Source organism: Magallana gigas, chromosome 8, assembly GCF_963853765.1.
Source record: "Magallana gigas chromosome 8, xbMagGiga1.1, whole genome shotgun sequence".
NCBI lineage: Eukaryota > Metazoa > Mollusca > Bivalvia > Ostreida > Ostreidae > Magallana > Magallana gigas.
In genome coordinates, this window is record NC_088860.1 from 16,579,757 (window position 1) to 16,815,993 (window position 236,237).

At 33.4% G+C, this 236,237-nt stretch overlaps 8 protein-coding genes and 2 long non-coding RNA genes across 27 annotated transcripts; 4 read left to right on the forward strand and 6 right to left on the reverse strand.

Annotated features, from left to right (window-relative positions):
• Positions 1 to 1,572: 1,572 nt before the first annotated feature.
• LOC105345178 (prolactin-releasing peptide receptor) lies at positions 1,573 to 26,058 on the reverse strand. 5 transcript variants are annotated; one of them, XM_011453250.4, is made up of 3 exons: positions 25,664 to 26,058; positions 12,382 to 12,448; positions 1,573 to 3,743 (listed from the first exon to the last, which is right to left on the reverse strand). In XM_011453250.4, exon 3 carries the CDS (start codon positions 3,698 to 3,700, stop codon positions 2,486 to 2,488), a length of 1,215 nt encoding a protein of 404 aa, XP_011451552.1. In that variant the 5' UTR covers positions 3,701 to 3,743; positions 12,382 to 12,448; positions 25,664 to 26,058; the 3' UTR covers positions 1,573 to 2,485. The 5 variants fall into 5 exon arrangements, with proteins under 5 accessions (XP_011451552.1, XP_011451553.1, XP_011451554.1 ...); XM_011453251.4 differs by lacking the exon at positions 25,664 to 26,058 and adding an exon at positions 12,675 to 12,699; XM_011453252.4 differs by lacking the exon at positions 25,664 to 26,058 and adding an exon at positions 12,538 to 12,582.
• Positions 26,059 to 91,895: 65,837 nt separating this feature from the next.
• LOC105345176 (uncharacterized) lies at positions 91,896 to 96,046 on the forward strand. Of its 2 annotated transcripts, none has more exons than XM_034472278.2 (8): positions 91,896 to 92,145; positions 92,756 to 92,882; positions 93,558 to 93,712; positions 94,013 to 94,166; positions 94,483 to 94,598; positions 94,853 to 94,910; positions 95,033 to 95,197; positions 95,711 to 96,046. In XM_034472278.2, the coding sequence occupies exons 1-8, from the start codon at positions 92,016 to 92,018 to the stop codon at positions 95,826 to 95,828; spliced, it is 1,023 nt and encodes a 340-aa protein (XP_034328169.2). In that variant the 5' UTR covers positions 91,896 to 92,015; the 3' UTR covers positions 95,829 to 96,046. The 2 variants fall into 2 exon arrangements, with proteins under 2 accessions (XP_034328169.2, XP_034328171.2); XM_034472280.2 differs by having other exon boundaries at positions 92,759 to 92,882.
• A 1,110-nt stretch (positions 96,047 to 97,156) lies between these two features.
• Positions 97,157 to 160,154, forward strand: LOC105345175 (5-hydroxytryptamine receptor 1). 10 transcript variants are annotated; one of them, XM_011453243.4, is made up of 5 exons: positions 123,035 to 123,224; positions 128,674 to 128,726; positions 138,935 to 139,030; positions 139,620 to 139,665; positions 155,463 to 160,154. In XM_011453243.4, exon 5 carries the CDS (start codon positions 156,397 to 156,399, stop codon positions 157,837 to 157,839), a length of 1,443 nt encoding a protein of 480 aa, XP_011451545.3. In that variant the 5' UTR covers positions 123,035 to 123,224; positions 128,674 to 128,726; positions 138,935 to 139,030; positions 139,620 to 139,665; positions 155,463 to 156,396; the 3' UTR covers positions 157,840 to 160,154. The 10 variants fall into 10 exon arrangements, with proteins under 10 accessions (XP_011451542.3, XP_065924303.1, XP_011451543.3 ...); XM_011453240.4 differs by lacking the exons at positions 123,035 to 123,224; positions 139,620 to 139,665 and adding an exon at positions 97,157 to 97,350; XM_066068231.1 differs by lacking the exons at positions 123,035 to 123,224; positions 139,620 to 139,665 and adding an exon at positions 106,248 to 106,385.
• Positions 160,155 to 160,842: 688 nt separating this feature from the next.
• LOC136270472 (uncharacterized) lies at positions 160,843 to 167,603 on the forward strand. The gene is made up of 4 exons (XR_010708215.1): positions 160,843 to 161,836; positions 161,918 to 162,034; positions 162,444 to 162,683; positions 164,576 to 167,603. It is a non-coding gene; the product is annotated as an uncharacterized lncRNA (long non-coding RNA).
• Positions 167,604 to 171,280: 3,677 nt separating this feature from the next.
• On the forward strand, positions 171,281 to 175,419 carry LOC105345174 (uncharacterized). 3 transcript variants are annotated; one of them, XM_011453236.4, is made up of 6 exons: positions 171,284 to 173,175; positions 173,483 to 173,691; positions 173,800 to 173,886; positions 173,995 to 174,370; positions 174,693 to 174,716; positions 175,101 to 175,419. In XM_011453236.4, exons 1-5 carry the CDS (start codon positions 173,169 to 173,171, stop codon positions 174,713 to 174,715), a joined length of 702 nt encoding a protein of 233 aa, XP_011451538.3. In that variant the 5' UTR covers positions 171,284 to 173,168; the 3' UTR covers position 174,716; positions 175,101 to 175,419. The 3 variants fall into 3 exon arrangements, 2 of the variants coding, with proteins under 2 accessions (XP_065926385.1, XP_011451538.3); XR_004602130.2 differs by having other exon boundaries at positions 171,281 to 173,175; positions 173,995 to 174,716; XM_066070313.1 differs by having other exon boundaries at positions 171,281 to 173,175; positions 173,995 to 175,419.
• Positions 175,420 to 184,468: 9,049 nt separating this feature from the next.
• LOC105345173 (actin-interacting protein 1) lies at positions 184,469 to 192,814 on the reverse strand. Its single transcript, XM_011453235.4, has 16 exons — positions 192,687 to 192,814; positions 191,822 to 191,943; positions 191,473 to 191,563; positions 191,137 to 191,284; positions 190,567 to 190,747; positions 190,351 to 190,428; positions 190,042 to 190,122; positions 189,741 to 189,832; positions 189,374 to 189,515; positions 189,102 to 189,183; positions 188,813 to 188,966; positions 188,388 to 188,466; positions 186,257 to 186,367; positions 185,726 to 185,899; positions 185,227 to 185,377; positions 184,469 to 184,851 (listed from the first exon to the last, which is right to left on the reverse strand). The coding sequence occupies exons 1-16, from the start codon at positions 192,703 to 192,705 to the stop codon at positions 184,745 to 184,747; spliced, it is 1,812 nt and encodes a 603-aa protein (XP_011451537.3). The 5' UTR covers positions 192,706 to 192,814; the 3' UTR covers positions 184,469 to 184,744.
• A 1,733-nt stretch (positions 192,815 to 194,547) lies between these two features.
• On the reverse strand, positions 194,548 to 197,162 carry LOC105345172 (uncharacterized). 2 transcript variants are annotated; one of them, XR_010708689.1, is made up of 5 exons: positions 197,003 to 197,162; positions 196,267 to 196,483; positions 195,273 to 195,842; positions 194,829 to 195,021; positions 194,548 to 194,668 (listed from the first exon to the last, which is right to left on the reverse strand). XR_010708689.1 is itself a non-coding variant. In XM_011453234.4 (3 exons), exons 1-3 carry the CDS (start codon positions 195,372 to 195,374, stop codon positions 194,592 to 194,594), a joined length of 372 nt encoding a protein of 123 aa, XP_011451536.3. In that variant the 5' UTR covers positions 195,375 to 195,678; the 3' UTR covers positions 194,548 to 194,591. The 2 variants fall into 2 exon arrangements, 1 of the variants encoding a protein (XP_011451536.3); XM_011453234.4 differs by lacking the exons at positions 196,267 to 196,483; positions 197,003 to 197,162 and having other exon boundaries at positions 195,273 to 195,678.
• Positions 197,163 to 199,576: 2,414 nt separating this feature from the next.
• Positions 199,577 to 200,882, reverse strand: LOC105345170 (uncharacterized). Its single transcript, XM_011453232.4, has 3 exons — positions 200,656 to 200,882; positions 200,061 to 200,268; positions 199,577 to 199,767 (listed from the first exon to the last, which is right to left on the reverse strand). Exons 1-3 carry the CDS (start codon positions 200,764 to 200,766, stop codon positions 199,703 to 199,705), a joined length of 384 nt encoding a protein of 127 aa, XP_011451534.3. The 5' UTR covers positions 200,767 to 200,882; the 3' UTR covers positions 199,577 to 199,702.
• Positions 200,883 to 202,582: 1,700 nt separating this feature from the next.
• On the reverse strand, positions 202,583 to 205,209 carry LOC136270895 (uncharacterized). The gene is made up of 4 exons (XR_010708767.1): positions 205,025 to 205,209; positions 204,236 to 204,364; positions 203,842 to 203,864; positions 202,583 to 203,571 (listed from the first exon to the last, which is right to left on the reverse strand). It is a non-coding gene; the product is annotated as an uncharacterized lncRNA (long non-coding RNA).
• Positions 205,210 to 219,689: 14,480 nt separating this feature from the next.
• On the reverse strand, positions 219,690 to 223,687 carry LOC105345169 (homeobox protein slou). Its single transcript, XM_011453230.4, has 2 exons — positions 223,262 to 223,687; positions 219,690 to 220,400 (listed from the first exon to the last, which is right to left on the reverse strand). Exons 1-2 carry the CDS (start codon positions 223,593 to 223,595, stop codon positions 219,841 to 219,843), a joined length of 894 nt encoding a protein of 297 aa, XP_011451532.3. The 5' UTR covers positions 223,596 to 223,687; the 3' UTR covers positions 219,690 to 219,840.
• Positions 223,688 to 236,237: the final 12,550 nt, after the last annotated feature.

Consider the following 236,237-nt stretch of genomic DNA (forward strand, 5'->3'; position numbering starts at 1 on the left):
TACATGATTTTCCAATTATTTTTTTTTATCAAAATTGATCACGTTGTACACATACCACTTCGAGAGCCACAACTTTCAAAGTACGTTTGGAACTAATACTTATACTTCAAGTACGCACTGCTATTCTAAAAAAGAGTTGACATCAATATACAAATCCGTCTCAATATATACATGTTATAACCACAATCTATTGCGTCTCTTGTTTTAATAATGTTCAATGAGATAGAAGCCTGGAACATGTCTATGAACATGGCATTATATCTTAATGACGTCGGACCGGAGTTTCCCGTCTCATGTAATAGTGGCAATAATGTCTACCGGCGTTTTCTATCTCATGTGTTTAAAAATAATACACAAACATTTATATTTACTTCTAACAAAAAAATCTCTAGCAGACCTAGGAAGTTAATGAGTGCCTTGTAATTAACAGCATCCCTCGGCTTTAACTACTATTCTCGTTTTTAAATTATATCTCAAATTTAAAAGATTAATGCCTTTTTTTAGCAAGTGTATATATCTTTTCCCAGTTTAGAAATGGTTTTATTTGACATAAGTATAATGCAAATATGTGTATTTTATGATTCGAAATGATGTCGCTTAAACTTTCAAAGGTATCGTTTTTAGGCCGAAAAGGTATATTTTCCATATAAAAGATGTATCATTTTATAATTGTAATAATATGATGATAACTTGTTAAACCCGAATAACGCCAGCTGATTTGATATTACGTCATATTACGTCAGTGATATTGTTGTTTCTCGTCTCAAATACATATAAATAAGTACCTCAATTCATTAAACAAGGTATGTGACACCTACACATTGTAACGCACTTTACTTTCGAAATAAACAATAGAATCATTTATAACTCTATATTTGTTTTGTTTCACAGTCTTCTTGTTTATCAGAGTAATTAGTATGTCAAAGCAACAGACCTGGAGCCAATAAGCTAAGACGAGCTCACTTTTGATCCCAAGTTTATTTCTACAAAAGTTGAAAAAATTTTAATACATGAAGGTCTTGGATTTCTAGCAATTGTTCTTACAGCAGCTGGGTTAACTTTATACAATCTTTATTTTGACTTTTACTTTTTATTAAATTTTAATAATATTTTAATTAGTATGGTCAAATATTGAACAATTTCAAAATTTTGACAAAGTGATTTGTTTTGAATATGATAGTTTAATCCACAATGCTCTCTCAATCCACCTTATATGTGAAATGTATAGTGAAAAGAAATCTTATGATTTAATCTCTATATGAAAAAAATATATATATCGTGACTAAAAGTCGAATGCCTGCGTGCATAGCGAGTTCGAATCCATGTTAACCGCCATCCATCCTAGCGCTCTTCAAATGTGACAGGTACTTGCAATTTCCTGATGAGACAGTCACGTGAATCTCAAAGAAACTGAAACTCTTACACAACACCTTTAAAGCTGTTATGCAAAAGTGTTTCTCGAAATATTGAGAACTTTGAAGTGAAGAGGAAAAAGAAACTTCGTACGGTTTCTTATTGGAATATTGATTTGTACCAAAGCACGTCACTCCAGCTTTTCAATTAACTCAGAGAAAGATTAAAAGACTTCTTTATTTCAACAACACCTAAGTTACAATAAAAATTTACAGCATAATGAACGATTTTTTTTTCTAAACCGAAACATCTCATTTACACACATCAATGAACTCCTCCGTTAATAAACAGGAAAAGGATATTATAAAGTTTACTGCCGTACTGTGTAGAGGTGTTCCGAATGCAGACATTAAAATTGACATCATTTTCTTAAAATAGATAACAGATGTACGAGAACAATTTCTTTACTAACTTACAGGGTTAAGAGATACAAAAAAAATCAGCTAAAAACGAAATATAAACGCACGCGAAATACCCAACTACACAGTATATGCAGGATCTAGAGTTACAGTTCCTATCAGATCTAGAGGACTCGGTGTCTACGGCGTGAAGCACAGGGACCTAAGGTGCTTCCCCAACGTAGAATACGGCGCACTCATCGCGAGATAAAAGAAAGAAAAACATTCATTACAAACATCAAACTTCTGAATCAGTTGAAAGTTTTTTTCCATACGGAATTGTGTACAGTCTACTCGGAGTCTTCAAAACGTGCCTCGACCCAGGCCTTTGTTATAACAGTACACCTAGAGACCCTGAAATATGCGGCTATAATTTCCATTGGAGCCAAGATGCTTCTGCAAACACTATTTTTCCTTTTTTTCTCATCCCATGTGAATTTTGTTATTCACTTACTCAGATATCTTTTCTTGCTAAAGATTCTTTAAGTTAGTTCATGTTTTCCATACAGTACCGGCGCGAGTGAGCGAAATATAAATTACTCATATACCGTCACAAGGTCATCCAGTTTCAAGCTTTCCTATTGAAGGTTGCATCGAAGTTTTTATGCAAGAAAAGTTTCAATTTTGTTTTGTTTTATTCTGAATGAAAAAATAGTACATTGGAAAAATAGGGTTCACACGGAATCGTCGGTGGTATCAGCATTGAGCTGATTCAGGTGAACTCTCTCAGATTCCGTGTCATAGAACACCTTGGATTTTTTCATGTTGTTCATTTCATCGGACTCTCTCTGCGGTGATCGATTGATCAGCACAGACGGCTGATTGTCCACGTTAGTGTACTGAGTGTTTGTGGTACTTCCGTTGACATGTCGCTCCCGATCACCACGGAAAAGACAAGGCAAAACTTGTTTGAATTCCTTTCTAAAATTATCATTCATCCACGCATACAAAAAGGGGTTATATATGGTTGAACTCACAGCAATGACGTGCGCAATAAAAAATATAAGCGTATAATAATACCAATGAGCATAATTCTTTTTGTACGAAATTGTCACATTGACGATATTGAGCATAAGCCAACAGAGAACAAATATAGTTACCATGGCGATTAGCATTCTGTTTGTTCGACGTTTTCGTCGAATTTCTTGTTCGTCCCTCTCACGACATTTTGAGCCACTCCCTATTTTTGTTCTGGAGCGTTTCTTGAGCGCCAGCGAGACTTTGAGATAACAGTACGTTATAATACTACAAGGCACTACGTACTGCAGAACAAGACTAGTGACCGTGAAAAACTGCCCAGCCTGGTCACGTGGCCATTCTTCAGCGCACCTATGCTCACCTGAAGTCTCAGTAGTCAGTGTCATGTAAATACCGAGTGGAAGTGATATGGAAATAGAAATGATCCATATTGACACAATGACGAGTAAGCAAATCATCACTTTCATCCGGGGCTTGAACGGGTACACAATGACGAAATATCGGTCCACTGCAATGGCGGTGGAAGTCAACGTGGACACATAGACACTTATTGCTTGAGACATTGGAACTATGTGACACAGCGCCTCCCCGAACATCCACGAATTCAGAAAATATCCGAGCGGTGTGAAAGGAATAGAGAGTAGACATATAAGAATATCAGAAACAGCGAGGTTGGTGATAAATATGTTGGTGATTGTCTGCATGGTTCTGTTGCGGACCACCACATACACTACCAGTGTATTTCCGCTTAGTCCTAGGATAAAGATGATGATGTAGAGACCGATAAAGAGCACGGCAAGACCCCGTTTCTGCATGATCTGATCCGATTCTCCCTTGGCCATCCCAAGTGTCGTCAGTTCCGTGATGTTACCGGTAACGTTGTACAAAATGTCTGTCACGTTCTGAGCCATTTTGGTCACTTGGTCACGGTTTCTTCTAATCTACCATTAAAAGCTGAAAGTAAATAAACACTTTGTTATCTTTTTAATTGCTTCAACTGCAAATGATTGTTTATGCTCCAACATTAAAAACGTGGGTCACATTGCTCACCTGAGCAACGATCGACAGCCATGAAAAAATCGGCTTTTTGGAATCATATACAAAATACCTTAACAATGTATTAAAATAGATCCTGTATAAAAAGATTTTCAAAACTGAGTTTTGAGAATTATCAATTTTTTTTCCTATGTAAAAATTCAACCCGCAGCCCATTGTGGTCTCATTCTACCTCTGGGGATCAAGATTTGAAAAACAACCTTGAATCTGCACTACCTAAGAATGCTTACACATAAGTTACAGCTTTTCTAGTCAATTGGTTTTAGGGAAGAAGATTTTTAAGAATATATATCTATATACATGTAAACGTTAGACTTTCTCCCATTGTTGCTCCACCCTAGCTATACCTGATGATCATAATTTGAACAAACCTAAATCTACAATACCTCAGAACGATTCAACACAAGCTACAACTTATTTGGCCACTTTGTTTTTGAGAAGAACATTTTTAAGACTTTTCTCTAAATATTCCTATGTAAATTGTGATCCCACCTTACTCCTGGATCATGATTTGAACAAACTGAAATCTTCACTACCTGAAGATGCTTCCAAACAAGTTACAGCTTTTCTGGTTGGTTTGTAATTGAAAAGATGTTTGAAAAATACCCGCTCAATAATTGTAGATTATATCCCCTTTAAAGGGAACTTGGCCCTTCATTTAAACAGACTTGAAAACCTTCCCCCAAAGATGCTTTTTACCACTTGCTTGAAATTATCCAACCTCTGGAGAAGAAGATGAAAATCTGAAAAGTTTACGACAACGCCAACAACGACGACAGACAACGGACAAATTTTGATTAGAAAAGCTCACTTGAGCCTTCGTTCGGGTGAGCTAAAAATACGAAAATCGAACAATTATTAGATATCTCCGTAATCTAAGCGTGTCTCTGAAAACCTGATGTTAGTATAATCGCATTGCAAACTTTCTCTTTCAATTAAAATGGATTAACGACGCAATTTTATTGCCAGCCACTAGCGGGCACTATGGAGACCAGTTGGTCTGGGAGAAAGAGCGCGCTACGATTTTCAGCCCCTGGTCGTTCCGTTGCTAAGTTTTCTCCCGCGGCAGGTAATGAAAAAGAACATACTGATTCTTATATTCACCATTACGGGCCCCTAGGGTCCTCGTGTGAAACAGCGCTAATCAAACCAGTGAAAGAGGAGATAGAAGAAATTTCTCCAAACCATTTATTTGATTCAGCCGGACAGACGCTCACAGCAAGAACGAATTCATATATCAAGTTATTGGAAGAAAGTAATTGATATAACAACAAGCAATGTGTGTTTCTCTATTATTCGTCCTTCTTCTTCCATTTGAAAGTACAGCAGTACTCATTTCCGCTTCGCATTGGTGACAAATTATGATACATTAGTTATTTATTTCAAATTTCCGATCGACATACTCCATGAAATGCTAGAACTTTAAACTTATAATGACCTCTAATGGCGTACCCATCGTCCATAGTAGTTATAGGAAAGCCCACACAGACAATGAAATGAATATTGGATTGAATATATATAAACCTATTCTGGGGATTCTTTTTTTACTTACATGTAAAAACGAAATCAGAATTTTATTTAAAGTCATAAATAGTACGTATTCATCGTCCCGCAGACAAGGTGATGCTTTTCAAAAGAAGGTATTTAGGATGTTCTAATAAAAAACTATGGTTAAAAATACCTTGACTGAAAGATTCAAAGTAACTTAACGACGAAATAAATTAAATGAACTGAATATAGTGTAAGTATTCAGTGACCATGGTAACAGTAGAGTAATTAACTTCATTGGTATAGTATCTTACTGATAACTGTTATCTGAGGTAGAATAAATTTAACTTGATCAAAATCATGCTTTAAGGCGGCTATTAAATATGATATGTTTTGCCATGAACTATCATTTTGTAATGAAAAATTCCTAACATTTTAGCTTTAAAATTTCAACCTTTCCCCATATCTTTATGCAGAGCTCTTAATCTAAAGGAGGTAAATATAGCCTAAAAAATGGCCACGACTATCCAGCCCCTTCTACACTAATAAGTATAACCAATGCGCAGGAGTTCATATGTCACATTGCTTTTATTTCTCTATTCTTACAATCAAATGGTGATTCTCTGTGATACAATCTTTTAATAATTTGCGTGAACACCCTTACATATCGATTTCAATATCCAAATATTTACGAGTAAAGAGAACGGCAAACATTTGCTTGGCAGACACTTTTCTAATAGAAAAAAGTGGATTAAATTCCAAGAGAGACAGATGTTTGGTATCTGTAGTAGCCAAGTTCCAAAAACTAGGTAGATTAGCAACACCCGTTGTTTAAAAATGTATATTTAATAAAGGGTTCATACTTGAATATGATTTCTTGCGAGGAATTCTGTGCATTTACTTAGTATAATGCGCCTTTCAACTAATTGACAATAATTATCTTTCTTTAACTCATACCTTGGTGAGTACTTGAATTCCGAATGATAAGTGCTTCCGGTATTGCAATAATTTAAATTTTTAAAATTCACGCCAAACAGCCTAGTGCTTATTAAAACCAAGTGCAATTTCTTACCTTAACATACACAGTTGACAGACATCAGAAAGTTACACATGTACTTCCCTAAAATGAATTAAACCCCCGAATATTACAGTTAATACCTCGCGTTCCCCTGAATTTCAAGTCCATATGGCGGATGGATCAATAGTTGTGTGGGAGCATCGGTACAAACAAATTGATTGGCGAGTAATTGTTTAAGTAGGGCCAATTATTGATACTGGACATTCCCTATCAATAATCATTAGCAGAAATGTTTCTGTGTGTTCTCTAGTAATCACACCGAGGTTTAAATCACCCATACAATTGATTATGCTGTCACCCATCTCGTGCTTTCTAAGAAAAAAAAATGTTGCTATTCCGGTGGAGTCTTAGGTCGTGCCAGTATTCAAACACAACGTGACCTACTTACTGCTCATTATCACTTAAATCACGTCTACTCAATAAGAAAATGTGAGTTTCAACAGTAATATTTGTTAATTCTCATTTCAGTATAAATATAAATGAAACGACGTTCTCTTTTCTCTCCTGGTTGTGAAATGCGTCAAAGTATTGGAATTCTTCATTAAAGCTTTTAGAAAACGTCGGCAATAAATATTTTTCTTGCAGTTAGCAATTCCAACAATTTTGGAACTGTGTGAGAGAAGAGACAATGGAGTACATTTATCACTGTTCAGTCAAGTGTTTACTTGGAAGCTCTGTAAAATTCTCAAGTTTTTTTCTGTAGTTTTTTGGTCGCACTTTGAAAAGGTTCCGTTTTACTGAAGCAACAAACAAGGTTTATTAATTAAAACTCGCGAAACAGTACAGAACTCTCACACAGGCAACGCAGCTGTCAGCATCCTTAGTGTATGTATAATGGAGCAATTAGAAAGCTTGGAAATCATGATGTGAATTTGGGGTTTATATTCACATAGGTCTAAATATTAGTATAGTGAGCTGGCTAAGGAAACGGTGTTTGTTTATTTCTAGATTTTTTAAAAAAAATTCTTTACTCCTACATACATTTTCAAGTATTTAATAAGCTTTTGTTGCTGTTTGCTCCTTGTCGAAAATATACATATATATGTATTATACGTAAATAAGTTCTAGCTATCAGAGACACCCAAAATGAAGATCTTTGATTAAAATATCGATGGAGCTTGTTTTAAAGGAGAGTTGATTGATTTGTCTAAAACAGACATTTTATACAAAAAGCATGATAATTTAGTGTTAAATTTCTGCAATAATGTGTAATTAACCGAAAAAGACGAAGGGGCATAAAAAAATAATGACATTTTGCAAAGTCATTATTCTGACGAAAAATCCTGACTGTCAAATTACAGGTCTTTGCAATCTTTGAAGGAGAATCCAATCCTTAAGCAATGGTTAGGGGATTTCTTTTCATACCAAACCTACTAATCAACAGTGAATAATTGTTTTATCGGGTTGTTCTGGTATGTGTTTCTGTCTCTACGTACATTATATTTCCGTTTCGTCTATTATAAAATGAATTACAAACCACATGCTTGCCAGTCGATTGGACATGTGAAAGAAAAAGTCATTCGAGAGAAATATCTTTCAAAGATTGATGGATATTTCTAAGTTTTTGTAGAAAATACCTAAACCTATTATTATATATTTATTTCAGTGGCGGTATATCAGAGAATTATGAGAACAGTACACGATTAGATTATTTATAAAAAATCTAATTTGATTAATCATTCGCATACCAGTTATTGTGATTTTCAATGTTGCTTGTCTTTACTGGGGCTCGATGGTCGTGGTCAATTTTAAACTACTCTCTTTATCTCCCTGATAAGAAGAGCTCTATTGAAAGACATGATAAAATATTCAAATTTTAAACCAAAAATTACTTTTTTTTTTTACTAAATCTCACAAAATATCATATATTAAAAGAATTCAATGTAACTGATCTTTTGGGTAATTAGTTGACCAAACATTCTCTTTCAGCGTGAACACGATACAAATTAACTTCATTCTCTAAAAAAATTTCGTGTAAAGTTGTTATTGTTGTAACGTTTAATCCAATATGCCTTTCATTTCATATAGTTTCCCCCTTGAATAAAATGCCATTTTTGTTTCATCGTAAGACAAAACCCAATTTAGTTCAGATGCCAAAAAACATTCAGTCTGCGCTATGATACTTTACATCATAACAGATTCTCTCATATTGCTTCAACTTACAAGCGCATCCCATACATCTTTAACAGTTAATGCGTTTTCTGTCATTTCCATAGAAAGGTGTTCAAAACTACTTTCAAGATCTCGTGATTCCTAATGGTAATGCACACAGTCTCCATGAGAGCTAAAGCGTTGATGTAATCTGCGGCAGGAGTGTTAGCAATAAGTGGATTTCTCATTATCCAAATGATTTCACTTTTCTTACAAAGTGATTCCCTAATAAATGTACTCGTCTCTTTTTGAACAGTTAATTACGGGCAGAGTTTGATGGAGTGCACCGTGTGTCGACCATCTGCGCATCTCCACCAGTCAGACCAGCCGCCGAATCGACTTATCTTGAAAATAAGTTTTATTTAAGCGATTACCGTTGTTCTTTCTTTATGGGTTAACTAGGGTTAATGTTACTACTTATAACACTACCGCAGAACATGTATGCTTACTGTACAAAAAACAGGTCAAAAATCTGTTCATGAAAAAAAAGATGGTTAAAAGCACAGTAATCTAACAAAGATTATACATGTGTGCAATATTTTCAACATATTTTGAGTAAACTGAATGGATTTAATGTAAATTTTACAAACTGACAATAAAGTGTACATTATGCATTTGCATCAATAATTCGATATTCTCAATAGTGTCTTTTACTAATTAACAATTTTTAATTGTCAATGAGTCCATGACTACATTGACAATTAAAAATTGTTAATTAGTAAAAGACAATAGTAACGATATTAATATAAATATATGTGATCTTGTATGATGTTCTATTATATTGTTTTACAAAAGGAATACAAAGTTTACAAAAACAACGTGTAACGTGTATGTTCTTTTTTTTCCAAACAAACACTTGTTTATCACCCAGAAAGGATGCTATTTATGCACTGTTTGTACGCTGGGCAGCATTATTGATTTCATAATGAATAAACAACTAGGTTTTCCTTCTTGTTTAGAAGCAATGAGAAAAAGTTGTTTGTGTACATAGTATAATACGTGACATTGTACTTTCAAAAGTTAGTTTCGATAACTAATCACACATTCCTAAGCACACTGATGGAAAACAGTCCGCATTGTTTGTTGTATTCACGCATACACGTGTTACGTTCGCAGAGATTGTGCTACTAATGAACTTTATGTACCTCCATTCTCCACATCATACACCAAAGAGAGTCTATAAATTCATTATTAGGTCAATTACTGTCTATTTCTTGGATACAGCATTCGACGCTAATTGATGAGATTAATGGTATTTTTACTTGGTCAGATTTCATCGTAAATTATTCAGAAGTAGCTAGAAATACAGAGTAGACAAAAGTCCAGTTACATATATGATTTGGCCACGCGCCAAATATGTACGACTACTATACAGTGATTTGGCATACTGTTATTTCATTATAAAAATGTTTGAGTGGGGGTGTTTATGAAATAAAAGTTTTCAATCAAGTATTAAAGAATGGACCATATTATGATGTATAGTCTTGCAGAAAACCCGATTTTTCCCGCGTCCCATGTGACGTAATACTACACAGGGATGATCAGACTCCAATGGAATCTAAACCGCTTTTTTAGAGAGTAGTATTTTTTCTGTAAAAGTCTATAATTGCTGTTTGACATATGCATTGTGGAAATATTATTAATGCTAACGGTTTTATTTTATTTGTTCTGTAAAATATTGGCTCTAAGGTTAGACTTTCGTGCATTATACGGAATTTATGATTTATAATTTTCACAAAATTTCCTCCTTAGGGACAAAAATGCTTTTTATTTAAAAAATTTCCGACTAATCTTGATGCATATTTCACCAGCGATACACGTATCTCCGATATTCTTAATTGAGTCTTTTTTCTAGTAATTTGGCCTAAATTATGCAAGATGGATTCAACGTACAGAGAATTCAAATAAAAAACCTGCAGATTTTGAATGAATACAGTGGTCGATCTGCAAAATTTAAAAATATAAAAAAACCGTGCGAGGGTTAGTTTTTGTAAACTAATGTTTATTTATTGCTTATGGCAGAAGTAGGGCATTTTAAGTACCCATTTGATTGCAGTAAGACAGTTGTATCAGATCTGGTTTCCAAAGTTATGGTAACAAATGTCGGCACGACTTCCGCCTAACGCAGCGACCTTTATGTCAAATTAATACTAGGAATCGCGTCGAAATATGCTCGTAGCCCTGCAATTACATCGACAAGCATGATAATGCAAGCGGCAGCATGAATTATGCTTACACTTTTGGATTTTCTAACTTTTTAATACGACGTTTTATATCATTTGTTGTCGGAAAACAAAAAAGTGGCATGTAATCTTCAAAATCGGCATTTTTTATTGTTTTTTGCCCATACTTAAATTGTGCTATTACACTAGCGCTTGTGACGTTAACTTTCCGATAATTTCAAAATCTCTGCCAATTGATCAGCGACTGTGTTTATATCCAGAGGGAAAAGAAAGCCTCTGGAAATGCTGAACCACTAAAAAGCGACATTCTATTTAATCTCCACATTCTGCAGTTGTTAGTCATAGTGATGGCCCTAAACATATTCATCCAACCCCTCAACCCCCATTAACTTTTATCATACACGTGTACACCCCACCCACCTATCTACTCCTAAGAATTGAGAACGAAAAAAATGTATATTAATAATGACAACAACTAATCTTAGCGAGTCTTTGAAAGAGTTTGTTTTATGTAAATTTTGAATTAACCGGGTGGCAGATGTACAAAATTTACAACATGACAACTGCCATCCACTTAATTCAAAATTCACAACATAACAGTTGACAGAATGAGAGAATACCATAAACGCATTATATTTAACATGTACTACATTTGGCGGAAATTAATATTTCAACAAGTTTGGGAGGATTTAAATTAGCGTATTTTGTGAGGGTACCTATTTTTATATACATGTACATGTATGTACGCAAGGCATTTGGCGATGTACCTAATTTAGAGGAAGCCGCTTTAGACCAGAAACACTAAAAAGAATACACAATCCAAATGTAATATGTTTACACTATCCTTCACATATACATGTACAAATAGCGCATCAACATCTTTCATAATAAAGTCTGTGTCGATGAAATACAGAATTATTCTTTACGTCTTTATAGACAGAGTAATGATAAAATGAATATAAAAGATTATTTTATTATCTCACAGTTAACACAGACACACAAAATAAGCCAATAAAATATGCTTTGTGTTAAACAGAAACCTTTCGTCTCATTTTACCGTTGCTTCTTCTTACTTATCTTGCGTTCGGTTTAAAAAATCATTAATGATAATGAATTCACCGAAACATGTAAATGTTACGATCACCAACAGTCGAAGTAAGAAAGCGATAATGATTATCGAGTGTTTCAACAAGAAGTGGATACAAATTACAAATGAGCTACGTTTCATTGAGCGAAATCATCGACACACCCAATTCCCTTTGATACACCAAAACGAAATTATCTTGAATAATTTTGCCAACCCGGAGCGTCATCTTCAAAGCCAGTATTCAATTACGATAAATTTATTTCCCAAATCTAATTTTTATGTGCATATTAAGCATCTCCTCGTTTTAATTATTATGTCAAAAGACCAGAATAAATGCAAATTTCGTAATCAGGTTCTCTGAAGTTTGATTTGCGTTCTCGGGTGATTAGCATTTACATAAAATTAGACATCTCCGCGAACGAATCTCGGTATTAGTCGGAAAAACGAGTTCATTGATCAATACTTTACGTTTGGTCCTTCGTCAGATGGATTATTGCTTGTGGGGATGAAAATAGAATAATCAGAACCACATACGACCAAACCACCTACCTCATTCAAGTTTACAGGAAAAACAGTCTCTGGACGCCAATTTCGTAAGCATCATTAAATTCTCCCCCTAAAATAAGAGAAAGGCAAACAGTACTATTTCGATCACAAAAGCCACAATAAAATTGTAAAGAGATATTCACACGGATGGAATTCTACCGGTTAAAGACGAACACGGCAGAGATTCCGGTTCATCAAAGAAGCATATAGACGCGTCATCATAAACATTTTTTCAGCACATTTAGTTTTCCGTCGCGCAGTCTTTGCACAGTATCGATCTGAGAAACAGGCGGTACCTGTGTTCCGGAGAAAAGCGATTTTTTCCCTGGCCAAAAACCCTTCTGCAGAACCATAAGCGTGCAGCAGATCTCCGGAGGAATGATATGTAGTCGAAGGAATGCTTTATGATAACATTTTTGATAAATCAAATGCCAAATTCACCCATGCTTGTTTTTACAACTGATTATGATTTTTTTTTCTCATCGAATGAAAAAAAATATTTGTTGTTTTCAATATAGCAAAACATTCCTGGCGCTAGAAAAGAAATATTTTTGTTTTAAGTCATATTCATCTTATTTCTGGCAGTGTCGAAAACAAGATATGATGGAGTCAAAATTCATGCTTTGCAATTAACATACTTGTCATGTTGTTTTAGATAGATTTTCCTTTGATAGGTCTCAAAACAATCAATTCCCATCAGTGGATGCAATATTTATATTTACATTGACATCTTTATAGCACACGCATGCATCTCCATTCTTTTTATATTGATATCATAACTTGCCTGCATACTACTCTACACTATCTAAAGACTTCTCTCTGCTTCGAAGTAATAAAATATTGTTATCTTTAACTTTTTATCCTTATATCTAATGTAATATCACAACACAGGCTGTTAATACTAAGATTATAAATTACAAAAAAATAACGTAAGAAGATGGGTGAATAAGGCGTGTAAACTGCCCATATGAGGAAAGATAAGATACTATAAAATTAAAATATGAACAAATCTCATAATTTCTTTCTCAATTATTGAAAACAATGTATATTTACCATAACTTCGATTTATAACCTTTAAATATGTTAAATATTTAGAATAGGTTGATTTAAACTGGCGTATGCGTGTCAAAACCTCCAAATAGTGTCATTTTTAGGACTTCAATGCCTCTTCTTTTATAGAAAGGGTCTGGGCTCCATTTTTTTGTCATAGTCTATATGAGGTTTAAAGGAAATCAAACCGATTTCAATCAACAAAAACGTGGAGAGATGACCCACAATGCTTTCAAAATGTCATTTTGTATCCCAACAATTGACCGTTTTAGAGAAATACTACAAGTCCGTCAATTCGTGGTTGAAGTTGCATTTAGCATTTAACAGTGATGTTTGTTGTGTCTGAAATGGCTATGTGGTTAGAGCACCAGACATGAAAAAGATAAAAAAAAAAAGAGCACCAGACATGAGGTAACATTATAGAGCTAGGGTTTTTAGGTTGTGGGTTCGATACCACCAAAACTTTAGAATTTATTTTTTTTTCTTATCGTTTGTTAAAATATTCAAAACTGAATATAGTTAGAAATCGTGCTTTTGTAAACTTGTAATATAACATCATCTAGTATATTTGGTTGGAAAAAAATTCATTTGAAATTGTTTTTTACGACAAAACCAAATGGGCATTTCCGCTATCTTGTTCCCCCATCTTCAAATTTGTCAAAAATTGATGGCAAATACATGAAGCAATAAGTGACAAACTCGACTCGGCCATTGCACGTTTACAAGAAGGGTGGTCACGTGAACAGAATGGTGACAAAAATACGAACTGCTTTATTAAAAAAATCGGCGAATGTCGCACTATAACGTTTATATTCGTGTCGATGCATCGCTTGAATTTTTGTAACAGGACCCCCATCCCTATTTCACGTTGTGTATTTTTCTCTCATATTAACCGCCGAGATTTAATATGGGTTTAGAAGTACAATAAAACACGAATAGCTCCCCACTGTGAAAAACAACAATGGCGGCAGTGTAATCAAATTTTAAATTATGAAAGTCTGAGACGGTTTTCTTGACATTCCCCTTGAGCTATAATTTCTTCCTGGTGCGTTAAGGATCTTTTTTATTGCACCTTAACGAGTTTGGTATCATATGTTAAGGAACGCAAACAGTTGCTTCGTTTCTGTATGATTCCAGTAGCGAGCGACCAGCGAACTGACGATTCACGGAATTCCACATTAATTTGTGCCCCTCTGCTTCTGTCCATTAAATATGAACCTACCCTGATGCTCTTCATCGCAATATTTTCGCCCAAAACATATAACATGTATTCCCAATATCTTAAATTTGGTGAAACTGATAATGTACATTTGGATCTTGTCTGTATTGGAATAATCTTTTTTTTACAAGAGTGTAAAACCGATGTCTTTGGCTCAACAGCGTTAGGCTTTGGCATCGAGATCTAGTAAACCGTGTTTATTTCCGAGCGTATAGTTTATATTTTAGAACTATCCGGCCGACATTGAATTGCATCTTAACTCCATCAATTACTGAACATCATTACACAATTACACCTTTGTACCTTTATGTGCTCTGACTGCTATTAAAAGTACGTTATAAATTAATATACTCCATGTGATTAGTCCCGCTCAACATTTTTGGAAGCGAAAAATGAGATAAATTTTAACAATTATTCTTTGGTCATCGATAAAAAATCAGGGAAATATGGCTGATGTTTAATTTTTGCAGAAATATTATGTTATGACTACATTTTGTTTCGAATTTTCCGCTAAATTTTTCGCACATCGAACTCACATTATTGTTTTGAAAGTCTAACAGTATGCTTGTTTCATTTCTGATACAAGATATAGTTTTTCACGTTTTTTGAACGATTTTAACAAAAAAATATCAACACAACGGGTTTCATAGAACATTTAAAGTATATCAGCGTTGTGTGTGTATCTGTGTGTGTCTTCGAGATGAATTTGTTTAAACCTTAACAGTCCTAAAATAAACCCTGATGATGGCTCGTAAAAACCATCAAACCAGAGAGAGAGAGAGAGAGAGAGAGAGAGAGAGAGAGAGAGAAAGAGAGAGAGAGAGAGAGAGTATCCACACAAGGACAACAGCAGCCGTCTGTCGCCTGAATACTCGGTGTTTCCGGATCAATCAACGCAAATCCCAACCATTATCTTCATCCAAACGACAAACTCGGCGTCACATCCAGTCAAACATCACACGTCGGAAAAGTACAGGAATATCTGGCGACGCCTGTGTTTTAGAGTCCATCAGAGAAACATCTCACACAGAAACATGCAATCAACGAAGAGACAAAAACCAAACATCGAGAGCAAGATTAGTGTTTTGATTTATTGAGTGGCTTACGACGTCAAAGAAATTGTCGACAGTCTATGCTTAATCGGAAGCGGAAGTGATTTTTCCAAGACCTGTATCCACCCGGTCACGCACTTATGTCGTTTGGGTTCAGCAACCTTACAACGTCTGTAGAAGGATTCTGATAGACTAATGATTCTCTTATCATATAAAACTAGGGCGTTGTTTGGATATGATGCGAACCGACTGACTTAAAGCAGACAATGATGTCGTCGTGATTTTTTTTAGCGATTAAAGAAATAAGAAACACACTTGATCTGTTATCTACCGCCATACAGCAAAGCTTTTATATTAAGATAATCCCCAAATCATTTGTTATAAGTTTTTTTTCTGATGAGAAAATACGGAGTATTATAACCATTTTATTGGCGATGAAATATGTTCTTTTTTTCAATAACTTTCAATGGAAAACCATGATGTATATCTTTCTGGTAGACAAGTTAATGGCTAAACTATTTGCGTCCAAGATTCTTTCTGAATCTATGTTGCAGTTTACGATATACGTTCCTTTTCCTAGGAGAGATCTGATATGCACCACTGACATTGCTAAACTTTTCGAAATAGACGGGCATAAAGTTCGCAAGGATATGATTAATCTTAGTCTATCATAATCAAATAATTTATTGCCTCCATTACCTAACATGTAAATGTGTTTGTATTGTACGTATAACATCGGCGGGGCGAAGTGCAGCGATATCGTGTGAACTATCGCATAAATCCTTTTTTTATTTCCAGACAATGGGGCCATTTGTTTTGGAACTCATTTTAAGATACTTAAAAACACCAATTCAAAGCAAAGATACACATCACTGATGTTGTGCTCCCTGACAAACTTTTAACGCCGAGGTGAAGTGCATTTTGTAGAAAAAGAAATTATTTTCGACTCCTCTTATCTTAAACTGTAAGCTGGGTATCGAACGTCTGCAATCAAATGCAGACTCATAAACTTAGCATGCTTGTATATACAGAAATTATAGGGACATTATGCTAGTGGCTCTAAAATCAATATGTGGCAGTAAAGGCAATGGCCTTCTGGCCATCTTTAAGGGTAATGAAAAACCTCTCTTATGACAGAAGAGAATCATTCTCATTCAAGAGATTTAAAGTTACAAATCTTTAGTTATGATTTTACAACAAAACATCAAACATACATGTACATTTTTTGACATTTCCGTGCGATGCTCTTTACAGTAATCATAAATAAATGTATTTACCAATAAACTTCGCTGTGTTCGGAGTTTAAAATATCAAGCTTATTTTTTTAGATATTTTTTCTTTTTAATAAGGTTGGGTCGTCAACAAATTAGCTATCCTTTTTTAAAATGATTTTTTAATGCCTTTAACTATTATTTAGTAACGAGAAAAAAATTCATATATTTTAGCCTTGTATATTTTCCTATATCTTTTGACAATGAAGAGAAGATAACTGCAGTCTAAAACCGGTCATCCAGCCCTCTTATGCAAATTAGCAACTATAGCAAAAACATTGGTAACAAGAAGGCATACTGTAGACAAATTAAAGTCATCTGTACCTTTTTCATTATGAACGTAATTAAGATGGAGGTTAATACGGAAAAAGTTTTTTTTATTTGCAAAATAAATTCAAACGTTTCATATTATAGAAATGAAAATTATGCTTCTGTATTTCATGTAGCTGTCAACGATATAAAATCACATAAAAATTATTATTGCTTAGGACACACGTTCTGTTTTCAGAATCAGAATCACGAAAGAAGCTCAACTTTGATAAATCATTCTGCCTTGGAGACCATGAAATCGTCTTCAACACGGAAACAAAATTGGCTTTATATTTGCCGGAGTATTCCAGGCGGGAATAAGGAATCCGTTTTGTGTCTCCTAACGTGAGGATTTCTTAGGTCATGTTTCAATAAGAGTTGGTGTAAAAGATTAGATATTTCTTCTTCACAGGCAGAATGTCTTCATCACTGTCTCTTTCGAGCAAGGAGTGTTGTTTTTGACAACGACTGATAGTTCTTATGCTACTCTTAACGTGTTACGTGGAACAATCAATACTTTTTCACCAACGCTATATGGGAGCCACCAGCTACAATTGTATTTCTTTTTCGAAAATAAAAACAAGACCAAGCCCTTCTCACCTTCTGTACTGTCGCTAAACCCTTTTATTTATAGCAATTATTGATTCGACACAGTATTTCAACACATTATTCCAGGAATTAATTGAATTTAAGCACTTTTAGACAAAGTAACAGGGCCTTTTGTTGTTTGTTTTTACCTTTATATAAGTTACAGCTTTAAAACAAACATCGCAAAGGTGTGTTTATAATCATGGTCTTATATATTATATTAAAATAGCCCTAGGGAACGGGGGCGGGGGAGTGCATTTAATATTTATAATTTTTTATTATGACAGTAATAACATTTGATAAAATATGTGTAAGAGGTCTTGATGGGTTTGTTCATGTTTAAACGAAGATTTTCCACACTTATAAAAATAACAGAAAATATCAAAATCTAATCCGATTAATTTTCGTTTTATGAAAGCAAAAAGAGCAGGGTTTTTTTTCTTCAGAAATTTCTATTTTGCAACAAAAACGTGTCATAGTAATAATTCTGTAAATAACTTTGAATCTGTATGATAAACATGATTATAACAGTACTAATCTTTGTACTTGATGACGCGAATGATAATGCCATTTAGTTTCAACCACAGCCTCTAAGTAGCTTTCCTCTATAACAACTACTAGACGTTCTAGAACAGTATCCAATTTAAACTTTGAATTGTAATTTGCAACATCAACACTTGGAGATAAAAATTGAAGCATGTACTTTAATTTCCGCGGAAACGAAAAATCGTAATCATCACATTAGAAAGTATCTTCTCTGTTTCATGACCAAAATCTACTAAATTTGTATGAATCTCCAGTGACCACGGACACATTAATTTTCTGATAATACAACACGATACGAAATTATACGGCACGAAAGATCACACATTGATTTGATAAATCAAACTAAAGCAAAATAAAGTAAAGCTTGCAACATTTAAGAAAAAAGACCTTGACCTTCGGTGTCAAAACGAGGCGCTGTTCCCGGACCTCACCGGTCCTTTACGATTTTTTGATGAAGGTCCAGAGCGGTCCGAAATGAGCGCAACGCTCGAGTCCTTTGACCAACCACATGCGGATTCACATTGAGAAAAACAACATCAATTTGTACGTTAAATCATATACAATAATTAATTTGGCATAAACATAACGATTATGTTTAGAAAAAATCAACAGTCCCTTAATATGTCATGCAAAAGTCAAATAATTATTATGCATAATTAATTGCTGAACATGTTTGGATTGTAGAGTAAATAATGAAAATATTTCAAATGAGTCGCATGCAGTTCATCAATATCAGAATAGACAAAAAAAAGAAACATGAAATGTTCTGTCTGGAGGAACGAAAGTCTGTAAAAGGAAAAGAACGCATGCAATAGATAAATGAGTAATACAGCAATTTGACATTCCAATAAGTTGGGGTTTAATTAGAATTGACGGATATATATTGCACGGCGTCATTTTGACTGGGTTTTTTAAAATTTGCTTTTTCAAATCAAACGTAAAAATGACAAGGTTCATGTAGAGAAAGGATTTAATAATGGTTAAATGAAACAACAAGCATTAAATAGTCTTGAACTTCACGTTAATCAAATGAATTGAAATCAATGCAGAAATTTTAATTCAATTATTTCTTATCACAAGATCACACCGGTTGCCTAACATAAGAAAAACTGTAGAAAGCATAGGGAAACAAATAGTAAAAAAAATGTCCAACTATGGTTCCAAATCTGTCATTATTCGCCTTACGGTTATAGCGTATTGTTTTCTTATTGTCCTGTCCCATCGGACTCATTAGGAAGACAGTAAGATGACCGCATGGTCTAATACAAATTAGCGTCCATCATTCTAGATCCAACCAAGGGATCATGTCTTTTTTGGTGAACTTATTGAAAGAGACGCCAATCGCCAAAGCATCCGTGCTAGCATACAAGAGCTCGTGAAACAGTAATGAAATTTCGGGAAAACGTTTGTAAATGATCTTGATGGAATAGTTTTAACAAATTTGTTAAGTGAAACAAGATTGCCTGTTCGGCGACATCTTGGTGACAGTCGGGCGGTGATGACTTGGTAGAGCTGTCAGCGACAGTACGTGGTAATGACGAAGGCTATCGATTTTGTGGACACCATACCGAGTCTAATATCTGAGCTCCAAATAGAAGGGCATCGAATCTAACACAGATACGTAACTCAAAGATACAGTGACTGGTGAATTTTATTTCGTGCAAGAAAAATTAAAAGATGGGTGTCATAGCCACTTTTTTAAATTTCCAAATGAAAGGAAGATGGGATATGTAAGAAGACATTGAAGTCTTTTGAACTTTATGATCATGGATGCCTTGGGTGTTCAAATACTAGTGGGCTTTATGTTGCAGATGCCCAACACAGTAACAATATGATAAACAAGAACACTATGCTACATGTAGCTATGGGTTATGAAATAGTCCTGATTTAAAAAAAATTGCTACGAATTGGTAAACCAACGTACTGCATCTAAGTGCCACTAACTAGTCCTATAATGTTGACCAATACCAGCACATGTTATTGTAATTTCAGACGCACCGATTTCTGTAACAAAGTGTATCTTCATACAATATTCTTTATCAGATTTAGACTGTATGATTGCCTGTCATCAATGATGAAGCGTGGCAAAACGTAGATTGTTACATTACCTTAAACGCATCACGCACCCAGACATAGACAAAATTCTTGTATATTGGCGCAAGCTTATTCAACACCCTGATCCCAAGACTATTCTTTAATCAAAGTTCTGAATAATTGTTCTTAGATTAGTTGTCGGTGTCCAATTTGATGGATGTCCTATAGATTGACGGTTTTTTTCTCTGTATCAAAATAATGAAAAACAATCTATCAGGGAAACTGTCGTGATGAATTGCCACAATGGCGGCACCGCGTGCTTCTGAAAAAGCCATTGTATTCCCACACATAGCTCTCGTGATAAGTTTTTTCTTGGAATGCGAAAAAAAGAATATCAATTGGTAGTCGAAGAAAAAGAATCTTGAAATTCCAATTTCTAGACAAAAACTTTTTGCGCAGTGACAAAATTCGATAGATTGAGATACATGTATTTCAAGTAGCACGCTACAATGTATGATTTTTTTTTACAATCTACAGATACGTTCATGATTTTTGTTATCATAAGACTTGTGGATATTAGCACCGAGCAAATATTATCATACTCAAAAGATAAAACTAATCTTGTACAGATAAAAAGGGGAAAATAATAACAAGAAGTATGATTTTTCATTCACTAGGGACTATGTTGTGTGGCGAATTGTCTTTCAGTTTTAATTCAATAAAAATCGAATGAAGATCAATGATTCTAATTAAGAGATGTTATAGTCATTACAACAGTCATCCTGGGAGATTTCAAAAACAAAGATCCATCACTTTAAACGGATACATAGTACAGTAGATTTTAATGTCTTTTTTCAGAGAAGCTTTACTACTACAGAGAATACTCAATGGTCCTTAACCTACAAAGTATTTATTCCCCTCGGTTCACTTTATATAAACACGGAAACTTTAAAAAAAAGATTTTTTTTTCTGGAAACACGAAACACCTTCACAAATGGCCATATATATGTCGGCGCCATAAAATAATTAATTGTTACGTTATCATATGGAAACGGGGATCGATTTTTTGACCTAGTTTATTTAGCAAGTTTGCTTTTGTTCTCTGGGATTTCAAACAGATACCTCGGCGAACAGGAAAACAAAGACTAGATTTGCGCATCCACACTACCATTTTATACTTTGATAACCGCCATTTTTGGACCTACGTCGGATGCAGAAACCGATTATTCTAAACAAACTCTCATTACTGGTCTTTTTGATCAGTCAAAGAGAAATGATAATGACAGGTTGGAAGCAAATCGCTATGTTTTGTCCTAATTGCATCCGCGATTCTGGTGTTTTCCGCGGCAAATTTTAATGACAACTTTTCACTTGGACAGGGGGATCTCCCAATCACTGACAAGTAGGGGGGAATAGATCAAAGGTTTAGGACTATCCTCCCGGCTCATAGTCTTTGTGATAACGACTTATCTGTACACCAACAAGTATACTTCAGCAAAAGACCATTATAATTAGCAAATATAGTATCTTACTATTTATCAAATACATTTGCAAAATTACACGTCGATTGGAATTATCTAAATGTGATTCTACAGCGCTCAGCACCTTGCTGGCTTTTTTCACCGATACAATTAAAACGGGCCATTTGGAGCACGATTTTGGTCTTTTCTAAATTACAAAAGTATTGAGTAATCCTTGATCAGAATGTGTAGACATGAAATCAAGGATCAGGACAATCCATTTATAGGTCTCTAATGCCCAGTATTGTGTATTTCAGCGGGCGTTATTGATACTTGCCGCTGCTCAGATCAATTGAGACTGCTGCAATATCAAACGAAACTTTCAACCCATATATCACTTCAACTTCCGTGGCCAAGAAGTGATTGATGTTTTATTTGATATTTACGATACATACTAAACAAAATGTTGTTTAAGGGGTGATGGGGCCAGCGATTCGGAATTGGAATGAAAGGAAAATGCATAGAATTGTAAAAGATTTTGATTGCTTTGCTTGATTTTATGCAGGTCATTAATAATTTGGAATTACAACCCAACAATCAACTTGATGCGATTTCTTTTCTGATATGGTAATATTTCAAATGCGAACTGCTGTGAATGTTTTAATGGCATTGACGTTCGGCTTAGCAAAGTTGCAACTAATATTAGAAAACCGCTGCTACTGCATTCTAATTAAATCAACTGATAAAAGACTTTCACAAGTAAACTAGTTATAGTCAGAGATGTAAACTGCTGATTTATGTGAATATAAAAAGGTTCAATAACAGAGACCATTTTCTCTACAGTATAAATGTTGTCACGGTTTAAAGGGAGGGGGACCCCAGAAAAAACGAAAAATGTAGTTGGCAAGAATGGTTTGTACTACTACTAGCATGTATACTATTTATATAGAATTTATTTGCTACCACCAGAGAATGGAGTCGTTATGTTTTGAACAACCCATTACAATTATCTTGGTCCAGGAGAGGAAGAAATAGCAATAAACAACTCTGAGCGTTCTGGCTGCTTCCCTATATAGCGTGCTTCAAATTCTCAGGAAGAATTATTATTTTTCAATAAAAAGGGAGTTGAAATAATGCATCAGAAACAATTAGCTCTTAAAAATAAAAGCTAAAAAAAATTTCAATGGGTTTTTGCAATAACGTAAAATTCGCTTTAATCCTAAAATCTATGAAATCAATAAACTCCGTTATACGGTGGCTTAAGCATTCCTTCATCTGAAACACACCTTGTTTTAATAACGCTTTTCACGATACACGGTTCTTTGAAGGTTCATCAAAATTAAGAGCTTTTTTAAAGTTGATATCATTCGTTCGTTGAATTGATCATGATAAAATGGTGCATTGAACACACCGATGTTGCTTTGATATAGTAAAATCACGTTAAATAAAAAAAAACCAAAACAAACATTGATATATAAAAATTAAAAGGAAAAAGTTTTGATATCAAATATTACAACAGATTAAATACAAAACGCAATTTCCCGACGCTATTAAAATGCTTTATGGAAGTAGTGAGAAATTAGAACCATTTTAACAAGAGCTTGGACTTCAGGTAGTTGTGTCCAACAACGTGACGTAGGCCTGTCTATTTAATTGTCAACAATATTTATTTGGCTTTGGAGCTAAGACTACATGTACGTAATCTGTGTATATTTCACTTGAAGCCCGTGTCAGATTTTTACTTGTTTTGATGCAAGAAATAGATAGTAACATCCTACCCAAAGTCCAAGCTCTTGTTAAAATGGTTCCATTTTTCAATCGTACATGAAATTAGGAAAATGTGCTATTAGATAATTCCTTATTAACTTGTACCAACTCAAAAACAAAAAAAGAAGCTATAGTTTATAATCAACTCTGGCTGAGGTGAAAGAAATCCTACGTCATTCTTATCAGGTGCATATAAATGAACTTCCAATGTAATCTAATTCTCCTATCAGCTCAAAGATTTTTAATTCTAAACGTAGATATATGCATGTACATTGTATATACTGTATTATTTATATATCAGGTATGTATATGTATATAACTGTATCACTAAAATTCATTTTTTTTTTGGATTTTTTGTTTTTTAAATATGGTACTTTAAGGGAAGAAAGGAAAATAGATATGAGGGGATAAAACGTAAAAGATCTTCAAATTAGAAACATTTTTCCAGACTGCTTTAAACATTTTGAACGGTTCAAGTCTGTTTTTAATCAAAGAAAATTACGTCATCTTGTGTCGCTCGTAAAATTTACCGTTGGATTTTATTATCAAAAGACATTCATGTGCGCGTGCTTCAATGTATCTTTTTTTATACAAGTGGGAAGAACTCAACTGACGAACGTAATTTTTGGAAGGTTATTAGATTAATTTCAGGAATAACTCGAGGCCTAAAGTTGCTTATTAGAATGGACGTATGGAATTATACGTTTCTAAATTGGTCTCAAAACATTTTTAGAAAGGTTTGATATACATGAACTTAAGAAACAGCGTCAAATAAGTTTTAAATCATTAATTTATGTTGTGGTTTGTGATCTTTTTTTGCGGTTCTGTATTGCCAACACCATGATATTGCTATCAAAGTATAAAGAAAACAATGTCCATTGATCATGATATGCACTTGTTAAATGAAAAAAACACCCACTTGGTCGCAACTGATGCGATACCGGTATATAGGTATGTTATTCAACTGAAATAGCTATCTTTAACTATATATAATGTATTAATAATGTGTTGTCGGTAGGAATGCAGATAGTTTTGCTAATAAGGTAAGCGGTTGTAAATTACGTACGCATTGTTGTGGTACGAGTCTATTTGTATCGGGTGGTAGTAAATTGCAATTGACACATGTGGTATTTAGGTGGTATACCAAAGCAAATTACACGGGTAAGGGGCATTCACTTCGTCGCAAGGTATAATTGTGATTGAATTGGAGAACACCGGAAATGGTAATAGTTTTAGCTTCCGGTCGACTCGTGTCAAGGAGTCGCTGATGATAATCTAAATATATAGACGGGATGATAGTGACGTGACGTGAGCGGAAACTTATATTAAACGTTTATGTCTGAAAATATACCTCGCATGATTTTTAAATTATATTATAACTTGAAAGTAGAGGATAAAATAGTCGGATAAAGTGCAGCTAGATATAGATTTCTTATACAATATTGTTATCCGTTTACCTAGAAAAGTCGCATTCCTCGAGCGCTTTCATAGTGATAAGAGATGTGTACAAATTCAAATCGTTTTCAAAATGAAATTTCAAGTTTCAATCACATGTTTGACATTTTTAATGTATCGAATTCCATCAGAGATCTTAAAAAAATGGCATACAAGTGCAAACCTACGACCAGACTTTAATATATACCTTTGATTATCTGTACAATGCTAATCAATGATTGAACAATTTCATTATGATGGCAGTACAGTCGATTTAAATGTTGCTGGGTAAATTCACTATGAACTATTCACAGCATTGATGAAAAGACAAAATTTATTAGTAATAAACCTCATCTTTGTGCTTTAATTAAAGCTCCAACAATGGTTTCGCGAGTCTTTGTTGTCGTTTTGAATACCCGATACGCAGATTCCAATTACATCGATATCTTGTATCAAGCTTTCTTTTTTTTTTTACTTTGGAAAAGATGATTATTGCTTAACCTTTAACGTAATATCTAAGATATCTCACTAAACAGAAAAGTACAGAAGACTTACCGTGTGATCACGACCATATCTCTCGAAATCCCTGGTTTAAGAAAATCTTTTTAACAAATATTGTCTCTCTAACACGAGCACCTGCACGAGCGTAGGAAATTATTATTACAGCGAGGTTTTCTTTTTTGTGTGTCTTCAATCAGAATAAAGAACAAATTCTAAGGAATCGGAAATCTTAAATGTTGACACACAGAGATCCAGTGTATAACAGAGTCTGTTCCTGCGCGCAGTGCTCCTCCAGCAGTTGGTGTACCTGGTTGGATATCTATCACAGGGCTGGGAACTCGAGAATCGATAGAATACAATCTTATAAGCAGCCAGCATCTATACCACCGCCATGTCTCTCGAGCGCTCGTCCAATCGTTTTAATATGCCGTGTTAAGTGAATCCATTATGGCATCTACCAATAGCAGAAAGACCTGTACAATTTTTTTTCTATATTAACGGAAGCTTTGAAGTTCACGGAAAATGTGAGAATCTTGATTTCTAGGCCATTAAATGGTAAAACTGTAAAAGTTTGCCTGTGAACATGTGCGTCGATTTGAAGAAAACAAAATAAAAGGGTGCGTGTGTGAGGTTTGGTGTCATTATAACAAGATATCATATAATAGGGATACAGTCATGTATATGTACAAAGCGCTATATTTTACTGATCAGAATTGGGAAAAACTGGGATAGAATAGATATGTAATCATTTATTTAATACTAACTTCAGATATATACACGCACATACATATGTATCTATAAATCACAGTATTAAATCATTGAATGTTGTGTAAATAAATGGACAGTCAAGCGTGGCAGAGAGACGAATAACAACAAATGATTATGTAGGTAAAATATCAGCATATATATTCATGTAGACGAACAATTCAATTTTTGTTTGTAAGGTACGTGCTATTTGATTGGCTGAACGAATTTATTAATTTATAGATGCATAAAAATTTTCCTTTGGTCACATTGACATGCAGTTTCAATCTGCATGACATTTTCAATCTGCATGACATTTCTGTACATTTTTTTTTTATTTTGGAGGGATACTTTGTTTAGAAAGGAATACAGCCAAACCTCGTTATCTCAAAGTATGTTGGAACGGTAAAAACAAACTTTGAGATATTAAATTCAATTATTCGAGATATCAATGATAAATTACTTAAAATATAAGTGATTGGGATTTACAAATAACTTTGACATATCCATCGGTGCACGAGATACCGACATTCAACTGTATATCTTCTTTACATTATCTACAGTATTAAAAGTAGATTTAACTGGCATTGAACCCAGGTTATATTCATATATTTTTAGCCAAATTCAGCCTTAAAAACGTCATTCTGTACATACAATCATGTAAAAATATTGAAATGTTGGTTTGTTTTTTTTATCACCCGATATGAATTTTAAAAGTTGTATAATCATGTACAGGTGTCATATAAGTGTAAAAAGCTTATTTATTTTTATAATTTCCTACATAGATTACACATCTTGGAATATAGGATTATTATAATAGTATTTCCTCGTTTAAATCCAACTCTGATATAGGGACATTGACCGTTATGTCTGTTTAAGCCTAACCACACCTACATGTACATACCCATCACCTGGAGATGGTACCTATGAAGTAAACACGTTTTATCACACCTGCCTAGCTCATACATAATCAGTCAAATTTATTGACAATGATTTCTATTTAATCAATTAAAGCAAGCATCATGACTATTATTGATGAAATTATAATATTTCAGAGGGACAGTTAGCAAATTGTTAACAGGCAGCGGTCAGCGTTTAAAATCATCTTAAATACTGACCAATAATCAATTAATAGTTTACCTTCCTCAGTGGATCTGCGATTGCGCGAGTGTGTATTTAAAAATACAATGGTATTCATGTTCTTCGACTACAGGCACGTTAAAACATTAATTAATTTTCCATATTTCGCACATATATATCAATAACGAACAGATATTTATTCGAGGAGTGTAGCAGAGTTCGTGAGTTCAGTCATTTTATGGGTCCGATATCATTCCATGTTGAATGGTTTAAATTAAGTGCAGCGAAGCGAAACAAGTGGCAAATGTATATATTTATAGCTGCTTAATTTGGTAACATAAACAAAAAAATCCGATATTTGTTCATTCTGTATGAACGTTGTTTCTAGTCTGGTCTTACATGTGTACCTTTATAAGCTTTCTAGAAGCATTTTAACAAGACCTTGGACTTTCAGTAGGTCGTAGCTATCTATTTCTTGCATCAAAACAAGTTACAAATGACGCAGTTTCAAGCGAAATACGCACCAATTGCGTAGTCTAAGCTCAAAAGTCAGACAAATCTTGTTAATTTCAGAGAGCATAGGCTGAGTTGCTGGCAACGAAATAGACAGACCTGCGTCGCATTGCTGTTTAACACAACTATCCAAAGTCCAAGCTCTTGATAAAATGGTTCTAAATGATCACACAATGAATTGTGGGAAACCTGATGTATCATACATTTGTTCTTGTTGTTATCAAATTTTGCCGAATTTTTTACTCAGTGGTTTGTTTATATTTGACCCATTTAATCTTAATTAAATTTGTGTTAACCATAATCATGTCTAGCACTGGCTTAACAAAAGCGGAGGTTGTACCATGCGCGGATCCAGAAAATTTTTCCAGGGGGGGTCCGAAGGATAATTGTGTTTGCCAGGGGGGTCCGAGGCATATTTTCGCGATAATTTTACTATGTAAATTTAATAAATTTTCATTTTCAAGGGGGGGTCGGGACCCCCCCCCCCCGACCCCCCTCTAGATCCGCGCATGTGTACTGATACAATATTATAAAACAGGAATTGTCTTAACTACTTAAACAAACTGAAAACTTCTCTTGTTTCACCATGCAATTTTGCATAATTTTTTCAAGAGGGAATTTCTTATTTTGAAAATAAAAAAACAATGATCACTGGTTTTTTTTATGAACTATATGCGCATGCAAATTTTTGTAGAAAGTTATCTCTGACCATCGCAAACAGTATTTGTATTGTTATTTACAAAGCATACACAATTTTTAACAGTATTTGCATTGTTATTTACAAAGCATACGCAAACAGTATTTGTATTGTTATTTACAAAGCACACAAACGAAGAAGTAACAAAAACTGTTGTCCCATATCATAGAGCAGACTCTATAAAGAATACTGAATGAACATTTCTAAGAACACTCTAGAAGCTGAATATCTTAGATCCTGTGTACTACTCTTACAGGAATATCATACAGTTTTTAATTGTACAATTGTAGGGGAATAAAAATATTACATTTTCTTGATGTTTTAAGATGCCATTTTGACAATTATAGCTTCTTAAAGTATAGTTAGAATCCTATACATCTTGTTTGCATGTATCGCTTCTTTAGTCATTAGTTAAGAAAATCAAGTTCTGAACTTAATGAATTTGAATATAAATTATGTAAATAATACGTAACTTCAAGGCAATGATATGCGTACTATTGATGTAATTTGAAAGCTTAACGTTATATAATACTAATGACTTCGTTATTTCAAACTCAATTGAACTGAAAAAAAATCAAGCTTAAGATATCTTAAAGCTCGAGATATCGAGGTCAAAATACAATAAGAAAATCACTTTGACACATACTTGGTATTCGAAGTATGGGAGTGCGAGAACCTGTCAGAATGTAATTAATTACAATACCTGGCAATAACGTCAATCTTACGTCATCATATAAGGAAGCATATTATCAGTTACCTATTTGTGTAATAACCGGGTGCACGATGATACCTGATCTGAAATTTCCGGAACCTTGACGTACATTTCGGAATGGTAATTTTATTTTTCGCACAGGGTTGGGTGGGATTGTTCTGTAGATCCGGAAGTTTCCCCAGGTTTTCATTGAAATCGAAACAGCGTCCTCATATAAAAACGCATGTGGGGTTTAAGATGATATTTCCTGTCAAAAAAAAGTCATGTATGATTTTACTCAAGCTAATCAAATCAAATGACATAATGTATGTCTTTGCTGAGCTTCAAAAAAATATCATATACTATTTACTTAAACTCCAGTACTTTGTGAACCCTGTTCTAAAAACTTGCAACTGTTCATGCGATTTTAAAATTGTATCTTGATTTTAACGTTCATATACTATATACATGTGTATGTTAATATTAAAGTTATAATATTTCTATCGATTAGGACAAATCATACATCTATTGGGACAAGATACTTAAGCCTATTTCTAATACAAAAGACTGGTAACAATCAAAATACTCTCATATACTAGTAAATATATAAATTCGGGTAACCATTCAAAGAAAAGTAATGGTTAATGTCTATGAGACATGTACCATAAACCTTTATTGTTTTAAATGAAGTTATACGGCCCCCAGTATTCCCAGAGTAACTGAGTAATTAGCTTAGCAGGTGCCCTGTCTGTCATTGCGGTGAAGACGCATCGTGGCCTTGGAATACTGTTGTAAACTGTCTGCTTCTAAAAGACCTCAAATACTAAGATAATGGGGAAAAGAAAAGCTTTTCGAGGTAAATTGATGTCTTTATATGACTGGTAGATCCTATACGGGGGTACACGAACATGCCAGTCTATGCATGATCTTATACGAAAAAAGTCATATTATGTTAAACAGTCAAGAACAGACTATTCCTATGACTGTTGTGACTGCAGATGTATATTTCATTTCATTTCAGAATTAAGAAAATATGACGACCACCTCTAATTATGAAATAAAAAAAAATCAAATGCCGTCATACAGATTTATTATGTATCTTTTTGCTTTTAAAGGGACTTAGACACAATTTGACTTAACATTTTCAATTTTTTTCCATTTTCAATGTTTATAACGATAAATATAGAAGTTTATAATGCTATATCAAAATTTGAAAGTCAAATATCAAGTTATAAGCAAAATACAGGGATCATAATTCTTTGTTTTGTAAACAAAGCTCGAAATTGTCATTTTTACATATGTGTTGTATTGGTGTAAGTTTTAATCAAATGGATCTTTCTTTTGTTGATAATAGTATTTATGAAGATATTGAATTAGTGTAAATTGTTTTTTACATGTCATTTTGTCTAAGGAATGGCAATTCTCTACATAACATTTTTGTAAACAATTATAAGACTTGAGCTTTGTTTACATAACAATTAATTCTTACCTTTGTATCTCGATTGTAACTTGACTTTAACATTCAATATTTCGGTCAGTCATTTAAAATGCACCAGTAAACCATTTTATACATAAAAAATGGAGAAAAAAAATTTGATTTCAAATCGTGTCCAAGTCCCTTTAAGAAAAAACAAATTTGAAAAGCGAACCTTTAGTTAGCATAAAGCAGATTTTTGTAACACATGAAATATTCATATATGCATTTGAATATTGATAATATGCTTTAATCATAACTTTAGCTAGACAGTGGACTTATTATGTGGCATTCTACTGTTTGCGTGAAAACAAGTTGAACATTAGCTGGTCTTAAGTAAAATTTGCACATATTACATGGCAAAAGGCTAGATTTGGGCAAATTTTTCCATTTCGAACAACCATGACTGAATGGCCGACAATGAAATAGACAAGCCTTCGTCACTTTGCTGTTTGACGCAACTACCCAAGATCCAAGGTTTTGTTACTGCTCTAGTATTTACATTTTTCAATGGCTTTGTCTGCTTATTAATATTAAAGTAACGCATACCAGCGTATTGTGGGGCGCAAGCGGGGGCTGCATAAATATACATCAAAGTACTGAAGTAGTGAAAGCTGGGCTCTTTTGGTGTGTCTTTATGCATATTGTGTAGTAAAGACTGAAAATCTCTCTCTCTCTCTCTCATGCTTTTAATGTCGGCAAAGCATCAGAGAGCGACCAAATTTTGTAAGCGGCTATAAACAAAAAATATGTCTAGTAGAAGTTAAAAAGTTCAACAGTTGCTGCCTTGAATTTTGCAACAAGCATTATATTCTTCATCGCGCAGCAAAGTAGTTCATGGAAATTCATGCGCATTGTATGTGTCCAAAATGCATAGCAATGTTTTAAAAACACGTTATTAATAAGGAAACTAAAAAATTTAAAAAAAGAAAGAAACAAAATGCCAACACTTTTGACAAAACGTGGCTCTTTGTGTAACTATTTGGTATAGCGGAATCTTTACCTTGACGCTGTTTGGTTTTTTGTTTACTTTTGAAGTTGTGCTATTTATAGTAACATTGGCGATTTGCCTGCCTATAGCCAGGACTCTGCTTTCAGCAGAGCCCGGCTAAAAATGAAAACACATAAAATGTCAACAGTTTAACATTTGATTGAAAAATTGGTGTACATTTTATGCATATCATTAATAAGGAATCATTCTTTGAAAATTTTAAGATGTTCCGGAGTAATCAAATCTGTTATAAAGCCCTTTAGGCTTATTTGATTTGATCACACCCAACCGATGATCATTTGAATGATTCCCCATTCCTTAAATATATGAACTTTAAGGGCATTGACAACGTTCCTGGTTTCTGGATAAAAATTTTCATAAATTCTAAAATGAATTTATTTGTGTCTCTATAGACAACAACAGACACTACAGACCCCTCTTTCCATCCTTATTAAAGGGGCATGGTCACGATTTTGGTCAAATTTTATTTTTCTGCTTTTATTATTTACAATGCTTTAAAAATGCATTTCTTATTATCAAATTAAATTTGGGTGCCAGTCGATGAGTTTTAAGCAAGATACAGGGCATACAATTTTTCGTCATGTAAACAAGGCTCGTGCCCTGTTTTTGTTTACATAGGTTCAATATACCAGTGAAAGAATTGTTTTAAAGCTGATTTGTCTATCTTCTTATTCATTTTAAGCATAAATAAACAGTTCCTAACGGTTAACACATTCAGTTGAGGTTTAAAGCTGGAATTTTCACTCTAACATTCAAAATGTAAACAAAAGCTTTGTTTACATAGCGAAGTATTAAAAACTCTATAACTCGCTTTTAACTCAACAAATGACACTCAAATTTTGGTCGCCTATTAAAATGCCTTACTGAAGCATTGTAAACGTTAAAATCGAAATAATAATTTTTGACCAAAATCGTGACCATGCCCCTTTATAAAATTATTTCCAAAAATATTAATTTCGCATTCAACATTGATTTCAATGTAATTCAAGGAACAAATCGAAATAATTAATATTTAAAAGGAGCAATATTTTGATGATGGAGATATGTGATTATAAATCAAATGATACATATTATTGTAAATCGATTTTATATGATATCCTAATGATAATGAAATATAGGGCCAATATTTTCATAAAAGTGTGAACCTCAAGTAGCTCTTTCTTATTCAAGAGTTACAGTCCTTGATTTTGTTACTGCACACACACACAGTAAATAATAAAGATCATTAACAATTACTTATACTTATCTTTGAGGTATCAAGAAAGAAGAAGGCTCTAATATTTTTGAATTCCTAGTTAACCTTTAGGCGTGCTCTAAGAGAGCAAAAGTAACACAGCATTATTTATTGTCAGAAATGTTTCTTTTACAAATTAATAATTAAAATGTGAGGCATTGATAATTCTGGCCTAGCAATGAGGTCAGTTTAATTTGGAAATAATCTCATTGTCCAAAAAATAAAGAAGCAATGAATAGTTTATGTGTATATACTATTTCATACATATATGATCATATATGTGTGTATTGTACTATAATATCAAAACAATAGGTATGAAAATAAATGAATAAAAGACTTTCGGTCTACTGTCTTTTGTTAAAGAGTATCGGAGTTAATCAATGTTTGGTTTACTCTTTGTTTTTATTTTACTCGTCAATATGTTGAAGATGTTGCGGTAGGTCTGACCCCCCTTCCTCAGTCGTCTGTCTGACAATTGTCAATAGTAAATAGGAAAACGAAAAATTATTTAAAATCTTTCTCACATTGTTTGCCATATACATGTAGGAATTTGCTCCTCTCTTTTCTGAGGCCCATGTAACCTGCTTGTTGACGCAGAGCGATATATAAATATCGCTTCATCTTTATACATGACATATTTTGTTTACTTCAGGAAACACTGCTTTTTAACCATAATCATATTATTCAAAAAGAGCTCAAATTAGGGGGGATTACTCCTAGTTGGAAATTAATTCAAAAGGGGTAACTTCAAGAGAAAATGCAGGTGCGGATTTTTCAAATCCGGAGCACTTCGTTGCCAATGCCCTTAAATATTAAAGAAAACTACTAGTAGGAAAACTTACGAAACTGGAAAACCGAAATACAAGCATATCTTTGATTAACAGTCCGTTCTCATTGACGAATATTTACAACATAAAGCAATTACTTGATTTTGCTTTTACCCGTTTACTTAATTTTCGCTTTTTGGTAATTTCAAGACGTGGCACACATTGATGCAAATTTTGATATGAAATTGAAAACCAACTCTAACTTAAATGCCGATTATTTTATTGAATGGACCTGCACTCCATATTATAGGCCAAAGTTTAATTCCAGTATGATGGAAAGAACCCCATTAATATCAAACACTGTCAAATGATAATTCAAATGGTAAGGTGGCATTTTTACACCCACTTAATGTGCAGTTATCAATAAATCCATATATTTCAAATGAAAGATCACTGCCTTGAGACCAGATACATGTATAACCACTTTTGTGGTTATTGCGTCATACCATAAGGAAATTTTTAACGAAAAAAAAAATATCAATGGAAAATTAATTCCAAGGGATGAAAAAAAAATCTCCTATTGAATATATAGATGAAAAAAAATCTCCTATTGGATATATAGAAAGTCCTACATGCTTTTTAAAGAATCCGATATGAATACTAATATTTTATTTCTTAAAGAATATAAATACTAGATACAGATTAATATAATAATAATTATAATTCATTTTTACGAGTGTGGGATAGTGAAATTCCACCGTGGGGACAAGATTCTTGGCCCTGCGGTGGAATTTCGCCATCCCACACGAGTATGTAATGAATAACTATTTTTATCGCACTATTTTACACTAAAAACTATGACTGACAACTTTCTACTATGGCATTTAAAAGATTACTTTCGGTTTATCACTCCGCGTGCTTCAAATAGTAAAAGTCAAAATGAAAGCATAAGACAGTTTTTTAATGAAAATATGATAAATTGTAATTAGGTAAACAAACCAATTACTTAATGGATAACCTAATTCCATCGTTTTGCTTTTTCCTACAGCAAGGTTTGTCTACGTTTTAAAGCGGCGTAGTAATACACAGTGTAAGACAGAAAAATCTCACACTGCTGTTCGGTAAGTTCTTGTATATATAAACTCAACCAAAGCGTTCTGTTTTCATCGCGTCTTCAGAATGAAATCCTCGATAGCTAACGTGATTTGCAGTTTTATAAACTACACAGTGGAATCGAAAGCAAATTGAAAGTGTGTTGGGGGGGGGGGGGGGGGGGAAGCTAAACTTAAAAAAAATCTTGACAAACAAAAAGTCTTTGGTTACAGTTTTGTATAACTTTGCAAAAAAAGGGAGAGGGGCTAGCCCCCCCCCCCTCTTCCGACGCCTATGCTACACAGTATTATTTCGAAGTATGTGTATTCCTTCATAATTGTAATTTAAATCTTTGACAAAATCCATTTTATATCAATTTTGGGTAGTAGATATAGTTATGTTGAAACTACTAGCAAATTTTCAAAAATAGGTCACTGACGCGTTGAAGCGAGAGGCTGTGTAAAAAATAGTTCGGACCGGAAGTATTTGATAAAGCATCACCCATTTGATAAAGCAAAGGTTTATCACACAAGTAATATAGACCACACGTATGAGATAAACATTAATTGAACAGTAGTTATAAATTTCTTGACCAATGGTATAATTATATATCCTGTGTCAAGTTTGAATTTTTGTGGAACTGTACGTTAGCCGGCAAAATACAATCCTGTCAGTGGCACAGTTTTAAAAGCTCAAAGCAATGGCAAACAACATGTATAAGTAAGAGTAAGACATATTTTTTTTCTTACAACATTTTGACGTCTCAGGTAAACTATATTTGTACGTGAAATTGTGGACAAAATATATAATAAAACCTTAACATCTATAATAGTTTGCCTTCTTAAATTGTTTTCATTGCTTTAGGTAACATGTGCGGATCCAGAAAAGTTGGCGGGGGGGGGGGGGGGGGGGTTCGAGGCCCTAATTTGTTCATTTTACAGATCAACGTGTTAATTATAGATGAGCAATCTAGTTAAAATCAGTTCCTCGATCCGCTCCTTTTTATTTTATTGTGCAGAGATTATAGGAAAAACAAAGAGCGGTTTGAGGATCTGATTTTAATCAGATTGAATGAATAAGGGACTTCTCATTTGCAAATGACTGTAATTTAATCGCATGGTGCTACTTTGTAAATTTGCTGTATTTGCTCTTTAACTCCGAATTTTTACTATAAATATCTCTTCACTTTTGTCAATCTTGCTGCATGATAATCATAATCAAAACGCAAGTATGTATGACTCGAATGTTTCTCTTCCTATAACGGTTATTATTTTGTCCCATCATAAATTAATAGAAAGGATACATGGAAGCCATAATGTACAGTCGATGACGTTTTCTCTCTCATATATCAATTCTTACAGTGCTAGGACTATTCTAACTCGTACTCGGAGAAGACAATTACATGGTCCTTCCGACAGCTCTAGATCTGTGCAATATTAAAGGAACGAACCGACGACTTAGAACCAACCGCGCATTAATATAATTCGATATAAAATGTTGTTTTTCAGCAATAAGACAAAAGTTTACAGCTTTGAGTTCTTTATTGATTTGAATTTTCAAAGAGACAAAAATTGAATAGTAAAAACCCGTCAGCTATCAAGCAGAAGAGTAGAATCCCTCTTTTGACGATTAATTACAGTAATTGCCTTTGAACTTGAAGGTTGCAATCAACTGGAATGTTGAAAATATACATGGGTACTTACTAAGAAATCAAATAAAATTTACATGAATTTAGAGTTAATATGAAATGAAATGAGTTTTCGTCAGCATAACATATTGGTATGAAATTGGCGAGAACATTTTTCAATTCAGGTCTTTAAGCATATGGCGCCAATATCTACAAATCGGAATTTGTAAAAACAAAAATAAAATGTGAAAATAAACATACATGTATATGATAAATTTCCCGTGAAAATTAATTTAACACTTTTTTCTTTAATTACAGAATTCATTAATAATACACAGAGGTCTACATGATACATCTCAAAAGGATAAAATTATAAAAAAAAATGTGTTATATATATGTTTCTCTATTCATTCAGTTGATATTAGTAAAAATAAGTTACTTCCTTCTAAATACGACAATAAAAATATATAATAATAATAAAAAAATAACTGAAAACGTGCGTTGAAATATCCTGAACACCGGAAGACTTATTTCGAAAATGTGTTGATGCAAATACACTCTATTTAGTGCCTGATTAATAAGATAACAAATCTGTTCGAGGAATAGGAAATTAGGACTGAGAAAAGACTTTAGGTATACAAGTAACGAACGTGTACAGATTGCACTGTCCAAAATGCAACAGAAAGATTTAAATCGGGGTGCTGGTTTGAAAACCATGCATAAACTAACCCTGAAGAATTTTTTTTATTCATTGCACAGGTCTGACTCGAAGGTATAACAAACACAGTTCGAATTTGCCCGAAGCATGAAAGAAGTTCGACCCACATGTGAAGTTGGTATGTGCTGGTCCGTTGAAAAAGAAGAAGGAAGAACAAATGTTATACCAATTATTGTAAGTTGGTGAGGAAGATTAACATCACGTTTCCACAGATTTCAAACGAAGACAAGGAAAAACTAAAACCAGTCTTTTACAAGTTTCTAAGGTATTTACAGCCAAAGATAAACCATGTATTCGCCAGATACAAATTCAATAAAGAAAACAATGTTTCAACACTTTTGATCACTTCGTTACGAAACTAAAGCTTTTGACTCTAACTTTAAGGTAGTCCATCCATAGCTGTCATATTTCATTTTTTGATAGATTGCACGTTTGATTACTTAGTATGATTTTAAATGGTTTATTTATTCACCTTTGAAATTTTTCTTTTGATTTTGAAAGGTATGAAATTAATTCCATCTTAAAGTTACCATTTGAGTCTTTAGGGTAAGTACAATTCTGAAATATATCCTTTTTAGTACAAGCTATTTTCCAACAAATCTCTTGGTAAAAAGTTGCAGAAGCTATCAAGTTCTTTAGAAATGCCCTAAAATCCATAACTTTTTTTGGTAATTTCTTTAATTTATTCAGCAGTACAGTGATGCAGATTAAATATTTTAGTATGATAACACTGAATGAAAAATATTTTACTGACTTGAAAATCTGTTTCATGGGTTTTGAAAAAGAAGGACATAGGTGATGGAACTGAGCGAGAGATTCTGAGGAATAAGACAGACATTTTAAACGAGACAGAGGTACTTAAAGCCCTCGGATTTATTAAATATATATTCAATAGTAGCTAAAAAAAATTGATTCGGACATTTAAATTGCTGTCAAAAATTAAATTCAATCAGATTTTGAAATATGATACAAGAAAACCAGGTTTTAAAAATGTGACATGCATCATATCAAATTTTCGAGATAAATACCAGTAGAGGAGACTGTTACTTTCAACGAAGCAAAAATAAAAGAAGTCAGCTAAGGATTTACGTCCGGAAGAGCATGTCAAGGTTTGGTTAAAATATTACGATCAACAGTATTTCTTCGAAGTGAGTATAGTTTATCTTTCAATTAAAGAAAAAAAAAAGATAAAAAAAAGATAAATGCCTTGACTACAAAAAAGTCTTGTCATAAAAACACATTTGTTGTTGGAAAATATCACAGTATCACATATTATATATACATGTTAATCTTTTTTGAATAACAATACTGATGTATTTAATTTTCATCTCAGCCCTTCCCCGGTGGTGAAGCTGTACAAGAATTCCGAAGATGGGAGCAGAACGTGAGAAAACAACAACTGAGCCAAGCCCTCTTATGGTGAGTTTGTAGTTCTCTTCCAAATTAATCAATATCCTTAATTCTTACAGGAAAGAATTATTACCATAACTCCTCAGATTAAAAAAAAATTATGATATTTTGTATCTCAAATAACAATGTTTACAACTGTCCTACATTGTTATTGGAGGAGAATGATGACACAAAAGATGGAGACAGCAAGGTCAAATCATGAGGTCAAGGGCGTCATTAAAAGTGTTTGAAGTACCACAACTTATATGAGGACAGTTCCGGAATAAACAAATTATTCATAAGTTATGAATAGTCGCAGGAGAAATAAAAGATAATATATAGGTATTTTTTTTTTGGGTGGGGGGGGGGGGGGTTAGTTAAATAAATTGATATTACGTGAAAAAAAAAACGATGAAAAAGTAAACAACACACGATCTGCAAAAATATATTTCAAGATGAAGAGTTGAATCTGCTCTTGCAACTGATGCTACAGCTAACAATTTACATCTCGGAAAAGTTCGATGACCAGGTATTTTGATTAATTTTCTTATTTCATATTACTTTATTCGACTTTTTAAAATGTATTACTTAAGGGACACTCCGTTATTCAAACCTTTAAAAATTTTCAACATAAACTCCTATTGTTTTTGTTAAACATGATTAGAATTTTGAATATTTTTTTTTACCGCAAAAAAAGAGGCTACTGAAGTGGTTCAGTGAAGACACCCAGAAGACTCCAAATAACGTCAAAAAATTCATAATTTATACATATTTTGAGAAAATGATTTTCCCTAGGGGGTACACAACTCTTTTAAAAAGTTTTAAGTGCAAAAAATTCATTTAATTGACTGCATGTACATACATACTCCAAAGTTTAATTTATGTCAGCCTCAAAATAATTTTAAAGATTAAATGTTTTTTAGATTAATCAAAATTGTTGAATTCACCTCAGTTATGGGTGGACTACCTGAAGAACACTGACGGGATGATTAGAAATAGAATGGTGCTTGGACTACATTCAGAGAAAATTCGATAGAAACTAATCATTCTGAGGGGGAGCCAACACTTGATAAAGGTATACAAATAGCCATGGCCTATGAATACTCTCAATAGCAGCTCAAGCTTATGTTCAATATCAGTCAGTAAAAAACAGTATCCACGCAGATAGGAGTGCAAGGAGACCGGCTCCCCAGCCATAGGCGCACCAAATTCAGCCCAAGACTAATGATATTTCGCCAAGGAACCCGTCAGGAACGAAGCTATGCGGCAGTCTGGAAGGCAACATGGAAACCCGGACAAATGCACCGCTCTAGGCCAGATATGCCATAACTGGAACCATTTTGTCAGTCCTTGCCGGTCGCAATCCGTGAATGACTTTTAACTGTTTAGAGACATCTAGTGGCAATAATCATGTTATTGTCTATGACAATAGTGTTCATGATTCAGAGTCAAATTTTAATATTGACAATGTTGAGGGCAATGTTGAGCATGATCAAGAATTTATTAACAAAAATGTAAGGATTAAGGTAGACAAGGATTAAGGTAGATACAGAGTCCCAAGTCAATATCATACCTGAAATTTTGTACAATGCTTCACCCTAGTCAAACGTTAAGCCAGTCCAGAATCAAGCTATTTGCTTACAATGATCACTTTGAACATCGAATAGGCTACACTGTCATTCAAAGCAACCCTAAGGGTAGATATAGCATTTAGTATCAGATTGCGCAGACACATTCTTATCCGATTCTTGGTTTACGAGCATGCTTAGATTTAGGCATAGCCTACAGTACCGATCAGACCCAACCTAACAGAAAGTAAAACGTAACTAAACCCTGGTTTACTTTCGGGGTTTACTACAGTGGATTCACAGTAAACCCAGAGAAAACCCAAAGTGGACACAGAGAGTAAACCCCGATCAGAAGTACAGCCCAGAAAGCAGACACTACATGTGTAATCGGAAAACACAAGGGACAGGAATAACAGACAGTAAGATGGTAAAATAAAAGACAGGTCTGCTTCACTTTTCAGTGCGTACAGATGAACCCAAAAGCAAATTTAGAGTAAACAGAAAGAAACAAATTTTCAAAAAATGGACGCAGAGTAAACCCCGAGTAAACCTGGGGTTTAGTTGGGTTAACTCTGGTGTTAGGGTAGGTCTGATCGGTACTGTATCTCACATTCTTTAATGACAAGGTTGTATCCTATAGTAAGAGTTATGTGCTTAGTCAGTAATCTAATGTATTTCATCACATAAGTCTCTTACACGGACAATGAACTTTTCAGGTTCACAAAAACGTAATGCCAGACATTAACCCCTTGCGACCGATTGAAAAAGAGCTACATAGGATGGATGCTTTGCAGATAATCACGAAGGTCACAGAGCCAACAGAGTTGGTTAACTCATTAGTTTTCACCACCAAACCATCAAAAGGGAAGCTAAGGATTTTTTCGACAACAAGGCAATCATATAATGTCACATTTTCCTATGAGAACCTTAGACAATATCCTTCCAAAGGTATCAGGAGACAAGAACCTCCCAGCTAGATGCCTGTTCAGGATCCTGAAAAAAAGACTTTAGCATGAATCATCTCTACTTACTACTTTAAACATACCATTTGGGAGATACCTTTGCATCGGGTTACCATTTACCATTTAAATTAAAGAACATTTTCCAACAGCAAATAGACGAATATCTTAAGCGAAGGGTAGGAGCTGTTGCTATTGTGGATGTACGGCAGGAAACAAAACGCAAAACACGAACTTGATAAGAGTGCTGGATAAGTGCAGAACGTCATACAGTATGGTTGGCCAAAAATTTGCAAGAAATGCCCATCTCATGCACAAGAATTGTGGAACCATAATGATGGACAAGTTGAACAAGATAGATTGTATGATATTCAAGGCTCATAATATACTCATATCAAAAGATTCACGACGTCAGATGATGGAATCTGTTCACATTCGACATATGGGAGTAGATAAGTGTTTGAAAAGAGCAAGGGACATTATGTTTTGTCCCAAGATGTCTGAAGACATCATTAACATGGTGCTGGAATGTTTAGTTTGCCTAGAGAGAATGAGCTCTAAGTATAGGGAGCCAACGATTGTTCATGATATTCCAGACATTCCATTGAACACCATATTTGTTCACATTGAACAATCAAGATTACATATTAATAAGTGACTACTACAACAGATATTTTTAGATAGAGAAGCTGAACAGGACAACTAATCAAGCTGATATAGGAAGAGACGAAGAAGGTGTTAAGTAGACTCGGTATACTATTGAAAGTTGTGTCGGACAAGGGTTCGCAGTATGCAAGCCAGGATATCCACGTTTCCAAGGAGTAGGACTTTCGCAGCGTCACTTCCAGCCCAAAATACCCTCATCCCAATGGACTTAGCAGCTTCCACCCCTTTCAGTAGGAGCCAACATACGCCATCAACAGGGAAAGACGTGGAAACAAGGAATCGTCCCTAAAGAGAGAAGCAGATCACTCACAGTGAAGAACACGGATGGGGCAGTTTACCGGAGAAGTAGTTGACAAATAATTAGACAGGAGAAAAGTTTGAACCAGACCTAGATCCCAACATGTCTGTCTTACGGATCACACTAATTGACCAACTTATTCTCCACGTTTAAGGTCATTGTTTCTGTGTAAATAGTAATATCTTTTATATCTTTAATAACTTTTTTGGCAAAATATTGCATAAATGGTACCCTCATTGTACGGATAACTCCTCTTACAGTTTTCAAGATAGGAAGTTGTTCTTTTGCATATAAATTGTACATATATCAGAGGTGTGCATATTGCTAGGATTTTGATTTCTGATTATTTATGGGAAAATACCAGCTTTTGAACTTAGTTATTTTTTGGCAAAGTATTGCATATAGGGTACTCCATTTCACTGGATACGGGTTGACATGGACTATGGATACAGTTCACATAAAAGAAAACCCGGTTTGCTGTCACATTGACAGCTTTTCACTTGTTTAATGTATGATGATGTAACAAGTTAATTCATTTACTGTTTTTGTGTCGTTTATTTATCTCGTCCCATGGTCCAAGAAATGTAAGAGTGTATTCTCATCGCATTGTCAAAATTAAGAGACATTTATTTGACATGCACTGCTACAAAGCACTTTAATACGCACTTTGAATTTTTTTTTTCAAAATGCGTTAATTTTTGGACCAAGACAACGCACTTTGAAAAGAACAAATATTTTTTCAAACTGCGTTGATAACGTCGATATAAACGCGCTTTGAAAAAAATGTTCAGGGTTTAGTCGAAATAATACTTTTATATACAATAGATAATTGGATAAACCTTCTTTAGCTCAGTGGGATATATTAAAAAAAAATAGCCCAATACATTCTCAACTGCTATCTTGATGAACAGTTTCTCGATATGATTTCTTTCCTTTTCTCTTAGCTTATGTAGTTGAGCAATATCAAATTTTTACAAATGAAAGGAAGAACTTTCTGCTAATTTCATACATGCCAGTAACGAAATAAGAATCGTTCATGTAATACTGTTATAAACAATCGCACAGAAAGGCTTTTATTATTCATTTATTTGATAGATTTCGCATATGATTTCAAATTAGTTTCAGTTCGGTTAAGTTACGATACAATATGACAAGATTTCTGTGGTATGAAATTTTCAGATTGTTTGTTTTGATGAAACATATAAAAAAGAAAGTTTGACTTCATTATACCCCCCGCAAACAAAGTTTGGGGGGGGGGGGGTATATAGGAATCACCTTGTCCGTCCGTCCGTCCGTCTGTCTGTCCGTCCGTCTGTCTGTGCAATCGTGTCCGGTCCATATCTTTCTTATGGAGAAACATTGGAAGTTCTTACTTCACACAAAGATTGCTTATGACCTAAGGGTGTGTCATGACCTTGACCCAGGGTCATTCGGGCAAGGTCAAGGTCACTGGCAGAAAAAGTGCAAAATTCGTGTCCGGTCTATATCTTTCTTATGGGGAAACATTGGAAATTCTTACTTCACACAAAGATTGCTTATGATTAAAGGGTGTGTCATGACCTTGACCCAAGGTCAATTGAGAAAGTTCAAGGTCATTGTTTCAAAAAAGCTAAATTCTGTCTGTGTCATGTCTTGTATTAATGGAAATATTAGAAGCTAAAAATTAACAGTTTTCAAAAATAAAGCAGTTGTTATTTATAGAAAATGGACAGTGAAATAGATTCATCCAATATTTTCTATAATAGCAAAAATACACACGTTATGATTTTTTTCTTAGCGGGGGGTATCAATTGTGAGCTTGCTCACAGTACCTCTAGTTTAATTTAGTTTTCCCAGGCTAGCCTATTTCAAGTACACTGCAGCAAACACGTTCATCATCAAACTTTAAATTAAAATCAAAATTCTTTAAAAAAATATTTTGATGTTGGTCGCTTTGTAAAACATATAACTCTATACGTAATTCAAATTCGAGCCATGTCCAACACAATGTTAGAGTTAATGTGTTATTGCACATGTTGATGTTATTGCGTCGTTGCAAGTGTTGATGTTATTGTTTACAATGCATATTTTGGTGTTATTGTCTCTTTGCAAGTGTTGAAGTTATTGCCTTAATATTGTATATTTTGGTGTTATTGCAAGTGTTGACAATGTTGTTTATTTTAAATGTTGATTTTATTGTACATGTATTACTGCAAATGTTGATGTTATTGTATTTGCGCAAAAACATTTCGCATAACTACACATACATGCATAAAAAAGAGAAACGCTCACCAGTTTGTAATTAATATCCCTGTTCCCGAAGCGATAAGGTAATGAAATGTATTTCAATAATTCATAACATAAAGACAACTAATAGTTCACTAATGAAGATATTAGGAGAAAGTAGAAACAGTAATTGGCTGCGATAAATTGATTCGCTTGCGCTTAGGGGGGGGGGGGGGGGGTAGGTATATATAACAATATTTTTAAAGTGTGTAATACTCGCCACCATGCTTACAGTTAATTTAAAAACTGACCAAAAACAAACAAACAAACAAATAAGCACACAAGCAATGATTTAATCGGTCGATGACATGTTCAATTTTGAAAATTATTTTAAGTTTACATACATGTAAATTACGTTTTGTCCTATGATCACATCTTAAATTGATTATGAATATTACTTGTGTTAAAAAACCTTAAAATAGACTGCTGTCAAACATGGTTTTAGTATAAAAAAAAAACCAGCTTAGGTATTTCCTGTAGGTTTCAACCACAAGCCATTATTCAAATGACATATCTTTCGAAGAGGAATTATGAAATGTAATTATTGCAATAGCAGTTGATGAGTCTGAAGTGACCTCGAACGGTCAAAGTACTCCCAAGAAACGCATAAAGCGTAAATTAAATAAAACCTGATAAACATTCATCAGTTTCGTAGCAACACGACAACAACGTTGCCATGATAACGGGATTTTACAACTGTCTCTATGCAGTCACGTTTAAGTTTTACGAGAACCCTTTCCCGAGGGACACAATTACAGAGACACTAAATGCCTACATCAAATCATACTTCTACAAGGCATGAAATAAGATCCGGGTCCTTTTCTTGCCAGCTGATTCAAAGAGCTTACAATCATTACATTCATATTGTGCTGAAATTTGAGAAATGTAGCATTCAAACATTGTGTGTGAGCAAATAAAGAATTTGATATGACCAAGATTAATAAAACAAATTTTCCTTAAAGGTAGGTTAATGAATCCGTGCATTTTGCTACAGAATAATTGAATCGATTATCTATTATTACAGCAGTAATTCTGCAGAAAGAATTTAGTCTTGTAACAGAAAATTTCCGTAGAACAGTGGTTCATTGTGTACGCCATTTCTAACGCTACAATTACAAAGTTCCGAAGAACAATGAAATCTGAGGACAAACGGACTCTTTAAAAAAAAAGAAGGACGTGTTCTTTTGCATCATTGAATTAAGGTTTTGCAATAAATCTCTCTGGTTTGTCTCAGCCCTCGTCACCCCTGCATGTCTGCAAGAAACATTTCAATTTTGGTTGTTTTTACCACAAGGTGTGGGATAGATGAACTCAGGTGCAGAATTCAATATTCCCTACGTATAGTGACACCACGCGAGCGATCGATTTTTTCGCTTCCGTTTGTCAAATAAGAAACTTAACACGGTACCTTGGGGATACAATTCATGTATAAAATTACTTTTCTTCATAAATGTTTCTTAAGGCTAATGACACATCTTCTTAGCTGGTTGAGGAATGAAGGACAAAAATCAATAATTGTTGTATGTATATCAAAATAATAAGTTTTGACATCTTGGGGCTATTAGATATAAAAGAGATATATGATTTTATATTTGAAATATATATTTGAACAGTAAATTGTGAGCGTGTTAAGCTTTTATGTTTTTGAAGTATTGTTCTGTGATTTTAATTCATTAAATTAAAATCACTTCATGTGACAAAAACACATTTCGATAATAGGTGACTTATCGATAAAGAAAATATATCAATTTCGTCTAGCGATTCATTTTCGTACATTTTGTACGCTGTTGTACTCGATAAAAACTTTGCGTGACCCGTCTTTTAAATTTGATATTAAACATCCTTATGTAAATAAAAAGACGTAAACTCATGAAGAATGGCATCTCGAACACTAAATGAAAGTTGTTTTTTTTTTAACATCTCGAATCAAATCAAGATATAAAGCATGCTAAAATTTCGCCGGAATATCAACCTGGTTGTCACGTAATAAAATCATGTGAAGCCCGAAGGGCTTCATAGCAGATTTGATCAAGTACCACCCATGTTCATATCCCGGTAAACTTTATAAAATTGATGTTTATTACCTATATTTACGTTTTCTTTTTTAAAAGGATAATCATTTAAGATAATGAACATACAATAGAAATTTTTATGTTTACATTTATGCAACCGTCAAACAATAATCGCGTGTGATGATCATTATGACGTCATTAAAAATTCACAGAGAAATGAACGTCTTTTTTATACTCTACATGTTTTTTGTTTTTTCATATTTTACAGGTTTTCATTATACATGTATATGGAATAATACCGGGGTATTTTTCTCGATTTTCAATTGAAAAGTATACAAAATTAAGACAAACGATGATACTAAATAAAAAAAAAGTACTCTGTAAAAACATCTTGCGGGATAGTAAATACAGCCAGCATGTCATTTTTACGATTTTAAAAAGATCACGTTTTCAAATCAAACAGATCGTTTTAAGAATTGTTCTTTTCTAAAAGTACGTATTTCTATTTCGGTGTAAAACACATTAACCGGTAATGTGCAAGACATCCAAACATTCTGTACAGCAACGTCGAAGATTGATGGTTTGTAGACTTGCTGCATGTTCACAGACCATTTACACTTTCATACAAAGTCTTACAAGACATTTTTGTGTGAAAGTCCGTATAAAAAAGGTAACAAGTCGATTTTTTTCTTACGAACCAGACATTTTGTATTACTGAAAACATCACATTCGGGCTAAAGAATTAATTCCATTCGACAGAAACAAGTGAAAGTTTGGTCTTATAATCGCCCTGGAACACCCAAAGGCAAGTCAAAAGAAATTCATGGACTCTTGAGACCATATATATTTATAGTCAAGATCTTCGAGACAGCAAAGGCATGGAGGCAATTTAGATTATCGGTGTACCATTATATTCACACTCGCTGAATATGTTCTTCTCTATATCGTCAGAAATTCAATCAGCAGTCATCGGTCACTAAACAAAAACCGGATCTAACCAGTTTGATCTATGACAATGCTGAGTGCAAATTGTAAGCGTATGAACAACAAACCATTTTGTCTGCAAGTCATTTGTTATAAAAATATTTTCAAAGAATGTGTTAAACTGTATATTTAAATTCCTTTCTTTGAATAATATTGATGTTGTTGTGAAATACCTTTTTTTCTTTCTTATGAAGCTTATTCTTTGTAGAATATTTTGAGATTGAGATTTTGAGATTGATCGGTTTAGTTTTCGCAAGATTAGAAACATAGAACCACACATACGAACGAGATAATTGTTGTCTGTTACATGTAAGTAGGCCTATATTTCTGATTGTTACTCCAGTATTCTAAAGTATCATTTTGAACAATAAAATGCTCTTTTTGGTGATTCATGCAAAGTACACGTAAGAATGTAGAGACATTGCAGGAAAAAATACATAACCCGCGCAGGATGTGTTTTTGTTGGGCAATGATCGCTAATTTCATGGCCCGCATGAATCATCAAAAATAGTTTTTTGCATGTTGTTGTTTATATCTACATTTTTCTAGTAATAAATTATTAAAGTAATAATAAATAGAAGGTTAAAGTAACTGACTTATTGTTCATGTTACTAGTAATCAGTAATTTAATTTAAAAGAAATATCTTCATACATTGGAATATGAGTCTGATATCATCCTGATAATTTCGTGCAGTCCGTGATTTTTGTTAGATCGCTGAAGGTTTCAACCAATCAATAGACTTGTCAGAACTGGATTGTGTAGATTTCAGTCATGTAAATATGTACAGCGCTGTGAATTACAATCGGTTTGCTTAATAAATCGGGGAGTAAATTGACAGTGAATATAAAATAAATTAAAAATTGCATTTACAAGAGAGATTACAACTGTCAATTTTAATGGTGGTTGATTAATTAAAAAATAAATCAATCTACTGTTTTGATATTTTATAATTCTTAATATGCCCCAAACAACAAATAAAAGAAATTAAAGCTAGTGCATTTTGTATTTGTATTAAAATTCTACTGTAATTCATTGTTCCGGATTTCTCCCAAATAGTTTATACTTGTGTTAGTAAAATTGTCCGGCTCATTTTATGATACAGCCGACAAAAAAAAGTGACATTTTTTTTTGGGGGGTGGGGGGTCGTTGAAATTTTTGTAAGTATTTTGTTGGTTTTTCAAGAAAACAACCCGACCTTGCAAACGTAGTCTTCATACTATATTAAAATGTCTCCGAGATATTTCAAATATTCGACGTACTCGCCAATTAATTCTATTTGGAGACATTCGAAGTTATTCAAATGCACAATCTGAACACGACATAGAGGCCTACGGCGTTGCGTGATGCCATAAACACTTATTATGTCTAAACAGTCGCGTTGCCCGGATGAGTTTCCAGGAAACGTAATAAAAATCATGAATATCATTATCACCATAAGAGTTCTAGTGAGTGTTACGTTAAAAATTTATAGATAACAATTCGTCTGTAAGCATCCTGTATATTGTTAATTTAACAGACAATGCTTGCCAATTTTTCATAAAAATCTATATAATTTTTCTTTTAGTAAAAAGCTTAAGTTTAAATTAACGAATTGTGAGATTTCAAAATATCTCGGCGCTTCTCGTAAATCCTGGCATTTACACATGCAATAACACTTCTGATGAGGACAGTAAGATGAGCTAGTCATTGAGAGAGAAGTCGTATTTTATCGTTATTGACAGCTCGTACTTGTGAATGTCGATGTTTTATTCCAAGTGCACATTTAACTTGTCGTGTACGTTTCTTTTTATGCATAAAAAAGGATAGACGCCTTGTCTCTATTGTCATTGGCATACCTTGAGATAAACCTGCGCTCGTAAACAGGAACCTCTTTGATTGGTTGTGCGCAGTCGCAACTTTCCGGGTTCTTCCGGCATAACTTGAAAAAACAGTTAGAATGTATTACGCTGGATGTTAACATTTTTATTCATTTCTAACTGAAGTCGCTTCATTTCGGGTTTGAAAAATTGATTAGACACATATTTAACGCCTCCCCTGTGTTTAGTTTTAGGTAGTTTCGTCGCTTTGTTCTTAATTTTACAGATAGGACTCCCTTTTTTTATCTGAATGTTTTTGTTATAGACGCCTAAGCTTTGTAATTACTCTCGATGTTGTTTTTCCTCCTGTCGGTTGTTGTTGTTGTTGGGAGGGATACATATATGTATACATAAGATATTTTCATAAGGTTTTTCTTCATTTAAATAATATCGGAAAACATTGTCAACCCAAATGTCCGCCATTGAAAACAATGACATACCATATTCATCTGTTTCTGTAGTGTTAAGTATTTAGCAATACAATAATATAGGGTGTTGCACAAGGAGGCCAGTACAAAAGAAGCTGAGTTGTTTGTTTTGCTTACTTAACGAGGCCGAGTACAGAACGAGTACGGACGCTTTCGCGCAGCGTTTCATTTGTATTGTGACGTCATCTTTTTGCTTTGTTGACGCCATGGCGGGATAGTTTCAACTGCAGATATTCAGCGAAATTTGTCGAAAATAACTCGTTTGAAGAGTAAAATTAAAGTTCTATTGTGGAATAAAGAAAAATGTCTCGAAGTATAAGCTATACTTGGGCTCGGGTCGAAAAGGTGAAGAGGGTTCAGCAAGCCTAGCCCTCTGTCACGTTTTCTTAACCCGCCTAGATATAGCTTAATTCATATATTTCAAGACAATAACCATATATTTTATATTACTGACCCTTAATATGTGTTTTATATATTAATTTATTACTTAAATATGTCTGAATGTTTTAATAATACCATATATATCACATTTCCGCCTTTGTCAAATGAAAAATAGCCATTAACTGACAAATCTTGGAAATTGGGCATACAAAAATCAACTTTGATAAGACCCTGGAACAAACCAGGAGGTAAACGTGTTTTTTTATTTGACCATTTGATGCCTTTTAGCAATAACTTTAATATGTAGAACAGAAAAAGAAATCCCTAGGGCAGAAGTTTAAAAAATGTGCAAATTTGGTACATTTCAAGCAAAATCCCATAGGGTCCTATGTTAAAAATTAACACACTTTGAGATGACCCCTTAAACAAACGGTGTGGTAAATGTCTTATTTTTTTATCTTAAAATAATAATTTTATCAGTAGTAATTCTTGTAAAAAATTTCATTCAAAAATCTAGGGCAGAAAAAATTAGACCCGGCCTCGTTTTAATAGTTTGAAAATTTCCGTATTAGTACGTGGGTCATAGATCGGCGGACTTATATGTTAACTTTATTAATATAAATCCATTACTTTTTTATAGATACAGTAAAATGTGTTTATAGCGAACACGCTTATAGATAATAAATTGACGCTTACAGTGTAGTCATTTTCATTCCCCGAGACTTTATTACATGTTGTAAACTTGACGAATATTACGATCGAAATACAATGTATGTTTAAAACAAAGTAATATCGCCCGTCTCCGGCACTTTCTCATTAGCATCTTTTACTGTGTACATTCTCTCCTAACTTTACCGCAAGTGTATCTACACACACAAATATATGGTGTTATTTTGTAGAATCCGGTGATATAGTGTTACATCTAATTTAAATCAAAGTTAAAATTCTCAACAAAAAATGAAATAATACATTTACCTGTACAGCTAAGTTCATATTGCATGCCATATTCTCTTAGGTAAATTATTTTTTTTAAAAGGCTGCAACAGTTACTATTGATCAATAACACTTCTACTTTACAAGTGGCGTATGGTCTGAACAAACAAATTAAACAAATTTAAAAAAACAACAAAACCGTCTTGCTTCAAGTGTCATTGCCATTATTACAATGTAATTAGGCGGTCAAACTGAATCGTTTTTAACACAGGCGTATGACAACGTTGAGTGGTTGACCAGCATAAACAGCAACTGCCACTTACCCTTGGTACAATTTACAAATAAAGCCGTTGAACCTTGTTAAAATACGCGGGCGCCTCGGCATTGCAAAAGAACATGATTGATACATGATGTACAGTAAATTTCTACTTCAAAGAATTTATTGAATGTATATCTTGACGAATTTCAGAGATTTTCTCTTAACCTTATAAAGATGTGTAAATTGTTGTGTTTAAATTATATAAAAACAGCAATTTACACATTTTTCAGGAGGATGAACTAGATTTGGACACGTATTGTGGCTATTTTTGTTTTTAGCAGATCCAAAGTCGCTTCCAGTGTAACGTTGTAGACATGGCATTTGCTTCAGGATCAAAAACAAATATCTGTCAGACGTTTTGCTGTATTATCATTCATTCTCACGAACATTTGATAAAGCTTATTGGCACCAGCTGTTGGATCTGTGAAGATGTCACAAGAAACAAAAACCTTTTCTCTCCACCACCTGCAGACGGTTCCCTCTGGGGCTTGACGGCAGAACATGTACATCTTTCACCTTTTTCAAATCTGAACTGAGGAGCACGACGTTCTATTTACCGATTTGCGTTTTCTTTAAACCCATAGACCTATTTTAACAAGAACGTGGGCTTTCAGATGGATAGAACTTCCTACATGTATCTAGACCATGCATCCGAACAGTGCCGACCACAAGTGACGTATGAACGTACGTGGCCACCGCTTACAGTCGGACGAATAGTCAGACAATGACTGACAAATCTACTGTACATTAAACTGCTGTTCGACACAAACTAATATAGGCCTACCCAAAATCCATTTTCTTGTTTAAATACCACTGCTCTCTTTCACCTTCTAATAGCGTGTAAATAATGTGCATGAACGATACACATCTTGTAATCTTTGTTATAAACCATTGAATTAAAGGCACAACAATGATTGGTCATTTTCTTTAGCCCGGGGAGTGGGTGCACTTTTTGTTGGGTCATATGATGTTTTCTACATAGCTTTGGAATAGAATTATTAGACCAAGTGTATTTATAAAATACATACTAGTAATAGAATTTGTTTAATACATGCTTTACCGTAAGCTTATATACATTGGATATGAAAAACCCCCATTGTATATCAACACGCAAAAATATTGATTTTTGAAACGTTTAAAACTAGGGAATTGGCTGCCAGCCCCTTTGAAAGGCTAACCCCAGCTTACAAATCAAATGAAAACCAATCTAAGTCTCAACAACTTCCCAATATAGTTCACAATCATCGATCATACTTTAAATCATTGCTGTAAGTTCAAAATATGAAAAATCAGTGCTGTATCGCCATGAAATTTATAGGCTTTGACCTTATTGTTAGGTCAACATACAGATGAAGAACTTAACGTTACAGTCAACACAGTTTTAAAGTATAAAAAGTCTGTAGATCATAGTTATTCAAAGCCGCATAGCTTTTAATTGCCATTAACTTACATGCCGTGACAACAAAAAAAGTTGTAATCATAAAAAATTTAGGAGTTTAAAAATAAATTACTTTAACTAATGAATGACGAGGCTGAGCTAGAAATACAACGTTGACAATTTACATTTTTTTCCTTTGTCATTTTTTCATACACCCAACAGGTATGGCAACTAAAACGGCCATGTCTTTGATAAAATATTCTAATTCACATGTGCAGATAATATGCCAAATGATAATTGTATGATACAAATATCGTACGAGAAAAAAAATAACTGCATGCTGGTACATGTATCATGATTTGTCCAAAGGTCTGGAGAAGTTAAGACCTAAAGGCTTGATTGACTGTCCACCTTCAGTAAAGAAACCAAGATTGATTCTAATTTATACAGAAAAAGCAATTCCAGACAAAGACTGATTGAATTAGTATTAATTACATTTTATACAGATCTGATTTGGCCGTGGCGGTTTTGCTGTTAGTTGCTAATGTATCTGGATCCGAATCTGGTGAAAGAGTAAAGCGAGTTGCATAAAGTTGGAATACAGATATCTTATAACATTAGGATTTTAAAAGTATCGCTTCTTCCATTAAAGGATGGAACAATATTCATCCATTTTTTAATTAAAAGTTCAAACAACATTCGAACGCATTTTTATTAAAAGGATACTTTGAGATAATAAAAATGATCGCCATACGATGGAAAATAGATTGATTTGAAATGTAGAATAAATCAATTCAAAATATTCTGAACTTTAACTATCAAAGAGATCAAAATAACGGAATTCAAAATACCTTCCATTTACTAGTGTATGTATTCCCCTTACCTAAATAAGAACTTTCAAGGTGATAATACAAAGCAGTATCCTTAATTCATCAACGATTTTTCCTATGGCAAGTGCTATAGGTTGAAATTGAATTAGGCTAGAGTGATATACATGTTCTAAAACATGTATCTATCCCCCATCAGCGAAATGATTTTTAACCTATCCTACCCCCACCCGAAAAAAACCCCCAAAACTCCCCAAATGTTTCATTAGTAAACTTAAGGGTCTTTAAAGCGGCATCAAGTAATTGATGAAAGGTCTCGTAATTCAAATTTTTTCATAATAGGAAGAAGCATTTACAAAAACAAGGCTTAAAAGGGTATCAGTGTCTTCTCTATTAACGAATACTTGAATGATTTTTATTCTTGTTCAAAAACAACAATGTTTGTGACAGATGGGGGTCATTAGTCGATTCAATCCTAGCAACAAATACATAGAAAATTAGGGGGGGGGGGTCACAGGCGTATCATGGATAGTGTATCGAGCAATAAAAGAAAATCTAAATGATAACATTTTATCAAAATTAAGGCTTCTGCTATCAGAATGGATAGCGTCCTGTCTACTTCTGAATCTTCGATATTAAATTAGCCAACACCGCCAGGTTTCCAAGATTTCCTTAATGCATGCTTTGGCCAAAAATACTTCAAATTCAAGAATATAAATTTGTCTTCGGGCAACGTTTTTCTGTTTTATGAGAAGAGCATCTCAATATCCTTGCAATTGCTGCGATAACCCCGTCAATATGCACGTGGCTATATTGATCCAGCGAAAAAAAGGGAGAGGGGTTCTGGATGTTAAGACCGAATCCGTTTCCATCTAATTTCTGACTATGACTTGCATATGATATTCGTTGCCAAAAACAACATACTTTATATGTAAAGAAATCGAAATTTGAAAGAGTTTCTGGATATTAAATTTTCAATGATCAAGGATTGTTTATGTGTGTAAGAATCGTTGGCAATCTTGTCACTTACGTCACTTGCTACTATTTTTCTTGTCAGATGTCGACGTTTTTCGAATCCTAAAGGTAAATTTATCAGGACTGATAAATCTTTGATAAATTGATATGCACGTAAGTAAATCATAGAATTTTTACGACACAAATCCTTATTTATCTTTCTTTTCTAAATGACATTAACCTCAAAGTAATGAAAGATGGCAATCGATTTGTCGTGCTTCGCGGTTTATAAAGCGTAAACTGTCCCAAACCATTTTATATCGTATAAAACAAATAAATATTGAATTCATTCCTTGAATAAATACATGTATCACATAAAATCTATGTACATAATGTTACATACATGTATTATGCATGTATTGCTTTAAGAATTAATGTTGCAACATTAATACAACTGCTGTAAGAACCTGATTTTTTTTCAAACTTCTAGTTTTGTTTTGTTTTTTCTATACAGAATCAATACCTATTTTAACGAGGCCGAGTACAGAACGAGTACGCACGCTTTCGCGCAGCGCTTCATTTGTATTGTGACGTCATCTTTTTGCTTGGTTAATGCCATGGCGTGATAGTTTCAACTGCAGATATTCAGCGAAATTTGTTGAAAATAGCTCGTTTGATGCGTAAAATTAATGTTATATTGTGGAATAAACATAAATGTCTCGAAGTATAAGCTATATCTGGGCTCGGGTCGAAAACGTGAAGAGGGTTCTGCAAGCCTAGCCCTCTGTCACGTTTTTCTTAACCCACCTAAATATAGCTTAATTCATATATTTCAAGACAGTAACCATGTATTTTATATTAATGACCCTTATTATGTGATGTTATATATCTATTTATTACTTAAATATATCTGAATGTTCTAATAAATCTATAAAGATCACCATTTCCGCCTTTATAAAAAAAAATTGCCATTATCTGACAAATCTGGGAAATTGGGCATACAAAAATCAACTTTGATAAGACCCCTGGAACAAACCAGGAGGTAAAAGGTTTTTTTTATTTGACCATTTGATGCCTTTTAGCAATAACTTTAATGTGTAGAACAGAAAAAGAAATCCCTAGGGCAAAAGTTTTAAAAAAATGTAAAAAATGTGCAAAATTGATACATTTCAAGCAAAATCCCATAGGGTCCTATGTTAAAAATTAACAAACTTTGAGATGACCCCTTAAAACAAATGATGTGGTAAATGTCTTATTTTTTTATCTTAAAATAATAATTATATTAGTAGAAATTCATGTAAAAAATTTCATTCAAAAATCTAGGGCAGAAAAAATTAGACCCGGCCTCGTTTTTTAAAGGGACATGGTGACGCACAAATCAATGATTTAGCAAATATCGAATTTTTACACGATTTCCACATATTTTGTATAACATATTGAAAGATGAACTTTAAGAATTACGGTATTCAAAAGGATCGAAATAAATCAGATTAAAAAGAGAAAAATAGAATTAAGCGTTGGGCCAACACATAAATATTGAGCTTTCCTTTTTCAAATTAGATTGAAAAAAATGATATATTGTATAAATATATACATTAAAATGAACCCTGTACTTTCCCAAGTTATTTTTCTCAGGATTCTATAATCATATAGGAATTTTACTTATAATAATTTTTCGACTTTCACACACACGGGTATCTGACACTTCAGTGCTAAAATCTTCAAAACCTGCTGACGTGTGTGTCCAGAGATGTTATAGCGTATATAGATGGATCACTTAAAAATGTAGCTGTCTACGACCCAAAATATAAAGATTTAAAATAAGTTTACATGTACTTATTTATTCGCTGGCGTAAAGTAGTCATAATGCATATTTTCATTGCTAATATAGGTTATAAACCATATTTGCTTCAATGGGGTTCTCCTGAAACAATTTCACACAAACATTATTCACTTAAACGTTTAATTATGAAGTGTCATAGTATTCCGCGGAGGTCATTTTACAGTGAACAGATACAACGAACATAAAATATAAATGATGGTAGATTGATTATCAAATAGGTAGTATTTCAATCGCAATGGTATATGACTACGTTAGTTTTCATATTTTATCGGGATGATAATATTGCAACCGCATATGTAATAAATGAAATCATTAAATTTCGATGTTTATAGGAATTTTTTGCGATAAAAAGCAAACGAAATTATTCATAACAAGGTCAATGCCTCTCGACTTGCAACAGCCTTTATGAAACCTTAATGAAAACTCCCCATTTAATATGTCTCGTGGAGCTGAAGTACTACAAATTGTTGGGGATGAAATCTCTATGCAATCAATTATGAAGAATTAGATTGAAAGAGTTAAAAACGTTTTGACAGAAATATCGAGTTCCTCTCTCAATAGTGTACATACAATGCATATATTTTACGGAAACGTTGTATTTAACACAGTGTATATAGAAGCCATTTTCTCCGTTAAATCAAACCGAAATATTTTCATACGATGTCAAGGCGTCATGTTAATAAAAGTTCGACCCTGCATGGTAGAACTTTTTTTATGAACAAGTTTGTCATTTATCACTGCAATAAATAAAAATAATAAGCACAATTAAAGGAAAGTATTCATTATAAGTATTATAAGTGAAGAGCTGTCAATGTGACATCAAACCGGTTTTTCTTTTATGTGAACAGTATCCATAATCCATCTGTCAACCCTGAATTGATAAACACTACCTATCTAGAGAACTGAAGTACCCTCTGTACAATATTCTGCAAAAAAATCCATAATAATTAAGTTCAACTGGTTGCATATTTTTCATAAATTATCAAAAATCAAAATCGAATATACACATATCCGATATAATTATGTTCAATTGATCTGCTTAACCACAACTTTCTATCTTGAAAACTGAAGGAGGAGTTACAATATCTGTACAATAGGGGTACACTGTATGCAATATTTTCGAGTAAGTTTAACAGCTGGTACATGTATGTAAGCAATATGCACATCTCTGATGCATGTACAATTGATCTGCAAAACAACAAAACAATAACTTCCCATATCTTGAAAACTATAGGAGTTATCCGTATAACTGAAATTCCCATTCAATAAACGGATTTTTCATTTGGAAAACCCGGTTAAAAATAATACTTTTAGGATAAAAAATTAACTCACCTTTTATTCAAATATTTTAAAAAACGTTTGATAATCTAAACAGGTGTATAATATAATATTTTAGTGCATGTACATGCAGATGAAAACAGGTGTATAGAGAGACATGCCTACAGATCTATATATATATATATATGCATTTGTAATTTTTCACAAATAATTGCCGTAACTAAACTAAGAAGTATGCCACGGCCAGGACAGAGTTTTAAACTTGATCTGACAACTTTCTGCATGGATTTATGCACCCATGATTCACACTCAGTCTATCTTCAATGATATTCAGTAAGTGTATGATCAAGTTGGGGCATTGTAAGTCAACATGGTTAAAAAATAAAACCATTATATAGTTTAGTTTTAGTTTGTTGCAATATCAATTTAGCTTCTTACATTGTCAATTTCACAGAAGTATATTTGAGCCTCCTGTTTGACATGACAATGGTTTCTTTGGTTATTGTGAAGAGATTTTTAGATTTTCTTATAATTTTCATCCGTCCTGCATTTGAACCAATTTGATATCTTTAGGATACGTTGTAGCAGAATTAGTTGAATTTGTTGAATCCATACTTTACGATAGTTATGTCCCTTGACCGCCATATTTTTGGGGGGGGGGGGCAAAAAATGTCTCGCAGTAGCTATGAATTTTTTTCTGTAATTCATGCATAAACTGAAGACATCTTATTTTACTAAAGAACGATCGCTTAACTAATATGTTGAATAAGTTATTATAACACTGTGCCAGAAAATTATGCCAGGGCCAAGGTGGCAGTTTTGCATCTCCAGATGCAGTTCCGTAAAAATCCATACATACCAAATTATAGGCCATGGTTGATTAGGCCATTGTAAATTGTATATAACCGCTTTTCATTTTAATGTGCCTTGCCCGACAGGTGAGATATTTACCTTAAAAAGTAAAATCTGTTTAAAATTAGCCATCTCCAACCTTACTTTACTAGACTAAGTACTGGCACTTGAGCAAGCAATCGCAATACATTACCATATAAATAATGCCGTAAAAATGTGTCTGGCTTCATTCTATAATGTGTTGTTTTAAACGAAGACATTTATGTTTGATAAAAATCACAAATTAAACGTATTTTTAGGTGATTATTAATGTTTCGTAAAAATGTATCAAGCTTTGAAAACTGATGGACCGCAGCCCCATTTACAAGAGTGAGCATTTGAAGTGCATTAATAAATGGTAGACGACGCACATGGCACAACGCAATAACCCATTGTTTTACCTTAATTACTAATAATTTCATCACTATCGTAGTGAATATGATGTAAATATTCTCGCTATCGCTAATTACACATTTTACATAGTTTCCGAGAAAGTGATTCAAACGCGCATTTAATGGGATGATTATGGCTCATGCGGGAAAGAAATAAAACAGTAGCATCTGTTTACCAAAAATAGGACGCACCTTATCTTGCCAGTTCCTGTTACCAACTGTGATTGTCGCAAAATAATCGAAAAACACCAACCATTAATGAAGTATACTTGTAATTACTGAAACAGAAATTTATGCTGATAACAACACTCATTCAATTTGGCCAGGGAACTGTTTGATATCGATGTGTGGTGAATGCAAATTGGCATTGGTAATAATTTAATGAAATAGAAATCGAACACCAATCTCTCGCTCGTTTACTGTTTTAGTATTCGAAAAGAAGGGGAGAACGCGGTGAATTAAATCATGTATGCATCGTATCGATGCTAGGATTAAAAGATTTGGAAATGACACTGTTGTTTGCATTATAACCAGTTTGACAAAATCGTATGAACAGAAAGCTTTCTTCGATATGTGGTGTTTGCATGCAATGGGCATTATAATGTTAAGATGTAAAGGCGATTACACCAAGGGAAGTCTCTTAGCAGCAATCCCAATGCGTGGATGTTTATTTTTCCCCCTTCAGAATCGCTATAATGAAATTATAGGCCAATACAATATGTCATTAGATGTTGTAAATGAAAATGTCGAGCAAAAGAATGTTGAATCGTTTACAAGAATTAGACATTTTGTAAAAGAAACATAATTGTCCAAAAAGGCAGAAAGGAAACTAATTTGACAAACCTACAAGGTTGATTAACCCGAGCAATGGCTTGTAAAGTTGTTTATCGATTTCAGAAAACGTACGACGCAGGCTCGTAATAAAAAACGTAAAGAAGACGCGGGGGTCACGAACGAAAGCGATGCTCTGCAACTCGTCAAGACGTTACCCTGACGAAACAACGATGCTTCGAAGAAGGAGAAAATAAGTTATACCAATACCTTTCCAGTTTAACAAAATGTTATAAACATCTTTATTACTGATTATATTTATATTAAAAAACCAATTAATTTGTAATATATTTACATGTACGAGATATTTTTCGTTTTGCACTAGATCTTGATTATTTTTCTAGATAAATGTCCATCGATTTGAGCTCTAATTTAGCACGGAAATAAATAATCTATCAGTCGACACTCCGTGAAATAGTGACAGAAATTTTGACAAATATGCTCGAGTCTCCGAATGGCAAGACGAGATTTCCACTCGAGCGTTTCGCCATTACTCATTTACTGTTATTCGGCTCATAGAACACGTCAATACCCAAAGTGAGCGTCTCTTTAAAGCACAACATCTTATGTTTTGTATTCAGAGATGAGATATTATTAGAAATCAATATAACGTAAGAACCCTCAAGCAACGTCCATGTTGTGACAATATACTTGTTCAGATTTAACTGATAAACTGTAATTTTTTTTTCGTCTAGCATTCATGTTTAAATTAGCTTTTAAATTTAATGACTTTACTAGGCTACACAAAAATCTTTTGTAAATTAAACAAAACAATACACATTATAAACATCCTTATTTAGCCGGGTCAGGAAAATAGTTTTATCGATTAACTTCAACTTTTTCAATAACAGAAAAAAAACCCAGCAGTCTTAATGAGTAATGCCCAGTTATTTCCGGTGATTGTAAAATTAAACTATTCTGGAGACTGAATTCCGGCAACGACACTCACGATTTTCTCCGCTTTATTCACCGATATATTATGTTTCGCCGCGCGCCCTCACTTTGTCTCTGACAACGCCCCATCCCCATTTCCGGTTGTTTTTCGTAAATTATTTGTACATGTATGTGTATATTTTAACTGGGTTTTTTTTTTGCTTAAATAAGTTTTTTTTAGTAAAGATTTATTTGATTGTTAAACGTTGTAGAAATTCTTACGTTTTTTTTAAACAACAAAACATATCGTGGGCGAGATAATTTTCCCTAGATCCAACAAAATACCTCATTAAAGTTCATTTTGGAGTTGAGAAAAATACTGTTCAATAAACAGAGGCGTTGCGGATTGTGTCGACCTAATTACTTTGTTGTTCACCCAGCTGTTATTACCTGACTTGTGGATAAGGCGGATGCAATCTAAGGCTTCAAATCCTTTGAAATCCAGTAGTATTTGTTTTGTAAACCAAAGTAGTAAATCACTCATTGATTTGCGTCAAAGTAACACAGCATTCTACACAAACATACGCATGCGTAAGGGTCCATTTGTAAGCCTTGGTTTTTTGAAACTATAGGTGTTATTACAAAAGGCGGTTTTGTCGCTATCCAACGACGGGGAACTGCCGTGCGATTATCATAAAAATCTTCAGTGAAACCATACGAGAAACAATGCATGAAACATTAACAAGAGGCCAATTGGCCTTAACGGTCACCTGAGTAGCATACATCCCATACACAAACTTGTCACGGAGCCTCATATATGCATCTAATTAATTAGGTTTCATACTGGAGTAGAAAAATTATAAATTTGTAATGACGACCACATTTCAAAAAGAACTGTGAAACCTATAATTTTGGTGAAAAACTAAGATCTGGTCTACAAAATCATGAATTCAGTTTTCCTTTCAGGTGTGTGAGAGTAAAGAAGATAATTTTTTAATGTTATATGCATTAACATCTATACATCCATTTTGGCCCTGTCCTAGAGTCAAAACCCATCCTTGAGGGGACATGAAAATTAAAAAATTTCAGTAGAGGACTTCCTGGTAAACATAATTATTAGTCAGTTTTTTTTAATACAGATGTGGGAGAATAGAGAAGAAAATTATTTATGCATTAACACTATATTGCCATATTGCCCCCCCCTTTCATGTCCTGAACCCCTGACCAAGGGGCCATGAATTTCACAATTTAGGTAAAGGAGATTGTGGATATCATAACCATGTATTCAGTTTTTAGCCCACATGTGTGGGAGTAGAGAAGAAGATTTTTTAAGATTTAAAACAGTTTTACTATATGGCCATATTGCCCCCCCCCCAAGAGCCTGAACACCTAACAAAGGGGTCATGAATTTTACAATTTTGGTAGAGGGCCTCTTGGACATCATAACCATGCATTTAGTTTTTAACAAATATATATGGAAGTAGAGAAGAAGATTTTCTAAGATTTAATACATTTTTACTATTTGGCCACATTGGCCCCACCCTAGAGCCTGAACCCCTGACCCAGGGGTCATGAATTTCATAATGTTAATAGAGGGCCTCATGGACATCATAATCATGCATTTAGTTTTTAACAAATATATATGGAAGTAGAGAAGAAGATTTTCTAAGATTTAATACATTTTTACTATTTGGCCACATTGGCCCCACCCTAGAGCCTGAACCCCTGAACCAGGGGTCATGAATTTCATAATTTTGATAGACGGCCTCATAGACATCATAATCATGCATTTAGTTTTTAACAAATATATATGGGAGTAGAGAAGAAGATTTTCTAAGATTTAATACATTTTTACTATTTGGCCATATTGGCCCCACCCTAGATCCTGGACCCCTGACCCAGGGGTCATACTTTTCACAATTTAGGTAGAGGGCTTCATGGATATCGTAATCATGCATTTAGTTTTTAACAAATATATATGGGAGTAGAGAAGAAGATTTTCTAAGATTTAATACATTTTTACTATTTGGCCATATTGGCCCCACCCTAGATCCTGGACCCCTGACCCAGGGGTCATACTTTTCACAATTTAGGTAGAGGGCTTCATGGATATCATAATCATGCATTTAGTTTTTTAAAAATATATATGGTAGTAAAGAAGAAGATTTTCTATGATTTAATACATTTTTACTATATGGCCATATTGGCCCCACCCTAGAGCCAGAACCCCTGACACTTGGGCCATAAATTTCACAATTTTGATAGAGGGCTTCATGGACATCATAACCATGCCACTGGTTTTTTCCTCACATGCGTGGGAGTAGAGAAGAAGATTTTTGAAAATTTGGCTTTTTTTGCATATTTGGCCCCGCCCGTGGCACCCCAAGGGTGGTAGAGCCATGAATTTCACAATTTAGATTCTTCTTACCATAGAAATGCTTCACACCAAAAATGATAACGATTGGCCTGGTAGTTTTCAAGAAGAAGTTAAAAATGTAAAATTGTTAACGCACGACGCACAGACGCACGACGACGGACGAAGACCAATTGCAATAGGTCACCTGAGTGACTCAGGTGACCTAAAAATCCCAACTTCTGTGTGTTTGAATAGTGTATCGGGGGAAAAGACTAAATATTCTGATCACAATCAAATTTCTGTTTGTTAGTACATGTAAAACAGATTTGATTTAAATGTTTTATAAATTGCATCTATTATAAATCTTATGTATTGTTGTCTTACATAAACTACATGTTTGAAACCTGGATATGTGTATATATGTGTATGTATGTATATATGTGATCCTGATTACTTTGTTGCCAGTCTCCTTAATTAGTCACTACACTGTGACCACAGGAGGAGATACTTACCTTTTTTTATTCATATCGCACAATTTTATGATTCAGACAGGTTTACTTCTTAAGACATCGAGAAACTCAGATTATGATTTATGGTGAAATATTTGTGAAAGTCTTAAATAGCCACCCCCACCCCCCCCCCCCCCTTTCTCAAGAAAGTTTATTATCTGCGGCATCTGCAGCCTTTTGCGGATCACAATTTAGCTGAACAATTCTCAGAATACAGTTGCTCAGTTTAAATGGTCATTTGATGAAGTTATGACTTTATGACTAGCATCAAGTCTCAAACATCGACTATTGCTTAAACTCTTTACATGTGTATCAACGATTTACAGTATATAATTTAGCAAATAATGCCCCCTTGTTAGTACAAACGATGCAGTTTCTCCCATACATTCTGATACTGAGGTAGAAATCAACATGAAAAAGAAGTAATAACGTCATATTATTTATTGTACAATTTTTCAAAATGCAATAACTTTATCACATGGCTATTGAAACTAAGCAATTGGTTTGCTTTTTGAGAATTGCTTACCTAAATTGTTATCCGTAAAGGCTGAAGAATAGGCTAGCATTTTTTCATAAATAATCAGAAATCAAAATCCTAGCAGTATGCACACCTCTAATATAAGTACAATTAATCTGCAAAAGAACAACTCCCTATCTTGAAAACTGTAGGAATAGTTATCCGTACAATGAGGGTACCCTATATGCAATATTTTGCCAAAAATGACTAAGTTCAAAACCTGGTATTTTTTCATAAATGATCAGAAATCAAAATCCTAGCAATATGCACACCTCTGATATATGTACAACTGATCTGCACAAGAACAACTTCCTATCTTGAGAACTGTAGGAGGAGTTATTCGTACAATGAGGGTACCCTTTTGGCAGCCGCCCGCCCGCCATTTTCACCATTTTAATAACCGGATTTTTCCGTTGGAAAACCCGGTTTAAAATGATGGTGTGTTGAACTTGACAGACCATTGCTACATATACATGTATATACGTGCTATGAAATGAATGGTTTTATGTAAGTGGCATTTTAAAAATTTTGTAAGCTCACGAAGGTACTCTTTCAAACGGTCACTTTGAAAATACCTGGGTCAACAATGGTCTTTCGAGGGGGTGACAACCTCCAATGTAACCCATAAAAGCTTAAGTTTGAAAAGAAAATATCACTGAAGCCCTTAAATTGGGAGCTAGCTTCCTCGTATATTATTAACCATCATTTATATATTTTTGCTGGAAACATGAAATGGTCAAAATAATAAATGAACTATCAATCGGATCTGTTTATCTTTCCGGCAAAATGTCTCTTCTGTTGTATACTTTTGGATATATCATTGGGTTTAATGAAGTTAACATGCAAGTCTGATCTCAAGAGGTAACGAATTACTGTACTCGTTTCTATCAATGTTTATGAAAAGGGATGGTAAGAAAGGTATACGAAGTTGGTTTTTTTTTTCGTTCATAGAAAAAACTTAAGAAATTGAGATTGGAAGGGAAATTTTGGAAAAAGTGCAGAATGTCTCAATCGCAAAATCATTTTCTTTTTGAATTGAATTTCTCAATATTAGCAATTGGAAAAAAAATTAAGTTCAATTAGCCAATGAAATCACCGCTTTCTACGATACGCTTCTTATATTTTGTAATTCAAAATTGAACAGTCCCTTCTATGGTCACTTTAACTTTAAAAGCCAAACAACCTGGAATTTTTTCAAAAGGGATTATCATATTTTCCCTTATTTTTATTTTTAATTACACTTGGGATTACTAAGATTTCAATGATATTACGCATTATTCATTAATTGAGAACAAAGAACAGGGGCGTACAAGGCGTTGTATATCCCCCACTCGGAGCAATGCAGACGAAGGAATTTCAATTCAAGTTAGAATATTAATTTTTGACTTGTATGCATTGTATTCATTATAAATTTCACGATGGAAGTAAATATTGTGATTTCATTTTATTAACACGACAGGTTTATGTTTCAAAATTAAGCTGCACACCGTTTTTTTGCCTTAATCTTGGACCATACACTGTTCTCAATTGCAAAATTAGGTACGAATGGATCCTGACTCCATCCTTAAAGTACTTTTATTTAAAGAACAAGTTTACATTGATTTTTAATATTGGTTCATTAAAATGGAGTCTAGACCCATCATGGGTCAAATTTGTGATTTTCACTTAAAACGTTTTACTTTATTAAATATTTTCAAACAGTTTAATTAAATCACACGTACTCTAATGTGTCAACGTAGCTCACTGTGATAAGCGGAGGCTCGTAGTCCATCCTTCTCCATGGAGAGGGTGTTCAAATCGTATAGAAGGCGTTTTATTTTTAATTCATTTGCTTTTAAATAAAGCATGTTTTGATTTTTTATTGGATTATTATGAAAATAATATCTAATACCATTTATATAATGACAATAATTACGTAATGTTCATAATCTGTACACACAATGTCGGATAAAAATAGGGCTTGCACAGATATGATATCATGCTGTAATGCTCAGAAAGCATCGAATGAAACAAAGGAGATAAGTAGCAAGTGCATGCCCATTTTTCTAAATTACATTAAGATATGGATTTTTAACATGTGTTTGACTTGAAAATGACCAAAACAAAATCAATTGGGGGGGATTAACTCTTTAAATTTTAACGCTCTTCATGAAAAAAAGTTCCTGCGCTATTCGAACTCGGGACCTGCAGGTTGATAGGTAGAAGCAAAATCCATTGCGCCACAGAGATGGACACCAGACCACAGCGATATAAACTATTTCACGATGCGTTAAAATCGCCATGTTGTGATGTTCTGTCATAAGAGTAGAAATCCCAGGGTGTCGAGGATCCTTAACGATAACTATGGAATTGTATATAGTACGACTTTTTCGAATGATTTTACATAGTTATACAAAAGAATTAAAAACATTACTATTTTGGTGAAATTGATACGCTACCAAATAATTAATATCAACTGTCGTGATAATAATATTGCAACCTCCATTTACTAGTCCAAGCCCGTATCACTTAAAATGCAGCTAGATTTTTTCTAATCCCAAGCCGCTTTTTAAACATATTTAAACGCTATTGGAATCAAAACTTCTGGCTGAGTTATGAAAAACGAATCTAAATTATTTAAAACAACCTTTATTCTCCGTGGCATTTGCTCATTAAAAAAAAGTTGCAGGATTTTTATTTTGAAACCAATCTATTTGCGGCACTAGTTAAATGAAATTTTCTTCAATATAGCCCATGTTTAAAATTCTATATCAACAATATCAAAACTGTCCAGAAGGTTGAGAAATAGTTTTTGAGCATTGAATTTCGTTGGTGTATTAGCATAACCTTAATAGCGTTTAGCTGCTTTTAAAGCCATGTTTGCACATGCGCATATAGCAACAATCAGTAGTTAACTGAGTAAACAGCTGACAATAAGCAACTAGCATTTGGAGCTGGCAGTTGGTTATCGTATGTGAAATGCCACACAAAACAAATTTAACAGTTTCTGGGGGGAAATGAAAAAAAAAATTGGTATGTCGGGCAACATTCTGTTCGATCTGATATCTTGTTCAAGGTACTAATTAGAGCTAAAAATGTTTTCCTTCCTCTCGTAGTTAACAACTCAACACAAACGAAATTATGCGATTACTGACAATCCACAGACAAATACGATTTAAGTAGGTCGTGCCCTTGCAGATCAGGCGACCTTAAAAATGTCATAGGATAAAGGCATATGGAAAAGGTTTTATTCACAAATAACGATGTCTTGAGATGGAAAAGAAGTACGCAAAAGCTCAACGTTCTTGAACTTCTGTGCATTCTTCTGTTTTGTCTTGCTTGTGGTATCAATTTTAAGTAATTGACAATTTGACGAGATTGGCCTTCCCTACTGATTTGAGTGCAGGATGCGCGATTCCTGCTGTATTACCATTGTGGGAACAATTAACCAGTAAATTCGTGCTATTCAATGAATGCCATCCATTTTGAGAAAATCAGTTGTACTGATACTAGTTTGGTTTCTTTGTATTTATCCATTCAGTCCCTTTTTGGTTTTTCTGTCCATTATGATCAAAAGCAATAGTTTTTAATGATTTTCGAATAATGCTAAATAAAATATATTTTATATTCGGTTTTTGCGTATTTGAACGCAATATCTAGCTATAGTATGCATAATATTATTTTATGACCTAAAAATCCCCTTAATGGACAATCAAATAATTATCTTCAAAATTTAAATTGACCTCTAAATGACATGTACACTTGACTTAATGTTTTTTTCTTTCGCTGACTTTATAAACTTGGCTCTCAACCAAACACGTGTTTATTCTAATCTAAACATGCATCTGTTTTGAATGTAAACGACGTAATTTCACACTAATATGGTGTTTCTATACCAAAACCATTCGTCTTGTGTTTTAACGGAATTTCATTTCTCAGAAGAATTTAGAGGGCCTTGCAGCTTGATAAATACCGCAATATGTATAAAGAAATTTGATTGGTTAATCAATCTTCCGATACACAAGACATCAATACTGCCGAGTTTATTAGAACTTTGTTTTATGGTCTCTTTTTTTCAATCCTAATGAGAAAGTAATCTTTCAAAGGTTTCACATTGAAAAATTTACTGGCTCCTTTTTTTTTGGAAAAAGTAAATTGAAATAAATGAAGACCGAGTTGTCTGCGAGATATGAGTTTCTCCTGTTGTATCTCGTTCCTGGAGAAATTGATATTGAAAAGAAAACGATTCTTCTAACGTCGCCATCAATTAAATGAGGAATATATCACACGTTTGTTTCCTGTTAAGGTTTGTAATTTCCTTGTTAACTCGTAGTCATTAGACTGAAAATGTCTGCTCTTAGAGGCATAAAAAATAATTACTTCTAATTAGGGGCTGATATTCCGAGAGGAACTTAATTACAATTTTATTTTTGGTCATATATGAAAAAGCAAAACTCTGGTAAAGAAATTAGAGATTTTAGCAATCATGTTCAGATAAGAAAGTCTGAAATTTGCATTATTTTTTCTTCTTCGCAGTTTTATATTGTTGTTTCACTACCTTTTTAGAAGTAATTTTCTATAAAATACGTCGTTTGAAGAATTCATTACTTCTAGTATATCACAAACATCAACTAAAAATGCTTTTCCCAGAATACTGTTGCCCTCGCTTATTTGTGTATCATGCGTCTTTAGTGGTCAAACTACATCTTTCATTTTTAACGTTTGTTTAAGGTGGCGAATATGATGTAACAAGGGTCCCGGATGCTGGCTGACTTAACCTCGTGACAAACACAAACGCCATAATTATTTTATTTATTCACGCAGACTCTTAACATCATATTAATTCGTGCAAAGAGTAATACGGTAGTGAACTGGCAAAGAAGAGCAACTTCTTTGGAGATTTCAACCCAGTATACTTTGTAGAGACTCATTCAGGCTGTCAAGAAAAAACCCACTACTTTTTGGCCATTTATATGCTAATAACCTCTTAAAACACAAAAGTTTATGCATAAAAGGTTAAATTGATTTAGCACTGCATGTTGCAAATATAGTTTGGACATTTTAAATGTAAAATATCTAAAAATTAAAACATTCAAACACGTTATGTTGAACATAATTATGTTAAAATGATGAGTATCTCAGAAATGTGGAGTATCATAAAATCAATGGTAACATAAAATTAAACAGATGTGAAAACTCCCTTTTGTACCTAATAGGGTTTCAGTCCAACGCAGAGTATTGCTAGATGAATGTGTGGCGAAAACCAGTATACACCAGTGTAAACATTTTTGTAATGTATATCACGTGCATTTAGAATGGCGTGGTGTAGAAATGTTAGGCATGAATATGGCGGACAAGGATGTAGTATTAAGAGAGAATCTGATGTTCAGCGACGATTCGTGGCTTTTTCCCCATTATGATTGAAATAAAATAATCACATTTCAAATGTCGAGGCTTTCTTACAAAAGACAACGTTTGTGACTCGTCAAATTTCTAATCATAATATTCAGCCGCCATATTGGTTTCATAAACTAAATGCATATTGATGAAGTCCATGAAACACTCGCTTAAATTGTGAAATTCGTGGCCCCTGTGCCAGGAGTTCAGGCCTTTAGTTAATAGTGCGGGGCCAATATGACCATATACTGAAAATGTATTAAATCTTAGGAATATCTTCTTCTCTCTAACCATAGCGGTGGGGATAAACTAGATAGAATGTTCTAAGATATCCTACGGACCCGGTTTAACGATAGAATTCGTCCCATATACTCGCTTCGTAGCAAATAAAAAAATTATATCGCGCTGTATCTCACCTAAATTTTCATATGATTGGTCTCAAATACCTACAATGTTGCTCTTTTATAATCCCATATTTCCACATTAACTGTTTCTGCAACGAAATCCCTGCCACTTTAACATCACGTTTGAAAATTCACTGTTTATGGTCGCCATGTTAATGATAAAATCTGAGACATTCCGAATGCGATTTTCGACAAAATGGCAGGCAAATTCAAACGTGTATTTTAACAAAATGCCTTGGTACGACTCATTAAATGGATATTTTGTGGACTAAACTACATATGCATGTTCAAAAGGTTTCTAATGTATAAAAATGTGTTTTTCCACTGCAGATTATTTTTAACAGACTTAAAATCGACGCGAAGCTGATCCGCTTCGCAGCTGCTACATTGCAAGTATATGGGACGAATTCTTACTGTGACCTGAGCGTAGCCTGGTCACGTAAGATTAATCTTTCTAGGGATAAACTGAATGCATGAATCTGATGCACCAACATTGTGAATTAATGGTCCCTGTATTTGGGGTTCAGGTCCTAGGACAGGGTAATATGACCATATTATGAAAATGTATTTAATCTAAGAACACTTTCTTCTTCATTCAGGACAAGCGGAGATGTACTACTAAATGTATGATTATGATATGAATGGAACCCTCTACCTAAATTGTGAAATTCATGAATCTTGGGATAGGGGTTCGTGACCACTGGGTAGGGCCAATGTGGCCACATAGTAAAAATGTATTGAATTTTATTATTTCTACTGAGTGTACTTTTACAGTTGAGGGAGACACACTATATACATGTATATATTATTATTTCGTACATTTAATGAAGCTAAAAGTGCATAAATTAGTCCCTCTGACAATCTAAGGGCTTTGGTACTCATGTAACTGTCAAGGCCTGTAGGCATCTTGTTATTTTTAGACTGATAAAAAAACATGCTGCCTATATAGCCTATATGTTTAGTCATGCATGAGTGAATTAATCAATTTCCCTGAGGAAAGGAGGGAAAAAACTTAGTAAATGTAAACATATACTAGTATTTATTTAGACCTTTTAAAATACGATATTGTCATATTATCTTCTTCCTCATAATAAATGTTGTATTGTAAGCTAGGAGTCTGTACCTCTTGCTGAAAATAGTTTATTCGTTAGTTTTATTTTTTAAGCAGTCGTGTTGATGTTTTGATTACGTGGATTATAATAGCACGACAGGATGTTTGCTATTTTCATGCAAGCATTTTTACATTGGTTTAATTCTGTTTACTTCGGTACTATTATACCGTTTAAAGGGACTTGGACACTTGAGATCAACAATTTTATTTTTATTTTTTTTGTGTGTAAAATGGTTAACTGGTGCAATGACTGGCCAAAACATTGAATGTTGAAGTCAAGTTACAAGCGAGATACAGAGGTAAGAATTGATTGTTATGTAAACAAAGCTCGAGTCTTATAGTTGTTTACCAAAAAATGTAATGTATAGAATTGCCATAGTTTAGACAAAATGACATGTAAAAAACAATTTAAACTATTTCAATATCTTCATAAATACTATTATCAACAAAAGAAAGTTACATTTGATTCAAACTTACACCAATACAACACATATGTAAAAATGACAATATTCGAGCTTTCCTGCTATAAAACCAGGTATCGTTGTCGTGAATATTGCGGACCAAAGAAATTAAATAAAACAGAGCTCATATAACCTTTAAATTTTATTTTTATTTTTTATGTATAAAATGGTTTACTGGTGCATTTTAAACGATTGATCAAAATATTGAAAGTTAAAGTCAAGTTACAAGCGAGATACAGAGGTAAGAGTTGGTTTTATGTAAACAAAGCTCGAGTCTTTTAGTTGTTTACAAAATATGTAATGTTGAGATTTACCGTTTCTTAGACAAAATGACATGTAAAAAACAATTTAAACTAACTCAATATATTCATAAATACTAATATCAACAAAAGACAGATACTTTTGATTGAAACTTACACCAATACAACAAATATGTAAAAATCAAAGTATCGAAGAACTGACGGGAGTTGATTTTATCGATGTTTATTTATTTAAAATTCAATGATATGTTATTTTGCATGACAAGTGCAGGTAGTTTCTAATCTGTATTTGAATTACGCACATTTTTATAATATGAATTTTCGGACTTTTTCGACACAAGAATGTTGATAAAACCCCATATGAATCATGTTAAGTAATATTTAAAGATAGAATTAATTTAATTCAATCAAACTATGTATCAGTGATAGATATATTTCTGGAAAATTTAGGGACCCAAGCAATATTGAACTCTCGTCTCGTTCAACCAATTGCAAACGCTCGGCTGTCGCCGTTAATCTCCGACAAGAAGAGAAACTCTCTGCTTGTCGGAGATTTACGGAGACAGCCGAACGTCGAGTTGAACGAGACTATATTGAACTCTGGCGTAAGAATACATACGACTACAAAAATATCTAAATTGTTCGTACCATTTAAAATCTGGCTATTTTCAAGGTATTTATAAATAAGTTTCCTTGAAAAAAAAGCTTTAGCGTACATTATTTCGAATTTATCAATTTTTATTTTCAAGAACTAAGTCTTGTCAGCGGCGATGATTTGTGCTTTGGTCCAAACATGTTTCACTTTCGGTTTGTCAGAGTAACTGCATAGGAGAGTTGATTAAAATCAACTCCCAATGACAATAGTTGAGCTTTGTTTACAAAACAAAGAATTATAAACTCTGTATCTTGCTTTTAACTCCATATTTTACTTTCATATTTTGACATAGCATTAAAAACTTCTTTATTTATCAGTATAAACATTGAAAATGGAAAAAAAAAATTAAAATTTTAAGTCAAATCGTGTCCAAGTCCCTTTAATACCCACATTTTCATTCAATAAATGAAGTAACGATGCTATATTCTTATTTTGCCATTTTTATTTTCAATAAAGCATGCAATAACTGATTTCTGCGTGCTTTTTTTTTTGGGGGGGGGGGGTTATAACTGATCGCAGAAATAGATTAATATACCGGTACTAGAATGAGAGACAAACGCAAAATTAAAATAACGGATGTACGATTACTGTGTATCATGCAAAATGAAAACCCGGCACTCGGTATCCTTTTTGTTCATTTCAATATCTGCTGGATAAACCAGCGAGATGCTGATCAACCGAGATTTACGGGTGCTTATTGTTTAAGAGAAATGAATGCATGCACTGTAAGATGATAGCAGTGTAGGCAATTATTGCTTCCAACAGAATACTTATTAGTCCTTTCCGTAAACCACATAATGCTTATCAGCAATGAAAATAATGAAGTTCGTCTCATTTGGATGTGCATCGCGCTTTGAATAAAGACCGTTTAACCTTTAACGATCACATATTATCCTACAGGACTAGTTTAATCTCCATGCGTGGGCCTCTCTGTATATATTTTTTGTTTATTTTTCTAGATCTCCTTTAAATTAAAGATGTTTTTTCTCTATCCTTCCTGTTTAAGGCGCTATTTTTTCTCTCTTGTTTTTGGTACAGTACAAATACAAAATAAGAAAAGAAAAATATGCGCTGTGTTGCCTTTCCCGCACATGAAATAGAAATCAATAAGTGCCAGGGAACTTGAGCTTCTGCGAGATGTATGGCATCTCGCAGATTGAATGTTTGATATAAAAATAATTCTGAGAAAAGAATAAGAGGAGAAACCTTTACCAGCTGCTTAATCAAGAATACAAAGTCTTCTGTGACACTGTAAGTCACAAAATTCTCCTGCCATCACTTCCTGTACCATCATCCCTACAGACATCTTGATGGATGGTCTGCAATATCAGAAAATCGATTTTCAGATTACAAAACTCTGCATTATAGAGTTCACATTTTGATATTTCTATGGAAAGGTATATCATAATTTTTTCCCCATTTTCAATAATTCACTTTTATCTTTTTCAGTACATAGCTTTATTCTTATCACTTCACCTACACCAACATTTCTATGACCAAAGGATTGTCTTTCACATAAACGTCCAATTTATAAAATTTAAATGCTGTCTATAGTGATTTGTTTAAGAAGTAATATAATATATACTATAATGAAAACTATATTAGACAAAATACCTTTTCATTTAAGTTATTAAAAGACAATGGTTTCTTTCAAGTACGTCACTTTTGCTTTCACCTCTCCCAGTTTCAGAATAGTTGCTTTTAGATCTTTCTGACAACCAAAACTTACACAGCCATAACTAAACAAGAAGAAAAAAGTATAAAAGAACATCAAAGACTGAGTTTAAACAGGGTTTGATATGATGATGTTGCAAAATAAATGGAATTGAACGTTCTAGAGTTTTATCTACATGAACAATCAACGGAATAAAAAGAGAATGATAATTTGTGTGAATAATTTCAGTAAATTATGGGGGATGCTTGATAGTCTAAGAGGGTCATTTAGTTCTTACTGAAAATCTTTGTGTTTTACCATTCATGAAATTAATTAAGTAAGCAAAAAAAAAAAAAAAAAAAAAAAAACCATAATCAACGAAAATTGGTCCCCACATATTTAAATGATTCCACTGTAATCTCATTTTGATTCAAGTAAATCCCCACAAGCATAAGAGAGTAAGTGAATTAAATGAATTGAGTCTGTCTGTTATAGGTAAGTTTTCTGAGTAGTTTGGACAAATTATTGATGTTCCTTTTATACACTTGAATTTAATGCATTGTTTGGATTGTTTCGAAACATTGTTGAAGTTAAATACGGTGAGACTGATTTTTGACAAATCATATAAAATATCATTACTCGAAATCCAATTTTAAGAAATCCTTGGATTACATTGTATGTCATCTCGAAGTACACAAGTAATAAAAAATTCCCACAAAATGGGTTATGATAAATGTACAATTGGTCTGGATACCCTCAAGCATCGATGAGTTTAGAAACGAAATGATAAGTTTAGACCAAAGTACGAGTTTTTTTATCGTTAAAGGCTATGGTTAACATACATGTAGGTGGCCATTTGTGATTTGACTGGTATTTTATGGAAGATTTGGGGGACAAAAATTATACTTATGATTTTTTTTACGTTTTAATGTAACATTACTAGTTAGACAGTATTTTAAAAACGAGGGTTGATCCCAAGGAAATGTTTCAGCATCTTTAAGTAGTTGCACTAAAAAAGCGAAATGTAGGTTAAATCTAAAATATACAGAATCATTTTAATTGGGTTGATTTGTTTTCAAAACTAAAGGAATGCGAGGAAAGGGGAAGGATGGAAGGGAGGGGGCTCACAAACTGATGTAATCTGTGCTTGTTTAAACAACGTTAACAATATGTGTAGGTTTTGCATAGTCAACAATTATATACACTTTTCCCTCAACGATTTTATTAACATTTTACTGTCAGATTCTGATTAAGAAAGAAGCAATACAATTTGATTAATGAAGAAGCAAAACATAAAACACCTTCCAATTGTTGCTATGTGAACCATATTCCAGTAACAGAGACTGAAGATATTAGAAAAATGACATTTCAAAGTAATCTGAGGCCAAAATGAAGGCGATGGCAGCAATTTAAGCTATCCAAATGAAATGTTTAGTGCAAAAAAACGTCAATTTTAAAACCACAGAAGCAATTTTTTCGTAATGTTTAGATGAATTATTTTAGAGTGTATCCATGACAATAATACGGCTTTAAAAATGATTATTGTAATAGCTGTGCTGTTACGACTTTACACTGGATAGTTGAAAAATATGTGGTAGCAATGTTACCACTTTATACTGGATAATTGAAAAATATATGGTAGCAATGTTACCACTTTATACTGGATAGTTGAAAAATATGTGGTAGCAAAGTTACCACTTTATACTGAATAGTTGAAAAATATATGGTAGCAATGTTACCACTTTATACTGGATAGTTGAAAAATATGTGGTAGCAATGTTACCACTTTATACTGGATAGTTGAAAAATATGTGGTAGCAATGTTACCACTTTATACTGGATAGTTGAAAAATATATGGTAGCAATGTTACCACTTTACACTGGACAGTTGAAAAATATGTGGTAGCAAAGTTACCACTTTATACTGAATAGTTGAAAAATATATGTGGTAGCAATGTTACGACTTTATACCTGATAGTTGAAAAATATATGGTAGCAAGATGGAAAATGAAATGAATATTATAATTTTAAGGCAAATTTGACACAATCTTTTGTTTTAAACATGATTAATATTTTGTAAAATTTTGATGGGCAAGATTAGGCATTTACTGAACGTTAGTTGCTGAAACCCTGTGGCAAAAGTAAAAAGTTTGATAGTATTGTAATAATGTTCTTAAGTTAATTTAAACACAATTTGTTTTAAGTATAAAGCTACGCTGTGGTCCTGAAAACGTGCCATTGAAATCACAGACAGCAGTTATAGACTGGAAGAAACAGAATAGAGCTTTAAGAAACAAGCATTCTTAGAGTATTGCTTGAAAAGCAATTCATGTCCCCTACCAACACCCCAAATGTAAACATCTTACCAATTGACATGTGTGTGCATTTTATACTTTTTACGATGATGAATCAACAATAATGACAGAATGGATAGATTCTACATTTCTTTTACCTAATGAGGAAAATTATCCTGTAGTGGAGCCTTCTACATTCAGGATAACTGTCAATTATGTAGTAAATATCTTTATATAACTGTTTATATCTAGGGGGTGATTTTACATGAAAAATATATTGTTGCTTCTTAAACAAAAAGGCGTTGTACTTTATAAGTTATTTTTATGAAATTAATTTGTTTATCGCTACACATTCTCAGCCAATTATTTTTTATTTTAGATAACTGTGAAAAACACCAGCTTTTGTACAATGAATTGTTGTTTAAATTTTTTCTATTTTATTCCAGTAATATTTATAATACCTTCTACCTCTATGATTTGAAAATTCAGAATATCATAAATATAATATAAAATCGTTGAAATTTAGATAACTTGGGGATAAGAAGATACATTTTAAAGTCACCCGGTTAATTCAAAATTTACAACATGACACAGTTCGTAGTAGTTTTAAATGTATGAATGCACAGCAAAGTTAGAAGATGCACTGGTCTATATTATAGATGTAAAGTATATACAGCAAGAATGGTGTAGTCAACTCATGAATTTCATACCGTTTTTGATTTTACGACATTACGGAAATCTTTATTCTATTCTTAGTAGTTTCGTCACGCAAGAGTGACTTGGCGCGTAGTATAAATAGTTTTTCATGTGCGATTTTGGTCATTGCGACGTTCGTTACAAGATTGTTAGGAGTTGATAGTATCCCTCCCTGCCCGCCCTGTACACTGTATTGTACAATTTACATGTTTGTCTATATGGTATGCGATTATTTTATATATACGTTTTGTGTCTTAATGTTATTAAATGCGATCTTGTAACGAACGCACCTAACCTATTTCATCTTGTTGTTGTTTTTTAAATTAAACAAGAAAAGATTTATTTTCGGAGGAGTGAAACGAGGGAGAAAATAAATTCCATGAACATCGCACACAACAGATACTTGTTGACAGTTGGTTCCAATTTTACGAATTGAAAGCAGTTGTGTCTGATACATGAAGGACTCCCATGTCAGGATTAAATGAAAAATAACACAAGTGTGATATTATTTCCGCAAAAGAAGAAATATTTTTAATGCTAAGAACCACTTTATTGTATGTAAGACTATTTTCACGATTACATGTACTTTCTTGTCGTGAACTCGTCTAAATTACCCCCTCTTAACAAAACGCCAACACTGCGATGTGTATATCTATATTGCAGATATTTGTATCACCGTTTTGTTGACTATATATATATCTTGGTACAAAATATGTTGTGCAAATTCAATGGAAAGTCAATGATCGAAAATGCAGTTTTCTGGTAATCTAGGAGTCTCATAACAGATGACCATCTTGTGAACCACAAAATTAATAAAGAATGCAAAGTGTAGCAATTCTCACGAGATACTGATAACGAATGCCGCAGATGTTAGAAAGTTACAAAAACCCAAGAGACCTCACTAAGGAGTGAAAACTTTACAAAGTTAATATTCATTGGACATGAAGGGGACAACCAATTAGAGCAGTAGTTTCAGTAATTTAACTTAATCGAATTTCATCCCATTTTCTACATTATTTGACCGATTTTCTAGTAAAAAAAAAACCTCACCGGTTAACACAAGAGTAAGGCCATCAGTAGAATTGCTTTTATCTTTTAGATATGGGAAATGGTTTTCATTAAGGACCGGCTGTAAAATGTATTTGATTCTGATAGTAGATATTTTCAATGCATTTAAAACAAGATTAATTTTTTTTCAAACTGTTGAATTTGATTTTTGGATGATAGGCAATGACGAAATTTAGAACCATTTTAACAAGAGCTTGGACTTTGGGTAGTTGAGTCAAACGGCAATGTGACGTAAGCCTGTCTATTTTATTGTAGGCCACTCAGGCATGGCTCTTTGAAATCAACACGATTTGTCTTGCTTTTGAGCAAAGACTACGCAACCGGTGTATATTTCGCTTGAAACCAGCGTCATTTTAACTTGTTTTGATGAAAGAACTAGACCGTTACATCCAACTGAAAGTCCAAGGTCTTGTTAAAATGGTTCTATCTACTCCTCGTTTCATCTGATTTAAGAAAAAAATCTGGTAAACACGTTTTTAATTGCTCGAAAATTTTGAAAGAACTTAAAGGTTCTGTATTACTATTATTAGGTTACGGAGATTTTGACAACGTTGGTCCCAAACGATTTCGATACCTCATTTTGGTACTCAAATACAAATGTATATACATGTATATATCTCAATTTTCCTTATTTCAAAAGCAATAAGTGTAGCCCGTTGTATTCATTTGTTTGTATTTACATCTACCGAGTATGATTCCCTCTATTTCTTACGGAAACTTATAGTTAATTCATAGCTCTATAGAAACAGTCAGACTAAAATTTACACGCTCTGTTGATCGATTGGTCTAAATCTACAGTGGCTGAAACTGAAAGGACTGAAATTGACATGGCCTGTTCATCGATTGGTTGAAACCTACAGCGACCTAAGAAAAATCACGGACTACACGAAATTATCATTATGATGTTAAACTCAAAGTCTCACGGAAGACGATTTGGCTGTTTCTTTTAGCTAACGTACTTGTGTACATGTACGTTAACAGTAATTTAGTGAATTTAACTTACTTTTCATAATCAATTATTAATAAGTATAAAGATGTTAATATAAACAGTAAAATGATTTCTTTGATGACTCATGCGGGTTATGAAGGTATAGTGATCATTGCAGAAAAAAATTACATAACCTGCGAACGCGGGTTATGTATTTTTTCTGCAATTCGCTACCTCCATATCCCGAATGAATCACCAAAGAAAGCATTCTATTGTTTAAATATTTATATCTACCGAGTACGATTCCCTCTATTTCTTACGGAAACTTATTGTTAATTCACAGCTTTATGGAAACTGGCAGGACTGAAATCTACACGCCCCGTGTATCATACACATACAGCGGCCTAAGAAAAATCACGAACTGCACGAAATAATCATGATGATGGCAGACTCAAATTCCCATAGAAGACTATTTTGAATGTTTCTTTCGGCTAACGTACTGGTGTATCTTAACAATAATTTAGTTAATCTCACTTTTTTTTACAATCAATTTATAAAGTTAAAAGAAAAAATTTAAATATAAACAATTAAATGCTTTCTTTGATAATTCATGTGGGTTATGACCTATGAAAGTAGCGATCTGCAGAAAAAAAATTACATAACCCTTATTTTTTCTGCAGTGTCGCTACCCTCATATCCCGCATGAACCACCAAAGAAACTTTAAAGCAATAGGAGCTGTTGAATTTTTTTTACGAACATGTTATTTTCTACTAAAATGACAAAAAATATCATGGTTTTTAAATTTCTGTTTGCCATATTTTTGTGGGAAAAGCCGTTGAGAAGCCTTAATTGGAGCAAAATTGAATTATTATTATCGTCCTGTACAAAAATTGATCTGCTATATATTCCTTAGAAGAGAAATCTTTCTTCTGACAAAAAATAATGTTTTTTCAAGTCTTATTCATCAAAAAAGTTTAAGCTATATGCAGACTCATCATAACAGCAGGTTTTTGCAGCAAAATAAAATTCTAAATAGCACAGCTCATATTGCTTTAAGCATTTCATTGTTAATTCACACAGTACATTACATGGTAAGAAAGGGTCGGGATGGTAAAATGTGTCAAAGTAATTTTATTGAATAGGGTTGTTATTTACGTCAATGAAAAACTACACGGTGAATTAAATTTTTAGAAAAAGTGTCGTTAGCATGACATTGTGATTGAAAGAAACAAAATCTTCTTTTTATGGGATGGAATACATTAGTTCCTACCGTAAGTCGTGGGTTTATAGTGTAAGATAACACACTTAGAACTACTCATCGTGATGATAAACTTTTCAACTTAGAATCAGTTGCTGTAATTAGAAAGTGTACGAGAATAAGTAATATCGAATATCTCAAGATGTAGGATACATATTTTTGTGAAAGTGACAAGAGCATCATGACGTTAGTACGTGCGTGTACATGCATTTAAAGTAAATTCTGAATCAGCAAAAATTCTAAATAGCTAGTTCATTTGATTTGTTTACAATGCTGTGAAACAAATATACTTTTTCTCGTTTTTTTTTCAATATTGACTTTGTATCCAGCGTTGCTTTGAATGATATTTAAGAGCTAGATAGGAGTATTGTTTTTTTAAGTATTTTAATAATATTAATTTTATTCACGAATCAAAAGCTGCACAATTCACCATTATTTAAGGAAGAAAAGGACTATATTTGGTATGGTTTAATATCTGCCCCCAATTTTAACTAATTTTTAGACAGTGTCGTGTAAAAATCAAATCTCCATAAATCAGTCTACAGTGGATGTATATCACTTTATCTTGATTTTAGTCACCATTACTCATTTGTTGTTTATCTATGACGTCACCTAAATGACCCAATTCACGCAATTTTGCAAAATATGAAAATATTGTCATTTTTGTCATTTTTTTTTTTTGCAATTCGGAAGTATTTAGAGCAGGTCTGCTCAAGTACGATTTTAACGTATGTTTTTATTCCTATAAACTTGAGCAAGCCTGCGCTCTATGTTTCCCAGACAAAAACACCATGCATATTTTGCTACAAAACTTGAATTTATCAAAATAAGATAATTTTCATGAAGTCATTTCTACGTTATGACGTCACTGTGGTGATAACCTTTAACACACTTATTTTCAGTATGATTTCAACTATCTGCCACCTTATTTTTAAAGCTCTTCAAAAAACTTAAATTTGGGGGGCAAAAAATGCATAATATCGCACATAGTCCTTTTCATTCTGGTTGCATTAAAAAGTTCTCAATTTTCTGGCAATCGATAAAATATCATAATGATTAACTGACAGCATCAATAAAATCACACTTGACCGTCTTATCTTTGTTAGAGGTCCAAGTCAAGGTTTGACCCCCCCCCCCCACCCCCGAAAAAAAATATACATGCTTCGAATCTGTGACACCTCCTTTTATTTAAAAAAAGATAAAACTAAAAGACGGGTTCTTTTTCTCGTTATACTTCCAAATTAATACTCAGTAAATGATGTCATTCTGATGAATGATTTATTTTATCAAAACGGAATTTGGTTGTCCCGATTTTTTTCCTTTTGTTACAGTTCTCTTAATTTTTAGCTGGGCTCTGCTGAAAGCAGAGTCCTAGATGTGGACAGGCAAATCGCCAATATTACTATAAATAGCACAACTTCAAAAGTAAACAAAAAACCGAACAGCGTCAAAGTAAAAGCTTCGGAATCCGCTATACCAAATAGTTACACAAAGAGCCACGTTTTGTCAAAAGTGGGGTTTTTTTTGTTAACTTTGTTCTTTTTAATTTCAAGAGAATTGTCTATCTTTTTTTAGTTTTCTTATTAATTACGTGTTTTAAAAACAAGACTATGCATTTTGGACACATACAATGCGCATGAATTTCCATGAACTACTTTGCTGCGCATTGAATCGAAGAAATGGGGATTGAATTTATAACGCTTGTTGCAAATTTCAAGGCAGCAACTGTTGAATTTTTTTCTACTAGACAGACATATTTTTGTTTATAGCTGTTTACAAAATTTGGTCGATCTCTGACGCTTTGCCGACATTAAAAGCATGAGAGAGAGAGAGAGAGAGAGAGAGAGAGAGAGAGAGAGAGAGAGAGAGAGAGAGAGAGAGAGAGAGAGAGAGAGAGAAAGTTTCAGTCTTTACTACACAATATACATAAAGACACATCAAAAGAGCCCGGCTGTCAGTACTTCAGTACTTAGGTTTGTACTGGTATTTTCTTCATTAAGTCTTCTTAACGAAGTCTGGAGACTATTTTGTTTGCTCAGTTGTTCTTAAATTTAATCCTGAACTTGTACACCCCGTTTCTCAAAGACAGATGAATGGTATTCTACAAAACTCTAGGCAATTATAGGCCTGCATATTTAGTTGTACACGCTGGTTGTTTTTTTTTTATTGGGTGGTAAACCACATTTTTGATTTGGGGGGGGGGGGGGTTCAAAGGGTATAGGGTCTAGGATAGAATACTACGGGGGAAATCGTAGACTCTGTTGTGAATGGTAATAACTTGAACAACATCAGAAATATATACATTGGGTCTTCAGAATCATACATTGACATTACAGGCAAGCTATGGAAAATAATATATTGCCCCTGATGTCATGCGGCCCCCAGGAATTGGAAATGACCAAATATCTCTAAAAACGATTGGGATTCTGTTTCTAAACAATGTATATTCTTGTTCCTTGCGTGATGGCACATCAATTGGTATGTAGGTCATAAGCCCCGTGGGTGGTCCTGATTCCCCTGAAACAGAAAATGATCAAAAATATTGAAAACGGTTGAGTTCCCCACCCGTTAACTAAATACATATATATTCTTGTTCCTTGCGTCAAGGGACACCAAATAGAATATGTATGTGGGTCATGAACCCCGGGGTAGTCCTGATCCCCCTAGATCAGGAAGTACCTTGAAACGATTGAGATCCCCACCCCTAAACAATATACAGTACATAATCTTGTTCCTTGCGTTATGGTGCATCGAATGGTATTTATGATATGACCCTTACTGAACTTCATAGATTTTAGAAATTGGAACTAATCAAGTTTTCAATTTTTTATATAATTATGTAATATGTTTGACCCATGTGAGTCATCCTGCTGTCCCCAGTGATGACCTCGCTTCGTTTTGGAGACTTTATACTCGCCTTGATTTTAATAACATCTTGTTTCTCTATGCTTTTAATATTCAAGGGTTAATCATTTTTACATACAACGATTATAGTCATATAGAGAATCTGATGTTTACTTTTATTCAATTTAAAGACAATCAACAATGTTGATTTAAAATAGCTTGTTTTATTTTAAATGTTAAAAGATGTTCGCTGTTAATGCTTGCAAAATCTTCTTATCTTATAATTCGTAAAAAATAATATTATTAAATCAAATTATTCTGAAATACATGTCCCTAGTTTCATGAATAAATACCATTTAGTTCAAAAATATTTTTACTACTTTTTTTTGGTTGTCTTAAAGCTGCTTGGTCCGATTTTTTTTGTTATTACAGTATTAAATTTGTTTCCATACAAACCATTTATCTTAGAAAGTTACGGACTTTCTCCTATTTACACGAGCAGAATCAGTCTCCTTTCAAAGTTAGTAATATTCAAAGTAAATAAAAATAATTTCTTTTTGGGCAAACGAAAAAACAAACCAAAGTGCATCACGGGAATTCTTAGAAAAGGAAACCGTTTGGTTTCGTCCCCCGAATGATTGGGGTTCTTCAACCCGCATGCTATAAATCGATTGTAAAGAAAGCAAACTTCAGAAATATTAGCGAACAAAACGTACACATGTTTATTGTAATTTGTCTGATTATTTCGACCTTTATTTAATGCGATGTCAAAGTCGTAATACAACCATACCCGTCTCGTCGTCAGGGGTGAAATTTAACATGAGGCGAAATAACGCAGTACCCTTTTATGTCGTTTGTTTGTTAGCAAGTTTTGTACATATTTTTCTTCATTGAAATTTGGCTTAATTGACTAGAAAAAACCACTGCAATGTCTATTATTATACATATACTAAGCATAACCATCGTGTAAAATCGTGCATAAAATTTGATATGAAATCGGACCAAGCAGCTTTAACATTAATTTTTATTATATGTCTTGAACGGCAAAATCGCGTGATGTACCACTACGCCACTGTCCCACCAAAAATAATAAAATTCAGAATATTGTTAGCGTAGCTTCACAAAAACTCGCCAACTATTTCGAAGAAGTGTCTTCTCGGTAACACTACATATAGTTCATTCTTTTTCATCGAATAAAAGCCGCAAGACGACTTTAATAAAGATAATCATATTGCATGTTAAATGTATATTTTTCCCATTAAATGAAATAAGAGATGTCAGAACGGGTGATAGGATTAATATGTATATGTTTTCATCGTGTCCTTCGGGCGTGCTGTAACCAATGCAATATCAGCTGAACAATGATTTTCCCCCACACTATTTTCGTTCCTTTTATTATTGGTTGGCAGAAAGTTATCCGATAGATATGATATTAAAGTTTCAAATTGCAATCTTTTTTAAAAGAGGTACCGATATTAATTACAGAAATACGATAAGCAAGATTAATAAACATACATATTCATATTAATAAAAAAAAACCGTTTATTATGTCGTACGGTTTGATTTATTTTATGCCTTACGAAGAAGAGGGTGTTCTATGTATATCATCCATTGAGTATATTCTGATAAAGTAAGTATAGTTTGAAGACGCACCTGCTTCCTTTCTAATTTGTTTTATAAAGTGGTTCTTCTCCATGTAACAATGTGTATGGATCTTGATAATAAGATGGTGCATTGTATTGCATTGCATTACATAGTAGAAGTGTTTCATGATAAGATTATGCTTTTCTTGATATGGTTAGCTTGTTTTGAGATATGATGGGGTTTCTTTAGTAAATGTTGTGCTTATACTAGTTAATGAATCTGAGGGCCATTTTTTATTAAGTCAGTTCTTTCAAGATTTTTTTAAGATATGTGCTGCATAAGATGGTTGTATATGGTGTTTTGCACATTACACTACAATTGTTTTATGATAAAATGCTGCTTAATCCTTTGCATTACATGTTAAGGTTTGTTTCTGATAAACTAGTACTTCTTCAGTAAATACTGTTATTAACTAACAGTGTCATCTTGTAAATTTTGACTTGACCGGGTGACCGTAGGCTAAATAAAACATTTGCAACAGATCTTGTAATTTACTTTCGCCCGGTAAATTCAAAACTTATTCCACGACAGAAGATGGCGATTTTGCATGTATGTCCTGTTATTGTTCTGTGATACATTTTAGATAATGTTGCATTATTTGTTATATATAATAACAAAACCTTGTATTCGTTGGCATCTGAAATTATTTTTTCTATAAGTCGGAGAATGTAGAGCAAGAAACCCTACTAAAAACATTAATAATATGCTTTTCTTAATATGGTTAGTTTGTTTCAAGATACGATGGGGTTTCTTTAGTAAATGTGTTTATTTTGTAAAAAAAAAATTAAAAAAATGGTTATTTTACATTTTATGCTCTTTTTGGTTCATGATCCATGCAAGATGGTGTAGAATTATATTTCTGTATACTTTAGTGTTAACAATATTTTTTTGGCTATTAGATTTAACAGTTTTTCTTTTAAGTCGATGAATTATTTGTAAAATGTCTGTCTGACAATATTCATAGCGTTCATAAAAGTCAATGGGTGTGATGCAGAATACCACACTATACATATACTAGTATTTATACATGTATAAACCTTTCAACTCGGATACTCGGTACTATATATAATCTCAAGTTGTGAGAGATTACGTATCATACCAAAAGACGCAGGATGCTAGGATCTACTTTTAATTAGCTAGTAATTGATTCTGAAGGTTATATTTTATCAAGTCAGTTCTACCAAGAATTTTTTTTTTTAAATTGATACAAATATAATGGTTCAATGTACCGGTAAAGTTAACGTCCTGTTTAAAGCTGATTCCCCCTCTTCTAATTCGTTTTAAGCATAAATAACTAGTTCCTAGCATTCATCTCATACGTATTAGGTCTAAAAGTGCAATTTTCACTTCAACGTTCAAAACGTAAACAAAAACATGAGCTTTGTTTACATTACAAAGAATTGTGAGCTCTGTATCTCGCTTATAACACGACGATTCATTCAGATTTTGGTTGATTTGATTTGAACATATTTTATTGTGTAAGTTACACAAGAGGATTAGATATGCCTTACCGAAGCATTGTAAGCATTAATACCGGGGAATTTTTTTTAGACCAAAATAAGGTTGGTTTCTGATAAAATAGACTAAGTACTTCTTCAGTAAATGCTGTTGTTAATAACTAATAGCGTCGTCTTGTTTTGACTTGACCGGATGACCGTAGCCTAAATAAGATTTTGTATGAACTTTTACCCGGTAAATTCAAAACTTACATCCCGACAGAAGATGGCGATTTTGCATTTAGAACAATTTTAACAAGGCCTTGGACTTTCGGTGGGACGTAACTATCCATTTCTTACGTCAAAACAAGTTTGAATGACGCTGGTTTCAAGCGAAATATATACGCCGATTGCGTTGTCTTCGCTCGAAAGCCAGACAAATCTCGTTGATTTCAGAGTACCATGGCTGAGTGGCCTACAATGAAATAGACAAGCCTACGTCACATTGCGTTTGACACCACTACCCAAAGTCCAAGCTCTTGTTAAAATGGTTCAGTGTCCTGTTATTGTTCGGTGATACATTTTAGATAATGTTGCATTATTTGTTATAGATAATAACAATGTGTTCGTTGGCATCTGAAATTATTGTTGTTTTTTTTCTCCAGAAGTCGAAGAATGTAGAGCAAGAAACCACATAAGAACATTCACCGAGTTGATAAACTTTTCAACTTATAAATATATTATGTGATAAAATCGCAAATTGCAAGTTAGAGTCTGAGATCAATTTTATACTTGAAATATGGAGAATATAATCATCTTAATATCAGCAGGTTTAATATAAAACTCACAGACTAGTCCGGAGAAGTGTCATCAGGAATAGTTTTCTTCACCAATTATATCAAAGCTGCAGCACGAACATTCAACATAGGTCTTAGAATGTCAATGGTTTTTCTTAGATGAAATTAGAGATGTCGAAAAAAAATGATGGAGTAGTAGATGGCCGCTCTTCTTGCTCAAGTCCTTCGGGGCTAATTTATTCCACTCGTTTCACGTTCATGATTTACAAGCATAAATATACTTATTTTTTTTATTTTTTTTTTACAATGGCCTTCTCGATGTTGCAGTCGATACTAACTGTAATGCAAAATGTGAAGTAAACCGCAAAGTACAATTATTTATTTTTTTTGTCAGTTTGATCTAGGGAAGGTAACTAACATCCCCATACCCTGTACCTGATTGTCTCCACGTCCCCTCAAGAAAGAGGATATTAAGCTGCTTATTATTTCTAGATTCGCGCCAAGTTTTGCCTGATGTGACATTTGCTGACTAGTTTTATTTAAATTAGACTTTAAACGTTAAATGGTCCACCCAACATCAGACAGTGAAAGAGACGCGTTGCATGCAGGTTAATAAAAGGCTTATAAAAATATGTTAATTATTAAGGATTGTGCTTTGGTTATAATTCGCTGTCAAAAAGTATCTTTTTTTCTAAAATTCGTTTACTCTTATGTTATATGTGTGTTCGCCTATCAGATACCGGTTTCAATACGATACCACCTGGAGTTGTTGAGATGCCATTATACATTGTATTAGCTCTGGTAATAATGAGAAACTTACATGTAAATATAGGATTTATATTTTGAAAAAGGCATGTTTGGTAAAATAACAATACATGATAAAAAAAATTCCAGTTTTTGACTTCACCAGTTTGCTTTTTACGCAAGTAGTATCAACAGTATATATATATGTTCTCTCTCTCTCTCTCTCTCTCTCTCTCTCTCTCTCTCTCTCTCTCTCTCTCTCTCTGATTCTCTCTCTCTCAGTGGTTCACCTCTTTTGATTAACCTACTTTGTCCAAGACTGGAATTTGCCGTAATGATAGTGAAGTGATTTTAAAGAAAACGAATGTGTATATGTTCATAACACCCCCTCGAAACACTGCTTAGCTCTAAAAACCCTGGCGCATTTTGTGTTCAAAAAAGTAAATAATTTCCCTGCTAATTTAAGTTTTTACACGTGCTTCTTTCATGTTTTAACCCATTATATTTTGACACGATGTGTGGGTGTAAGCGAATATAACATTTCTCCCTGAGTGTTATGTTTACTTGTTTGAATATCAAATTCCTCCCCATCCTCGTACTTCATTCTCAGCATTGAAAAAATAACTGTGTTGATTTCTTCACGAATAAACAGAATTTAATTTTTTCTCAAAAATAAATAAATAAATGAAATAAGATAAAATAGATAATATTATTTGGACGAAAATCGCATATAGTTGTTCAAAACTGCAAATCGCTGCGCAATGTTATCACCTAAATAAACCCTGTATTTTGACGCATAAAAAATATTCAGCAAGGTTCATTTTAAGGAGAGAAAAAGAAAAAAAAGTAATGATTTCTCAAAAATTGGTCATCATGAACAACTTGTTATCAGCAAATTTTATTTTGACGTTATGATTGATGGAAACAAAATAATTAAAAATATAACTTACCATTTTTGCATGATTTCCGGTTGGAATTTAGTTTATTTTGAAATTCAAAGGATTTGAAGATTTCTTCAAGATTTGGTATCAGTGCTTGTTATATTAGATATTAAGAAAAATAGTCAAGTTTATAAAAACAAAAATCTTCGTTTAGTTTATGAAGAAAATAACGACTTTCATGTGGTGGGAAATTGAGAATTTCACAGTTTCATTCGATATGAACGAAAAGGCGTCAACTTATTTCTCAGATTGTTACATAATGTTGATGATATAGTAGTTCATTTGTCAATCAAAAAACGACAAACGCAGCTACGTAAAGAAAATTAAACATCCTTATAGCACATGTAAATAGATATTTCATTTTCATTGTGGTGGGGGGGGGGGGAGTGTACATTCTAAAACCTTTTTCTTTCGAATAAAATAAAAAAATGTAGTATGTTTTCCCCAATGAATGTAAGCAACCATGGTTGCTTTGTAGACGTGCTGTCTGGTGTTATCGGAACAATACTTAGTCACCTAGAGAGAAAAATGGGTGAGGGGGCTTGAAAGGAGGTGTCAACATAAAAAAAACCACCTGTAGGGCTCAGGTGTCGTGTGGGAGAATATGCGGGTGGATCCTGGCTGCAGCTACCGTGGAGTGTTAGGTGTGTGGGTAGGAGAGGACCGGGGATGGGGGAGGGGGGTTCAGCTACCGGATATAAGTGTTGGACAGGAGATGACTTGGGGTGGGTCCAGCTACCGAATATACATGTAGGTGTTGGACAGGAAATGTCTTGTGGTGGGTCCAGCTACCGTAAAGGTGTCGGATAGGAGAGGATACGGGGTGGTTTCTGTACCTTATAGAACAATAGAATCTGATTACGGGTAGGATGTAGTCTATTCATCACATGACATACATGTATGTGAATAGAAAAAAGTAACGGAAATCTCACACATTCATAAATTCTGTGACACCGTTGTGGCACTCTCTACTATACCCCGCCCTTACACCACACCTCATGTTACGGGAATGGGGGTTTGAACAGATATATGTATGGAGTTAATTAAAAATAGAAATGATTTATTAAGAAACAGCAATCATAGTCTTAAAGATTTACCAAATAATTTCTGTTGCATGATATCGAATTACGATAGAGAGTTGGTGCTTTCTTATCTCAAAGTCCTAATTAAAATTACTAAAGGCTGATAAAAAATATAACAACCAAGGTATCCAGGATTTACGCGGATTAGGTTTTACTAATATCATTACAGATAATTTATTAATTATTTTTTTTTTCAGGAATAAGATACAAGTACATGGTACCTGCGGATCAATCGGTTAGGTCTTGGTTGAAACATAACTCAGCGTAATGTTTTCTTCTGCTTTGGTTGTCACTGAATAACGATAAATTACCTCTCACAAAACGAGAAGGAATTATATTACGCACAAAATTAAATGCTATTTCAGTGTGTTACGGGGCTTAGAAATGAGGACCTGTATTAATTAAGATGAAAGCTTCTGCGTGATGTTTGATGACCCTGTAGCCTTGAATTTTTTTTATTTTTTTTCAGCCATTTTTAATTCAAGGGGGTATGGTTACAATCATATGTTTTGAAACGAATGAAAACATGAGCATGTTGTTATGATTTCCAGGTAATTCGTGTTGATGGAATATGGGTCTTCATTTAACAGCTTCGAAAAAGCCATAAATAAGGCTTAAATAGATATGGATATATAGTTAAATCTCAGAGTGAAACAAGTGCTTCGGTCGGTTGTGAAGACTGAAAAAAACTTGATTAGACTATTTAGGGAATTAACTTTTGTAAAACTGGAGCTTTGATGCATTTATCACATATATTTGTTGGATGCAATTATTTGTTAAATATATATATATATTATTATTAGTTTTTGTATTTTATATTTATCACAATTAGTCATAAGAAATAATGTAACACCCTTTATATAAACTTACCTTGAGAGCTATTACATGACATTCTTGAAAGATATTTCTTTTTCTTCTCCACCAGCACACACACATAAAAATAACTTTAAAATACGCACAAGTATTTTATCACCTTCTATTTCATCAGAAAAAAGGGACAAAGAATTTCACTTATAATTTTTATACAAACTAAAGTTGTGAAAAAACGTCCTTTTTTCTACACACCCGTTGTTTTACGATGCACTTTTACAATGAACTCATTTTACGTTGTAGGCCTAATTACGTGAATTATCTTTATCAAACGTTACCATACTCATTACAAAGAAGAAAAAAAAATTAATTACACAAACAAATACAGAAAAACGCAAGTGCTAATTTTTAATGGCCACTAAGTCGGTGAATTAGTTCACTCTGCGGGATACTAATTAGGTGTGCTAATTAATTGACCAGCCGTATTATCTCACGCAGAGCTGAAGTAATTTGTGCCAAACATTCGGGTAATGGCGTAAAAAATTGACTTTAATGGGCATGTTGGAGAGATAATAGTTTTATTTTTTTTTAAACAGTTATAATGACGGCGTATATTACACATATCTATCATCAAAGTACACTTGGCATCCTTATCATCTTTACTGTTTAACATATAAATAAAAAATACTATGGTGCACATGAGAAAAAAAAATCAAAAAATGCTTAAATCCATGCCTGGAAAAAGAAAGATAAGCACTGATTCATAAAACGTCGAGTTATTTAAAATTAAATTCTCTGGTGCACATGTTAAAAAATCGCTTCATAGCTTAAATCCATGCCTGGAAAAAGAAAGATAAGCACAAATTCATAAAACGTCGAATTATTTAAAATAAACCACCAACAAAACATTTGCCTATTAAAAAGTATGTCAAGTACAAATAAATTAGATCTAGTATAAAGGAATACATATTTTGGTGAAAATTAAAAAAAAATAATGTTCTGAGCTTTATTTCATTTGCATAAGTGGATGGCATTTCCCGTTCCAAAAAAGAAAAAAATGTTCTTCAATGACATAAATGATGTGAAGCGCGGTAATCATTGTGACTTTTTGTTTGTGATTTTTTTCCGATGTGAATTTTTGATGGTGTTAAGATAAACCACCGTAAAAAAAATAATGGACATTCAGTGGGTTTGTTTTCTTTTCAATTACCGTCAAAGGTTTGTAGAAAATGCACCCGTGGGTACGGTAATCCAAATTAAGGGATTATGACACCTGCCAGGGCGTCCTCAAAGCTTATCTTTTTAGAGATAAACCATTTAAAGAGATTAAAATCAAACTAATCATCTGCAAATTGAATTATTTTATTTCGAGTATTCAAACTTTTTTAATTGAAAGTATTTCCTCATCGAATGTCATGTGTACGCAAGGACTTAATTACCGTAGTTAGCGGGGTATATAACTGGCCTACGCTGAGGGCTGGAAACAATTGCTTGTTAATTGCACCCCCATTAAGCCCGTGAGAGAGGAACTAGTACTCGCGCTACCACAAGGCGTGTCAAGCTACTGCCCAGTGTCAACACACACATGTCGGATAAAAGCCCAGCACCCCAGAGAAACCCCATCACAGCTTTTCTGGAGCTTGAACTAGACAGTGAAATTGAAATCGGTGATTATTCAGAATTTGAAGGATCTGGAATTATGTCTGATACAGCAGGTAGGGAAATTCATTTGCTAAAACTAATGACATGGAAAATTAACTTATCTATGACTATTTTATTAACTATTAATCATCTAAAAATTATGATAACTTTTGAGACATTGTAAGCCAAATAAATTAACTCTCGAGTATTCTATCTATCTGATGAATAAAATTACTATACACATGATGTTAAATATTCAATATATTCAACTCGTGTATATAACTGTAACATGCAGGCATATTAGATATTAGCATTTAAGAACAGAGACGTTAGTGTATACACACCCCTTTCCACAACCAGATATAAACAGCATTTTTATGTCCAGCTAATTTTGAATACTTAAGTTCTGCAGTGTAATATTTTAATAGAATTTGAAAGAGGTACAAAAAATGTGCATATACATGTAACTACAGTAATTTAAGCCTCTCGCATTGACTGAGCAAAAAGGAAGCATTAAAGAAATAAAAATTCATAGAACAAAGTGAAAATTATACCGAAAGTCCTTAACAAAACGTTTATTCATCATAATTAACTTTAAAATGATTAAGAACAAAACAGTGTATGAATGAATTAAATGTATTAGAGTTATCCCTCTTTGTGTATACCAATATCTTTTTGATTCAGCAGATAACCCCTGTGTGGACCGTGCGTTTGTGGGTCAGACTCTGTACCGATGTCTCGGAGATTTCATGAAGGAGGCGTACGTCGCCAAGATAGAACAGCGAGAGATGCACCGCCAGAAAAAGTGCACGTAAGTCATTTAAATGTGACAGCATGACGTCCTATGTATGCATTTGGGCATTATTTACTACAATACATACAAATATCATCACAAAATGAATCAAATTACTTACTAGTTATTATAAAAAACAATTTAGTTTTGTATACGTTTGTAAATCTCTCAGTAACCCAAGAAATGCAAGCCCTTTTTCATTTATATTAAGAGTCCATGCAATATTCGTTAGAGAATTTTCAGACATTATTTCTGCATTTTTCAGTTTTAGAGGTCAATAAAATGTTGAAAATTCTTATTTGTAAAATAAAAAAAAGTGAGAAAAAATATGACTCAAATGGGTCATTGAGTACTGTTTGACAGCTTGGTCCCATTGACTTAATCAATAGTACACCATATATGTTTGATTACAATGCCGTAACGGTGTGATACAATGCACTCTTTACGCCCGACGAATTTGTGTACATTTTAAAAAAAACCCACAAAAAACTGCTAATCTGACGTGAAAAATATAATATAAAAGTAAAGATTAATTCAATTGTATCAAACAAAACTCAATAAAATGTCTTCATAAATGACGCATACCCCGCTGTGTTTTCAAGTTAAGAACTGAAATGTTATCGTCAATGTGAACTGGTTTCACTCTATATATCTTATGAATTATGAATACTCATGGAATTTTTTTGGTTTCAGGTTATTTGAAGAGGGCTTCAGGTGTTTTGAGAGTAAAATCCAGAGGGATTACGGCGACCGCTGCACTGCGCATGATCTGTACGACACAGCTACCTGGTTCAAGAGAGAAGTGTTCACAGACTTCGGTGTTGATCTCCGATCATGCCAATATCCAGGTAAACAAAGGAAACTGAGACGTCTAAAACTAGACATCTACCTTATAATTAAATCTCTCTTATTGTTGGGCGACAATACATCATTTAATGATATTAATACTCAACTTTTTTTTTAAATTGTTTAACATTTTTGCAAGAATCTAGTAAATAAATTTTTAAAAATCATGCATGTTTATGTACAAATCAAATGCACCTCATCAAATTTTTAACTTTCAAAAAAATTTTTTTACGGTCTTACAACTTTTAACAAATAAATTGTTTTTATTTCTCTGTTTAACCATTTCCTCGTTTCTTTGACAGCCCTACCACCCACCACCGTCCCAGCACCACCCTCAGGCCAGCCTGGATTTGTGGACATCCGGGAGAAGTCTCAGGTTGCCATGGTAGCCGGCATTGTTCTGGGAGTGGCCGTCATGTCTCTCCTCGTCATGATCTTCTTCGTCATCTTCAAAAGGTCAGTCATTGGTCACAGTTCCCCATTATCATACTAGATAATGTATTTTAAATAAAAGTCGCTTTTGAAAAACTGTGTATTGGATATCAATTTAAAAAAAAGACTATTTAATCCGACATATAAAGTACTTACATGTACGTGTACAATTATCAACACAGTATGTATATGTACGTTTTGCAGTCCACCATTAAAACCATTGGTGTCAAAAAGCTCGAAACTCAAACGTTCATTAAAAGTTAACCCTCGTTGTTTTGAGTTTGAAGGATACTTTAAGCAATTGACCGCTATCTGATACATGTTTCTTTCTTCTTTACAGGAGAATTCTGGGCGCCACCGCTCATTGCCAGGAATCTCAGATGGGAAAGAGGAAACCCCAAACAGGTCCCCCATCCCAAGGCGCTCACCAACAACATTGTCGGGTCAACATCACAGGTAAAAAAAAAAAAAGACTAGCCCATCATGATGTCAGGTTGTAAATTCTGAATTTACCGGTGGCAGTAATTTAACAACACGACAACTTGTAAATTTTGTATTTACTGCCATCCGGTGAATTCAAAATTTACAACATGACAATGATAAAAGTAGACATATATCCAACAGTTAACAATGATGATGTATATGAATAGGTAATTAAGCGGAATTACTGTCCATGCATATTATAATGGATATTTATATTTTTCTTGCAGATACTCGTTCTACACTGACCGGACTGAGTTCTGATCACAGCCTCCATCACTATACAAGGTAAAACATACATTTACAACAGAAGTCAGTTATACAGAATTTGCCTTTCTTTGAATTTCATGATCAATATATATCTTGATTTAAAAACGTCATTTTAATCCAACTTTTCTTTCTTTTTACAGCTATGAGTCTGTTCCTGCTCAGCGTGCAGCATCCCAGCACATCTACACGGAAATTGACACCATCGCCGAGCACCTTACGGGACCACCCGAGGACGTCACCAGGGTCGCCCCTATCGGCTGTTCTACCTTTATGACTGGGTATATGCCACCGGATTTTTCATGCCAGTAAGTTTCATTGATAATATACCATTGTTAGCCAGCAATTTTTTCCCCCCATATCACTTATCTTAATAATGTTCTTGGCGGCCACACATGGAATCCACCAATAATAAGAATGGAGGTGTAACTCCGCCAACTTCCCCATTTCCGGTCATTGCCCGTACTCTCCATAACGCTGTTATATTATTATTGTTTTTGGTGAATCGTAGTTCCAAGGAACTTGCATTTTACGGATCAATTGCAACATCCTTCATAACAATAGGGAAATGTGCAAACTACACCTGCTAATCTCATCTGGCTATAAGCTACATGTACCTCTAACACTCTGGGTTCTTCGAACTAATTGCCGTATTTTTGTGTAACCCCGTGGAAACAATCAATAAGATAAATTAAGGAACAAGATTGATATTTTTATTGATATCCGCAGCCAAGTATTCAATCCTTTTTTAATCTTTTTTTCCCAAAGCTTTGTTGATTGTATTATATATAATTCTAACTTTTTATCTTTTTAATTTTCAGGGGATACAACGGTTATCACAATCCTGTGAAGGACATGACTGTGGAATACGTCGCTTCCGGTGGATACTACTCCCATGCGCATGCTCCGGTGTACCAGTCTACCACAGTGCCTCTTTAAGAGGGTGATTCAAAGACCCCACCCAATCATTATGAAATGTGATACCCCCAAATAGTGCCGAAATCCAATGTGTGTTCCTATAGTTTCACCTTAAAAACTTTATAGAAACTTTTGCAAATGAAGACATTTCCTTACATGTATATATCCTATGTTGATGTTGAATTCGTTTGTTGCTATTTATTCAGAGTTTATGAACAAATAAATATTGATTATCAAAATCCCTTGTCCACTTATATTTTCATGAAATGTATCTCCAAGAACACATCAGGGGCTTGGTTCTATGGCATTGCGATTTTACGTCAATTACATGTACAAATTAATTAAACTGTCAAGTACATCTCAAGCACACAAACGTTGTTGATACGGAACAAATAATGCAGCTAACACGTGTACATGTATCTTGCTCAAACAATACACAATGCAACATAAACAAGACAATCATAGTTAGATAAGAAATCGCAATAAATGGCGGATGGCATGAGATTCTGCCGTAAGACCGTCAACCACCAGGCGTTCACTGTCAGCACAGACAGGTGCGCGTATCTCCTGCCATCTCACACGGCCTAAAATAAACCAAAGTTCCATACAACGCACTTTTTGAGGGAGGAAAGTTTGTATTTTTTGTTAGTAAAATGTTATTAATAACTCCACAATTTTTTACACACATTTGTAACGGAGGTTAATTTTTTTTCATCACAAAATACTGAAATAACTTTACAATATATATATATATATATACATGTATATATGTAGTTATTTGGTTAAACTTGAATAACTCTCTCTCTCTCTCTCTCTCTCTCTCTCTCTCTCTCTCTCTCTCTCTCTCTCTCTCTCTCTCTCTCTCTCTCTCTCTCTCCTTGATATCAATTTTATATATATAAACAAATATCAAGAAGCAACCCCGAAATCGGTTAGCCAAACATACATATTGACTGATGCGTCTCTGTCTAAGTATTGGCTGAAAAAAATCCGTCAAAATTAGCCACTCACTTAGATATCCAGAGGTTATAATCTCCAGAATGTTTTCTCGCATTCTATTTTAAGTCTATCTGGGATGCAAATCTCCAAAGAAAAAGGGCTGCCGTTAGCTTGGGTGTCCGGTGTATGACATTTATATATATGTATGTCTGTGTTGCCAAGATGTATACACGCGCATCTATTTATTTCAACAATGTAACCTGTTGATGCAACTCGTCGTATTGAAGCATCACTGCAACACAACGTCTACTTAAAACAGCAATGCATGGTCAACTAATTAAGATATTACTTATTCCGACCTAGATAATTTTAACAAATAGCGGGAAAACAGTAAGTCGGCTCTTGCTATAGGAATAGTTGCCGTTGCGTTTTCTGCCTCTGCTAGAAACATTGGATTCTCAATCTGTTACGAAGTTTTTGCCTGTTTTTGCAATTATTACGTTATTGGCGTGACCAGGCTGGCAGTACCTGTTTAAAAACACGGAGAAACCCCCAACGCATATGACTTATCACCAGGAATGAATCCAGCAAGCTTCGATCCAAGGTAAGCTCCGTCATCTTGCTTTTAAGATTTATTCATTTATACTGCAAAATCAGGGTCCGGAACCATTAACCTCGAGAAGCGCTTACTTTTATCCCAATCTTACTTACTATTTTATATCGTGTATATTCCATTTGGTAAAGCGAGACTAAGATCCATAGTGAGTTTGCCTAAGTTGTCGTCTAAGTTTTACGGCCCGAGTATTGTTCAAGTTTTATTACCCCGGGTGGCGTGTGAGTTGGCCCCAGAGCATTTTTTTTTATCATTCTTTTGTATGATTTACATATTGTAATGATCAATGATGCAAGTTTTCTTTATGAATTTGATGGACTTTGTTGTTGTAAATAAGGTTACTGTTAGGCACGAGAATCAGTGATATATATATATATATATATATTTTTCACAATCACCTGATCTTACATACATGTATACTACGCATGGAAAAAAAAGTAACAACGTATACTCGTAGATGTACGCATAGTTATAATATCTTCATTGTTTTTGTTGGCTGTATGTATATGGAAAAGACATGATAACTATGACACATGGAGATTCAAACTTCAATAGGCATATCATATTGGAGGAGTAAGAGCCATGAAAACAAGCACCTGCTCGCAGATTACCAGGCGCGCGAGGGAGGTGTGTTTATTAATTCTTGGGGGAGGTGTCACTATTTGTAGATAACCTTTCGATTAATTGGAAAGAAAAGGGGTTGAGCGAATTATTACGCACTCAAAAGAAGAAGAATACTATTCTCTCTAACACAAAAATCCAATGTTTTGAAATTTTATGATTTTATACATTACAATTATGAAATAAAACCGGACATTGTACAATTGTATGATGTGCGACAACAAAGGAAAGAATTCACATTAAGATAGACATTTATAAAAATTATGATCCCTATATCTAGATATTGTTATTAAACAAATGTTTTTTTTAGCCCCAGGGGCGTTTACGGACAAAAATCGTAGTTTAGAACGTGTCTTTTTGTTCATATTTTGATAACTTGCTTGAATGATAAATATCGATAGACGAAGAAGATTTGATTTGATGAAAAATGTCACTCTAAATTATTAATGATATTTTGAAACGTTTTAAGACTTGGGGACATTTGTGTACATCCGTTAAATCTTTCCACACAACCCCCTCCTCTTAAATAATAATAAAAATTAAAAAAACGAAAACAGAGATATTGAAATATCTGATAAACTTTGTTATACATAGAATGATGATCAAGTGAGGGTTTTGGAATTGCAGAAAGATAAGTCACACACATAGTCGACATGCTGCGATTTTATCTGATTAACGAAGAGGCGCGAAGAAAATAAAAACGTAAAGGTTCTGATTATACTTAACCGAGAAACCTGGGACAGGGGCAGTTTTTACAACATTATACCAGCTATAATGAAAATATCAAAACAAAACCAATCTGCAAATAAATACATGTTATGTATAGCATTCAGCTTTAAAAATGAAAGTGTTTCAGTATATCAATTACATTTTATCGAGTTAGAAAAGGAGGAAAATTTAATAGATTTATTATGTATACATGCTTATTTGTTTATGGATTTAATCATTCTTTTAAGAAATAACTTTTAAAATATCTCGAAAAGTAAATGGTACATGATAATTTTTGCCCAAAGAATCTTAATTCAAATAGGAGAAATAGCTGTAATTTCACTTATCAATATTGTTTTAAGCATTATGTATTTGGTTAATGGGCAATAATATCAACTCCTCCCAAACAAAATTAGCATTGTTAACAGGAGAAGATTACTGCATGGTTTCTAATTTTAGGGAATAGATGATCTATCGACCGAAAGAAAAGCGATATCCCTAACTTGGAACAATTTTATGCATATATTGATTTAGATACAAACCTATCTAATTGTATAGATTATGAGAAAATTCTACTACTCGTTGTGAACTATAAATTTGCTACCTTCATGTTACTATGTTAAAGCTTGAATTAATAGTTAATGTGTTGGACTTAGTATACTGGGTATCGACATTTTTGTTATTTTTGGGGTGGGGAGGGGGGGGGGGGGAGAAAATGAAGAATACTTGTGGATATGACAAAGATATCTCATTGAAGCAGAGTAAACAACGTGTTCGATATGTATTTATTTTTTGCACGATTAAGGGGAGGGGGGTAGTTCGATTTTGTTTACCCATAAAATCCTATCTTCCCTAAGATATTGATTACATTTACATGGCGCGTTAATCTTTAAATACTTATATGTTTTGAACATATTTTATCACATATTATTTACATGTACCATGAATTTAAATACAATACTAGTACTCGTACCTATCAATTTACTGAATAGGTTCCCACTATGTATGAATAAAATGAAATACCGTACAACATGATGTAAAGAACTAAAAGGAAAAAAGAGATACTAGTATATGAAGATCAAAAGGATACTAGAGTACCAACAATGTAAAGGTCTTGTAAATATCTTACAATTTGTTATAAATCTAAGCATAGCAGGGAAAGGCTTATCGTTGGTTTTATAATCTAAGTTATCCTTTCCCAAAAGAAATTCAGGTATTGAAGAAAGCATTAGAAATTAAAATTGTTTGAATACAAGGAATAAGTGATTCATGAATGCATGTATATGCTTATATTTACATTTTCCAGTGTCTTTGCCTGTGATAACACTTCGTATCGATTTTGTACTGTATAACTCATAAAGCCAAATTGAGGCGCCAGCGGGGTTTGCTTATCCATATTAAAATATTTAATCGTACGATGGTTTAAAATTATATAAATATAAGTAATAAGGAATCATTCTTTGAATATTATGAGGAGATAATTTCGGTCGGGGCGTGATCAAATCTATCATAAAGCCCTTCGGATTTATTGGATTTGACCACGCCCCGACCAAAATTATCAACTCATAATACTCAAAGAGTAATTCCTTATTCCTTATATCTCGAATCGAACACGGCCTACAGAGTCAATGAGTCAGCGATATTTCTTCTTTGTTTACTAAATAAAATCTCAGCAATAGTTTTACGTTAGTTTATAAGAATTACACAGTTTGAGTATTTGTTACTCTTTTACCGTTAAGAAAATATTTTTAAAACTATTGCAGTAGTCATCGGTAGAAAAATGTGCCTCTTCCAAACTGGCAAAATGACGTTGCTTTTAGTTCATGTATTAAATTTAAATCCGTATAGGACGATTGATTGAATCACAAGTACATGTATAAATCCTTCTGTTCGAAATTAGAATTGATTGAATTTTGCATTTATCCAAGTAGGTATCGGAATAAGTTGAGTTGAGTATCCGCTTCAATGAAAATAAGGATGAAATTGAGTTTAATATCCAGGTTGATATTTAGGTTTGATTTTTAATTATTAAGTATCCATTTAGCTGGATATTAGGATTTCCTTGAGTTTCGGGACGATTCAGGTATATGTAGATTTAAGGATTGATTGAGTTTCGAATCCATTTAGGCAAACACAATGATGGGTTGTCTTCTATATCCTTTCAGTTGGATAGCAGGGTTAAAATTGAATCCATTCAATTGGATACTAGGTTTTCTCTGTGATGTTTCTATTCATACGAACATAAGAACCGATTGATTTGTATCCAATGAAGATAACGGAATTGTTTGATGTTTGTAATTCTCAAAGTCGTTTCTTGGTTCAACAAGTTTTCGATAGATTGATTGAGTTTCGAATCCATTTAGGCAAACACAATGATGGGTTGTCTTCTATATCCTTTCAGTTGGATAGCAGGGTTAAAATTGAATCCATTCAATTGGATACTAGGTTTTCTCTGTGATGATTCTATTCATACGAAAATAAGAACCGATTGATTTGTATCCAATGAAGATAACGGAATTGTTTGATGTTTGTAATTCTCAAAGTCGTTTCTTGGTTCAACAAGTTTTCGATAGAGGATACGAGAGTGATACTAACGAAGGCGAAATTATTGATTTTAGTTTTATAAGGTTTTTTTTCTATAAGCTTAATGTACATAGACCTTCTGAAAAGAGAGACAACTCTTACAGATGAAGTTTTCCTATCTTAATCTTTCAAAAATTTCTCAAAATCATTTTGAACTCATTTGGATGTCGATTCTAATTAAGACTTCGTGTTTTAAAAATCATTATGAAGGAACATCTTTTATACAAGTGTGGGAAAAAATAAGGAACATATTAAAAACAATATAATTGTGCAAAAATTAAAATACTTAAAAGTACAGAGTGTATTCGCGTTTCTTATTCCTCGGCAATTCAGGTGTTTCACATTGCTTTTCCAGACGATCTAAATCTACAGGCATGTGTTTGTTTAATAATAGAACTTCAGAGGGTCTTTATTAACTTTACATGCACATTTGAACAATTATATGACTTAATTGAATAACTATCATAATGCATGTTGCATGGAATGGTAACAAATTTGATCAGTTGTTTATCTTATCTCGGGCTTACTGTTTCCCGTTTTACACCCCACAAACAAGTCTAAAAATATCCCCCACAAAACTTCACAGACCCCCAAGTTGTAACAAATCGTGGAGGCGCAGACAGAGTAAATGCAGCGAAACATGGATAGAAGATAACTTTTTCTCAGAACCTTGGCTGCATGCAAGACGTATGTCAATACGTATCAAAACACAGAGACAACCCCTTAAAATTTATTCGAAAATAATTAGCATATTCTTCGTCCAATCTCTGTATTAGATTTGAAGTCGAAGCAAATTTTCCATGCAAAATTGACCAGGGAACTAAAAGAGTTCAATCAAATACTATTACAGTATGTATTACAAAGAGAACGTTGCGCCAATATTTTACTATAAACACTGAAATTTCCTATCATGCCCGGATGTACAGGGAGTCAGGTTGGGTCTGGAATTTTTTTAAGAGCCGAGCATGCGTTTGATCAAAATGCATTCATTATATTTTCAAGGTGACCGACTTAATTTTTGATTGCGCTACAGTATCACTTTGCAGGAATGATATACTAGTATAAATAGTGCCTTAACTTAGTAACTTTAATGACTACACACTATGGTACAATGTGAATGGAATAGGTTATTTCGTAAAGAATATTGTACATATATGTAAAGGTCGAGGCAATTTGCATGATTAAGAAATCAGAAATGCATGTAGTTGTAGTAGCATCCCTTGACTCTTAGCAATATTGTATTACACAACTGTAAGAAGTTTTTTTTTCTAATATTGGCTAAACAAAATCGTGTCGGCAAATGACTTTAAACCTCCTACATAACAACGAGTACATACATCAGGCATTGTCCATAAATTGTTTTATTAAAATAGAAACGAAATGCGTGCTTCTATAGCAATAATAGTAGAATATTCACTGCAGTATAGTTAAGATGATTAAAACATGTTTGGTTTCTCAAGTCAATACCAAAATAGAAAGCTATAAATGCTTACGATAAAAAGGAGTAATTGTATAAAATTTTAGTTTAAATAGTGCAAATGACGTCATAACTGTGATATAACTATATGAAACGTGTAAATTTTTATGCAAACATGTTAGTTTCGCCACTGTATGCAACTTGACGTATTTTGTCAGAATTCACATGCGTCGACATAATGGCAGTATGATTGACCACCTACATACAGGTATATGTTTATAAAATGTTAGTATAAACCATTTTTCTAAAATACCTGCGCACATACGTGGTGGTCATGAATGGTATCAATGCGCGCTCTGTATCATTCTGATCCAGGAAACTCGAAGGGATGTACATTTATTACAATACAATACATGCAAATACCACAGTACCCCAACGCCTTTCTAACAGAGGCGAATAACCCTCTCAATCAACATTAAAGGCTAACGCTCTCCGAGTAGCAAAACATGGCTTTCGACTCCCAAAAGATCAAGGGACTGCAAGCCATTCATAACCTGTGCTTTTTTCGCTGCATAGTTTGGCACGTCCTTCAGTGATAGCCTTAGTGGCTCACTTAATACCAAACTTTATCTCTAAAATGCGTTAATCAGGGAATATAACGAACATTTCCATCGATTCCAAATCCATAAATACGACATAATATTCTCAGAGTAGCCATAAAGTAGTCTTTTTATTGTCGTAAAATAATAAAGCTGGGGTGAAGTAAGGTGAAGTCGTAAAGTTTGTTGGTTTGATTGTCGTAAGTGAGATTGTCATCGCTAACGATGCTCAGTCACAAGTATTTTGTTGAAGCTTTGACTCGTTAGCAAACCTCATAGAAATAATTGTGTTTGAAGTGCAGCTATTCTCTATTTTACCATTTCTATCACATGTACAAAAAAAGAGACTCGATACAGATATCATCACTGAGCCATTTTAACAAGATCATGGCATGGACTTGGAATAGTTTGAGACCACCAAACTGAGTACAACTCATTTGTTGTAGCCATACGCCATAGCCATCTAGTATTCTTAAGTTAATTGTCGGACATACAATATATGACAAATTATTGTCATATATTACGAGAATTAATCAATTTACGCCATTTGTAATGGGACAAAGACTGTCCATCTATACAAAAGGTGTACTACAGCTGTAACGAGGTCACTGACTCTAATGGCATTTTTCCATGTAAGTTCTAATTTAAAAAAAGTCCCTAAATATATATACAATTTAATCATATACTGGTGTATTTACATTTTCCAGTGTCTCTGTCTGTGATAACACTAAGAATCGATTTTGTAACGTACAGTCCAATACATTTCATGATATCAATGACTATTTTGACGGCCAATTGTACAAATGCTGAAAATTATATAAATATAAGTAATAAGGAATCATTCTTTGAATATTATGAGGTGATCAAATACGGTCGGTTGTGATCAAATCGATCATAAAACCCTTCGGACTCTATTCGATTTTATCACCCCGACCATATACGATCACGTTAAAATTCTCAAAGAATGATTCCTTATTCCTTAAATAGAGCCTTTATACCTTACATTTTTCTAAATAGCTTAAATCACAAAGTCAAAATTTCTTTTCGCGGATAGATTGTTGGCAGGTTCCCACTCGGAAGTTCTTGTGATTTTACCCTTTACCATGATTATCAATTACAATATTTTTACAACCGATGATATGTTCAATGTAGAAACGAGTAAAACTGTTTATTTTTTTTCTCAGTAAATACATGTAATTCCTACTAGCCTTGTGATCAATAAATATGGCATGTATTTTCTAAAAGAGCCAGTTAATGCATGGATTAATTTTACTGAATAGCGTAGGAAATATCCCTGATTTTCACATATATTCTCTAACATTACTGAACATTATTACCGTGTAGAATTAATCTAATATAACAACATACTAGTATGACTTTTATGAATTTCTTGGGAGCTAAAACCGATTGGTTTTAAGAAACGAATTTTGCCTATTAAATGGTTTTGTGTTGCAAGATGATGGAACACAACCTATTACCACTTTCGGATTATTGTCTGGAAATGACTGTAGAAGAACTGTTGTTTAGCGTACTTATTGATAGATTATAAAGAGGAAATTGTAATCTTAGCATCTACCGCCGCTTCCTTTTTGGTGAACCCTTTGTCCTTCAGTCTGAACTGCTTCAAAGGACCTTGGTTTTCAGCCACTTTTGCGCATCTCTACTTAAAAATAGTTCCGTTACACTTGTTATACATTGTGTTGCTTGTTGTTCCTACCAACCTACTTTGACATTTTACGAATCAGAGGCCACGACCTTACATCAGAACGTTGTACACCATGATACAGATATACATGTATGTACCATGATCTAAGCATCTTTATCGCGTATATATAGGAACGGGGATGACTTGTCTCTAAATGCAAACACCTTCATCCTGCAAACACAACAATACGCCTTTACATCGTAAAACAATATGTGACTCGCAAATTAGACCGCAATTATAACTTTCTCATATCGTATTGGCCACAGTTGCCAGTGTTACGAGATATCTCTGTTCTGAACACTTCCAAATTCCCTTTTGCTGATTGTTGTAATTTTATGTAAATATTCGCCAGTCTTCAGACAAATACTCAATGTCTTTCAGTCAACAGGACTAGTCGCTTATCGACATTCCTCCCCAATCCAATTTAGAGGGGATTTTGCTCCAGACCGTTAGCCTTATTCCCGTATGGAAATGAAATCTTCGGAAAGTTTAATTCTGTCACTTAGGCGGTATGCCACATCTCATATATATTTTGTTTTTCTACAAAAGTCGGATGACAATTCTAGACTTTTTGTAAGATATTTTTTGTCCCCACTTCATTTGTACCTGAAGGATTTAGCATGATTTTAGGTATCATTGTTAAAAAAAAAAAACAAACCCAGGGTTTTTTTTTCTTCATAAAACTGTTCCTCAAGCACTTGAATAGTACTTGAATGTATTACGTTACTACATGTACCTGTTTACGTCATCTGATTCAAAAGACGTTTGTTTATTCAAAGGTTCTCGAATAAGATGGATGACGATCAATTTGCAATACACGTTAATGCAACCATCCTAGATTTAACCATAAGTTTACGCTTTCTGGACCCGTCCCTTGTCGATATTCTATTCTACATTGCCTCTCGCAGCTCTTGCATCACACACCTGTAATTATTCTATTGTCTCGCATGAGCAAGACAGATAAAGCATTGTCTTACACATAAAGGAGACCAAATTGCAGGCTTAAAGTGAACAATTATTGTACGAGACCCTCATTGGAAAGGTCTGCTGTCTTGTATTATAGTAAATACGCCTAATTGAGCGACGCTGTCTTCAATCGATACAAAATGCTTCCACCTTGATTACTGGCGGGAAGTTCCATAATCCGGGGAACCAATGAGGAGAGAATGGGAATCTTTGGTCATAAATAATAAAGTAAAAGCAAGAATAGTTCTAGGTCGGTCAAGTGATTTCTTCTATTATAGTCTAAACAGGTATACAAGCTCAAACAATTTAGACAGCGCAGTTGTACATGCTTCTTTCTGGGTCTGTGTCTACATCGCTTTGTCACGGGTTCGATTTTGTGTCGTTGTTTTTCATTGTTATTCCAGGAGTGACCACTTAGCCAAATAAGGTGAGATATACCTGTATGTGTATTTAGTTATTACATCCCGAATAAGAAGTGTTACCAGAAAAACTGAATTAAAGATAAAAAAAAATCATAGAATATAAAATTAGGCCTTGTATTTATCGATTTTAAAGGCATTTTTGTTTTATTTTAATGAATGGGTTTCAGTTGGGCCTAACAAAAAAAATTGTGTGTTTCGGGTAACCCGACCTAACCTACAAAAATGGCCCGATCCTACCATTTTTAGACAGTGTTTTAAAAATTTCCCCAGGCCGATTTTGCATGGCGGTACCGCCATGCATTGAAGATCCCCCGCCATGCATCACACAATGCCGCCATGCTTCCCGCTATGCATGTTTATTTCAAAGCAAAATTCTTTTTCCAATTATTACACATCTTAACTGTAATTAGTAGATATAAAGTTGTCGTTTCTCCGCTCAAACTTCAGGAAAAACACTTGCACCCGCAGTGAGCGCAGTTAATTTCGACATCGATCTCAGCAAGGGGGCACACGTGGTTTACTGTTTAAGGACTAAGCTTATGATTAAGATAAATTAAAACTGAGTTTATCAATTGGTGATTAATGCATAAATAGAGACGTGATTACTTCTTGTTTTAATATAATGTGCTTTTTTCGACATCTCCGCCATTATCGAATGTTGTGGATTTTCCAAAATCTAAAAATAGCACAATGTTCACTCGATGGAGTTAGCTTGGATTCGATGTGCTTGAACTCTTTATTTGCCGCAAGGATATTGGAAACTTGAAAAAATGTACATAATAAAGAAAGAAAAAACTACAGTTATTTGCAGAAATGCACGGAAGCGATGTCACATGACAAGAAACATCGTATATTGTATGCCTATGAAAATGATTGACTGTGTACATACACATAAACGGGGAAGGGGACTGGTGTCAAGATATCACAGAAACTTTCATATGGACCCCAATTTAAACAAGAAATATTAACTGCCCAGAATAAGTTGAATCAAGTTTGCTGTAATTGTATGGACTTGTTCTGCCTATTTCTTGTTCAACACCCCCTAAAAAAATCTCTTCTATATAATATGTAGAAGAAGGAGTGGGACAGAAGCTGATGTTGAACTGCCATGTGAATCTATATTTCTTGTGTTTTGTGAAAACTTGTGAGGACCAACCTTTTAAAAAACTCATTTTGAAAAAAAATGTTATTAGTTTTGCCAGAAAAAAAACAGAAAAATTGTATATTAATTAAATATACACAGATATTAAAATATAATTATGAATTGAAATGATACTTGTTGATGTAGATTTCATGAAAATGCATCAGTTATAGTACATATCATGTAGTACGTTTCATCAAATGGTTATACTATTACACACAGTGATTTCGCCGGCTTAGGCGCTTTAATGCCGCACCTTGCACTTACTCTGACAACCCCCCCCCATGCTTCAAAAATTTTCTGGGGAAAACACTGTAATTACAGTCTATTACAGTGTAATAGATGTCTGATTTTATCCGATTGTGATTTTATCTTATTTCCAATAAAAACTACGTTTTTAAATATGAAACAAACAAACATTCTTAGGATTCATACAAAAAAAAAATATGATAAAATAAAAAAAATTCCCTACCTACCTAACCTAATTTTTTCATCAATGTTACCCTAAACACACAATTTTTTTTGTTAGGCCTTGACGAGATTAAACGATCTTCATAGTTTGAATTCGTTCGTTACCAAAAACAAAAATCAAGATACATTTGTTTAATGTATTAGAATCAAGCGTGCGTTCAGTTCCTTATGATTGCGTGATCAATGTGAGAAAAAATTTCATGCCGAGCTGGACACCAAAGCCATAACACCATTTTAAAACCGCAGGATTACCCTGCTGCAAGGCAAATACGTCTCGTGAGTCCGGCAGTGTTGTCCTGGCCAATTCTTCTAATTTAAGTGATTGGTTCATCAAATCTAATAGAATGATAAAAAAAAAGATAGAGTCATCAGACATAATGCATTAAGTTTGTCTCGACACTAATGTCAATTTAATCGCTTTAATGTAAAGTTGGGCAATTATTGAACTCTAATGATCCCGCTGACCACTGCCATACAGGCGATGCCGTCCAATTCAGCTATTGATTTTTGGGATATTAAACATGCAAATAATTTATATATTCTAATTGTTTTGTGATGAAAACACCCCAGAGAATCTTACTTTGAAATTCATATCGTTGAGTACAATTAGGTGAACTGAATGGGTCGACCTATAACATTGTAGTGTGGAACTTGGTTAATTCGCGTTCTTTTTAAATAATGGATTACTAGTATGCGCACAATTACTGTTTATTTAACTCATAAGCACTTCTTATATACTTCAATATGTAAAATAAAAGAATAATATTATGTGCCCATATTCTGTAAAAACACCAAGTCTGCAACTGTCTCTATTTCTGGTCGATTTAACCCATCGGAAGTATTCAAATATTGATTTATTCATATTAAACTTATTCATAGACATAATAACCCTCTATCTAGGAATGTAAACTGTTAAAATACATGTACATGAGCGTATTTTCATTTGAACCAAGCCAAGGGGAGACGATCGGTGGCAGTGGCAAGGTGCGGAGATTGAGGATTTTATTGTGCAAAGGACAGAATATTAGAAGATTGAGAATGCACGTGATTCCGAGATACCGGTATTAGGGTACAATGTGTGCGAAAACATGTACATAAAGGGGAGGGGGTTGTCTTGCATGGCCAATGACTATCAACCCCCCAACCCTCATTCCCTGAATCTCAACTCCCCTTTGCGAACTTATTGTGAGCTCTACTCATTATGACGTTTTTGGGATTTTATTAGATGAATTCTATCTTATTTCTCTGCTCCTGGTTTGGAATTCAATTTTCTTTCACTCACTTACGTTTGATGGATTGTGGAGCATTGGTCTAGCGACCTTCCTCCTCTTCCTAACGCAAGCCAGCACGTACAGGCAGTGTCAAAAGACCATGCGGAGTAAAATTGAGCCTAAGTACTTGACAGAGGGTTTCCGTCATATATTGCTTTTTGACAATCTTTGAAGGAATGCAATCTCATGTGATTTACGTTTGGCTTAAGATCTAAATGACAAGTGCTGATATGGATAGATCGGAAGAGATGATTGCACCGAAATCTAATGGTAGATCAAAGTCACGAAAAAAGTAAGTCTTTAATCAAAGAAAATATATCAATTAGCCCCATGTGGCTCTTTGTCCATCATCATTTAGGATCTTTAACAATTGGACGTTCAAAGATTCTTGATTGATTGATGAACAGATTTTTTAAAGATTGATTGATTAATCGATTCCTTAATTGTTTGGTCGATTTACGTACGTACGTGTCAAATTTACGAAACATCCTAGATTATTTATTCAAATGTATCATAATATACAATTACATTTTCATTCAAAATATTGGTGCGGATTCTTCTTATAAACGTTATATTTACTAATAAGTTATTTAGTGAATAAACTCATTTCATTTCTCTCTCATCATTTCCCATGTGATTGATTTTTCTGTAAGTTATAATTTATGAAAGAGTGAAATTCTTACTCCAAGTAACATATTTTCTCTCTTCACCTTGTTTTTGCATCACAAATGTATAAACAGATGATCAAATTTCCTTATTTAACCATGAAAAACTATTTTAAAACTGAATTAAAATATTCATTGGAGATTTAGAGCATTTGTTATTTTGCGGAAATCAACTTTTCAGTCTAAATTCTATTCACAAGGCTGTATGTCTTCCTGTTATTTACTCTTCTCTCTCTCTCTCTCTCTCTCTCTCTCTCTCTCTCTCTCTCTCTCTCTCTCTCTCTCTCTCTCTCTCTCTCTCTCTCTCTTCGTACATACTCCGTAATAACGCTCGAAAATAGTAAACCTTTTTAATATCACTTAATGCATACACGATTTTTACCAAACCTGATACCGGCATTTGTTGGATACCCACGGATGAACACACCTTGTAAGGCGTGGGCATTCGACGATGTGTTACAGACCGTACCAGCAGAGCTGGTTGTAATTAATAAAGATTATATTGTTTTTACTGATAAAATAAAATCTGGGTTAGTCGTTTATCAGACTGGGACATCAAAAAACCCATTAAATGGCCCCAGGCAAACCTTGTACACTATTTGAAGATATTTGTACATTTAGAATTTTCTGCAGAGTTTAATTGGGATAATATTGATATAAATGATCGAAATTTTGGGTCTCTAAGATAAGATTTTTTTTTATCTTTTCAGTTAATTAAAAAGAAATATTCATATGTATACAAACGTTTCCTTCATTAGAAATTTGCTTACGTTATACGTTGAATTATAGCATGTTTGTGTACAAACGATAAAAGAGCTTACAATGAAGCAGGCTTTACAGACGTGAACGTTTTACAGACCCTTTTCCAATTATTGGGAAAGGATCATTAATATTCATACCACATGCTGTATAATTCGATCCCAATTCTGTTTTTTTTATTTTTAAATTTGTGTTTTGTTTATTGCCCTGAGAAGTTATTATCAATAAAACTGAAAGTAAATAGAGCATACACATAGCAATATATTTAATTCATATGATGTATGACTATTTTACCTTTGTAGCTAAGTAATGAATTTTGTGAAGGTCAAACATCATTTTCGCGTAATTTACGCGAATTTATCAACAACAAAAAACCACCACCTTCCTACCCCCCCCCCCCCCAAATAAATAAAAACAAACAAACAAAACAAACAAAAAATTAAATGAATAAACACATCATACCGTTATCCTACAGCTGATGAAAATACATTTCATCACAGCACAAATGTCGTATATCTGATTCGGTAATGAGATACTCTCCGACTGCAGCATGGGAATTATAATCTTTTTAGTAGGTTGTTGAACTTGCTGTGTTGAATATCGTAACGAGTTGGTAGGAAGCAATATTGGGAATGAAACTGTACACTTTGACACCCGTCGAGTTCAACAGTTCCTTAATGTTTTTTCAAAGTGTTTCTTTTGTCACCAGGTCGCGCCACGAAACTTAGCGCGTATTGATAAAGATATAAAGCAGTGTATCTATATTTAATAATACCTGGCAATTTTACACGATTCCAGGGTTCAAACATCAAGCGTTTTGCTTATGATTCATATTGAGTATGCAAACTAATTCGACATAATTTCAGAGAAATACAGCATGTATATCATATAGGGTCAAGAGGTCAAGGGCACTTCAATTTTTTCCTCTAACTAATCAAAAAAAGCAGTTTACTGGGAAATTGAAAATAAATGTCCACGGAAATGTAAAATTAATGATTTCATGATATTTACATTAATTGATCATATCGGTATTTCATCATAGTATTGTATCTATTAAAGCGCATAGCCGATTTCAATGAACTAAGACTGAAAGTTTGCAAATGTTCCAATCATACAACAAACGTTGGCGATTTTACATGTGATTATACATTGATGTAATGGTTATCGATCACCAAATGCCTAATACAGTAAAACAAGCTTATAACGAAGTGCCAGAGATGGGTGATTTTGCTTTGTTATAAGCTTTGTTTGCTTCGTTATGTTCTTCAAGTTTACAACATGTTATAAAGTCACCGGGAATGAACGCAAATCACTTTGCTGTAAGCGTCAATTCATTATAAGCGTGTTCGCTATAACCGTATTTTACAGTAACACAATATTATACTATCATGCCATGATAGTTTTGTTTACCGAATAGTAATAAATTCGATCTCTTTAAAATACATTGAAACATATCTCATATCTATCCACACTAGATTTATGAAGAGTCGTAATATTTACCCCCCCCCCCCCCATATCAAACTAAGGGCCACACCACTAAAAGCTGTTAAATTACTTAGCAAATCCATAGTAATTGACTTAACACACTACACATTTATAATTTATACAGCTTTTGACTTGACTATTGCACATGTATTATTTATAGTTATTAACCTAATGTATACAAGTCATGTATAGTGCAGACTCAAAATTCATAGAACTTTCTAACATATAGCAAACATTAGTTTAAATAATACATGTGTAACATACAAATTTCCTAACAGAGATAACAGAGATATCCTATATAATTATATAAGAATACCGATATTTTGACAAAGCTTTCATTAAGATACTTGTATGTTGAATTTGAGATTATTTACAATTTTAGCATCATAGAAGATGCTGCGCGCCATACAGACGAGGAAATAGTGTAATTAATCCCCAAAGATCACTGATATCGCTTAACACCTACATTCTGTGTCAACCAATTAAACAAAATAGAATGAAAATAGCCTGGGTATACAGATGACGATTTATATTTACTGCTCGCTTCTCTATTCTGAACTGTAATCAAAGGAAGATCGTTTAACAGTTAACATAGGTTGATTATCACTACCATCTGTTCAAATCGACATTTACCCCCACAAATTATTTCCAAGTATACAAAACAGATAGCGATAAAACGTCAACAGATAAGCCAAGGAGATAGTGCTCTATTTTCAGAAAGAGTGGGTACAATGCAGAGTGAGCTAATTTTGAACATTTTATAAGAATATCTTTTACGAACTGGGGACTATTTTTTCGCTGGTCCAAGCGCGCACGGAAGATGAAAGCTTACGCCGTCAATGGAATTCGTTCAATGACTGAAACACACGACAGAAGAATTTGTATCCTATTTCATGTAGAATAAAAGAAACTAAATCCATTGGTTTTTGTCACGATTAAAACTCGCAATGCGGTAGAAGTGCAGGTCGAAGATACTCTCACCGTGCAGATACACCCACGGAAAAAGATCGAGATTTGAAATTTAAAAATACACAACTTAAAATATCTTTAAATCAACAATGGCAATTTCAAAACGTTTTTGAAATTATGATGTTTATGAATTTAAAATGCACCAAGAGTGCCACTGATTTTAACACATAAAATATTACGCCTTTCAGTTGTTGTTGTTTTTTTTTTTTACTGAAAAACAATGTTTGAGAAATAAAAATAACACGAAAAACAAAATACGAAAATAATCCTTCCCGGTCGATTACCAAAATAAAGAAACAGTCAAATTGACTGGTACAATGTATTATACCGTGGTGCTTCCATAAAGGCTTTATCATCATTATATGGACATTTTCTTTTATTGTATTCTGTAATTTAAAAAAAATTGCTGAATTTTTTCTTCATTTACTCTAGTTCGCTCTCAAATTGCTGAGTTGATGAACATTACTGTAGGATGAATATCCTCATATGAACAAAAAAACTACGTATAATATAACAAACCTAAATTGCTCCAAGCTTGAGGCTGTGAAAAAATTTTTGCATAAGAAATTAAGATCCGGCATTTGGAAGGTACATTTTGGCACGATATTCATAAAGTAATACTATCTAATTCTATTGTATTTTAAAGTTCAAAAAAAAAAAGATTTAGCAATGGTTTTTGATAAAACAGGAAAAATAGTGTATGTCAAATCATAAATTTCCACATGACCATTTTATGTACATTATATCAATAAGTAAATCTATGCAATACGTTATTTATTGTACTTTGTAATTCCAAGCCAAATACTACATTTTAGTGATGTTTTTTCGGAAAAAGTCTTAAATAACACATCTACAGGAAGATAATTGTATGCCAAATTATAATTTTCCACATTACCATTTTCTGTATATTATAGTTTTGCTTTTTTGTATAAAAATATTAAATGGTACCGACAAATTTATATTTTAAACCAGGGACGTATATACTAGTATATACGTCCCTGTTTAAACAAAGATTTACAACACTTCTATCTCTCTGGGACTGTTGGGGGGGGGGGGTAAGATAATAAAAAGAGGTCACCAAATTTTAGTGTGTTATACACACAATACAAATAAAATTATCATCTACAAGTTCTTACAGCTTACCACCCGGTTTCTCTCTCCTTTACACACATACTTTTTGGGTGTATTAAAATGCTGAATTTCATCTTCGCAAGCCAAGGGTTTTCGGTCCACTCGGCTGCGCATAAATTTGATGAGACCGAAAAGCCTTGGTCAGCAAAGATGGCTGAAATATAAAAACACGTTATTACCGCAACTTTTATTACACTTATTAAAAATTAACATAGATCTCTAATGTACTCTTGAACAGAAAGAAATTATGTCTACAAGTACATGATGCATCATCTGACAGTTACAACATCCCCATATAACAATGAAACCAATGTATTTATATTACTGGTACGTGTAGGATTACAGTAGTTTGTAGTTTGCGTAAAAGATGGCTTCCTGCGATATACTGGTTTTACATGTATGAATTACATAAAAGGAAAGAACTCGGTTATCCTCTTTATACATCACCACAAGAACAAAAAAGTTAGGAGATTTTCTTGCCATACTGTGTTCCTTAGATGTTTTAAGGCCAAGATGACTGCAGTTGATATTTTTTAATGTTATTAATAGTAGAAACAAAATAGCTTTAGAAATTACCAAATGTCATTTACTGAAGTAAATGACGAAAAGTAAAAAAAAAAAAAATAACAACATCAAGGGGGACAGCATAGACTAGAAAACAACTGACTACTGTGTAACAACTTTTGCAGTATATTATGTAATATGCTGCCCCCCCCCCCCAATAGTAGAAATTTTAAAAATTCAAGGCAGTGACATGCCAAACATCGAACAAGTCACTGTTGTGAATACTGGTGAGGCTTGCATCCCTTTGAACCAACTGATTGCTACAAATATAACTTTGTATTAATAATACTTTAATTAGTATAATATATATACATGTAAAATTATATTTATTGTGGAAAGTTTAGTTCAACAATATCGATTTTTTTCGTTCTACTTCTAAATGCCATTACTTGATGTCGTCACAGCAGAAAAACGCTTCGCCAAGGAAAATATAATTTTATCATAGGACTAAAACAGCTTAGTACAAAGAAAAATTAAAAAATATTCCTAATAATAAAAATATGAAGCAACCAACATCATCTACGCATATGTAAATTTACATGCATAAATCAAATCGAAGGATTAAAATCGCTAGTAGTATATCTGACAGACACGTGCGTTTTATGTGTAAGAATGTCGACACTTATATTAAGCTGTTACATGCATGTATGTATATTACGTAGGTATTCTTTTTCCCCCTCCTTTCTCTCAAGTCATCCATATGGGACAGCATTGCCTAATACTGATGAGCTTTTCTGACGAAAATTATATAAAACGCGATGGTAATTGATTTTATCAATTTGATTTGTGAGTTACATTCCCAAAATCCCTGTATTTTATCGATTAGTCGTTGGGATACAAGCTCTTTACAAATACCTTTAGCGAGTGTCAGGACGAATAAAGGTCGCCGACCCGTGGCTCATTGTCAAAAATGTTCTGTTTGATTAAATCTGATTGATAGTAAGAAAGTGGACGTCACCAAATTATCGCAGCTTCGTTCTCTGTCCGTTACACAAGATTCATCCGCGTAGGTCGAGGACATCGATCCCGAGCGAAATACAGACACCGGTTCCCTGCAATTAAAAAACAGATCTATTTTGGAATGTCTAAAATTAGTAGCAGTTTGGTAATTAATACCCTTAACGCGAGGCCCAGATGTTGTAATAGTTAAAGAAGTTCAAGTATTAATTCGTAACCAAATCTTTAAATCTCTCTTTACAAGCTAATTGTCCCACTGTTTGCATTGTATGTAATAAGGTTTGCAAAGAGCTTTTAATTTGTGTCAACTTTGAAATATCTGTGTGTTTCGACTATTGTTGGATCATTGGCTTCAGATAACTATATCATTACAGCTCAATACACCAAGGGCATCCCATTGTGTTCACTCTTTGCTTCGTTGCACTTTTAAACTATAGCGCCTCCATATTGAACCAGTGTGCCTTAAAAAACCGCAAACAGTCTCTCTCGCGGGGATTAAATAATCTAATTAATCCTCGTTTCTTCTCGTCATAAATACGATGAAGATTTCCGAGTGAATTTACTAAGGACTAGGACAGCGCGAAAAACGTCCGCACTGGAATTATTCATTCTCGATCGGCGGAAGAGAGAGGACCCTGTCGTCTGATTAAGATGCGATACGTCGTACACTTTTTGTGAGTCTATTAAGAGCTCAGAAGACCCGGTTTGTGTTTCGGGTTGGGATCGTACTCTTCACCTACTGCTTCATTAGACATGCAAGCATGCTGGCCCGCTATCGTGTTGTCTGCTAATTCAAGAAGTGTTTGACTACTTTCTTTCATTTTGCCACCCTGTGAGCGTGCGCTTTCCTGCTGATTCCCAGGTAGGAGATTAATTGTCTTAATAGAATTGATCAACGAGGGGCTAAACTAATGCTGGTGCTAATTAGACGTGGTTTTGTATTATTAACTTTACACGTTCGCATTTAGAAACCCTAGTTTTTGATCTAGGTAATTATTACAGGTAGGAAGGCTATGAACATGTATTAATAATACATACAAGTACACTTATCTTAATAATACAAGATATATCAAAGGGTACAACCACAAGATACCTGAAAAAAAAGATGAAGAACAAAATAGATTTCATTGAGCTGTGAGCAGAATTGAGCTACAGGGTGTTTTGATTTATGATTGGGAGTAAAACTCGATTGACACATTGTTCTAGATGTATGCATGTACATATCCCCTTCTATTCTGTACATTAACGACTTGTTAGACGCTGTCGATCTGTATCTACAGTCCCTATATCCGGCACAGTCTGTATGATATTACTCACTACACAGTTTTTTTTTCATTCGGTTACTGAAGCGTACAATAAATATATATACGCAACGTTATCTTATTTCATAATATACTTCATTTCGTCCCAAAATGAACTATTTGTTTGCACAAAAAAAGCGTATAAGACGGTTCTCTGGTCCCCGTTTCTTCAGTTTTTTTTCTTTCTTTTTTCTTTTATACAACGAACACTGTCCTCAAATCGATGTTAATAGGGAAAACCAATACATAAAACAATATTGATAATTATGCATTCTTCTGATATCTCCTTCTGATCGTTTGTCGAGTATGTTCTATCAGTCCATTTCTGAGGTACAGACTTGTATCTACTGTTTGATGTATCCGGAGAATGTATGATGATATGTAAATCGAACTATTTTTTTTTACCGGTATGTAGATCTTATTAAAATGGAGCCTGGATAGATCTAGTGAGTTCATTTTAACCGTGTGACATGTGTTTTTATCATGACCATATGATCTACATGCATATATCCATATATATCCATCAACCTGTATATATTAGCTATTGAAAATTTCTTTGTTAATATAAAGAGGTAATAGATATTTATTTCTACTTTTTGAGTGTACTATTCTATACAAAGAGAGATGACAATCTACTAAATGTTGAGCCAGTCGTAAACCATGACTTATAAATACCCATACTTTCTGTTTTCACCAAACTAGCAAAGTTCGTCTTCAGTAATCCTCAATCAAAGGTTGTCGTATTTTTTATGGGACTGGCTGAACTCTATCATGTGTGACCCTTGACCTCAAACCTACATGTATACACACGCGGTACATGTGAACCCAGTCTTTACAGGCCGATATAAATAAAAATGATCATACATGTAATTTAATTAAATACGATTTTTTGCAAAATGTCATATGAGATATTATAGCTTTTATCTTGTTTTGGAGCTTAAAAAAGGGCGTTACGCAAAGCCCCTCTCTATGAAAACAAACCCGTTATTTATCTCTGTACATTGATTGTTTAATCAATACATCATTCATAAAAATATGTTTGAAGATTTGTTTTAACTAGAAACTAATGACTGTATATGAAACGAAAATCGAGACCCCCTTGCTTAATACCCCATCATTTATTTAGAGCGAAAATTGAATAATTAACAATATTCGGAACTCTACAGCGTTTGACGATTCTTTTCAAACGTAATCAAAGTGAGGGTCACGTGTACTTTATTCTCTATTTGCACTCTTGAGGTAGCTTTGTTGAAAGCTATATAGGACTCTTTTTTGTCAGTTACGTAAAGCGTTTAGAGTACAGTTGTGAAGTTCTATTCTGGTAAATTAATCGTAATCACATGCTCAAGGCATAGTTTCTGTCCACGGTGCTGGTGTGGGATGTCTATGTACAGTGCTTGGGATTTTAGTAAGGCTGTGTTATTTTGCACGGATATATATATTATACAGTAACAGTCAACTGTTTAACCTAGTGATAAGTCCACTGACATTCCATGTACTATAAAAATGGCGTTTCTGTATGTCTCCATTCGGACATGAAGAGTAATGAGTTTTTTCTCCAATCAAGTAGAAGATCTAGGCACAAAAGCGATATTCAAAGGCGGAGTCAGGTGAACAAGTACCCGATATTTCTTATTGAATACAGTAATTATGGGTGCTTTCAATGTCTGTTATCTATTTCTATCTATTTTGGGGGTTTAATGGACGGATAACTACTTCTGGTCGGCTTAGTTTGATCTTTTTCTCATATTTTTAAAAATTGAATAATTGCGAAAATACCATTACCACGTCAAGCCTGTGTTTTCAGTGGGAGTAAATCGTTTTTATGCTGTCCTTTTTATAATCCTATTGGATATATACATTGATATATAATCCTATTGGATATACCGATAATCCAGTCTTTATAAACGAGTTTCGCTTTTGTGACATATGGGTACGTTTTAGAGTACAGTAGCCATTGTGTCGCAGAAGGCCCTCGCATGCTGAGAAATTCAAAGCAAGACAAAGCAGGTCACAGTGCTTGTGAAGGTGAAGGGGGCCGCGGGGACACTTATTATACACAGTCGTTGGGTTTTTCTCCACCAGACGTGACCCTGAATTGCGTTCAAGATCAGTAAATCATATATAGAAGTACAATATTTATAGCCAACGACGAAAACACAACTGGGTGCCTTTGAGAGAGAGAGAGAAAAATGAAAGAAAGAGAGAGGGGGAGGGGGTGGGCTGACAGGTAGATAAGGATATGTAGGATTTATAAAGTCGACAGAAATACATGCACACTGTGTAAAAACAAAATGTATCGTAAGCATTCGATGAAAATCTTGTATAAAATTAATTTTGGTTTACAAATTATCAAGATGCCATTTTCTTAACACTTATGGTTATAATCGTTTGCAGAGTCTAACATTACGCCTGAAGTTCATATGTTGATGCGTTCAATCTGACAGCGTTCAATATTATGCAGGGTCTTTGTTTTGTTGACCATCAAGCGATTGGAAAGAACGATACCTTTAGGTTTCCATATGGGAGGCATACATTTTATGACGTACTGCCTTTCGCAATGAAAATATTCACATTGTTTTAAATTTTACTTCATCAACAAGTTTTAAATGCATTTTAAAATTTTGGATAAGATATTCAACGATCTGAATAATCGAAACGGCAGGCTTGTGAAATATTTTATAATCTAATCCACATTGAATTATCAAACTGGCATGCCACTTTTAAACAAAATGTGAGGTTTTGTTTTAACAAACCTTTTAAGGTATTGATAAAATATATGATATGTATAAAAGTGAAAATCACCTAAATGTTGATGTTTTAATTGATTTTACTGGGATTTCCCCCATGATAAACGCCAATGGTTATTTGAGTTTGCCCGAGGGGTGGGGGGGGGGGGGGGGGTGGGGGGTGAGGCTTATTTTTGGTACTTATATTGTGTAAATATAAAGAAATTTGAATGTAACCCCTCCTCGACCCCCCTCTAGATCCCTGCATAAGGTTTATAAGAAGTGGTCGTTTTGAAAGATGAAAAATTAACTCTTACTTTCAAAATTATATTTTTAGTTTGATTTTACTTCGCAACTGTTTAATACAAAATAATAAGAACACATTGATTATGAGTCAGTTGTCTCTATAACTGAGAGGGCTGATCATAAAGCAGGCTGGATTGGTTTAACCATCAGATCTTCCTCAAATTTTTAGATTTGACTTGTTAAGCTATGAAATATTATATAGCAAGGAAAAATTCCATAATGATAAATATCAGATTCTAGATTTGAGTAGTTTCCTATATCTTCATTGAGAGCTCTTCTTATGGAGATCAATACAGTCCAAAAATGTCCATGACCATGCAGTCCTTCATGTTACTTGAATGCCCATAAATGAATGATTATTACTTATGTAAATATTTTGTTTGAACTCTATCGACCTTCCTCAGAAATTTTAAATGTGACGTAAAATGAAAACATCACCATCCATGATACGGCACACAGAAAATTAATCACGTGACATTGGTAATAATTGAAAGTGTTCGAAACTGTACTTATGTCACACTTCCGCACTGACATTTAAACTTTATGTGTTGGAAGTAAAAAAAATGAAAATTAAAATATCTAAACCTAAGGACCTAGGCCGTCTTCACTCTCTTAATATTTGAGTTTTGACTTTTAAACTCTTTATTGGGGAAAGCGTACGGTATGTCTTATCCAATTTATTGATTAAATCAAATACGTTTTAATGGTTATTTCTTATGAGTGTCAACCAAAAATAATTGAATATGCTGTAAAGTTTTAGGCTTTTAAATTTACTTTGATAACATCAGAAAACTTATTGTTTCTTAATTCTGTGCAACTAGAGTGGAACATTTATTTGAGTAAATCGTCAAATACCAGGTGTATACAGCTTAATACATGTGTGTCGCACGGTGGCACGGCGTGGTTGTTATAATTAAAATATCTTGAAGTAATGTTAAATTGACTAGTTTTTAAATTTTGTAAGATATTTCAAGTTTTAAAAAGTTAAAGTCTGTAATTGACATGCACTCGTTCCTCTATACTAAGAAATAATGTTTGGTATGATAATTTGTGTATACGAGTATTTATACCCGTTTTTAAACGGTTTAGTTGTACGACTGTAACTTGGTAATTAGAGTGATCTAGTTATTCTGTAATGACTCTAACTTATCTATAAATAGAGATAAAGGTCCTACTTTTAACCCTCCGAATGCATTGTAACGATTTTGATGTTATCACTATATCCAAACGTCTCGCAGGTTTTTCAAATTATATATGTTAATCGGGCCCCATTTGTTTTACTTAATGCTGCATGCCAATAACGATAGTGAAGTACAATTGTAATTGTGGGTAGTCAAATGTTATGTAAACTCCCCCCCCCCCCTCCGAAAAAAAATTACTGCAGTACATTGACAAACATCATTGATCAAATGGCAAAATGGCAAAACAGAAAGTATGTTTATCTGAATTTTTTTTTATTAATCCCATAAATTGATTTGTTGACTTATCATGCATGTTATGAAAAGATACAGTACGTTTCATCAATGCCTATCAGTGAAGCCCCGAGTTATTGCTTGATCTCTTTTGCAAGGTGCGTGTGTCCAGCCTTCGAATTGACAATACATCAATACCATAGATGGCTGGCTTCATCTTCTTCGATTTTTTAAGGTCTTGATTGTAACTTTCAAGCACTGATAGCAATTAAAGCTACCACAGAATGTCTTTGTTTATACATGTATGAAATCTATCTAAAATTAATTACTCAACACGTTTCCTGTGCATCCAATGAAGGGTCTCAGTTTTATTTCAACCATGAATGTAGATAAAGATGACATATTACTGGACAAAAGTTTGATAACCTTGTTCAAATAAAATAACAAGCATTTTCCCTTGTCTGTCTTGATACAGGATCTAAGATTTATTTTTACCATTATCTTCTAAACGGCATGCTGTGGGGGAGAGAACTCGTGCCCAACAAGGTTAACGTTGTAAGCTTCGTTTTTTTCTGCAAAATAAATTGCAGATTTCTATTACAAACTTAGCTGACGCCAACAACCAATTTCATAACTTTTAGACAGATGTCTACATTTCGGCAACCCAAACGGTTGTCGAACAGGAAATATCATATTAAAACAAACTTTGGTTTTTTTTTTTATTTTCAGAAAATCGGTTGCTAAGTAAAATCATCATAATACGGTCTATTTTTAAAATTAATGTCAACAGCTAAACGACTCCGGAAATACCGAAACCGATCATTTTTAACGTGCCTTATTGAGGTTTGTGTGACATTTCCATTGACAATGGAAATAAAGGAATATTTAAGGTGTTTATATTGCTGTTTTCATTTTGCTTGGTTTGAACATATTTTTATTGTATACATAATGGGTTTGAACACAACTTCTGGCGACTGACTAGGTTCTTACTCGTTGTTCTTTTGATGTAATGTGTTGCATATTGATTAGTATATGATAAATTTAAAAAAAATGTTTATAGGTCTATTTTTTTTCGTTGAATATTAGCAATGTATAGTTTGATGCCCCTTCTGGCAAATTATGTACTTGTAGCAGATGATATCATTTTAATGCAATCATTTTCGAGCAGACGATTTGCGAATCTATTACTTTCATCTGTTATAAAAATGATTCAAGGGCAGTGAAATTCTTTGGGAAATCTTTGAGAAACTTTGTCTCATATAGACATACGAACTTAGAGTGGAGTGTTTTTTTAAGGGTGGGGAGGGTGTTGAGGATATATAGACCTCTATAGAAATTCTTTGCTTTAAATCTATATATAGGGACTTAAAGACAGATTCAACACACGTGTGTGTTTGGTGTTTTAAATAAAGGCACAATGACCATTCCATTTATGTAAGAGCACTTATATCAGATTATTATTTGTCGTAGAAACAAAAGATCCCGGGCGACTAACACAGCGATTCCTCGCTGATCCGAAACCACGCCATTGTGCGTTCACAGTCTTATTGCATAGCTCTAGCGCACTTTAAAATGTAACACGTTAATTCGGAATTATCCAATTCATGGACTACGGTTACTTTTTTTGGTGGGACTTAATTCTTAGGATGAAGCGAAAGTAACGAGGGAGGTTTTCATTGCAAGGTAGGAAAAGACCTGTAACCTCTTAACCTTTCTGAAAATGGTTGATAAAGACAAAGTAAAGAAGAGATACTTGGGAATATTTCGTGGTGTCTTATTGAAGTTCAATATTCACCAATTACTAATCTTGATTTAACACCTCTTCGTTAAATATTTTACCAAGAATATATGCAAAATGTGTAATAACATACCGAGCTCGGTCTACTTTCTCTTTCTTTGGACTATTATCAAAATGAAGTCTGGACATTATAGGGTTCAAGTTGAAAGAATTTTGAGATTTTTGAAGATAAATAATACGCTTTTCATCCTGTTGGTTTTGCTATATAATTTATAGGTTGTTGATCTATTTAAAACATTTAAAGGCTATCACTAATTGGTACAACATGAGGGCAATTGCCTTGATCCAAGGACGTTTCTACATATAGACAGAAAACCGACCTTGTGTCCGCCATGATTTAGCGATATTCTATCGGACTGTTGCGATCATTTACGTTTCATTCTTAGCAGGAAACTGTAACCGCGTGGGTCTTTATAGAAAAAAAAATAATTTTAAAATACATCATCGGACAATGCTATCTGTCTGATCTTTACAGACTCGTCCCAACATGCAGGCGGACAAATATGTATCTGGGTGTAATACATTTAAAGTTGAAATTAACAGAATTACGTTACTCGGTGGTGACGTTCGTTCGTTAGCACAGATTTATTAGCACACCTTGCAGCTTTATGGTGTTTTAGAAATACGGTTAACGTTTCCTGACATGTTGACTATAGAACTGTTGTCATATTGTCAAACAGTACTGTACAGCAGTTTGTTTAGAGTCATGATAAAGCGAAACGACTTTGTTCCGTGGTCTAATATTTTGTTGTCATAATGGGAACAACTTTTCAATAGGCATCATTTTCCATCTGATTGATTTCTCTGTTAGTAAGTAATTTATTAAAGAGCGTAATTTTTACTACGGGTAATATATTTATTCTCTCCAATAAACTTGATCACCTTGTTTGGTGTTTTTTTGCATCACAGATGTTTAAACAGATGAGCAAACTACCCTTTCGTATGGATCAAATTTTCTTATTTAACCGGAAAAACTATTTTAAAACTGAATGTAAAATCGTTTTTTGAGATTAAGAATATTTGTGCTATTGTAGAAATTGGCACACTTTCTAAATTCGATCACAAAACTGTTTGTCTTCCCTTTAATGTTATATTTACCTCTCTCTCTCTCTCTCTCTCTCTCTCTCTCTCTCTCTCTCTCTCTCTCTCTCTCTCTCTCTCTCTCTCTTTAATGTTATATTTATCTAGCTCTCTCTCTCTCTCTCTCTCTCTCAATCTCTCTCTCTCTCAATAAATTCGCATGTACTAAGTTGTTGTTTCGTCGGAGTTTTGGGAAATTCAAAATTATTCCAATACAATAAGATCTTTGCTACTCAAGATATTCCGGAAGTATCAAAATAACAAGGGCTTATAAATAAATCTATGTAGTTATACGGGAGCCGAAAGTTTCTGCCCGTTCCATTTCAGAACTCTCTTGTACCATATAATAGATGGTTAATAGAGTTGTCAATCAAGATAATAAAACCTTCAACCACTTTACCGATTCATATTTATTTGCTTTCAAAAGACATATTATCATTCACAGCCTATTCAGGGCTTGTTAAGAAAGAGGTTGTCGATTTAAAAGAAGGCATCCCATTAAAAGTTCAAGGAGCCGACCGAGCAATTTGTCTTGCTTAACTCTGGTGTTTGATACCCCCATTATCAGGTGTTGGCAAACTATTTGATAATGAATAGATTTTAAATTCATCTTGTAAAGCTATTGAAGGTAAGAAAACAAACATGTTAAGTTTTTATATTAATGATATATCGTAGGTCGTAATGATTTTTTATACATATTTTTCTATTGATAAAGAGAATTTACACTTTGCTGCAACATGTTTGTGAAGTTGATCGATTGAAAGTTTGAATGCTAGGATTCAACGTTCTTGCTATCTTGTAGTACCTGTTTTGATGATTTTAAATGCCATATTGAATTACAAACCCAAATAAAATACTTAGTAAAAATAAATGTAAAACTAGTCTTTTAGAGATAATTTGCAATATCACAGAGACCGGTGATATTTTCACTGGAGAAGTTTTATTCTTGAGCACACAGATTCCATCTCCTTTGCCTTGACAGATTGCGATTATCGTAAAAAATGAACAAAGGGATGTCGTAATCATGATCAGCAGTAGCACGTGTAGATTGTGACGTGGTGTTGTGTATGGGGGACCTGAAATTTATTACCTGCATTACATGTACTGTGATGGATAGATTATAATCAAAGATGTTGTTTATGATTCATGCGTCAACGGTAACAAAGAAACATCCGGGGGTGTAGCAGTGCGATAAACAAACGAAATCATATGGGAACAATGGTATTTAAATTACATTTGTACTTTTATGACAAACTTTGAATGACCAAAATTGACCTTAAAAATGTTTTGACGTACATGTACCATTGCAATGGTACACAAAAAGACAATAGTCCACCAAAACTGAAATCATATATCTAAATAATTAATGTATATGGTACATTTTTACTGTTATCGATGTACATGTAAAAACATTAATCTTTAATCTATACCTATCTAAGTAAATAAGATACATGTAGTTTGTTTTTGATAGATTATACAATCATATACATTTACATGTATCCTGAAAGGATATACATGTATATTTCTTTTTTGTTGAATCTAAGTCAGGCTTGAACAGGACTCGTTAGGATAAATCAATCATCGGAAACTTCTTGTATTCTAGTAAACACTTCATCTGGAAAAACACCTTATTGAGTATGTGTGTGGGGTGGGTGGGGGCTATGGTTGATTAGAAAAAAACATTTAAGCCATACATTGTATAAGACAAGTCTGAACGAAGGAAGAAAGGGGGGGGGGGGGGTTAAGGCAGTAACAGGAACAGTCGAATATATACATGTATTGGTTACATGATTGTGATGAAATTTATGTCGACAAGGCCAAAGCTATAGAGATGATGATGATGATGATGATGATGACAATGATGAGGAAGAGAGTGGTTATTTAATCACTGTAGTGACGTTAAAATCATGATGATATTTAGATATTAAGGTGCTGAATATTGTACGTAGATATCACAATTAAACCGGAAATGACAATGATTTGTTGCCGTACATCTGGGGATAAATTGTCCTTACTTCCTGTGACATGCCATACAGATTCAAATCGTCCGTAAGAGTTGATACGTCATTACGTTGAAATAAAAAAAAACTTTAATGCCACAATAAATTTCGAGTGAAATCATGCTTGCCTTTAAAGAGGACATAAATACTGTGAGTGACGACACATTCAATTAAAATGATCCAATTTGTCATTTACTCGTTGCTGGCTGTTCCGCTCTCCTTGTAGGATATCTCAAGTTGTCTTGGCAAGAGATGTCCTCTGATTAATTTTACGACATTGAATCTTAATCAGTCGATGAAAGAATTCAGAGAACTTTGTCAATATTAACACGACATCCAAACCAGAGAAACGTTAGATTTGGGTTAGTGGCATATTCCTGTTAAATATGCTGTGGTTGGATGTTTTTTATCCCGAAGAAAGATTTTCCTCCTAAGATTAACTGGGCAGGGTTTATAAACAATTCACAATAACTAAATATCTTTTCTCCTATTACATAATTTGTTGACATTTTTGTATGCACTTTACATATCTGTAGTTAATTTAAGGTCCGGTTACGGAGAGATTCGCCACTCCCGGGAACCTCCGTAACTCTCTAGATCTGTGAATATTCGGAAATCTATGGGAGTTTTCCCGGTGAAAAAAAAAGATAATAGATGTATTTTTAATGTACCTGTCTCCTATTGTAAAGCGATAATGAAGAACTAACTTCCTGTCATTTTACAATGGCTTAGATTCAGTTATTGATTGAAGAGGTCTCGCTGAATCTCCGATCGTTAGTAGCTGTTTTAGAAGAGGTTTTTTTGCTCCATTTCTAGTTTCCCTGATTTTTAAAAACTAGATTTACTATTTCTTTTTCAATATTGACGTCCATTGCAAATGATTTAGACCTTTTGCGCTTTGAATTTAAGATTTGTTAATTTTCGGTGCAATGTTCCATGACTTTTCGAGCTTTAAAAATTAGATTTATAACACAAACTTCAACTTCTTAACCCAAATAAAAACTGTATCACTATTTGGATATGGAATGATATTGAAAACCTCCAACCAATATGCAATTTCACATCGCAATAAGTTATAAAATCATTTCTTGAATTTATGTGATCTAGATGGCAGAACATTAAACTGCTAAAGAGTAGAAAATTGTACTATTGCTTTTACAAGATACATTTACATAAAAATAAAACAGATGATCGAAATGTACATGAAATATATGTAATATGAGAAAAAAATGTAAAGCCAAACATATCTTGATGCATAATAAGCGACTACATTATCTAAGTTTCATACGTTAAAACATTTCTGATGTTAATATTTCCACATTTCCTTTTCTCTTTTTGTTATTAGCAATTTTTCAGTTGTAACGTTAAGCAATATCCAATGAAATTTCCCTTAAGACACCGCAGCAAAATATCAACCGGAAAATTATCGAAGCTTTAAATTAGAAAAAAGTTACAATCAGTAGTCCGCCTATTTTACACCTTCTTTTATGACCACATATTGGAACTCAAATTCATCATCGCTAGTTTAATTGCGCACGGACTCGGTGTTTGATACATATATCAATCAAATCATTATCTTTTTAATTGCCTTTTCTGCGTTTTTCTTGTTTTTGATTCCTAATTCCTATTATCACCGCATACTAAAGTCAATATCCTAAAGATGAAGTTTTCCGGAAATTCGAAATCGATCTCTGACCAAATACCTTCACTGCCAGTAAAGGAAATAGTCTTCTTTCATATCACGCACGTGAAGCGAGTGCCTTGTTATTCATAAAGTGAGGGGATCTTCTTGACGCCAAGAAGCGTTATTAATTGGATCCACCTCTTTGTCTATACAATCGTCGAACAACTGGATAAAACACCCCGTTATATTTTAATGAGTTCATAATTTAAAAAAAAGCAAAATTAATGCGATTTCTTGCCCGTGTGTGTGGATAGTTGATTCGCGCCACTGTGTAAGTTTCAGTCAATGTCATTCGGCCCGATGATCAATTTCTTTTCGCTATCGATTCCAGGCAAACACTATAGCACCAGTTTTGAATATTAACGAAATCACGTCTGCCAGTATAAGTGGGTTTTAGTTTGATTTTTCATGTACCCTGTTCACTTTTGCCCATGGCCCTTGGTTTTTCATGTCATTTTCCCTTTTGTCTTTGGTAATCAAAGTCTTTAGTGGTTTTGCGTGATTTCGAAGCAGCGCTGGTCTTTTGTGTCGAGTGAATATTCCTTAATTGATATTCTACTTTTTTTGCAGTTGTGGAATTTGATTTGCTAACGGATTAAACAATACCATCTACTGGCTAAAGGGTGAGTAAAGTAAATTTTTCGCATTTTCGTTTGTAAAAAGTTCATTTCTAAATATTAAGTAAACAACAAGATATCATATGTGATTTATCATTTTTGATAAAAAAAAATGATTGGTGATTCGGTTAAATTGGTTGTTTACCCCTGGATCTGTCAATAATAAAATTGTATTTTTTTTTCTCTCTCTCAGTGTTTAACAAAATTACGCACATCCAAATCAAACTCCTACTCTTCAATGTATTACATCTTCCAATGGAAGTCGTAGAAGTAATTGGTAGAATTACATTTATTTCCCAGCACTTATTTGATTTACATTCAAGACGCGTATCTTATAATTTTAACATAAAACAACATTCCCACTGGAGCGGACATTTCCATAAAAACAATAACGATGTTTGCTATGACGCGAATTGTCGACATACAAGTGTATATAGCGTCGAATATTACATTGCTTTTTGTGTTGAAACTAATATAGAGTGGAGTATAAAACAGTGGTCTGCTCGAATAATGCGTTCAAATTCTAAACAAATCCGTTCTTCATTTTGTTCATGGATCTGTACAACACTTGATCATTAGTGGCCATTACAATCAGTACTTGGAGATCAGAGATATTCATTTACTAGACGTCGAATGTTTTGCATTTTTTTAAATTTTGAATTCTTCACAAAATTATTACGCAAACACACATTCTCTCTCTCTCTCTCTCTCTCTCTCTCTCTCTCTCTCTCTCTCTCTCTCTCTCTCTCTCTCTCTCTCTCTCTCTCTCTCTCTCTCTCTCTCCCTGCGTGTGTGTACCACAGAATCAGATACACCACACCGAGGTTTCCAGCAGATCAAACCAATACACCAATGGTATCAAAGCGACAAGAAAACATTTTAAGATGATTACGGCGAGTTCGCCTGATGAACTGACATGTCTTTTATCTTTGGAGAAATCTCCGGACAGCAAAAGCATACGCGTCAGGAATTCAGCCTCATTGTAGAAGTGGTAGCCAACTTGCAACAAATCATAATATAACCCGACTTATCGGTACTTCCGAGATGTTAAACCCCGGTGTTAAGATCTTAGGAAAACAATAACAATCTTGCGATCAAATAATGGAGAGAGAAAAATCTACGAATATTTCATTTTCTTAGGAAAATCGATGAAAAATACAATAACGTGTGAAGAAATTTAAAGAAATAAAAGAAAAAGAAACCTGTGATTGTGAACGTCTTTAATGCCACGAATGTCGAAATTATCACGACCTTCGAATAGAGTTTATTTATTAACGATGATTTTAATTTCAAAGTCAATAAATAACTTTCTCCAATTTACATTTAAGTTACAGTGATTCATGCATGTACATGTACATCGGTATTTCAAGTTGCCTTGAAGTTCCATGGAAAACATTGTTTATTTGACGATTTACAATTAAATAGCGTTTCCTATCATTGTTCTTTCCCTTTGTCAAATCAGATAGTGCGATGGCATTAGCACCAATAGTCACGTGACATTTCATACCATTCTGATAACACTCACAAATAACAGAACATGTGTAAGAGTACGTATTAAGAGTGTTCTCTGATTGTAGGTGAAAGTAACGGTGTACCATACATATACGTAAGAGTACAGTAAATCACGCTTATAGCGAACATATTTATAATGAATTAACGCTTACATGTCTGATGAAGGGATTTTCATTCTCCGTGGGTTAAACCAAATGGGGATATAACGAATCACGTTTATAATGAAACAATATGGCCCGTCTCAGGAACTTTGTTATTAGCGTGTTGTACTGTATATAATTAATTCTAGAACGTTTCGCAACAAAGTTGTAACAAACAATAAATTCCAAAAACGTACATGTATACCCATCACCTTATAGGTTTATGCAAAGTTATATGGAGTACAATATCATCATAACTTTGCATTTAAACCAAAAAAAAAGAGTAAGTCTACGTGAATGTAATGTACAGTCCATTGCTTGTGATCGAATATATGTAGAAGAATCCAGATATATGTTAAATTATATGACGTACTGATTTGTCTTTATTATCGTCGATATTGCACTTTAGCACATCTCCTGCCACCAAGCAAATTTTCATTTTTCCAGAAGCTGGATTGTGGTTTTGTTTTTTTTTTCTCAAATACACTTAGGTGATTTTTCTGAATTTAAAATGTTTAAATATTCTTTTAAAAAAGCTTAACCGAGGCAGGTTTTCCCGAATGTAAAGCATGTGTTGATGTTATCTAAAATACCTGTTTTTATTAAAAATAAATATATTATCAGATGTGCTACTCTTTTTAATCAGATATCTTATTCAGAAAAATACAGATGTCGTACTCAAAACTTTTGTTTTAATGTTTAATTTGAACATTAAAATATTTTCCCTATCTTAATGGGCTGTTTTTTCGATTTTATTTTTTAAACTTTAAAATCAAAACCCTTGGTGCATAACAAATAGTTTAGGATGAATCGTATAAAAAAGTAGTCTTGGTACATTATAAAATGATACTACTTTTTAAAGGAGGGTGGGTGTTTTGCTTCTAAAATGCGAATGCAGCGAGAATCTTCTTTGTAAAGGAAATCAGTTTTGTAACAACCTTCATGCTTGCAAGAAACATTACCACGCACTGCCAATTTATTTTTTGTCAATGAAATATTGACATGAGTTTCAAGGCATGGTATTAAACCATCATATGTTCCATATGGAATAGAAAGAAAAGGAAAACTACCATATTTAATTCATTTTTAAGCATTAAAAAATCTATTAATCTGCAAGAACTGAAAACTGAGAAGTCAATGGCATTCTGTTTTTCTCTTCTTCAAAGTTCAATTGTGTAAATCATGACGGATGCAAAATTGCTGCCATCATCATCTATCCCCTTTTTAAAAATGTTTTGTCTTTAGAAGGTGATAGAGAAAAAACTGTTATGAATTCATCAAAAATAGTTTCTTGTGGTCTCTCGCGTCACGTCCGATTTCCTCCTTTTAACCGTTGTCGCCTTTTAATTTTTTCCCTTCCAAATAAATCTTGTATGTTTTTACATGTTAACTACAGTCAAATTTTTTCTAAAAACATTTGTCAAACCGAAGGTTGTATTTTACTTTGTTCTCTATCTTAAAATACAAATAACCCTGCTGCACAAAACATTCATTGCATTTATCCCCATCACAAAGCTCCCTGGAATCCTGGTCTCCAAAGAGTTCCAAATCTTGTTCGCGAAGGGGATTACTTCAATGCCTTGCAGAAAATCCTATTTTGTTGTCGGACCTTCCGCGCTAAATTGCCCTATGTACCTCCTTGGGCCTAGGGATTTCCCGGGATGTTCTGAAACAACTGGTTTCGTGCGGATGACACCTTATCAGGGAATTCCAATAGTTGAATCTCTCCGTTGATAAACAAAACCATTTTTTCTTCGTCTCCTCCTGCATGCTTCCTGTCATTGGTTGTTCATTTTGTCCCGGGTTTTTTTGTTCTTGCTTTTGGAGTATTGAATTTGTCCACGATATCATCACTGTCTCTTGTGATTGCTCTGCCAACAAGGCCATCGTTAGAAACAAATTGAAACAACTGCTGGGAGAAGACAATATTTGCTCCGTGTTAGTCATGTATAATTAATTTCAAACTTTCTAATCTTAGCGACAGTTAAAGAGCCCCAGCAAGGAAGAGAGGAATATTGCGAGTAAATCTTAATGCCGAATAAATCTCAATCAGTGCATTCGAATTTCCGAAACTTTATTATCAATGTACTTTTAGTACAAGGTTGTAAAAAAGTAAGTAGTAAAATCAATTTGATATATGTAGGGATTTTTAATATATATGATTATTCTAAACATTGTAAACACTAGGTAGATAAAAGTACATCTATACTTTCCTAAATATTAACTTCGTCTTGGTTGCGTGCCTTCAAAGTGACATACATAAGTACATGCTGGGGCATGTATGTAATTATCCACAAGATTTTCCACGTATTACTATGTAAATTATGCGTAATCCCCTAACGTTCTACCAGAGACGAACTCCTATAAAACTATGAATATCTTGTAATTCGGTCAAGATTTTCTTATCCATATATATGATGCTTTTATCCTAAAGAGGAGACCGATATTCCATAGTCTTGCGTTATTGGATGCTAGAAAAACAAGGCCTTAAATGGTTTTCCGAACATCTGGAATTGATGATCGACTATGCAGATTTTTGCTCTGACATTGTCGTAAGAATTGATAAAAGAAGAAAAAAAAAACATGTTTACAACCTCAACAACCAAATCGGATTCAAAATGCTGATTCTTTCTATGAGAATTTTTTTCTAATGTTCAACAATGAATATTTGTGCTTTCCGACATTAACCTCTTACTTCTGCATGGTGCTTCAATTTCTCGACTTGTTTGTTTTTGAAATGAGTTCGTAGTTTAAATTTGAGATACCTTCTAATTTCTAGCGCCCACAGTCTTTTGTTGATTGCACTCATCGGCTCTAGCATCTACTAGCGTGTAAGGACTTTGGCTTTAAATGCGCATGCTCAGAACCACAAGGAGGATGGAACTCTTGGGAAAGTACGGTCGTTCTCTGACCAGTGTGGGTGTCCAGCTTTTCTCCGATTTACAGATAACAATACGCTGTTAACTAAAGCTAGAAGAACACGTTATAATTTACATTCTTAGAACACACAAAAACATGCATTTTCTTAATTTCATGTTCCGTAAATAATTGAAGATTACGTACGCAATAAAAATATAGCATTTGCGATTCAATGTCATGATGATATGGATATTATATAACTCTGAAAGCAATAAAAACAAACAAATGATATCATTCTGCTATATGCATTCTTCTGCGGTAGCTTCTTCATTTTTTTCTTCAAAAGATAAGCAAAACATTGTAATCTGTCTTTGGGGGTAAAGAAAAGATCTAGAGAACACATGAACTGGTTGACTATAGTTTGAATCGAGGTACCACCAACTTTCTATCTCCCTCATAAGCAGTATTTGGGTTGGGTTTTTTTAAACCATAAGTGATTACCGGATTTTAGTATTCCACAGTCTTATTTGTGGTTTTTCGTTTGCAAAACTAATGTCGGCTATTTTCTAGTCTTGGTCTATTGTTCTGTTAGATGGGTTTTTGTTAATTTTTTTCTGTATCTTATGGCCAATATATACATGTGTACATACTCTTACGTCGGGAAAAGCCCTATTTGTCATTCGTTTTTGGGTTGTCTCGGCATTTTTGATTTCAGTCATCGATCACGAAATCCCTTTGATAATTTCATGTCATCAGCGGGGCAGTACAATAGGGGTAGTTTCGAAATCAGATTAAAAAAATAATGGATTTATTGTCTGTTCAGTTATAGAAGAAAAAAATATATCAAGAAACAAAAAGTCTTAATATGCAGCTGAAAGTAGAAGTGAAACATGAGATTATCCGTACCTTTACTCCGTACATACATGTTCTAATATACATTTATATGTATCCTGACTTTAACCAATTACAAAGGCTTTTATAAACCAGTTGATACTTTAGTGGTATTGCCCCTTTAAACTCTTAAATGGCATATTCTTTGACCATTTGATATGATTAATTCATAAATACGAGTATTTAAAGTGCAAATCCCTTAATTGCTCTTAAAACGAAGCAAAAAATCTTTTTCGCCGTCAGTTCTAAGATTTCTTCTTATTGTTTGCCAGTTACATATTGACGATATATATGTAAAACATAATTATACATGTCGCTTCCTTCATTACTATATTTACCTACAATTCATTTACGGACAAGTACCCGTAAATGAACATGGAAAGTCCATTAACCCGGGCCTGTCCAGGACCCTCACCAGAGTTTCCTTAGCATTGAGGTCCACTCTCCTTGTCAGATCGGCCAGTCTCTCCTTGATTGGCATCTGAATAGCAAGGATCGATTTCATTTCCTCTCCGTGATATTAGTTCGCGGAAATGTTTATTACTTGCTAAAATGTAGACTGAAACTGACCCTTTTCGATTTCGTCATCCTGCCTCAGTCAATGGGAGAGGTTCATAATTTCATTACGTCGCCTTCTCTCGATATCAATTTGCATTAGGTATGTCCTTTTGTCGAGACTGTTTCCATCGTGAGAGGACGGGCATTGATTAGTCGATGTGTAGTAATGTAGCCGCTAGGGTAATATAAGAGTGTACCTATATATACACTGCCAAACAGAATACCAGCAGTATCTCCTGGCCAGGCAACGATCCTTTCTGATGCATCTTCAACGAGGAAAGGGTGGGGCTTTATTTTTAATGAATCTTTCAATTTAATACACAAAACCATGTTTCAGATAGCTATGGTTAATTTTAATGAGTTTTTTGCTTTTTTATTATGTATTTCGTGTAATTTAGAGCCGAATGAAGAGACATATATTACCTATATCAATATTTGTAATGCATTAACTGCATTTTCATCATTTTCATATAGCATGAAGCCCATTTTAACGCCAACTCGCTCTGAATCAGCACCTATATTTTTACGATTCATTGGTCCGTGTTGATATAATTACCAAAATTTAAGTCAATTCTAACACCAAAACAGCTTTAAAGGAATAAAAAATACATGAAGTATTATAATCATTATGGTTGGGAATCACTGATGAACTTTATCACTTAATAACAGGAATCTCCAGAGAGATCCAATAATCATACGCTCAGTATACCCCGGGGGTGCCACATACTTGTAATGGGGCCAGCTATCCTTTAATTGAGTTATTTCGATCTCGATCTGAATTGACAATTATTTGCATTTTAATATAGACTTTTTGTGCTCTTAATTCTCGCCGAAGGCTTGGAAGCATGTCTATTGGAAGAGCGCCGGCGATATATGCTAGACACGGAGTTTCCTATATCCAGATATGTGTGGTGTGGCGTACAATCTTTGGACGCGAAACAAATATTGTATGGCATCTATTGAGCACTGAAAATGAATAGGCTTTATACCGTGGCTTCTATTGGAAAGTCTCTCGCTGATAAATTGTTTTCGAATGATGCTTCTGAATTGGGATGATGTGCCAGGAATTATATATACGGAAGCCGAACAATGGTCCTTCCAAAATAAATTACATTGTGGTTTCCATTGAATTCATATAATGAAGCAAATTTCATTCATTTTCTGGTTTCAAGGAACCACTTTTTGCAACCAATAGTTTTAATAAACCATCTGTAGATAGTCATTGCTTGGACTTAACCCTTTGATATCGTTAACACTGCAAAAAACTAATATTTTTTTTTTTTTGTATTCCTAGCATATTAAATTTTTTGTTGAACAAATCAATAAAAAGTGATGAGAGAGATTACATTTGTGTATTAAGTTCTCTGTTTCAAAGCCTTGATTGATTTTGGACAGTATTATTATACACATGAAGGCTTGCTTAGAAACAGGTAGAAATAACGCTTCACTTTCCATCTACATAATTTAGGAGGCATGGATACTACAGCCAACCTATAGGTTTTATTCTTTCTTACTCTCTAAAGATGACTACTCGAATGTGAATACAGTATATCAGATTTACCCCAAACATCTATTTTGCTTGAACTGAAGCTGGGCTGTACATTAACTTATGAAGTAAAAATAGTTCATCGCTCTGGACAGTTTTATTTCTTCATCTATTTTCTGCCAAAAGTAGATTCCAAGTATACGACATTTCCTCCTTCTTAGTATCTATAAACAACAATCGTATGGTATTAACATATACCAGAAGCATTAGCATTCGTCTATGTGTGATTTTTGTCGGAATTCCGCTTTATTGCATTACATTTATTTAGCGATATTGCCAAACTTACACGGCGCGGCTCCGTAGGTTACAAAATAACACATTATAAGAAGTAAATGGGAGATTAGTCTGTGCGATCGATGCATACATGGGAAAACCAAGAGCAGTACGTCGATGTATGGATAGTCTAATACGAATGTAAAGACTGTCTTAGAGTTTTCTTGTGATCGACTGCGCATGTGTTGTGAATCTAGAAGTTGTGTAACGTGTGAATTAACATTCAGTCATTGCTTACCGGTAAACAGCATAATTTTTTTTTACAATGCAGTAAAATAGCAATATTTATTTTTCATGGTCTTTAAATAGAATTTTTTAACAAAGGTTTTGAAAAGAAACAGGAACAGGAAATTAGTATAGTGGCTTGTAATGATTTATACGTCCAACAGATCAAAATAAGCGGTTACCTCCCAAACAATTTGTATAGAGGGAAAACTTGTTTTGTAAATATCCATCAAGATATTTTGCAGAATTTTCCTTTACACTTTACGTTGAATGACGAGACCTGAACTTGTTTTGAGTTATACATTTTAGAGGGAGAACTTGTTTTGTAAATATCAACCAGGATATTTTGCAGCATTTTCCATTACCCCATACATGTGCGCTGTATCACGAGACTAGAAATCATTTGGAAATATAAATACATCTCCATTTTAGCCAAATAGATATTGTAAGTGCAATATATTTTTATAGTCTAGACAGAAACCAATAATAAACACAGCTGAATACCTACGTTACATTCAATCAGAGAAGTTTGGAGTGACTACTGGTGCTTCTGCTAGATGCTGATTGTACCATAAACCGATTGGCTCTACCTCTGGGACTTTGTTGTTTTGTTGTTGTTGTTTTTGTTGTTGTTGTTTTTATATGAAATGGATATCCTTCGGGACATACATGTAGTGCAATGCCGGATAACTTTAGTCTGTCTTCAACAAAAGGAAATACTTGAAAAATTCTTTTCTTTGCTGAACTATTATATACTCTGATGTTAGTCAAACTACTTTACATGCTAGCTTGACTTTTGCTACGTTGACTTTAAAATTCCAAAAATAAGAATAGATTCGCTATTCAAAAATTTAAAAAGAGGATATTTAATGGTTCAATAGGAATACTCTTTTAAAATTGTTTACAGCAAAGCTATGCATTCATATAATAACATAAACATTTATTAACCTGGAGTATAATGATACAGTATCGAAACGTTTGGAGTTTTGTTAGTTGTAAAAAGTTTGTTGCAAAGGAATAAATCTTGGGACAAATGATTCTCATTTTGTAACGTTAATGCTGTGACATTAGGTACAAACAACTTTAACTAAGTATCTGATATCTGAGTTTGATCGATTTGGAATAATATTAACGAGCTTGTTATACATTTAGCTGTTAAACAACGTTAAAATATCTGTTCCTACGTGATCAGTCTAATGTATGATTAAAAAAAATTTAACACGCAAATGCATTCTGGAAAATATCATAATCGAATAAAATGACATCGCGATCAAAATTTGTCTAATGTCAAAGGAAATGATCATCTTGTTTTATTTTTAGTTGAAATTCATTTTTTCTTCTAAATGACGCTGTCTATTGCATTAGCTGTAAACAAACTACGGCAGACAGCTCGTCGCATGCTTAGAAACAATAAAGCACTGCATCACATACTTGCTCGACACATTTGGAGAGAAGATTTAGGGTTATAACAACCGATTTACGAACAAGAGGGACAGTTTCTGTTTAGTAAATTACAGTTAGCAGTGCATCACCGGTGGATAATTTCTGGTTTTCAAAAAATGAAATTATGTCCAACGGTAATTGAGGAAGAAGAGTGAACGCCAAAGAAATTGGAATTCTTTTTATGAAATATAAGACGTAAAAACCATCTTTAAATTGGTTCAATGTTTGTTGTTCGTCTTCCATTGTAATGAACCTAAAGAGATATTCAAGTTACTTAATCCTTATATTCGATATTACTACTGTAAAAAAGAGACGTATTTGACGATAATTTTTGCAGACCCAAGTGTCCTGGTTATGCTATAAAATAAAAATTGGCAATATCCACAAACCAAATCCAGCTATTGAAATATTAAGTCATGTTTCTATTTCGGAAACGCACACAAAACAAAACCATCAGCGTATATGAAACCTAAATTGCCTATAAAGCGAAAATGATCTAAATTTCCAGCAGCGACCCTAAAGAAATAGTGGTTTGAAAATTAAAGTCTGTGAATCTCTGCCTTTCACCGTCTCAGTGTGAGCGTTTTTACTGTCAAAGAATTGAGGACCCAATATCGGATATTTCTCCGTTGATTAATCCACTACGGTATAACTTGGTAGGGTGGGATGAAATCGGCTAAGCTGAAATCCATCAAGCATGTTACGTGCCCGCACAAAAGGACACCTTTACTAGTTTGAACAACTTTTTCTCGTTCTTTTTTCCACAGAAACAACTCACGGATCGATTTCAGAACGACATCATATCTCTATGGAATTATCAAGGAAGAAGCTGAAGACATAGCAAATCTGGCTCGGGACCTTTGGTAAGACTTCCATATATATTGTTGCTATCTTTATTATCAACAGAATTATTTTTATTTTGAATTCATCAATGTTACAACATTGCTGATGTTCAAACTATCACGTGTATCGTTTTCATAGATATATTTGATATAAATTGAAATTCCACTTGAAAGAGAAAAGAATTTTTTTTATTCATTCATTTCACGACCATTTCGAATTTCGGTTTTTAAGAAAATGAAGCCTATTTAACCCTTGTAGTAATTTGTGCGTATTAGATTTAGAAATTTCTCAAAAATTGCTGAAGGCAAAGATGATTAAATTTTGTAGAAACGATACAAATTGAATTTTCATGTGGCGAAAAAATTAAATATAGATTGAGAAAGTACATCTTTAGACTTGTTATTTCAAAAAATGGACAGCGGTCAAATATAGCTTGAAAAAGTGCCTCTTTAGAGATATTATTTGAAAAATAGCAATTTGATTTTGGACAGCGGGTCAGATATAATGTAAAGTACTGAACTTTCGGTAACATCATCTCTCATATTTCTATGTCTGTTCATCAATGTACCATTGTCCGAAATAAAGTAGACATTTATCATAATTGAATAGCAATCAGTGAACAATTGAGAGATGGGCTCTACAAGGAAAAGAAAAGGTCAGTGATCTCCTGATAACCCGGAAACAATTGCATAGCTTCATTGATTTCCGAGCCCGATTCTATCATCAACATATTTTCCTGTTCTATTTACTCACAATTCTTTCAATCAACAGCTCTCAAAATCTCTTGTCCTCTCAATCAGTTAATGCTCATTTCCTTAATTTTAGAAAGCAAAATCAAACGATAAATTCGTTCAAGATAAAAATGATTACCGTTTTAACAAATCAAATCACAAAAATATATTTTATATAACAAGACGAGAAAATTGACTAATTTAATAAAAGTGTTATCAAACGACTCGCCATTTATCTTTCTTTACTTCAGTGACCGCCTGGTGGTCTTCATATAGTAGCAAACAACTTATTGTCTTGTTTAATTCACATAAATACTTAAATTTGTCTATTTCTATAAATGAAATTTTACCGTAATCTGTCGTTTGTAAACTTTTTAAAGATAATCTACTTTTTTTAAGCAAAAAGCCCTAAGTTTTAGCTCACCTGAGCCAAAGGCTCAAGTGAGCTTTTCTGATCACAATTTGTCCGTTGTCTGTCGTCGTTGTCGTTGTCGTTGTTGTCGGCGTCGGCGTTGTAAACTTTTCACATTTTCATCTTCTTCTCAAGAACCACTGGGCAGATTTCAACCAAATTTGGCACAAAGCACCACTAGGTGAAGGGGATTCAAGTTTGTTCTAATGAAGGGCCACGCCCTCTTTAAAGGGGAGATAATTGAGAATTTTTGAAAATTTGTTGGTATTTTTCAAAAATCTTCCTCTCAAAAACTATTCGGCCTGAAAAGCTCAAACTTGTGTGGAGGCATCCTCAGGTAGTGTAGATTCAAGTTTGTTCAAATCATGGTCCCCAGGGGTAGGGAGGGGCCACAATGGGGGGATCAAGTTTTACATAGAAATATATAGACAAAATCCTTAAAAATCTTCTTCTAAAAAACTATCAGGCCAGAAAAGCTCAAAAAAAAATGAGAGCCTCCTCAGATAGTTTAGATTCAAGTTTGTTCAAATCATGGTCCCCGGGGGTAGGGTGGGGCCACAATGGGGGGATCAAGTTTTACATAGGAATATATAGAGAAAATCTTTAAAAATCTTCTTCTACAAAATTATTAGGCCAGAGAAGCTCAAATCAAAGTGGAAGCTTCCTCAGGTAGTGTAGATTCAAGTTTGTTCAAATCATGGTCCCCAGGGGTAGGGTGGGGCCACAATGGGGGGATCAAGTTTTACATAGGAATATATAGAGAAAATCTTTAAAAATCTTCTTCTAAAAAATTATTAGGCCAGAAAAGCTCAGATAAAAGTGGAAGCTTCCTCAGGTAGTGTAGATTCAAGTTTGTTCAAATCATGGTCTCCGGGGCTAGGAAGGGGCCACAATTAGGGGATCAAGTTTTACATAGAAATATATAGACAAAATCTTTAAAAATCTTCTTCTTAAAAACTATCAGGCCAGAAAAGCTCAAATTAAAATGGAAGCATCCTCAGGTAGTGTAGATTCAAGTTTGTTCAAATTATGGTCCCCGGGGGTAGGGTGGGGCCACAAGAGGGGGGTCATGTTTTACATAGGAATATATCGAAATATTTTTAAAAAATCTTCTTCTCAAAAACCATAAGGTCAGAAAAGCTTAAATTTGAGTGGAAGCATCCTCAGGTAGTGTAGATTCAAGTTTGTTCAAATCATGGTCCCCAGGGGTAGGATGGGGCCACAATTAGGGGATCAAGTTTTACATAGAAATATATAGACAAAATCTTTAAAAATCTTCTTCTAAAAAACTATCAGGCCAGAAAAGCTCAAATTAAAATGGAAGCATCTTCAGGTAATGTAGATTCAAGTTTGTTCAAATTATGGTCTCCGGGGGTAGGGTGGGGCCACAAGAGGGGGGTCATGTTTTACATAGGAATATATCAAAATTTTTTTTAAAAATCTTCTTCTCAAAAACTATAAGGCCAGAAAAGCTTAAATTTGAGTGGAAGCATCCTCAGATAGTGTAGATTCAAGTTTGTTCAAATCATGGTCCCCAGGGGTAGGGTGGGGCCACAATTAGGGAATAAATTTTTATACAGGAATATATAGAGAAAATCTTTAAAAAAATTTCTTTTCAAAACTTTATGGCCAAGAAAGCTCAAATTGTAACCATCCTCAGATAATGTAGATTCAAGTTTGTTCAAATCATGGTCCCTGGGGGTAGGGCGGGGCCACAATGGGGGATAAATTTTTATATATAGAGAAAATCTTTAAAAATCTTCTTCTCAAAACTATAAGGCCAGGAAAGCCAAAATTTAAGTGGAAGCATCCCCAGATCGTAAAGATTCAAGTTTGTTTAAATAATAGTCATGGGGTATGGTGAGGCCACAATGGGTGATGAATTTTTACATAGGAATATATAGAGAAAGTCTTTAATATCTTCTTTTTAAAGACTATTTGGCCAGAAAAGCCTAAACTTGTGTAGAGGCATCCTCGGATAGTGTAAATTCAAGTTTGCAAAATCACAGTCCCTAGTGATAGGGCTGGGCCGTGATGGCGGTTTGAATTTTTACATAGGAATATATAGAGAAAAATCTTTAAAAATATTCTGGGAAATTTTTCGGTCCAAAACTCAGTACTTAGTGTGAAAGCACAGGTTATGCAAATTTAAGTTTGGGGGGGGGGGGGGGGGGGGGGTAAATTGGAATAGAGAAAAATCTTCTTACAGGTACAACAACAAAAGGGGCTTGGTATTTACCCCAAAAAAGAGGTGGATAAAAATTGGCAGATTTTCTTTTTTTTTTTAGCAAGATCTACTGTACTTAGTTGTCAAGATATTTTGATACTGTAATGCTAATTTGATCAGAATTAAGGCAATTGTTGCTCAGGTGAGCGATGTGGCCCCTGGGCCTCTTGTTCTTGACTTATTTTAGTGTTTAACGTCTTATAAGGAGGAAGAATCTAGATTGTGAAATTATTGCTAACATCCACCCTGGTTTCTTCAGCATCAAGAAAATTTCATTGGACAATTTTGCAAATTTACATTAGTGAGGATGCAGTGTAATTAAATTCTCATATGGACTAGCTTCTTTTTTATCATGAGTGTTGCGTAGTCCTTCACCCGACAATCAAAACAAAACGAAGCTATCAAAAATGTAATATTCATCAGACTAGTTGTGTAATTAGTCTTACATTCCAACATAACCTCTTACTTCCCCATCTTTTACTTATTGTGTAAATTGTTCGACTCTTTTGCTTACACTTTACTCGAATTCATTTTTGGACTGGCCCTTGTAGAGTTTCTACAAACGCCATCTTAACTTTTGCAATAGAAACTTTAAAAACTTTAACAAAGGTCCTCGCAGTACTTGGTCTTCATGTATTAACGTTCTTTTTATACCATTTTCTGAAGGTACAGTGTTCTCAAATCTCGTAACAAGGTTCTGAATCTGTCTTTTAAAATTGTTTCCTGATTTGGACAATTTCTTTAATTTTTATCAGTTATTAATGAATGACACTTATACTATAGCTTTAAGACTTCAATATTTAGTTCTTTGGACAGAGATATATAAAAATATTGGCATTTCATTTATGACGTCATATATATCATCATTACAAGAAATATCCTACATTTTAAATGCAATTGATTAATTTTTTTCTATAAAATTTCATTTTTATTTAACAGGATATTTAAAAATTTTTTTACAAGATTTAAAAGATTTTACAGGAAATTGTAATGGAGACAGATATGAAACATCACGTATTTTGATATGTGGTTGTTGTAACTTCCATATATAAAAAAAAAATTGGACTATTCCTTCTGTGTAATTTCTGATTAATAATAACAATAATCTAGTAGGCGGTCTTTTACTTATTTAATATGATTTTTAAAGTGATTAAATAGAAAATATATATACATGTAAAATATTGATAACTGCAGATAAAAAAAATCACAAAGTAATTTACTGACTCGGTGAATGAAATTTGGTGGAAATAACCGGAATAGGGGTGAATTACTCATGAGAACACTAGTTGGTCCACAATAGGCGAATATGTTTTTGTTTTTGTATGAACACCCTACGCAAAAACACAGCTGTCAACAACATTTCAGGCAAATTACGGTTATCAAAACTGAAATATTGTGTACTTTGTGCAAATGCAGATGTTGTAGACCATTAATTCAAACAGGGATCGTCAAATTTTATAAGATTTTTTATCATCGATCAAAAATTAAAGAGAACCAAATGTAAGAAGGAAATTTGTAAACAATAAACTAAAGACCTTGTCATTAGATTTCAATCTGTAGAATTTTGGATCACGTACTCGCCATTATAGATCGTACATTTTCAACAAAAAGTATAGCAGTGGGTCATTTATAGCCAGCTAGAATATACAAAGCATTAAGAAATACGAATCGAAAACATTTCATTTAAAAACCAATTGTGTTGTAGCTTAACGTGAGCTTGCCTATAGTACCATGATATTTATCAATGGAGATTGAGCTGAAAACAGTCTGTGGCTTTTCCCCATTCTGTCGTATCTTTAAGAAATACCTTCACGTACCTGAAGGAGAGGGGGGGGGGGGGGGGGTGACAAATGAATAAATTATTAAGTACTAAGATGGTTACCATCCGATATTCTGCCATCTAACTGCGTAATAACGCATTTTGTTAAACGTCTGTTATTTATCTGTAGTTCGTGGTTTCAAAACTCTCTCGGGATGTTACAGTTTTTGCCTTTACAAGATTAAATACTGAGCAACTTGGATATTTTAATTACATTTTGAACATGCAAAAAATATATTGTCAACTACTTTGAAATCTCAAAGTGTCCCATATCGCTTTAGGGACAACTTTGTGCAGTCCATTATAAGAACCATAAGTAGGTTAGGATATTGGCAAACGATTTTTTTTCTCTCCGCTCCTTTTTCATCTCCATCAGATACGGTCTATGACTTGATTGACAGAATAATTTGTAGCAAACTTTACACTGTGTATCTTTCCTATCTGTGTCGTAAGATGTTCCCTACCAGGTGTGGCGTTATTTCATTCCTTCACAGAAAAGGGTGCAGCCGTGCGCTGGTCGTAAACATGAATGTATATGATGAATGTTTTTGTCTTCTTGTGTGTAGTTTTTTTTTCTCTCTCTCTTTCTCCAATCTTGAGGCAATATGCTCAATATGTTACTATCCGCTGCCCGATCATAAATCATAGATTCACTTAATATGAAAAAACCCTTTGACAAGCAAGGAGATACGTTTATCATCCAACAAAAACCAATGAAAATACACAATGCACAATCTACTGTTCATCATTTTGGAGCAGATACAGGCCCTGTGCAACACGCCAACTTGGTCATTAGGAGAAGATCTGGTGATTGATACTAGAGTTACAAAGCAATTAGAACTTAGGCCGGAAGTACCCATGATACTGATCAAAAGAATGCAGCCTCGTTTTCACTCCTACACGGGCATGTTATCAAGCGGGTGTCTTCCCTTGTTGAACATGACAAAACTTCCGGAATAACGTGGTTATCTAAGTCTTCTCTATGCAATCTCAAACCTCCTGTTTTTGCAAAGTTAGTGATTAGTTTATCGTGAACCATTTAAGCACATGAAAAGAGACGTTGCATAAAACTAAATGAGAATTGCAGCGATGGTCGACTCAACAGCTTCTCATGTCTGAGGCCGATCAACAGCACACGTGTACATATATTTTTCTTTTTGGATATTTCTTACTTAATATGTTGTTTCTTTACCTTAGAATCAAATTCAAGATAGTTGTCATCAAAATCAACTACTGAATAGCGCATCAAGTATGCTTCATGTACATACAGGTTTTCTATTTAAAAATGTAAATATATAAAGAATTTTGTTAAAACATTTGGACTCTAAAATATTAAGAGTCGTTGCTTCAATTGTCAAACCGTACCTATTGCTACCTGTAGATTGGGACAGCCATGAAAGCAATCGTTGGAAACGCTACATCCTTTATCATGCTACCGGACTAACCTAGAATGTCCCGGTACCCTGAACGGGTCAGCAATCAGAGCTAATGGGTGCATCGGTATAATGGCGACAAGCATTTCGACAGCGATAAGTGTGTGCAGATTAAGTTCGGGCTTGTTTCACCAGCGCTCTAAAGTACCCTAACGACATTCTACTGAACTAATGTGTAATCCGTTCTGTGATCTCGGTATCATCACAGGGCCTATTTATCCATTTTTTCTGTCATAAGCCGTTATGATTGCTGCGACATCTCTGCCTTAGGGTACTTCTACCATTTCATAGTCTTTTTTACAAGCACAGTTTCCCACTTTTAATAGGTCAAAGGATTCGAAGTTGATCGATTGTTAGAGATTGTGTGACGCCTCTGTGATTAACATTAATGCGGTTACACCAGAGACCATAATTTATATTTATTAAATGACTTGTTAGTCAATCATAAGATATCGATAAGAAAATTTAAGGGGTTGGGGGTGGGGGGTTCGAAACATTTTATGAAAAATATTCCAGAGATGTTTGTGTGTCAATTTATCTGTGGGTCGACAACTTTTAAATTGGTAATATTTTCTTAAATACATACATGGGCAATTGAAACTAGATTAGGAATTTCTGCACTTTTGTTTTTATTTTGTTTTTCTTTGGTTCATATTTTATCTTTTAAGGATATTCAGAATGTTGTCTTTGAATTTGAGTGAGTTTGTTTGGTTAAATAGCCACTGTTATAATGGGTTGGTTTCGTTTTCTAAAATGACATCAAACTTGCGGTCAGTGAAAAAACATAATAAATTTTAGTATCTTTTACTCTGGCGCACGTGCTTTGTACCCAAAGCGCTAGTGTCTTACATAGTCAAGGAGGCTAGCCGATTGCTGCACACCTTCCTTGCTTAGTGTTCAGTGTAAATTAAATGATCATCATATTAATATTTTAACTAATTAATGATTTGTGTCAAATCAAGAAAAAAAACTATTACTGGTTCTGATTCGAGAAAATTGTTATTACAGTCTGTCCTGTACACGAAAATATGTTGGTTTTTTGTGATTTTAATAAGGTTTAACTCTGCGTTTCACGTCTTCTTTATACCGAAACTTAAATATGCGGTTGAAGAATAATTGTGTGACTTTGCTGCAAGTTAAGATTCTACAAAAGATAGCAGAAAGTGACCATTATGATAGCTTGGTCTTTTTTTTGTCGATTCATTGAATTTTAACATATTTTGAGAGGACGTGACAAAATATGGCGTCTAGTTATATTATGACCTCTGTCGTGACGATAGTCCACGTGTTTGACTTTTGACTGCATTAATAATTCCTATAGACATGACCTCTCATTCTATAACTGGTCAAACAGCTTAGGAGACAAACTGGTTGTCTACAGGAACATACATAATAACTATTGTCCCACAAAACATTAACTGCAAATTCACTCTGAGGTAGGGATATTCGATGCCTGCTGAGTTTATTTTAAGCCAATCTGAGTTGGATTATCAATCCGTTGCTTGTTCAAATAATCATAATAATAGATCATTGAATTGTGTGTTAAATAACATCTATATACTAGGTCTCTCGTTTGGTTTACCATCTGGGCTATTTTTAGATCATTAATCGTCTTATGGATTTATCGGGGTACGACGATTTTTTTTTATTTTTTATTAAGAGCTCCTAAATTGATTTCAGTGGTTGGTCGGTAGAGGATTTTATCACCCCCTCATTGGAAACGGGGCCCTATCACCCAGTCAAATCACTTAAAGAAATATTTAAAATGTAATACATTAAAAAGCCATATTAGGTATTTGGAAGTACTGCCGAATATTTAAAAATTGGTCGGAGCGTAAATTCCATCATGTTCTTCTCCACGAAAACTCAGTTTCTTTTGAAATATTATCATAAAAACAAAGTGATTGATTTTTTTAAATCTGTTTTATTAACACCTTAAATTTCAAGTCATGCACACGATGCATACAGTGAACAGAACATTGAATTAGTTTAACAGCGTCTGCAAAATGTAAAACCGGTCTTTCACTCACACTGACAGTACATAAATTTTGTTACGTTTAATGGTTGGCTGTTGTCGTCTGCTTTCCCCGGGGGGTACAGGGTGTTCGCGTCATCCGACAACCAGCCGCACCAGCTGGCTCTGTGTCAGACACTGATGATTACAAAAACCCACTAAAGATAAAAGCCAAACTTTCCGGCGTTTGTTTCCACTGTCTTGTCAAAATTCTAATAGAATTCTAATGACGCCATTAAAACGATTTTCTCAACTTGTTCATCCTTACGGCAAGTTCTTATCTGAGAGAAAAAGTTTCATCGCAGTTTGCAGTATATTACTAGCTTGTTTCTGGTGTATTTCGTATAATTTTTTATCTTTTGTATTTTGATATCCTATTGATTTGTTTGACAATTAATTTCAACAATAAAGTCTGGTTTTATTTTGGATAATAGTATCTATAAAACGAATTCGAATTGAAAGTACTTTCAAAAACTGATTGCCAAGTACTTCCATCTGATAGAGGAAACATTAGGCTGTGAAAGAATTGTGAATTCTGCATGGCTTCTAGTAGTATCTCATACTTGACGAGGCTATTTGGACCACCTCATTAATCATTTACATACATGTATGTTCTTACTGAGAGAGAGAGAGAGAGAGAGAGAGAGAGAGAGAGAGAGAGAGAGAGAGAGAGAGAGAGAGAGAGAGAGAGACTCTTTAACTTATGAACCCGTTGTGCACACCAAGTTGACTAAGTTTGACTTGGAATTCTTTTCATTTGATAGAAGACAGAAACTTGAGAATTTGCACATTGTTAACTTTTTTTTAAAAACGTGAATGGTTTGTCAAATTAAGACGCATTGGTTGACAACGTGCGAACGGTAGGTGCACTGACAAAAAACGTTTAAAATCTAGAAAATAAAGCTGAACTATATACAAAAAATGGTGACAGGAATTTTTTACAATTCATATTCATATTCTCTTTCATTCATGAAAATATTTTTAGAATAAACGGACGTCTCTTTTTTTAAGTCCTTTTAAACTTTTATTTATCTTAGGCATTACCCAATGGACAGTAGTTAATTTATAAATAGAGTCAAGGGCCACCAGTAGTGTCAATAATTAATTCTGTGTCAATTTTTATATTAAAACAAGTCCCAGAACTCGTATATGCACATATATACCACGAGTGCAACATGCGCATGTAAGTGCTATTATGGCAATATACTCAGTTAATATCACTGTATAGTAATGTGAGTAAAAAACCGCATGCAAATTCTCTCTCTCTCTCTCTCTCTCTCTCTCTCTCTCTCTCTCTCAACACTTTTCTACCTATATATACTGACTGCATAAGCTCGTTCACTTGCATGCATAGGTTCTAGCTTTGTCGTCGGCGTACACACACCAGAAATTAATTATGTACGAGATTCCCCCGTGTTTACAGTTTAAAGGGTTAAAAATGATTAATTGTCATCACTGTTTTTCATGACTGAGGTTTACATGATGCGAAATTCTGTAACACCCCATACTTAATTCAATCCTCTAGAAATTAACGGCTTACAGGTATTTGGGCGATTAATGGGCATGGCTCTCTTCTATGTGTGTGTGTGATAGTTCATATTCCATTCAGATTAAGCACTTGTTTTAAAGTTCATTAACATGCTATTCGATATATTGTTGTGTGCATGTTGATAAGCTCTCCTTTGTGTTTTGGGGAATTGATAGATAAAAGAAAACGGGTAGGTATCAAGTTTATCTACAATTTCTTGATTTTCAAACCGTGAAATGAACAAGAAAAATGAATTATCTTTGCATCGCTGCATAAGCATAAGCATTATTTATACTTTTAGTAGCTATTTTAAGTTCACTTGTTGAGATTGAATTGTAAAGGTGTTGTATATTTAGACATTCTCTAACTAAAGATGATACGTTAATCTAAATCTATTCGTATTTCGAGGATATCGGGCCAACACGGTCGGGGTTTCAGGCCAGTCCATTGCATATGAAATAGTTTAGTCCATTACCATACATATATATTTGTTATGATTTTAATAATAAAAGTTCTAAATTACTCACTTGATTTACGAAATATCAAGAGACATACCACCTTCTTTTGCATTTCTCATTTTTTTTACCTTAACTTCTATTCATGCAGTTTATAGATGTATATCAAAAGGTACATGCTAGCGAGGTACATGTACATGCAAGTCAGTATACCCGAAGACTGCAAGATATCGGGCAGGCACATTTAATTTGTTGGCAATTGCAACGTTTTAGAAATCATTTTGTTTAACTTCTGATAAAGTTATGCACGTTCAATAGGTCTCAACGTTGCATACACGTTAGCTTCACTGATTGTTGGACTGGTCCTTATCCAAGGTTGTAGCTGCAGATCGCCTTGAACCGCCATAGGCTACTAGGACATTTTAGTACACGTACTATAACGCGCCATGACCAGTCAATTGACGGGCAGGCAGCCGAGTGCAGTTGTTAAAAAAGACTCTTTGCAAAACAGAGCCATACGTATTGGCAATAGTTGATAGTCAATTTATACAGTGCCTGTCTCACTTCATTCATATATTTAATGATAGTCGAATTATGACGTTTTAGAAATCATCTGTTTGAGGGTTTTTGGTTTAAAAAAGAATATTTATGGTTTATAAAAACAACTGTCAAGGTTTTATTTTTGTAATGACCCTTTCACAGTAAATACAAATATTATATCATTATTTTATTCAGGAATTATCGTATGAAACTCAACTTGAAACTTTTTATCTTTGAGGTAGCAATACATGCAGTTGAACATGTAAGAGTCATAACAAACATATGTTCAACTTTTTAAACTGATATAGATTCCAATCTAACGATATGCTTGATTTGTGCTATTTCACATCTGTTTTGTTTTTGTTTAACAAATGAAATCCTCCGCACCATGAAAAGAAAATTTTCATTTCCATATTCGGCATTGAAGTATCAACTGGTCTTTTTTCAAAGCGAAGAAAATCACATTGATAATATCTGCAACATCACCACATATAAAATTAAGATTTTAATTCTACATGTATTGCGAATCTATTGCCTTTTTATCCTCTCAGTCTGTTGTTCAGACAGAATACGCGTCGTTGGAATTGGAGATTAGAAGGAACGAAGATTGGCAAGCATGCATCATATAGTAAAAAAATGTAACAATGTAATAATATTTGCAATGACAAGTGACATATTGTTTACATAATTTAGATTATCAATCTTTGTAATATTTTTCCGAGAAGAACAATAAATAACGATTTTATTTTATTAAATTCCTGGAATTTATGGGACAACAACAACAAGGCAAAATAAATATAAATAAATAAATAAATGATAATAAAAAAGGAAACCGCCCAAAATAGAAAATAAGACATTAAAAGAAACCTAAGATTAAACAAATACAGTTGCAGAAAAAGGCGAACTTTTTTTTTTAAACTGAATGAAATCAGAATATATAACCCAATAAGGTTTCCAGGGAAGTCGGGGATTTTGCTAAAACTATAAGGTTCTGTGTTTACATGTAACTTTCCTTTATTCACTGGGGTGTTAAGTTTATATTTTCTTTCGACCTGCTGGAGTTGTAGACCAATAGCCTCATTCATAGATGTACAAACCGCGGACCTCATTAATTGACCAAACGAGTTACTGTAGCATAAAACTTGACCGGATTTGTGAATACCTTCATCTTTGTATCAGACACATGGATTTGCGGATAGCTGTAAGCAAAAGTGAGTTGATTTGTTTTACGTTCGTGTATTGGGTGTAGCTTTAGAACCCTTGTTACCTTTTGGAGACCACTGCAGTGCTAGGGAATGTAATTCATGACATTCTTACACAATTGTGGATGTTTGTGGGTAGGATATTACGCCTACATCAAAATCGGTATGTCACGATTTCACAAAAGTATCAAGCAATAAAAACAAGTCTTGTTTTGAGATAAAACTTAATACGCCAAGATTGCTCCGATGGTTCACACCTGTCATTTATTAATGTAAAAGCTGTTGCGCGATATGAAATAAATATCAACAAAAACCATGCACAATATGTATATACTATATACGTAGCTTTGAAAATGGTTTAAACCAAATATATATGTCTTAAATACCAGCAGCGAAAGGTAAGCTCTTCTGTGAAACTTATCATGGTCAACTTTGTCTAATAATTCATGTATTCAAGATCATCCGAGTTCATCACGTGGAAAAGGCCAAAGGTGGCAAGTTTTAGGTGAATAATATCAATCGTTAAAAAGTCATGAAACTCACTTTTTATTTCATACGTGCATTTAAAATATTTCGATTTTGAAGTTGTCAAAGCGGATAATGGATTTAAATTCCCAGGTGGAGTGAGACGGATTTACACGAGACAGTATAGTTTAATTGCGCAAGAATTTAAAAAAGTTGAAAAGACTTCGATATTTTAATGTTACCAGATAATGTATGTAAATGTTCATTGCGATACCTTTTTTTCGGTGCTGGTATTGGCCGGTAGAAAGTCAGACATGTTACGATCATGAGAGCAATCTTTGCAAATAGAAGAAATTAATTTATATACATGTAGTTTGTCTACCTATGAATTAAATCAGGAGCATTACACTGACTTCAAGAAACGGCCCATTTGTAAGAGTGCTAACAAAAACTGCTGATTTTTACAATGGAATTCTTTAAAAACGCTAGTGCTGAATGTCATGCTGGTTTTTCTTTGTTTTGTTATTGGCTTAAAAAAGATAATATTTTCACTTTCGGCCCAAACTAAGCAGACGTGCTTATAGAGTAAAACTAAAAATAACTAATATTGAATTGCATGTTATAAAAACCATTATATAATGAATTAGCGCAGAGAGAGAGAGAGAGAGAGAGAGAGAGAGAGAGAGAGAGAGAGAGAGAGAGAGAGAGAGATTTGTATGCCAAATTAGAACAATATAATTAATTTCTTTTCTAAAAATTCTTTCAGCTTAAATACATAAACTGAATAAAAGTAAATATTCACGGTCGGTTTCATTTTCAAAATACTACCTGAGACTTTAATATACCCCGGTCTTTTTTAGAATAATATTTTAAGCCCGATCATTGAATGTGAACCTATAATCCACTAGCAATCGGATAGTTTAGAAAGAGCGCCCAATTTCTTCCCAACCACTACTATTACACATTTTGAGTTGGACATTTTTATGGAATCCCACTGGGAACGCATCGATCGGTTTTAGGCGAGAGTTTTTGTGGAAAAAAAACTTTTAAAAATCTATATTCTTGGGAAATAAGGAAATTCTTTTTTAATTCGGAAACCAAATACATTGAGGTATGTACGAGTGTCAAGGGTCTCTGTCCTTTAAAGCCATCTCTCGATCCTCATTTTGTTTTCAATTGTAATAATGTTTTGAAATTTTTACTTTGTAGGCTAGCTTTCCATTGACGATTTATTCGTAGTTTTAAAATCAGATTGATGAATATAGTGTCAGTTCGTTTTACAGTTTCCTTATCTCTTGAAAGAGTTTGTTTTTGCAAGGAAAAAATGAACATGTTTTCAATTGTTTTAAACAGGGAATAGAAATCTAGACGTAAGTGCGTGTATATACTATTTCACCAAGGGTCAACAATTTTAAAAACTTTTCAGTACACCTTAAAGAATAATCACATTTTCATATAGTGTCTCTTAATAAAATCTTTGTACATTGAGAATTTGGCTTACGAGGAATGAAACAGAGTACAGTCAATTCAGTAATAAAACATTAACGATGTCGCCCCTTTGTAAATTAAGCAGCAAGACTAGCTTATAAAAAACCAAAGTCATATTTTTTTTCACTTTCACTTTTATACCATGTGCATCGGTTGCTTGTTGTTTTCTTGTTTCAAAACATAGTATTTTGTCCACGGACGGCGTTGTCTGCTGACTTCCCATTCATTATCCTCATTAAATGATATCTGTAGATGTGAATTATGATAATCTAAAACGGGCACACTAAAGGTGGTTGAAGGTAGTAGTGGGTGAAGGACACTTTATGTAGATAGAGTCCTATCTCCATTCATAATGCGCGAGGAAGGTCAGTATATATACTTTGTATAGATATGAAACATGCTGCAGTGTAATGCAATGCTGCAATGGGAATGCATCGTGGGTGTTTTTAGGAGGTGTAAGTATTAGTGGAATAGGCAAACCATGGTACTGGATTTAGAAAGAGGAATTGTTTTCTGAACGTTGCTGTGAAATATGTACTTTGATTGTCACATGATGTCATTGCTATCCATCCCTTTGCCTAAAGAAATCAATAGTGTCTGGCTGGGTATTTATGGGAGCGAATGCATGTTCGATTAATTTCGAAGCATTTGATAAATAATTATCAAACGCAAATCGTAATACATGCATCGTTTCATCTTTGGACTGGGCAATGATCACATATACTTTGTGATTATTTGAGTCTATTATACACGGATAGCATAATGATTTCCTGTTCTAGTGGATTATTTCTGAACAGTGCCAAAGTTTTGTTTACAATGACAGATGCTTTTTGTCACAGTTTATGTGTGTATGCTTGATGATAATTATTAATCATAAAGTGTCAAGGTCAACCATGAACCATACTGCTTTTATACTGGGTCCAACATTTACAGCCCTTTGTTATAATATCGTATATAACGTTGTGAAATCAGGCGAAATACAACACCTCAAGCTCGACATTTCAACAACTTGTGTTAACATTGTCTTGCGAGAAAACAGATATGGCTTGACGTTTCGCAATATGAGTGATCTGGGCCTAAAGAAATTTATGAAGCAGATATCATTAATAATAACAAATATTGATCGAAATCGTACCTTCTCAAGAAGTATAGAGTGTTTAAAACTAATATGGGGTTTAGGAAAAGTGCTCTGGAAAAATATGATGGAAAACGGTCTATTAGAAACAACTACAACAAAATTGTTATAAAACATTGTTGGGTTTTTTCTGCTACGCATGCCAAAAAAGCAAGATTGGTTCAAGGAAATATTAATATATTTTGGTTAGAAGAACTGACCATCATGCATTTTCCCTAAAAATGGGAAAGTTTTTGAAGAATTCTGTCAACTTTTATATAAACTGCAGCCTATACCTAAAACTGCAAAGGGGTGCATCTAATACCAAAGTGCTAATTAACATCCGTTTTCTAAGGTTCGACAACGCACTGTAGTCTTAAATTGATGTAATGACATTCATGTCCAGTCTGATTGACCTGACAATGGTAACACTTGTGATCTTTCCATGGAGTAAAAGTCCCAGTCCAAACGATAAATTCACACCAAAACTGTAGTACCGCTATTTTGCTAAACAGAAAGACCTTGTATCGGTTTGCACCTTCGTGTTTAAAAGATTGGAATCAAAAAACACCTGTAAGTGGATTAGACTCACGTGTAGGTGAACATTCCTGTTTGAATAGTTTTTATTATTGTTAAGGTGTGAAATAATGATATATTACACATACATATAACACCCATAATCCCCCTGTAATAACTGTTTCGTATACCTTTTCAATTGCATGGCTCGGCCGACCTTGAGCTCTTATGGTTCTTATAATAATGCTCGATGAAACATTTACACATATCTTTCGTTAAAAATTAAATGATTGATAGGAAGATTTTTTTTTGCTGTTTTGAAACCATTGTCTGTTGTTGTTTTTTTTTTATTGTTGAACAGATGTTATTGATATTGTCATTTGTTTTAAGATGTTTGCATCATGTGTTTTTGTTTTAATTGTTCATCAGAGTCGGCTAGTCCATCAGATTCGATTTTTGAATGACGATATGAAGTTATTTTTATCATTTCTTTCTTCTTTCTTTTCAGATGTCAAAAAAGACGACGTCATTGGTACAAGTAGAGAATTACATCAGCTGATTGACCAATCAAACTCCCGGGGTCTTCATTTTGAAATCCATTGAATTCTATTTCTCGCAAAAGTGATCGTGCCGCATGACGATATATAGAGAAATATATTGAACTTTTCATCACAAGCAAGTCGCTTTGCATGCGCGACCAGCGTTGGAGGAGATAAAAATTCCTTCTAAGTAAAAAGATTTACGGTGTATTTAAGACTTATAATTCATAAAAACCTAACGGTCTGTCAACTAAGAAAGTTCAAGTGGATTAATGGAATTTAAAGAAGGTAAACCGTAAACACGACTTATGGTAACTATTGCTAAGGTTGGAAAGTTCACTATATGCTCAGATTAAACGTCGAAGTAAGGTTTACCGACCAAATCCAGAGAGCAAAAGATTTTCTCGGAGAACCAACTTGCAAACAATCTAACGATATCACAACCTAACGAGAGAACAAAAAAAGGATGCATACTATCTGGAGGAACAAAACAACGTGTCTGGACTGTGGTGTAAATTGTCGACAGTGCTTAAATGTTAACAAGTGAGATTTAATGCATTTTGAACGGCAAAGTTCAGACACAACACGATCATGAAAGGAATGCATTTCATTGAAAAGGGATAGTTAATAATCAGGAATAGGATATCCGGAAGTCTCGTTCCTTGGATGATATATAGTCGTATGAAATCAAGAAACGTGATTCAGTCGAGAAAATTCGGGTAACCAAGAGACTGTCTTCCTAACCGTCATCAACTTAAAATTCTGGATATTGCAGGGGAGTTTCACTTTAAATAATGTCATCGATGTGAAATGTTTAGTACAATGTATGGATGAGGAACTGTGAGTTTTCTAAACCGAATTTTTTGTCAGTCTGCATTAATTGATTGGCAAAGAACGATCGGTATGGATCATACTCTATCTTACATTGACACCAACACATCCGATGTGTATTCTCTCTCCAATGAGACCGCTCAGAATTGGAGCACGACGGGGCTTCCTCCAGAGGAAATTCCGCAGTTCTCACCCGAGTCCCCTTACACCCCGGTTGAGCAGGCCTTTATGCTGTTCTTTCTCATTCTAATGATGATTGGAACAATAATAGGGAACTCTTTGGTGTGCATAGCAGTCGCATTAGTGAAGAGACTTCAGACACCTTCCAATCTTCTAATTCTATCTCTTGCCGTCTCGGACTTGTTAGTAGCTGTTTTAGTCATGCCTTTAGCTGCTACCTATGAAGCAGCGGGCCATTGGCTTCTTGGGGATATTTTGTGTGATATTTTCACGTCACTGGACGTGATCTTGTGTACCGCCTCCATCTTGAATTTGTGCATGATCAGTGTGGATAGGTATCTCGTGATAACGCGTCCATTCCAGTATGCAATGAAGCGGACACCTCGGAGAATGGGTGCCATGATTGCAAGTGTTTGGGTACTGTCTGTTGTGATCTCTATCCCTCCACTGTTAGGATGGAAGTCCGAGAAACCGGCCTACGTGTGTTTCATAAGCCAAGAAATAGGATATCAAATCTATGCAACTCTTTTGTCCTTCTATATTCCACTCATGGCGATGATTTTTGTGTATTTTGGAATATGGCGGGTATCCTCGCGTCTGGCGAAGAAAGAGGTGAAATCTCAGCCTGGTAGCATTGACAGAGGAACGGAGACGCTCTATCTCCCTTCCTACCGTACTCCAAGAAATAGCAAAGAAAGTGATTACGGAACCCATCCGAATGGAATTCTCAAAAACGGCGGATGTGGTGATGACTCTAGTAAGAAAAGTTCGAAAGAGGAAGAAGAATCCATGTTAGATATGCTAGCTAATCATAGGAATAACAATCGCAGGAGATTCACAGTGAAGTCTCTGCTAAGCCGAGGAAATAAGTCATCACATAAAGAAAGAAGAGCAATAAAGACTCTAGGGGTGATAATGGGCGGATTCACTGCTTGTTGGTTGCCATTTTTTATTCTTGCCGTCATCCGACCATTCTGTGGCGTGAACAAAGAAAACTGTTCCATTCCAGGAAGTCTAATGAGCATATTTAACTGGTTAGGTTATTTCAATTCATTTCTGAACCCTTTGATTTATGCTCGGTTCAACAGAGAGTTCCGAACGCCATTCATAGAAATTCTCTGCTGTAGGTGTCGTAAAATTAACATTCGTATCCGCTCGGAAAGTTACGCTGAACAGTACGGCGAACCCACGACGATTCGGGATACGACTTTTCGCGAGAGTCTTAAACCTGTCTCGGACACCGTGGTGCGGTACGATAGCCAGGGGATGACGAATGTTTACGTCGGAAACGGAAATACCAATAACCACGATAAAGACAGGGAAAGTGTTGTGTAACGATGAGTTACACCCCCTCCCTACTCCCCCAAACTCCAACTGTACTGTTACCAAACTATTACACGTTTTTAGTTTCTTTTGCGTCCGTTTATTTTGAGTTTGTACGTTCAGTGCTTGAGCAGCAAACGCTGAATGCATTATTGACAGTCTGTAAGGAAAGTGTTCTGTTTTAGGATAACCTTTCCCTTATTATCTGTGATATAAGAATATAGTTATAAATGTCTTGTTGACATGTACTTGCCAAACTGCAGAAGTAATATATACAAGAGTTATTATTTGTTTTAATGAAACTGACTTTTAAAAAAAGGACATTTGAGATTATTTAACCATGACAAGAGTTTGCCATTAGAAGTCAATGCATCATGTACTGCAATTCATCCTGCATTTGAAATACACAAAAACAGTGATATTATAGTGTTTCTGCAATATTATCATTCGTTTACAGTAGGTGGACACTGTAAGTTTGGATGGAGGAATTCAGACATTCATTTGTATATCGACAGCCTATCACACACGATTAGAATCTTAAGTCTGTTTCCTACAATGCTTTCGTTTTGTTAAATTGTCTGGAAAAATTGCAATATCTACCATTTACACTTTTATCACACGTATTAATGTCGTGAAATGGACAGGGCCGTTGGCCATTAGGATTATTAAAGACAGTTTCCAAATACTACTAAAAGCAGCGAGCGAAAGAAACTTGTATTGAAAAATCTGTGTAAGCCACTTACTTAGAAGGAGTGTTACTCTTAATTTGTTGTACTCGGAATTATTTTCTAGCTAGACAAAACTAAATTAAGAACATTATATTACTAACAGGTCATTGAATTGATACTTGCCCGTCGTCAAAGAGCGACGCCAATAGATTAAATGATTAGGTCTGGTACAAACGAATTCTTTTCAATAAGTCTAAATCATGTTTTACAAATCCCTACTGGATTATTGTTATTTAAAGTTAATTTGGTCCACAATTTTTAACCACTGCAAAGACCGGTTTGATAACTATGTAACTTTGAAAATAAACGTATAACAAATGCTCCAAAAATAAGACCCTCCCCAAAAAACATGAAAAGCATCGAAACTTCAAAATAGTACCAGATGGGGTTTTTTACCCGGGCTTCAATAAGTGAGGTATTTAGGCCAATCCTTCCACTTATTTAGTATTGTATTATCAAACAAACCCCTTGCTATTTCTAAGCGGATTTTAGCGTATATTTGGTAGATGGCTCTTTTCACGGAACGTCCCGCTACAATGAATTAAATAGAGAGAAAGTTCTGCATGGCATCATACAAGTAGTTAAACTATTTCGATCTTTCATTTATTATATAAAAAATTCTATGCGAATAAATTGATCAAGCTGCATGAAGAGGATAAATAGGTCAAATGTCCATTTGTAATATGGTTCAATCCTTCTGCTCAAATCCAGACAAGCAATTCACCAGCAATATCAATCCAAACAACCTGCATTTATTTATTTACATTTTTTCACTCATATTTTACTGCTGAACTGTTCCTGTCATGTTGTTATGTTGTCATATTGTAAATTTTTTATTCACTGCAACCTAGTAAATTCAAATTTACAATATGACATTTTCATCACGAAATTTAAAATGCTCGTTCTTTTCATTTTGTCGATTCCAATAAAGCTCATTATTTATTTTTCTGATTTACATGTATTATTTATAGGATTTTTTTTGTTTATTTAAAGCATAATATGAATTATTTTATTGTAAATATTGTACATAATATTTATATGTATGTTGTTAAGATATGAAATCATCCTGAAATCCGTCGGTATCTAATTCACAAAGTGAATTCACCTTGCGTTCCAATTCTCAATGATTGTTTTGTGAAAACCAGTCTTTAGTTTCATTTTTACTTTTTTAACAATTGATGAATTTTCTGGACTATTGGGGCTGAATCAGTTGTTCACTGTGCTAATACTCATTTTTATTTGATAATTTATCAGCCACATGAAAACTAATCTATTTGTTAAATTTATTTTTTCCTTGATAATTAAAAGAAGTTCACTTATATCTTTAACTCTATTTCAAAATGAAGCTTAGGTGATTTTTTGAAATAAAAGTGACATGTCCTTTTTTTTGGTACCGAAAAGATAACTTAAAACAAGTTAAACACAAAGCAATGACTGGTTACTATGTGTTTGAAATTGTCTTGATTTCATTTTCCCCATTTTTATCATTGTTTTGACTGGTAATTCTCAGTACAAAGAGTGCTTTTGTAAAAAACACAAATGCATTTAACAATACTTGTTGCGCCAAAATAATGAAATAAAACAAAAATATATTGATAATTTTTGTGTTGTTTTTTTTTACCATGGTTTTCTAACCATCTTGAAACAATCTTGAAGAAATACTTGTGTCATAATGGTTTCTCGTTTAAAAAATATACGCTACAACTTTCCTGAATACCAATTGCACACATATCATTATTATCTGGCGTTCGCATTCTGTCACAAACAGAAATCGCTACATAGTCGGATAAAGACGCCTCATTTCCGGTCAAGAGCCACCTATTTTTTTTTTTTGATTTTGGTTACCATCAAATGTGGAACGCGACAGAGACAACCAGTTATAAAAGAATTAATGAGTTTTGGATTGAAACAACATTAAATATGTTTTATTTACTCATGATTGAGATGTTTTTAAGGTCATCTTTCGCGCAACGTATTTCAAGCAAGGGTCAGTCTTACTTTCATAATCCTCTTTTTACCCTTTGAATAAGTGTGGATGTTATAGGGAGTTGTTCTTTGCTTAATCAGAACCTAGCCCTTTTTTGCTACGAGTATTCAATATTAATTAAAACGAATCTATTCATACAAATGCTCTAAATTCGGCGATAGATGTTTTCTAGATTGATTATCTCAATTGTTTAAGATTAGAGCTTCAAAAGAGTTTCTTGACTTCTTCCTAAAGCTCTTAAGCAACAGCTTAAACCAATAATCACACGTTAACGCGCAAAAGATAGAAACTTTAAACTAATTGACAAGTATACGTAACACACGGTTCTTGTTTTATTTGCTTAACTTCACGGCTTATTTATCAATGAGCAATATATACAACAAGGATCGGTTACTCTTCAATCGGGCTGCTGGGCTTGTTCATAGAAATATAACCCAATTACACATATCCCGGGGGAAACTCGATTACAGGCGTATGTGTAATGTTATGACTGGTCGGCCACTGGTTCAGACCTCATCTGAAATCTCCAAAGGGACAAATCAAATAAAGTTGAACGTAATTGATATTTACAGCTCATCAATCTGAGAAGATCGTGATAAAAATTTAATGGAGGTGCTGATGAGTGGTCAAGTCTCCATATCCCACAATGCCACTCAGAATAGAGCATCATGGGACTGTAATTAGGAATATTACGTATGTACTACATCTTTTCTCAGAGTTAGTTGTTAATAAATATACCTGATACGAAAGACGATATAGCTTATAGCTTTATAACTCTCCATGGCTCTCCAGACAAATTAACAGTGGCTATATCCGTGTGTAGTACATTGATTTGGCGGCTTCGATTCCCAGTAGATGTTCAAACTGTGCATCATCACGCCGAGATATATAAGTATTATGATCTCATTTGCTTTTTCGAAGCCAAAACAGATTTGATTTGATTTACAGTCGGAGACAAAACAAAGAGAATTTCACCCTAAGAGTATGAAGAACAAGAGAACATTTCATAGCACGGACGTTTATTTTGGTGAAACATTTTAACCGGGAACTTAAATATTGGCTGTAGATTGCAAACATTTTTTCCCACAGCAAAATATTTTACAAGGCCCGTAACATCTCTTATACAAATATAATACACAGTGAAGTAAATATTTCTAGTTATTGTGTAACAGTTTTAAATTTTTGAAACTACAGTAAGCAGACCTTCAATACTGTAGAACTAGTGTACAATGTTGTATGCAAAATGCAACGATTGCAGACCATCAACTCTAATGACGGGATGAAGAACAAATGGGTGCGTGAAGTTGAAGTTATTTCATATTCACTTTCTTTTCTTTAATACAGTTATTAATTGTACTTTTTTTTACTTTTACAGCAAAAAACGGATGAACCAGTTACCTCATAAACTACTGGGTACATCGAGTATGTCAGAGCGGGAAAAAAATGGGAGTCGGGTACGAATGGCTGAACAACATTGCAGACGTCCATCCGGGTAAGCAGATGACAAAGCATGCTTAATCATGAGATAATGATAACTGATCTGATAATCCTTTGGTATGCTCATCGAATAAGTCGATTTAAACTGAAACTAAAGGCAACAATGCTTTATTTGCCATGTGGGAAGTAAAATCTACATATTAGTAGGTATGTTACAATATTATTAAGTTACATGATTAAGCATACGTCAAATTAAATCCATACAATTTTGTATGTTATGTAAATAAAATACTTTTTTTTCAAAATTTAGACCTAAAGCGAAAAAGCGAATCATTCGTTTCGCGTTGCTTCTAGAGTGACAACAAACTAAGCGAGAAAATCTTCTTTATTTAGGGTTATTTTCTTATTTACAACCACTGAATACCACCCTCTAACTCATTTTTATCTGATTTTTTTGTTCGCAGTAAAGCCCTTCGGATTTAAGGATGATTTGTGAACTACGGTTTCATAACGAGGTACTTAAGCACATTCCACATGGAGAACTGCATGGTAATGACCCTAAAGCATCCATTAATTCTGCCCACTTCCTCTTAGCGCTAGCTTCTAATGCCAAACGTATTTTGTAATTCAGCAACTGCCGCTTATTGCCTGCAGTCCATTCTTTTGAAAGACAAAGAGGAAGTGAAACATTTATCATAACACGTGTAAGAGCTTAGTTAATGAACTTTATCATACTATAGTAATATCGAATTTGCATGCACACTTGAAGCTGATACGTGATTTCGTGAAAATTAACTGTAATGTTTCACAGTGTTAAATAAAAGATATTTTTGTTGCTTTATAGCTCGACTCGGCACGTCTTTCTTGATTAACTTTTACCTGTTGGCCGTATTGAAGGGGCATGGTCACAATTTTGGTCAAAAATTATTTTTCCGATTTTAATGTTAACAATGCTTCTGTCCTTTACAAAAATTTAGATTATTGAGAATCAAAATTTGTACATGACAACTACAAACTTTGATTCTCAATAATCTAAATTTTTGTAAAGGACACTTCACTAGAGCATTTTTAATGGGCAACCAAAATTTGAGGGTCATTTGTTGAGTTAGGAGCGAGTTACAGAGCTAACAATTCTTTGCAATGTAAACATAGTTTTTGTTTACATTTTGATTGTTGAAGTAAATATTCTAGTTTTAGACTTAAAATGAATGTGTTAAATGTTAGAAACTGTCTATTTATGCTGAAAATGAATAAGAAGATAGACAAATCAGTTTAAAAAGATTGTTTACTAGTATATTGAACCTATGTAAACAAAAAACGAGACACGAGCCTTGTTTACATGACAAAGAATTGTGAGCCCTGTATCTTGCATATAACTCTACAACTGACTCTTAAGCTTTATTTAATTACTAAAAATGCATTCCTAAAGCACTGTAGATAATAAAAACAGAAAAATAAAATTTGAGCAAAATCGTGACCATGCCCCTTTAAATCTATGCTGTCTGATGTTTGTTATAATTTGTTCATAACATTTAACATTTCAACCCTTTTTTACTGCTGAACGTAAATTTAAATATAAATGAAGACCAAAGAATTAAAGTCAAATGAACGGTAATGCCTTATTTTCAGTGAGTCTAATATAAAAAATTATATAACGAATTACTACAGCGATAATTCATTTTTTATTGTACAAGTATGATCATAACGTGATCCCATAGGATAAACTAACAATGAGGATTCAAAGAAGCTTAAAATCAAAATCTGCAGGTGCTACGCAATCATTTTTATATATAAAACTTTAAATACAATCAAAAGTAATATATAATGTTTCAGACAGGGGAGCATATAGGCCATAAAACTTATTATGTTGAAATTTTTGAAAATAATGAGTCTTTGTTTAATGATATAATGTTACTAAAGAAATATCACATGTGGGAAGATGGTGTCATGTTGTATAATTTGATCTTACTGAGTGGGTGTAAATACAAAATTTACAACATGGTTGTCATGTTGCAAATTTTTTTATTTACACCCATCCAGTAAATTCAAAATTTACAACATGACAATGGTTGCATGAACTGGAAGGAAATTAATATTCAAAATGACATAAATACTAGTATAGTGTATTTCTAGGTTAGACAATGCCTTGATTGTCATTTTGAATTGAGTTTAACTCACGAACATGTATTCTTGATCTGAAAGGCTGTCAATTTCATAAGATTTTTTTTATTGTGATTATATCTGTGATGATATCCAAAAGTACATGCATAAAACCAAGTCCCATTTACAAACTCCTCTGAGAAGTGAAGTTCCGGAATTTTTTATTTTTTTTAAACTGAGCTCCAACTGCATTTGGTTTTGTTTTTCTATTTCCTAATATGATTGCAGTTCTGAACATGTTGATGAAAATTTAGTCATTCTTTAAAAAAATCAAACACCACGTAAAGAAAAAATATAACATGGTGCACTGCATGGTTGTTTACGCCGTCCGGAACTCACTAAATCAGAACACACGCAAAGGTGAAAAAAAATTAAAATCATGATGTACTGTACAGACTATCAAATTTTATCCGCATCATACATCTTCTTATTGCAGGGCACAACAAGTCGCTCCAGTGCGAGTTTTTGTGACTCCTGGGTACAGTTGACACAGCTCCAGCAAATAGATTGAACAATCAAGCGAAGTTGCAATGTCAAAGCATTATTCAAAGGTGTCACTCTCGATCTGACCGAGTTGTCGGTAGTGTGAAAGGCGACTGGCTATGTCACGCAAGGATCGCCAGCGGCCATTATTCATAGATCACGACTGCTCCCGCTCGTTAGATTCAATAGTCTAATGATTGAAATGGACAGTCACATATTTCTGGGCATATTTATTTTGACCTCACAAGTTAAATTCGTGATTTATTGCTCGCGTTTCACGTAAGGTACATGCAGCAGGGAATTAGAAATGTATAGAAAGTGTGATGTTAGGATTGGGGTCTTCCTATGTGTAATAATCATTTGTTGTTGTCCTATTTTCGTTTTAAGGGTGGAGGTTGATTGATTTTCATGGAGGAAATAGGTCGTTTTTCAATTTACTTTTTGGCTAAATTAAAGAAATTGAATACTTTAAGGTAGATCTGGTAAAAAAAAAAATGTTTACCTTCTGCTCACCTTAATTGTCAAGAGAAAATACTTTGTTTCTGCAAGATGTCCTCGGTTTTATTTTTTTCATTTTGTTTCTTGGTTCTTTTCCTTTCGCTCAACAGCTGTCAGAATACGATGATGTTGTATATATATGGGTGAAGTTGTCTTTCTTTCCTCGCAATTTTTGCCATGCTTTGTTTGGCTCTAAATATAGAAGTATAAAGAACCAAGATCAGATTTAAAAATGAAATGATTTCATTCTATTGATATAACTGTAAAGTAATGTAATAATAGTATAAGCCAAAGGATTCTTAATATGTATAATGACTTTAAAGACACGGTTGTCTCGCACAACACACGACTACTTATATCTAAAAACATTATACATAGTTTTTAGATATGAACAATGAAAATGCCAATCAGATTGTAGCTGAAACGGTTGTGTATATGATTATCTAGCATTAACTCTAATGTGATATGTGACATTTTGAAATATCAATGTAGATAAAAGTACACCATATCCATGTAATCACAATATTAGACTTTATAATTTTACAATTTTTTTGTCCTAAAATACAAAAGCGGGCTATAAACAGACTGTTGCTAACTCACAACTTGCAGACCAATGAACATGAACGTTTATGGGGAGCTGAGTGGGCCGAAAACCCTTGGCTAGCGAAGATGTTCAATGGACGATCAATGAAGTGTTCTTTCTATCCCTGTTAATTGAATATACAATAAAGTAATAAATACATGTGTAACCATATACATAGAACCATTTTAACAAGACCTTGGACTTTCAGTAGGACATAGCTATCTATTTCTTGCGTCAAAACAAGTTAAAAATGACGCTGTTTCAAGCGCAATATACACCGTTTGCGTTAAACTTAGCTCAAAAGCCAGACAAATCTTGATTTCAAAGAGCCATGGCTGAGTGGCCAACAACGAAATAAACAGGCATACGTCACATTGCTGTTTGACACAACTACCCAAAGTCCAAGCTCTTGTTAAAATTGTTCTAATATTTGAAGCGAAACGAAACTTACTGGGGTTTTTTTAATACCGTTAAAGAGACGGTGCCATCGAGATCCAAGGGAAGTCTTCAAGAAACTGCCACAATACAATATATGCCTTCAATGTTTGCTTGATTATACTGATTCTTTCCCTTAACCTTCTGATGCGGAAGTGTACCGGCGAAATCTTCCATTGTATATTCTACAAAATACTTACTACGCCACTGACAAAACTTACTATCATAGTTTCAATTCTGTGATACTTAATAATGCAGATACACACTGATGATAAGTATTTGGAATGGTCAAAGATTTGCGCCTGATATGTCTTTTCGGGTAGATAGACACACGTAGTTCATGGGAGACCACGATGAGATGGCCACTTTTTGCCATTGAATTTTCTTATATTTGTATTATAAAAAAATATCATTTTTTATATAGCAATCTCCTCTTTTCTCGAGAAAGTATAAAAATGATAAAACTGGTATTTAAGAAACGGTCTTGTAAATTTAATTATGTATGCACAGCAAGACAATCGAAACATCCTCTAACGCTTCATGAAATTGCATTCAGAATGGTTGCATTGATTAAAATCAATGTATAAAATGAAATTATCAATTTTCAAAACATGAAATATTCCATTCTTTGCAAAAAGATAGTATTACAACAGTGTTTTTTTAAAGCTATTATTTTCTTGCGATGTGTTTTCAAACAATTTGAGGAAAATCAAAGCATCCTTTTTTTCCTTGTTCTAAAATCTGTAACTGATTACCCTTCACCTCTGTACAATTATTTTATCGATTATTACAATTATGTATTGTGGATGAAATGATTTGTTTCATTTGAAAAAATACAGATCGGTTGTTTACTTATTTCTTCGCGTTAACCAGTAACATTTTAAATTTTTTAAATTTGAAAACAATTCATTTACGAGTTTATTTTCATAGTTTGTACCCACCGGTTTCCTGATATTTTATTGTTACAGGAACTTTTATTTTAACGTAAAAAGCAGTTACCATATTCAAATTTTACATTTTATATATACCCAAACTGAACAAGTTTTCTTTTTGTTTTTTGAATCGAGAATACATATTATTTGTACGTAGCTTTATATTTAGAGATTAAATAGAAATATTTTGCAATTTATGTGCATTTTACTTTGATTTTTTAATTAAAAATATCATTTTAATTTATTGCCTGAAATTTGTACCTTGTGTTCATGCAATATTTTTCAGGCATTGGCTTGTAAACAAAAAAGATGGTAAATACGACCTTATACCATCAGGCATTTAACACCTAAAAGACAAATAATATTATTACATGTACCACGTGATTCAAGTTTATTCAAAACACGAACAAGGAGGACATTATATCAAGGTAATTACAATTCAGCATATTTCAATGATACTCTCATATTTTTCTGTCATTGAAATAAAGTTACTGTACTGTGAAAAATTTACAGTTTGTAGCTGTCTTTGTACCACGATTCTTCTTTCAAAACCTTTCCTGATTGGACGTATCAATAAAAATAAACTTATAAATACAAGAAGTGTAATATATTCAATAGATAATTTAACTTAAACATATATTGAAAAAAGGTTTCCAGTTGCATCCTCTTTCATAAAGGAAAGACCTGTAATTGAAAAAAAAATGCCTCATTGTGATTGATATATTAAACTTATCCTTCCGTAGTCAGCCATTTCATCTTTGATCATGTCAATTGTACAAAGACTTCATATGCATTAACTATATGGTATAAAATAATTTAACGTATATTCGGTAATAAGATTCTATGTTGGTACTGTTTCCTACTTTCAATGACGACGACCAATTACGTACGTATATGTATCTTGTTTACCTAAAGAATTGTTGACGATCGTATTTACAGAAGACATCTTTTAAACTATTGGGCATGACATGCAACACTTGTTGAGCATTTTATTCAAGAATTTTTTGATAAGTCATTCATACCTTTTAAATAACATTTCTGATCAATAGACTCCTAAAATTTTCAGAGCAGGTCTATAAAAACAAGGATATGTTTTGTCTGTTGATATATACCGGGTATGACGGGAAGATTCATTTAAACACGTGTTATCCTCGGGTGCTTAATAGTAAATCCTGTAATATTTTCTGTTTGAAAAAAAATTAAGTAAGCATGTCTTTGGGAAGAATAAAAGGTAGATTATAATATTTCATGACAAGGAGTATATATATATCTTATGATAACAACGACCTTGTTTACACAGTCTTTGTTTTAGATCATCAAATTCAAGGATTATTGTCCCGTATTAATTACCAAACTAAAAGAAAAAAAAACAACTCAACTTCTTATAGATATTTTTGTCTACTATATTGTATCTTTTAAATGTTTGAACATGTATGATTGTCTAAAAACGCCAACATCATATATTATTCCTTGAATATATCACTTTTGATAGCTTTTATTTTGACTCACGGAACTCCGTAGAAAGGTTTTCCTTGAAACTTAATGTCGCGCCACTGACCATATCCTGGTGGCAGTAATTATGCAACACAAATGAAAGTTTAAAAAAAAGAAATCAAAAAGTTATTCATCACAAATTGACATTATACAGTAGAATTAAAGAGTATAACATATAGATAGAAAATTAAACCAAAAATTAATGATTAGTTTAATACAATAGAAGTTTATTTTCTATGAATGAATATATGAAACATGAAATAATGGAAATGAAAATTATATAATATAGGTAAAAGTATTTTTAAAAATGTCACATAATTAACAGCAATATACATGCATGTATGATTATGTAACATTCGATGCGAACGACATTATATAGATGCATTTTATTGCTTCCTATTTCCTGCTCGTTGGTTTCCATTACCAGCGAGACCAAAGGCGACAACTTCCACAATATCCTCCTCCTGTATGTGCTTGTCTATTCTTTCCCGTAACCTTCTATTGCGGAAGCTTGCCTGCCAATTTGACTTTCATTCATTATTCATACTTTCTACACTATTAGCATTGCATTTTCGATAGTTTTAATTCTATGTTAATAAGTGGTTCAGTTTCATACTGAGGATACTCCGATATAGAGAGACGACCCCCATACCTTGACACACACACACACACACACACACACACACGTTCTCCGTGTTTCACTTTCACATTAGGAAATATAAAACTTTCGAAATTCGGGGGCAGCACCTGATAGTGGAGGTTAATGATAGCATTGAAGAAACATTCTTGTAAATTTCTAAACATGACCTTGAACTGTGCATATATGAATCTAGTCAAGATTTTATTCATTTATTAACATTAAAATAAATAAACAAACTTCCAAGACAGCGTAGTATTTATAAGTTTTATAAATATTTATAAATATTTTCATTCCAGTGCAATAATTATTTTTTTAAAAAATCAAATTTATTTAGAAAATGAAGTATAGGACTACAATGCATTTACACTTTGTTTTCCTTTTCATTTTAATTCATTACATAATTTTACTATTTAATTACTTTAGAATTTTTTTATCTGTATGATATTGAGGTATTGACTGTTGATATTGGCACAATGTAAATTATAAGACTTACATTTATCACATAATTATGAATAAGGTAAGTTTTACAAGAAAATAAATAAATATCACTTGCAAGTATGAAAATACAAAGCATACTATCAGATTTTTGTTTTCTCATTGCACGTATAACTGCCTCTGTCACAGGACAGTCCTTCCAAATTCAACTCTTTCTTTACTGGGCGAACAACCATTACCACAAACGCGTAAACAAAACTTAGACCAATGAACAGAAACTTAATATAAGCAATTTAAAGTTTAATGTAATCAATGATAAGTATGCGTTCAAAACTTTTTCAATTCCTTCCTCATAAAAGAAGAAAAAAATATGACATTAAAAATCAACCTTGCACAATTTGATCGAGATATTTAAATTCTATAGCTTATTCTTCCGTGTTTCGCTGTTTTATCCGTAAGCATGTCAATATACAAAGATATATAATACCGTATAAAGGAGAGTAATCTGATAGACCAGAACTCTTGATATTTAACAGTTCAGCGAAATCATCGAAGTCAGCACTTTTGCCCAATAGAATATTTGCCTTCCAATAAATTTTTAGAGTATGGCACTTGTAAGACTTGTTTATTAACCTGTATTTACCGAAGGTATCTTTTAAAGGATTGGGCTGGATAAGGAAGTTTTTCTACTTAAAATAAATGATTTATTTCTTTTGAATACCTATTCCATTTCACATACTCTCCCTCTTCTTTGCATTTGCCGATATGAAATTCTAAGGGGGGGATCTGATTGGCAATTCATTGACCTCTCTTCTTAAACGTCCAAACACATTCACCTTAAGCATCAAAACTTTCAGGTCAGGTATTAAAAATAAAATACCAACTTTGGGAGTGTACATGTCAACTACATGATAGACTTGGTAGAAACAAATTTGAAACATGCAAATGGAATATTTATAAGTACATTGCGTCTACAAAAACAATTACATACTAGTACATGTAAATACGTCATTGGCAAAATTAGAATTATATAGAAATAAAATCCCGGGCAATTCCAATTTATTTATACATAACAGAGGATGCCGGGTTACCATAGTAACTTGGTGCGGCTTATTTTGAAAAAGTGTCATCTCCGGTATTTTGATATTTTACGCTTTCTACTTAATAAAACTTTCATGCAGTACGTAGTTTTACATAATATATTCTCGCAAAATATATTTTACAACCTTATTTAGTTAAGAACTAGGGCGCTAGCAGTACCTTAAACATGTGTATGTGGTGGGTTTTTTTTTATTTGGAACCTACGGGTGATATACATATATTCAAATTAAAGGGTCAAAGATAAACCAAACCATACCTAAGAATTCACATTTTCCAACAGATGGAGCTTAAACTAGTGACATATATTTTATACCAAATGTCAAGTGCACATATTTATATTTATATTCATTTAAAAACAAAATAAGATGGACCTCCTTTATCAACATCTAAGTTATGTTTCGCAAAATGGTTAAATTACATATTCATTTTTAATGTCTTTCCTGTAAAATTTATACACGCAATGAGTACGATTTGCATCATATCATAATCTAACATATTTTTATATTTTGATACAGTGGTTTGTTTAAGTTTGCTTTTACAAAATGATTAAAGTCTTTAAAAAGATGTTACCAAGATATGATTTCGATTCGCATATATAAGTTTAACACACGTGCCCCAATAGAACATTGCCTCCCTATGATTTTTTAAATCCCGCCACCTGCAAAACCTGTCTAGACTGTATTTACCGAAGATATCTTTTAAATGAATGGACTGGAAAAGTAAAAAAAAAATTAAATTAAAAGGTTTTACTATAAGATTAAACGACTGATTCCTCTTAAATTACAATCCCTCGTTTTTGCATTTGACGATATGAATTTCTGAGGTTGGATCTGATTGGCGATTTACTGACTGCCCATCTTAAACTTCCAAGAACGTAGATTTTGAGAATCAAAAAAAATTTCAGGTCCCTTGTATAAAAAATAAAGTTCCAAATTTGAAAGTATTCATGTCCATTATTTACATGATATACTTGTTGGAAACAAATTCTTTGAAACATGCAAATAGAATATAAACACGGACATCGTGTCTACAAAAAAAGCTACAGACACTGTACATCTATATACGTCATTAACATTATTAGAATTAATGATAAAATCCCGGGCAATTCCAATTTATTAATACACACTAGAGGATGCCGGGTTACCATAGTAACTAGTACGATTTATTTCAAAAAGTGACATATCCGGTATTTTGATATTTTATGCTTTCCACATAATTTACACTTTCATGCAGTAATTTTATTGAAAATATTTTTAAACCTTAATTACTTCGGACCTAGGGTGCAAGCAGACCCTCTTTGATGTGTACAAATTGATTTTTTTTTTATTGGAACTACTTCTTAATTGTAACTATAGATGATATATACATTCAAATTAAGGGGTCACAGATAAATAAAACCTTACAATGAAATTCACATTACTCCCCAACATTTTCAACAGAAACCTATTGGGTAATGGGATATAAACTAATAAACTATACATACAAAATGTGTAAAAGTTTATATAATATATATAGATTCAAATACAAAATTATAGGTACTTTTTCATCAAAAACATCTAAGTTATGTTTCGCAAAGTAGTTGATATTTAATTGTACATACGAAATGTATCATATCATAATTCTATCCGAATTTTTGAGATTTTGATACGGAAGTTTGATAAAGTTTGCTTTTGTAAACTGAATGAAGTCTTAAAAAAGATGGAACACTCATTTTTTGAACTCTGTCTCTTTTCAAATTATTTATTTCAAAGTAACAGAGATATAATTTTGATTTTAAAACAAGCGCATGCTGCCATTTGAATGTGATATAATACTAGTAATTAGTCTTGGGCCACGCTTTTACCAACTTTTATCAAGTTAATACATCAGAGATTTGACTTTAAATATATGCACTATTTCAGTTGAGGAATGAGTTGAGCAATTTGAAAATTACTATTGACAGCGGGAACAGATCTATGAATAAAGCGGAAGCCTTTACCTCCGCTATATATATATCCAGGTATAAATTCCAAAATTTAAATAGCGAGAGTTTAAAAATAAAGGTCACCTAGTTCAGATCTAGAATCATTTTTTGAAAATAATTAATACCTTTAAATAAATACACAGTAGGACCGGAACTGAATGTTTATTCCATATACTTTTTTCTATCTGTCCCTTTATCCCCCTCTTCGGAGGCGTTTATTGGTTGCTCATTATAAGAATAAGACTACTTTGTATACACCATTTCTGAGAAATACACCAACACATGTTTACTATATAGATTACATGTGGGTGAACTTTCAAATTCCGGTCTCTATCTTTTTAAACAAGGAAAATTGTGTCAAATAGTAACTTTCATTTCATTTCCTAGCAAAATTTCCTGTAATGATATCCTATATAAGCAGAGCGTATAGTACCTATAGTTATCATTCCTCACACCATCAAAGTCATGGAAGGTTAGTACATGAAAAAGACTCTTATCGTCAATCGTTTTGACAAACAATTACTATACCAGTACATGTATAGAATTGATCTGTTATTTTTTTTATCATACAAGCAATATATTTTTATGGATTTATTTATTCATTAGTATTTATCTATCATTTATTTATTTATTTATTCATATAATTTTTCACTTTTATTTTTTATTTCTGGTAATCTTGAATGGCTAAACACGAAATTTGCTTGGCATACCTTGATGTATATAGAGTTAAATATTCACCATTATTACATTTTCTTACGATGGTTTTGTACCGTTTGTAGGACATTTCGGCAGAAGTTGTGCGTTTGGCCTTTTGGTTTTCGTCTTTATTGTGGCCGGTATCAACGCCAATAGATGCCGTCCATGTGATGGACCAAACTCCAGATATACAGAACACTTGAATAATTGCGACCACCAGGTTACTAAAGAACACGTGCTGTTGTCACTGAAGGCTCTAAACTACACGTTCACATCATTTAGACATAAAGTGGTGAGAACTTTAAGTTTCTTGATAAGTGTCAAAATTGTTGTTTGCAAAAGTCATAGTAATAAATACTTTCTACATCCTGTTAAACCTATATGGATTTTTTTTTTGCAGGAAAATGAAATAAACCTAATACATTATGACCATATTACACCTACCTGTGTCCAAAACCCTGTGTCTGCAAAGGTGAAGAGAAAAAAGGTAATTTTTTTCCTCTCTATCATTATTAAAATTATAAACTTTTCCATTATTGATGTACTTATTCGTTACAATATGTGTGTAAAATGCCATTCTTACTAATTATTTCAGGATAGATTTGTACATCAAACGTATGCCAATTTATCTTATGCCAAAGATGTTCTTGAGGGTGCCGATGAAACGTTTAAAACGTTTGCCCCATCATTGTGGAACAAGAGCGTACATGTACAAAGAGAACTGACGAACGTCATGTGCAATATGGTTAAAGTCAACCGTAAAATCCACTGCAGAAAAAATAAGAACAAACCCTCTCGTAGAATGATGGGTTTCAATAAAACGAGAGTCTGTGAAAAGAGAAATTTGTTTCAAAACGTCTCTACCGATAGCGAGCGGATCGCGTGCTCTTTGGAATCACTCAAGCACGTGAAGGAAGTAATAGCGAACACGCTGAAATTCTGGAACCTATGTGTCGAGGATTTGAAGAATGGTAAGTTGGTTTTAAGTAAAAGATGTAGGAAACGCAAAAGATGTAAGAGTAGAAAATCTAAGGGAAAAAACCAAAGGAGGAGATGTCAAAGACGGAAAAAGAATGGGAAGAAACAGAAAAAAGTGGCGAAAAAATCTAAATCGTTCTCATAAAACTGAAAGAAGTATTTTTAGAATATATAAGTAATATACCCACTTTAAAAAAATTTTAAGGCAGCAAAAAATAGATCAACAGTATTCTCGTTATATGGACATACTGGGGTATTTGATTAAGTTTTAACTGTATGTACATGAAGTGTTCATTTTTTTCTTCATATTTACAGATTACTTGTGCCAATTTTTATAAGGTGAATTTCATTTATTTATCTGCAAATTTGCACAACTTACATGTATATTTGCACAGATAATACCAAGTATACAACACTGATTAATTTATGCTATTAATGTGTTCTTATAGACTAACATGCTTTATTTTGATATATTTTTTACTCTCATATTTTTTTTAATTTATTCATAATTTCTAATTTTATTTAATGTTGTATACATCTAATGATATGTTTACATAAATGTTTACATGATGATATACATGTAGTTATCTAGTCAAAGAATAAACAAATACATATATGTAACAAAATTTATTTTGGTAATAGCTATGTCCTTGTTGGTTAAAATTAAATCAACAATTTATAATAATACATCTGTATAAGTCTCCATGTGTATTATTCTTTCAGTGGCATACTTCCTGCATGTTAGCTTATTACGTCATAGTATATAGCCGATGTGACTAGTCACCGGAAATAGACGTGTCCATATTATTGTGTTGAATCAAACCAAATCTATTTTTATTGACTTTTATATTTATTTTATTGCTGTGTATAAATTTACAAAAGTTTACCATTTTACTTTACATTTATGATCGCATATAAATTTACATTTATATATGTTTATTATCTATTGTTTTACACAGTCATGCATTTTTGCAGCTTATTGTAAATTATTGTATTTTGTTACTACTATGTTTTACTTTTATATTAAAACTCGAAATCATGATCTTTGAAATTTATTTCATTTATCACGCACAAATCATACGATAAATTTCATTTATTTTCTGACATTCTTCAATGACCAGTCTCTTTTGATCGTATATGTGATATAAATACTTAGAAGTTGAACTAACAATCTATAAGAAAGTAATTCCGAGTGAATGCAATCATTACACGCTCACATTCAGGTGGAGAAAGTAACCCATGCAATGAACCCGATGTATTGTAATTTATTAATTCCTGAATGTCTGTAATAAAAACATACATACCATTTATACACGTAAAGCTTGAATATATGAAAATTATCTACGTAAATGATGAAAGCCTCTATTTGGTCATTATTTGATAGCAAAGGCTAGCGCTGATCGAGGCCCTCATATCCTATTCTCGATCGCGAAATCCGGATAAAAGCCGAACTTTGATAAAAACAACGGTTATTTGGATTTGTAATAATTATGACTGAAATGAAACATTGTGCGACAGCACACATCTAAATTGGAAGAAACACCAATTTACAGAATTGGGTATAACTTGCACTGTAAATCCGAAATAAATGAAAAAATATTCAACTTTGACAATAACATGGAAAGGATTCAAAGAAATAAAAACAACCGTCAAAAAGACGTATTTAATCTAAGTAAAACATTAACTGGTAAAGTATTTCAAAATACAATCTTATTACATATTTGTGATTGTTTATTGAATATTGATTCAGAAATTCAAAGCTAAACGCAGTATGGTTGCAGCATTGAAACCAGTCTGAAACTGAATGCTACCAAGATACACGAGAGCACGGCGCTGCATCGCACGTGCTGACCTCCAACAAGGAAGCTTACAAGGCTTAAAGTCGTGTGTAGTTCCGGTATACATGTTCGTAAAACTGCAATTGAATGATTTTGATTCCTACAAAAAATAAATGATCAAATTTCTTTTTCGAAAAATCTTGATAATCTTGTTTTGGTACATATATTCTACTGTCTTTCACCAATTTACAATTTCCAACAGATATAATTACATGTACTATACATGACTTTTCATAGACTTTTTAAAATTGTAAATTTGATTAGTGAAATGCACTACTACTGTGTCAAAATTTTAATTAAATTTCAAAGAATTTGCTTTCGTTTTTGGAATAATGATTCCGAAACTATGCAAATAATGAAAAAACTTTTGTGTCAATTTATAGTCCTTATACTGAAAATTTCGCTACCAGTGTATATTTCAATATGAGATTTATGGAATTTGTCATCGTAGGGCGATTAATGAATGATAAGAGGTATAGCGCCTTTTCCGATCCCGTGTTTGAACGGAAAGTACCTTCTACTAGAAAAAGATCTATACATTTTCGAAAGAGGTATAGCGCCTTTTCCCATTATTTCGCCTGTTACTAAAAATAGCTTCAGGTACCTAGCTGTCGCAATATGATTTTCGAAACCTAGGGCTAGTAATATAAAGCATGCTAACTTAATTTGACTTAAGTAGGGTCATAAGTAGGACTTAGGCGGAATCTTAGGACCTACATAAATCATACTTAAGTATGTCTTATACCGTAACATAAAGCAAACTTAGCAATGTCTTAGCTAAGTCATGTTTATGTTAAAAAGTAAAAACGTATTTTTCATTTCTTTTGTCGAATTTGAATGTATTGTTTTTATAGATCAGGCACGTAGCATCGTTTTTGAAAGTGGGGGGGCCAGACTCATCCAAAAAATCTTGACAAGCAAAAAAAAAAAAAAAAAAAGGAAAATGTCTCCTTTCCCAAAATCTTCAAAATCCTAATCCGTGGGGGGGGGGGGGGGGGGGGGGGGGGGGCTGGCTTACTATATAACTTCAATTTCACTACTCATTTCCTAATTTTCATATCAATTTTTTACATACTCCCAAAAAAGTGGGGGGGCCAACTCAATGATAATTCCATTTTTTATATGTAAATTTTAAAAATTGTGCTGCTGTGAGAAAAAGTGGCTACGTGCCTGTAGATACACGTGCATGACATCTTTGATATTTGATGGGGTAGATGTAAATGTACAGACACAATATTCAAGGTGGCATGAGTACACGTATATACATATATGTGCCTAAAATTTTTAAAAAGCTCAAAGCGATGGATCTCGGACAATATATTCAGTCTATTGTTGTTGCTTCTTTGCTTTGACGAATATACACTATTTTAGCCGTTCTCGAAGACTGCCTGTGGCGTAATATTGCGATGCCGTTAGAACTTGATATACTAGTAATTATATAGTGGATTTTTTTATATCTTTTGTTCTACCTCTTACCTCACCAATAAGGCAATTCACATATTCTGGGTATAATTTCTTCATTAAGTCGATACATTGAAATGAGGCAATCGTCGTCTTTAAAATCGCTAAGGATTTTTCTGTCTTCGAACGTCGTTTTTTTAGTTTCAAGTTTCGCGAGTTTATATATGCAGTTACTTCTTGTAAACCGACCATAACGTGATTACAACCTATATAGCAGTCCACTGGCATATTACCAGTTTATGGAAAATGTTACAGATCATTACGACCACTATTGACATTTATATCAATCAAATCAAAAATTTTATATTGGTGAATATTAAAATATTCATTCTGTGTAAATATCATAATGTGATTAATACTCTGTAATCATATGCTGAATTGAAATAATTAACAATAAAACTTCTAGATGTGTGAAAACAATACTTAAGACATACTTAGGTCACCTCTACCGGCCGCCTAAGTTTTGGGTAAATTGTCTTAGCTAAGCACTCTTCTAGTTACGGACTTAAGTCTTAGAATGTACATTAAGCACTGTCTTAGACTTAAAACCTTTATGTTACGAGCCCCTGGATACAATGTACTGATTTTATAATGGTGTCTGTAACAACTGATTTGTCATTAATTTGGGAAACTCTGTGTTTAACAGTAGTTGATATTCTGAACAGTGATAAGTTCCAGCAAACTGCAATGGATCTAAGTGTAACTAGAGTACAGTACATGTACAGTGTTAATGAAGAGATCTGTATATATTGGGCGTGCTCATACTCAGACTGAATTAAACAAGATAATTTTTTTTTAAAAACCAGAAGATTAGATACGTGTAACTTAATTTCTCTATTCTGTTTATGTTTCAATTTAAAAGGAATCGATCCAGCGACCACAAAATCAAAAAGATCTCCGCGTTACCACTAGGCCACGCATCTAACATTTTCAACAGATGCATTTTCAATATATATGGCTATAAACATGATTGTATTAGAAAAGACACTAACTGAAATATTTTTCTAATTTTCAGTACGAAGACCACGTTAAACCAAAACTAATTCAATGTAAACACGTACGGTACTTCAATACCTGTAGAACATAATTTTAATCGGATGTCTTTGGTTTAGAGTGGTTCAAATAGTCAAATATCCATTTTTTTAATTTTCTTATATATCCCTAACAAAACCTGAATATTTCAATGATGTCGTGTAAGTTAATTAAGACTACTAGAGCATGGTGATTGTGTAATTTGCGTTTCTTTGAATATATTTAAACGAAACATTGTATAATATTGAAAATTGTTGATGTTTGCAAAAGGCTATATTTGAGGCCAAATCGTATATTAAGTGCGCTATACCTCTTTATAATAGAATCCGAAAACGTTTATTAACTTTGTCGATCATATATTCAGACATTATCTTGAATTTGCTCACACTCAGAATTATACAAGAAAATTATATAAAACAGATCAGATACATGTAACTAAACCTTCTATTCTAATTATGATTAAAGTTAAAAAACAAAACAAAAAATATTTACTATTGGGGGGAATCGATCCAGCAATCGTAAAATCAAAAGCACCTGCGCGTTACCACTAGGCCACTTAAAGAACACACTTTTTCTAATCTCTTTTCAATGTATGTGCATAAATGTTTGAAAGCGTTACTTATTGAAATATTTGTCTAATTTTCAGTCCGAAAACGTTTAATACAAAACCTGTAGAACACAATTTTAACCTGAATTCCTTGTGTTAACATAGTTAAGGTTTAATATCTAACTTTATATTGCACACTATTTTGTTAAATATCCTTCACAAAGCCTGAGGATTTTAATGATGTCGATAACTAGATAACTAAGACACCTTTAACCAGTTACGTTATTGTTTAATTTGCGTTTTTTTAAACTAAGTTTTGTATAAAATTGAAAAATGTTTGATGTTTGCAAAGCACTATATTGTATGCGAAATCGTTTTTAAAAGTGCGTCTCCTCTTCTATAAATGATTGAAGGGATGTTTTAGAACAAATTTGATGTTTGGTAGTGTAAATTTTAAAATCATTCTTATGTATTATTACATAACCAATTTTTTTCTAAAAATGTAATTGTTTTAAGAGAAAGTTTTTTGGTATTCAAAATGTGTAAGGAAATCAAGAGATTAAAATCGGCTAAATACCAGGGGTGTATTCAAAATAATAATTGACTTTCAATTTCTGTCAAAATGGTATTTTAAAATTTTATTTAAATGAATCAGCATATTTTTTGTTTAGCTCAAAATACCTTATTTAGTTATTTAACTGGCACTGGTTATAAAAACAATGTTTGGTAGTAATTTTTCAACAAATAGACAGTTTTAATGAAATTGCATCAAAGATATCAATGACAATAGATAAGTAAGAACACGTGTATTTTTCTCTATAAAGCAGGCATTTTCAATATGAAAATCACGTGTACATTCAACCAAAATGATTTCAATTTAAAAGTGTACTAAAGTACCCTTTATTCTTTAAACCATAATCCATTCCTGGTGGGAGCAAATTACCCGATTCGCAGCATTTTGAGCCTTAGGTTAAGCTTTCCGCTTGTCAGAAACCCTCGCGAAGTTACGATTGCAGACTTTCCATCTGACCCTATAGATTAATGTGATTATTCTATTATTCAGGAAAGACAACATTCGCAAAATCTAGCTTTCATTTTTTGAAAATCTCTATAGGTTTTCTGTTCTTTTCCAGGAATTGTCTCAAATTGATCATGACCACCCAACCGTTCCGAAACGGTGTTCATGCTAAACACCAAAATCGTAGTTTTACCAATAATAAAACATAGGTAATCATAGATTACTAAGCTCACCGAGACGGAGCATCACCCTTATGAGACATCACCTTCATAAGACCACCTTTATCATTTTATATGAAAATCATACTTTATGATCTTGGATATTCATGGATTCTGTTTTGACAAAATATCGTATATCATCTGATAATTTTTTTTATGATAATCATATGTTCATATGTTAATCAATTCAATGATATAAAATTAAATATTGCATCATGTCATATTTATAATATATATCATATAATACAATAAAATACCGTAATAAACAATAATGAGATATGATATTGTAACGTATGATATGACATTGTATTGTGTTATACCTTATTGTATTTGATCACATAAAACAATATCATAAAATATAATACAATATAGTATTATATTACAATATCATATAACATAATACATCATAACATTGACACATGATATTATATTGTATAATATAGTATGATATTGTATTGAATGACACTGAAACATATTTGATACATTATATGAGATTATAATATCATATAATACAATATAATTTAATTCCAACATTGTATCTTATCAAATGATACAATATTATGTGATAAAGTAAAATATTATAAAATACATTATTATATTATACATATTTTATCATATGACACAATAATATATATTACAATATCATATAATACAATTTCATGTGATATGATAATATATCATATAAACCAATATCATATCATACAATATTGTATGATACAATATTATATTATATTACAATATCATATAATACAATTTCATGTGATATAATTCTATATTACTGAAACCAATATCATATTATACAATATTGTATGATACAATATTATAGAATATACAATATTGTATCATAGGATACAATATAATATTTTGCAATATCTTATGTAATTGTATCATGTGATAAAATAATAAATTAAAAATACAATATAATATTATACAATTTTGTATCATAATATACAATACTATACATAACAATATCATGATACAATATCATATCATAAAATATCAAAAAAATTGATACAATATCATATCGTATTGTATAACTTTTTATAATATAACATATGATATCATATGAATCATGTTATATCATTTATCAACAAACACATCTATCTATCGAGCTGGTTTGAGTGAGGTAGAAGATTTCTTTAGCATCCTTGATAATGGAGATCAGGCTCTGCATCTGAAGCAACCTCTGCGTTTAATTTATAATAAAGTTAAATCAACTATGCAAGCTTTCATCTAGAAAACATGTGACCTGTTCCAAAAAACTAAACCTCATCCAGCATCCGAAACCTATGGCTCAGATTCAGCATTCAAGCCCATCAGGTGCATTGGTATCATAAGACGCATCATCAATGCAAGTTTGGTGAAGTTTGGACCAGTAATAACTAAGATATCATCATCAGAGGGCACTAGCAATTAAAACCTTTACTTCCTTCAGCATCCGCAACCTATGGCTCAGATTCAGGATCCATGCCTGTCAGGTGCATCTGTATTATAAGACACACCATCCATTCAAGTTTGGTGAAGTTAGGACCTGTAATAACTAAGATTTATTTTTAAGCATCCTTGATAATGGAGATCAAGCTCTGCATCTGAAGCTACCTCTGCGATTCATTCATATTACAGTTAAATCAACTATGCAAGTTTGAAATAGTACTATCATCTATTAAACATGTGACCTGTTCCAAAAAACTTAACTTTATCCAGCATCCGAAACCTATGGCTCACACTCAGCATTCAAGCCTGTCAGGTGCATCAGTATCATATGACACACCATCCATGGAAGTCTGGTGAAGTAAGGACAAGTAATAACTAAGATATCATCATCAGAGGGCACCTGTTTCAAAAACTTTATTTAACCAGCTCTTAAAACCTTAACCTCCTCCAGCATCCGAATCCTATTGCTCAGATTCAGCATTCAAGCTTGTCAGGTGCATCAGTATCATAAGACGCACCATCCATACAAGTTTGGTGAAGTTAGGACCAGGAGTAACTAAGATATAATCATCAGAGGGCACCTGCAACAAAAACTTTAACCAGCTCTAAAAACCTTAACCTCTTCTAGCATCCGAAACCTATTGCTCATATTCAGCATTCAAGCTTGTCAGGTGCATCAGTATCATAAGAGGCATCATCCATACAAGTTTGGTGAAGTTAGGACCAGTAGTAACTTAGATATTGCTATCAATGGGCACCTGCAACAAAAACTTTAACCTGCTCCAAAAACCTTAACCTCCTCCAGCATCCGAAACCTATAGCTCAGATTCAGCACTCAAACCTGTCTGGTGCATCAGTATCATAAGACACACCATCCATGCAAGTTTGGTGAAGTATGGACCAGCAGTAACTAAGATATTGCTATCAAAGGGCACCTGCAACAAAAACTTTAACCTGGTCCAACAACCTTAACCTCCTCCAGCATCTGAAATTTAGGACCCAGATTCAGCATCCAAGTCTTTCAAGTCCATAAGTAGGTCCAGATGCATCATCCATGCAAGTTTGGTGAAGACAGGACAAGTAATAGCTTAGATACAGGACCTGCAACAAAAACTTTAACCAGGTCCGGACGCCGACGCCGACGCCGACGCCACCGCCGACGCCGAGGGTATAGCATAAGCTCTCCTTGACTTCGTCTCGGTGAGCTAAAAAGGTAATGCAACATGCGTTTTCAGAAATCCCATGTATTGGTCATTTAGTGTACAGAGAGTCACATGACTAGTGCGATAGATTTAGAAACAGTACCGTCAACAAGTCGGGGAAACTTGTGGCCTATTTTTATACTTTTGAGTAGGCTGATTCAGTATCAGTGTTTTAGTGAGTACACAATTTGTTTCATTAAACACTGTGACTTCGTATACAATATTACACCTCCATTACACTGAAAAACAATTGACAAATACTCCGATAGACTGTACGATGAGAGTAGCTTGATCCAATGAATGCACAGACAAACTGACCCTTTGATTCATTGTTTTTTCTTAATTTCTGCTGTGTTTTAAGTTTGAGCACCTTTTGTAAATCATTCATATTATTCAAATGATTATTACATCTAGTAGATTTAATATTTGTAGACAGCATATATTACATGCACCATTTCAACAAAACCAATGAGACAATTTGATTGGTTTATAAGGACACCAAACTGTCAACATATACATGTAGCAAAAAACAAAAAAAAACCAAAAAACACATTGAAGTATACATATCAATACTAGTGTTAAGGATATAATAATTATAATTTATGCGTCCTTCTTTATCTTCCAACAAAAAATATCAATACTAGTCAGTTTAATAAATGATGGGGCTACATAATATTTACTCAAACTTCTAAATGAGCCAGTATTTAACACTGTTCTGGTTTTTATATACAAAATAATGTATTCGATGTTAAAGTATCTCTTTATATAAACAACTCACACTGACTGGAAGACAATGTGTTCATATGATATGAATTCTACAAAATATTAATGTAACTCTATATATGGGAAAAAACTTCTCTGTTTGTTTGCAATTTCATTTCTCTCTTCAAAAAATAAATTTTAGACATGTTTTTAAATTCTTAAGAATCAGAAGTCAATAAAATCTATATTTATACATTATTAGTCTGTACAACAGCCCAACAAAAGATACATACCGCTATTAATGCAGATTTTGTTATGATGAATAAAACTCACTGCAAAATAAACCTCATTCCACATAACTTAAAATCCACTGAAAAAACAATTACGTGTATTGCTAACAGGTACATGAAAATTGCACAATTCCTGATTTAAAAAAAAGATACAATGCATCGCTACAAAAAAACCTTAAATGTCTCTTACATCACCTTTTAAAGAACATTTAAGAGTTAATAACCCCACAAATTATTGTTTAGATGTAAGTGAATATAACCAATATTAAATCAAATACACATGTACCATACTAGACATAATTATCATAAATTTGGAACTAATCCAAGTAATTTTTAATCTTTTATGGAGTTTTCTTTTTTGCAGGTTGCACCAGATTCTCCACATAGATTTATCTAACAAAGTTAATATCGTATAAAAGACAGTTACATTGCACGAGAGTATCCTCTATGAACCTCAAGTCATACATGTGTTAATACACTGTATAGCACTTATATAAAAATAGTTGATGGTTTTCTGCAGATATGAACACATTCACACCTATATATTTAATTTGGCCACAGTCCATGTAGAAATGATTATAACTTAATAATAAAGAAAAAAAAAGGTTCTACTATTTCAGTGTAACTAGAACTGAATCTTCCATTGTTTGATGTTACTGTCATGGCCTGCCGACACGACCGTGTCATTGTTCAACCACCGTACCCTTGTAGGATGACTCAGTTTGTGGGCAGCTGAAAATGAAATCAGAAATTTTAATCTGAGAGAAAAAATTATTGGTGTTCTTTTGGGTTTTGGGGGGTTTTTTTTGCATCAGTATACCAGATAATTTTTTGTAAAAAATAAAAAAAAATTCTGTATGTGTTTGAGATTGGTGCATGAAAGTTGAAATTCGATATCTCGAACATTTTACCCTTAATATCTCGAATACTAAGAAATCTCAAAGTTTTTAAACAGTCCCATCTAGCTCGAGATTACAAAGTATGACTGTATCTGACTGTCTGCAACAATAGCAAACAAATTAAGCATCATAAAAAAATGAGAGGGATATGCACGGAATATTACATGTGCTTTCTCCTTAAATAAGTTGTTGAATTTTCTGCTAATACCTTTGATGACCAAGCTGCGCTGGCTATGAGGGGCTGTGGGTTTCCAGACTACAATATTCTGGTCAAGGGAACCAGTTGCAAACAGAGAGGAGTCTGGGGACCAGTCTACACATGTGGCTCTGGCTGAGTGAGTAGGATCATTGAACACCAGCTGTAAGTAGAAAAATCAACATAAAAAACCACTGTCATCTGGATAAAAAGACAACTAATATATATACTGGTACTAACAACTGAAGACTGCTAAGACAAGGTATTACTGTGCAATAAGAGTAATCTACCCTTGGGTGTAAAATAAAACTACTGAAAATATATAGTGCTTAATTCAACTTATCATTTATTCATGACAAAATTACTTGAAGGTTTGAAATTATATTATTTGAGAGAATTTCCCTAATTAAATAAAGAAAGGGTGGTTTCTATATCTGAATGAAAAAAAAATGTTGAACCTTCAAGAAATTGTTCATTCATTCCTGTACATGTAATCATTTATTTTGCTGACCTCATAGTCGGGTAGTTTGAAGCATCGGACGTATCTATCGGCTCCGGCTGTTGCCAGATACTGGCCGTCTGGAGAGAACATCATGTCGCTGGCTTCGGCTACATTGTCTATCGTCTTGGTCTCCTGCAGAGCTCCACTGCTCTCACTGATTGTGTACAGATGAATCTTCTTGTCCTATTTCAGATCATAAATATGTAATTCTATTAAATTATGTAAGTACACTGTAATCATCATATGCAAAAATGTATTTTTCGGGAATTAAAAGAGGAGACGGTCTACTTGGAGTGATAACGGTGCACCACTAATTACAATACATTCATAAGCTTAAGTTAAACATGTTGTACAGTTTATCTTACTCAGATTTGGAAAAAAAATATTTAACCAATAAAGACAGGGCTTATACTATAGATATTTATTTATGAAAATGTGTTCCTAAAGGCTTATGTAAATGTTGATGGTAAAACATTATCTGTATAGTATAAGAAGGATAACTCTGTGCATACGAAAAGGATATTGCAGTGTTTTGCTGACCTTAGCTCCACACACAGCGACCACAGGAGAGCTGGGGTGAACCGCCACACTGGCTGGTTCATAGGGCACAGCTTGGGAGAAGGCCTTCTTCTTGTTCTGGAAAACTACCACCTGAAATCAGAATATTAACTTATTTAATAAGGTCATGCCAAGCTACATGTATATTACAGAATGAAATATAGAAAAATCTGATAATTTTTATACAGGTTATTGGTAAAACATAAAACTTAAATTACCATAGCAGTTATACATATTTTTTCATAGTCTTCATAGTTAATCATAAGTGATGCATGTAGATTTTAAAAGAAACAATGCATATAGTAACATTTACCTTCAAAGTGAAATTATACATGTACTTTACATCTAGATTACATGCAGTAATAAAAAACAAATGAAGTAAAATTTGATTTAGCATTGTCATTATCCACAATTTACAGTTATACAGATGCAAACTTTCCTTAAAATAAATACATTGGTATTAACAAGATATCTGTGAGCCAATGCTCACTAGTGATACCCCCGCTCTGATGTGAATATGCAAAATAAGCAAAGTCGACATTTAACAGAAAGCTGGCATCCGATTGGTACAGAAATATATCCCACAATATAGCATGCCTAAACAAACACTGTGTAAAAAAAAGCATCTCCGATAAATAGCTGCTGAGAAATCTTTGACGAAAATTTGTTTGAAAATTTTGGCAAAAAATAAACAAAGTCATTATTTAACAGGAAGTTGACGTCCGATTGATACAAAAATATATCCCACAATATGGCATGCCAAAACAAATAGTGTGTTAAAATTTCAAGCATCTGCGATAAATAGCTGCTGAGAATTCTTTGACGAAAATTTGTTTGAAAATGTTGGCTAAAAATAAACAAAGTCGTCATTTAACAGGAAGTTGACACCCAATTGGTACAGAAATATATCCCACGATATGGCATGCCTATACAAATATTGTGTAAAAATTTCAAGCATCTGCGATAAATAGTTGCTGAGAAATCTTTGACGAAAATTTGTTTGAAAATTTGGTTAAAAAATAAGCAAAGTCGTCATTTAACAGGAAGTTGACGTCCGATTGGTACAAAAATATATCCCACTATATAGCATGCCTAAACAAATAGTGTGTTAAAATTTCAAGCATCTGCAATAAATAGTTGCTGAGAATTCTTTGACGGAAATTTGTTTGAAAATTTTGGCAAAAAATAAACAAAGTCGTCATTTAACAGGAAGTTGACGTCTGATTGGTACAAAAATACATCCCACAATATGGCATGCCTTAAAAAACACTGTGTAAAAATTTCAAGCATCTGCAATAAACAGTTGCTGAGAATTCTTTGACGGAAATTTGTTTGAAAAGTTTTGCTAAAAATAAACAAAGTCGTCATTTAACAGGAAGTTGACGTCTGATTGGTACAAAAATATATCCCACAATATGGCATGCCTATACAAATACTGTGTAAAAATTTCAAGCATCTGCAATAAACAGTTGCTGAGAAATCTTTGACGAAAATTTGTATGAAAATTTTGGCTAAAAAATAAGCAAAGTCGTCATTTAACAGGAATTTGACATCTGATTGGTACAAAAATATATCCCACAATATGGCATGCCTATACAAATACTGTGTAAAAATTTCAAGCATCTGCAATAAACAGTTGCTGAGAATTCTTTGACGGAAATTTGTTTGAAAAGTTTTGCTAAAAATAAACAAAGTCGTCATTTAACAGGAAGTTGACGTCTGATTGGTACAAAAATATATCCCACAATATGGCATGCCTATACAAATACTGTGTAAAAATTTCAAGCATCTGCAATAAACAGTTGCTGAGAAATCTTTGACGAAAATTTGTTTGAAAATTTTGGTTAAAAAATAAGCAAAGTCGTCATTTAACAGGAAGTTGACGTCCGATTGGTACAAAAATATATCCCACGATATGGCATGCCTTAACAAACACTGTGTTAAAATTTCAAGCATCTGCGATAAATAGTTGCTGAGATAAATGCGACAGAAATTTTTGTTACGGACGGACAGACGGACAGACAGACACACAAGGGTAAAACAGTATACCCCCTCTCCTTCGGAGCGGGGGTATAATTAAGTCAGGTTCAGATCTATGGATGTTGTCACTTACATGATTAATACAGGCCACTACTGCAGCATTGGACCCTGCGGCTACTGCCTTAGGCATGGACTCCAGGCTATGAGAGTCTCTGCACGAACAAAATAAAATACATATTCAAATAGAGAGAAAAGTAAAAGAAAACACGACTTTTTATTCTCCAAATAATTTTACCATATGCCATATTTTCCCTGAAGATATGACTATCATCACTGCCCCCTCAGTCATCCTCATTTTAAAAATACTCAATTCAGCTCTGATCACAAATCCTTAGGGGACAAGTGCATATTAGATGCAAAAGTTCACCTTTGAGGCTGAAAATTTAGATTTCTGATAAAATAGTGTGTGAAGGCTGGGTCATACAGTACTGAAGATATTTATATTCATGTACATTTTTGTACCTATATTGATCCCTTTTTGTAGTTGGTAAAACTTACCCAAACTGCTTAGTGCCTGCATTGGAGAACTTAAGAGTGTCATCCATGCTGACTGTTATCAGTTCTCCATTGGCTATCACCATATCTTGGATCTGGTTCTTGTGACCGGTTCCTGTGAACCTATCATTCTCCCCTGTACCAGCATCCCAGTAGTCTAGTCAAGAATCAGGAATTATAATCTCTCAACAATTAAAAATGGTCAATTTACAGTGTACATATGTAAATAAGAAATTCATTGGAAGCCATTTTGGACCCTGGAGCATTCTGGGTAAACAGACACAAAGGATACTGATGTGGGAGTCTAAGGCCCCTCCTGCTGAATAGATTGTTCCCTCGCTGAGAACCATCGCTGTTATTGGCTTGTTGTGACCCTGACAATGTAAAGATACCATAAAATTATTCAGCTCTTTTTCAAAACTAAATCTGATACACAGGTAGTGATATTTGTGTTCTAAGAGAGGAGAAACGTTTCCTTAGTATGAGCATTAGAATAGATAAATCATTATATTATAGAAAGCCCTTTCAGTGCAAAAGATTGGAGGGTTATCTGACAAGTCTCACCTTCAGGACTTTTTTGGGGGTGGAGGGGTTGTTGATGTCCAGGTAGTTGATGAACCCTGACAGAGACACGGTCAGGATGTTGTCACCCTGCCACAGACAGCCCACCTGCATGTCCTCCACTGTCTTCCCCATCTCAAAGGTCCTGTGGTAATGACAATAACAGACGTCAAGTCAAGGTAAACAAATAACACTTGGTCTTCAAAAATTTTTATTGAGTCTGATCTTCATATATTCCTCTCCCAAAATTATTTTAAAGAAACTATTTTAAATTGTGACATGTTTATAGTGACACAAGGGAATGTATATGATTTCTTTCAGACTTTTAAAAATATCTCAATTTCAAGTGAATTTATAAGACTATACATACTGTACAAGTTCTCCACTTGGGACTTTGAAGATTTTGGCAGTCTTATCACCTGACACAGTTAAAATTTGGGATCCATCACTGTTAAAGCATATCTACAAAGGGAAATAACTCTTAGACAGGACTTGTAGAGCACATAACTCTACAGCTTTTCATCATAACCTTCTCTTGATTACTTTATTTTAATAAATGAAATACACTTAACAATCATAGGAGACATTCTTCGTTAGAATCATCAGCTTATTTCAATCTGACTTCTTCAAATTTTGTTATTGACACAGCTGATCAGTATAATTGCACTTACAGCATAGATTCCACCATTGTGAGCTGAGGGTGATCCCAGCTCTCCCACTTTCTCAGCAGTCTTACCATCATATACATAGGACTGATACAGAAAAACATTTTCTTTAGAGACTTTAAAGTGAATAAATTATTAAGCAATTCATATTTTATCTCATTTTTAATTCATGAATCAAAGAAACCTTGGACGAAAAAAAAATTATCAAGATTTTTAACCTCAAGAGAATTGATCAAAATCTGAGTGATTGAAGGAACTTATTTTAGGACTTTTTTCAATTCAAGAAATTAATCAAATGTTTAAGATTCCTCCTACCTTTTTGTCTGCTCCACCACTGACAAAGTATTCTCCTTTAGGAGAGTATCTGACAGCATTAACAAAGTTTGTGTGATCCTACAAAGAAATCAAGGCATTTAGGCTGTATGTATACCAATGTTTACATTTATTTGACAAGAACTTCCTGGTAGATCTGAGTCACCAAGGTGTGTAAGCGTTGAGTAAATTGACAGTGCACAAATCACAAGGACATACCTTCAGAGAGATTTTAAACTTGAAGGGTGGACCCTCATAAAAACAGAGAGAGTTATCTTCACTGGCACTGACTAATCTGAAGGGTCTCTCTGGACGGAAGCTAATGTTGTTAACAGCACTACTGTGTCCTATCAAATCTCCCAAGGAGTTTCCACTGTCTGCAGTAAAGACATGAGAAAATCTGCAAAACAAAATTGTAAAATCCCTGTTTTAGTTTTTTGCTAAACATTAGAAAATCTGACTGTAAATGTATCATATCTAGTGTGTACACTATTTGGTCTAAATTAATTGATTTGCTTTACAGGTTAGCGTGGATTTTGATTAAACACATTTCTGAATATACCCATTATTAATATACATGTACATATCATACATAACATTAAGAGATGTACTTGATTTAGCGAAAGCCACTTTCCGCCAAACATGCTTAATAGAATACACAGCTGAATATACTACATTTACAGTATTCTTTGAAATACATTTAATGTACAGTATCTACTCTGAACTTTGATACCGGCATGTATAACTGATTAGATTAGTTACTTTCTTATGATTGATTTGATTGATTACTTTTGGTTTCCCTGTCCACCAGCTGCTATTCTCTGACTGTCTCCAGACCAGGCAATGTCCTTGACCTCTCCAGCAAATGGCTGGTACTCGTTTTTCAAGATGTGTTCCTTATTAACTGTATCCCAAACCCGCACTTTTCCAGACATGTCTTAAAAAATTATACATAAAAGTTGACTCCCAAAATTTTCAAACAACATTGAATACATTTTGCAATTTAAAAAAATACAAACACTGATCAACATAGAAGACATTTCGCACGAGTAGAATGGTTCTCATTCACATAAAGTCATTAAGTTTATTATGCCGGTAGCTTTTTATGTAACTACAGCTGTGTACCTCCTGATGCAATATAAAATCCACTGGGGGAGTAGGCTGCACATGTTGTGTGAACTGCATGCTCTGTGTAGATGTCCGACACTGAGGGATTCTGAAAAATAATACAGAGTGTACATAGGACCCTTTCATGATTTGTATTTGGATTATATGCCATTATTGTGTGTTTTTATCAACGAACTTTAAAATAAGAAATTAAAAACTTAAATATATCTTTGATATTCACTGTTTTGTTTTTGTAAAGATGTGGTAAAAATGTTTACAGATTTGAAATTGAAAGAAATCATTAAAATGTTGATGACAGTCAAAGCTTAATAAAATATCTGTATAATAAATGTCTATTGTATCATACCTCAACTTCTCTGATTATGACACTGTTTCCATTGGTATAGAGCATGTTTTTACCCTTTGGGTCTCCATTAAGAACCAAGGCTTTGCCTCTTGTTGTTCTTGGTAAACTTGCAAAACACTTGACTGCAATTGAGAAAGTAATACAGTGAAAAATTGGTTTGTCACAGCATCAATGTAAATTAAAATTCTTAATGTATGAATGGGGTTTGATAAAAAAAAAAAAAAATTGTGATTTTTGGGGGTTTTTTTCGGAATGGGGGGGGGGGGGTGAAGGGATATTGCTTTATTCTTTAAGAGTGAAGGTTGACATAGCATTCATTATTTAAGAGTGTGATATCAATTGTTATAATACTGCAGCCACTAAGATTGAGTAGCATAGCTATACTTCTACGTGTATGTATAGGAATGAGGATCTAGAAGTGAAAGTCTAAAAGTGAAAATAACTTGATTTCTAAACGATGAAACTTAGATTCAAATGAATGCAATAGCTTGTTGTCTGCAATTTCCTTCCAAGACAGTGTTTATGTTTACTCGTGTTATGATACACAATGACTGATCAGAGTTTATCCGAATTTAGGGGAGGGGTCCCTATATAAACACATGATAAACATTGATACTGCAGGCGATTTAGCGCTCTAAATTTACGGCCATCATAAACCTGATCATAAAAAAATCAACCAAAATAAAAACCCCAATACAACTGTTTAAATATTATGACTATGTTGAAGTCTTCAGAAAGCTTTAATCAGCTTCCGTGCAGAGATAATTCAAGTTAAAACTGTATTTGCAGCAAAGAAGTCTTTTATCTTAAGGCAAATACTCTGACCCTACATATTTTGTTAAAAATAGCTGCTGAGTATACTTACTTTGTTCATAGCTCCCCATAATTGAATTTTAAGTGATAAATACACTAAATCAATGCACACCGGCCTGTAATCCGGAAATATAGAACAGAGGTTGACGCATGCGCGATGGGACCGGTGACTTCCTTGTTTCCATATATGGTAAAGTGAAATTTTGCCAATATTCAAAACTATAAATATGATTCACCTCTAAAATAAAATAACATGTAATTGCCGTTTTTAGTTAGTTAAGTATGTGAACTAATCTTATCACTACACAGGTACAGGTGTGTGAAAAATCATTTCAAGCACGCGACGCCACGATAGATTTACATCCTTAGATAGATCTATATGATCAACTGGTATCTGACTAAGGCCGCTAAATACATCGGTATCAATAAAATTTCTTTACTGAGTTTGATTGACAACAAACTATATACTAGTTCATTAACCGCACCGAAAATGTTAACAAAATATTACGTGTCATAGAATATCTATTGTTTTTAATTATTATAAAGCTAAATGTCTGATTTCTTTTAAAATTTTACTGACGAAGGTCTGGAAGACTAACTTATGTGGGCAAAGATACGTCGATAAAATTTGGTCCCACTGAACACAAAAAGAGATAAATATTTGTCTTGTAACAAATTCCAAAATTTCAAAAAATATTGAAATTGTTGAAAATTTGTCTGGGCTGTCGCGAAGTACACCATCTCAAAAGTGAAGTACATGTACGTGCTACGAGGATTTCAAAACTTACATTTACATGGTGACTTTTTTTTTTAAATTTTGATCTTTTAACTAATATAAGTGCATGGTAACGAGCCACTACTTTTTATTCATTTCTCAATTTGTTTTTTATGACATACATGTATGTACATATATGTACATGTACGTCTTTGGTAACGTTGCACATACAGTTCAATACCGGCATTTTCAAATCAGTGGGTAACAATGAAGATCGACTTAATTGCTGGCTTATTGCACGGTTAGTGTTATATTCAAGTTGAGATCTCTAGTCATATGGTACATGTAGTTGCTAGCACGATAAAGAACCCTCACAGGCCAATGGTCACCACAACACGTTTAAATCTGAAGATCTTGTGTTGGATACATTTAGCACGCTTGAATATGCGATATATACTAGTATCTGTAACATTCAATGCCCTATGGTTATAAAAGCATGTAGCCTTCATCGGTTTCTACTATAGTAAACAATATTCTCGATGGGCCATTATTTCTTAGAAACAATCAATTGGGTATTACTAATATCATACTGATTTTTAAACACAAGAAAACTTCATAATTTGGATTGCACGACAATTAATGTAATACCTTAGATGAAGTTTATTATTATAGCTCAATACGATTATTCTACATAATGCGACATCTGATTGGTTGTAGACAGTTGCATGCCAGGGCAATAAAACTTCATATTTCCCTGTCATCGTCATATTCTTCATCATATCTCACTACCTCGAATTTTCATTCCATGCTTATAAAAAATCCCGAGGATGAGCATGAGATGCAATTAAATGATTAATTCTGTTAAAGAATCGTTTTAAATCCTTAATCTTATTTCAGAAACTGTTATAGAAAGAAACCGGTAAACATTAACTACGTTATTGCTTAACTAGAATTAAAAAACGATTATAAACTGATGTATTCTAAATTATAACCTGTCGCTCGGTATGATAAATAATTTATTTAATGAACGTTCGGGAAATGTGAAGATTTATTCCCCCTGAAAAATCAAATTTTCCTTGGGCGTTGCCCTCGGGAATTGTGATTTTTCACGGGGGAATAAATCTTCACATTTCCCTCACAATCATGCAATAAATGTATAATATGTTAATTGATTAAGCCGGTGATGTAAATACAAATGTTTTGCTTGAATTATTTTATTTAGGAAATTCCAGACAGTGGACATTAAGCCAGAATGGTGATATAGGGAGAACGGTCAAAGGTCTTTAGTTCTTCTTTGGTGAAAGCAATGGACCTCCATTCTAAAATTACAAAAAAGAAATTGAATTAATCAACATTTATAATTGAAGAAGAAGAAGAAGAAGAAAGAAAGAAAAGATGAAGGTAAAAACAAATCGAGATGATCAAGCCATAAGAAGATAGAAAAAGAAGAAAAGTATAAATTGAAATGATCAGTTTTACCATCCCGGTCAATGCTGTTGTTTCTGTCTTTATCTTGTTTCATGATGGACGCCAAGATGTCATTTATATTAACTGAAAAAATCCGTCCACAAAACAACTCCATGACCTCGGAGTACTCCAGGCTGTCAGACTCGTCCTCGTCCCCATACTTAAACAGCAGGTCAAGGACATCGAACTCTGTAGACGCCGGGGCCTTGTTTGTAAAATAACTGAAGGTTGAGATCATTGATTACCGAAAGCAACAGCATCTCTCTCTCTCTCTCTCTCTCTCTCTCTCTCTCTCTCTCTCTCTCTCTCTCTCTCTCACATGTATACTAGCATATAAACATACATATACACAACCAGAAAAAAAAATACTTTAAAATTATCTGCATGACGTTTAAGTGATAGATCTTGAGAACTTGCAAGCTGATCGCTAATAAACGCGCCTAGTTTAGTACTTACTCTTTTCACAGAAGTGAAGATGTCCCCTTTATCATCAAGAACACGTGCTCCTATGGTAGAGACGACCAAAACGGTAGCAACTAGAACTAACGCACAACGCATGTCGAACGCTGAAGTCACAGTTTTAAACTAATGTACGAGTTTGATCACTGAAGGTATTCCAGACGATTATTTTTTTTAACATTACGGATAGATTTTATACAATTTTGATCCAACCCGGTGGTCCTTCGTTTTTGCCAAAAGGAACTTGGCTATCTGTTAAGGGCGTTTGTTTTCTTTTTCACTTCATACACAACGGTGATGCTAATAATAAAAAATGTTTTTGGCCATTTATAGTCAAGATATAACACCTTCTTTTGGCAAAAAGGTTGGACTAACTGTAAAACGAGTTGATGTACCCTGACAAATAAAAATAAAAGAAGCAAGACAGGGTTTGTTCAGTTCCTTTAATTCAGAAGAAAGATAGTTAGTCAACTCAGTAAATTCCCTCTCAAGCCAAAATGATAATATCTTCAAAGGGTTTTGTCATAACTTTGATGTCTTCGTCTGTAAACCTCAAATCATTCCATTCTGAAGAATCAATATTTAAGACAATTGAAATACATAATACAGATTCAAGTGTATGTGTTTAGTATTGATCATAATATAGTCAGCAATTTTAAGTGTAAACATTTTTTTTAACATTTTGGGTTATTTTAAACAGCTGTCCAAAAACTGTCATTCAACAACGGTCTAATTTTATAGGTTGCTGACATGCGTGTACATGCGTTTGGCATTGGTCTTAATATTATATAAATAAGTCAGCAATTTAAGTGTAAACATATTTTTATAAAAAAAAAAATTGTCATTCAACACCGCCCTTTTTTGATATGTTGCCTACTTTAAACAAATAAAATAGTGTTTTTTTTTTAAATTGAAAGTGAGTCTGTACTTCCTTTGCACTGTTAATCTTTGATAAAAGAATTCCAAAGTTGTCTATTAGACGTGTACCCACCGGATTGAGTAATTGAGGATTCTCTACCAGACCAAAACTTGTGATAGATATCTCCAAAATTGCTAGATACTTCCGCCCATGAGTTGAGCAAGTAGAATTCTTGTACGGACAGTTTCTTGTCTTGGTTTTTGTCCAATATGGCAAAGAGCAGGTCTTTGACGTCCTTATCCGGGACATTCTCTTGCCGGCGATCCACTCCAGTGTTTGGTTCATCGATCTGAAATATTGAGAGAGAAATAAAACCTAAATTCTTTAAACATGCACCCGACCCGTTTCTGATCATTCTAAGCACGAATAAAAATCGGGCGATGATGATTTTATTCCATCATTATCGCATCCGCATCTCTTAGCAAAGTTTATATTTATAATGTCCAAAATAGTTAGGATAGAGATTAAAATCAAGAAGTTAACAATTTTATTGATAGGCCTTAAAAGAGAATACTATTCGGACAAGTAGAATATCAGGCTCCCCATTTTTTTGCGGAGCTATTTTTTTATATCTTGTCAAGATTATTGCATGGATGACTCCACCCCCCCCCCCCCCCCAAACTTTCAAAAACGATGCTACGTGCCTGCTTTGAATCAACAAATTGTTGGCCTATTTCAAAATATATTTTTTTGCGGAATTCTTTTCCTGATGTTTAAAACTTTTTTTGTCCATGAGCAAAGAACATACTATTTGTCTAAAAAGATCCATGAGTCAGAGAGTCATCAAGCCCTTTAAAATCGCACATACCTTGAGGTTGAAACCTCTGGCGCTCGATCCTTTTGCAAGGAATAAAAAACATATGGCAGCCAGGTACACGTTACGATTTCCCATTTTGGTAACAGCTATGAGGCACAATCCTTGAGAAATCTTTTTGAAAGCAGTTTCACTCTGTTTTGTGCCTAAGTATTAGTATTTATATACTTTATAATAAACATGATACACAAACTCAATTAAGATTAATCGATAGATAATGAATTGCTAAGTTTTGTGAGTCATAACAACTACAGAAAATTTAATGAGTTATAGATTTAAATATAAAATTAAAAGTACTTAGGAATATAGATAGCGATCTAATCTTGTCAACGTAAAGTCAAAATCATATTGTGTTAATGTGTGTGTGTGTGTATATATATATATATATATATATATATATATATATATATATATATATATATATATATATATATATATATATATATATATATATATCAAAACTAAGAAAATTAAAGAACCCGTCGGGGAACATTTTAATTTAGATGATCACAAATGGGAGGACATGATGGTTTTGGTCATTGATCACAACCCTAACTGGACAGATGCGGAGAGAAAAAATAAAGAAAAATTTTGGATGCATAGACTGAAGTCATTCCGCCCTGACGGCATTAACAAATTAAGTGACTTCACCAAAATGAACATCAACTAAGTACTGATTTGTTTTCATAGCAATATCACCATCTTCATCTTTTTCGGTCCATGTACAAACTATTAATCATGTTATTTATTCAAATTATTAGCTATTTCCTTAATCGGTTTTGTTCTTTTGCTTTATTTCACTTCCATTAGTTTTTACATTCATGATTATTTATGTAGCTGCCACGTGTTGATCCGGTGTTTAAACATTATCTGGTTTTTATATATTATTTAGTTTAGTTTAGTGCTAGTTTTGTAGATGTTTTTCTTCTTTCTTATGTAGTTTTTATTTTGTTGTCCTGAAGAAGGGACGGGTTGTCCCGAAAATTTGACAATATTTTACTTTATTGTTCGTGTCGTTGGTTATTTTTAGTGCTTTTTTATATCTCATCTTATAACCTTGTATCTTTTGATCCGACACTTTAGATAACGAGTGTTGTTGGTTTGCTAGTGCTTCTTATATATATATATATATATATATATATATATATATATATATATATATATATATATATATATATATATATATATGGTGTACATATTCTTGATTTATCATTCTCCCTATGCGTATTTATTAATTTTGTACAATGTGCCTATGACGTAATTGACCGTATAATGACATTGCTTCGTAATTCAGACTTACATGTACATGTTTTTTCGTCTTTGCTGGGCAAGGGAGTTTCTGTCCTTACAAACAGGGTTCGTGAGGAGCTCATTGCTTTTTTCTATAATCTATATCTACTGGGTGGATATGGCGCCAGTGAAAAAAAAAATTAACGTACAATCTAGTATGTCATTGTATATATGAAATAGACGAACTAAGTAAGATATAAATGAATATCCGCAAAGTCTGAGTTATAGTTCTCATCACACATTGCCAATATTGGTTAATTATCTTATCGGACTGGCCTGTCAGTCTCGTGGACTGGAACCATCGACCTATATTACATATTCCCAATCACGGCCACTTTTTATTTGGTCTTGTTCATCTGTATCTTACCATCATTAAAAAGATTGGTCTGTTTCTAACAGATTCGTTTACTAGTGCAAATAGGTTGGTTTAGAACAAAACAAAGAAGGCAAATAGAGCAATATAAGCTACAATTTTTATTTCAGAAATTTGCTGTAAGATTGTAAATTGAATTAAATTATATTTTTATTGTATACATGTATAAACATAATAGGATTGAGCGACAGACACCCTGCCTATCAAAACCTATACCTTGAAATTTGCAAGATAAAATATTATAACTATAGAATATACCATCATATAGAATATAACCCAAGGGTTTATGGGGAGCAAAGTGGACCGAAAACCCTTGGCTAGCGAAGATGAGAATATACTAGTACATAATATAATTACATAGTTATATCATACTATTGTAATTTATTCTTCAGTAATCAAAATATGAATGGTTGATAATATTCTGTTATTCATATTTTTGTGGATATAGCCATTTAGAAGCTCTGCAACAAAATTACATTATAGCTTCCTTGTACAAAAATTCGTTTTCTAATGTATATATCATAGGCGTCGGAACCGGGGGGAGGGGGGCTATGGGGGCTTTCCGGAAGATTTGGGAAAAAAGATTTGGTAGGCAAGAATTTTTTTTTTGCTTGTCAAAATTTTTGAGGATTAGTCTAGCCCCTCCACTTTCAATTTGCCTCCGACGACACTGTATATTATGTACTTTTATGATCCATAGTATGTATTATAATACATGTAATTTTTTTCTGGTAAATAAAAATCAACCCACTTTTCCATTCTTTTTCTCGATTCTTTTTAACGTTAAGGTTAAAATCATCTCTGAGATGTCACAAGTACGTATTTTCGCCTTAAAAAAATAAATTTCTATTGACATACAGTCTAATTTATATTAGGAACGGAAGAAAAAATAACTACAATAAATCCATAATTCAATATTTTTAATTTAACAAGATAAAATAAGTATACAAGTTTGTACATAAAATTTAGTGATGAATAGCATTCAGGTAAGTGACCTTTCAAGTGCTGTGCAGGTAAATACAAGTGGTCTGTCAGCCCATGGACAGCAGCATCAGCGCCAGTTCTCCCCTGGACATGGATTCGATGTCTTCCCATTCTGTAGAATACACATGATAATTACGGTTATGAATATTCAGGTGTAATACATGTAAATACAACTTTTTTCATGACCCTACCCCCTTCGTAATAATATAACGGTAAAAAAGTCGAATGTTTTTGATAACTTATATGTTTCAAACTGGGCATGAATCGAAATTCTAATTTTGTCCTTCTATACTTTGTCAACAGAATTAAAATTAAATTTTAACAACGCAGGATCGTATTTTGCGCATAACTTATATTACTTAAAATATGACGATAAATTACTAGAATAATTACTACTAAATGTACCATGAACATCTAGAGATTGACTGTTGTCGAGGTCACGTGACAATAGAACACGAATGAGGTCCTCGAGGTGAGCGGCGAACACATTGCCCGAGAACAGTCTCCTCAGCTCCACCTCAGTCAAAGCGCCGTCACGATTCAGATCTCCAAAAAAGAAGACGATGCCATGGGCGTGTTCAGAGCGTTTTTCTTCGTCTTTCAGGTCATCAACCTGTATATTAATTTCAAATTCAATAAATATACTCAAATTGATACTACATGTATTTTAAAGCTAATCTTGGCCTATGACCATTTCTTCTTTACGTAAAATGTGTATCTTTCACAAGCAGCGACTGCCAGAAAATGTATTATTCTGATGCTATTTTTTTTTAAGTTTTAGGACACATATTACATGAATATTATAGTTTTAAGGAGACATAATTGTTTTAAAGCACTGAATATTTCATTTTCTGGAAACTATCGAATTTATTTTAACCATCAATTTCAACCAATGAAATAATATTGAATTGACTACTGTCAGCATGGTAATTACATTAAGTCCCTAGTTTTAATAAATTGTTCGAAAACGAAATGGACTGAAAAAAAAAATCAAACTCACCAATTCTCTCAGAAGAACCTCCTTGTCAGACTTAATGTTTCTGAGGGAGAATGTCCAGCAAGTGCAGACTAGACTCAGAGTGATGCAGTAAATTATTGCAGCGCGAACCATTTTGACCAACAGTGCAGGACCGAGTACTCTGAGGGTAGGAAAGTTTACACCTATAAGACCGTGTCCAGTAGCGATGGTGGCCCAGATACGAACGGACTTACGGAGATTTGGCGGAGATTAGGATCAGTAGGGGACGCTTCGAGCGGTGATATTTCCTATTGTCATCAGAAACAGACGCCCGCCTCAAACCACACTTGAAGTACAGATATATACATGTTTATCTGAATTAACGTTATTTTTATGATGCTTTATTTACAGACTATCATTTTGTTTTACGCACGTACCTGCATGTACCTGTTGTGTATACAAAATATATGTATAATGTTGAAAAGAGCACTTATTCTCCGGAAATAAATCTCTATAAAATGTTTCGACCGTTGGCCAATCAGTTCTTTAATAATATGTATACTTAATAATGTACATGTATGTCTTTCAAAGATAACAGTTTGAAAGAAGGCTGACACCTTTATCAATAAAAAAAACACCAATAATCCAATAAAATAAACTTCTTACAAATGTTCATTAGGTTTTGAATGCATTATAGGGGTGCAACATTTTGTTTTATTTTCTGGTTTGCTAGTCTTTCTGATTACCTTGCTGTTTCCGAAATCTCGAATACTAGTATTTATAGCTATAACCTTTGAACCGTTATAGTCAAAGTCTTTAAGATACACATGCATATTCAGTTGTAAGTGTCCTTTCAAATATACTTAAAACAAACTTAAATTTGAATAAAGCATATACTTAGTCTAGTTAAAATTTACGTCTCGAGATGTAGAATAATACCTTAGATTGTCAGCGACCGACTCGTTGTTTAAATTGAAAAGATGGTGTTTTAATTAATGAACTATAATGATATGTACATGGACGAATATTAATGTTGATAAAATTATTCTATAATCAAAATACTTTTGCCGGTTTAGAATATTCAAATTTTACAATATTTGACCAACAACAATGTTTTAAATTTTATATTAATAGTAAAAACTATAAATGCCGCAGCGGGATTCGAACGCATGTCTTACTGATTCGTAGATAACGCTCTAACCCACTGCGCTACGCTGTTCGGTAACAATTTTGGAAAAGAAAACATTTATAAAATAATACTTTATTTTATTGTTTATTTAGATTGGAAGACATCACAATTTGCAGATGTCCCATACCACCTAAGAGAGTGCACAGATATTTTAAATTCCAGAGTTATCTTTCTTGTGACACATGTTTCAAGGTGGTCCATTCACCATTCTCCATCAACAGTTTCAAGAGCAATACTCTTTCATTTTTCAACCGATCAATCAATGAAAACGTCAATTACACATAACATGGATGAAATGAAATAGAGGGGGAAATAATACTAAACACGTCAATGATAATGACATGCATTGGTCTCTTCCCACAAGGTCAAAATAATGAAATTTCACCAATAGGCCATTTGTTCGATTATATTACTTTTTCTTTTTGTTCATTTCCCTGAAAATGGCATTTGTGCTATTACGCGTTATTGTACAGAATTATTTTATAGAAATCTGAATTTTCACAAGAAAAATCTTTTAATGAGTCATTAATTGGTGGCCTTAATTGTCGTTGTGTCGTGACAAGTTTAGATTATGTGCTGTTTGGTTTTAATTGTGACAGTTAATATAATTTTGCATCAAAAGGACGAAACACTGTCTACCCCAACGAAACAATAACTGGATTGTCAGCGACCGACTCGTTGTTTAAATTGAAAAGATGGTGTTTTAATTAATGAACTATAATGATATGTACATGGACGAATATTAATGTTGATAAAATTATTCTATAATCAAAATACTTTTGCCGGTTTAGAATATTCAAATTTTACAATATTTGACCAACAACAATGTTTTAAATTTTATATTAATAGTAAAAACTATAAATGCCGCAGCGGGATTCGAACGCATGTCTTACTGATTCGTAGATAACGCTCTAACCCACTGCGCTACGCTGTTCGGTAACAATTTTGGAAAAGAAAACATTTATAAAATAATACTTTATTTTATTGTTTATTTAGATTGGAAGACATCACAATTTGCAGATGTCCCATACCACCTAAGAGAGTGCACAGATATTTTAAATTCCAGAGTTATCTTTCTTGTGACACATGTTTCAAGGTGGTCCATTCACCATTCTCCATCAACAGTTTCAAGAGCAATACTCTTTCATTTTTCAACCGATCAATCAATGAAAACGTCAATTACACATAACATGGATGAAATGAAATAGAGGGGGAAATAATACTAAACACGTCAATGATAATGACATGCATTGGTCTCTTCCCACAAGGTCAAAATAATGAAATTTCACCAATAGGCCATTTGTTCGATTATATTACTTTTTCTTTTTGTTCATTTCCCTGAAAATGGCATTTGTGCTATTACGCGTTATTGTACAGAATTATTTTATAGAAATCTGAATTTTCACAAGAAAAATCTTTTAATGAGTCATTAATTGGTGGCCTTAATTGTCGTTGTGTCGTGACAAGTTTAGATTATGTGCTGTTTGGTTTTAATTGTGACAGTTAATATAATTTTGCATCAAAAGGACGAAACACTGTCTACCCCAACGAAACAATAACTGGTTGTTGATCAGTCTCTACCAGTTAATCAGGCAGACAGACTGAACAGTTTTTAGCAATTTTTTTTTAAAGCGAAAGCAGGTGTCCTTTTTACCAAACCCTTTCACTCTCATCGTTCCGAAGCCTTTTTCATGCCTAGGGATAGTAAACCTGGATTGTATAGCATCCTATCTGGAATTACCATCAGGAGACCAGTTTTGGAGAACTAGCTGCGAAAAAAAAATGGCTGGAAGTGAACCGAATATGAAATGTTAAACATTTTCTAATTTATTGCAAACTGTTTTCCCACTGTGTTAACGAGGCATACGGCTCGTCACGGTTGACTGGGCTTTACATCTGAATACATGGTGGGGTTTTGTCATTTCTGACGGACAGAATAAAAGAGGAATAATTTAATCTCAAAATTAGTTACTGATATTGTTATGATTACTGAAAGACTTGGAGGATTTAAGTAGAGTTGTTAATGATATAATACTTACCATTACCCATGTGGATTTCCGTCCTGAAAATAAAAATAAAAATGAAAAATGCAAAATTATAAATGCATTTTAAAAATAATTCCTTAATAGCAAATAGATAAAATACTAAAATATTGTATGTTAGAAAGTAAAATAAACAAAGAATAATATGCGTATAAATGTGTTTGACACCAAAGCTCAAAGGTTAAGTGTTAGCCAGGGAAGACGATGCATTAACCGTTGTCCATAAATCATCTTTGAATGATTGCAGGGGATGGTAACAAAATTCTCTTCCACTGCATTCCTCCCTTTATCATGCAAGGCCTGCATCCTATTCCCAGGTTCCAGCTCTCCTCCAACTGCTGCAGTCATACTTGTGATTCCAAAGACAGGTTACGGATGTTTTCTCACTTACCTTGTAATGTTAGTAGAACTTTCATCGCACGCTAAATTATTTCTTGCGTTTTGTAGAGTGTCTTGCCATTAGCTGAGGCTTTGAGCCATTACTGGGAGTATTTCGGCGTGATTGTCTGGGGTGGTATTTCTACAGAACAAACAGGGCAAAAATGATTTGTCATTCTCACATTCGCAGAAAGCTCCGAGTTATTTCAACTGATGCGTACCAAAAAATAATATTTTCATTCTTTCTTACAGGTTGATGAAACAAACAGAAGTTGTCCCGTGGCTTATTATCTGACTTTTTATAGTGAAGAATTTTTGTACATTAAAAAGCAGATGAGCAGAATTCTTTCTCTCTGAACCAATATTTAAAACCATTTGTTTCAAACGCATAGTTTTTACACATTGTATTGTTCCCTCAAGATTGTTGAAAATGTGACAAAAGACATGGTTATAAGCAATCTCTCTCTCTCTCTCTCTCTCTCTCTCTCTCTCTCTCTCTCTCTCTCTCTCTCTCTCTCTCTCTCTCTCTCAAAGGCGATACCTGGGCTTCCATTTGGTACACTAGATTTGCACTTGTTATGATAAAACTTGATTGTCTGATGAATTAACTTTGTTACCAAATCATGAAGGTCAGAAGACCATAGCTGTTTTAAAACGATTACACACTTTGAAATTGGCTACAATAATACTCTTTTGGTCGAAGGATCGAATGAATTAAGATGTTTTTATTCCAAATTGTTATCTCTAAGATTCCCATTACAGGAACGTGCCGCTGTTGAATATGGTGGGGATGAAATCTTACCCCCTGTCCTCGGGGCTCTGACAAGCTTGTCACCACGTGCATGACGCTGTTCCGATAGCAGCCCCACAGAAATGCCCTATCTGTGTGTCATCAGTTTTTGACCAAAGGCGGGGAATACTTTTGGAGGCAGATGAACGCCTTGTTTCAGACAGGGAATCGACAAAGTTAGATTTTAATGACGTGAATGCTACTGTAAAAACGAAGCTATTATATTAAAGAAAATTTTAAATTAGTCAGATTTGCTACTGCTTTATCCATAAAGTTATACATGTTTTTGTTTATTAATTTATAGCACGAAAACCTAACATCTGTCTTTAATTGTTGAAAATTACAGCAAGAACACAAATATTGAACACCTAAAAAATAAAAAAAATAAAAATAATATAATTCATACAATATACCTAGACATTGTTGTATATCTTGGATTTCTAGTGTTTTCACATTAAAATCTAAATTTCATTTCATTTTACGCATTCTAAATGCATATGAACAAAATGAACAAATGGAACAGCGAAAATAAATACTGTCTAGCATCTAGATACATTCACATGAAAATGTAATACTTTTAAAAATGAATAACGAATAAAGAGAATAAAAGAATAAATAGACGATCGCGAATCCTGATGATATTAAATTCAACAAATAATATTAATAATCTAAAAAACTGAGGAGTTGAAAATTAAAATGTAAATAGTACCTGAATAAATATATCTACGTAATAAATCAATGAATCTAAATGGAATTCAGTAGAACAGAGAATTTAGGCGGACGGACCAACGAATCTAAATACTAGTTTATAAAATTTAATGAAACGACAAATTCCATACCCTTGTATCTAACTGAATGGAATGGAAATTCGGAACTGTATGTCCTAGTTACAAGTTTTGCTCATTGACAAGTAAAATTACAGTAATAGATTAAATTGTGATGCACAATAGCTATCTGGAAATGTCTCTCTCGTGTTGTCGCGATTTTAATTGATTAAATAAAAAGTGATATGCTTGTGAGAGCTGGACTTTTCTATAACGACTTAGACCTTTGAGTAGCCCCCGATTGACACTTCAATTATTACTGCTTTAGTCGACAATCTGGTCCAGTGCTTCTCTTGCTATCTGATCGCTTCTCAATGATGGGGTTTAAACTGCGATCAACAAAAAGAGGCTAATTTCTCATTTGGAAGTCATTAGCGAACAATACGGACGAGTTTTCCTTAATAAATAATTTGGTCGCGAAGATGACCATGAGAGGACTGGATGCGGGATAAGCCCCCTGTATTGGGTTGTGGTCCTTTCACGGGACTGGTAGCCCGGGGCAATCGCGCACCTGCTCCGACACAGAGGTCCGGGATTAAGCAATTATATCAGTCTAAACACGGGACGTCCTCCTTCGATTACTTCTGTATTTTGATAGGGATGTGGGCGTAACAATCCGATCCTATATATAATTTATATTAAACGGATTTATAAAGAGATGGTCATTAAAATCGTATCCGTAGGCTGAAAAAAAATACTGTATAGTACATGTAGGTAACATCAACAGCATGGGTTTGGGATAAAATAGTAATGTTAAAAGTACAGGGGTCACTCTTTTGACGAATTAACGAGCATTTCTATGATAATGCTTTAATGAGTTCGGATATATATATTTCTTTTCTGGACATATATACATGAATATTATTCGTTTTAAATGGCGTGTTGTCTGATCTGAGTTAATTAATTTGAAAACGTAATTTAAACAAATTTTGTTGTAATTTAATATTACTTCTGTAGATGATAAAGTTAAAATACATTTTGAAGTAGAATAATTGCTATAAGTTGAATACATGGCACAGCAAAATAAAAAAAAATGCATAATTATATATACAGGTATAAGTTTGTTGTCTTGAAATAAAAAATAAGAATGACGATTTTATTTTTTCCAAACATTATTTCAAAAGATAATTTTCCTCTCGTAAGTGAATGTATCCATTTAGTCTGGAAATGGCTGTATGAATATATGATGTTGAAATTCTGTTTTGGAAATGCGCACTCAAAAGGAATCTTTTAATAAATTTATTCCCTTTTGAATTATTAGAATTGGAGGACTTCTAAGGCGGGAAAAGATTTAATGGGAGAATAATGCATTAATCGTGTACTTAAATGTATTAATGATGTGTAAATATCTCTCAAATCGGGCTCGATATTTCATTAATACCGGTCATCGGGAGACAGGGTAATTTTTATCCAGACGAAAGAGACATTAGTGACCACCTTTCATTAAAATTTTAGCGAATCACACGAAAATGTATCGGATTTATGAGTTTGATATTTATCATAGAGCAGCCATAATGAAGCATGATAATGGATCTTTACCAGTGAACATTTAAATAAATCGAATTTTAAATGGCTGGGATATTTAAGTTGTCACAATTTAATGAAGTAAAAAGCGGTCCATCTTGATGCGTTTTGAGCCCTAATAGAAACAGTCTCCCATAGTCAATACAACTTTACATCTTATGATGATTTCAACTGACGCCATCTGGTAATTTCACTAGAAATAAAGATAGACGGTATAAAAGGTAAAAACAAATTTAGATAAAAATACGAATAAACATAAATGCATAAATGAAACGAATATAATGTGCTTTAAGGGTAAATGCTTGAACATTATTCTTAAGAAGGATAATCTGTTAAAATGTATTTTTCCTTGCAGTTCTGTTATTTCTAGCAGAACTGCCAACACAAATGTAGTGTTTGTGTAAATCAAACAACCCCCCCCCCCTTCTTTCATTGTAGAGTCGAGCTGTTCGTATTTTCATTTCATTTAATTCTACTTAGCGCGGTCCGAAATAAGAAATTTCTTCAATGCTTTTTATTTTTCTTCCATTTTCGTTCATTCAATACTGTTGCTTGAGCTATTAGTTTAGGACTTTTTTCATCAGTTTATACTCGAAATGTCATCGTAATTAATTGGCAGTTTAACAAATTGTTTATTTTTTTTTAAGTTTATTCATTTTTTGATAGTAGGTGTGTTGATATATCAAGGTAAATTTGTATTATACTTGCATGGCTCCAAATAAATATTTAAAAAAACCACAAGGTTTGTTCAGGATATACACTGTAAGAGTATATTTAAAGAAATTTATGTTTAAAAGAAAGGTAATCTGTGCATTTGTACTGTAATTTATGGATAAGTAATGTGAAATATATGAACTTGAAAATTAAGGTTGTGTTATTCAATAAACTTTATATACGACTTTAGCCTTTAAAAGTAGTTTTAAAATAAGTTTTACTAGTATTTCATCCTATGCTTGCATAGGTATGCGATTAATATCAATTTTAACAATAATTATTAATAATACTTTTTATTTTAAAATTGCACTGTGAAGACGCCACAATAAATACTACTCATTTAAATAAGTATTTCTAGTGCTTTAAATTCGATCCTTTGAAAATTAGGATTCATTCTTAAAAACGTCGAACAAACGCGTGTTGATATACAGAAGACAACTTCTCAATTTTGTGATGGTGTAGTTAATATCCAATTCATTGTCCAACGAAACGAGTAAGAAAGAGATACATGTAGATACACGTGCAGGTCAACCATTGTATAAAATTCAATGGAATACCACTAACAAGAGGAAATTCCAATATTCACCCTATATCATGGAGTTTAAGATTTTTTTTCCACAATGCAATGCATTTTTTTTACCACGTCAGTCGCTCTTTTACAGTACCTTGTGGAGGCCTAGGACCAATGGTCAACAAATTAACCATATCAAATCTACATCAAATTTTAGAACATGATGTGTTTACCTATTAAGCTATTATTAACCGAGGATAAAATCCGTAAATTTGAAGTTTGGGTATTTTCCTATATTTTTTTTTATAAAGATCTTCTTTTAAAGGAGATCAATACAGTCTATAAAAAATGGCCACAATCACCAAGCCCTATTAATGCAATGCTTCATCCATAACAGTATATACTAAATACATGTAATTTTTTTGTTTCTTTTTAAATCCTTCAGATTGTTCTTGTTTTGTTGTTGAAATTTGGTCAAGAGTGTGTTTTGTTTGGTCAACTGTATAGTTTATTACATCTTTTCGAGCACAACAAAACCGTGGGATTTATCAAACGAATCATCGATATTGCTTACTGAAGGGGCATGCAATTAAATCTAAACCTCAAACCATACCATTTTGATTGGACGTCAGTCTTCGAAATATCTCAATTTTGAATTGTAACAAATGATAACAAAATGTCGCTTATTTCTTATCATGCGTTTTACTGTCACTTGCGAATGAGGAGTTCAAATAGGACCACTTTGTCTGATTCTGCTTGCCAATCAACTTTCAGAGAAACCATTTCTGTGCAATAATATCTAGTTCTTCTGTAGATTTATATCACGATAAAAAGACCATTATGTCGCTGTTTTTGTGATTGAATACTGGTTATTTCTTAATCGTCGCGATAATATCAGAAATCCCCGCCATGATGCATATAATGGAAGCCATTGATGGCGGAATTTCGAGCCCGACCCTCTATAACTCATCTCTCTATCGGATGTTTGGAGATAACATTTGCAACAAGCATTCCATTCAGGTTATTTTGATAAATACAAATAAGAACACTTTTAAACTTCTGAAATTGATAACTATATCTTTAAATCGAAAATTTATATATATTGGCATTATTGCGTCGAGTAACTGATTTTATTTACGTCATTTTCCACGTCATTGAATCTGTATTACCATCAATGAGTGTAATGCAACAAAGAATTGCAGGACATTTGGTCAAACTGTCCATACTTCTGATTAGTTATAAAAAGAACAGGTCTCTTGTCTTCCTCGTGTCAACGAGATTATGATTTGAAAGAGATTAAGGGGCATGCGCATCGGTTACGTCCGCTATGATTGATGGCGGGTTGCGGGATAATTGACCATCGTTAGGTGATGGATCTCCATTCTGCCGTCATTATCCTCACGTTTCCCAGCGTAACTCTACTGATGAGTCCAATTTGCCGAGCCTCCAAGGCGAGGGAAATTTCAATAATCCTTGTTAAGTCAATAGAGGGTTCATTCCATAAAAGACCCGACATATTTAAAGTCCACCGGATACTTTCTTAAGAGGAATTAATAAAACCCAATGTCTGTACGGTCTTATTCTGCTTTCATTAAAAGGGAATCCATTTTGATTTTCATTACATTGGTGATAACTATAACGTTTTCTAATTTTCCGTCTTGTTTGGTTTTGTATTGTATGATTATCTCATATAATTGCACATCAACAACCCATTTTCTGCCTAAAACTGGTGCTCAGAATTTAGGACATCATTTCGCATGAGGCGTTATGATTATTTTTTTCTAAAAGGTTTTTCTACATGAATAGCATTGGAAAGAGATAGAATTCAACTGATTTTGAAAGACAACCAATATTTCCCAGTTGTCTTGTTTTCTAGATTAAGTAAACGATTGCTACATATCACTAGAATCCGTTATAAAGAATAATGTGGAGAAATACTACCTTTAAAATTCTAGCCCCTTCATTAGAAATAATTTAAATCCAAGTCAATATACTTTGATTAAGAATATTGCTTAATGTGGTACTATGATTGTCACTTAGGCTGATTTAAAGTGATATTGATTACATACATTTGACCATGTTATTTATATATATTTACATTGCCCAGTACGTGTCTTTGCCTGTGATAACACTACTTATCGATTTTGTATTATAAAACCCATAACTTCAAATGCGCCAAATTGAGGCGTCTTCGGGCTTGATTTATATATGCACTGAATATATTATTAGACAAAATGAAATTCATAAACTGTTTTCATCAACTGCCCCCCCCCCCCCCCCCCCCCCCCCCGTCTGCACATACGTGGAGAAGAATCGGTGCTCCGAACCAAAGTAAATGTATAATACATGTGTATAGTGATTATACAAAGGATGTGCTAAAAGACACGTACTCGTAACTATGTTCATATCAGTAATGCATATAAAAAATTCCTGTATTTTTACTATATTCATAATGAATTTATTTATAATGAATCGCAATAAAGTATATTACAAAATAATATTTTGTTTTCATTTTACGAGAATTAGGGAGAAATAAAATAGAATTCATTAACACTGATATTTCTTTTATAATTTTTTTTCAGTACTACAAGTTAAGCTTTATACAAGTTTACATGTAATATAAATTCGATAACGATTAATATTATGATATGCCAAATATACAACAGAATGTATACACTTTGTTCTCCATTTTTTGTGTCATCAATGTCATCAATTTGAAAAATAAAATGTCGGTATTTCAAATTAATGGTATCAATATGAAATAGTAAAAAATTGTTGGCAAATATGGATAACGCGAATTCAGAACGAGATTTAATAAATTGTTTAATATTAAATTTGCAAAAGAATGTGTCTCTTTGAAGTTTTGTTCCTAGAGTTGTTAGCTGAAACGGGCTTTATTGGACGATCATAGGGACTTAATATTTAACTTGTATTTCCACTGACCTTTGGCACCGGATGAAGTAGATAAATGCCCGGATCAACAAATTGTATTCACCGAAGCAGAGTCTGAAGGGTCAAGCTAATTACAGAGGGTGACCATCCGTGAAATGCACGTCCAATCATCCATTGTTACGGTCATTCTGCAAGAAACTAATGCAAATGTTATTAACATCTGAAAAGCGCCCTAGACGTTTATGGTAAAGGCGAAACATTGAAGCAAATTAAACGGAATACTTGCCAATGCGTCTCAATGAAATTTTGTGTATTTCCCATTAAAACCCCGTTTTCTAATCGTCTTTAATTTACATCAAGCGCCTCTGTTGGCGTTTTTTTTTATAAAGCTGAGCAGCTAAACTTGTTTAGCTTCGGTCCACATAAAAACTTCTGATTTCTTTTTATGCATAGATAATTTTACCCCACTCGGAACAAATAGGAGTTTCGAAAAAAAACGTACATTCAAACATTTACTCAATTATTCTTTCTTTTGAAAACCTATTAAATGGTGATTTATTTTTCACGGTGTCGAATAGAAAAAAACTGTTGATAGTTTTCTCTCATGTTGATTGAATTTTGTTTATTTGTTTCTTTGCTACATCCTTTTGATACTATTTTAACCCAATATGCAAGGCGCCCCTGTTAATTATGATAAATCCGTTACGAAATTTATTCATTCTGTTTCCTGCATACTTTGATTTCCCGCTTGATATGATTATATATTACATAAACAATGATAACTTATCCGTGCATAAAGTGAAACTCGTCTGGTTTATTTCAGTAACTTATACAATCATAGACATGTTGTTTTTCAATCTTCACTTCTTCATTTATTCCCTTCTCCATTAAATACTAGTAGGAAAAGTTAATGTAAAATAAAATTTTCATCATAAAATACTAAAAGGAAAAAAGAAAAAAAAACAAATCAAATAAACATCCCCTAAAACATACCGAAAAAACCCCATTAAAACAAAAATTAAATTAAAAATTAATATATAGATCTGAGTCTAAAAGAAAATGATTTGATGTTAAAAATCTGATATTAGATTTTATCTGGGCATGTATCAATTCTCTCTCTCTCTCTCTCTCTCTCTCTCTCTCTCTCTCTCTCTCTCTCTGAAAAACTTTTTTCGAGATGTTTAACTCCCGAAAACTTTTGGAATGTTTCTTTTTAAAGAAAGGGAATATCTGAGAGTTGTATATTGTAGATGCTATCACAGCCCTTAGATTTATATCACGTCTATCTGTTAAAACCTAAAGCTGTTTATTTAGTAGCACTGATTTTGTTTAACTTCAATTGAACTTAAAATAAACCACCAACATTTCGTATGAAAATATTTTGACAAAAGCTTGCATTTAAGAAGATAATCTGAGAATGTTTTTGCAATCTCCGCCAACAACACATGCTAATAGAACGGCCATTGCAAATCAAATCACGTTTAAAGACAAATCAAAACTCTGCTCATTAATCCTTTTAAATTTTAATGAAAAAATAATTATCACACGCAAAACCCCTATTTCCCCGCGAAGTATTACCTCATCTGTTAAACTATAGGGATGGAAAGTATTTCCCTTGCGGAGAGATTTGGTCAACTCTTACCGAAAACATTTCTTTTCAATAAAGTAATAGATTAAGCATTGAAACCTCTTTGGTTAGTGTTTTGTAGATATTAGGAATTAGGGGCTAATGGTAAGCCCCGGCGCGGATAAACCGAGAATTTAATTGTCAACAAACAGTGAAGAAATTTAAATAAACATGTACAGGTATAGGAAGAGAGCGAGCCCATTGATGGTGTGCTTAGGACATACAGCTGACAAAATGAAGTTGTTTTCTCTGACTAGTGGGTCGCATTTTGTAATAACGAGCTGAGAGCCTGCGATTACCTTCGAAATGAATAGCACCGTTTAATCGCATTCGAGCCCTTAAGGTGGTCATTGGAAGCAGTTCACTGAAAACGAGCAATCCAATTAGTAAATAATTCCATGCTAATGGCAAACAATTTAATTTTGTTTCTGCTAAATCTAATTTTTAGAGAATTGTGTGCAGAAAAACGGTTCGAGACGTTCGGAAATCTCTCTGTAAAAGACAAGGGTTCTAAAGGCGCGCTTGATGGAATTCGCTTCAATTTGTAGACAATTATTAGCTGAGGAGAAAATCTGTGACAGGCATCAGAGCCTTCTTATTCAGTAGCAATTTCCATTTTAATTAAATTGTTATCACTTTAAATCGCTCTTATTGAATAGTGATAACCGTGATCCTCCTACCAGGCCAAATATTTCACTAAAGGAAATTGAATTAGTTCCATTAACATTCGATGATCCTGCTAATTTTGAGGAGCACTATATTGGCTATCTGGATAACGTTCACGAATTTTGCAAAATATTTTTCAAACAATTTCACGTTCATTGTGAGCTAATATAATACAACATTCCCCAAAAATGTATAATTTGCAGTGAATTCGTTTTTTAAGTTTTGCTCGAAAGATTCCCCGGTCTTCGCATTTTGGACTTGCGGACAATTTTTACTTTAATTCAGCTATATATCAAAGAGAGAAACAAATTTCATATGCATTTAAAAAAACCAGTTATAAATCTAAAAAAAATCTAGGATCCTCTATGGGTTGAATTTTTTTAAAAATATATAATATCGTCATAATATATTTGAATATTTTATACAATAAAATGTGTTCACTTTATCATTGAAAATTACATTTTGTTTAACAGGAAAAGTACACATAATAATTGAATTTTTTCTACTCTAAGGCCTATATCTTCATTTATATATTAAGTGATTGTTTATTATAGTGACATTGTGCATATACAGGTATGACATTTGTAATACAAAGTATATGTCGTTATCGGCAACCGGCCCCTTAAATGGACCCCTTAGTCACAATTATACAATTGTACCTTTATGTATGGCATGATTTGAAATTTATATTACTAGTATACATGTATTTACCTCTGAACATTGATAAATTACAGCATTTTACATGTACTTTAATTTGAATATTGTTTTTCCTGAGCTGGTAAGCAGAGTTTATAAATTTAGCAGCCTGTAATGGGTAATTGTTGATCAATGAAACAAATAAATATTGATTATTATCAAATTCTTTAAAATTCACCATGCAGAAATATTTCTAATTTATACTACATGTATCAAGAAAATCTCAATAAAAATGTTTTTAACTGTGTAAAGGTATTTCAGCAATTCGTGATATGAAAATTAATAAGAAAAACAAAGATTAGAGATGTTGTATATATCAGATGCAATGTTTATTGCTAATGTTGTTAAATTTTAGTTTTTATCTTGGATACGGATGGCACTAATATGTAACAAAATTGTGAGGAAAGGATGTACGGATTGATGACGATCATGTTTTAGCTTTTATCTTTGCCTTCATCCAACAGGCATTTCAATAAAAATTCTCCAAAAGAGACCAATTCAAGCTTTTAACTTCCCGCACATTCCCTTAATTTTACGTCAATTTTTTGATTCATTAGATTTAATGCAAACTTGGTATCTTGGTTGTGCCAATATGTTCATAACACGCGCCCATAATAAAAATGTGTTGGCTGATGGCAAATGGCCGTTACGTTTCTTAGTTTTGCAATTGACTAAACGTGTTGAAATTGAAGAGGATCATCTCATTTTTTTATGAGTTGCGATTCCTGTCCCCAGGGGCAAACATTAGGCTCAGCAACAATGAGAAGATTCGCAATTATCATTCAATTACATCTTGTACGGAATGAATTAATATTTGCTTAAAATTGAATTTGATGATAAATAGGATTTCAATTTACAGACTTTGATTCATATGGGTGATTTTATGGTCCAATATTTGTATCTTAGGAGGAATTCAGTTGTATTTTAATGTAAAAATCATATCCTTTTTAACCTTTTCAGCTGTCGAGAATTCTATGATTTTAATTACGAGAGGATGAAATTCATGCATAACTTCAACTCCTTTAAGAAATTCAATTTACATGTATATCTAATATAATGGAAAAAATCTTAATCTAAATTTGTGGAAAATTGCAGGATATGATAAAAAAGGATTATAATATTTCCTGTCATAAACATGGAGTCAGGAAAGCAGAATTATACCTTTTAAAGAAAATGGATGTTATTTATTAACAAATTTATCACGATTGTGTTTTGTTGAACTACAGGATATTCTAAGGTTGTGGTTTTAAACCAATGGTTAATATACATATATATAGCATAACACTAGCTTCAAATGCGTCGTAGCTTTGTATCGTGCAATGTGGAACCTCAGTAGAAATTATTATCAATATGTATGAACAATGGAAGTAGTGTAATTATTTTGAAAATTTGGAAAATGTCTTAAACTAGTGCATGCTTTAGATATAAATATTCTTGTCTGACACCAGATCAATTTATATTCATTTTCATACATCTTTTTACTTTTGTGAATATTGAGATTATGATTTTGTCATGCGGTTAGTATTTGTATGTATTTAATCAAACATTTTTTTTTTGACATGCATCTTTAAAACTTACTAGGAACGGTCCCCATACAATAGAATCAAATAAATGTTATCGTTTAAGCGGATTTTATATTGACAATTTAACAACAATGTAATAATTTCAATGATTTTCTTTTATTATAGTAGTCATATAAATTTTATCGTTGGATTTTATTTTGACAATTTATTAACAATGTAATGATTTCAATGGGTTTTTTTTTCTATAATAGAAGTCATTTACATTTCCTTGTTTCATCAAGCACACTATCCGGGATATTCTCATGGCCGATGTATGTACAGCTGCGATGGTCATCAAGGCGCTTTACCGCTTATGCCATATGGAAGACATAGATTATCTTTCAACAAGTTTCGACGTCTTTCAAGATTTCCGATTTACATTAAGTGAGTCAATTAAACCTATCTTAATATAAGTAGCTATTTTCTGACCAAACGGTGTAGTTTTAACCCTTCACAAACGCCAATTAAACCATGAAATAGCTTTTTCATCGAAACGTAAACAGGAAAATCGACGAGAGAGACAGAGAAGAAGCCGATTTCTAAAGGTTCATATTCCTTTGTAATGCCTGGAATCAAAGACGGTGGATATACAAATTGCTGTTTAATGAGCAAAGTCAAACGAGACAATGTCACGTGATCATTTTTGTATGTGTATCCCACGTCAGAAAAAAAAATGGCGAGTCGTTTCCAGCGTCACCGTACACAATGTAATTAGCCGTATATGTTTGTCTTTATCTATAATTGATCGTGATATATGTACATGTAAGTAATGAGATTACCTCTTTCTGAGACAATTACCGTAATCTTTTATTGATAACATCAAAAACACTCCCAGACGGATGTAGTTGCAAAGCTTCTTAAATCTATATCTTAATAGAAAACGGCGATATTCATCAAAGAGGAATTAGTCTATATTATTTTATAGAGATTGAATAGGTTTTTTTTTCATCATCTACAGGATACTAATATTGATACTTTTTTTTTAAACCATTTGATATCGATATAGTGAATTATCGAAGCACAAAAGCTATCAGCCGTTTTATTTGGCTAATTTTTATATAGAGTGTATCCTTTGTTACAAAGTAAAACAAAGTTCGTACATTTTGACGCATTTATTTTTATAAACTTGACTTGTAAATTATTTGTCGAAAATGAAAAACATTTTGTACTTTACTGTCCTATGTATGACAATCTTTGATTTCATTATTGTGATATTTTCAATGATAAATTGTACTGTGGTATTGATCCCATAAAAGAAATTGTTAATCCATGTGATTATAATACTACAAAAAGTCTATGTATCTACTTGGATAAATGTTTTATGCAGAGAAAACAGTTCCAGGGACTATGAAGTATTGTATAAAACTGTCTTGCATGCTGTAGCCTTTATGTTACAATTTTCTTTTGTCTGACATTTGATTTCATTTTGACTGTATGCCAGTAAACCATTGAATTAAATAAACTTGATGAGAAATATAAAGCCAACAATTTTTTTAAATCACAAATGAAGACATTATTATGCGTGATTTTTATGATTTTTTTTTCTTGATATTTTAATGGTGCAATTTTGATGCATTTTGAAAATGTACTTAGTCGTTTAACCTTTGTTGTTATTCTGCAGTAAATTTAGATAAGAGCATTCTATCATTACTATATGAAGACATCTGTGACCCAAGTGAATAGTGTATTTTCACCTGTCGCTCATAGGTTGCCAGTACAAATGCAGAAAAATTACCCCCAAAAAATCTTAAAATTTATCAAACGTGCATTATCCACAAATAAACAGGTTAAAAACCATTCTAAAAATATTTAAAAACTACTTAACATTGGATTTCACGACTTAAACGTTTATACTCAATAGAGAAAATTGTATAATTGTATAAATACGGAAAGGATTTTAATATGTGGTAATTCTGATTTAAATGGCTTTCGATCGGCGGCACCAGAAGGGATGACTAACAAGAAAGTTATGATATAACAATCTATAAAACTAAAAGGATGTGTTAGTCATATTTAAGTTTAAATCCAAACTCTGCTTCGAATGAGACCCCCTCGATTTTCTGCATTCTTCTTTTTTTTCATGGCTACTGTAGCTACCCTGTTGCCTTTGTTATATAATACATATGATTACAATCATTGTTTTTGTATTAGTTTACATGTAGTTTAATAGGTTTTTCAGTTTTGAAAATAAAAATAGAAAGCAATTGTTTCATGTAACGTTCAATGATAAGTAACACAATGTCTTGGTGGAATGTGCTTGTTGTTACCATGTTTCAATCAACCTGATTGAGCTTTGAAAAATTGCAATTTTTTTGTTTTATGTTACTATTTCGCCCCCCTCTCTGAATCAACATGCTGCATATATGTCAAATTGTTTCATTACATAACACTAAGATATCAAAATGGGGGGGGGGGGGAGGGTAGCTTCCGTTTGTCAATCATCTAAACATATTTTCACCTGTGTTCTTAATGGGTTTTTTATCTATCTTATTTCCTGCAGATGCACCGTATTTCAAAAGCAAATATATGATGTTGATATGATGAAATTAATTTCATTGTCGATACAAATATTCCACTCGTTCGTGATATTTACTTGATGTAATCAACATTCATGCTGGTGCATCATATCTAATTGTACATGTTTAACATACACTCTGCAATATCAAACCTATATAGGTACATGTACATGTAAGTAAATAAAAAAATATCTTAGCAACTAAATCTTAACTGGATGGAATCTTATTGTTGTCAATCAAATTGTTTCTTATTCAACGTCAGGATCAATGCTATCGCCTTTGTCCTTGAATCTTTTTTAATTATAATGAACGTTTTATGTTTTAAATTGTCATTAAGATTCTAATACCGGAAGTTGAGGGTAAACGAAGTTGCGTGAGTATAATCTTTTTTCACCAGTACACGGGTCATGTGACCCTATCGCCATTGAATGGTTCGCTAAACATTTCCGGGGAAACCAGACATGGCAATTGCTAATCAAACGGAATCGTCTTAATTACAAATACTTAAATGTAACGATGATATCGAAGGGCACGTGTCAATCTGACAATCAAGTGATGCATTATCGGTCCCTCCTGGCTAACTTTGTAAACTTTTCTCATTTATAGATAATCTGGTGTGACTCGTAGATACTCCAACTAGTATCGAATTTTATTTTCTTTTCACTTAAATGAAAAACCATTAGGCGATAGAGGTGAGGAAGGAAAAAAAATCTTTTTAATGCAAACAATGCAAATTTGCGTCATTGATGCCTCTGATATTTGGTAATTTGCGGGGAAAAGTGTATTACAATACAGTCTTTATCGGTGGTTCAAGTAGTAAAATGTGATCCATGATATAATAATTAAGATAATTGCAAAGATACACAAATGCTCGCTGTTTCACTTGTAAAACATTCACTTTATTTACAATAGAATAATCTCTAGCACATGTACATGGAAACATAAATATCTACTTTGAAATCAGTACAAATTAATACATTGTCCTGCGTGATAAAACATCATCATTGCGAGCCCTGTGAATAAATATTAAATATTTGTATTCTGTTTTACTGCACGGGAACACAAATGGAGCCTAAGGGAGTTTCAGTATACTTCACAGGCTGTCACAACCCAATCAGTAATGCTGAAAATATTTTTATAGTCCTTTTGCTCTTGTTCTTGCATTTTAAAAACCACAATAACAATTTGAGTCACTTTTAAGAGTGACTCGGGTTTTTCTTTTTAACTCAACGCAATGATTAAATTAAATCAAATCACTGCTCATTGCTCTGACCTTTTTATGTACGTTGTAGTAAACTACGTACTCTGTCCAAGATAGGGGTAGTACATCGGGTGATTCTGTCCGGCGTACGCAGGATGGGCGCGGAGGAGACCCAGGGCTCCCATTAAGTTATGACTAGGGAGGTAGGGGTGTAGTCCCTGACCGTATAGAGAGGAGTAAGGGGAAGAGAAGGTTGACACACTTGAAGATACGGGTACTGTTGGACTGTTAACGTCCATTCCGGGATTCTGTTTCTTCCACTTGGTACGGCGGTTCTGGAACCAGATTTTCACCTGGGTTTCCGTAAGGTTCAATGAAAGCGCTAGGTTGAGTCTTTCACACACTGATAGATACCTAGTTGTCTTGAATTTGTTTTCTAAAGCCACTAATTGTTCGTATGTAAACGCTGTTCGTGCTCGGCGAGGTTTGCCCGCTTTTGAAGAGTCCAAGTTTTTACACTTTTTGTCTAGACAGTCCTCACTATCACTTAAAATGTCATCGTCGTCATCAAGTTCGTCATCATGACGTAGTTCATCGTCTGCCTCGGATCCGACTCTGCTTTTACAAGATAAATCAGTGGCGGTATCTGTGATTCCTTTGGGAAAAAAGAGAAAATAAAATAACTTTTAGATCCTTTTAAAACCAAATTTAAAAACATTATTGGATGTATCAATTGTATAACATTCTATAGTATTGCATTGTAGCATATTAAGTTAAGGTTGTTATCAATATTTATATCTTAAGATTTGAAGAAAAAAAAATAAGAATAAAATCATATCAAATAATTTTGCTATTGAGTGATCAAAAAGACGATTTTTTCTCTCCAAATTTGAGGTACAAAATCTTTGATCAAAATTTTTCTTGAACGAGTATGTAAGGTTATAATTTGTTTAACCCTTTTTAAATATTCTCGTTTACTTTTTTTTATTTAATTTGCATTTTTATCAAATTTACAATTTACTTCACTAAAAGGTATGCACCTGACGAAAAAATAAGAATAAATTTGAATTTAACACATTTATTTCAAGAAAAAGAATTAATAGGGTCGGACATTTAACATAATATCAAATAAAGATGAATAATTTGCTATTATATTAAGAAGCCGCACAAATCCACCATCAATTTTTCACAAACAATTTAATAGTTCTTTCAGAATCGAACATTAACGAAATTGTTATGAAATAAAATAAATGCAGGGCATACAACATAGCAGGAAAGAAAGATTATGAAAAGGGTGGATGAATGTGGCCCTAATACTCCTGATACAAATTGGCTTGCAAATGTTTATGTATACAAAACAGTTTGGGAAATTAAACAGCAGATTCACGCTTGCTTGGATATCTTTTAAATAATTAAAATATAGCTATATTAAAAGGTACAGACATCTGTGTTGGTTGATGCTTCAAACATTAAATTTGACATATGTGACAGTCTTCTTAATAGAGATATCAAACATGATATATTATTATTACCAGCAATTAAAAAAACCCTCTGTATCTGTATTCTTATGAAAAACCACAACTTTTAGCATCTGATGGCTTTATTGAGAGAGAAGTAATAGCCCGAGAAATTGCATCAAATCGTATCTCATGTTATATAATTTATCTTTATTGTTCTGAAAGAAAGGACGCGGTGCTCTGGTGAAGAAGTATGTGCTCCATATAATTTAAAAATGAATTGCTGGATGTTACTTTAATTTGGTTCAATGATGATACGTGATTTAATATTATCCTTGTATCCGGAAACCCAATAATTTACTACCTGCTCCCACCTGTATTTATTTTCGATATTAAATAAAAAATTTAACATATTGATCGAAAAAAGGAGATTTGTGGGATACATATATATACACAGTTTGCATGAGCATTGTATTGACAAAATAAATTCAATTTTTTGATAAATGCGAAATTTAAAAAAGACACACTCCTCAATAAAAAAAAAAGTTAAAATTGCAAAATATTCTATTTTAGAGAACAAGAAATTGGATATACCCCCATGTAATTATTTTTCTCATTCGCCGACGGGACACACATGTTTCCGTCGACTCCACGGGAGTAACACTGTACACTTTTTATCGTAAACATTGGCTGATTTACTTTTTAAAATATGTCTCTTTGTTTACAATTTCGTTTCAACAAAACTTCCATGCATATTTAAAAAAAAGAAAGAAAAATAAATCGCAATTCTCAACCACTGTCGCTTTTTTGCTACAATGTTATCCACCGAAAATTAACATTGATCTGTTATGTGTAATAAAGTGATTACTTATATAACATCGTCTGTACATAAAACTCACTAATTATATTTATTCGTTGCAGGGTTGGAGGGTATAATTTAATAAAGACTTCCGTCTTCTGGCATCGTCAATATTCATGATAAAAGACACACAAACTCGCTTCATCTTGGAGGCATTTTAGAAATATTGGGAGCTAAAATGTTTGATATTACGGACAAGCCGTACCGGATTACCCATTCAATTATCTAATTCAGATAAGCGGGAGGGGAGTCCTTTGTTGTATACTTAGTAACCAATTACGCAGAAATTAAAACTAAATCGATTGTAAAATTTCTTTAATAAACCTTGTAACTTAAGGAATTCGCTTGAATTAGAGAAATGTTTCAGTGGGGTAGGGTTTTTGTGTTTGCCCAATCTGACGTGAACCACCGGGGACCATGTCTGGAGAAGGTGTCAGCGCCCCAGCGGGGGGAGGGACAGGGTCGCAGAATGACCGTTATCATGTCAGTAAAGGGCCCTTAATTTGTCTTATCTTCATTAGGACAAATCGGAACTAATGATGGCCATGCCGCTAAGAGTGGTTAATGTTTCATATTGTGTTATCTGGCACCGCGTACTAATTAATTAATGAAGATGAAATGCTGTTCTGTTAACTCATCTAATGAGGATGCCATAAACAATTTGAAGGACCCCCTCCCCCTTCAACCTCCCCAGCGTGTTGCGTTCAAGGGGAAAAGTTATTCTTTCTTGATTCATCCATTTTAAATTTTTATTTTTTGTCAATGTAATATTTTAAGTGTAGATTTTAATTCGCTTGTTTTACAACATCATTTTACCTTTTCTCATTTATTTAGTTAAAAAAATAATTAATAGAAAAATTATAATAAGAATACATTGATTGGATAGAAATCACTAGGGTTTTCTTGGAGGCGGATTATTTAGGTAATATATTTTTAAAGTATATCTAGTTATAAGTTTATACTCTGATACATCTTTGAAAGCATATAAATTATTTTATTATAATTATTCATAATTAATTGATTGAAAATTGTTTATTCGACCTTTTTTATATCATCAGTGGTAAATAATTGAGAATTAAATGGAAAAAAAAACCACTGCCTAAAATTTTTGTAGATGTAATTGTCCTCCTATTTATACATGTATCGTGGTTTTTCTACCTCAGTAGCCCCGCCACCCACAAAGTCCTAAACGATCTATACCTGGTCCGTCGGCCCTGTCGTCATCTGAGGTGCTGTCCCCGCTGTCCGTCAATCGACGCTTCCGGTTCTTCCAGGGGACCCAGACCCGGGATTTTTCCGCCGCCGAACATCCCGTGAATTTCCGTGGGTCCAGTATATCGGCAACAGAGAATGACGTCGTGCGTACATTGTCCAAATTGTCATCACTGTTGTCTTCTTTCGGCTGTCTTTGCAGTCTTTCATTGATGGAATCACTATTTTCGGTTTTAGTAGAATCCCCCGTTGGTGACATGGCATCCTCGCTTTTCGGGGAAGACATCTTGTGGTTATAGCAATGAGATCCTGAGTTAATCATGTACCAGTGTAAATAGAGTGTTAAAATTCTCAAAAGAACCGAGGGATATAGATGAACATTTGTGAAAAGGGGGCCGTCCTTTCACTCGTAATTGTAGAAGTTGTAACACCTTTTTGATTGGTGTATACTGTATCAATTTGTTCCTTCGACGACTGCTGCGCATGTGCGAGACATCCTAAAATTGACGCGTGTTAGCAGATGGATGAGAAACATGGGGATATTGAGGGGAATGACAACCAGTTTTCTCGGAGCGTCTTTAATTGGATATAAAGCTAATTGATAACACTGAAGAGAAAATTAGGCGATCATTCAAGGCTCTGAGGAAGATTTTCTGTGAAAATAAACAAAATAAGTAAACACCCGCCGCCGTTCACTGCGTTCGTTTGATGTGGGGTATCCGCCGAGCCAGGCCGCGAGGTTTACGACGGGAAATCAACCGTGAAAGAATTAAAGTATCTTTTCAAACAGAAAGGAAAAACTTTATTTAGTTCATTAATTGGATTTCTCCAGTCAATTTTTATTTTTCAACAAAAGCTCTCGTCTGTTATTTTATTTAAATAAGCGGCCCTCTGATGTTCATTGAAGAGTCTGATCTGGTGAAGAAACATTTACAACCGAATAGCTTAATCTATTTGTGGATTAGGTATTACTTTTCCACGCAATGCGATCAAAATGTAACAATTAGAAATAAAGGGTAAATGATAGATAAATAATTGATCATATAACAACATTGAAATTCCTTGGCCAATCGATCGTTTCTTATTAAGGGATTGTTTTCTGTTCTCTTTTATATGATTATAACATAATGTACAAATCGCCTATAGATGAGTTTTCATTAATGAGAATATGAAACGGACACATTCCAAGGAAATATCGTAACAGTATTCATTATGTGTCTGATCTTTATTTACAAAAGACGTTTCTGGCAATAAAGTTATACATGTAAAATTCATGAGAAAATAAATAGACTTTCCCTCTTTTACGCAGTCTTTACTCCAGTTGAAATAAATACAAATTATTTTTCATCTGAACGGAAACTTTCATCAAGTATTTATACATTTATTATTTGTCTTTATACCAATCCCATTTTCCAGATTTATACCTTTATTGAAATCCAAATTTATTTATTTTTTTTTTTGGGGGGGGGGGGGGGGTCAGTGACGTTTTTATTGTTCTTCATTTTTCTTTCCTCCTATAAATTCTTTACAATTTCCATATATTTTAAGTTTGAATTATTAATTGATATAAATTGAATTTAATGGGGAAGATTGGATGTGCTAATAAAAAATAAAAATTTACGAACAAGGAAATAACAACCACCCCCCCCCCCCCCAAAAATGCGAATAATAAAAACCAAACTACAACCACCCCCCCCCCCCCCTTTCCAACACACTTACAAAAACATAGCAAAAATATTCTCAATAAAAAGAAGAAGAAAAATCCAGACAATTTTTGTCAATTTATATTTGTCTATTAGCCATAGGGATTGATTTTGAAGGGACAAAAAGGACAAAAGTTGAGCCAATATCAGAAAGAACAATCAAAAAGAGAATTTGTCTTGGTCAGCGTTGATGTGATATTTTTACGAACCATCCTTTCTCATGCAAATATTCAGAATCAGCAACGGTCGATAAAGGAATTTTTGGACAGGTTTTATTCACCTCGAGTCATTCCCTGAATTAGAGAGATAAAGAAAATATTTACTCTAGAGTTATTCGTCATTAGCAATGTTTACATGGGCTTTGAAGACTGGTAATTAACTCTTCTTAAGAAATGATCAGCGATGGATTAAAGGAAAAAATTGGATCGGACAGGTCTTAGAAAAGTCTGCTCTATTCGAGAGTTATGTACACTGGCTACTTGGGGAAAATTTATTTTTAATCACGAGTTTGGTTTGAAGGGTACAATGCACAATGAATCGTTTAGTTTTCTTGGGTAAAGTTTTTTTTTTTTAGATATTCATCTCAAACAATTTAATTTTCTTACACACGCGTAGAGTGGGGAAAAACTTTTATTAATCTATATCGCAAAATAAATAAGCACGAGAAATTTACATTCCCAAAAGTCCGATTCTTTTTTACAATTCCACGTGTAGTTGAGGGCATAGCTTATTTTAACCAGAATACTTCAGAACTCAAATCCAAAATCATTAAATCATTATCGTATGTTTTTCTTACTCTGATGTTTATACTTCTTTGGCGACTATCATTTTATCAGACCAATTCTCTGAAGAGGTTTGTATTAGTATATTTATTTCCCAACAAATTAAATTGATCTCTAAAACACTCGTATGAAACAGTATAGATATTTCGATGAAACGGTGTTAATATTAGGTTTGCAAAATTATTCCTTTTTCATTATTTAGCAGGTGACAGTGTTACATATTTCCATAGTATGTATGTTATGTAATATTTTTTTTCTTCTAAAATATTTAGTCAGTGTTTATTTTAAAGAAAACTAAAGAACATTTCAATTCATCATTTATGAAGTTAAATACAACAGATTCAATTGTTATTCAGTTTACATTTGTATGTTATGTAGGAATCATGATCAACACATTAATGTCTTCACAAAAATAGTACAATTCCATTAACTAATTCTGATGATTGTCGAATGACAAAAACTGTCAAATCTAATTTTTCTTATTCATTGCACTGTAAAATAACGTATATTTCTTTCGCTTATTCGGTTGATAATTCTGAAAATATTAGATGAACTACATGTATATTTTACACCCATCTTTTTAAATCAAGATCAAGTGGCAAAAACAAAAACAGCAGTTAACGCACCCCTCCCTTGCCCAAATATATAATATAATATATATTCCCCAAATATATTATATATATCAATATTTTTAAAAAATATTAATTACCAGACATCTTTAGATCTCATCCGTAAAGATACATGTACTAATATAGTAGGTAAAATAAGAAAAAGAATTCTAAACTCGCACTTACACTATTAAAAATATCAAGGGATAAAAGTGGATTACTGCTAAGAATATTTTAGATTTCCTAAAAAGATTTCGATTTTTTTTTGTACAAAAAAGCATTTTAAACATATCTTTGGAATTGAAAAAAGGATATGTTTAAATTAAATCATACTTTGACGTAAAATATAGATTTATAATTGTTTTTAAATTTTAAATGTCCTTTAAACGCTTTCCAACTAAAATGCTAAGGAAACTAATTAATATATACATAATCAGCAAATGGAACGGTATACCCGGGCTCTGCCTCAGGGCAATCAAACACATATATATCGGAAGCCAATTAATAAATCAACCATTGGGGCATTCCAGGCAGTCTTAACATTTTTGTGACATGACTTAACTTAAATACTTAGTAATGAACACTGTGTGTACAGCCAGTCACCGTGCTTCTGGCTGGTTGCATGGGGGTTGTTCGCTGTTGCGTTGTTGCGTACCACGGGTCGTGTCAATTTCATTAATTGTGCGAGTGTGCTGCTTCACAGATTGTGCTTGCCTCCAACGTCTCATAAAATGTAAATTTCACACATTTTTACCTATCTTATCTGATCTCGTATTAAATTAAGAATAAAATTTTAAAAGCTTTATTGAAAGCATTTCGACTTTGTTGAAGTAGGGCTATATAGAGAAAGATATTTTTTTTTTGTAAATATAACGAGACACATTAGCTCGGTATCTCATGAACGGGAGACATTTGCGAATTTCCGTCAAGATCAAAAGTAAATGGTTGATAAAAATAAAAGTTCACTTACAAAAACTTAACAGTGTTTTCTTTTCAATTGTCATAATGCCACAATATAAATTATGCATCTTCAAAGAAATAATTCAATTTTCGAATTTCAAACAAACTTAAAAATCAAATGACTTGAGATGCAAACATCTTAATTGAAAATGACAATAAAACGTCAACAAATAAGTGGGACCATTTATATCACTGAACGTAGACATTCAGAGAGAAAAAAGTAGATAAATAAAATAGATATATTTCTTTGTGTAAGTTTGTTCTTGCGTCTAATGTGATAATATAGATAACAACAAAAATTTATTAACAAATTCAACAAACAATGTAATAAAAGGATATTTTAAGTACATTTATTGACAAAATATCAATAAACCTATATCTATGTTTGTGTACGTGCACCTAGAAAAAAAAATAGGGGGGGGAAAGACGAACCCAGAATCATTTTAATGTCTAGAATCGAAAGACTTTTAAAACTATCAACATCAAACTGATTTTATGAAAAGAGATTACAAAATATTTTTGAAGAGGAAAGATGTGTACAGAGTTACTCTTGTTACCTACTCGTAATTCTGCGAATTGGCTTATTCAGCTAACAGTACAGACACATGGCAATGTGGTATTGTAAGCATTGAATGAAATGCAATATACTTATATAATAAGAATGAGGTACAGGCACGTAGTAAATACTCGTACCACTGCGTTGGTATTGATTTTATTTAAAATTAAATACTGGTATGTTTCCGAACTTTTTACTTTGACATAATTTTTTCCTTCAAACAATTTTAGTACAATAAAAAAATCAAATCTTGGTATTGACTGATGGCAAGATATAATTCCCAATCAATAAATATTTTTTGACAATCGTGATGACTTACAATTGATAGTTTAAAAATCTTTGAAAAATGATTTAACAATCGACTAAACTGTCACACAAAATTACCGGTGAATTACCCAACTCCCTCAAATGATGCATTATTAAGGAGTTTCAAATTAGAAACAACATTTAAGTTAGTTTGTAGATAAGTATGTAAGCAGATTTTTTTGTTATCCCTGCAAGATTTCTTTTCAAATAGAAAGGTCAGCTGATGATAACATGGCCTATTTGTGTTATCGCTGTTAATTTGTATGTCCATTGTCCGCTGAAATTTCTATCGCGTATCAGTAATACAATTGTTAACTGGTACTACTACTGTCTGCTGGTCTCACCACTGTCTACTGGGGATACTATGTCTACTGGCGCTACCAATGTCTACTGGTGGCGATACCATTGTCTTTATTACTGCTACTATTGTCTATCTATGTACAATTTTCTACTGGTGCTTTTATTCTCTACCTGTCTTTTACAGTTTTTTTCTTTTTTACCTTGAACAAGAAGAAATCTTGCTTGCTTCTTTGTATTTATACACTGAAATACATTATAGCATAGAACACGTGTATATCAAATAGACGCAGACAGAATCAGTATAATACACATACATGTATGTTGGTCAAGTAATAACAATATACCAAAGTTTCGTGGGAACTAATATTCGATGTTCCACTGAAGTCAAATTCAGTTTTATATTATTTACATGGACAACTTTTTAGGATGTGATGTAAACGTTTCCTCTACTATATGTACAATGTAACCCCCCCCCCCCCCTACCCCCCTACATTTCTATTTTTTTCCTTTTCCAGGAAAGCAAAAGGGCGTCATGGTCAAAGAAAAAGTTTAGAAAAACAACATAAGGTTGAATATGCTCACATTCCGAGGTTTACAAGGAACGAATAAATGATTGAAATATCGTACTAATAAAAATCGTATACTCTAGTGACAACAAGAGACTCATAAAACTCATAAAACATTCTAATCACTCCTTTTATAAAGATGTCAAGTGATGATATGTTAAAGTATTTTCATATGGTAAATGTAATAACAATGGTACACAATAGTTTCAGCAAAATAATTAGATAAACCATTCTTCACTTTTGTTAATGCTAAGATATTCCTGATTACAATTTTTGACAATCATGGTGACTGGAACTAAAAATTTTAATCTTTGGAAAATGTTTAACAGAGTAAGGACGAAACATGAAGATTCTTTAGGATACTCGTACGAATTAATCGACAAAACGGTCACACAAGAGTAGACGGTAAATTACCCAACTCCCTCTAACGATGCATTATTAAGGAGTTTCAAATTAGAAACAATACTTAAGATAGAGCAGATTTGTATGAAAGGATAGTTTTTTAGCTCCGTATTTCCTTTCAAGATTTCTAAATAAAAAGAAAGTCAGATAATGATTATATACATGTATATAACTGAAAGACTTTCAAAGATCACCCTTTTAATTTGACATCTTTTATGAAGTGATTAGAATATTTTACCGTTGTCTCGTATAGCCATTGGAAATTAGTTAACTATATTTGCTAATACGTTTTTTCAAGAGTCATTTTTTCCCATTTGTAAATCTCGGAATGTAAGCATATTCAATCTTGTGTTGTTTTAACTATAATATGCTTCCTTTTCGTAGAAGAGAAAATTACAGAAAATGCGATTGGGGTGATAAGGTTGGGGGGGGGGGGTGATGCATTGTACAGGCAGTACACTATTAAAATAGAGGCACTTCATAAAGCCAAACACAAAAAATTACATCACATCTTTTTTTTAAAGGTTAATTGTCCAATGAATTGAAATAGCATCATCGGTACATGAAATGCTAGCTTCCACCAAAATGTGGTATATTTTTATTACTTGACCAACATATATACTAGTATATGTATTCCACTTGTACTCGGCTACTGTATTTTACTCTATGAACTCACCCATTTACCTAAATTCAACAGTTGATGCAATGGTCATGAAAGTGAACCATATGAAATCGGCAACAGTTCTTTTTGGTAAGGGTTAAAAAGAAAGATATATTGGGAAAGGACACTGGTAGACAATGATAGCACCAGTTGACAACTGGAAATCAGTAGACAATGGTGGCATAATTAGACAATTGTAACACCTGTAGACAATTGAAAAACAAGTAGGCAATAGAAAACATTAGTATAGACAATACACTTGGGACGGTAGTTAAATCGATAACACAAACAGACAGTGATAACGCCAGTACACAATAACAACGCTTGTAGACAGCAAATGCACCAGTAGACAATCACCAAACAAACGAAAGGGCAAAGGCAGCATCAGTAATGACATCACAAGATCACAATGGTTGTAATAACAGGCAATGGTAACACAAGTAAACAATGGAAACACTTGACTATGGCAACACTTCAGACAATATATACAATAGCATTAAACACACTGGAAACATTACCACGAGACAATGATATAATTAGTACTCAATGACATAACTATAATAGAGATCTGAATTACCAATGAAAAAAACCAGGAATTGGTCAACACCGTTTAGGTTGATAGACAATGGCAGCACCAGTTGATGTACATGTATTTATGATTTTCCAATGGTCGTATTTTTGCACCCGTCTATGTTGCAGTATTTAAAACAAACATTTATGCAATATGATAGACCCTTATCTAAAAAGTATAAAACATGTTCAGTGTTTTTACTATTTGACAATGAACGTAAATTCAAAAATGACGTCAGAAGATGTTAAGAGGTTCCTTTTGTCTCTTGTGGCTTCAAACAGACAAAATAAGAGCATGCTTATCAAAATTTCTTTGATATTTTTTTTTAATACACGAAGTCTGATGTTTTATCTAAAAAAAAAAGCTTTCCAACATTTCGATTCATTTCGAAAAAAATTGAAGGCATCTAAAATTTAAATGGGATATTCAAAAATGTTTAAAGGAAACACTTATATTTCTTCAAACCATTATATTGACGACATAAAATGAATTAAACATCCTGTTTCTTTAAACTGAAATGAATAAGACTTTGTAGGTTTAATTTTTTTATGTGATGTATTTGTTTTAAAGTAATAAAACATTAAAAGACCATTGTCTTAAAGAAACCCACGACACCGAGACTCAAATTTTAAAATTAAAAAAATGTATCGATTGCAAGTAAAATAGTTACAAAAATAACCATGATTTTGCAAGTACTTAGACAAATTATTTTGACAAAACAAAGAGAAAAAAATGAATGTAAGGCCTTGGTGTAACTTGCTTCTTTCTTTGGTGAATGGAGTGGATTTATAATATCCTATCTTTAAAAAAATTCAAAACAGTAACAGTAACATCTGTATACATATTGTAGATGGACAATAGAACATCCAATATAAGAAATGGTGGGTCAACCTCAAAAATGCGTTTATAATCGAATCTTTGTTTAAAGTTGATTCTACTGACTAATGCGACAGCTTACCATATGCGCGACATGGAAATTGGAGTGAAATAATTGCATAAGTTTTAAATAAATAATGTCAAGGAATATCCCATTTAACGTTTTTCTAATTTATATGCATTTTTACGACCTGTTGTTTTTAAGCAATTTTCTACGGATCGAGTGTAACCATCGAGTCATGCGGATTATCTTTGATGGACGAAACATGAAATTGTCTATCGTTAATGAATATGACAATCAAAGAAATATAAGTTACATCTGAAATATTGCTCAGCCATTTTTTATGAATATTTGTAGATGTATAACCCATAAAGAGCAGACATCCATTTCCAAATCATTGTTATTCTAGAGGAAAGACACAATAAAATCGTTAATAATTTTCTACGCTGGTTTGAAAAAAAATAAGTATTTGATCTTGTAATACCGTACAAAGTATTACTTTTTAAAACATATTTTTTAATGTTTGTAAGGGGACTTTTTTCTACAGTATAAAATTGCTAAAAAATGTGTCAATTGTATATGATAATATCATGGTCTGGCGAAGGGTCTTTCAAATTTCCTTATAAAAATTGGCGTTTTAATTTCCTTTAATCCTCAAAAGTAAGTAAAACATTAAATATTGAAGAATAAATTATGCAAAACTCATGAATTGCCATTCTGAAGATTCGAAACATAAACGGTAAGGTTACACAGAAAGCGCTGAATCCCACTATAACAAAAACATAATAATGCTGTATGAAGTATAGGTTTCAACAATTTATTATATATGTATGCATTGAAGTTTGGTATCAGGCCTTTCGTCATTTTAAAACCATTCTTCTATAATTCTTTTTAAAATTATCAAGACAAACACGCAATATCAAAGAAAAACACAAGATTTTGTAGCCGATGACTTTGTTGTCATCTTCATGAGCAATACACATTCATGATTAAACCTTTTTCACCACATTTCAAATAACCATTCAACTGTCGTGTCTTTGATATGATATTATGTAAACACTAGCTAGTACAAGATGCCTTCAAGAGTTTCGTCGATTTGAACAGATTTCACTGTGGTTAATACTTGCAAAACATTGAACTGCCATATCCTTAAAAGCAATGTGTTGACTCCTGAGGGAATCCGGTAAATTTGGTTTATAAATAATTAATAAACTGCACAAAAATCAATCAAAATAAATCTGTCTTTCAGAACAAATTTCTCTTTCAAATTTTAAACTATTATGTGTAATTAGGGAGGTTTTAGTTGTAACCAGGGCGCGATTGGGCTCAAAGATAGGATGTAATAGTTGCACCCCGCGAAAATTGTTAATCTTGGGCTCGCCTTGCAGACTAGACTTCGGCAATCATCTCAAAGGGAGCGCGTAATGTGCCCGTATTCTATGGGTAACCAATTACGGGGAAATATTATTCGGATAATAAGGATAATTCTCTATTGGTGTACCTTCCATAATTTTTCATAAATCAATTAGTTGATAAATGAATTTAATGCAGTTAATGGTTCAGTAAGTGTTTTGCATTTCCGATTTTTTTTTCTTAAGTAGATACATTTTACATCTTTAAACGTCTGTAATGAAGCGATGTTTATGACGCCTCTTCGACTTTGGCGATACTATCAGGCTTGTCTGAGCCTTACTGAAGACAACCAGACTCTATACGTGGATTTTCAAAGGACCAAAAAAAATTAAATTTCACATGTGAAGGAAAGATCAATAGGAACGATTTTATTTTATATAAAAGAAAAAATTGAGATATTCACAGGCAAAATAAAATAAAGTTTATTTGTGGTTACACCAAGTTTTCCAAATTTTGGCCGATATTTCTTATAAAACGGATCCGCGCGCAAATCATTTTTTCATTCATCATTTTCAATTTAAGTTGATAAGCTTAAAGGAAAAACTAATATCATAAACACCTGAATTAAACAAATCCAACTTACAGAATAGTGATGAGCTTTTTGATATCATCTATATATATAAAGAGCTTTTAAAGTATTAACTATTTTATTTTGAGGTCAATGTGGATATCAGAAAATTGCAACATGGCATTCAAATAGTATTACTACCTTCTTCTTTTTTTTACTGAACCCACTACATGTACATGTATCAAACACTAGGATGAAGATCTGCTTCTGTCCAGTAGATTTACACAGTACAGTGTGTTGACGCAGACACACCATTTGTATGATACCATGTCCATCCTTCATTCATTATTTTGCTTTCACTTTAGACTTTACATTCCATATGTATTCATATAAATAAAGATTCCATTCATATAAGCGAATAGAACAGGAGAATTTTTTCGTAATTTTAAACTATATAAACCTTCCAAGATTGTTTTTATCTTTTACATAAAAGCACAAGTATTAATACTGAAGGCCTTTACTAAAAGTAAGTTTTGAAGTATTATTTTTAAAAAATGTCACACAAAGGACATACGAAGATAAAATAGATATTTAAGTTCATCTTTCACAAAATCAGAATTACAAATATAAACATTTGATCTTATTTCTGGCGGTTCTTTAAAATCTGTTGAGTCATTTTTTTCTTTTAAATTTAATGCACCTTTTGCCGACTTATGAAACATATTAGCATGAAGATATAATGGATTACCAATAACCAATCACCTTTTCGGTTTTATTTACATGTGTTTTTGAAGAAAGTGAACATGAACATATCTTCATGGATTCAAATTTGCCATTTTGGTGTATATGATGATTTCTAAAAACCATTTAGATACAGCTTTCCTCAGTGAGAAAAAATAAAGATATACCAATAGGAATAGTTAATTCTTGCAATCCATAGGCGCTGCCATGTTGTTAAAATCATTACTTCAAATGATTCTTAGAAAAAAGTCAGCGTAACAAGAAAGAGTAGAAAAATTCGAAACTTTGAAAACCATGACGATTGGTTTTCCGTCTTAATAATGCAAAAAATAAGCAGCATCCATGATTTACCCAAATAAATGATATACATTAGAAAAGCCAAGCTATCTATTAGTAATTAGTTCTTTGAACCATTTTAATTGATAACAACTGTTATCTGTAGAAACCTTTTGATGTTCTTCTAGAAATCACTTCTAATGCTCGCCAAGAAATAAAATCTACGAATATTATTCAGCCTGAAATGATAATGATTCTTGGGAAGGTGGGTTCAAACATTATCGTCAGTTTACATTACACGTTTTTCTTATTTAGGTGCTTTAAATATTAACACCTCTTAAAAGGGCATTGAGACATTTGCATCCAAACGTTACGAAGATTTCCTTTTTACCGATCCATTTTGCATTATCACTTATTGCCTCTGAATATATATTAAAAGGCTTAAATGTTTTTCTATTTTGTGAAGTTATTTATTGGATAATTGCAACCATTTACACATTAAATATTTAAGAGAAACTGCAATTAATAATTTATGTACTAAATGGAGAGTTTTAAACATATTCATTGTCGTCGTAAAATTATCTATATAATTGACATTCCATTTCAAATTTCTGAAAAGGGTTATGAAAATGTCTTATTGAATAAATCAAATTAAAATCTTTTAAATCGATAGATTTAAAATTTAGTACGAATAAAACAAATTTAGAATTTTATTGATTTAAAACGCTTGTTGGCATTCCTCATAATTAAATAAACATATTAACTCTCGATGGAGGCAAATTGATATTTTATTGAAACTACATTGAAACACCCACTGAATTAAAATACGGGATATTTGCAAAAACATAAAGATAAACAAATATACTAACAATTCTTGTTAAAAGATATTACATTAATTTTATAAAAACTATAAATTCTCCAATTTTGCAAACATGGGTAACATGGAAAACAAGTTTGTTTTTTTTTTAGCAAGAAAAAAGGATTGGAGAACAGGCTTGTCCAATTTTCTTTCCTCTCCGAGCATAATGTCAAAATTAATAACTACATTGAAATACCGATATAAAATTGTTATGGTATTCATAAATAAATGGAAAACAAAAAGAATTTAAATGACTAAAGTAAGAGTAGAAATACAGAATCTACACTTGCTATCATCTGAAATCATTGTAACAGACACTGGAGAGACAAAGATCTAACAACAATGTTGAAGATTGAACTAAAAACTTAGTATCGAAGGTTTATCATTTTCAGTAATGCAAAAATTATAATTGTAGTTGTATTTATCAATTAGTTTGTTTTACTTTTCATTTGAAGACAGTATCAAGCGTGTTTGATTCATATGTAAAGTTTGTATGGCAATATTTATACAAGTAATTTATTATTGATCATATACTTTATGATAGATGGATCATTATAAGCAGACCTAAAAGTTACAGTACTTATGACTACTCATTTTACTGACAAGATTAAATAAAATAATCAATTAAATTTATCATTTTTTTTAAATCTCCACAAGATCTACGGGTCATTTTTTTAAAGTGGCTGACAAACAAGCATGGATAAAAGCTAAGGCCTCTAGATCCATAGGTTTGTTGAATCTACGCTTGCGATCCAATTCCACTGCGATCAATGAAAGAGGGAAGCATGGAGAAAGTACCTTTCCAGGAAACTTTAGACGTCGATCCACAAAGGTATAGAAGTAGATGTGTGCATTTTCCAAGAAATTGTGAGTAC

Bases quoted from the DNA above. Each gene is read 5' to 3' on its own strand.
- LOC105345169 (XM_011453230.4), bottom strand. From the start codon at position 223,595: ATGATTAACTCAGGATCTCATTGCTATAACCACAAGATGTCTTCCCCG. The intron at 220,401-223,261 runs GTATAGATCGTT...TTTTTCCCAAAG, and splicing joins CGACAGGGCCGACGGACCAG to GAATCACAGATACCGCCACT.
- LOC105345173 (XM_011453235.4), bottom strand. The intron at 190,429-190,566 runs GTATGTCCTTGT...ATTTCTTTGTAG, and splicing joins AGTTTAAAATCTCTCTGAAG to GATCACACAAACTTTGTTAA. The intron at 189,833-190,041 runs GTAAGTGCAATT...TTCCCTTTGTAG, and splicing joins ACAATGGTGGAATCTATGCT to ATATGCTTTAACAGTGATGG.
- LOC105345175 (XM_011453240.4), top strand. From the start codon at position 156,397: ATGGATCATACTCTATCTTACATTGACACCAACACATCCGATGTGTAT.
- LOC105345170 (XM_011453232.4), bottom strand. From the start codon at position 200,766: ATGGTTCGCGCTGCAATAATTTACTGCATCACTCTGAGTCTAGTCTGC. The intron at 200,269-200,655 runs GTGAGTTTGATT...ATTAATATACAG, and splicing joins AGGTTCTTCTGAGAGAATTG to GTTGATGACCTGAAAGACGA. The intron at 199,768-200,060 runs GTACATTTAGTA...TGTATTCTACAG, and splicing joins TCAATCTCTAGATGTTCATG to AATGGGAAGACATCGAATCC.
- LOC105345174 (XM_066070313.1), top strand. The intron at 173,692-173,799 runs GTGAGAACTTTA...TTTTTTTTGCAG, and splicing joins CATCATTTAGACATAAAGTG to GAAAATGAAATAAACCTAAT. The intron at 173,887-173,994 runs GTAATTTTTTTC...TAATTATTTCAG, and splicing joins CAAAGGTGAAGAGAAAAAAG to GATAGATTTGTACATCAAAC.
- LOC105345172 (XM_011453234.4), bottom strand. From the start codon at position 195,374: ATGCGTTGTGCGTTAGTTCTAGTTGCTACCGTTTTGGTCGTCTCTACC. The intron at 195,022-195,272 runs GTAAGTACTAAA...TTTACAAACAAG, and splicing joins TCTTCACTTCTGTGAAAAGA to GCCCCGGCGTCTACAGAGTT. The intron at 194,669-194,828 runs GTAAAACTGATC...TTGTAATTTTAG, and splicing joins CAACAGCATTGACCGGGATG to AATGGAGGTCCATTGCTTTC.
- LOC105345178 (XM_011453250.4), bottom strand. From the start codon at position 3,700: ATGGCTCAGAACGTGACAGACATTTTGTACAACGTTACCGGTAACATC.
- LOC105345176 (XM_034472278.2), top strand. From the start codon at position 92,016: ATGTCGGATAAAAGCCCAGCACCCCAGAGAAACCCCATCACAGCTTTT. The intron at 94,167-94,482 runs GTCAGTCATTGG...TCTTCTTTACAG, and splicing joins TTCTTCGTCATCTTCAAAAG to GAGAATTCTGGGCGCCACCG. The intron at 95,198-95,710 runs GTAAGTTTCATT...TTTAATTTTCAG, and splicing joins CCACCGGATTTTTCATGCCA to GGGATACAACGGTTATCACA.